Source organism: Malus sylvestris, chromosome 1 (assembly GCF_916048215.2).
Source record: "Malus sylvestris chromosome 1, drMalSylv7.2, whole genome shotgun sequence".
NCBI lineage: Eukaryota > Viridiplantae > Streptophyta > Magnoliopsida > Rosales > Rosaceae > Malus > Malus sylvestris.
In genome coordinates, this window is record NC_062260.1 from 8,169,252 (window position 1) to 8,429,619 (window position 260,368).

The window sequence follows — 260,368 nt, forward strand, 5'->3', positions numbered from 1 at the left end:
CCAACAGTTTTTGCAATTTCGGCGTAAGCTTGGCTGGATAACGACCTGTACGAAACCCTTCATAACATTTTCTAGAAAATTTGAAATCATGATCTGTAAAATTTATCTGAAAGCTAATTTCCATATCTTTTTAATGGTATAAAGCTTAACAGTTGGTTCCTTCGAGGATGTACAATTTATTTCGTGCAAGTTGTCTGATTTGGGCAGTCAGTTTCTACTTCCAAGATGCAAAACTCGTTTCAATCACAAAATCCCTCCTTTTTCTTGTTTCTTTATTTTTACTCTGCAAACCTAAGAAAAACACAAAGCTAAGTAATAGGGAACTAAATTCACTCAAAACAAAACAAGAATCTAAAGAAAATGACATAAAAGTGTACGCAATGTTATATCACATATGCTCATACCTGAACCTATGTAGGTCGGTCCAACACTGACTATAACAAATACATAAAGCTCAATTTGATATTTTGATAACAGTGACTACAACTTCTCAAAGGATTTTGGATTTGTGCATGACCTTTGCATTCAAAAGATGAAGCCTACAACATCAAAATGGTGAGATATAAAACAGAGTCAAATACGATTAGGGTAAACGTTGTGATATTTACTAGGGATAGAGATAGGACAATAAAAATTAGATTTTCAATACATTTAAAGCGCAATTTTAACCACTTTATATTATGGTCTAGTGATATTACTCTCCACTTGTAAGTGAGAGTTTTAGGTTCAACTCTCATGAATAACGACTTCAATACTGTGGAGCCAACATTAATCCAAAAAATAATGGGGGCGACACGTAGACTTTTGGGTAAAAAAATGAAACAACCTTCGAGGCACACCAGGATTCCCACGCGTATATAAAAGACAATAACGGCTCAATCAAAGAAGAGTCAAAGGTGATCAATATGAAATTTATTTCATATTCCTCTCATCAATCCCTTATTGATTTTATTCAAAAGGTAGCTCCTAAAATTTCCAATTTAAACTAGGAATAATTGGCATGTTAATTGCAAGATATTATTTCACATAATATCTTGGAATTATTCACCCATTATCACCAAACACGGCCAACCACTCTCCTATAAATACCCCACCTTATCCCACTAAAATGTCATTCTTCAGCCAAAGCCTTCCATAGATCATGGGCGCGTGAGGCTTTGGCCTTTATCGAATGTGTTATTATTTTGCAGGTGCATTTTCGTCAAGGTAAGAGATGGGCGGAAATTTGCATCCACAAAATGGTGCTTTCATTAGAGGTTGATTCACACGCTCAAAGACGACTCTCGCATCCAAAGTTTCTCATTTCTCGTTCATTTGTAAACTTTTCATACGTTCTTATTCCTAGAATTTTATTAATTCTTTGAATAAACATAAGAGAAAAATACAATGGTAAAAAATTCAGAAACCACGACGAACAGAACTTCCTACGTTCAAAGATCTGGATCAAATGATGGAGATCGTGATGTAGCCGCACCACGATGATTCACGAGACTCGCCACGGCAAGAGGAGTAACCTTGCCACCATGGAGCACCACCACCATGATAGCCACGACAATTTCCGTGGTAGTGGGGAGTGGGACAAATCTATGGCAACTAGGCCACGAAGTAACGACAGTTGCAGCCCACGGATGAGTAACCCAGTGAGCAGCTGGAAAGCAACAAGCCCACGGGGCAACGACCCAACAAGCTATTGCAGTGCAGCCAACTCAAGACCCGCAGGCCCAAGATACCGTGCAAGCCTAAACTGCGTCGAGATGAGGAAATGCCCAGTGCCCATGCTTTCTGGCGACCCAGCTCGCGCCCGCGATCCTACCCGTGCCTGTTATCCGACCTGCACATGCGGTCCAACCCACTTTTATGGCCCACCTAATAGCCCAAACCAGTCCAAGACTGGTTCAACCTTCCCAGCTTCAAATTTCTAGACCAACGATTGAACTAGGGGTATTTTCACCATATTTTTCAACATATTTAATCCATCCTGGTTCTGATCCACACCCAAAGTCCATCACACTTCCACCACTCAAAGAGACACATATTATTCAAGCTCTTCCACCCCAAATGGTGAATAACACTTGTCCCGACAAGTCATATAGTTGACAATCGCCCTCGCGTAGCAGACGACCTTGGTGAATCAGCTTTTGCAACGTACCGAGATACATTATGCCCCAGACGAGGTGTCTTGAAGTTAGATAAGTCTAGACGACGAACCTCTCCAGCAGCATCCTGGCAAGCAGGCCTTCAACCAGCCACGAACCGAGCATTCTGGCAGTGTACACTTTTGTCTGGACCCTCATGATAGCGTATACTCTCATCTTAGCACGCAGAGGAGCGTGCACTCCTGATTAAGCCTACAGACAAGCATACACTCACGGTTAGGGCCACACTCTGATGATCAACATGGACAACCTTCCAGGCGAAGTGTTCATTCATAGCTAGGCCCGTAAAGGGCATCTTTCACCTCATATCGGAGTAGGCAGCACATTAGACGGAGAGAAGCAATCACTCAATCCAGCTCAAGTTCAACCTATAGCTTGCGAGCAGCCTGCTCACTTGCCAGGAACGTACCACATGCACCACAATGGTAGCATAAACGAGTCGAGCATAAGAAATAGCAGCCTAGACTAACAGGTCACGACCGGGGGCAACCTAAAGCTCTACTACCCTAGCAGAAGAGAATTTAGGAATAAGTTGGAAGGCTCTTGACTGAACGATTGCATGATTTCCAGCACGACATAGCTACTAATGAGGTGCTTCGACAATACATGACCAATATAAACAGGTCACCATTCACGGATGAGATTGAGCAGACAAATCCACCTCACAGGTTTACTATGCCTCACTCACTCCTGACAAAGGAAACTAAGATCCAGATCGACATCTCAAACACTACCGCAGTACCATCATCCTCTACAGGCACAACGATGTGCTTATATGCAAGATTTTTGCCACAACTCTACAAGGTGAGGCGCAAGACTGGTTCCACACTCTGCTGCTGCAGTCAATCCGGAGTTTCAACAAACTTTCCTTAGTCTTCACTAAGGAATATTCGTCTAGCTGCTCAATCAAAAGGATGTCCGACCATCTCTTCAGTATCATAAAAGACTCTAGGGAGACAATTTGCAACTATGTCAAGAGGCTTAAAGTGGAAAAGGCCAGGATGTTTATTGCAACGAAGGCATAGCAACGACAACATTCAAAAATGGTCTTCCCATTGAGCACCATTTATTCAAAAAATTAATCATGGGCGAGGAACTGACTCTGACAGCTTCGTATGCTTTGGCAGAGAAGCACACATATGGGACGAGGCTAGTAGAAACGAGTCAGAAAAGAAGTGCATGGATCGTTCCTCGACTAGAGAAGACTCAGCGCCTGAAACATTCACCAAGTTCACAGTTTCAATCAGCCAAATTCTTCGTAAGCTCAAGAACGAACCTTAGTTCGAATTGCCACCACCCATGAAGGGTGATCTTATTAAGCTAGATCAGATGAAGTATTGTGCATTCCATCAAAGAGAAGCTGACGAATGAAGGTCGGTGCAACGAGTATCTTGACAAGTTAGCGACATGACCTACCCAAGCAGCAGAAGACAACACTGAACCTTCATTAAAGATGATGCAGATTAATGGCATGTTTGTTAAGTCTAAGCACTTTTAGGCCACAAGTAAGAAAGAATCATCCCACTTTCATCAAGTAACAACATGATGAAATGCTTGGGAAAATCTCCCATCACCCATGAACCCCATTTAGGCTTATCCAAATAAGTTCGAAGTCTTCAGCAACTCGTTGAACAAGACCTCGTAAGCTGAAGATTATCCAGTTGCTATGCAGTTTCTACCTTTCAGCACAGTTGATACATTTCTTTATTCTCAATGAAGATTTAAGAAGTTATTTATAAGCCTGGCTCTACTGCTGTCTACAAGAACTACCCAAAACCTTATCTAGGTAAGCTCTCTAGTGCGAGGGTAAACTTATTCCCCAACACCCATCTGGGTATGCTCTCCAGTTCGAGAGGGTAGTCTAATTCCCTGACACCCATTTGGGTAAGCTCTCTAGTGCGAAAGGGTAAACTAATTCCTCAGATATTCACAGACACCTATCTAGTTAAGCTTTCCAGTGTGAGAGGATAAACTAATTTTTTGACACCCATCTAGGTGTACTCTTCAATGGAATGGGAGAAACTGCCCATGTATTTCACACTACCACTCATTTTGATGTGATTAGTTAACAATTTTCATATTCCACAAATCTTTATCATGTTGTGATGCAGGCCACACAGCTTAAAGGAACGATACTTAAAGACCAGCTAAGCAGTAAATGGTCAGGGGACAACAGTCGACGATGAACTTAACAGCTCGACGACATGAAGCCAAAACTCACGGCCATAGTGACTTTATAGGATTGTTAGCTTTTTTTAAATCGGCGTGCCCAATCAACAGTTCTATCGCTAAAAGTTTTGCAAGACACTTCAAGCAAGTAAAGTTTCAAGAAAAATGAAGTTGAAGTAAAGTGAAGAAAGTAGTTTATTAAATTTCTACGAAATTGATAAACTTATACGAAGGTCACCAAAATCTAATACAAGCTAAATAGAGTAGACTACTCATTTAGCAACTTGAATGACCTTGGGCTCTCCAGCAACCATCATGCCCTCAGCAACTACTTTGTACTCAGTAGTTTGCTTATCTAACACTTCATCTTTAGCAGCTCCGATCTTGGCAGCTGTTTCCTCGATTGCTCTATCTATGGTAGCTGAGAAATCAAACTTAAACAATTTCTTTCTTCTAGGCAAGTAGTACATACGTGGCAGCAGCAGAAGAAGCGGGATTTGATGCCTCTTTAATTATCGAATCCACTTTTCTAAGTGATGGACAATGGCGAGTCTTTTAGAAGCCAATCTAAACTTAGCCACAACTTGATATTTCACTCTATCTTCGGACCCGGATGCTAGAAACATCTCGATGTCAACCTTTCGGAGGCAGCTAAAGGATTTCTTGTCAACTGAAAGTCCAGTAAGCAAGCTAACATACCAACTTTGCGCCTCAGCGCCTCAAGCCGCGACCTTAACTGCGCAGCTGCCCTTGGCTCCAGCCAAGCCAAGCAGCCGAAGCTGTGGTCCCTGCCGACATGCCGTACTACCCTGACGGCTGCCCCGCGGCAGCACCACCCAAGAAGAAGACAAAGAAAATTAAATTTTCTTACCTTGGTGCGGCGCGGAGGAGACAAAGAAATCAATGAAAAATAGTTCTTTAGACGGGCATGCGAAGAAGAATGCTAGGGGAAGGGGAAGAAATATCCTTAGCTTTCTCTCTTTCTTGTAGGGATGAATAATTGCCTTCCGAAGTTGATTTAATCCCATACTTGGTAAACTTAAATAGGCTTTAGTGGCGATTTATTTCCCTTTACTAGAAGAATCTAATTCCAAGTTGTTGATGCACAAAACCGGAGGGATCTTGGAACAATGTAAATCCGACCATGAATCTGCAAGAAAGTAAAGAACACAAGATGTATCGTGGTTCACCCCAATGTTTGGGCTACGTCCATACTGATATTGTATTTCTCTGTTTGTGAGAGGATGAAAAGATGAGAGCCTCTGAGGGTGAGAGTCAGGCTTGAGGTTTGTGAAGGTGAAGAGGCCCTATTGTTAAAATGTCGAGTCAACCCTAAAATTTATAAAACCTACATGGCGTGTAGGGTAAGTAATTATGAGTTAACTAGGATCTTCTTGTGAATTTGGTTATGCCAATTCGCAACCAAGTTTTATGGGGCGAGTAGAATAGATGTGGTGGTAGTGTCGAGTGCACTGCTGACTTCTACACTTGAGCAACTATGGCCAAGGAAGAAACACGTCTCGACCTTGGGTTGTAGAAAGGTTGCCTAGTTCACTGCAAAGTTTAGGATCTTCTACACCAAGTTCGACTGCCTCGACTATATTCGTGAGAATATAAATGCGTCGAATCAGTATCAGGCTAATAGGTACTCAAAGGAGATGATATTTTTTATGGTGAACATGGTTCGACCATCTGAACGCCAAACTACAAAATACACCTGAGAGTAACCAATCATATAACACTTCATTTTGCTAGGAAGCTAATAAAACGACCTCTTTTGGCGAAAGAATCCAAGATTCTTTGATGGAAAAGACTTGGATATATAACCGACTAAACTAGAAGTAGTGTTGTTTCAACGAACTAAAGGTTCTAGAGCAATTAGTTCTATGACTTCAGTGATATTCTAACAAACTGAATATGTTGCCAGTTGCCAACCCAGTGATGTTCCAACAAACTGAATGTGTTGGCCAGGAGGGGAAGGGTTTAGGATAATTAGTATTTGTTTCTCAGGGTTGTGAGAATGTTTCGCGTAGAAAGTATGAGGTGTTTGTATGTTGAGTTGAAGGGACTTTCAACATTGCAGGGCCTTCTCTATTTATAGGCGAGGCTTCCATAATAAACAGGCATGTCGAGGCAGAGTCAGTATGGGACTGTGTTTACATCAGCATTTACTTGAATATTCCACTTATCTCTTTAATTTCCTTCTTAGCAAAAAATTCATCCAGTCTCGCCCTCTTTGACTCTAACTAGGATTTGCATTTGATCCAATTATGCAACCTATTCATTTTTATCTGATCACGTAGGCACTCTGATAGCTGGGATGGTTCATATTTATCCAAGGTTTATTCTGTTTCTTAGCAATTTTAGTTTGCATAGGACTCGACCGAGCTACACCTGTACTTAATCCTCTCACAATCCTATTTCCATGAGGACTCGGCCGAACTAACCCCATTTTGGGCTAAAAGCCCATTGGCGAAGGATATTTACTGGGGCAAGGATTGTGGCATTTTCAACTCGGGTCAACCCATCTTAGCCCAAACTGTTATTTTAGGCCCAAACAGTAGGTCTGCAAATGAAGGTGCCTATTTATAGGCTAAGGACTTACATAGACTGAGTACTAACAAATTACATATTACACATTGGCTCCATAAATTACATATTACACATTGGCTCCATGTGGACAACCACATAATTAATAGTATTTGCAACACTCCCTCTTGGATGTCCACCAACCAATGATAAATGCCCTAATAAAACCTTGCTTGGCATACCTAAAGAGACAAAACCTAAGTGAAGTAGAAAAATCAGGCGCAATGGTTCACGAGCTTTACTAGCCGAACATAATAAAACTTAAGCTTGGCTAAATTTTCTAACCAGCCTAATACTTTATTCAAGCTCGTCTCTTTTCACTTATGAACTAAGCTTGAACGAGCAAAAGATGATTCGAACTGTTTGAGCCAAGGTACATTCCCACGGACCTTAAAATCCAAAGGTGGATAAGATACTGTTATCTTAAAATCCAAAGGATGAACAACTGGAATCTTCTTTGTGTTAAACCTATTCATTATATAACCAAGTAAAGTGGCGATCCTGGTCAGTCAGTAATTTCAATACTATCTTTAATCAAGCCTTGTGCGTTGTAAAGTTAAATCTTCTTGCATACTCGATTTTGTTCAAGTTTTTATTTGCCCACTCAAGTGGTATGGTGCTTTATTTATCTAGTTGTAGATTTGTATATTGTATATAGATAAATATTTAGCACCATAAGTTTCTAGCTAGTGTCAAACCCAATTTAAGACAATCTAAGGCGATCTTTAAAGTTGTCCATAACCAATGGCAAGAGTCTAGGATCAAACATTGAAAATATGTGAGTTTGAGACCACTTATAGTTTATATATTATCTATCTTTTTGGTGTCGAGAAAATTCACTTATCAAATCAAATCAATGTTGGATATTCTAAGAGATGGGTCAGTCCACTCTTAACCACACCAATGCTTTCTCTCAACTTGCATCTAGCGATTAGAACAAAACGGTAGAAAAAGTGGGGGGTTTATATGAAATGCCTCCTTCACGTGGGACCATCACATAGTGGGTCAAATGTGTATCAATCTCAAATTAGTTGTTAAGCTTGGAAGCATGGTGTTATATTAAACACAGTAACTCGGGCACGACACAAACTCACAATCAAACCCACTCTTATACAAAGAATAAAGTTCAGAAACTCCCTTTAGTTTTTATACTTTTTGTTTTTGTGTTTGAAATATGTGGAAAGTATAAAAGGAGAGAAATGAAGAATGGTAATGGGATGGAGGAAAAGAAATAAAGAAAAATGGATGAAAACTAAAAGTGAAAGCAAACTTGAATTAATTTTAGGTTTCTTGTTTTCTTTTTTTGTACCCTTATACATTTCTTTTACATATCTCCCTCTATATTTCGTCCGCTCTTATTCATCTCTCATTTCAACAATATACTTTTTCAATATCTCAAACAAAAAATCATAACAAACCAAATAATTATCAAACAGGCTTGTAGCTTTCAGACATTTTTTTTTATAACTGCAAGCAGTTACCGAACGCATTTCAACTTTTCAAACAAAAAAAAAATGTTGAACTGAAATTGAAAACAGAAAACAGAATGGTACTCAAACGGTCTCTTTACAAATCATGAGTCTAGAGGTGCAAAAACAAAACATAAGTTGTGGATCAAAGTATTCCCATGTAAAAAGGTAAGTTATGATCAATTTATTAGCAAATCCCAGAAGAACGATGCAGGGTCTGATGAAGAAATCAAAATGATCTTGCAGTGGAAGAACAAACCACATAGCATATAGCACAAGCACATTCCATAATTTATATATTTGCATGTACATGTGGCAGGTCCAAAAGCACTGTAGTGTAAGCCAATCCTAGTGTTGCAAGTAGCAAGTAGTAGCAAGGGTCGTTTATATGAAATCCAGCTCTTCAAGAATCTCAAGGGGCTTAAAATAACTCATCATAATCTTCCACTCAATCTCTCATGATTCCCCAATATGAAGCAGATAACACTAAAATTTATAATACTCCATTTATGATCTTGCACATTGATCTTGCACATTATTAGTATTACTTTAATGAGTAAAAGCAGCTTCCTCAAAAAGCAATTCCACCTTCCCTCCAATATCCCATACACTATATATAACCCACCTTCCCTTCACCAAAGCATCCATCAGCACTCTCTTTATCTATCTACAACTCTCAAACACATACAATGACTCCTTCAAACTTTTCTTCCCTTAGCTGTGAACTGAAGGTTATGCAAGCAAAAAACATCGAATTCAAGACCACAGGAAACCTCTTTGTTCGATACTCTCTTTCAGCAGGAAACAACAGAAGAATTATGCTCAACACTAGAGAAATCTCCGCCAAGTCCAACCACGTTTGGAATGAGTCTGTCTCTTTGGAGTGCTCTGGAACCGAGATGCGCTCCATGGACAACACCCTACAGCAAGAAAGTGTGGTTTTCGAGCTCCGCTGGAGGAGCACTGTGCCGGTTTTTGGCAGGATTGGAGGGTCACAACTCTTGGGCAGGGCAGAGGTTCCGTGGAAGGACATCCTTGAATCACCAAGCATGGAGTTGGACCAGTGGGTCACGGTGCTTCCAACAACTGCGCATGCTCTAGAAGGTGTCAAACCGCCTAAACTGCAAGTAGGAATCAAGATTCAAGTTCAAGCAGATCATGTGGAAATGGAGAAAAAGAGGCAAAGAAACAGGAGGTTGAAAAGATGGGATGAGTGTGGTTGTGAAAGTGGTCATGGTCACGGTTGCATTTGTTCGGATTATGAAATTTTTGCACTAGCAGCTGCGCTAGAGGGTTTTTAGGCACAAAAATAATTGGTGTGTGCGCACTAAGAGGGATTTTGGTTGGTGTAAACATTCTTTGTGGTTTTTTTTTGTTTTCCTACTAGTATCACACTGACCCATTTTATCTAGGACTGAAGTGATTGTCGAAATTTATCTTTGTAACTGTGTATATGAATCAGACGATCCTGAGAAAAAATGAAAGATCCAAAAAGGCATTTGAGAAAATATATAATGTAAGCAAATTGTTCCATCAATTACAAAATATTACTGGAGTCTAGGCAACTGTGGAAATATTGACTCAAACCTAGGTTGTGACCTTGTGCTTCAAAAACTTTGTGCCAAAACACAGAGCTTTTCCTACGGAGTGTTCTCTAAAGAACTTTTTTCCTTAAACGGTTTTAGCTTGGCACAAGTCTTGTTCAACATATCAGTAACAGCAATGACTAAGACCTCAGACCAAGAAAAAAACAACTACTGTAACCAGGTTATGTTATTTGTTGTGCAATATTCTCTATTTATTTGTTTGGCAATCAGAAACAAAAACGGCTGAGCCAATCCCAGTTCATAAGATTCCGATTCTAATTTTCTTTCTAAATTTATTTCTAACGGATAGAAGAAAATGAAAGATATAGAAATATCACTAACCTATAAACAATGTAGCTAGAATTCATCGCTTGAGCTTCGCATGTGCCAAACCAGAAGCGCTGAAGTAGTTTCAGTTTAAAACTGCAGCATGATGGATTCTTAAACTACTTGGTCTTCAGCACTTACATACAAATCATCTGTCACATATGATTTTGAAGACCCCCATTCCACATATTTTTCTGTTCAGCCTACACCTCGACTTGATGCTTTGGAAAATGCAAGTCAATTGTCCCACTCATGGAAGGATGCACATCTCCACAGAACAGCCCAAACAGATGCTTTCCGAGTATAATTTAACCCCCCCCCCCCCCCCCCCAACATGATTAAACCACGAGCAAAATCAGTATATCTGTAAAGTAGATCTAGATGGGAGTATAGAACCATTCCAATAGATAAAAGAGGCATTACGAGACCATTTCCTGATTGAAATCCCACTAAAGCATATGATAAAATGTCACACACTTACTTGGTCATCAATTTTTGAGAGACAATAAAAAGCCTGACTTACAAGAAAAATTACTATGCTACAAGCACTTATCACTGTCTCTTAGCTTCTCCAGGAATCCATATACCTTCCGGTGCCACAAGTCAATAACAGTCTCCAACACCTTTAAGAGAGGCAGAGAGGTTTGTGTTATAGCATGAAAACATTGAGCCTATAATCAAACTCGCAGCAACATCTGCATCGTTCATTTATGTTTGTGGCACTTCCTTAATAATAACATTTTTTGACATTCGGCCTCTCAATCATATGATCCCAAAATAAGCGTATATCATAATCACTGGCATAAGAAGCACTGAAAGATCTATAGATCTTGCGTGTAACCATCAACCTCCACTTGTACATTTCGTCTAACATCGCTGAAACTACACTCGACTTTCCTGCTTTCAAGTAAGCATATGCAAGACTAGTATATATTACACTGTCTCCTGATATACCTTTCTCTTGCATAAGACTGAAAACCTTTTCAGCACTATCAACCCTTTCTTGTTTACATAACCTTCTCATCTGGAACTCTTATAACTGCTTCATTCTCTTGGTTACAGTAACCATCTATAATCCATGTATAGGGGCAATAACTAGCATAAATTCCCACATCAAGCATGGCAAATAAAATATCTTTAGCACTGTCCATCTCCAGAACCTTGCAAAATCCATTAACAAGTGCTTTATATGTAAACTCATCCAGCTGCAGTCCAGCTGCCAACATCCTATCCTTCACATTGACACCAGACCTCATATCTTGTATCTTACAATAAGCATTAATCAATGTGTTACATGTGACATTGTCAGGTTCAACATTCCTTTCACTCATCTCATTCAAAAGTTTATTTGCATCCCTCATCCTGCTTTCTTCGTACAACTTGCGAAGAATTGAATTATAATTAACAACTCCAGGATAGAGTCCCTTGGCCTTCATTACCTCACACAATCTTAAAGATTCTTCCAGGTCATTCAGTCTACAATACCCATCAATTAATGTGAGGTAAGTTATATGGTTCGGAGTAGCACCTTTGATTTCACGGAAAAGTCTTACAGCCTACCTCATCCTACCTTCTCTACAAAACGCATACATAAGTGAATTGTACGTCACCATATCAGGGGTAACTCCTGCTCTTTCCATTCTATCTCTAACAGACAAAGCTTCATAGTGCATACCCCTTTTAGAATACAGTGATATCAACGTATTGTATGTGAAAAGATCAGGAAAGACACACTTGAATTCCATCTCACTCAGCAAACTCTCTGCCTTCTCTACACCCCCCAGACTTGCAACAAGCATGAATCAACACATTGTACAAATGAACATCCCGGCCTTGATCATATTCTGGTAAACTTTCCACACCATGTTCGTCAACCTATCTTTAACCAAAGAACTCAACAAGACAGTACAAGCGTGCAAGGGGGGCTTAAACCCATGAACCCTCATGTGCCCCAAAACCTGAATCGCATCTTGGGTCATCTTAGAATTAGCATAAAAGATCACAAGCCAGCTCAAAACATGTGAATTCACATCAGGGTCGTCATGGGTCTGAACCAAAGCATTCAAAACCGAGGGAGAGGACAAGAAATTCTTAAGGGAAATTTTCTCAAGCAGTTGGTGTGCAGGATTGAAGGGGGTGTGCTTGGTGAGGATGTGAATCATAGTCCAAGAGCAATGCAAGGAGTGGTTGAAAGTGGGAAGTGATTCAACCCATTTGAAGAAAGCCCACGAAGGAGAAAGGCCATATCCATGGAGTGAGAGTTGCAGGAGTACCTGGCGAATGGTTGCGGAGCTGAGAAGAGAGCCATTGTTGGGCTTCAAGAGGTAGCTTCAATGACCCTTTACTACAACTGCACACACACATGAATTGGGTCTCACCGGTCAATGAAACTAAAACAGCCATCAAACTCTGACAGGTTTTAGTCGGGTTTCAATCGCTTCCTCTTTTTTTTATCGAAACCGAAAATCAAATTAAAATTACTATTTACTTTCGTTCGGTTTTTTCTAATTTTTTTATTAGTTTTGGTGTTTTTTTTTTTCTCGGTTCGGGTTTTTTAATTTCTTATATTTGTCATAGATTAGAGGTTAAATTAGTCATTATTTGAATTTAAATTCATACCGTCATGTAATGGTTTAAATTTTTTTTATTACTGTAATAAATGACCATTTGCTTTGAGTTTTTTTTTTTTACCTAAAATCTTTTGAGGTATGAAATTGTAATAAAATAATAATAAATTTATGACATTAAAATGTTTAAAGATGTTAGATGAGATTGCAAGTGAATGAAACTTGAGAGATTAAGACGTAATTTACCTTTTTCTATTTAATGTCAATAACATTTTTTGTTTATTTATTTATTATCTGCTATTTTCTATTCATCCAAAAGCCAAACGGGGAAGAGGGACAGAGGAAGAGAGTGAGGCCGAAAACAATGGAGAGAACAGCACCGAGAAAGCCTCGCAGAGACACTGCCGATATGCTGACGTGGAAAGAGGTCCCACACTCCGACTCTCCGGCCACCGCCTCCTCCGCCCACCGCTCTCATCAGGTTGCTTTACCTTCCACTTTGAACACCTACTTAGTAGTCAAATGTCAATTTCTTCTTGTTTTCTTTCTTGGTGGTGATGTATTGAGAAATAATTAAGCTCAAGCGGTGCATTTCAGCCGTCCGATGGAATCAGCAAGGTGCTCCATGGCGGTCAGATCACTGATGAAGAAGCTCAGAGCCTCAACAAACAGTAAGATCTCTTCTCTCAGCTCAGATCTAGCTACTAATTTAGTAATGCATGCTTCGTTACTGTAATTTTCTGCTAATGGCCCATTAACCTGCTCAAACTGCTGAATCAAGGCTACAAGCATTTCTGTTTTCTGATCAGAAAAATATCAACTTTGATTGTTTTATATGCATGTGATCTTAATTTATCTCTTGTGATAAGACGATATTCTAAATTGCTCTAATCTACGAGACGGTGGCACTGGTTTGGCCGACTAGCCTAACCCACGTATGCTTGATTGATGTGATCTTTATTTAGTGTATGGTCTACAAATGCATGCAATGAAACCCAATAATTTTGTTTCTCTTTTTCAAAATTTACCCATCTTAGATCCCGCAAGAAATCACTGCTTTTGCTTTTGAGTATATGGTTAATCACCAATATTGTAGTGTAAATCTAAAACCCAGACGAAATGCGGTACAGGAAGCCTTGTTCAGGCCATAAATTGAAGGAGATTACTGGAAATGGTATATTTGCAGCTGGGTCAGGCAAGGATGCTGCACCAGAATCTAATGATGCTAGTAACAAAACGGGGCTTCGTATTTATCAGCAAGCACTCAATGGAGTCAGTCAAATCTCATTCAGTGTTGATGAACATGTCACGCCCAAGAAGCCTGTCACTGTTCCTGAGGTTGCCAAGCAGCGTGAATTGAGTGGGACATTGCAGTCCGACTCAGATTCAAAATCCAAGAAGAGCGTATCAAATGCCAAGTCCAAGGAACTCACTGGAAATGACATCTTTGGCCCTCCTCCTGAAGTCTTGCCTCGATCATTGGCTGCTGCTCACACCCTGCAAACTAGAGAAACCAGAGACATGGGGGAACCTGCACCCCGAAATCTGCGCACCTCTGTCAAAGTTTCCAATGTGAGTTCACTGATTCTTTTTCGTTTTTGTGAATGAATGTTTTCATTCATATTTTCATTCCGCAGCTTTAGTTATGATAATTAATTAATTAGGAAATGCAACACTAGATAAATTGGACTTCCGTAATTTTGGTTTTGAGCTGTGCAATTGAGGGTTCTCCTGTTTAGGGTCTTTTGTCAAATAGTCGTCTGGCATGTTAGCGATGAGATTGGACCATACATTCCAAAAAGGATTAATTGGACCGAGGGTTCAAAATTGATAGCCTAGAAACTAGAAAGATAGTCTGCTGGTGAACACTTTCCTGTAATCCAAGTATATATTTATTACTCTGCCGAATAATGCTGGACTATCTTGCGAAGTAACATTTCTTGAATTCTAGTGTTGAAATTTACTTTTTGTGACACAGCCTGCTGGAGGTCAGAGTAATATTATGTTCAGTGAGGAACCTGTTTCTAAGACTCCAAGGAAAATACATAACCAGAAGTTTGCGGAGCTGACGGGGAATGATATATTTAAGGGAGATGTTCCTCCAGGATCTGCTGAAAAGCCCCTGAGCACGGCTAAGCTGAGAGAGATGAATGGCAGCAACATCTTTGCTGATGGAAAGGCATCATCCAGAGACTATCTGGGTGGTGTTCGTAAGCCCCCCGGTGGAGAAAGCAGCATCGCCTTGGTGTAACTCATAATCCCTGACTTGTTACTTTCCTTTATCTTCAAATAAAGTCGGTCCCATAGTATGATTTTCCATAGTGAACTTTGTACTGACATGTTAAACCCTGATGAGATGAGCATCTTTGATCTCTAGGATTTTGGAGCTGTGGATGTGAGACTGAGTTGTAACTATACATTTACATTATGGGTAGGGCGTGAAATGTCGTCGGAAAAATTGCTGGAGGGTTTGGCTAATTGGGTTATTTCAAGCATGTTTATCTCAGTCGTTTCAAGTTTGCGTTTACTTGTTTCAGGACCTATTTCGTTTACAAAATAGATGATAATTTAAGAATTTTCATACTCTTCTTCTATTTGCTTGGTCCAGTCATCGACGTCAAGAAAATCTGGTTGAGACCCTGTTCTTCGGATCGAAAAAGGTGGATAACTCCGTAATTTAAGTTGATTTTAAGGGAAATGATTTTCCTACTTTTTTCTCCCCATGCACTGCTCCTTCCTTTTTTGGTCCTAGTGATTGGATTGAATAAATGAAGAAATCCGTGATAGAAAGTTTAGAGTGCAGAAGGAGAAAATAAGGATGCGGAAAGTAATTTTCCATTTTAATTATTTGAAGAAAGTTTACAATTTAACTCTAGCTTGTTAGACTCTGCTAAAAGAAAATGGACCTCAACCGGCTAGTTTGTGAAAATGGACCTCAACCGGCTTGTCAAGCACAAAAATATCAAGTCAATGAAGCACTCCTCAGTCCTCATTGGCGTGGTGTGTATACACCCGGTGGCGTGGGGACGTGAAATGAAAGTTTCTCTCCTAAAAGGATTTGCCATCGAGTTCTCAAGAGCAATTGTTCAAGGTCTTCATAGATTGGCTGTAAACTACGAAATTTTAGGCCATCACCAGTGGAGATGGCTATTATAGGGTTATAGGCTAAGTTTTAGCCCAAAATGCCACAAAACTCAATTCTAATAAAGGACTGGGCTAAAAAAAGTTGGGACCCACCAGGCCAAATGATAGCCAAAAGGCTATCGGGCTAAGTATGTTGAGCCCGCCTAACAGCCCGATTGTGGAGCCTAGCACCAATGCCTTCTGGGGTTCCTTGGCATCTGATTGGACACATGAACCTCAAAACACATGAGGAAAATCATGGTCTGCTAAGAAGTTTTTCTCTCTAGAGTGAGGGGTTTCCTCCTAAGACTTACTCCAACCCTGGGCTATAACCTATAATTCCCTTCCCCCCACCCCTAAAAACCCAACCCAACCCATGTCCTAAAACTAACCTAAAACCTAAAACTCATCTAGTGGGGGGCCAAGGCCAAATACCGGCCCAAGTTTAGGCCACAAACTGGAGTTAACCCCAGCCGATGAGCCTGAAACCGAGGCTGTGAAGCCCAAACGCCAGCTTGACTCGCTCCACGCGCAGACGCGCTAGAGACTCAGCTGAGGCAGACCCCACCCACGTGGGCGTGTCCCCCGGCTGTCATCAGCTGTCTGTAGCCGTTAGGCTACCTTTTTCAATCCAATAGCTGTGTTAATTAGACCATTGGTTAATCCAACGGTCCACGTTCAGGTGTTTTTTTTTTTAGTTTTATATTTATATATTTATTGAAACCAACGGCTTAAATCGAATGCATTCAAATATAATGGTAAAAAAAAAGAATCCAACGACTAAAATAATTTTAAAAAAAAATTATTTAACTCAAAATTCACCAAAAAAACTCTATAAATACCTATGTATTTGTTCAAACATCCACACAAAACTCACTTTTCTCCTACAATTCTTCCGATTTTTCTTTCTACCATTTCTTCTCATTTCCAAATTTTTCAAGATGGCAAAAGAGCATGTTAGAGGTCGTAATTGGACTTTTGATGAAGATATTGCTTTATGTTTGGCATGGATTTCTATTAGCGAAGATGGTGCCGTCAGCACGAATCAAAATAGAAAGGTTTTGTGGGGTAAAATCTTTGATAAGTTCCATGAAAACTCCAACGCCAGTCGAAGGGAAGCTGATGGTGTTTATGATCAATGGAAGATTATCAACAAAGCATGCACTTTGTAGAAGGAAAGCTTGGAAAGAACCACGGTTGACATGCCTAGTGGAAGGAGGTTCTCAGAAATTGTGAGTTTCTTTGTTGATTTTTATTTGTCATGTACATAATAATATTTTTTCAACTAACAAAGGCAATTTACAAGACAAGAACTACACCAAAAAATCAAGCTTTTAAGTTGCATCATGCTTGGAATGTCCTCAAGGATTGTCTGAGGTGGGGAACCAATGCGAACCAACAATAGGGAAGATTATTTCATAGTGAAGCCTCGCCCCCAAATGATTTCAATGAAGGTGTCGAACAAATGACCCAAACTTCTTCTTTTGCAAGGCCCCCGGGAAGAGATAAGAAAAAGAAAGCGAAGAGAAAAGGGAAGTCCCAATATCCGATGAGTGGACACATTGCTATCGGAATTGTAAAATTGAGCGAAACCATTGCGCTCACCAAGAAGAAGTGGGCCGAATGCGTTTGCAAATGAAGGAAGAAGGGGATAGGGAGCAAGAGAGGTTCAAAATAAATTTGATGATGGAGGACCTCAACAAATACACTCCAGAGAGGAAGTACTTACGTGGTAAGCAAAGGGAAATTTTGCTAAAGGATGCCAGAATGAGTATATTTCAAGATGATAATTCATCTCAAGGCTATATCCCAAGTCCACCATTAAGTCCATCACCAAATCAAGATGGTGGATATCATTATTAAGTTTATGTAGTTTATGAATTTTCGATTATATTAAGTTTATGTGGTTTATTAATTGTCGTTTGTATTGAGTTTATGTACTTTATTAATTGTCGTGCGTATTAATTATTGTTTCTATTAATCTAGATGCCTTCAATAATTATTGTACTCATTATTCCACACTTTAATTATTGTTTCTATTAATTAAAGTTGAAAGTTTGGTAAGTTTTATGTGTCGATTTAGTGATTTTTCAATATTTATCGGAATTTAAATATTTTTATATTAAAATGTTCATAAAATTAAATTACGATAGTATACATATTTTTTTTTTTCAAAAAAAAAAAGTTAATGTAAGAGATAAAAAAAATAGCCTAAATTCATTCCTTAATAATCCAGGGCTAAAATTTTAGGCCCGAAGGGTTAGAGTAAAAAAGCTGTTTTTAGGCTAAAACCTAAATTTCTTGGGCTAAATATGTTTAGGTTTTAGGCCAGGGTTGGAGATGGTCTAAGTGAGCTTGGCTTACTCCTCCATGGATCTCACACTCTGGATTGACTTCCACTAATCAACACCGCAAATGCGAATCTTCGAGATTCCTGTTTAGGAGGAAGATGTGTAGAGCGTCGGATTTTATCGATGCTCAGGTGTTCTCACCACCTTCTTGCCTCTGCTAGGCCTTGTTGCCTTTGTTGCTTGTGGGTTCTTTCGTAGTCCCGACGCACTCACACTTGGGTTCCTAAAGCAATCCACAAATCCACTACACTTAATTGTATATTGTATTATGTGTTCTTGCAGATACCCTTATATATGAACTAGACATTCATAACTAAAATCGAGCCTGTAGTTTTGATTTTAGTGCCATTGAAACCTGAAGTTTTCATTCGAAACATACCACATGAAACCCATAGCTTTCATACTAAAATTAAACCAATAGATATCTATAGAACCCGAATGTTCTACAATGTATGTCTATGGTTTTCCATATGACTAACCACGTTTTTTTTGGTACCCTCTGTTTTAGGAACATGTCGAACTTGAACCCCCCCTATTTTTCTAAGTTTATGGTTTAAATTTTTGGACAATTTTTCTAAGTCCTTGGAATTATTTGTTTGGTTTTTGGTTTGTTTTGAATTATGGATAATTATTTTTATGGATATTATTTCTCGATTGATTAATTGAATGACTGGAATTATATTTATGCATGTGACCGATTCAATTAATTTATTTCTATGTATGACTAGTAGGGAAGTTAGTTGTCTGGCTGGTAGTGCTACCACGCAAATTTGATTATCCGATTAAGTCAATTCGACTGGATAATGCTGGAAAGTTTACGTCATAGACTTTTTACGATTATTGCATGTCTGTTGGGATTGAAGTTGAACATCATGTACCCCATGTTCACACCTAAAATGGCCTGGCAGAAGCTTTCATAAAGCGCCTTCAAACGATAGCTCAAACTTTGATTATATGAACCGAATTCCCGATATCTGCCTGGGGCCATGCAATATTGCACGCAACTATGTTGGTCCACCTAAGGCCCATCGCTACCCAACCTCATTCATCGTTACAGTTGGTTATTGAATATGAGCCTAACATCTCGCATTTACATGTGTTTAGATGCACAGTCTATGTGCCAATAGTGCCGCCACTACGTACCAAAATGGATCCTCAGAGAAGAATGGGAATCAATGTTGGTTATGACTCGTCACCAATTATTTGCTACTTAGAGCCCTTGACAGGAGATATCTTTACCACACGTTTTGCAGATTATCACTTTGATGAGACAGTTTTCCCGTCATTAGGGGGAGATAAGAACATTAACGTTCCTGTAGAACGCTACGAGTTGTCGTGGATTACTCCCACTTTGTCTCTTTTAGATCCCCACACTACCTAGTCTGAAACTGAAGTGCGTCGTATTCTAGATCTTCAGAGCATTGCTCAAAGAATGCCAGCTGCTTTTACTGATCTTGCAAAGGTGACGAGATCACATATACCTCCTACAAACTTAACTACAAGGATGGACGTACTTAACGTACATCGCAACACCGCCTTGGAAGGCCGAATCGTCCCCGAAGGTGGGGCAGGCGCACCTCCCACACAGCTCGGTACACTCGCGGCTTACCAATCATCTGCTCCTACCTTGAAGGGTGGCAGACCCCTTGGTTCAAAGGATTCACAACTCTGGAAGAGGAAAACGGTACAAACTAGTGACCCTAATCTAAATCTGATTACCGCTTACTCATCTGTTCCAACGCATGAGATTATTCTAGATTACGGTGATGTCTTAGATGAGACAAACCGGCCTCCCGAGAATCGCGAGATTTCGGTCCATTACGCATTATTGATGAGGAATGGAATTAGAAGGAGATGATTCTCGATGATGCATTCGCGTATATAATTGCTACCGACATCATGCTTAGCGATGACATTGAACCACATTCCATTGATGAATGTCGACGTAGAACCGATTGGTTAAACTAGAAACAAGCAATCCAGGTCGAACACGATTTGCTTGCGAAACGCAAGGTGTTTAGGCCCGTAGCTCCTACTCCACCACATATGAAGCCCGTGGGCTACAAATGGGTTTTCGTGAGGAAACGTAATGAGAAAAATAAAATAATGAGATATAAATCACGCTTGGTAGTGCAAGGCTTCTCTCAATGCCCTGGGATTGACTATGAGGAGACGTATTCCCCCGTAATGGACATCATAACATTCCACTACCTTAACAGTTTGGTAGTTTCCGAAAAACTAAATATGCAACTTATGGACGTGGTAACAGCGTATTTCTATAGGGATATAGATACGGAAATCTACATTGACTGGTTCAAATAGTTCTAGACCATGGAACACCCTCTTGATTAGATTGAGGAGATCACTCTACCGATTGAAACAATTCGGGCGGATGTGGTATAACCGTCTGAGTGAATATTTGACAAGTCAGGGTTATGTGAACAACAAACTATGCTCATGCGTGTTCATCAAAAAGTCACATTCCGAATTGCAATCGTTGCAGTTTATGTCGACGACATGAACCACATCAGAACTCTTGTAGAGGTTGAAGAAATTGCCGTTCACTTGAAATCAAAATTTGAGATGAAAGATCTTGGAAAATTTGATTTTGTCTCGGCCTGGAGATCGAGAATTGTTCTGATGGAATCCTAGTACATCAATCGAACTACTCCCAAAAGGTGTTGCGACCTTTTAATGAGGATAAAGCGAAGCCTTTGAGTACTCCTATGGTCATTCAAAATCTAGATGCTAAACAAGATCCCTTCTTTCCTGAAGAGGATGAGGAAGAGATTTTGGAGCCTGAAGTTCCATACTTGAGTGCAATTAGTGCTTTATTGTACATGGCTCAATACACTAAACCCAACATCTCCTTTGTTGTTAATCTTTTTGCTAGATATAGCAACGTGCCTACACGTAGACATTGGAATGGTGTTAAAGACATTTTTTGCTACCTCAAAGATACGACGGATTTGGGCTTGTTCTACACCCATTAATCCTCGAGATGAGATGCCGCCCCCTCGGTCCTCAGGTTGATTCCTGCCTCGTTGGTTATACAGATGCTAGTTATCTGTCTGACCCGCATAGGGCACGTTCTCAAATGAGCTATGCCTTGGAAGTCTACCAAGCAAACACTAGTTGCAACTTCTTCGAACCATGTTGACATTCTCACCTTGCATGAAGCCTCACGTGAGTGTTTTTGGTTGAGAGTAGTTATGGAACATATTTGAAGCATAGTGGTCTTACTTTCGTCGTTAACCTTCCTACAACGATCTTTGAAGACAATGCAACATATATCAAGCAATTAAAAAGGGGATACATCAAGGGAGACAACACCAAGCATATAACGCAGAAGTTCTTTTACTTTCACTAGCAACAACAGCATCAAAACATTGAAGTCAAGCAAATCCGTTCTCAGGACAACCTGGCCGATCTCTTCACCAAGTCATTGCCCAAGTCTAATTTTCAGAAGCTCGTCCAAGAAATAGGTATGCTTAAATTATCTAAGTTAAATTGCTTGTAGTTCTCTTATTTGGAAGCTATGTCTAACTCAGAGGGAGTAGCCAGAAGCATACTCATGTGATCTTAATGAACTTTTTTTCCCACGATTAGGAGCATTTTTCCCACTAGGTTTTTGCTACCTAATAAGGTTTTGACGAGGCACCCATTCTGGGATGATCATACTTCGTTGAGTTCACTACTTTCGTCCTGTTTGATGTTTGTTTTAGACATTATGCATATTTCTCACCTTCTCCTTAGTTTATGGGTTTTTACCTACCTTAGGTTCTAGCAAGGTTTTGTGAGTTTTACCATCAATGCATAGTTTCTTTAAATTTGAGACTCATATTCGTCCGTTGTGTCGATGACTTCATCAACCGTTCTACCTCAACTGCTAAAGACATGATGCGAAGTTTTGTTTGAGTATTTACACACTCAAGGAGAAGTGTTGCATTCTTATTAGATTAGGAATGTGATCGTGTAAATCCTAGTGTATTTAGGATATCTTAGAATATTCCCTTTAGTAGATATTATCATATTAGAGTTGTAATCCTATTAGAGTAAGGCTTTAACCTATCCTACTACTATAAATAAAGGCACAATGGAGTGATACAACACACACCTTATAATTACATCTCTCTTTCTTGTCACCGGCCCTCTCCCTCTAGTTCTAAATACATTTAAGTTAATTAGGCCTACAACAGTTTTGGGTTTTTTTTTTTCCGTTTGTTTTTTGGGTCTTTTATGTTGTATGTAATTGGGCCTCATCTTGTGTAATTTTGTTGTGTTGTTACTTGTTAATGAAGCTTCTTTGACCCAAAAAAAAAAGGCCTGATTTGGCCATATTTCACTTAATTAGAAAACATGATTTGGAAAAGTTCAAATACAGACCGCATATTATAGGTATTTTAATTGAAAAACATGATTCTACTTGATCATTATTATCTTGACTCATTTTAATCCATTTTCACATTCTATCCACCTTAAAAAATCATGTCTCAATAACCTTTTTTTCATATGATATAAGAAGTACTTAATAAATGCAAAGAGTAAACTTAAAACTAATAAATTATTAAGGGGCTATATTTAGCCCTTTTGGTTTGAGATGATATATAATATGGCCTAGTATTGTTCATTAAAAAATAATTGTTTACAGGGCTATAATTCTAGACGGAGCTATACATGGCCCTTTCAGTTGGAGATGACAATCATTTACTAAACTAGTGAGGTTATTTTTGTTAAATTAGAGGGAATCGAACCCTAAACTCACACTAATTATAACCCATTGCAGTCATCCCTCCCTATCGATCTAAAGAAAGAAAGAAAGAAAGCTTTACAATGACCACTATTCTAAAAATTCCTGTCTAGGTGTTAGGTGGCTAGCCACTATTCTGATTAGTCCCTAGGCGTTTGAAAATTAAGAAATTAAGTCTAGACCCGCTTAGGCATCTGCCTAGCTCATATAAACCTGCCTAGACATCTGCTTAGGTCGCGATTCTGACTTAGACAGAAGATCTATAACTTTCATTTTGCATTATAATTTCTCAATAAAATGTAAGAGACTTGTTGAATACTTGCAAGAACACTCATTATATGCTTGTTCCCTCTGTTTCAATATATTTTAACACTTTATAATTTATTTCATTTTATTTTGCAATTTATGTATCCCAATTTGATTATGCATGTGTTTTTAAGTATAAACAGACACTTATTTATACAATATATAATAAATGTACTTCTCGTGGATGTTAAATTTAATACCAAATTAGGTTGCCCATTGTGTGGCTTTAGCCGAACTCCCCCCTCCCCTTAGTGTAAAATATATCGTTGTACTAAAAAAATATAAAAAATAAATGTACTTAAATCTGCCTAGGCTCTTGCCTAAGCTCTACCTTGCCGCCTAGGCGCTAGGCCCCAACCTACTGCCCGACTAGCAATTGACGTCTTTTGAAACCTTGACAATGACACGGAAGAAATGGAAAAACAAAAGAGAAAATGAAACATTAAAAATATTGAACAAACAAAAAATTAAATAGGGTAAGTGACAAAAAACTACCTCAACTATTGGTGTCACGACACTTTCATACCTCATCTTTTAAAATTGACAATGTCATACCTCATCTTACGAATTTGTGCCAATGTCAGACCTCCGTTAGTTTTTCTATTAATTTCTCTGTTAAATGCTGATGTGGCCAGAGACGAGACCTACTCACTAATCCAACTGGATTAAAAAATAATAAATATTTTTTAATAATTAAATATTCAAAAATTAAAAAAATTAAAAACTAAACAAATAAAAAATGTCTAGGGATGCGGGCCTTCCTTTCTCCCACCCTCACCAACCTTTCTCTCTCTCTTCTCTTTATCTTCTCCCATCTTCCCCCAACCCAAATCCAGATCTCACCCTGACTGATCCTCATCCCTGTCTTCAACAAGATAGTTGATGTCAAAACCCTCAGCTGCTACTGCGTTGTTTCCCGCCACTTCCTTGTCCTCCTTAAACATAACCAAATTTCCTTCACCTGAACATGAAACAACACCATGTAACCTTCAAGACTTTAAAAATTACAAAATTCATCAAAATTTCATAGCACATTACATGCAAAACCAGATCTGCCCCCCCCCCCCCCAAACCATTAAATTCAATAACAAATCCACATAAAATAAAAATAAAAAATAAAAATTCAATAACAAATCCACACCAAAAACACAACCCAGAAGCAAAAAGTTCTAAAATTTCACAGAAATTCGAAATTCAAAATTTTTTTGGATACCTTGAAGGAGTGGCAGGGCTTGCAGCCCATGAGTTGCAGAGAGGTCATCAACGACAAACCTTCCATGTGCGCCTGGAGGAGGCCGATCTCCCTAATTTTTTCACCTTCCCTCCCTCCAAAACGGCGCGGTGCAGCCTTAGCCATTCCTTGAGGTTCGTCAAATTGCAGACCTCTGGGTCCCCATCGAGAGAGTTTTCGACCGGTAAAACTACTCGATCGGTGATCTAGAGCTTGACGGCCTGGAAGGCGACTTCGAGTTTGTCATGGGGGATGGCCTCGCATCTCGAGATGGCCGGCGACAGCTTCAGATTTGTCAGATGGAGGGGGTGAGATGACAAGGAGATCGATAAATATGGATGGCAATTCTAACCGTTAAACCCGATAACCGTGGATAACCATCCGAATAGATTGGATTTGGGTATCAAAATTCTGGTATATTTTGGGTATGGGGAAAAACCGTAAATATTATTCGGTTATGGTTTTGGATATAGTTATAGGAGTCCCCAATCCATATCCGTACCCGAATCCGAACCGAATAATATATAATATAATTATATGTATATATATGTATTTCATTATTCACCAAATTCATTACCTTGAGAATACAAAAATTACATTGTGTGAGTTTTATTTTGTGGCAAAGTTCAAAAGTTTTGATATAAATCAAAATCTATGAGAATTTAATAGTATTTATGCGAGATATCAAAGATCAACCAACATTATCAATGTTTAGCTTTAATTTTTATGTTCCACAAGATCCATTAATTAAATTATTTTATACATCAAATATTTAATGACGAAATTAATATTTACTAAATTATCATGCGTCAATTGGGCAAATATATATTTTATATTAATGAAGATGGATATAACCGTTAACCGATGGGAAATCCATTATCCGGTGGGTATGGTTATGGATAATACCCGATGGTTAATTTGCAGTTGTGGATATGGTTAATTTTCATGGTTATGGGGATGGATATAGCATTTCCGTCCCCAAACCGATCCGTTGTCATCCCTATCGATATATTGGAAAATGGGATGACGAGGTCTGTATGAGAGATGTTGGGTTTCATTGGAAAAGGGAAGGACATTCGCTGAAGCAGAGAGAGGTTGAGGTGGGGTAGCCGGAGACAAGAAGGATTGGGTTGGTGGATTCATTGGAGAAGAAAGGGATGGAGTTGTGGTCCGCCTTGTCTTAAGCGGCATTGTCAAGCCTCTGCAAGCGCTCGGCCAGTTCCTGGGACCTAACCAGCGATCCTCGAATGGGTCCTACTTCGCTCTCTTCATCGATGACCCAGATTCCTTCGCCGCCAACAACAATAGCCTCAACCAATCCAGCGTCACCCACCACTCCCCGACCCAAGTCTTGAAGAATTTCAACGAGATTCGATTCCTCCGGATCGAGCTTCCCAGCAACGAGCTAGGCATCAAGTGCGGGTGGTGAAGGAAGGTTGAATATGGAGGGACTAGGGGAGGGATGGGTCGGGTTGGGAGGTGGTGGTGAGGGAAGGATGAGTGCGAGTGGGGAGAGGGACAGAGGTGGGAGACCGCATCCTAGAAAGAGAAGAGAGAGAGGGTGGTGGAGGAAGGTTGGGGGGATGAGGAAGGGTTTGGTGGCTGTCGAAGAGAAAAAGAAAAAGGGTTCGTGCGGGTGGAGGAAAGGGAAGGTCGGATCCCTTGGGCCATTTTTTTATTTTTTTTAGTTTTTTAATTTTTAATTTTTTTTTAATTTTTGAATATTTTATTATTAAAAATATATTTAATTATTTTCTAATCCAATTGGATTAGCGAGTGGATCCCTTCTCTGGTCACGTCAGCATTTAACAGAGAAATTAACAGAAAAACTGACGAAGGTCTAACATTAGCACAAATTCGTAAGATGAGGTAAGACATTGTCAATTTTAAAAGATGAGGTAAGAAAGTGTCATGACACCAATAATTGAGGTAGTTTTTTGTAATTTATCCAATTAAATAAATAAAAACTCGTTTAGCCAGAAACAAGAACATACAAAACAAAAATCCATCCACGATCCTTACTTTCAACGTACTAGCAAGATTTATTCAACAAACTCCACACAAAACCAGAGGAAATAAATAAATAAAAACCACACTTAAGCAAAGATAGATAACTCATAGAGAATAACATTCACCGAGTTTGTAACCCTTATGGGATCAGCAGCAGCATTACTCAAGCATCTGCATGTCCAACCAGTTCCACAAGAAACTTCTCATAGTCTCCGGAAGTGTCCTTGACAATTGCGTGGTCCAAATGAACGCTGTTCCTCCGGTAGTATTCTTCTTTGATGCGCTGCAAGTCAACCTCTGCCCGGGTGGTAATAACTCTAGTAAGCGCCCCTTCCTCTGTCCCAAGCTTGTTGATGGCCAGTCGAAGAACCTTCTCAAAGTATTTCTCAGGGAAGGTCAAGCTTTTGATTGTTTGTCTTAGTAGTTTGAGGAACTCATCATCTTTGTCAGCCTTCAAATCCTGCATATCGGACATGTAATGGTCACACAACTGTTTGATAGTAAAGGAAATGCTCAAAACATCAACCTTATGAATTTTTCAACTCGAGTTCCCGGCCCTCGTGACAGTACATGTATTCCATACAGATGTTTATCGTTGTTTACAGTACCTTGTTAATGGCGTTTCCAAACTCGTTGTTGTACTGATTGAGGGTTGCATTCAGCTGTGCTTTGCTCCTGGTAGTGAGGATCCTGATGAGCTCCTCATCATTGTAGGCTTTGTCTGAGATTTTCTCATGAAGTATTTTAGCTTCTTTCTTTGACAAGGGCACGTTAATATCATCTCCCTCGTATCGGAAAGTGCTCAAAAGAGGAACCAAAAGCTGCAACATAGTTAACACTTTTTATTTAAGACATTTTGACACGCATTGCAGAAACTGCAACCGAAGGAAAGTAGAGAAAACAATTCTAGGCAGAAAAAACAGGTCAAGTTCTGAAAACAAACTACAAAAAAGAAATTAAAACAAAAGCTATGTAGTTGACGATGTGTGAAGAAATTAATTCGAATACAAGAATTTGAACAAAATAGAAAGTAAAGAAGATAGAGTTCAACGAACCAACTTGACCTTTTAGGGAACAATCAGGGTACTAATGACCATGGAAGTTTAAGGTTTTACCTTGCGGACATCTCCAGATGTATGATATGCAACATCCTCTTCAAGGGATTTCTTGTAACGGGCATGATACGCCAGCTTTACCTGGTACAGGTCATGTGAAGACCTAGTTGTAGCTATTTCCAAGAGTATCCAATAGTTTTTAGTCAACAACTTCGTAGATTCATTAGCCAAAAATGCATCTCTCTCAGCAGGAGCCAGAGTCCACAGCACCACAGCCCTCTGGTTATGAAACAAAATAGGAAAAACAGCACAATCAGAAGTTTTACTGAACCAAATAACCAAAACAAAAACAAAAACAGAACTAGAAAACAATAGCATTTTAAGTTTTTCTTGACAACTTAATCGACATATTATAACCCTGGATTAGACCAGGGTGGCAAATGACAATTCAGGCACAAATGGCAGGGATCATCAGGTGCATTGCATAATCTATAAATTGAAAAGTACTTGTAACTTTAATTATCTTGAAAGGAGGTGCACCAGAAACTCTGATGGCCTGCTAAATACTTATTTCGGCAAATATTTCACGTATATTAAACTTTGAGAAATAATGCATCAAATTCAGACCTCAAAATCACTTGAGAGTTCTTTGTCCAACGACTTGAGAAGATCTTCCCCATAGGTTTCGGCGTATGTCTGCTGAATCAATTTTCTCTGAGCTGCATTCCTGTGAGTCAGAATGGATATGATCAATCCCTCATTTGTGCCCCATCCTGCACACAAACAACCAAAGCAGGTAAGTAATCTTTCTTTTCTTTCGGCCTGACAAGCAGCTAATTATTCGAGGGACCAAACATTTGGGGATAGTAAGCAATGGTTTTAATATAAATAGAAGCATGCAACTCTCTTTATAGATCACCTCTCCTCTACTGTAATCAGAGAATCACAATCTTTTTGAGACAATTATATGAAAACATGTATTCAATTTCGCAGCAATGAAGATTTAATTTTCAGAATACAACCATGACAATGACTTAAGATGCCAATAAGTATTCAATCTTCTTCATCTATTGCACATGGATATATTTATCAATGATACGATCTCACATTCACATAACCAAAGATATTTCGAATAAGATTGGAGGCAACGAGTGAAAAATGAGCAAAAGTGTAATCCCCATTTTGTGTTTATTAGTAATACAATCCAGAGAGCACAAGTCAGATCAAGATTATGGTGATATTATTTCGATCCAACAAAAACTGAAGCCAAACAAATTGAAAAAATAGAAAAATCAAAGACCAAGCGATCGATCATGATGATTAGCGTAATGAATTGTAGAAAGGTTACAACTTACAACCTCATTGTGCTTAGAATCCAGAAAAACACATACTTAAACAGTAAAGAATATGTAAGAAGCAGATCAAACACTTTAACTTAAATTGAACATCATCATCATCATCATCATCATCATCATCATCAAGTACAAGTTAATCAGTGAATGAATAGTGAAAGATCCAGATCTAAACTTTGACATGCACCAAAAATGATGCCAATTGAGGTGATTGAATTTTAAGATAACCAAACAGAAATAAATTCACCATGATCATATCTCTATCAATCTGTCATATTAGATTACCAACCCAGAAAAGAAAAAGAAGATAATTGCAAAGTTAAACAAAGTAGAATTTGAATCATATGGATGGATGGATGGATCAAAGTGTGGATGATCAGATAGCAAAAGTGATGTTAACTAAGCATCTATTTGCATTTAATTAATTAATGATATGGAATTGGAATGATTGGATTAAAATATGAGTGTGTGATGAGTGTTAGAAGCGACCTGCAAAAGCTTTCCTGAGCTGCTCAGCGTCTTCCACTGGAGAAGGAACCACATCTGGCACCCTGCAACTCGCCATTCTTTCTCTCTGTCTGTTTTTGTATGTAAGAAGAAGAGGAGTGAAGATACAGAGAGTGCGGAGCTTGGTCTTTTATATAGACTTAATGACAGTCCTGCTAATCTGACTACTATATTAGCATATTTAGTAATTACATGCATTTTGAAACTTTTTCTTACCAGTTTCTCTCTCTAGTCAATCAGTCATACTTTTTTTTTTATCGACAAATCACAATTTTATATGTGAGTTATTCGTATTTAGACGAATAATTTTTGTATATGTCTGGATTAATGATGTTGTTTATTTCATTATCGTCAATGTAATATTGAGAATGAATAAGGCAATAAATAATAGACAAAAATTATTGGAATGTTGGTCAATAATTTTATAACTTTTTTAATACAAACAATATTTCTATTCTAAACTAAAATAAGAAAAAATGGAGCTTGACCCAATACGAAGTATATTGAAGAGAAACTTATGACCATCAGGACAAACCACCATTAATAATTTGTGATTTACATGAAATAAAATAATGGTGTTTGGTAGTGCAGGGACTGAAAAAGATAGACAGATAGATAAATGGATAGATAGATAGATAGATAGATATATAATATATACAACGGATGTATGTATATGTACACATTTTGTGTTCAAATGCAACGTGTGGGAGAGGGTAGTACCACAAGAAGTCATGGTTTAAAAGTAATTTTACAAATCCGGGCATTGGTTCGTTGTATCTTTTTTAGGTAGGCACCTTCCTATCCTGGCGCAATGCGATATGGCCAAATGTACGGCGGAGAAAGAAATATGATTCTTTTATCGGAACAAAGAGAGAATTGAGCTGTAATTAAAGTAGGAAAATATGGGACTTAAATGGAATTTAATAAGAGAAAAGGAAATTGTTGCAATTTTTTTTTTTTAAATAAGAGGTCTTCAAATTTTGTAAATGATGAGTTCGATACTAATTTATTTTTTAATATATTGTTACATACAAGAATATTACCTATATTAAAAATATTTATTTAATTAATATAAATTAAATTAATTAATGATTTATCGTAACAATGATTGTTCTTATAACCATTAATTTGTTGGACACCTCTGAAATAACTAAATAATCTTTAGATCTTAAAGAAAAGGTTTTTTTAGCCAAAATATTCTCTGAAATTTGCACAACTCATCACTTTGGTCCCTGAGATTTGAAATCAATAGAAGTGGTTCCTGAATTTGTCCACCATCAATCATTTTGGTCCTTTCATGAAAAATTATATTAAATAAGGACCAAAATGACAAAATTACCCTCAATTTAACAAACAATAGGCCAAATTATTTGACAAAAATTGAGGGTAGTTTTGCCATTTTAATCTTATTTAATAGAGATTTTTTTGCATAGAATGACCAAAATGATTAATGGTGGACAAACTCAGAAACTGTTTCTATTGATTTCAAATCTTAGGAACCAAAATGATGAGTTATACAACTTTTAAAGATTATTTTAGCTAAAAAACCTAAAGAAAATAATCACTTCTTGCTTTTATTGCTTTTATTGCTTTTATTGCTTTCTTCTTTGTTCTTTCTCTAAAGTAGTAGGTGTACATTAAAAATTTTAAAAACAAAATTAAAATGTGCTTTGTAATCATTTGTTTAATGTCACTTATTGACAAATGTTGATCAGAATGATGAGCATTATCTATATTCGGTGTGGATAATATTTATACATATTACTCTCTCTCTTGTCTTTATCCTTTTTCACATTAAAAAAAACACACACACACACACATTTATAAAGTATAAGAAAGTCTAGAAAAAATTATAAAATATTCATCCTTTTAAATATATTTGTAAATAAGATGATGTATCGGTTAATAATTGAAACTTATTTTTAATAATTCAAAAATATATATACATATATAAAAAAGCATAAAATCTGTCTAACATCATATATCTCTCTATCTATCCATCCATCTGATTTTATTGTCTCCGCGTTTTGATTTGGACTTGTTTTTTATTTTCTGTTATTTTGCTTTCTGCCGGCCGAGTAGAAAATTACAAATAGCTGTCTGCCACGTGTGCGGTGTGGCCATAAAATCTGATGACGCTTCAGATCAACGAAACGCCGCGTATGTAAGGAAATCATAAAATATAAAAAATATAATGAGAAGAGATTCGATTTCAATCGGGATCGAACCCAGAATGTCTTCTGATTTTTGTAGAAACTCGCCTTATCCATTGGGTCCCTTGTGTTTTTCGAACTCTTATGTAAATTTATTTGTTTACCTGAGTCGCGCCGGTTAGCAGGCTCCTCCCAGAGGGCCAAAATAGACAAGTGCTAGCTACCCATCTCTAAAAGACCCTTTTCTCTGTTTCAGATAAAGCTCAAAGCTTTCTTCTTTTTTGATCGACACTTTGACCGATTGGCGGCAAAAGGAAATCAATGGAGTCAGTGAGATGATGGTTGATTGGTTGTATAGATTATAGAGGTCAAGGGAAGATATGGGTAGGCCTCAGCCTTCTAGCCTCTCTTATTGTACACCAAATACCTTGTCAGCTATGTTCCACTTTCTAAGTGCAAAATTTTTTAAATGGATCATAGCCATTGAATTTGGATTATTAGATAAAAAGTCAATGACTAATAAGCCAAGAATCTGATTACTATTTCAACGAAAATGGATATCAGGTTCAGATTATGGTTACGATTAATCGTTGTTGGATTCTTCACTAAGAATTCAATAATATTTCGTCAAAAATCCAATGAATATTCTAACGATCATGAATCTGATTCACACTACGGGCCGGTCCATACTAGACAAACTCTCGTATAGAGCGGCTAAGGATGTGTTAACGACCACTTCCATGAAACAAAATGCCACTGCTACGGTACCTTCGTCAACCAAATTTAGACTTTCAATGGATGTTGATTCTTAGTTAGATCCAACTGGATTGACGGCTGATTGCCTATCATGCTTGTATTGCTTTTATACTTGTTTAGAGTGCCCACAAAACTACAAGAGAAATCAACTCAACAAATTTGTTGGAAAAGCGAACTTGCCAACACCTAAGGCAAGACAGATAGAACGAGGGACCAGCAGCCATTGAATTCTTAAAAACTCAACAACAATACAAGTGCGCTGTGAGCAGCAGAGCTATCAAGCGAGTTTTGGGGTGTAAATATCGACCACTAATATGTCTAGTTTTGGGCTCTATATTCTCATCTAACTTGTTACAAGAGTCTACGCCTACATTTGGTATTCTTGGTAATCTTGGTTCTAGTTCCTAAACCCGTTGATAATTACTTGAGGAATTTAAGCAAATCGTGATTAATCACGTTTTCTGTTTCATAATTAAAGATAGTTTGATGCCTACGTTTTCCTTGCAGATACTAGAAATATTATCTCATAATCTTACATGTTATATCATTCCACTATTAACTTGTGTTGTGTATTTATTTTTGTTAAATAAAACTTGGTTGCGTTATGACAAAACGTATTCCGTGTGATATGTTCTGAAAAATATTCCTACAATTCTACAAAAAAAATTGAAGAAGAAAAAACTCATCACCTGTCCTTCAAATTTCCAGTAAAAAAAATGAAGATTTTAGCCTCAAATGATCTACTAGATCCATCAAATCAAACTACTCCACGACTTCACACATAAATCACACTAGAAAGAAAACCAACACACCAAGACGGAAAATTAAGAAGAAAGCAATATAATTAAGTGTTAGCCAAAACAAGAAGAAAGCAACATGACTAATACTTCTATTTATATGGCCAACTTAGGCCTTGTTTGGGACGCCATATAACACACCAGATATGACTAATAATACGAAGTTGGATGTTTGGTGTCCATATGTATTAAATAGTTACCGTTAGGCCTGGCAAACGGGTCGTGTCTGTCTGTCGTGTTCGTGTAACACCTGTTATCATAACGGGTCGGGTCGTGTCACACCCGTTATCTTAACGGGTCCTTAACAGGTCGGGTCACTTTACCCAACGGGTAAAGTGACCCGACCCGTTATGACCCGTTAAGAAAAATATTTTTTTTTCTTAAATTTGCACATACCACACATTGCCACATAAATATTACTTCAAAATATTAAAGCACATTTGTCGTTTAAGTACTACATTTACATTCGAAAATAAGTGTCTAATAAAAAAATAATACATACACTATTAATCTATTACAAATATTAAATGTGCAAGGATATGCAAAATGAAAAAAATTTGTTTTCAAGGTTGTGAAGTCTTTCTCAAAAGTTTAAACCTCAATTTACAAAATCCTCGATTTACATCGATCATCATGAAATTGTATTGGAACTTTTGCTTGATCTCAGCCGATCCAATAGTCATCAATTTTTTAATTTAATTTAATATATATAGAATTATATTATATAATTATTATAGTTTTTAGGGGTATAAAATTGTTAAATTAATATATATATATATATATATATATATAATTATTATAGTCTATTCATACTTTTGTTAAGTATAACATAAGATTTTGTGATATCCACTAGTGTAAATATTTTAAATTGAAGATCAAATGCATTCTTTGTATTCATATAGGGTCAAGGAGTGTAGCTGTAAAAAATCATCAAAATGGGAGTTAAAATAATCGTTAAATCGTGATTTTTCGTTTTATAACCGTCGAAAAGTTTTGTCCCGTTACTTGATCTCTGAATGTTTGTTTTTTGCAATTTTTGGCATATGCGATATCGAAGCATATATAAACATGTTTGACGGTTGGATCATTGAAACTAGTTTCGTAGAATGCGTGTATCTCATCAAAACAATAGATTCACTAACACTTAAAAGTTTATTCATACTTTCATTAAGTATAATATATTATTTTTTTTGCATCTACTAGTGTAAATATTTTAAATTGAAGATCGAATTCATTCATTGTATTCATATAGGGTCAAGGAGTGTGGCTGCAAAAAATCATCAAAATCGGAGTTAAAATGACCGTTAAATCATGATTTTTCTTTTTATAACCGTCGAAAAGTTTTGTCCCGTTCCTTGATCTTTGAATGTTTGTTTTTTTGCAATTTTTGGCGTATGCGATCTCGAAGTATATACAAACATGTTTAACGATTGGATCATTGAAACTAATTTCGTAGAATGAGTATCCCATCAAAACAATAGATTCACTAATACTTAAGAGTTTATTCATACTTTCATTAAGTATAACATAAGATTTTGTGGTATGCACTAGTGTAAATATTTTAAATTGAAGATCGAATTCATTCATTGTATTCATATGGGGTCAAGGAGTGTAGCTGTAAAAATCATCAAAATCGGAGTTAAAATAACCGTTAAGTCGTGATTTTTCGTTTATAACCGTCAAAAAATTTTGTCCTCTTACTTTATCTCTGAATGTTTGTTTTTTTCAGTTTTTGGTGTATGTGATCTCGAAGTATATACAAACATGTTTGACGGTTTTATCATTGAAACTAGTTTCGTAGAATGAGTATCCCATCAAAACAATAGATTCACTAATACTTAAGAGTTTATTCATACTTTCACTAGTGTAAATATTTTAAATTGAAGATCGAATTCATTCATTGTATTCATATGGGGTCAAGGAGTGTAGCTGTAAAAAATCATCAAAATCCGAGTTAAAATAACCGTTAAGTCGTGATTTTTCGTTTATAACCGTCGAAAGATTTTGTCCCGTTACTTTATCTCTGAATGTTTGCTTTTTGCAATTTTTGGCGTATGCGATCTTGAAGTATATATAAACATGTTTGACGGTTCGATCATTGAAACTAGTTTCGTAGAATGAGTATCCCATCAAAACAATAGATTCACTAATACTTAAGAGTTTATTCATACTTTCATTAAGCATAACATAAGATTTTGTGGTATCCACTAGTGTAAATATTTTAAATTGAAGATCGAATTCATTCATTGTATTCATATAGGATCAAGGAGTGTAGTTGTTAAAAATCATCAAAATCGGAGTTAAAATAATCATTAAATCATGATTTTTTGTTTATAACCGTCGAAAAGTTTTGTCCCGTTACTTTATCTCTGAATGTTTGTTTTTTGCAATTTTTGGCGTATGCGATCTCGAAGTATATACAAACATGTTTGACGGTTGGATCATTGAAACTAATTTCGTAGAATGAGTATCCCACTAAAACAATAGATTCACTAATACTTAAGAGTTTATTCATACTTTCATTAAGCATAACATAAGATTTTGTGGTATCCACTAGTGTAAATATTTTAAATTGAAGATCGATTTCATTCATTGTATTAATATAGGATTAAGGAGTGTAGCTATAAAAAATAATCAAAATTGGAGTTAAAATAACCGTTAAATCGTGATTTTTCGTTTTATAACCATCGAAAAGTTTTGTTCGGTTACTTAATCTCTGAATGTTTGTTTTTTGCGATTTTTTGCTGATACGATCTCGAAACATATACAAACAAGTTTGACGGTTGGATCATTGAAATTAGTTTTGTATTATTCGTATCCCATCAAGTTCAATGGTGTGTGTATATATATATTTATTAAGTAGATTTAAATCTATTTATTTGTACGTATAATTGACCGGTACACAGAGTAGTACGTCACGTGTCATTATAAAAATAATGGGATATGTCATATGTGTGATAAAAAGTTAATAACTTAAAAAAAATAAAATTTCTATCCACTTTTATTAATTTTCATTTTTCCCTCTCTTTTTTGTTTCCTTTTTAGCTTTTCTTATAATTTTCATTTTTCCCTCCCTTCTTTTTCTTCAAAGGGCAGCAGCCTACCCATCTTTCCCTCTCTTTTTTTGTTTCATTTTCAACTTTTCTTATAATTTTCATTTTCCCTCCCTTTTTCTTCAAAGGCATGAATGGAATGGAATTATGGAATCAATGGATGCATATTAATTATTAATTATTATAGTTTTTATAAAATTTAATTTAAAATTTAATATATATATATATATATAATTATTATAGTTAATATTTTGGGGGTATAATTATTATAGTATATATAATTATTATAATTATTATAGTTAATTTAATATATATATATATTATAGTTTTTAGGGGTATAAAATTGTTAAATTAATATATATATAATTATTATAGTATTTTTTTAGGGTTATAAAATTATCAAATTAATTTTCTGCTTATCGTGTATCGTGTTACCCACGTGTATACCCGAATCAACCTGTTATCTTAACAGATGCTTATCGGGTTACCCGATAATGACCCGATTCATTATTGTGTTGACCCAAACACCTATTAATTTCGTATCGTGTTAGGAATTGCCAGGCCTAGTTACCGTATTAATAGGCCGGCCCAACCTATTTTATCTGGCTGACACCCGCTTAATTATACAGAACCACGGGATTATTTGGTCAAGTAGAAAACTCGCCCCTCTCGCTATCTCTGTCCCTCTTGCATCGCTTGCTCTTTAATCTGAATCCCAGGTTGTTGTGCCCTCCTCCTCCTCATCCTCCTCTTTGTTCCGCTCTTCTGCTTCTATTTCTCTCTCTCTCCAACCCTCCTTCTATTTTTCTTGCAATTTTCTTTCAATTGATTGAATTTGGTTATTGTTCTCCCTAATTTTGTAATTTATTATAATTTTGCCTTCTAGTTAAAATGTAAGGTTTGTCAGTTTTCATATCTGAAAAAAAAAAAAAAAAATTGATCTTGCTTGTGTGCCATTTCCCCTGCCGGAAGAACACTACCTACCCGGTTTGTTTTTCTGGTATGGGTCGAATCATTTGAAAAAAAAAAATCAATTTGGTTGGGTTTTTTTTGGCAAGAATTGTAAAGATCCTGAGTTAGTTATGTTGAAAATTTGAACCCAGTTGAAGAAATGGGTTGGACGATTTTTCCCGACTTCTTGAGCTTTTTGGTGAATTGGTTATTATCTGTACGTTGCAGGTTATATTCAACAAGGGGAAATTGAAAGTGCATTTAATTTATTTTATAGACTCCTGCCATCTGGAATATCAAGCATGCTGGGTGCAGGTGCTGATTTGGCTGCAACAAGATCTGGAGAACATATCCAAGGATATGCTGTAAAAGCTGGAGTTGGTAAATTCACCATTGTTCCATGTTCATCAATCATCAAATGTTCTCTTTAAATAATAATATTTTTAAGTCTTTCTTATTCGATAGAGTATCAAACTAAATTAAGTATATTACACCGAACGTTCGACTAATTTAGCCAGTAATATCGGATGACTATTTATTCTATCGGACTGAAATAGTAAGTACAATCGAATTGCCAAACAAGACCTTAAGTAACAAAATTAATGATCGGGAAAGAAAAAACTGTACAAGTCAAAAACTTGGGCAAACGTTCCAAAGTGACCAGAAGAACAAGAAAAAGGATGAGGAACTAGTTTTTATGTGTTAGTTACTGACATGTCACATGTGTATTGAAACAATTCAGATTTATGATTGTTCTTGTGCTTATTAACATGGGAGTATTGTACTTATTTCGATTGTCAATTTTTGGCGTCCTATATACAAGGGATAAAAAAGAAGTTTGTGAGACTCACATCGTAACTATTAATTTAATACTTGAAGAATCGGGAAGAAATTCGTAGCTCAAATGATTAAAAGTATTTATCCATGTGTGTTAAGTTTTAAGTTCGAATCCCCAACTAAGATTTACTTTCTAGTTCATTACCCTTCTTATTTTTAACTTCTCTGTTTCATAAATTTCATCCATTTTGAGTCGGTAAAGATGCTATTATCCGGTGCCCTTACAATAAAAGCGCTTTAACAGAGTCTTATTTAGTTAAATTTCAACCCTGTTTATTGTATTTTGATGCTTAAGGAGAGGAAAGCATTTCAAACGGAATCTTATTCATGAATCTAGGGATGGCAATTTAATCTGTCAAATCCGATACCCGCAAGTAACCAGCCCAAATAGTTCGGTTTCGGGGAGCAAATTTCAGGTTTTTTATGGTTATGGGTAACCGTTGGATAAAATTTTCGGTTTCGGGTTCAGTTATGGTAATAGGGGTATCCGCTCCGAACCTATACCCAAACCCGTCCCGTTTTTATTCTTTAATAAAAAATATAAATATTTATTATATTTAAAACCTTTGAGTTCTTTAATACTACATGGGAGATTACAAAAGTCTTGAGCACCACATACACGTACACGCATACCCACACATGCAAAAGTCTTGAGACTACAAAAGTCCCATTTTTGTGCTATGTGCTTCTCCCTTCCCCAAGCACCATTCTCTTCGTGCTATGTCCCTCACCTCACTTCTCTGCAAGTCTCTCTCTCTCTCCTTCTCCTCATTACACACCACACCACCATCTTCTCTCCCTCACCTCAATTCTCTGCAAGTCTCTCTCTCTGTCTTTCTCTCCTTCTCCTCATTACACTCTCCTCACCTCTCTCGAGCTACGCACACACGACACCGCCACCCACACCATCCCACCGTCTCTGGCGAGCCCTTGAACCACATCCTCCAGACCCCCACCATCTCTGCAACCTCTCACTCTCTCTCCTCGTCCCTCTCACACCATCACCTCAAACTCCCCCGAGAACCAACCATCGAAACACCACCGGCCTCCTCGTCCCTCTAACTGTTTAATCACTTAAATTTTACGGTTACGAGAAAACCGTTACCCGATGGGGAATCAGTTACCTGACGGATTCGGTTACGGGGAATACCCGTTTGGGTTTTTTATTGTTTCGGTACAGTAAAAACAAACGGGTCTGGTTATGAGGACGACACATCCGAACCTAATCCGTCCCGTTGCCATCCCTACGTGGATCACACAATTCATCTCATTTTAAGGCCCAAAAAGCTTCCCCAAATTTAATTCTCCAATTTTGATCTGAGGCCAAGGCCCAAATACACGCCAGCCGGAGATTAAAGTTGCATGATCAAATCACGCACCGACCAACTAAATAAGAAAATGGATCCCTCTCTCTCTCTCTCTCTCTCTCTCTCTCTCTCTCTCTCTCTCTCTCGCAGTTTTATTATTTCAAGCCAATTACCCTGTGCCCTAAGCCCAATTTTCTCATGCTGCGAAAGTGGAACCCTAGCACTCGTCTAGAAAAACCCTACCTCATTGTCCTTAGAATCCAAAAAAACACATACTTGAACAGTAAAGAATATGCAAGAAGTAGATCAAACACTTTAACTTAAATTGAACATGTACAAGATCAGTGAATGAATAGTAAAAGATCCAGATCTAAACTTTGACATGCACCAAAAATGATGCCAATTGAGGTGATTGAATTTTAAGATAACCAATCAGAAAGAAATTCACCATGATCATATCTCTATCAATCTGTCATATTAGATTACCAACCCAGAAAAGAAAAAGAAGATAATTGCAAAGTTAAACAAAGTAGAATTTGAATCATATGGATGGATGGATGGATGGATCAAAGTTTGGATGATCAGATAGCAAAAGTGATATTAACTAAACATCTAATTGCATTTAATTAATTAATGATATGGAATTGGAATGATTGGATTAAAATATGAGTGTGTCATGTTAGAAGAGACCTGCAAAAGCTTTCCTGAGCTGCTCAGCGTCTTCCACTGGAGAAGGAACCACATATGGCACTCTGCAACTCGCCACTCTCTCTCCCTCTCTCTGTGTTTTTGTATGCAAGAAGAAGAAGAAGAGAGTGATGATATATACGAGAGTGTGGAGCTTGGCCTTTATATAGACTAAATACAGTCTTGTTAATCTGACTACCATACTTAGTAATTACATGCATTTGGAAACATTTTCTTACCTCTTTCTCTCTCTGTAATCAATCAGTCATGCTTTTTTTATCGACAAATCACAATTTTATATGTGAGTTATTCGTATTTTAAGAATTAAGAATGGATAATATGATAAATAAATAAACAAAAATTACTGAAATGCCGGTCAATAATGTTTTTTTTTTTTAATACAAACGATATTTCTATTCTATAGTAAGAAAAAGTGGAGGGTTTGACCCAAAACGAAGTATATTGAAGAGAAATTCCTGATCATCAGGACAAACCACACTTGTCAATAATTTGTGATTTTCATTGAAATAAATGATGGTGTTTGGTAGTGCACTGTGACAAAAAAAGAGATATGTACATATATATAAAATATACAATGTATGAATATGCACTTTTTGTACTCAAATTGTGACAACCCATCCCTAATTTTCACTGGAATTTCTTTTTCAATGGTGTGTTTTGAAGATTTTTCCCTTTTTGGGGAAAAAGTGGAATCTGACGTGGACGTTGTTTTCGACTGTGGTTTCTTTTCCTAGTTTCGTACGTAATTAGTACTCGTCATCACGAACGCGTGGACGTGAGTTAGACTCGATTCGGAGTCCAAGTAGACATTCCGGGTCGGGGTGTGTCATTTTGGTATTAGAGGCAGACTCACCATCCATTTTAGATGTGCCGACGAGGACGTCGGTCTCCCTAAGGGGGGATTGTAGTATCCCACATTGGCGGGGTAAGGGTTGGTCCCTGACGTACTTGCCCCTCTCTTCCTAGCATGGCGCGTTTTGGGTAGTGAGGTTCTCTTGCCCATAAACAAATTTGTGAAGGCAGGGCCCAAAACGGACAATATTATGCTACGGGGGAGTCGGGATGTGACACAAATGCAGCTTGCGGAGAGGGTAGTATTTACAACGAGTCATGCTTTTATAGTAATTTTACAATTCCAGGGTGACGCACTAGAACTGCCGCATTGGCACGTTGCATGCGATATGGCAAAATGTATGGTAGAGAAAGAAATATGATTCTTTTATATCGGAAGAAAGAGAGAGAATTGAGTTGTAGCTAAAGTAGGAAAATATGGGACTGAAATGGTATTTAATAGGAAAAAAGGAAAAATTTTGCAACTTTTTATTTTTTATTTTTTATTTTTTTTTAAATGAGAGGTCTTCAAATTTTGTAGATGACGCGTTTGATACAAAATGTCAAAATGGTCCAAGTGTTTTACTCTATCGGCCAATTTAGTCCCTATGTTTTTAATTTGATTAAAACTTGTCCCTGTGTTTACATCTATTAGCCACAATCTGTTAAAAGACGGTTAAAATTGAAATGTCCTAAATCGCATAGTACTCAAGTGAATTGACCGAAGCGTAAATTTCTAAAGATAGACATTGTATCTGTTTAGTAGGTGTACATAAAATTACATTTTTGTCCTCTCATGTGCCTGACACATGTCAAATTTACCAGTCTTTTAACGAAATGTCTTGAATTGGCTAACCGATGTAAACACAGGGACCAATTTGGCTAAATTGAAAACACGGGGACTAAATTGGGCGATAGAGTAAAACACAGGGACCATTTTGACAGTTAAGCCTTTGTTTTTATATATATTGTTGTATAAGGAAATATTGTCTTTATAAAAAAATTTAATAATTTTATATAAATTAAATAAATTAACGGTTTTGTAGACATCGAAATTTCGGTGAAATAAATGTTCACCAATGTATTAAAGTTTCGACGTGTCAAGGTATACGTGGCATGCACCATGTGTTGCACAAATTGTACACATGGCGTGTGACTCAACAAAATCGGATGAGTCATCAAGGACACATGTCAACACTTGGCAAAAAGGTATTATTTGATTTTAATTAAATCAAATGCTAATTGATGGAGTTAAATCACGAACTGGCCCAAAAATCAAGTCTTGATTCTTTCGTCAATTAATCAAACCCACAATCAAGGCCAAATTCATCCGTAGTCAAGGCTTGGAAAGTCTGTAAATGGGAGGCTCTAAGACAAAGAAAATGGTCCAAAAATCATTTCACACCCAGACACTGTAGCTTTGAAATTCTGCAGCTCTTAAGCACTCAAACCCCCAAACACTCAAACACTCAAGAAGACTCGGAAAATCATTCATGTTCTTTGTCAAATCCTGTAAAGAACCACCAAGCACCCCTACATGTGCCTATTCCTCCATTGCTAAGAGCCAAAACCTTGCGGCCTTCGTTCATCTAAGATCAGGTCATCGCTACACATCTACACGTTTTGGAGATCGAATCAGAGGATCAAGTTGTAAAGAGATGGTAACCTTACAAATTGATTAATACAAACATTTACTTTGTATACGTGTTCTTATTTCATTTGTTGTAAGATTTTCGTGTTTACAATTTTCGCACGCCTGGTGGGCATTATCTCTATTTCTCATCTCTTTCTCGGTTTGAAAGTCAACACATCTAAGCATACTTAAAATGCAATGGCATCAAAGAAAGGACAAGTCGTTCTCGCAACCAAGGGAAAGAGCTTGAGTACTTCTGCAGCGAGCGGAGAATCCATTGGCATCACAACCTGAAGCAAGGCGAAGGCATTCACCATTCTTCAACATGCCACTTCAAAGTTGGTGCCACTAAGGGAACAAGGTAAGCGTTAGATACATGAGCCCATCATCAGCCTGACATCATTGGGCACATCGAAGCATGCTACTGTGGCACGCACGAGGACACCTTAGAGTTGTAAGCAAGGTTCGCTCACGTCAAAGGGCTCACCAGAACCCTTATTGTCACCAGCTTCAAACGCGGACTCAAGCTCGGGAGCTTACTACAGATCACCAACCAGCAATCGCTGCACGGAGACTTCACCAACATCCTCGATGTCTAGAAGAGAGTCACATCCTTTGGTTGCGCAAGTCATGACCACTTGCGCTACCTCCATTGAAGAACAGCTGGCTCAAATGAATAAGGCAATTGTAAAAATGACCAAAACTTTCAAAGAAAAAGACTTGCAGATTGCTATGCGCATGGACAAGTTGGAGGCGTATCATGATGAAAGATCTGGTCTTGACCCAAGGAAGAATCAGAATGACCAGAAGTCTGGTGAGAAAGAGAAGAGTCAAGCAAACAAGGCCAGAGCCAAGCAGAAACCGGAGACTGAAGCTACATCGATGGGCTCTCTTTCCATCCAGCAACTCAATGACATGATCGCAAATACCATCAGAGCACAGGTGGGAGTCACTTCGCCGGATACACTACTGTATTCGAAGCCATATACCAGGCGGATTGATGGCTTGCGAAAGCCGATGGGGTACCAGCCACATAAGTTTATGCAATTTGATGGAAAGAGAAACCCAAAGCAGCACGTCGCTCATTTTGTCGAGACTTGCAACAATGCGGAGACTGAGGGAGACTACCTCTCGAAGTAGTTTATCCGCTATTTGAATGGGAATGCATTTGATTGGTACACGGACCTAGAGCTTGAGTCCATCAACAGCTAGGAGCAATTGGAGCGGAAGTTTTTGAACCGTTTATATAGTACTCGTCGCACTGTCAGTATGATGGAGCTCACAAGTATAAAACATTAGAAAGATGAGCCAATTGTTGACTACATCAACCAATGGCGCACTCTAGGATGAGCCAGTGGTTGACTACATCAACCAATGACACACTATAAGTCTTGACTACAAAGATAGACTCTTGGAGATCTCTTTGATCAAGATATGTGTACAAGGCATGCATTGGGGATTACATTACATTCTTCAATGTATTAAGCCTTGAACTTTCAAAGAGTTATCTACTTGCACCCACGACATGGAGTTAAGCATCGCCATCCATGGAAAGAAAGGGCTGATCACCGACTACAAGAAGGATAAAGTTTTTCGGCTAAAGGGGGAAAATGCTGCTAGGAAACCCACCAAGGAAGCAATGACGGTCAACGTAGCGCTCATCAAAATTTCTACACGAGACACAACTCACGTCAAGATCTCTTCAAGAGACAAGAAAAAGGAAGTGAAATGGAATGAACCTTTTCGTGACCAGGAGAGGCATAAGCGCAACTTAAAGAAGCTTGAAGAAAAGACCTACCCATTCCCTGACTCCAATTTGGCTGCTATGTTGGAAGATTTGCTCGACAAAGAGGTGATTAAGCTGCCTGAGTGTAAATGACTGGAAGAAATGAACTAGTTGAATGATCCAAAATATTGCAAGTACCATCGCATCATTAGTCATTCAATAGACAAATGCTTTGTGCTAAACGAGTTAATCATAAAACTTGCTCGGGAAGGAAAAATCGAGCTAAATCTTGAGGAGGTCGTAACGGTAAACATGATAAGCATTGTGTTTGGATCATTTGATTCGGTGCCTTTTTGTGTATCACCAGTCAAGCCTCGGCCACAATCATCAAAGAGGAAACATGAAGTGCTTCACGTGAAAAAAGCAAACACCACGAACGAAGCAAGCTGCTTTAGTAACATGGACCTTCCTAATGGCTTGTTAGCTAATGATGATGAAGGATGGACATTGGTGAGACGAAGGAAGGCACGTCAACGACGACCGTAAGTTGCTCACGCGAGGAAGGTAGGGCAAGAAGGAAGTCATCACCATCATGCTGCGAAGACCCAGCCAAGAGCTGCCTCAAGGATGACAAAGCCAACACGTAGAGAATAGCCTAAGGTTTGGAAGCTGCGAGCTCCAGTGGCCCTGCAAGAGTACTTTCTCAAAGGCTTCCTTAAACACAGTCTAATCACAGTCACTTGTTACATAGTTGAGAGGGAAAAACCTTCAAGTGAAAGTGATTCTACCAATAAGCAAGAAAAGATTCCTCCACAAATAGAAGGTGTACCTTTGCGCTTTAGCATGGAAAAAGCATTGCAATTGCCCGAAGAAATATGAAGGGCATTAGCGAAAACATTGATGGATCTTGATAGCTACTCGTCGAAAGCATGCAAAGTTGGAGGTTTAGAACTTTGACCTTATAAGTGCACTATGTGTTGTGCCACATGTGCTGCCATCAACTTCACCGACAAAAGACCTACTGTTGGGGTCGAAGCCACACAATTATCTACATTTTGTCTTAGGCTATGCAAGAGGGTAGAAAGTCTAGCCCATGCACCGGATCGCACATGCCTGCAATGTCCCACATGCTCAAGTGCTATGGTGTCCCACATGTCTGTGATACCCTGGATCCCAACCTACAGTTGGTGCATTGGTGAACCTGCACCGCACCATGCTTAATCAGCACCCCAGTTTGGGCCTAGTCTTCTTGCAGCCCGTTTTGCTGCTATTAGGCTTGCAGCCCAACCATTTTATTTAGGGCCTGATCAACTCATGTCCAACCCAGCCTAATTTTTGGGTCTGGGCCGCATGTTTCAATTTGTTCATCCCACCTGTGGGCTTTGGCCCATGTTTTTGGGCCCCAAGCTTAATTGTTTATTTTTTTAGACAATTTGGATTTTATATTTTTTTCACCCACACTTTAAATTTGGCCCAAAGTCCAAATAATTAATTCAATTATAATTATAGACCTGAAGTTCTATTTGCATATTTTCTTGTTGCGTATTTATGTATATATATTTGTGTTTATCTGTAAGAACATATGAACCTGAAGTTCATAATTATTTTGAAAACATGCCTTTTTAGAAAACCTGAAGTTTTCCTTAAAAACATCACCCATGAAAACCCGAAGTTTTTTCATGTAAATTTAAACCAATACATGTCTATTAGAACCTAAATGTTCTACTCCTATGTGAATGGATTGATTTTTTTCTCCATTACACTATGTTGATGCACAAAATCAGTGAGAACTTTGGTACAACAGAAAATGTTAAGTTTGTGACCTCCGCTAGATTGCTCCGGTCACTAGTGTGGATAAGTATGTAAATAGATAGAGACAAGGAAGCAAACACAAGATGTACGTGGTTCACCCAGATTGGCTACGTCCACGGAGTAGAAAAGTTCTCATTAATTGTGAAGGGTTTAAACAAGTACATAGGTTCATGCTCTCCTTTAGTGAGTACTAGTGAATGATTTAGTACAAATGACATTAGGAAAATATTATGAGAGAATGATCTCTATTTATAGAAGAGAGTTTTTAGTTTCATTCTGACATTGACACGTGTCGTGTTGTGATTGACTTCTGATGTTGACACGTGTCGCGCTATGATTGGCTTCTGATGTTGACACGTGTCGCGCTGTGATTGGCCTCCTGGTTGGAGGGAAACTCTTCTGGGTCCTTGACGGTATAACATTGACCGGTGCTCGGTAGTTTCGGGATTAGTCAAGTATGATACAAACACACTACACATCTTGTCTATCTACTTTGTGATGGGAACATGTCGAATTTGAACAAACTCGACTTCACTGCTTTGGAGGTATTTGGAAGAAACTACCTCAAGTGGGTCTAAGATGTGAAGTTCCATCTCACTGCAAAGAATTTGCGTCCCGCCATTGAAGATGAGACGGACAATCCGGTTGGCAAAGCTAAGAAAGCCACTGCCATGATCTTCATCTGAAGACATATTCATGACGCATTGCGAACCAAGTACCTTGCTGAGGAAGATCCACGATCACTATGGGTCGCTTTAGCTGATCGTTTTGATCACAAAAAGGACATCTTCTTGCTTGAAGCAAGACATAACTAGCAAAATTTGCGCTTCCAAGAATTTAAGTTTGTGAATGAATATAATTATGAAGTTTATTGAATCCGATCACTTCTCAAGTTCTGTAACGAGACCTTGACCGAAGAAGATCTCTTGGAGAAAACCTATTCAACCTTCTCTGCCACTAATATTGTCTACAACAACAATATAAGGCTCAGAAGTTCACTATGTTTTCGGATTTGATCTCTAATTTACTACTCGCTGAAAAGAAGAATAAGTGATTGATGAAAAATCATCAAGCTCAACCTACTGGGGTGACTGTTGTGCCTGAAGCACATTATAGCACGAACCAACGCCCAAAACGCCAAATAGGTGTGGTAGGGGCAGCCAGAAGCCACCCCGACAAGGTCAACAGAACCAAGGCCCAACTAAAGGAGGAAATAAAGCCTAGAAGCGCCCTAACCTCGCTCCCAAGGCCCCAAACTTCAAGAATAAAGGCAAAGCAGCCAAAACTATGGATGCAAATATGTGATATCGTTGTGGTTCAAAGGACCATTGGTCCCGTGTTTTCCGAGCTCCCCAGAAGGTTGTAGCTGGATATCATTCTCGTCGTAAAAAGTTTGAATCAAACTTTATGCAAGTGCATGAACCAGAGAGTACCAAGATGGAGGTTTCTGACTTTCAAGAGGTCGTTACCCTTATGGAAGATTAGAATCTTAGACATAAACTATTTTTCTAGTTGAAATTTCGACATTGGGGCCGAATTCCACCTAGTGGCCGAACCCCTCTTGTGTTTTTGGTTAATTTTGAACAATTTTCCTTTATGTTTGGATTATTTGTTGGTGATTTGTCTTTGGATAATAAGTTTTTTAATTAATTACCATCCTTGAATACTTAAATTATTTTGAATGATATTTGTTTTTTAGAACTTTTATGCAAGTGACCAATTCAAATTAATTTTCATTCTAGGTATGACTAGTGGGAAAGTTAGTTGTCTGGTAGATAGTGCAACCACGCACACCATTTTGCGTGAACGCATCTATTTCATCAACTTCATACCTAAGAATGCACCTCTGACAACCCTCTCAGGTCCATCCAACCTGATTGAAGGATACGGTAAGGCACGTATAATATTGTCCAATGGTACAATTTTGACCATTGATGAAGCACTTTATTCTCCGCATTCCGGAAGAATGTTGTTAAGTTTTAAGGACATTAGAAATAATAATTACCATGCTGAAACCTATGTAGAAAACAAAGTTGAATTTATGTTCATAACTTCCTAGGAATATGGCCAGAAGCGTATTCTAGAGAAGGTGCAACATATCTTGAGTTGTCTGTATACTACGACCATACGCCCCATAGAAAGCCACATGTAGCCAGCCTTACCTCTGGACCGTGCACAAAATTACACTTTAGCATGATCATTTAGGACACCCTGGACGAATAGCGATACGCCGTATCCTCAAATCATCACACAGGCATCCACTAACTTGAAGTTTAGGTTCGATTCAAGGAATCGCATGTCAAACCTGTTATATAGGAAAGCTTATTATTAAGCCTTCTTATGACATGATTTGTTTGAATCCTCCTATTTTTCTACAAAGGATTCAGGGGGGCATTTGTGGACCGATTCACGCTCCCTACAAACCATTTAGATATTTTATGGTTTTGGTTGACGTTTCCACATGTTGGTAACACATGTGCTTGTTGTCCATAAGGAATGCTGCATTTTCCAAACTGTTGGCTTTGGTTATCAAGCTCAGGGCTCACCATCCTGATTATCTGATCAAATATATTCGATTAGATAATGCTGGAAAATTCACTTCTAAAACTTTTGATAACCATTGCATGTCTGTTGGGGTTGAAGTTGAACATCATGTACCCTATGTTCACACCCAGAACGGCTTGGCAGACGCATTCATTAAATGCTTACAAATGATTGCTCGATCGTTGGTCATATATACCAAGCTCTCGATCGCTGCTTGAGGCCATGCAATATTGCACACAGCCATGTTGGTTCGCCTGAGACCTGTCGCAACCTAACCATATAGTGCCATTCAGTTGGTTATCGGATATGAACTTGACATATTGCATCTGAGCGTTTTTTGTTGTGAGGTCTATGTGTCGATTTCACCGCCCTTCAGTACAAAAATGGGGCCTCAGCGAAGGATGGGAATCTATATCGGATATGATTCTCCTTCGATTATTCGTTACTTAAAACCTTTGACAGGTGATCTGTTTACCGCTATTTTCACGGATTGTCACTTCTATGAGATAGTCTTCCTGTCATGAAGGGGAGATAAGAACGTCAACATTCGTGATGAACGACACAAATTATCGTAGATGACTCCTACTTTGTCTTATTTAGATCTTTAAAGCATAGCTCAGAGCATGCCAAATGCTTTCATCGATTTAGTGTAAGTGACAAGATCACATATTACAGCTGCAAATGTACTTGCAAAGATGGATATACCAAATATACGACAAATTTCCCTCATGGAGGCTCGGGACACCACTTTGGCTGATCCATGTACATTAACAGCTATCCAATCATTGGCCTCTATACAAAAGAGTGGTAGACCACTTGGTTCAAAGGATTCACACCCCCGGAAGAGGAAACCCACAATACAGGCACCTGAAGAGCCTACTGTGAATTTGACTGTCGCTTACTTATTCTATCCAACTCATGAGGAAATTCTAGATTACGAAAGCGTCCTTGAAGAGACAAATCCACCTCATGAGAATCGTGAGATTTCGGTCTATTATGCTAGCTTAAATGATGTTTGGTGTAAAAATGAGATAATCATCAATGATGTATTAGCATATGCAATAGCTATTGAGATCATGTCGACGTAGAACCGATTGGTCAAATTGGAAACAAGCAATCCAAGTCAAACTCGAATCACTTGCGAAACGTAAGGTGTTTGGACCTATAGCTTTTACTCCTCCACATGTGAAGTCCGTTGGCTACAAGTGGGTTTTCGTTCGGAAGCGTAATGAGAAGAACGAAAGTGTGCTTTACAAAGCTCGTCTTGTTGCACAAGGCTTCTCATAACACACTATGATTGACTATGACAAAACTTATTCACCCGTTATGGATGTGATTACTTTTCACTACCTTATCAGTTTGGTAGTTTCCGAAAAGCTGAGTATGCTGCTGATGGACGTAGTAACTACGTATCTCTCTGGGGATCTTGATACGAAAATTTATTTAAAAGTTCCCAAATGACTTACATTGACTAGATCAAATATTTCTAAACCCCAAAACACACTATCAATTCAGCTTTGGCATTCACTCTACAGTTTGAAGCAATCAGGAAAAATGTGATATAACCGTCTAAGTAAGTATTTGACTAGTCAGGGATATGTGAACAATGAACTATGCCCGTGTGCATTTATTAATAAGTCACATTCCGGTTTTGCGATAGTTTCAGTATATATCAATGACATGAATCTCATCGGAACTCTTGAAGAGCTTGCGAGAACTGTCACGCACCTGAAGTTGGAATTTGAGATGAAAGATCTAGGAAAGACTCAATACTGTGTTGGTCTCGAGATAGAGCACCGTTCAGATGGAATCTTAGTACATCAAACGAACTACACCCAGAAGGTGTTATGCCGCTTTAACGAGGATAAAGCGAAGCCTTCGAGTATTCATATGGTTATTCGATCGCTTATTGCAAAACAAGATCCCTTTCGTCTGAATGAGGATGATGAAGAGATTTTGGAGCCTGAAGTTCCTTATCTAAGTGCGATAGGCGCTTTATTGTACTTAGCTCAATGCACTAGACTCAACATCTCCTTCACTGTTAATCTTTTGGCAAGATATAGTAATGCACCAACATGTGGACACTGGACTGGCGTTAAAGACATTTTCCGCTACCTTAAGGGCACTGCGGATTTGGGCTTGTTTTATCCATATGGATCCTCGAGTGATGCCACATCATCATTATCTTGAGTTGATTCCCTCCTTGTTGGTTATGCCGACGCAGGATACTTATTTGATCTGCACAAGGTGACCTCTCAAACGAGTTATGGCTTTACCGTTGGAAGCACCGCAATCTCTTAAAGGTCAAATAAACAGACCCTATTTGCCACTTCGTCTAACCATGCTGAAATTCTCACCTTATATGAACCAACTCTAGAATGCTTTTGGTTGAGAGCAGTTGTGGGCCATATTCGATGCTCCTACGATCTTTACCTCGTCGTTGATGTCCCGATAACGATCTATGAGGACAATGCAACATGCATTGAACATCTCAAGAAGGGTTACATCAATGGAGACAACACCAAGCACATTGCACCAAAGTTCTTCTTCTCACATCAACAACAAGAGCATCAGAAGATTAAAGTCACGCAAATCCGTTCACAAGACAATCTGGCCGACCTCTTCACCAAATCACTACCGAAGACGATGTTTCAGAAGCTGAATTTGTATGCGTAAACTTTTTGAGTTGTAACATTGCTAATTCTCTTTGGAATTGTGTCAAACTCAAGGGTAGTATCTTGAAGTATACTCGCTTGATCTTAATGTACTCTAATTCTTAAGATTAAGAGCATTTTTCCCACTGGGTTTTTGCTACCTAACTAGGTTTTAACGAGGCACCCACCTTGGGTTGATCATATCCCTGATGACATCCTGTAGATGTTTCATTTGACTTTGCATTACTCACGCATTTTCCTTAAACTATGGATTTTATCCTTACTTGGGTTTTTACCATAGCCATAGGGTTTTTTTTGAGACTTACTTCCTTATGCAAGTTCCTACCTTGTTGAGAATAGCGTGTTCCCATAATCAGTGCCGACGAGTCGACTTCCTCAAACCTCTACATGATGCCGAATCTTCTTGAGTATTTACACACTCAAGGGAGAGTGTTGTAAACTTCTAGTTTAAGTGTGATTGTGTAAATCCTAGCTTAGAATTGATTCTAGTTATTCTTTCCTATATGGACTTGTATTCCTTGGGGATGAAGGATTTCTTCTCTCCCTTATTACTATAAATAAAGACACTGCGTATGAGGAATAACACATTCCTCTACAACCCTACAAACACATATCTCTCTATATTTTCTCTCTGTGCTGCTGGCCTTCCTTCCCTTGTCAGATAAAAAAGGCCACAACAGTTTACATGTTTTTCTCTCATCTTTTTCTTTTTTCACAATAAAAAACGTACGTTTATAAAGTATAAAAAAGTATAAAAAAAGGGAAGTTTAACGAAAAGCATCTGGTACTATTCACTTTAACGAAAAACCACAATTTTACACTAAAAAGTTAATCCTGGTACTATTCACTTTACCCTTTATTTTGTCCTTATCATTAAAACTCAAAGTTTTCAAGCCATTTTCATTAGTTTTCCTTAAAAAAAAATGCTAGAATATTCATCTTTTTAAATTATATTTGTAAATAACATGATGGATGGGTTAATAATTGAACTTTGTTTTGGATGAGGATCTTCTTAGGATTCTTTAGAGATCCTCACATCTTATTCGCTCATTGTACATCGTGAGGTCAACTTTCGTTAAGTACTATTTATGTTTAATTTTAAATAATAATTTAAAATAATTAATGGTCACATGATATATGATGACCAGATAGAATCCAAATTCCTTCTTTTTAATAATTTAAAAAATAAAAAATATGATCTGTGTAACATCATATATTCGCCTATTTGTTCATCTGACTATATTGTCTGTGCGTTTTGATTTTGACATGTTTTTTTTTTTTTTCTATTCTTTTGCTTTGTGCCGACTTGATGAGTAGAAATTACAAATAGTTGTCTGCCACGTGCGCGGTGTGCCCATAGAATCTGATGATTTTCAGATCAACGAAATGCTGCGTATGTAAGGAAGCATAAAAACATGGGATTTGGATCCCATCCAGATCCAAATTGTGGGGATCATAGGGATCCTCATATCTTAGTCATTCATTGTGCATCGTATGGTAAAAAATCATTTGATTTTTTTTATTATTTAAAGTTAAACATAAATAGTACATGATGAAAACTGACCGTACGATATACGACGAACGGCTAGGATGTGAGGATCCCTAGGATCCCCACAAAGTGAATCCGGAGAGGATCCTCTTCTAAAAACATGAAAATAAAACGAAGAGAATCGACTCCTTCGGGGACCGAACCCAGACGCATGACTTTCATTGAAATTCGCCTTTATCCATTGGGACATGAATTCCTTCTTGTTATTCCAAACTATTATATAAATTTTTTTTAAAAAAAAAAGGAACAATTGATGGAAAGTCAGTGTTGTCTATCTCTTCCATAGCCACAATAGCAACAATCAAACTTATTAGCTCGGAGCATTAAACCCATGACCTTCCACATTTTTTTTATTGCTTGGACGTCGCTCTTTCTTCTTCCCATCTCTAAAAAGTGAGAGGATCCTCGCCGGATCCTCTTTGACCAGTTTTCGTCAGGTATTGTTTATATTAAATTTTAAATAAAAAAATTTATAATGATTTATAACTGCACGATATACAGATGTGATTTGAGAATCTCCGGAATCCTCACAAAAAGGATCCGACGAGGATCCCCACTCCTCTAAAAAAAACCCATTTCTCTGTTTGATAAAGCTCAAAGCTTTCCTTCTTTTTTGATCGACACTTTGACCAACTGGCCGAAAAAGAAAAACAAGAAATTGGGAAAATCAATGGAGTCCGTGGGATGATTGATAGTGACGATGGTTGATTGGTTGTATAGATTATAGAGGTCAAAGGAAGAGATGGGTGTCGTTAAAAAAAACAAAGGAAGAGATGGGTAGGTAGGCCTCAGTCATTTCGGAGCAAGGCTGCCCACTTTGTCTGCCTTCCTCAACCTCATGCCTAATGCAACATCACACAAATGTATTCCTCGGGTCCTGCAGCACATGGCGGCATAGCTTATCACTGACAACTCTATACAGAAGAAGTATGCTTTGGCCTGGCCTGAGTTTGCGCTATATTTGGACAGTGAGCTGTGAGAATTTTGCCTTCGATTCTTCTAATAATATTTTTGTTTACCTTAATAGAACATTGCATTGAGCAAGCCTTCTTCAAAAAGTGAATTATATGCATTTGCAATTTTGTTTAATTGTTGCTTTTTTGGTTTCAGATTGACTGGGTCGAGTTCATGCTCAGAAACCTTGTCTTGCACACTCGGAAGACTTTGAGGTTAAACAAGTTGAGGTGTGTACAAATTTTCACTGAACGATTCAACAGATGAAAATGTTACAAATTCATATGCTTTTGTGTAATGAATGCAGTTATGGGGCTTTGTATATGCTACCAAGTATGAGGAAGTAGTCGCTCTAAGCCGTATGGAGTCACCTGGGATTTGCCGATGGTGAATGCTTAATTTAGTTCGCATTCTTCTCTGATGGTGATGGTGGCTGTATCTTCACCTTAACAAAAGGTTAATTACGGTATCTGGAGCAGCGAGTATATTACGATTCTACATAAAAGTTACTCGATGTACATAAACAACACCTTAGCATTGTACAACGTCATTATATATGGTCCTTGCCAATGATACAACAAATAAGAGTTTACAAGTGCAAAATACCTTGCAATCTAGCCTCTCTTATTGTACACCAAATACTTTGTCAGCTATGTTGCACTGCAAAATTTTATAATGGATCATGACAAGGTTCTAAAAGACGCTAGGTACTAGTCGAAGACCGGATTAAGGTTTAACACCTAGGCACAGGTCTATGTAGATTAAAGTAAATTTATTATATATCTTATAAAAATAATTAAATTTATTATATAATTTGAAAAGAATTGAAAACTTATTATAATTGTGCCAATGTATATTTTCAAGAAACCATACTCAAGTTGCTATCTCAATTGCCCTTGCAAATTATTATCTTTTGTTTCAACTGATTTTATGGTTTTTTTTTTTTTTACTTTTTTGGGTTTGTACTTTGTGCTTGTGAGGCTGCAAGAATTTATTATTTGAAAATTATTTATCGAAAAGGTCTTTTTACGGAGATAGTAGGAATTATTATGAATTTACAGCTGGACCCATGAATTGATGACACATAGCAGCACCTGAGTGGCTAAGTTTTCCACGTGGGATTAGCCAACATGCCAGTCCAAAGACATTCGTCATGTTAGTAGTATACTAGGTGGAAAGTGAGTAGATAAGGTAGCCAAATTGCTAAACAAATATAAGTAGGAGGTGACCTTTGTTTACACGTATACGTACTGAAAGTTTGAATGGCCAATTTGATTTGTGCCTCTTTTTACACGTATGGATATTAACAAGTTTGAATGGCCAATTTGACTTGTGCCTCTTTATATGTCTTTATATAAATTAAACCCTAGTGGTATAGATATCTACAGTTTCATGCATTTGCATTAGGTTAGTACACCTCCTGCAAACATTGTGATAAGCCTCGAGCATTCGTATTATGATGACACATGTATACCAAGTGTCGAATCCTAATACTACATAGCCATGCGTCAATTTCATGAGTGTTCCATCTGTTTTCTTTATCCCATTCTGAATAGTTGTCAAGTTAATCCGGAAAAGGAACTTCGTTGGATTTTTTTATGAGCATCGCGTGATTGTGATTGTTTATCGTATATCGTGTGATCATAAATTATTTTAAAATTTAAAATTTAAAATTTAAAATTTAATATAAATAGCACCTAACGAAAATTGACCGTACGATGTATGATGAACGGTCACGATCACGAGATTTCTAGGATCAATAGGAAAATGATCAGTTGTGCAATTCAGGAAACCATGCAAAAAAATGTGTGTGTGTGTGTGTATATATAAATATTTATGTCTATATTTTTATATATTTATATATAATGAGAGAGATTAGAAAAGATAAGAGTGGAAGAAATACATGGTATTTAGACATGATCAAGAAGCTTATTTAAGTACGTAGAGTTTAGTTATTTCGGTAGTGATGTAGATTTTTAGTTTAGCTTTGGAATTCAAGTAGGGAAAATACGTCAGACCTTTATAGAAATTGATTTTATTAAATTTCGTGAAATGTTATAATATTCTTGATTTTTTTATTGATTAATGTGGTTGGATATTAATTGGCTAATTGCTTCAGTTGAGTGTTCACTTGTTATTGGTTATGGAATTATTGCTGAAATGTTATTCGTTGAGAATATACTGTGATATATGTGAAAGATGGAATGACATTATTTGTGCATCATTCATGTTGACGTGGTTGGAACTTTAGTGTTGAGATTGGTCTGGAAATGAGGGTAATTGGAAAGGATCTTTTGTGTAGTTGAATCTATTCATTGTAAACCAGGTCCTAGGCGAGCCCGGTATGCACATTAGAATAGGATATCGGCGAGATAAATTGTCGATGTGGGCTGGAGATCAATGAATTAGATAAGATGACTAACAAAAGGGGTTTATGAACTCGGGATATCTTATGGGGGTTAATTTGTATAATAGAATATTCGAACCACCACTGTAGTGGTGAAATGCACGGTATGGGACGTGCAGGTCCGCGTGTTTTATTATATTAGTTAATCGGAATAGTTGAAGAGGTTGCATTGCATTGCATTCATGCATTTTTATCAATAATAATTTGATATTTGGCCATATGATTTCATGACACCTAATTTAATATTGTCTATTTACTGTGATAATGTTATGTCTCTACTGAGCTATTAAAGCTCATCCCTCTATTGTTATGCAGGTTTACAAACTAGACATTCAAAAAGGTAGGCAGGATGAGATCGAATTAGTTGTGAGAATAAAATGTTTATTCATCTTTTTACTGTAGAATTTTAAAGAGTTCTTGATTTGTTTAAGAATCATGAGTTATTTTATAAGAAAAAATTTATTTTCCAACCCGTTTTAATTTCCTTTAATTTATTGAGCTTTTAACTCACGTTTCGGATTCAGGTTCGAGTTTTTATTACTGACCCCGGATTCGAGGCGTGACAGTGCTAAGTGGACTTACTATCATTCTGACCTAGTATATATGACTAGAAATCCTAGTGTACTTGTAACTTCCTGAAAGAACAAATGGCAGCAAGAAAGAAAGTATTTTCAACAATCCAATAGATCTTTGAGATGCATGGTGCCACAGCCCTTGAAAGTCCACTTTTGGAATTAAGAGAAACGCTTACGGCAAAATATGGGCAACATTGGGAGTCAATTTACAATCTTCGTGAAGAGATATTTCTCAACTTCAACTGTTGTCAAAGTAAGTGGAGTTTTGTTTTTATTTTTCATAGTTAATTTCAATGTTTTCCTTGTCGTGACTCATACAATGCAATGTGAAGAGGGAGTAAGGATAAAAGCTTAACTTCGTTCGATTCTTAGCACACGCTCTATTTTAGCCAATGATAACAACAATATAATCCTTCTTGATTATCATCTTGAATCATATGTGATCAATTATACTTTACATTAGATAGCATGAGTACTGGAATCGTAACTTTGGAAGTCTTCCACTTTCACTACATTAAATGACAGTTTTGTAGTTTTACTATATCATGCCATTTACCATGTGCCCTAAGCCCAATTTTCTCGACGCTGCGAAAGCGGAACCGAACCTAAGCCCAATTTTCTCAACGCTACAATACCTCACATAGTCTTTCTCCCCCTCTAAGCTCCAACAATGGCAGAGATAAAAGTAGAAAGCAATGAGAGTGGAAGACTTCCAAATATAAGATTCCAGTACTCATGCCATTTAATGTAAAGTATAATTGATCAGATATGATTCAAGATGACAATAAAGAAGGATTATTGTCACAGCCCGTCCTGAAATAAATTATCGATGGCGTGGAAGTTACTAAATTACCTTTGGATATGATTCAAGATGACAATCAAGAAGGATTATTGTCACAGCCCGTCCCGAAATAAATTATCGATGGCGTGGAAGTTACTAAATTACCTTTGGACGTTGAGATGTAATTGAGTTATGTGGTGGTGTGGTTTAAGTTTAAATTTATTTGGACAAATTCTAAATCTTTCCTAAGTTTTGGAACACTTAGGACTCAAAGTGTTTTCTTTAGTTTTGGTTGGTGACCCACGTGGACCCCCCCCCACACACACACAAACTCTCCCTCTCTCCCGTGCCTTCTCTCTCTCCTCCCTTTTGGATTTTTCAAAAAATCTGCACAAAACGTACGGACGAACTTCAAAACCAACCATACACGCACAGATCGAGGGTTCAAAGGGCACAATTGTGTTCCTAAGTTTCATACAAGTTGAATGGTACCATTTTTAGGTAAGAACTTCTTCGAAAACTCATGAAAACCCTAACCCGATTTTTGTCACTATTCATGCAATCGTAAAATCGTGTGTTTTTGAGGATTTCAAGCTCACAGGAAGCTTTAGGAGGTTCTCACGAAGCTCGGAGTGATTCGTTGGAAGAAATTAAACGTCAAATCATCGAGAACGACGGGTTTTAAGATTTGCCGGAATATCAAGGCTTTTTCCGGCGGGTTTCTGGTGATTTCAGGGCTCGACTCAGGTATGATTTTGTTCGTCTTGGTGAGATCTTCAAAATGGTTCAAGTTTCATGAAGTTTGGTGTTAAAATGAGAGAGAAATTAGGGTTAGAAACTTTTCAAAAATCCGGCAAATAGTTGCCGGCATCCGGTGACTCGTTGGGGAAGAAGAAGCATATTCTGTCAGTTTTGACGGAATATGCTAACGGCTAAGGTAACGCTGTTAGTTTTTAGATGGAATATCCTAGATTTTAACGGAATATTCCTGACGGCATTAACTGCCGCCGTCAGTGTGCCAAGCACGTGCCAGCGCGTGGGTGGAGTGTTTGGCCATGCCTTGGCCTGCTTGTGAGGGGTCGGAAATTTTTTCTAAAAATATAAGCATGTACGTGAGGTTGTGTAGAGCACGTTGGTATATTCAAACATCCCATTTGAGCAATGTATGAGAAGTTATTAGCTAGTATTGGTTATGTGCTTTAAATTAACGTTTTTATAGTTGTTTCGCATATAAGGGAGACTTATCCCGAGGATGAGTGCAGTCAAGGGCGACTCGGGGGCTACGAACCTTCGACATACCAGTGAGTGGGCTTTTGGTTTTTAGTATATACTTATATACTTGATATTTTCCCAGAAAATGCGTTTAAATGAAAGTATGCCTTGAAATGCCATGCATATAAATCTATGTTTAGTATATGAATTAGTATATGATGCATATATATAATTGTGGTGCTGTGGACGCTCAGGTAAGCCTAGGTGAGTTTATGAATTGTGAATGTGAATAACGGTTGTGATTAATTGAGAAACATTGAGCTCATAAACCTACACCCCCGGTTGATTAATTGAGAAACATTGAGCTCATAAACCTGCACCCCCGTTGTTAGTGATTTAGACAGAGATATGGCCCATGCCTGTTTATAATGTCACCTCCCGCACCCTATGCTCACATTGAATCCAATCTAGGTGCACAATCTTGTCATATAGACCATCATAGGTGGTTCCGACTCGTAGGTGACTAGCGATTTATCGCATAGCTATCATGAGAGAGTAGCACTGAGCATAACTATATTACACCCAGTCCTGTCATACAGACCATTACAGTGGTTCCAACTTGTGTGTAGTGTAGTGCCGTATAGGTCATTTGCAGCGACTCTGGCTAGTTTGACTAATGAGTTATGAATTCAGCCGTACAGACTTCTATAGGGGTTCTGGCTAATGTGTTATTTTCCATGAATTTATTTTCACCTGAGTTACTTATTTTGTTATTATCTTGGCATGACATACTCATGATTATGAATATGTGAAGCATGATTTGAATTGATATATATATGTATATATTTATATTTTATTTATGGGAAAAATTATACATGTTTTACGGCGAAGGGTTAAAGCACTTGATAAATGAAATGATTTTGAAAAGCTTTGTTTTTGCTCACTCACGTTTTCTGTTTTGCGCCCCTCCAGGTTTTAAGTTGACTTCTGTTTGTGGCTTTGAGGATCTCGGCGGTTCTGACCGAATAAAATATTCGTAGGATATCTTCTGGTACTGTATAACTAGTACTTGTCCTACTGGACTGCACCTAGACTTTCTATGCTCTGATTAGGAGTATTTACTCTTGTATCTCACTCCTAGCACTTTCTACTTATTATTGTACATTAGTAGCTTTCGGTTTTTATTTGTTCGCATATTTATTATCCTTATCGTTTCCACACTATGCACATGGGTACGTCACCCTCACGTGACCGCCAGCACGCCTCGATCTAGGTTTAACGGTCCTGTATATCTTGTGAGTGATCTAATCATTGTGGTGTCTTTTGTCAGAACTATGGTGCCACGTAGAGAGCTACGCCACTTTGCTGAGCCTAGTTTCCCTGATATTGCTCAGTTAGGGGAAGCTATAGCTAATGCCATTCAGTCTTCACTTTGTCCTCCTCAAAAGACACATCTTGAGACTGTATAATCTGAAGCTTAATCATTTCATGGGAAACGAAAGACATGAAGGAGTCGAGAAATGGCTTAATCATGTCGAGAAGACTTTCCTTGTGATGCAGAGTCAGGGGAATCTTCCTCATGATAGGTGGGTCGAGACGACTACCTGGTTTTTGGGTCCGGAGCCTGCATCTTGGTGGAGACAGGAGTCACATCAGATGCCACTAGAGGTTGTAGCAGATTGGGAAGTGTTTAAACAGTTGTTTCGTAAAAGGTTTATTCCCCCTGAGTATATTGATCGCAAAAAACAAGAGTTTACGCATTTGAAACAAGGAAAGATGTCATCGAATGAGTATTACAGGAGGTTCACTGATTTGTCTCGATATGATCCGGAGGTTGCTGCTAATCTGGTCGAGATGCTCCGTCGCTTCAGGTTAGGTACTAAGAAGAAATGGCATCGACTCCCTATGCCACTTACCAGGAGTTTTATGAGGTTTTACTGCGGATTGAGGACTCAGAGAACATGCCCAGTGAAAGTGAAGATGAAGAAGAAAAGAATATGAACCAGAGGCGAGATGATAAAGGTAAAGGTCAATCATCTCAGGGACCTCGTAAGACCCAGAATTTTAAGAGAAGTGGTGTTAGTTCCAGCTCTTCTAATGGAGGTTTGAGCTTTAATGTGCAGAGGAGAGGTGGTGTTAGTTCCAGCTCTTCTAATTTTAAGAGAATTGGTGTTAGTTCCAGCAGGTAAAGATTGCTGCTAGCAGTGTAGGATCTTCGAGGCAGCCTGGTTAGCCAAGACAAGGGCGAGATATTCATGCTAGCAAAGGTCGTGGTGGACGACAGCAGAATCAGGGACGTATCCACAACATGACACTGCAAGATGCTCAGAACAATCCTAATTTAATCATGGGTACATTAAATATTCTTGGTCATTTTGCTAGAGTATTGATTGATTGTGGTGTTACGCATTCTGTTGTTTCTCATGCATTTGCTCAAATGACGCAACCTCATCCTACACCTCTAGGATATGATTTAGAGTTTTCTATGCCTAGAGGGGAGAAATGTTATGTGGATCGGGTATATCTAGGATGTCCAGTGATGGTGGAGGATGTTGTTATGCCAGCTAATCTTATTCCGTTAGACATTGTTGATTTTGATGTGATTTTGAGCACTGATTGGTTACATTATAATCGTGCCAAAATAGATTGTTATGGAAAGGCAGTCACCTTTCATTGTCCTGGATTACCTGAAGTTACATTTGTAGGAGAGCCTAGCGGGGTGAGGCATGGTGTTATTTCTACCATGAAGGGCAAAAGATTGTTGTCGAAAGGTTGTCAGGGATATTTGGCTCATGTGGTGTTGAATGATAATGCTCCTAGTAGTATGGAGGATGTGCATGTGGTCATGCATTTTTCTGGATGTGTTCCCTGACGATTTACCTGGATTGCCGCCAGACAGAGATATGGAGTTTGTTATTGATTTGCTTCCAGGAACGGATCCTTATAGAATGGCTCCTACTGAGTTGAGGGAATTAAAAGTTCAGTTGCAGGAATTGGTGGATAAAGGATTTATTCAACCTAGTACTTCACCTTGGGGAGCTCCAGTTTTATTTGTGAGGAAGAAAGACGGAACCTTGAGGCTATGCATTGATTACAGGCAATTGAATCAGGTAACAATTAAGAACCGTTATCCATTGCCTCGTATAGATGATTTGTTTGATCAACTCCGAGGTGCCTGTGTGTTCTCTAAGATTGACATAAGGTCTGGTTACTACCAGTTAAAGATTAGAAATGAAGATGTCCCTAAAACAGCTTTTAGGACTCGATATGGTCATTATGAGTTTCTTGTGATGCCATTTGGGTTAACTAATGCACCAGCAGCTTTCATGTATTGAATGAATCGAGTATTCCAGCCATATTTAGACAGGTTTGTTATTGTCTTCATTGACGATATTCTGGTATACTCTAAGACTAGAGCAGAGCATGCTAGACATCTTAAATTGGTGTTGAAAAGTTTGAGGGAACACCAGTTATATGCTAAGTTTAGCAAATGCCAATTTTGATAGATCAAGTGGCATTTTTGGGACATATTATATCAGCTCAAGGTATCCGAGTGGATTTTCAAAAAGTGGCAGCTGTGGAGAATTTGGAACAACCTCGAACCGTCATTGAGGTACAGAGTTTTCTTGGCCTTGCAGGCTATTATAGATGATTTGTTAAGAATTTTTCAGTGATTGCTTTACCATTGACGAGGTTGACCAGGAAGGATGTTAAGTTTAAGTGGGATTATAATTATGAGCAAAGTTTTCAGCAGTTGAAGTATTATCTCACTCATGCACCTGTTTTAGCACTCCCAAATGATAATGGTAATTTCAAGGTCTACAGTGATGCTTCTTTGAATGGTCTGGGTTGTGTATTGATGTAACATGGTAGGGTGATTGCTTATGCTTCGAGACAATTGAAACCTCATGAGAAGAATTACCCTACTCATGATCTAGAGTTAGCGGCTATCATTTTTGCTTTGAAGATTTGGAGACATTATCTTTATGGTGAGAAATGTAAGATCTTCACAGATCATAAGAGCCTTCAGTATCTTTTCACTAAAAAAGATTTCAATCTTTAACAGCGGAGGTGGATTGAGTTGCTTAGTGATTATGATTGCACAATCGAGTATCACCCTGGTCGTGCAAATGCAGTGGCGGATGCACTTAGTAGGAAGACTCCAGCTAGACTTAATGCCATCTATGATTGTCATGTTCCTTTTCTTGCGGATTTGAGGTCCACTGGAGTGGAGTTAGGAGTGGAAGATAGAGAAGAAGCCTTACTTGCTAATTTTCAAGTCAGGCCAATCTTAATTGATTGTGTGCTCGAGGCCCAGATGAATAATGAAGAGACCCAGGAAATAATTCAAGCAAGGAATCAGGGGAAAAAGAAAGATTTCAGAGATCGAGAAACTGATGGCATGCTTATGCAAGAGAGCAGAATGTATGTGCCGAATAATGCAGAGTTAAAGAAATAAATCCTTGATGAAGCGCATATTTCGGCATATGCAATGCATCTAGGAGGTACCAAGATGTATCATACCATTCGCCCATTTTATTATTGGCCAGGTATGAAAAGGGAAATTGCTGAATATGTGAATAGGTGTGCCATTTGCCAACAGGTTAAAGCTGAAAGGAAGAAGCCGTTTGGGTTGATGCAGTCACTTCTTATTCCATAGTGGAAATAGGAAAATATTACAATGGATTTTGTGTACAAGCTTCCTCGTACACAGAATGGTTATGACGGCATTTGGGTGATAGTTGATCGGCTTACTAAGTCAGCACACTTTATTGCAGTGAGGGAAAAATATCCATTAAGCCGATTAGCTAAGTTATTCATATCGAAGATTGTGAAGTACCATGGTGTTCTAGTTGATATTATCTCAGACCGGGACCCTAGATTTACTTCTAAGTTCTGGATAACATTCCAGGAAGCTCTTGGTACGAGATTACTTTATAGTACAGCATATCACCCTTAGACAGACGGACAATCTGAGAGGACTATTCAGACATTAGAGGATATGTTGAGATCTTCAGTGCTGCAGTTTGGCGATGGTTGGCATGATTGTTTGGATTTGATGGAGTTCATCTACAACAACAGTTACCATTCGAGTATTGGTATGGCACCATTTGAAGCACTCTATGGCAAGTCTTGTCGAACTCCATTATGCTGGTCAGAGGTTGGTGAAAGAGTTTTAATGGGTCATGAGATAGTGGAGGAGACTACTCATAATATTCAGGTAATTAAGTCTAACTTGAAAGCGGCCCAGGATTGACAAAAGAGCTTAGCAGATAAGCATGCCACTGACCGGAGGTATAAAGTAGGTGATTGGGTGTTTTTGAAGTTATCACCATGGAGAGGTGTTGTGCGGTTTGGAAAGAAAGGCAAGTTAAGTCCTAGATACATCGAGCTGTATTTGATCACTGAAAGAGTTGGTCAAGTTGCTTATAGGCTTGAGTTTTCTTCAAAATTGTCTAAAGTGCATAATGTATTCCATGTTTTAATGCTTCGACATTATATCTCAGATCCTTCACATGTGATTCCCCCTCAGCCTTTGGAAATTAATTCGGATTTGACTTATGATGAGGAACTAGTGACTATTTTGGATTGGAAAGATAAGGTTATGAGGAATAAGACAGTGCATTTGGTGAAAGTCTTATGGAGAAATCATTCAATGGAAGAAGCTACTTGGGAGACAGATGACTAGATGAGAGAGATGTATCCACGCCTATTTTATGATTATTAATGGATTGTAAAGATGGTATAAATTTCGAGGACAAATTTTTTATAAGGAAGGTAGATTGTCACAGCCATTCCCAAAATAAATTATCGATGGCGTGGAAGTTACTAAATTACCTTTGGACGTTGAGATATAATTGAGTTATGTGATGGTGTGGTTTAAGTTTAAATTCATTTGGACAAATTCTAAATTTTTCCTAAGTTTTGGGAACATTTAGGACTCAAAGTGTTTTCTTTAGTTTTGGTTGGTGACCCATGTGGACCACACACACACAGACAAACTCTCTCTCTCTTCCGTGCCTTCTCTCTCTCCTCCCTCTTGGATTTTTCAAAATATCCGCACAAAACGTACGGACGAACTTCAAAACTAACCATACACGCACAGATTGAGGGTTCAAAGGGCACCATTGTGTTCCTGAGGTTTATACGAGTTGAATGGTACCATTTTTAGGTAAGAACTTCTTCGAAAACTCATGAAAACCCTAACTCGATTTTTGTCACTATTCATGCAATCGTAAAATCGTGTGTTTTTAGGAGGTTCTCACGAAGCTCGGAGTGGTTTGTTGGAAGAAATTGGATGTCAAATCATCGAGAACGGCGGGTTTTAAGATTTGCCAGAATATTGAGGCTTTTTTCGGCGGGTTTCTAGTGGTTTCAGGGCTCGACTCAATTATGATTTTGTTCATCTTGGTGAGACATTCAAAATGGTTCAAGTTTCATGAAGTTTGGTGTTAAAATGAGAGAGAAATTAGGGTTAGAAACTTTTCCAGAAACCAGTGAACAGTCGCCGACGTCTGGTGACTCGTTGGGGAAGAAAAAGCATATACCGTCAGTTTTGACGGAATATGCTAACGGCGTAAGGTAACGCTGTTAGTTTTTAGACAGAATATCCTATATTTTAACGGAATATTCCTGACGGCATTAACTGTCGCCTTCAGTGTGCAAGGCACGTGCCTGCACGTGGGCGGCGCGTGAGGGGTCGGAAATTTTTTCTAAAAATATGGGGATGTTCATGAGGTTGTGTAGATCACGTTGGTATATTCAAACATCCCATTTGAGCAATGTATGAGAAGTTATTAACTAGTATTGGTTATGTACTTTAAATTAACTTTTTTATAGTTGTTTCGCATATGGGGAAGACTTATCCCAAGGACGAGCACAGTTAAGGGTGACTCGGGAGCTAGACCCTTCGACATACCAGTGAGTGGGCTTTTGGTTTTTAGTATATACTTATATAATTAATATTTTCCCAAAAAATGCGTTTAAATGAAAGTATGCCTTGAAATGCCATGCATATAAATTTATGTTCAGTATATGAATTAGTATATGATGCAATATATACAATTGTGGTGCTGTGGACGCTCAGGTAAGCCCAGGTGAGTTTATGAATTGTGAATGTGAATAACGGTTGTGATTAATTGAGAAACATTGAGCTCATAAACTTGCACCCCGGTGTTAGTGATTTAGCCAGAGATATGGCCCATGCCTGTTTATAATGTCACATCCTGCACCCTATGCTCACATTGGATCCAATTTAGGTGCACAGTCTTGTCGTACAGACCATTATAGGTGGTTCCGACTCGTAGGTGACTAGCAATTTATCGCACAGCTATCATGAGAGAGTAACACTGAGCAGAACTATATTACACCCAGTCATGTCGTACAGACCATTACAGTGGTTCCGACTCGTGTGCAGTGTAGTGCTGTATAGGTCATTTGCAATGACTTCGGCTAGTTTGACTAATGAGTTATGAATTCAGCTATACAAACTTCTACAGGAGTTCCGGCTAATGTGTTATTTTCCATGAATTTATTCTACTTATTCTGTTATTATCTTGGCATGGCATACTCATGATTATGAATATGTGAAGCATGATTTGAATTGATATATATATATATATATATATATATATATGTATGTATGTATGTATGTATATATTTATATTCTATTTCTAAGAAAAATTATACATGTTTTATGGTGAGGGGTTAGAGCACTTGATAAATGAAATGATTTTGAAAAGCTTTGTTTTTTGCCCACTCACGTTTTCTATTTTGCGCCCCTTTAGGTTTTAAGTTGACTTGCTGTTGGTGACTTTGAGGATCTCGGCGGTTCTGATAGAATAAAATATTCGTAGGATATCTTCTGGTACTGTATAACCAGTACTTGTCCTACTGGACTGCACCTACACTTTCTATGCTCTGATTAGGAGTATTTACTCTTGTATCTCACTCCTAGCACTTTCTGCTTATTAGTGCACATTAGTAGTTTTAGGTTTTTATTTGTTCGCATATTTATTATCCTTATCGTTTCCGCACTGTGCACATGGTTATGTCACCCTCACGTGACGGCTAGCACTCCTCGATCTCGGTCGGGGTGTGTCAATTATACTGCTGTTAACTAATTGAATTTTGTTTGTTACTTGATTTTGTGGCTTTGTATTACCATTTATTCGATATGTAAGAGAAGAAAATTAATATCATTATTTTCTTATCTTCTTTTTTTTACCTTTTTATATGGGAAACTGTGTTTTTGTTACTTTTTTATTATCTTTGAGAGGAAGGGAGTTTTTTTTAAGATAATTTAACTTTCTTCTTTGTAGTTCGATATAGATAAATGTTTAAATCTCTAATAATGATCATTCGGAAAGAATTGAAAACTCATTATAATTATGTCAATTTATATTTCAAGAAATCATACCCAGTTTGCTATCTTAGTTACCTTTGCAGACTATGGTCTTTTGTTTCAACTGATTTTATGATTTTTTTTTATTTTTGATTTTTTTGGTTTTGTGCTAAGTGGACTTACTAGCATTCTAACCTTATATATATTATTGGAAATCCTAGGGTACTTGTGACCTCCCGAAGGAACAAATGGCAGCAAGGAAGAAAGCATTTTCAATAGTCAAAGAGGTATTTAACATCTATGGTGCCACAACCCTTGAAATTCCACTTTTGGAATTGAGAGAAACCCTTGCAAAAAATATGGGGAAGAGTGGAAATCGATTTATGATCTTCTTGAAGAGGTATTTCTCAATTTCAATTGTTTTCAACTTTAAATTAAGTTTTGTTTTTATTTTTCGTAGCTAATTTCAATGTTTTTCTTGTCATGACTCATACAATTGCAGTGTGAAGAAAGCGTGGGGATAAAACTTAACTCAGTTTGATTCTTAGCACATGCTCTATTTTAGCCAAAGATCGCTCGTTTTTTACTTAGATGTCTTTGGTGATCTTTTAGTATGTCCAATGATGATAGATTATCCTAACCAAGAATAGCATTCTTGAGAATAATAAATTTCAAGTAACAAATGAAATTGAATCGGTTAACAACATTATAATCTTTCTTGGTTATCATCTTAAATCATATGTGATCGTTTATAGTTTACATTCAATGGCATGAGTAATGGAATCTTACCTTTGGAAGTCTTCCACTCTCATTATATTAAATGGCAATCGTAGTTTTATGATACCACTCCAATTACCTTGTGCCCTAAGCAATTTTCTTGACACTGCGAAACCCTAGCGCTCATATAGAAAAAACCCTACCTCAGAACCCGACTACAGCCCTTCATACAATGTTTCTTTCCCTCTCAACTCTGACAATGGCGTAGATAATAATAGAAAGTAATGAGAGTGGAAGACTTCCAAATGTAAGATTCCAGTACTCATGCCATTTACTGTAAAGTATAATTGATCAAATATGATTCAAGATGATAATCAAGAAGGATTATACTGTTGTTAACTGATTGAATTTCGTTTGTTACTTGTTTTTGTGGCTATATGTAACCATTTATTCAACATGTAGGAGAAGAAAAGTAATATGATTATTTTCTTATCTTTTTTCTTACCTTTTTATTTAAGAAACTGTGTTTGTATTACTTTGTTATTGTCTTTGAGAGGAAAGGAGATTTTTTTTTCTTCAAATAATTTAACTTTGTACTTTGTTGTTCGATACGGATAGATGTTTGAATATGTAATAGTGATCATTTGAAAAGAATTGGAAACTTATTGTAATTGTGTCAACGTATATTTTCAAAAAACCATATTCATGTTGTTATCTCATCTGCCTTTGCAGATTATGGTCTTTTGTTTCAACTGATTTTATGATTTTTTTTTCTTTTTGGGTTTGTGTTGCGTGGACTTGTTTTCTGACCTTGTATATATTATTGGAAATCCTAGGGTACTTGTGACATTCCGAAAGAACAAATGGTAGGAAGAAAGAAAGCATTTTCCACAGTCCAAGAGGTCTTCGAGATGGATGGTGCCACAACCCTTGAAACTCCACCTCTGGAATTGAGAGAAACACTTATCGCAAAATATGGGGAACACTGGGAATCGATTTATGATCTTCCTGAAGAGGTATTTCTCAATTTCAACTATTGTCAGCTTTAGTGGAGTTTTGTATTTATTTTTTGTAGTTAATTTTAATGTTTTTATTGTCACAGCCCGTCTCGAATTATTTTATCGTCAGTGTGAAATGTCTATTTTGCTCTTGGACGTTGAGATGTGTTGTGTGTGACATGCTTTTAGAGGTGGACCAATATGTTAAGTTCCTAAGTTTTTGGACCCAATTAGAACTTAAACTTTTGTTTGTTTTGGTTGGTAGCCCAAACTAGGACCATACACTCACAACCAATCAACCTGTTGACTCTCTCTCTCTTCCCTCTCTCAGACTTCTTTCCATTTCCGTACAATTGTACAGACAAACTTCAAACCTTCACTTCCAGTCACGGATCAAGGCTATGAAGGTGGTCTTCGTGTTCTTTGTGAGCTCAGGAGCTCATCCATACCCTTAGTTGGACGTGAAACCTTCGAAAACCTGAAAACCAGAGAACCCCGATCGTGAGCATTGTTCATGCAGTCGTAAATGTGGACCTTTCAGCAAGTTTTAAGGTCATAGGAAGCCTTAAAACATCTTCACGAAGCTCGAGGAGTAACTTTGGATGTCGGGAGGCTTGGGTTCAAAGAGTTGCAGAGGTGGCCATATTATCGTGCCTTTTTTCGGCAAGATCCTGTGGATTTTAGGGATTAAAATTGGTAAGGTTTTGTTCTACTCGTTGTAAGCTTCATTTTGGTTTAAGTTTCATGAATTTTGGTTCAGAAATGACGAAGATATGAAGTTTAGAATTTTTTCCCAGTTTCCGGTGACGGTGATGGAATCTGGTGACTCGCCAGAGAAGAAGACGAATATTCCGTCAACTTTGACGGAATATTCCGTCAACTTTGACAGAATATTCCTAACGGTGATTAACGGCGTCAGGTATAATTAACGGTATATGCTTATATTTAACAAAATATTCCCTAACGCCGTTAGGGAATCCGTTTGGTGTGCCAGGCAAGTGTATGCACATCTGATTGTGCCTTGACCGGCGCGTGAAAGCGCATGGGTGCTGAGAAAATTTTTCTAAAAATATGGGGATGTTCGTAGTGTTGAGTAGATCACGTTGTTATATTCAAACACCATTTGAGCATTGTATGAGAAGTTATTTTTTAGTTTTGTATATGTGCTTTAAATAACGTTTATTCAGTTATTTCGCATATAGGTGAGACCTATCATGAGGACGAGCGCCATCAATCGAGGCTCGGGGGATACGACCCTTTGACATATCAATGAGTGGGTTTTTGGTTTTCTGTATATACCTATATACTTGAGATTTTTTCCAGAAAATGAATTTGAATGATTATACGTTTTGAAATGCCATTCAAAGTATCTGCCTATTTTATTTATGCATTAGTAGTTGCATATAATTATGATTAGTGTTGGGGACGCACAGGTAAGTGCCAGGTAAGTTCATAAATTAAAGAAATGAGATTATGTCAGTTATGCGAGATATGATGTGATGTATTGAGAGCTCATAAACCTGCACCTCGATGTTAGTGCTCCCGCCCAAAGTCAGGGCACAGTCCTTCACGTGATGTTCACCTCCCGCACCATATGCTCACCTTGGATCCAAGTTAGGTGCACAGGCTTGTCGTACAGACCACCTTACGTGGTTCCGACTCGTAGGTGACCCGCAATCATTTGCACAGCCTTCACATGATCGTAGCACTGGAGCATATTTATTTTATACCTAGTCTTGTCGTACAGACCACTTTAGGTGGTTCTAACTCGTGTGCAGGATTTGATATGATTGAGATTGGTTATGAGCTATATACTAAGCCACGCAGGTGACGTTAGGTGGATTCGGCTGATATGATGTCTGGAATTGATATATTTTAAATGGATTAATTATGACATTTCATTGAGATACTTTGGCATGGTATATTTCTATGGGTTTTCATCCTGAGCATGATTTCTATTATTATATATATATATATATATTTTTTTTTTTTCTGGGAAATTATACAGGTTTTATGGCGAGGGGTTAGAACTTTTGAGAAATCAAATGATTTTGGAAAAGCTTTGTTTTTGCCTACTCACACTTTCTGTTTTGCGTCCCTCCAGGTTTTAGGTAGAAGTGCTTTGATGGCTCACACGGATTTCGACGGTGGTTCTGACAGAAGTGCTTTGGATGTTGTATAATTATTACTTGTCCTGCTTGACTGCACTTAGGCTATTTATGCTCTGATTGTGTATTTCACACTTAATCTCGCACTTGCACCTTATCTTATCTAGTACTCTAGTTGATTTGGTTTTTGTTTATTCGTAATTCTTTATATCTCTATTGCTTCCGCACTGTGCACATGGCTACGTCACCCTCACGTGATGGCCAGCATGCCCTGATATAGGTCGGGGTGTGTCATTTATTATTGTCACTCTCACAAATGCAGTGTGAAGAGTGGGTGTGGATAAAAGCTTAACTCAGTTTGATTCTTAGCACACACTCTATTTTAGCTCACTCTTTTCATACTTGGATGTCTTTGGTGATTTTTAGTATTTCCAAAGATGATAGATTATACTAACCAAGAACAACATTCCTTAGAATAATAGATTTCAAGTAACAAACGAAATTTATAACAATATAATAATTCTTCATTATCATCTTGAAACATATTTGATCAATTATACTTTACATTAAATGGCATGAGTACTGGAATCTTACCTTTGGAAGTCTTCCACACTCATTACATTAAATGGCTCTCTTGCAGTTTTATTGTATCAAGCCAATTACTCTATGCCCTAAGCCCAATTTTCTCGACTCAGCAAAAACGGAACCCTAGCGCTTATATAGAAAAACCATACCTCAGAGCCTGACTACAACCCGTCACGTAGTCTCTCTCTCTGATTGTGCTCCGACAATGGTAGAGATAACAGTAGAAAGAGTGCACTAAACATTAGAGAGTCTCATTGAGTCTATATGAGAGAGTTTTGAACAAAATTGTGATTCATTGGAGTCTTGCGATTTGGAGTGCTACTATTACAAGGATGTTGTTGTTGTATTCTGAGAGACAACTGCCGATCAACCATGAGCACTATAGTGGACGTAAACTTTTCTCAAGAATAGAATGCCTAACATTGGCCTAGATCATATTTTTAGGTTTTTTCTAATCCATTATGTCATTTTCATTTAACAATGGTTACTTATGTGTATGCATTACTTTGATATATAATTGCATGAATTATTTTTTGATTTTTTATGTGGTTCAATATAGCAATTACACCCTTTTTTCCAATACTAAAAGACAAGGCCCAATTACCCCTAAGCCTAATATGGTGGATGAGAGCAGAAAGTGAAGGAGAAGCCGATGAACTCAATAGAAAACCTAGATGAGTTGTATCATGTAGAATTATGACTTCTTGTATTGACGTGTATAAAATATTACAATATATATGAAGTAATATCAATCCCTCTTAAAATAGAAAATCTTACCCTAATTATAATTGAAAATTACAATTCTATACCAAGATGATTCTGGATCAATTAAGGATAATCTAACAACCCTTCATTCTTTTCGTAGTTTGGTACGCAAGCCTTGGTAGGAATACATACCCTTCAATGAGGACCACGTAAATCAATAGAATTTTTCATTGACTGTATTCAATAATTTGTTGGATATATAAAAAATAAAAATAAAAAAAAAACAAAAAGGAAAGGGACACACCAATCGATTAGATTTTTTCATTGGCTGTATTCAATGATATGTTGGATATAAAAAAAAAACAAAAGAGGAAAGGACCACACCAATAACGTAATACATCTTAGAGAGTAGTGGTATTAATATTGATGAGCTGATCCAGATCCTAGCTTCCGCGAAAGGGAAGAAAAGAAGTTGAGATGAATACATTAAAATTCAATGTATTTGGAACACAGGATGATATATCACGTGTCTCTACATAAATGGTGAGATTCTTATGTTAAAAAAAATTAATAACATAAAAAATAAAATTTTCCACCACTTACATAATAACACATGATGTACCATTTGTATTACGGGCACAAAGAAAAATTTCTCCATCTATATAACTGACTTTGACTTTCTAGTCCAATTGGTCCGTAAATACACGTGTAAATACTCATTATGAAAATGCCACCTGGACAAGTTGTAAACCTGATGATGAGACCCGAATCCCACTTAAATGTGAAGTATGTTCTATAAAGTCTGCTAAGATAAAAAAAATTGATAATAGACTAGTAGGCTCTTTTTAGGATAATTAGTAGATGTGACAAAAATAATTTTCAACAAAAATTAGAAGTTTGGCAAAAATTTCTTTCTATAAACTTGAAAAGGGAGTTATTTTTACACATTTTTATTTATTTATGACCAATGGTGTGTAAGCGGAGAAAAATGTATTATTTATTATTTTTCATCTCAAAACTACATTAAATAAAAAAAAAAAAAAAAACTAAACTGATTATCAGACCATCTCTAAAGTGAAAAAAGCATTATACAAAATAGTTCCAGAGTCAGTTTCACGTGCCAAAGAAAAGGTTGACACACATTTTCTATAAATAGCACAGGATTAAGGCTAGCTTTCACTACACAAGAGTAAGACCTCGAAGCTGAGCACTTTCCGAGTTTTCGGTAAAGACGAAAGAGAGATGATGAGTCCATTAGAACAAGCAACCGAAAAACGGCATGCAGTTTTTGTCCCATACCCAGCACAAGGCCATGTTAACCCCATGATGCAATTGGCCAAGCTTATTCACTCAAGGGACTTCCACATAACCTTTGTCAACACCGAGTTCAACCACAACCGTTTAATCCGGTCAAAAGGTCCCGACTCCGTTAAGGGTCTATCGGACTTTGTGTTCGAGACCATACCGGACGGGTTGCCTCCTTCGGATAAGGATGGAACCCAAGATGTTCCAGCTTTATGTGACTCCATTAAGAAAACTTGTCTTGGTCCGTTTAAAGAGCTGGTGACTAAGATCAATTCCTCATCTCAAGTGCCACAAGTTACTTGCATAGTTGCAGATGGTATCATGACCTTTGGGAGCAAAGCTGCTAGAGAATTAGGCATTCCGGAGGTCACGTTATGGACGGCCTCTGCTTGTGGCTTCATGGGGTACTTGCAATACGGCGAACTTGTCAAACGTGGAATTATTCCGTTCAAAGGTACTTCTTTAATTTCCATTTGTTTTTTTCATGCTTTCGTCGTTAGTCAGTTTATTTATGTATATGAACAATTTTGTATACATAAATTATCATGACACACTTGAGTTAAATCATCCACATCCTTCCTCTCCAAGTGCATATTCCTTTGTTTACCAAGATGATGCTTTAGTCTTTCCAGTGTTCCCTCTTATCTTCTCTGCAATCCAGCATGTCCAAAGGATAAGATAATTTGTGACACTTTGGTCTTTCCTGTGTTACCTTTTATAGTCTTGTGTTCATTTTGATGTATTATTAATTTATGGGGCTTATAGATTCTGGTCCTGTTTTCTAGTGTGTGATTGGGTCGAGTCCAGCATCACATCACACTACTAATAAAAGCGGACCAGTCTAATAAACATGTTGCCAAATATAGTACATCAATGCGTTAATTTTGTTCAGAAATCTTTTCTGCTATGTTATTGGGGAAGATTAATCAATTTGTAGTGATCACTTGGTTTAATAAAATCAATCTTAATTTTGTAAGAGTCAGTCCTGCCCGAGTTGAAATAATTGTTGGATTAAATTATGGGATTTTGCACCAATCACCTATAAACCTATGAGATGTCATTTTATTTTATTTTATTTTATTTTATCAACTAACCGTCAACATAATTATCTATCATCACCCATGCTTCACCTTCCATGCATTTCAGATGAGAATTTCATGCATGATTGACACACCCCGTCCCGAAGGAGGGCATGCTGGCCGTCACGTGAGAGTGACGTAACCATTTGCACAGTACGGAAGCTTTAATTATACAATTTATAAGTTAATACACTCGAAGGTGAGTCCTAATTTTGTCCAATCTGTCAGAACACCGTCGAATTCCTCGTAGTCGCCACACCTTTGTGATTCCTGAACCTGGAGGGGCGCAAAACCAAAATTGAGTGGGTCAGTAAAACAATTCTTTTCCAAATCCAAACATTTCTCAAAACGTTGTAACCCCTCTCCGTAAAACCTGTATACTTTCCCAGAAATGTAAAATATAAATATACATATATATTCTCAAAACTTCATTTTTTACTATCTCAACATTTTTCTTTATCAATCAAGCCATGCCATGTCTAATTCAACAGTTAAGTATGGATGCATCAACAATAATCATATCAGGTGCAAGAAAGTAATCAACCGGAGGCCCTCTAATAGCCTGTACGGTTGAACCTAGAGCTCAAAATCTATCACTCTCACACTCTGCCGGAGTCACTCCGCGTGACCTGTACGGCCTTCTGCACACAAGTTACGCTCTAGTGCTTCTCATAAATCATCTGTGCACATAATCTAAGGTCACCCACCAGTCGGAATCTCACTAACACTCTCGCGACTGGCCTGTCGTACCCACTCCGCGTGGACTGTACGACTAGCATCTACTTGGATCCAAGACGAGCGTGCGATGCGGTGAATACTATAAGCACTAAACTATGGTGCAGGATTTGAGCTCAATATACATCAACATCATCATAACAGAAATAAATACTCACATGTGCGTCCACCGCACCAATTCATACATATGCATCATATATTAATTCATGCATGGCATTTCAACTCACATTTCTATATACTTTTCATATCAATTCTATGCATGGTATTTCACTTCCCGTTTTTCCACATAACTCATATGCATTTCATTTTAAACTTATTTTCATTTCAATTCAATTTCTGGGAAACGTCAAGTATATATATATACGGAAAACAAAACTGCCCACTCACCTGGAGTTCGCCCTACAACTCCCTAGCACCACACATCAAGGCGTCATGACGATCGGCGCCTAAAACAATAATTAATTCCAACCTCAGAATTCATATCGATAGAATATATAACTTATATAAAATACGTCACTACGTAGTTCGATCCGGAAAATCCACCACTCAGATTTTAAATCCATAACTTCCAGAGGTCCACAATATACCTCTAGGACAACTTCCTAAAATTTCATTACCATCCAACGGTCGGATCTCCGTCAATTTCCAAAACTAAGTGACGGTTAACATTTTATATTATGGACTTACAATTCCAATTCCGGAAGATCCGTAACTCGGATTCCCAATCCGTAAGTTCCAATAATCCTCAAATATTACGTATTACAACGTATCAAAGTTTGGTGATGATCCAACGGTCGGATCATCAATTCACATTTTCACCTAATGTGAAAACTATAAAACGTTATTCGAACACCTAACCAACAATCCTTAATAACTTTCTCATACGGTGCTCAATTTGGGTATATGAATATACCACGGTGATCTACTCGACGTCACGGACGTCGACATATTTTTAAAATAATTTTATTTTTTTTTATTTTTTTTAATTGTAGCACCTTCTTCTTCCTTGGGTCGCCGGACTGGTTTTTCCGGCGGCCGTTTTCTGGGCAGTTTTTCAAATTGCCATAACTTTGTCATTTCTCAACGAAATCAAGTGATTCAAAAACGAAAGTTGTAGCCCTTGAAGAGACAAAGAGAATGGTACCTTGCACAACACCTAGTTCGCCGTGGTTTTGCCGGAAACTGCCTCGAAAGCCTCGGAGGTCGCCGGAAACTGGGTATTTTTCAAATGAGTATAACTTCTTCAATACTCAACGAAATTGAGTGAAACAAAAAGGAAAGTTGTAGTACTTGACGAGACGAAGAGATTGATACCTACTTCGACTCCTAACTCGCCGGGGATTCGCCGGAAAATGCCTCGAAAGCTCCGGCCAAACTTTGAACTTGTCGATCTCCGTGTTCTTACGTCCAAAAACTTCCAACGAAGCACTCCGAGCTTCCTTGGGACCTCACTAAGCTCGCTGTGATCTTGTTTTAGCCTAAAACGTAGTCATTTAGAAGATCATGAACAGTACCATTTCACGGGAACTTTGAAACTAGGATTTTCCGAAGCAAAACTTACCTGAAATGGATACCATCGTGATCGTGGAGGTTCCAGGAGTTTGATGGTGGTCTTAACTCCGTCGTTGGTAGAAGTTTAGGGTGGTTTTGGAGTTTGTCCGTGCACTTGAGAGGGAGAGAACAGAGAGTGAGAGTTCGTGAGGGAGGAGAGAGAGAGACAGGGTACGGGAAAGAGGGAAGGATTTGAGGTGTGTGGGATCCTACCCAATCCCCAACTACAAAATTCTATCATAAAATTTAAGTCTAAATCTCCACTCTAATTACCAAAGTTTAGGAGCTTAGATATAACGAACGTGAAAATTATACCTTAGTCACGTACTAGGGACATTTCCGTTAATTCACCATCACGAGTGTAAAACTTTGGGACGGGCTGTGACAATGATGGCACACTCGATACACCAACTGATTGGATCCCAGGTATGAAAAATGTTCGGCTCAAGGACATCCCGAGTTTCATTAGAGTTACTGATCTCAACGACATAATGTTTAATTACTTGGGATCCGAAGCACTTAACTGTTTGAACTCTTCTGCAATCATCTTCAACACATTTGACGAATTTGAACACGAAGTATTAGAGGTAATATTGACAATGTTCCCCAACATATACACCATCGGCCCCCTTAATTTGCTTGGCAGGCATTTCCCTGAAAGCAAGTCACTTAACTCAAGCTTATGGAAAGAAGACACAAAATGTTTGGAATGGCTTGATAAAAAGAAACCCAATTCAGTTGTGTACGTCAATTATGGCAGCGTAACAATGATGACAGACCAGCATTTGATTGAGTTTGCATGGGGGCTGGCAAATAGCAAGCACCCATTTTTATGGATAGTTAGGGCTGACGTGGTAAAGGGCGACTTACCAATTTTGCCCGAGGAATTTTTGGAGGAGATTAAGGATAGGGGTTATATTACAGGTTGGTGTGCACAGGACCAAGTGTTGGCTCATCCATCTGTTGGGGTTTTCCTAACATATAGTGGTTGGAATTCTACCATTGAAACTATATCTCATGGTGTGCCTGTAATTTGCTGGCCTTTCTTTGCGGAGCAACAAACGAATTGTCGGTACTCATGCACAACGTGGGAGATTGGAATGGAGGTGAGCCCTGATGTGAAGCGCCACGAAATTGAAGCACTGGTTAAGGAAATGCTGGAAGGAGAAGAAGGGATAAAGATGAGGGAAAAGGCAAAGGAATGGAAGAAAAAAGCTGATGAAGCTACTGATGTTGGAGGATCATCGTACAATAATTTTGAGAGATTGCTTAAGGAGGCACTCCAACTTGGTGAATGACTTGCTACGGATCAGGAACACGTTTGGTCCCTTTTCATGAACTATCATATATGCTTTTATTTACCAGGGATTTATCTTATTTTCATTTGGTGTTGCCTTTTAATGTTTATGTTTGGTAATTTGGATTGGATCTCAGTTTCTCTAGTTTTTATAGCACTTCACTATAAATAAACAACTTCACGTGTCGAAGTTCATCCTTGTCTTCTGTTATGTCTCTAATTTTCTATCTTCTTGCTTCCCTCTATTTCTCTTTTCTATCACTATGTGATGCACTCAGAAACCTCAAATACATTGGCTTGGTTCCATTCATATTTATTCATTTTCTTGGACAATTTTGTCCTTTGCGTGTGTGTCGACACCGGAATTTCATAAGCATGAATTGCAAGTTCAAGCATGCAACCAAAAAGTTTGTACTTGGATGTCTTTGGTGATCTTTAAGTATTTCCAAAGATGATAGATTATTCTAACCAAGAACACCACTCCTAAGAATAATAAATTTAAAGTAACAAACGAAATTCAATCACTTAACAATAGTATAATCCTTCTTGATTATCATCTTGAATCACATATGATTAATTATACTTTACTTTAAATGGCATAAGTACTGGAATGTTACCTTTGGAAGTCTTCCACTCTCATTACATTAAATGGCTCTTTTGCAGTTTTATTATATCAAGCCAATTACCTTATGCCCGAAGCCCAATTTTCTCAACGCTGTGAAAGCGGAACCCTAGCGCTCGTATAGAAAATCCTACCTTATAATCTGGCTACAACTCCTCACACAGTCTCTCTCCCTCCCTCTAAGCTATGACAGTGGTGGGGATAATAGTAGAAACAATGGGAGTGGAAGACTTCCAAAGGTAAGATTCCGGTACTCATGCCATTTCATGTAATTATAATTGATCAGATATGATTCATGATGATAATCAAGAAGGATCATACTGTCATTAATTGATTGAATTTCATTTGTTACTTGATTTTGTTGCTTTAGGTAACCGTTTATTCGACATGTAAGAGAAGAAAATTAAAGTCATTCCTTTTTTTTTTTTGGTTACCTTTTTATTTGGGAAACTGTGGTATTTTTTTTCAACTGATTTTATGATTTTATTATTATTATTATTATTTTGGCTTTTGTTTTGAGTGGACTTACTAGCATCCTGACCTGGTATATATTATTGGACATCCTAGGGTAGTTGTGACTTCCTAAAAGAACAAATGGCAGCAAGAAAGAAAGCATTGTCAACAGTTCAAGAGTTCTTTTAGATGCATGGTGCCACATCCCTTGAAACTCCACCCTTGGAACTGAGAGAAACCCTCACGGCAACGGAAAAGATTGGGAATAGATTTATGATCTTCTTGAAGAGGTATTTCTCTGCTTCAACTGTTGTAAACTCAAGTGGAGTTTTGTTCTTATTTTTTTGTAGTTAATTTCAATGTTTTTCAGGTCATGTCTCATACAAATGCAGTGTGAAAATGTGGTGGGGATAAAAGCTTAACTCAGTTTGATTATTAGCACAAGCTTTATTTTAGCCAAAGATCACTCTTTTTGTACTTAAATGTCTTTGATAATCTTTTAGTATTTCCAAAGATCATAGATTATTGTAACCAAGAACAACATTAATTAGAATAATAAATTTCAAGTAACAAATGAAATTCAACTAGCTAACAACAATATAATCCTCCTCGATTATGATCTTGAATCACATCCGATCAATTAGACTTTACATTAAATAACATGAATACTGAAATCTTAGCTTTGGAAGTCTTCCACTCTCATTACATTAAATGGCTCTCTTGCAGTTTCATTATATCAGGCCAATTACCATGTGCCCTAAGCCCAATTTTCTCGACGTTTGTGGAACCATTACGCTCATATAGAAAAACCTTACCACAAAACCCAGCTACAACCCTTCACACAGTCTCTCTCTAAGCTCCGACAATGGCGGAGATAGCAATAGAAGCAATGAGGGTAGAAGACTTCTAAAGGTAAGATTCTAGTAATCATACTTTAATGCATAATTGATCAGATATGATTCAAGATGATAATCAAGAAGGATTATGCTGTTGTTAATTGATTGAATTTCGTTGTTACTTGATTTTGTGGCTTTAGGTAACCATTTATTCGACATGTAGAAGAAAATGAATATCATTTTTTTAACCTTTTTATTTGGGAAACTGTGTTTGTGTTACTTTGTTATTGTCTTTGAGAGGAAGAGAGTTTTTTTTTTTAAAGATAATTTAACTTTGTCGTTTGTAGTTCAATACAGATAGATGTTTGAATCTGTAAAAGTAATCATTTGGAAAGAATTGAAAACTTATTATAATTGTTAATGTATATTTCCAAGAAACCATATTATGGTTGTTGTCTCTGTTGCCTTTGCAGAATATGATCTTTTGTTTCAACCGATTTTATGATTTGTTTTTTCTTTCTGGGTTTGTGATGAGTAGACTTACTAGCATTCTAACCTTGTTTATATTATTAGAAATCCTAGGGTACTTGTGACTTCCCGAAAACAAATGGCAGTAAGAATGAAAACATTTTCAACACTCCAAGAGGTCTTTGAGATGCATGGTGCCACAACCCTTGAAACTCCACTATTGGAATTGAGAGAAACCCTCATGGAAAAATATGTGGAAGATTGGGAATCGATTTAGGATCTTCCTAAAGAGGTATTTCTCAATTTCAACTGTTGTCAACTTAAGTGGATTTTTGTTTTTATAATTTCAATGTTTTTCTTGTCGTGACTCATACAAATGCAGTGTGAAAAGGGGGTGGGGATAAAAGCCTAACTCGGTTTGATTTTTAGCACACACTCTATTTTAGCCAAAGATCACTCTTTTTGTACTTGGTTGTCTTCAATTATCTTTTAGTATTTCGAAAGATGATAGATTATTTAAACCAATGACAACATTTCTAAGAATAATAAATAAATTTCAAGTAACAGACAAAATCCAATCAATTATAAGTTACATAAATGGCATGAGCACTACAATCTTACCTTTGGAAGTCTTCCATTCTCATTACCAACTCTCTTGCAGTTTTATTATATCAGGCCAATTACCTTGTGCCCTAAGCCCTATTTTCTCAACGATGTGAAAGCGGAACCCTAGCGCACATAAAGAAAATCCCTAACTCAGAACCCGGCTATGACCCCTCACATAGTCTCTCTCTCTCTCTCCCCCTCTGAGCTTCGACAATGGCGGAGATAACAGTAGAAAGCAATGAGAGTGGAAGACTTCCAATGGTAAGATCCGATGCTCATGCCATATAATGTAAAGTATAATGATCACGTATGATTCAAGATGATATTCAAGAAGAATTATAATGTTGTTAATTGATTGAATTTCGTTTGTTACTTGATTTTGTGGCTTTAGGTAACCATTTATTCAACATGTAGGAGAAAGTTTCTAGCGTTTTTTTTTACCTCTTTATTTGGGGAACTATGTTTGTGTTATTTAATGTAAAGTATAATTTATTAGATGTGATTCAAGATGATAATAAAGAAAGATTATATTGTTGTTAACTAATTGAATTTCGTTTGTTACTTGAAATTTATTATTCTCAGGAATGCTGTTCTTGGTTGGAATAATGTACCATATTTGGAAATACTAAAGATCATCAAAGACCTCCAAGTACAAAAAAGAGTGATCTTTGGCTAAAATAGAGCGTGTGCTAAGAATCAAACTAAGTTAAGCCTTTAACCCATGCCTCTCTTCACACTACATTTGTATGAGTCACGACAAGAAAAACATTGAAATTAACTACAGGAAATAAAAACAAAACTTCCCTCAAGTTGACAACAGTTGAAACTGAGAAATACCTCTTCGGGAAGATCATCAATCGATTCCCAATCTTTCCCATATTTTGCCGTAAAGGTTTCTCTCAATTCCAAAAGTGGAGTTTCAAGGGTTATTGTGACAGCTCGTCCCTGATTTTAAGAGTTTTTAAAGTTTTAATAAAGGATTTTACAAAAATGCCCTTTGAGGCACGCACATTATTCGAGGTTAATCGTCATGTCGTGCCATCTAAGATTTGTTTTCTTGACATATCCTCGTAGTACTCGTCGCTATGGAAGTGCGGGTGCAGACGGTTTGTGATTTGGAGTTATAACGAAAAAGTTATTAACGTTTGAAATTTGGGCATTTTAGGAATTATAATTTTAGTAAAATTTGGAATTTCTTTTATGAAAGTGGACGGCCCAGATTTAATGAAGAAATAAATGGATGGTTGGGATGAGAAGAAAGGAGGTTACGTGTGTGTGTGCGTGGCTAGTGGAAGAAAGAAAGGAAGAAGAAGAGATTAGGCAGAACTGCCTAACCAGAGGAAGAGAGCCGGAGCTCCGGGAGAGAAAGCAGAGAGAGCTGGCGAATCAGGAGAAGGGAGTAGGAGAGGATGGCCAACCAGAAAAGAGGAAAGGAGGAAAGGAGGGAGAGAGTGGCGCGGGGGATTGGCCGGATCCCCTTGGCCCGTTCTTGACCCGGTCGGCACTCATGCCGATTTTCGATGATTTTCACCTGTTTTTCCGGCGAATTGCTTCAAGAAACGTCATGGGAAACACTCTAGGGGCCTTCCTCTATCCATTCCATCTCAAAATTGGAGAGATTTGGCTTTGAAAATGGAGAAAACCGCAAGAAAGGGGTGCGGCGGCTTTGTCTTCGAATCACCCAATCCCGAAGCAATTTCTTCCAATTGCCACCACCCATAGCTTCCTCTTGAGGCCTAGAACAAATCCCAAGCATTGGTTGGGACGGCGGAGTTGATTTGAGGACGAATTGGAACTCACCCATTTCTAGGGTCCGCACGGATTTTGGTGAAATTGAAGTGTTTCCAAGCCAAATTGGCCTTGGCCTTGGCCTCAGGTATAAAGTTTACTCTATTCATTGAGATCTTCATTTCTGTAAATTTTGGTAATTTTTGGAGATAGTTGGATTTTCCGACGAGCCGGGGCGGCCAACCGCCATCCGCGGCGGCCCGTGCGGCGGCGCATGGCTAGTGACCCGCCAATGTCATTCTTAGCATGTGTTTAATGTTTTAGGTTCAGTTTGATAATTGATTGACGTAAATTGAGTAATTGAACCTAAGTTCGTTACGATTCGTGGTTAGGTGAAAATGTAAATTGACGATCTGACCGTTGGATCGTCACCAAACTTTGATACGTTGTAATACGTAATATTTGAGGATTATAGGAACTTATAGATTGGGAATCCGATTTACGGATCTTCAGGAATTGGAGTTGTAAGTTCATAAAATAGAATGTTAACCGTCACTTGGTTTTGACAATTGACAGAGATCCGACCGTTGGATGGTAAGGAAATTTTAGGATCCTGTTCTAGAGATATATTGTGGACCTCTGGAAGTTATAGATTGGAAATCTGAGTTGCAGATCTTCTGGATCGAACTGCGTAGTGACTTGTTTTATATAAGTTATGTATTCTATCGATATTATTTCTGAGGTTTGATTTGATGATTGTTCTAGGCGCTGATCATCATGACACCTTGATGTGTTGTGCTAGGGAGTTGTAGGGCGAACGCCAGGTGAGTGGGCAGTATTTTCTGTATTTACCTTTATAATATTGATTTTCCCAGAAATTAAATTTAAATGAAAGTATGTTTTAAAATGCCATGCATACATATATATGAAATATATGAATAAGTAATTGACCCATATATATGTTAATGGTGCTGTGGACGCACATGTGAGTATCATGTAAGTTTATATTGTTCATATGATTTATTGATGGTGTGAATTATGTTGAGAGCTCATAACCTGCACCCCCGGTGTTAGTGCTTATATTATTCACCCCGCACCACACGCTCACCTTGGATCCAAGTAGGTGCATGTCGTACAGATCATGAGAGGTGGTTCCGACTTGTAGGTGAACTTAGATTATTATACAGATGTTGATGAGAGAATCACTAGAGCGTATTATTACACCATTCTTATCGTACAGACTACTTCAGGTAGTTCCAATTTATGTGCAGAGTAGTGCCGTACAGGTCACAGTTGGTGACTCCGGTTGGATTGGATATTGAGCTATAGAATTAACCGTACAAGACCAACTGCAAAGTCTCCAGTTGATTCCTTATTTCACCTGTTATAATATTGCATCCTTATTATGTTTTGATGCATAGCATGGCATGTTTTCTTGAAAAGTATTAAGGACTTGTGATTTGAATTTTGAGATTATATATGGTTATATATATACTATTTTCTGGGAAAGTATACAGGTTTTACAGCGAGGGGTTAGAAATGTTGTTCAATGAAATGTTTTCGAAAAACTTTGTTTTATTGACTCACTCAACTTTGTTTTGCGCCTCTCCAAGTTCAAAATAGCAAAGCTTTGGTGGCCACGAGGAATCCAACGGTGTTCTGACAGAATTCACAAAAGTAGGACTTACCCCCTGGTGTTACATCTTAATAATTGTATCTTTAAAGCTTCCGAATTGTGTAAATGGTTACGTCACTCTCACGTGACGGCCAGCATGCCCTCCTTCGGGACAGGGTGTGTCAGTTATGGCACCATGCGTCTCAAAAACCTCTTAGACTGTTGAAAATGCTTTCTTTCTTGCTGCCATTTGTTCTTTCGGAAGTCACAAGTACCCTAGGATTTCCAATAATATATACAAGGTCAAAATGCTAGTAAGTCCACTCAATACAAACCCAAAAAGAAAAAAAAACATAAAATCAATTGAAACAAAAGACCATAATCTGCAAAGTCAACTAAGACAACAACCTGAGTATGGTTTCTTGAAAATATACATTGATACAATTATAATAAGTTTTCAATTCTGTCCAAATGGTTGCTAGTTCAGATTCAAACATCTATCTATATCGAACTACAAAGTACAAAGTTAAATTATCTTTAAAAAAACAAAACTCTCTTCCTCTCAAAGACAATAACAAAGCAACACAAACACAGTTTCCTAAATAAAAGGCAAAAAAAAAAAGAAGAAAAAAATGATATTAATTTTCTTCTCCTACATAAATGGTTACCTAAAGCCATAAAATCAAGTAACAAAAGAAATAACAGTATAATCCTTCTAGATTATCTGATCAATTATACTTTACATTAAATGGCATGCTTACTAAATTGTTACCTTTGGGGATTCAAGAGCCAATCCCCTAGGGGATTAACCCACGGTGAACTGCTCTAGTGGAATGCCTTCTCAAGCTATAGAAAATAAAAAAAAAAAATTAAAAAAAAAAAACCTTTAATACATTTTCCTTACCTATGCTTGCAATAAATATTAACTCCGCCTGTGTAAGTTTATCTTACATTGCCGGTCCCAAGCCCGGATAAATGAGGAGGGGGAGGGCGTCAGGTAGTCGACAGCCGGCACTCCATGATTACGTCGAATCCTTATGAAAATGAATCCAGAACGAAATCACGCTAAAGCTAGGGCGTCAACCGTAAGTGGCGCGCTGTGTGGCCCGAGCACAGTGATAAGTGAGCAAGGGTCGCTGTATCTCCATCGGCACCCGGATGCAGTGTTAAATGAGCAAGGGGGCTATAGAAACTTCTTTTCGAACGACTCCACTCAAAGTTGTTTGGGAGCATATGCTCCTATCAACTTTACACGGGACACACAAAAGAAGTACTTTGATCCTATTAGACGGGGGAGGGTGAAGAAGCTAGGACAAAAGGGTAGAGTTCAAGAGAGCAAAATGCGTTTAGGAACGTGGAATATAGGAACCTTGACGGGAAAATCTATGGAAGTAGTGGAAGTTATGGTGAGGAGAAGGATAAATATTATGTGCCTACAAGAAATTAAGTGGGTTGGTCGTAAGGCAAAGGATCTAGAAAACTCAGGGTTTAAATTATGGTATTTGGGCACAAATAGAACGAGAAACGGTGTTGGCATCATTGTGGACAAGACCTTGACACAAGATGTTGTAGATGTCAAGAGGGTAGGAGATAGAATCATGGCAATCAAGATTGTAATATGACAAGAACTTATTAATGTGATTAGTGCGTACGCACCTCAAGTAGGGTTGGATACGAGTTCGAAGGAGAAATTTTGGGAAGACCTTGGAGACTTGGTGCAAGGAATTGCTCAGACGGAGACGTTATTTATAGGAGGAGATTTAAATGGACACGTGGGCAGGGAGACAGGCAACTATGGAGGTTTTCATGGTGGCCATGGTTTTGGGGAGAGAAACGAGGATGGGGAAGCTATCTTGGATTTTGCAATGGCATATGATCTCTTCTTAGCCAACACCTTCTTTAAAAAGAGATAAGAACATGTGATCACCTACAAGAGTGGGTCGTCAAAAACACAAATAGATTTTCTTCTAATGAGGAAAGGGGATCGTATAACTTGTAAGGATTGCAAAGTTATACTAGGAGAGAGCGTGGCTAATCAACATCGCTTGTTGGTGATGGATGTACATATCAAAAAAGTGAGAAAAAAGAACAAGACTTGGAAATGCCCAAGGACTAGATGGTGGAATCTAAAAGAAGAAAAACAAGCCATTTTCAAAGAGAAAGTAATCACCCAGTGTGTGTGGGATAGAGAGGGGGAAGCTAACCAAATGTGGGATTCCACGGCAGTTGTATCCGAAAAGTAGCAAAAGAGGTATTAGGAGAGTCCAAGGGCTTTGCCCCACACCAAAAGGAATCTTGGTGGTGGAATGAGGAGGTACAAACAAAGGTGAAGGCTAAGAAGGAATGTTGTAAAGCCTTATACAAAGATAGGACCGATGAAAATGGTGAAAGGTATAGAAAAGCGAAGCAAGAGGCGAAGAAAGCTGTGAGAGAAGCTAAGTTAGCGGCTTATGACGATATGTATAAGCGACTAGATACCAAAGAAGGAGAGTTTGATATCTATAAACTAGCTAGAGCAAGGGAAAAGAAGACAAGGGACCTAAACCAAGTGAAGTGAATCAAGGATGAGGATGGAAAGGTTCTTGCTACAGAGAACGCGGTTAAAGACAGATGGAAAGGTTATTTTCATAATCTTTTCAATGAAGGACATGAAAGGAGTTCTTCTTTAGGGGAGTTGAGTAACTCAGAAGAGTGTAGAAACTACTCTTTTTATCGTAGAATCCGGAAGGAAGAAGTGGTTGTAGCTTTGAAGAAGATGAAGCATAGAAAAGCAGTAGGCCCAGACAATATACCAATCGAAGTGTGGAAAGTTTTGGGAGAGACAAGTATAACATGGCTCACTGACCTTTTCAATAGGATTTTGAAAACGAAGAAGATGCCAAATGAGTGGCGAACGAGCACTTTGGTGCCTATCTACAAGAATAAGGGCGATGTACAAAATTGCATGAACTATAGGGGTATTAAGCTAATGAGTCATACAATGAAGCTCTGGGAGAGAGTCATTGAGCATAGATTGAGGCAAGACACACGGGTTTCAGACAACCAATTCGGGTTCATGCCAGGACGCTCAACCATTGAGGCAATCTATCTCTTACGAAGATTGATGGAAAGATATAGAGATGGGAAAAAGGATTTACACATGGTCTTTATAGATTTGGAAAAAGCGTATGATAGGGTCCCAAGAGACATTCTTTGGAGGATTTTAGAGAAGAAATGAGGACGAGTAGCATATATCCAAGCTATACAGGATATGTATGAAGGAGCAAAGACTGCCGTAAGAACTCATGAAGGACAAACCGAAAGCTTTCCCATAACTGTAGGATTACATCAAGGCTCATCCTTAAGTCCTTACCTTTTTGCGTTGGTAATAGATGAGTTAACATGACATATTCAAGATGATATTCCTTGGTGTATGCTTTTCGCAGACGATATAGTGTTGATAGATGAAACTCAGGAAGGGGTAAATGCAAAGCTTAACCTTTGGAGAGAAGTGTTGGAATCTAAAGGTCTTCGCCTAAGCCGATCAAAGACAGAATATATGGAGTGCAAGTTCAGTGCAAATAGAGGCCAAAACGAGTTAGGGGTGAGGATCGGAGATCAAGAAATACCAAAGAGCGACCGTTTTCGTTACCTAGGATCTATCTTGCAAAAGAACGGAGGATTAGATGGAGATCTCAACCATAGAATACAAGCTGGATGGATGAAGTGGAAGAGTGCATCCGGCGTGTTGTGTGACCGCCGTATGCCACTGAAGCTCAAGGGAAAATTTTATAGGACGGCAATAAGGCCGGCGATGCTGTATGGCACAGAATGTTGGACGGTGAAGCATCAACACGTACACAAAATGGGTGTAGCGGAGATGAGGATGCTTCGTTGGATGTGTGGGCACACGAGAAAGGATAAGATTAGGAATGAGGATATCCGGGGTAAAGTAGGAGTAGCCAAAATTGAAGGAAAGATGAGAGAAAATCGGTTACGGTGGTTTGGACATGTGTAAAGAAGGCCTACTGACGCTCCAATTAGAAGATGCGACTATGGGACAGAGGTTCAGGGCCGAATGGGTAGAGGAAGACCTAGGAAAACTTTGGAAGAGACCTTAAGAAAAGACTTAGAGTACTTGGATCTAACGGAGGACATGACACAGGACAGAACACAATGGCGTTCTAAGATTCATATAGCCGATCCCACTCAGTGACTTGGATTTTCCAAGTCTCCAACCGAGAAGTTTTCCTCACTCGGGAAATTAAGGGAACACTACCTCAACCTACATGCTCCACTCACAAAGCTTCAACATACAAGCTTCAACAAAAGAAAATTCAAAGAACTTAGCGAAGAAGGCTTTGGTGTATTTAACACAATACGTTGAAATGAAGGAAATCTTATTTATTGATATCCCCGATAAGTTACAAATATGTACATATACATGAGTCAAAATAAACAAACAAGAGGGAGCCTTCACAAATTTTGCTTAGGAGAAATCTCAGCAGTCGGTAGAGCCCTAGAAAGAGAAGGCACCGGAGGGGGATTATTCGGAGCCTCAGTACTGGACAGAACCATAGAAGGAGGAGGCATCAGAGGTTGATCATTTGGAGCTTCATTACGCGGTACAGCCCCAGAAGACGAAGGCAATAAATGCCTTTGGAACAAACCCACAAATCTTTGATGATCAAGTAAAACCTGACCATCAGATTCCTTCATCTGGTCAAGCTTCCTCTTCATGTTTGTAGCATAGTCATGTGCGAGCCGGTGCAACTGTTTATTCTCATGCTTGAGCCCTCTAATCTCCTGTTTGAGACTCATCACTTCAGCCGCCAATGATTCAACTTGGCGGGTTCGAGCAAATAGGCGTTGGGCCATATTAGACACAGAACCTGCACACTGAACACTGAGAGCCAGAGTATCCTTAACAGCCAACTCATCAGACCGTTTGGAAAGTAGTCTGTTATCTTTGGGAGTGAGAAGGTTCCTGGCCACAACCGCAGCGGTCATATCATTCTTCATCACGGAATCCCCAACAGTAAGAGGACCAGTAGGGGAGACGAAGGATGGGCGCCATATGTTGTCTGGAGAAGGCGGGGCTACCTCTTCAACAAGGTTGAAGTCAAAACGACGGTCAGAGGGGCCAGACATTTTCAAAGGCGTTGAAGAGAGAAGAGGTCAGACAAATCAAGATCTTAGAAGTGCAAGAATGGAGCTTCTACTGGTGGAGATTCAAGTGTGCTTTGGAACTTAATGTCAGCCCCTATAAAAATCTGCACTCGACGAAGCTTTAGAAATCGAAGAGGCGCCTGCTCAGAAATCGAAGAGGAGGCTGCTCAGAAATCGAAGAGGCGTTTGCTTTCTCAAAAGTTGGGCTGCTCAGAGACCACGAGGGTCGATCTCAGAAATCGAAGAGGCGTTTGCTTTCTCAAAAGCTGGGCTGCTCAAAGACCACGAAGGCCGATCTCAGAAATCGAAGAGGCTTGCGTTCTAAAAAGCTGGGCTGCTCAGAGACCACGAGAGCTGATCTCAGAAATCGAAGAGGCACCTACTTTTCCAGCCTTGTCAGCACCTGTCACACGCACACTCAGCTTTGCGGAAATTATGGGCATTCTGTCGAAAATTTCTGGTGAAGTAGAAAGCACATGAATCGTACTGTTCAATCACCCACTTCCCACACGCAACAGTAGCTTATGGGTAACACAGATAACTTTGCCAAAGTTCTCTGACAAAGTTGCGACACGTGAAGCTTGCAGCTCCCACTACATCGCTCTGACCAAGAAGGGTAAAAGAATAGCAAAGAAACAACACTAACAAAGTTTAGACACATAAATTTTGAAGGTCAAGCTACCATATTATTACCCACAAGGGTAAAGGAACAGTACCACTGCTGGATAATTGGAAAGTCCCGGTGTGTCAACCTCTGTGCTTCGTGGCAAGGTAGACTAGCAAACATGCCCAACCTTTACTCACATTCGAGAAAACACTCCCAACAAGATTGCTTGCTCCAAAATCGAAGAGGCACTGCCCTCCGAATCTCGAGAGCCAGACTCCCAACATGATTACTTTCTCAAAAATCGAAGAGAGGGTAAAGGAACAGTACCACTGCTGGATAATTGGAAAGTCCCTGTGTGTCAACCTCTGTGCTTCGTGGCAAGGTAGACTAGCAAACATGTCCAACTTTTACTCACATTCGAGAAAACACTCCCAACAAGATTGCTTGCTCCAAAATCGAAGAGGCACCGCCCTCCGAATCTCGAGAGCCAGACTCCCAACATGATTACTTTCTCAAAAATCGAAGAGAGGGTAAAGGAACAGTACCACTACTGGATAATTGGAAAGTCCCTGTGTGTCAACCTCTGTGCTTCGTGGCAAGGTAGACTAGCAAACATGCCCAACCTTTACTCACATTCGAGAAAACACTCCCAACAAGATTGCTTGCTCCAAAATCGAAGAGGCACCGCCCTCCGAATCTCGAAAGCCAGACTCCCAACATGATTACTTTCTCAAAAATCGAAGAGAGGGTAAAGGAACAGTACCACTGCTGGATAATTGGAAAGTCCATGTGTGTCAACCTCTGTGCTTCGTGGCAAGGTAGACTAGCAAACATACCCAACCTTTACTCATATTCGAGAAAACACTCCCAACAAGATTGCTTGCTCCAAAATCGAAGAGGCACCGCCCTCCGAATCTCGAGAGCCAGACTCCCAACATGATTACTTTCTAAAAAATCGAAAAAGACACCGCTCTCCGAATCTCGAGAGCCAGACCCCCAGCAGGATTGCTTTCTCAAAAATCGAAGAGGCATCGTTCTCCGAATCTCGAGAGCCAGATCCCCGACAGGATTGCTTGTTCGAAAACCGAAAAGGCACCACTTTCCCAACTTCAAGAGCTGGATCTCCTTCGATAAAGCTTGTCTGTAATCTTCACACGCAACATCAGCTTTCCAGATACCACAGACCACTTTTTCAAAGTGCTCTGACAGAGTTAAAACATGTGAAGCTGGCAGCTCCTACTACCGTGTTATGACCAAGCAGGGTAAAGGAATAACATTATTACTTGATGTTAGGGAGACTCCTATATATGTCGACCTCCATCCCCAACGGATAGGCAGACATGCAAAAATACTCAACCCTTCCTCTTATCTGAGAGGGCACTCCCAACAAAGCCTTTCGAAATATTCAGCTTTCTTTCCCCCCGATAGTACCTTTGTAAACAAGCTATACTAGAGCAAGAATATCTCATATCATCAGGGTTAAAAGCAAGAGTATCTCATATCATGCTTTTTCCCTGTCTTTTTATTTGGCCTTGTTCTTACCTGCAAGACAAGGAGAAAGAGAGCACTGCCTGGAACCCCTTACCTGATTACTTACCTGGCATTGCTCTTGAGTACTCATCTTCAACATCTTATGCTTCCAGGGAAGATACCGCATCTGCCTGAGGAACAGATAGGGCAAGTGAGAAGGATACAAGGAAGCATGTGGAGACAAGCGTAACAGCACACGTACCGATACATCCACTACTCTGTCAAAAGCAAAAGTATCTCATATCAGCAGGTTCGAACGTACTATAGATTTGATGGACTTGTTTTGACCCTCAAATTCTTCAGTCGGCCTTATACTCTGGAGGAAACCAGAAAACCCTCCAGCCCAGTTCAAGAATAAGCCTGTGGAAAGTTACTTCTTCAAAAGCAAAAGTATCCCATATCATCTCTTCTCATTTTTCTTCTCTTTATCCTTCATGCTGCCTGCAAGATAGGGAGAATGTGAACAATCAGCCGGAGCTCTGATTGCTTACCTTGTCTGTCACCTCTTTCAACAGATCCCCTAGCTCGGCGACTTGGATGACTCCTACTACATGGTTTGTATCGCGCTTGACCAAGCCTGAAACTACAAGTAAGCTTCAAGTGAAATTGATACATTACCTTGTGCATCTCCACCAGTTAAAGATACCACCCCTGGATAGAGGAAGAGTACTTCCAGAGAAGATGTCACATCTACCTATGAGACAGATAAGGCAAGTCAAGACGATACCACACTCCGGTACTTAGAAGTTTCGTGGTTACGAGATCATTCTCCCACAATATTTCCTAATGTCATTTGTACTAAATCATTCACTTGTACTCACTAAAGGAGAGCTTGAACCTATGTACTTGTGTAAACCCTTCACAATTAATGAGAACTCCTCTATTCCGTGGACGTAGCCAATCTGGGTGAACCACGTACATCTTGTGTTTACTTTCCTATCTCTATCCATTTATATACTTATCCACACTAATGACCAGAGCAATCTAGCGAAAATCACAAAAAGTGACCGTTTTCGCTACCTATGATCTATCTTGCAAGAGAACGGAGAATTAGATGGAGATCTCAACCATAGAATACAAGCTAGATGGATGAAGTGTAAGAGTGCATCCGGCGTGTTGTGTGACTGTCGTAGGCCACTGAAGCTCAAGGGAAAATTTTATAGGACGGCAATAAGGCCAGCGATGTTGTATGGTATAGAATGTTGGGCGGTGAAGCATCAACACGTACACAAAATGGGTGTAGCGGAGATGAGGATGCTTCGTGGGATGTGTGGGCACACGAGAAATGATAAGATTGAGAATGAGGATATCCGAGGTAAAGTAGGAGTAGCCAAAATTGAAGGAAATATGAGAGAAAATCGGTTCCGGTGGTTTGGACATGTGCAAAGAAGGCCTTCTGACGCTCCGGTTCGAAAAATGTGACTACGGGACAGAGGTTCAGGGCCGAAGGGGTAGAAGAAGACCTAGGAAAACTTTGGAAGAGACCCTAAGAAAAGACTTGAGTACTTGGATCTAACGGAGGACATGACACAAAACCGAGCGCAATGGCGTTCTAGGATTCATATAGCCGACCCCACTTAGTGGGAAAAGGCTTTGTTGTTGTTGTTGTTGTTGTTGTTGTATGCTTGCAATAAATATTCAATGAGTGTATAGGGTGTTCCCACAAATCCCTTGTCAGCTATGTTCCACTTTCTTAGTGCAAAGTTTTATAAATGAATCATGGCTGTCAGATTATTAGCAAAAAAGTCAATGACTAATAAGCCAAGAATCCAATAACAATTTCAACGATAATGGATCTTAGGTTCAAACTACGACTAAGATTCATTGTTGTTGGACTGATCTCAGGTTCAAACTACGACTAAGATTCATTGTCGTTGGATTCTTCGCTAACAATTCAATGACTAATACGCCAAGAATTCAACGACTAATACGCCAAGAATCCAATGAATATTCCAACTATCATGTTCATGGTATGAGCGGGTCCGTACTAGACAAACTCTCAAATAGAGCGAGTGGCTAAGGAAAGATGTGTCAATGACGACTTCTGTAAACAAAATGCCACTGCTACGGTATACTACGTCAACCAAATTTAGACTTTCAACAGATGTTGATTCATAGTTAGATCCATCTGGATTGACGGCTAATAACCTATCACGTTTGTATTGCGTTATACTAGAGTGCCCACAAAACTACGAGAAATCAACTCAACAACAATACAAGTGTAGGAAAAAAAAACCCACCATTTCTTGTGCCCCTCTGCCTGCAAAGTGATCCACGGTTCAGTTCCTCTCCTTCCCAAGACAAGCACGCTTGTCCTCCGCCGCAGCGAGAGAAACACAGTTTGCTTACACCACACATCATATCACAACTTTTTATAACACAAGTAAGAGGGAGGTGAAATCTAAATAAGATACATCACACTTTTCCCATTCCGCAAGTAGTGACAATTGCTAGCTTTTCCATTCCAATCAATCCCTGTTTCGAAGAAAATTCTGATGTTAACAGAGTTGATTAACGTTTATTCCTTTTCTCCTTACTTGGGGGTGGATGTGAGGTTATAACAGAATTGACTATTAATACATCAAGCACAACTCACTTTGGTTTGTCTGTCAGGGTTACCAAGGACTTCAGCACACCCGGACAGATCTTGTCAGCAAGGGCACCTTTGTCCGAAATCACAAGGGATTTCTCCTTCACAATGCCTTGCAACCTTCTAGAGTCTAAATCAAGTTGCTCTTGTTCTGCATCCCAAAGGCAATAGCAAAAAGTTCTCTTTTTTTTTTTTCTTCTGAAAAGTAAATAATGAAGCTACAAAGCATTCGACTTATAAAATTATTTAAATCTATAAAAACATATATTTTTTATGAGAAAGCACAGATGACAACTCTTGAATTCTGAGAGTTCATGAGCCATACTTCCCAACTTTGGCAGTAATAAGTGACAGGACAGCAACGCAGCAAAACACAGACATCTAAGAAGCATCTAGAAACTTGAATGAATTCCTCTAAGAAGTGTCAATGGTTAAGTTTGAGAAATTATGATTGACAAGCAAGAACACTATAAAGTCTGACACATTAAAAATTTGAAACTTTTCAGTAGGAGAAACTGAGTTAATAACAAAAACTTAATGCTGAACAAATCCCTCTGATCTTATTTCAAATTTTCCAATGTAATCTGAAGCATAGCTTCCTTTTGTAAGATAAATAGAAGTTGCATCAGGGAAGATGGCATCTTCACGAACATCTATAGGCCTTTTAAACAAAACACTAGAGCTTCAAAGGTTTAAGAATTCATAAATAGCTCAACCAATATGTTTAAAGATCCTAAAAAGTTTATTTAACCCATTTTGCTCACAAGGGCTACTACAGTGAACACTCGAGATTATTCATTAATCCTTCGTGATCCATGGTTATATGAATATATTGATATGTGAAAGAGCTGCACTTCTTAATAATACAGTTGGTATATGTCCCAATTAGTTGCATAAAAAGAAAAATAAAAAGCGGCCTGAGAGAAAACCTGTCTCCAAGATGGTATGGGCAGCATGAAATGGAAACCTTGCAAAGACATCAGTTCCCGGGAACATCATCCAAGTGCGCTCATTTGAATCATGGTTGCCACAGGTAGGGCATACCTCCTTCACCAGAGGCCTTGATTGAGGCCCCCCAATCTCCTTCATTATTGATTCAAAAGGAGATGGAACACTAGTTTTGGTTGTCTGAGCTATCTTCCTCAGAGATGTAAGTGCTTCTCTGTTCCCATTCCTCACCCTGTCATTTTCAACCATCTGCGTTTCCATCATAAAAAAACACCAAATCTCCATTGTATTACTAACAAGACACAATAGAATACTAACTTTAATAAAACTGAATTAGTTCACATAATAAAGCCACTCAACTGCACTGGGATTGTTGACCTAAAAAAAAAAACACTACTGGGAATGACGGTTTAACAAAACCCAACATAAATATATCAGTTAGAAAGGGACCAACCGACCAAGGGAATTTTGAAAAATTAAGCCAGGTAACAAGGTTTTTTTTAATGTCGACAAGTAACTAAATTGTAATAGATTAATTTTTCCAAACAGTTTCATACGGGCTGCAATATCTAAAATAATCTTATGGTTCCAATCATTTAATCAAACCATTTGTTATTGAAACTTTCCAATCCTTTAATCTAATCATTCATTATTGAAACTTATGAAATGTACCGTTGACGTCGTGCTTGAATTCAAACTTTCCAACTTCACAGCTACTTGTCAAAATTTATCTTTGTTAATGGTAAAACATACAAGTCTATAAAGGAGAAGCTAGAGGTATAAATTACCTGGTTCCGAGCTAGGAGGAGATGCTCAGCTTCAGTCTCGAGTTCAATTAAGCTTTTTTGGAATTGCTTCATGGTCTCATCCATTCTTTACTTCTCAATAAGTATCCACCTAATTGTGTTCTGAAACATAAGCAATTATATGGCTATTCTTAGTCTCTAAATGAAAACTTTGTCAGGGAATAGAAACCAGAACAGTAGTCTAAAAAGAATTATGCCTCCGCTTTAAAGCCCGGTCATGCCAAGAACAAACATAGAAGAGCAAATGTGATAATACACAAAGAAAATAATAAATAAATAAAACAACGAGCGAAGGAGAAAGAAATATAAGAATCTCATCAACTTCCCAAGTAATTTAGAGATCGTCCATCAAGATTTTCTTGCTTAGACAGAACCATTGTTCTAAAAGCATAAAAGTTGTAGGAAAAGAACAAGAAATAAATAATAGGGAGGGGCAACACAGAGAAAATGAAAGGAGGGAGGATCAAGCTTTGTTTTCTACTCTAATTGCCAGGCATTAAATAATCATCTTACCTATAAGCATCAAACAATAATCTATATTAGCTTAACTAGTCCAACATTTCCACTCAATTTTTAGCAGTTCCGATTGTGAACAATATTAGAAAGGATCACAGAAACCACATAAATCACAATCTCTATCAAACACATAAATCACAACCACATAAACACATAAATCAGGAAGTGAACAATATTAGAAAGGATCACAGAATATTGCAAGGTAAGGATCAAAGCTTACCTTTATATAAACTCTTGGGTAATGTGGACTCTGACCAAATCACATAAATTTGATACGAAAAATGTATGTGCTTATAATCGTCTTTGAGACCAAAGTAGCAGTTCCCGAGAGAATGTGTCCAATTAAACCTGACTACTTATTAGTAGGAGATAGTAATCCAAATCCCACTTTACCCCAATGCCCCATTGCCTACTACTACTTAACCCTCCCAAAACTCATCACTCACGTCCACCCATCCATAGTTCCATACCCCTCGTGCAAAACCTATACTGTTATCACAAGAAAGAGAAATATCCCTAACATACACCCATCCATCACTCACATCCCATTGCCTATCTAACATATCCATATATAAATTAAACTGAATACCTTACTCGGTAGTGGAGGGTTCCAGCTATCGACTTCAGTTGAGAGGTGATGATGGTTAGTGGTGGTCGGAATCGGGACAGAGAAGAGATGATGGTGGTGGTCGGAGTCCGGAGTTGAAACTTGAGAGGAGATGATGGTTGTGCCTGGTGGTCGGAGAAGCGGAGTTCAGGGAGTCTGAGAGATGGACGAGAGGCGTCAGCCAGTCAGGACGACGAAGGATGAACGGTGGACGGAGCTGGGTCTGAGAGAGGAGAGGACGAGTCAGGCAGAGGGAGAGTCGAGTGTGCACGAGAAGCCTCTGAACTGGGGAGTTGAAATATCATGATCTCCCCTAAGCCCCCTGCCTTATTCAATCCAATCCATTCATAGGGACCAACGAAGAAAATATCGGTAATATCGGAAATATCGGTAGTCCGAAAATACGGAAATATCGATGGAAATATCGGGATAATATTGATATCGATAAAAATTACATGGAAACCACGGAAATTGTAAGAAAAACTTGGAAATTTTTATTGAAACTTTGCAGGATGTTTATTTAGTCAATTATCTATTAGTTTATCACAAAAAATTGGAAGGAAATGCATTGCATGATGGATTTAACTGATTTAAGTTGATTATATAGCGAGCTGGCAAACATTGTGAGTGTAGAAAATATGTAGTAATTAATGAAAGAAGTTTAAACACATCAATTGGGGCTTATTGCGACAAGTTTTTTAGATATGACATCGCATCAAGTCGTCTTTTGTGTTAATTTGTAATCTTAACTGGTTAAATTAAGCGGTACATCCAATTGGGGCTTATAAACATTTTAATTCTCTTTAAAAATCTAAGGGCATTTTGATAAGGATTTTAAGTGATTCTTTATAGTTTAAGGGGTATTCGATCATGATTTTTAAGAAATTCATACATTCCAAATGTATTCATTTAGAAATTGATTCGAAGAGATTTTTAAAAAGTTGGGAAACTCGAAAAAATTAGAAATATTTCACATAATATTTTAAACATTCTCAAATCGCTTCCTGAAATTTTGAGGGAATTCACTTAAAATTTTACATAAAAGTTTTAAAAATTATTAAACTTCATCAAAATTCATAAATTTTTAAATCTATTATAATCCTTTAAAATCTGAATGGAGTAAAAAATTCAAATCTAAACCTAGTATGAAACAATCACTAAATTACATAAAATTTCTAAACCAAATATAATAATGATCAATTACAATTCTAATATTGTAATTACTTGGAGTTTTTTAGGGCAATTTAAGTAGATGATTTGGGGGCCGAAACTTGGTTAAATCCCTAAATTGCTAATTGAAACGAGAAAGAAGAGAAGACAGAGAGAACGAGAGGCTCCCCGTCTTCCTTTGTGCTAGTAATCCATGGCGTCAACGAGTCAACATCCCTCATCCTCATCGCCCTCCTCTCCCTCTTCACAATCTCCACCACCGCATCAAGGCCCTGCAAAACCCTCTTCGTTTCCTCATACTCATTCTCCCTCCGCCGCCTCCCCTCATCCTCTTCCTCCTTCGGCTTCGTCACCATCGTCACCGAGATCAGCCAGATCCGCCCCGTCCACCTCCACCCCACCCGCTTCGACGACGGCTTCGTCCCACACCCTCACCACCACGACGCCAGCGAGAAGCGAACATCGGCACCCATTCTCCTCCTCCCCCCAGAGCCTGCCCCGTCGGCGCCGCGCTCGCCTCCGTCTCTGTTCCGCGTCTGCTTCAACCCAAGATCAGCCAGATCCCTCTTCGTTTCCTCCTACTCATTCTCCCTCCGCCGCCTCCCCTCCTCCTCTTCCTCCTTCGGCTTCGTCACCATCGTCACCGAGATCAGCCAGATCGGCGTCGTTGAGGCGCAGATCTTGGGTTTGAGCATGGATTGCAGAGAGATCTGGGCAGCTGGGGGGACGACGCAGCCTCGGCTGCCTTTCCGACGACGGATCAACGACGATTTTTTCGATAATATCGAAAATATCGCGATATTTTGACGATAATGAGACGGATACCTCAGAAAATATCGGAACCTCAGAAAAACGATAATATCAGCGAAATATCGCCGATATTATCGATATTTAATTCCATGATAGGGACAAACCAACAATGGTGAAACATTCATAATTTTGTTGTAAATAATGGGTATGTTTGCCCACATGTGTGTACTATATACTCACAAGTTAAATAGTAATGTTTTGTAATTTTCTATTGAAGTGGCTCTATAAATAGAGCACTTCATTTGTGCAAAAGAGTGAATAAGAAGAAGAAAGAAAAGAGAAATATATCTAATAGCCATAATATACATTACTTCCTCTGCAACAGCTTGTGTTGGTATAATACTCTGCAACTGCTTCGTTCCTGTCCCGAGTAAAGGTTATCTCTCTATAAATTTTGCCTATTTATAACACGTTATCAGTACGACTCTCTAATCATTTCTCATTTCCTTTCACCGAAAGAAAAAAAAAATGTTTCCTCTAAGGTTTTTACTGTTCTTCTTCTTCCTCTCCCTCAATTGCTGGGTATACCCTCGCGAAGAATTATTTGCACCATGTTTACTTCTAGTTCTCCAACTAACATTCACTTATATTCTTGATTTCTTGTTTGGTGTAGATATTGACTACTAACCCACTAATTATTTATGCAATCCAAGATTGTGCGGTTCTATCGCCTATCTTGGATTGCAGATCTAATTTTACTGCAAATTTTAAGTGGAGCGGTATAATCGCCCGCTCTATCCTGCATATTTAAATTTGCCCGTTATTTAATTTTATCGCAATTTTAGGTAGTGTGAGATAATCACCCACCCTGCTTTGCATATTTAATTTTATCGCAATTTTAGGTGGTGCGGTATAATCGTCCACCCTGCTTTGCATATTTAATTTTATCGCAATTTTAGGTGGTGCGGTATAATCGTCCACCCTGCTTTGCATATTTAAATTTTATCGCAATTTTAGGTGGTGCGGTATAATCGCCCAGGTGGTGCGGTATAATCGCCCAGGTGGTGCGGTATAATCGTCCACCCTGCTTTGCATATTTAAATTTTATCGCAATTTTAGGTGGTGTGGTATAATCGTCCACCTTGCTCTACATATTTAAATTTTCCTGCTGTTTAAAGTAGTGCGGAATAATCACCCATCCTATACTTATTTCGATGAGAATGGTGCGGTACAATTGCCCTTCTCATTAATTGTGTAAATCTCGAGCCTGAAGTTTCGAGTACTTATCATTTTGGCCTGAAGATCAAAAATTTGTAAGAACCAAAAGTTCTAACAATATATTTCTCCAGTACACATATTACTGCAAGTTCTTACACACCTCATTTTTCTTTCAGAAAAGAAAATGGCAAACTTGGCAAAACTTGATTTTGCTGCCCTGGACATTACTGGAAAGAATTACCTTACATGGGTACTGGATACCAAGATCCATCTGGAAGCAGCAAATCTTGGAGATACCATCAAGGAAGAGAGCAGCTCATCCTCTCAAGATCGGGCAAAGGCCATGATTTTTATTCGTCGCCATCTTGATGAGGCACTAAAGAGCAAGTACTTAACGGTTGAAGATCCGTTAGCCCTTTGGAATGCCTTGAAAAACAGATACAATCACCAGACAACGGTGATTCTTCCAAAAGCTCGCTATGACTGGACTCACCTAACGATCCAGGATTTCAAATCAGTGGCTGAGTACAATTCGGCGTTGTTCAGAATTACCTCTCAGATGAAACTCTGTGGGGATACTATCATTGAGGAGATGTTATTGGAAAAGAATTTCAGCGCATTCCACGCCTCTAACATGGTACTGCAACAGCAGTATAGAGCGCGAGGCTTCACTGAATACGACCAGCTGATATCTGTGCTCCTGGTAGCTGAACAGAACAATGAGCTTCTCATGAAAAACCATAATTCCCGACCTACTGGATCAGCACCGTTCCCAGAAGTGAATGTTGCTTCCCTTGAAAGGAATACCATATCCTCCCGTGGCAATAATTACAAACGAGGACGTGGCCACAAGCAAGGTCGGTGGAAAGGGAAAAGCAAGAACCATGGTGTCCAATTTCACAACCAGGTTCCAAGGTATAATCGAGGCCCGAGCTTTAAAAATACCAATCGCCAGAAAGGAAAAGCTCATGTGAACACTCCTAGAAATCATGAAGGAGGTTGCCATAGGTGTGGTGGCAACGGACATTGGGCGCGTACTTGTCGCACCCCAAAGCATCTGGTGGAACTATATCAAGCCTCCTTCAAGAAGAAGGGTGTCGAGATCAATTTCCTTGACCAGGCTAAACCAATGGAAACCCCTGATCCAGTGACCAATTTATCAGGACAGTTAAAGACAACCCACCTGAATGCTACAGACTTTATTAATGAAAGAGGGAATGAAGTTTATGGGTCCGATTGAATTATTTATGTTTAATGTACTCATGTTATTTGTACCTGTGGTTTAATGCTCGCATTTTCAATTCAATAAAAGTAGTATTCCAGTATGAATAAACTGCTTTTTCTTTACTCAGAGATCATGGATAAAAATTATGGTTATTCTCAAAACAAGATCAATGGCGGAGACTTTTATCTTGCAGATAGCGCAACCACGCATTCAATACTTCGAGATCGAAAGTATTTCTCGAATTTGGTACTTGCAAAAGTAAAGGTAACAACAATATCAGGACCATCAGATGTAATTGAAGGCTCAGGAAAAGCCCAGATTATGTTACCAAATGGAACAATATTGTCTATAAAGAATGCATTATATGCTACTCGGTCCATTCGAAATTTGTTGAGTTTTAAAGACATACGTCTAAATGGATACCACCTTGAAACGAAAAGTGTAGAAAATATGGAATATTTATGCATTACCTCCAATGATACCCAGAAGCGTATATTGGAGAAGTTGCATGGTTTATCGAGTGGATTGTATTGTACATACATAAAGACAGTTGAGGCATATACTGCCATGAACCAGAAGTTCATTGATTCAAAGGTTTACATGCTTTGGCATGACCGTCTAGGTCATCCAGGATCTACCATGATGCGTAGAATCATTACCAACTCTAATGGACATCCATTACTGAGCAGACACATTAATGTCTCGAATGATAAACCTTGCAAGGCTTGTTCCCAAGGGAAGTTGGTAATTAGACCATCACAACTAAAGGTTGATGATGAATCCCCATCATTTTTGCAAAGAATTCAAGGGGATATTTGTGGACCTATTCAACCACCTTGTGGACCATTTCGATATTTTATGGTTTTGGTTGATGCATCTACCCGATGGTCACATGTTTGCCTATTGTCTACTTGAAATGTAGCTTTTGCAAGACTTCTTGCTCAGATAATTAAGTTGCGAGCACAGTTCCCAGATCATCCCATTAAGTCCATTCGACTTGATAACGCTGGTGAATTTACGTCTCAAACCTTTGATGATTACTGTATGGCACTGGGCATTAATGTTGAACACCCTGTTCCTCATGTCCATACTCAAAATGGTTTAGCAGAGGCATTTATCAAGCGGCTTCAATTAATAACCCGCACTCTTCTCATGAAAACAAAATTGCCAGTTTCTACATGGGGACATGCCATATTACATGCTGCATCATTGGTTAGATTGAGACCTATAGCCAACCACCAATACTCATCAATACAACTCGTGTTTGGACATCAGCCAAATATTTCACATTTACGAGTTTTTGGTTGTGCTGTTTATGTGCCTATTGCACCACCACAACGAACTAAAATGGGACCTCAGCGCAGATTGGGAATTTATGTGGGTTTTGATTCACCATCTATCATTAGATATTTGGAACCTTTGACTGGTGATGTGTTTACAGCTCGTTTTGCTGATTGTCATTTTGATGAGACAGTTTTCCCATCGTTAGGGGGAGAAAAGACCGTTCCAGAAGAACGACAAGAGCTAACATGGGTTGTTCCCACCTTATCTCATTTTGATCCAAGAAGCACTCAATGTGAAAACGAAGTGAAAAGGATCGTTCATCTTCAAGGTATTGCTAATCAAATGCCAGATGCATTTAATGATGCTTCGAAAGTGACACAGTCATATATACCGGCTGCAAACGCACCTGCAAGAATTGATGTCCCTGTTGGACAAAATAAAGTGGCAGCGAATGATTCATCCAGTGCACGCCTGAAGCGTGGTAGACCCCCAGGTTCAAAAGATTCAGCCCCTCGAAAGAGAAAGATGAGGGCCCAATTGAACCCAAATGATATCATTCAAGAAAAGGAATTGAATGATAAATCCACAATTCGTGACTCTGTACTTCCAGAAAAAGAAAATGTCTTTGATAAGACACATGTCCCTGAAGAGACAGAAGTACATGAAAGCAAAGAAATATCCATAAATTATGCATGTACTAATGAATTGTGGGATCGAAATGAAATAATCATCGATGACATGTTTGCATTTGCAATAGCCACTGAAATTATATTAAGTGATGATATTGAGCCCCGCTCTGTTGATGAATGCAAACAGAGACAAGATTGGCCTAAGTGGAAAGATGCAATCCAGGCAGAATTAAAATCCTTGGAAAGACGAAGTGTTTTTGGACCAGTAGTCCAAACCCCGCCTGGTGTGAACCCCGTAGGTTATAAATGGGTATTCACAAGGAAACGCAACGAGAAAAACGAGATTGCAAGATATAAAGCACGACTCGTTGCACAAGGTTTTTCATAAAGACCTGGAGTTGATTATGAAGAGACATACTCTCCTGTAATGGACACAATTACGTTCCGTTACTTAATAAGTTTGGTGATTTCAGAAAAACTTGACATGCGACTTATGGATGTCATCACCGCGTATCTATATGGAGAATTAGATACTGACATATATATGAAAGTCCCAGAAGGACTTAAGTTGCCTGAAGCAACTAACAAACCACGGGGTATGTTCTCAATCAAATTAAGGCGATCACTATATGGGCTGAAATAATCTGGGCGAATGTGGTATAATCATCTCAGTGAGTATTTGATTAAAGAAGGATATGCCAACAATGTCATCTGCCCTTGTGTGTTCATTAAGAAATCAAATACTGGATTTGCTATAGTGGCAGTATATGTCGATGATATGAACCTAGTTGGAACCCTTGAAGAGCTCAACAAAACTGCTGAATATCTGAAAAGCGAATTTGAAATGAAAGACCTTGGGAAAACCAAATATTGTCTAGGCCTGCAGATCGAGCATTGTGTTAGTGGAATTTTGGTCCATCAATCAGCTTACATTGAAAAACTACTGAAGCGATTTGGCATGGACAAGGCTTATCCACTTAGCACCCCAATGGTCGTTCGTTCTTTAAACATTAAGAAAGATCCATTCCGTCCAAAGGAAGATGATGAACTGGTCCTTGGTCCAGAAGTACCATATTTGAGCGTAATAGGTGCTTTATTGTATTTAACATAATGTACTAGACCAGATATAGCTTTTTCAGTTAACTTGTTAGCCAGGTACAGCTCTGCTCCAACAATTCGTCATTGGAAGGGAGTCAAAGATGTTCTACGATACCTTCGTGGGACAACAGATATGGGTCTCTTCTACTCAGACAAGCCCACAAATGAACAAATCCTTGTTGGATACGCAGATGCTGGTTTTCTCTCCGATCCGCATAAAGCCCGCTCACAAAATGGATATGTGTTCACTAATAGAGATACTGCAATTTCATGGCGATCAACAAAGCAAACGCTAGTTGCAACATCTTCCAATCATTCGGAAATAATTGCTTTACATGAAGCAAGTCGTGAATGTTCTTGGTTAAGATCAATGATCCATCACATCCGGAATTCATGTGGTCTACCTTCAAAGACAGACACTCCAACTGTCATCCATGAAGATAATGCAGCCTGTGTCGCCCAGATGAAGGAAGGATTTATCAAAGGTGATTAGACTAAACACATATCTCCAAGATTTTTCAGCGCACATGAGCTTCAGAAGGCTAAAGTTATTGAAGTCAGACAAATCCGTTCCAATGAAAATTTAGCAGACTTGGTCACCAAATCTTTACCAAAGTGCACATTTCAGAAGTTGGTACAGGGAATCGGATTACGTCGGCTTACAGATTTGAAGAATGCGGAATCAGGGGGAGATACAATTTAGGGGGAGCATCCATGATACATGCATGTTGTACTCTTTTTCCTTCGCTTAGGACTTTTCCCACTGGGTTTTTCCTATCAAGGTTTTAACGAGGCAACCTAAGCATGCTCAACACCATCCAGGTAAAGTTGTACTCTTTTTCCTTCGCTATGGTTTTTTCCCACAGGGTTTTTCCAAGCAAGGTTTTAATGAGGCAACTGATGTTGATATGTGGGCATCCAAGGGGGAGTGTTGTAAATAATGGGTATGTTTGCCCACATGTGTGTACTATATACTCACAAGCTAAATAGTAATGTTTTGTAATTTTCCATTGAAGTGGCTTTATAAATAGAGCACTTCATTTGTGCAAAAGAGTGAATAAGAAGAAGAAAGAAAAGAGAAATATATCTAATAGCCATAATATACATTACTTCATCTGCAACAGCTTGTGTTGGTATAATACTCTGCAACTGCTTCGTTCCTGTCCCGAGTAAAGGTTATCTCTCTATAAATTTTGCCTATTTATAACAAATTTTAAAATTTGCCTTCTCCAAATTTTCAGATAAATATAAATAAATAAAAAAAATAATGAAACCCCACTGAGTGGTTAGTAATTAAGTTTATTGTTATAAATAGGTAAAAGTTTATTGATATCTTGCTTAATGAAGAAGCTATTACAAGAGAGAGTATTTATAGTCCTAGTTAACTGACTCTTCTAACAGATATAATAAACAAGCTAATTTGTTTACATGTGGCATCATCTCAGCCTTACAATCTTATACTTCTAACATTCTCCCCCCTCAAACTCAAGATTGGGGCACCCAATCATGAGGTTGAAATAGTCAGATTGTCAAAGAAAATTAGTGTAGTATTACCTTTGTGATCAACATCTCTAGACTTAGTGCAATTCATGAAGAACATATTTTGATACGTCATGAAAGATCGATTGAATTCTTCCAACCATTTGCACAAGTAATCTAATTATAGCAATAAGAAATTCAAACTTAAAAAGCTAACTCAGCAACCCAGCAATTAAGAAATAAGAAATCATTCTCAAAGTACATCCAAGATAAATGCTTCTGAGCAAAAACTTGGGGCCTCCACCTTTGTCAGTAATTAGCATATGATATGCTAGCTTAAGATCAACAATACTTGCACCATCACATAACCTACTCAAGGTATGCATTTCACCAAGTTTTCCAATGTTGTCATAGTCTTCTTGCCAGTGATAAGAGCATATATCTAATAAGGCATTACTTGTCTCCAGAAGAATGCCACCAGTCTCTAAATTTCCCAAAGGTAAACGTGTTAATTTTTCATCAGATGATTTGATGGTAAGATTAGATTCGAGTGATGGAAGGTAACTTGTAGAATGGCACAAAGAAGTTGATACATTGATTTCATGATCTGAGCACTGAAATGATGGTATTAATGGAGTATGGTGAATGTGGTTTTGTAAATCATACAACTCAATAGACAAAATAGCTTTCTTTGTTACCACCATTTCTAGCTTCTCACCAAACATGCTTTCTATTCTTTCCTTATCAGCTCCTTCACTAGTCATGTCATTAGTCACATCATATTCTATTGGAATATAATCTCTCTTCCTGCCATAAACATGATTACATCCACTGAAACATCCATCATTGGGCCAACAATATTCATAATATTATGTCGGTGAAGGATGAGAGCCAAGAATTCCTTGAGATATTTTCAATGTACTTTGACATGATTCAGGGGCTGAAACTGAAGAGTGAGTATTAAGTATGTGACTACAATGAGTAGCAAAATGACCCTTCTGTGAATTAGGATATGAAGATGGAGGTAAGCCAAGAGCTCCTGGTGAAAATTGAGGAAAAGACTTGTATGTATTAAACCTTGGACCATTATTGTAATGGAATTGACCTTTACCACATCGCAACACATTAGACAAGTGAGATGGCATAGAAGATGGTGTTACATACAATTGGTTTTGTCCAGTGAAACTGGTAAGCATAGCAGTTGTTAGAGGTGCAGATGAATAGGTCATATTTCTGTACAAGTAAGTGACAGCATTATTGTTCCTTCTATTACAAATTTGAGATGGCTCAGGTGAATCAGTGATTCTGTAAATATAATTAGATGCACTATGACCTTGTTAAGCACACAATTGGCAAGTGATTGTAGAATAAGAAGCTCCATTACTAAACTGTGAAGTGAAATCATGTACAACACGTTTAGTATTAGAATACATTTGGCCTTGATTATACTGAAACTTGTATGTGCCCTTTTGATTTTGAGTAAAAGGATTGATTGTGTTCATCTGCAAGTAATTGGGATCGAAAATCTTTGAGAGAAATAACATTTTCTCTGCCACGGATCACACATCTAAAGGTGGCAAGCCATTAAGAGCAAGAATAACAATGTCCTCATCTGCAAATGTGACTCCAGCAGCAGCAAGAAATTCTCTTGCTTCCTTGATTCTTTGCAAGTACCGAGTCACAGAATCAGTGACCTTCTTGATGGTATAAAGATTTGATTTCATTTTAAAGATTGCAGTCCTACTCACGATAAAGAATTGTTCTTGAAGCCTAACCCATAAATCCCTTGCACTTGTGCTACCAATAGCATAAGAAATTGCAGAAAAGGATAGGGTTGCAGTAATGAGATGCATAAGTGTCCTATCATGCATTTTCCAGACCTTGTATTCATCTGTCTCGGTTCTTGAAGATGAGACATTAGTCGTCACCTCAGAATCTCCAGAATAGGTAGAAGGAAATTGGAAAGGACACATATTTGTGCCATCAACAAACCACATAATCCCATGACCTTCAAGCATCAATTGCATCTGAAAGTGCCATTAAAGGTAGTTGGTCTCATCCAACTTAAGTGAAATCAATGTTGAAATGGATGAAATTAACCCCGTAATCAGTGATTGCAAGATCTGCAATTGACTCGCAGTAACCATGTTGATCAGTTTTCTCAGTGAACTTAAAATAAACACTTGGTGTGTAAGAACTTGCAGAAAACAAATGGCAGAAATGGGTAAGAATCACAACCCAAAAATTCAGAAAAGAAATCACAGAAAGATCGTAGAAGAAAAAAATAGGTAGTGGAAGCAAAGAACTAGGGATCAAAAAAGCTTGCAACGAAGCTTATCAAATAACTAGTGATCGGTGATTGCAAGATTTGAAGTTGATTCGCCATTACCATTTCGAAAAATTGTAGAGAAATCTACTTGAAGAAAAGACTCAAACACCTTGTGTGCACAAAATTTCAAAGCGAAGAATGAAGAATTGGGTAATCTTGATACACCCACAAGATAAAAGAAGAAAGAATTTCGTGTAACGGAAGCAAAAGAAAGGATCAAAGAAGCTGATCAAGCTTTAATGGTGATTGATGCCATTATGTCACATCCCAATCTCTACTCCGCCGTAGCATAATATTATCCATTTTAGGCCTCGGCCACGCCTTCACGGTTTTGTTTCTGGGAACTCAGACGAAAACTTCCCAATGTGTCACCCATCCTAGGATTGCTCTCGCCCAAACTCGCTTAACTTCGGAGTTCTGATGGAACCTGAAGCCAGTGAGTTCCCAAAAGGCCTTGTGCTATATGGAGGTAGGCATGTACATATAAGGCACATCACCCCCTCTCCTTTGGTCAATGTGGGATGTTACAATCCACCCCCTATAAGGGCCCGACGTCCTCGTCTACACACTCACACCACACATCAGAATGGTTCTGATACCATTTTAACCAAGTATCTCAATTTATATGAATGTAGAGAGAGAGATGGAGATAGAGAAATATGATTGAATTGATATCTTACTTAATGAAGAAGCTATTATAGAGAGTGTATTTATAGTCCTAGTTAACCGACTATTCTAACAGATATAACAAACAAGCTAATCTGTTTACATGTGGCATCATCTCAGCCTTACAATCTTATACTTCTAACAACTATATAATAAAAGGATTGCAAGTAAAATGAGGAAGAGAGGAATACTGATATTATTGTTTTCAGTTCTTTCAATTGTTGTCTTGATCACCCGTGAAGTGCTTTATTTATAGAGCCACATCCATAGGTTTATAAAGAATGAAAATCACCCTTGATAAATCAAACAATCATCCGTGATAAACCACTTTTGAAAAAACATAAAACAACAAACTATTCCCTACTATTCACTACTATTCCCATGTGGGCATTCAATCGTTCTCATAATTTTTACAATACTACCCATTGGATGCCCACATATCAACATCAGTTGCCTCATTAAAACCTTGGTTGGAAAAACCCAGTGGGAAAAAACCATAGCGAAGGAAAAAGAGTACAACTTTACCTGGATTGTTGATATAGTGTTAAGCATGCTTATGTTACCTCGTTAAAACCTTGATAGGAAAAAACTAGTGGGAAAAATCCTAGTTGAAGGAAAAAGAATACAGCAAGCATGTATCATGGATGCTCCCCCTAACATGTATCTCCCCTTGATTCCACATTCTTCAAAGTTAACTGATTGGTAAGCCGATGTAATCCGATACCCTGCATTAGCTTCTGAAACGTGCATTTTGGTAGAGATTTGGTGAACAAGTCTGCCAGATTTTCATTAAACCGATTTGTCTGACTTCAATAACTTTAACCTTCTGAAGCTTATGTGCACTGAAAAACTTTGGAGATATATGTTTAGTCTTATCACCCTTGATGAATCCTTCATTCATTTGGGCAACACAACCTGCATTATCTTCATGAATAACAGTTACAGTGTTTGTTTTTGAAGGTAGACCACATGAATTCCGGATATGATGGATCATTGATCTTAACCAAGAACATTCACGACTTGCTTCATGTACAATAAGTATTTTCGAGCTATTGAAAGATGTAGCAACTAATGTTTGCTTTGTTGAGCACCATGAAATTGATGTATCTCTATTAGTGAACACATATCCAGTTTGTGAACGGGTTTTGTGCGGATCATTTGTATATCCAACAAGAATCTGGTCATTTGTGGATTTATTTGAGTAGAAGAGGCCCATGTTTGTTGTCCCATAAAGGTATCGTAATACATCTTTGACTTCCTTCCAATGACGAATTGTTAGAGCAGAGCTATACCTTGTTAACAAGTTGACTGAAAAAGCTATATTTGGTCAAGTACATTGTGCTAAATACAATATAGCACCTATTGCACTCAAATATGGTACTTCTGGACCAAGGACCATTTCATCATCTTCTTTTGGATGGAATGGAACTTTCTTAGTGTTTGAAGAACGAACGACCATTGGTGTGCTAAGTGGATAAGCCTTGTCCATGCCAAATCGCTTCTGGATTTTTTCATTGTAAGATGTTTGATGGACCAAAATTCTATTAGCACAATGCTCAATCTGTAGGCCAAGACAATATTTTGTTTTTCCACTTAGGCCAATCTTGTCTCCATTTGCATTCATCAACAGAGTAGGGCTCAATATCATCGTTTAATATGATTTCACTGGTTACTGTGAATGTTAACATGTCATCGATGATTATTTCATTTCGATCCCACAATTCGTTAGTACATGTATAATTTATGGAGATTTCTTTGCTTTCATGTACTTCTGTCTCTTCAGAGACATATGTCTCATCAATGACATTTTCTTTTTCTAAAAGTTCAGAATCATGAATTGTGGATTGGTCATTCATTTTCTTTTCCTGAATGATTTCATTTAGATTCAACTGTGCCCTCATCTTTCTCTTTCGAAGGGCTAAATCTTTTGAACCCAGGGGTCTACCATGTTTCAGGCGTGCACTGGATGAATCATTTGCTGCCACTTTATTTTGTCCAACAGGGACATCAATTCTTGCAGGCACATTAGCAATATTTTGAAGGTGAACGATCTTTTTCACTTCATTTTCACATTGAGTGCTTCGTGGATCAAAATGAGGTAAGGTAGGTACAACCCATGTCAGCTCTTGTTGTTCTTTTAGAACAATCTTTTCTCCCCTTAATGATGGGAAAACTATCTCATCAAAGTGACAACCAGTAAAACGAGCTGTAAACATATCACCTGTCAAGGGTTCCAAATATATAATGATAGATGGTGAATCAAAACCCACATAAATTCTCAGTCTGCGCTAAGGTCCCATTTTAGTGCGTTGTGGCGGTGCAATAGGCACATAAACAGCACAGCCAAAAACTCGTAAATGTGAAATGTTTGGTTGATGCCCAAACATGAGTGGTACTGAGAAGTATTGGTGGTTGGCTATAAGTCTCAATCGAACCAATGATGCAGCATGTAAGATGACATGTCCCCATGCAGAGACTGGCAATTTTGTTTTCATAAGTAAAGTACGAGCTATTAATTGAAGCCGCTTGATAAATGCTTTTGCTAAACCATTTTGAGTATGGACATAAGGAACAAGGTGTTCAACATTAAAGGTTTCAGACGTAAATTCACCAGCATTATCAAGTCGGATTGACTTAATGGGGGTAATCTGGGAACTATGCTCGCAACTTAATTATCTGAGCAAGAAGTCTCGCAAAAGCTACATTTCAAGTAGACAAGAGGCAAACATGTGACCATTGCGTAAATGCATCAACCAAAACCATAAAATATCAAAATGGTCCACGAGGTGGTTGAATAGACCCACAAATATCCCCTTGAATTCTTTGCAAAAATGATGGGGATTCAACATTAATCTTTAGTTGTGATGATCTAATTACCAACTTCCCTTGAGAACAAGCCTTGCAAGGGTTATCATTTGAGATAGCTATGTGTTTGCTCAATCATGGATGTCTATTAGAGTTGGTAATGATTCTACGCATCACAGTGGATCCTGGATGACCCAGACGGTCATGCTAAAGCATATAAATTTTTGAATCAATGAACTTCTGGTTCATGACAGTATGTGCTTCAATTGTCTTTATGTATGTATAATACAATCCACTCGATAAACCACGCAACTTTTCCAATATACGCTTCTGGGTATCATTGGAGGTAATGCATAGGTATTCTATATTTTATGCACTTCTCATTTCAACGTGGTATCCATTTAAATGTATGCCTTTAAAACTCAACAAATTTCGAGTATATCGAGTAGCGTACAATGTATTTTGTATGGACAATATCGTTCCATTTGGTAACATGATCTAGGCTTTTCGTGAGCCTTCAATTACATCTGAATAGCCTGAAATTGTTGTTACCTTTACATTTGTAAGCATCAAGCTTGAGAAATATTTTCGATCTTGAAGTATTGTATGCGTGGTTGCACTGTCTGCAAGACAAATATCTTCGTCATTGCTCTTGTTTTGAGAATAACCATAATTTTTATCCATGCTCTCTGAGTAAGGGAATCACAATTAAAAACAGTTTATTCATAATAAAAGGAAATTGAAATGTCACTTTTATTGAATTGAAATGCGAGCATTAGACTACAATTTCAGAATAATGAGAGTACATCAAACAGAAATGATTCAATTAGACCGATACACTTCATTCCCTCTTACCACAATGAAGTCTGAGACATCCAGGTGGGTTGTATTCAACTGCTCTGATAAATTGAACACTGGATCAGGTATATCCATCGGTTTAACCTGGTTGAGGAAATTGGTTTCGACACCCTTCTTCTTGAGGGAAGCTTGCTATAGGTTCACTAGATGCTTTAGGGTATGATAGGTACATGCCCAGTGCCCATTGCCACCACACCTATGGCAAACTCGTTCAGGATTTCTAGGAGTGTTCATATGAGCTTTGCCTTTGTGGCGATTTGCATTCTTGAAGGTCGGGCCTGAATTATGCCTTGAAACCTGGTTATAAAACTAGACACCATGATTCTTGCTTTTCTAGTGAAGGGAAAATAATGAGATTCATGTGGGATTTCTAGTGACTAGCATGCATATACAATTCAAAATTCATATACATACGCAACGGAAGCATGTAATCACATAATATCAAAGCTATAGTCATGCAAATCCCCTTTAAAAAGCATAGGTTTATATAAGATGCATCAAGACATGTTATTGAAGAACAAAGTGTAGAAGTAGATTTATACCTCTTGATCTAGACTTGAGACCAAGGATAGACCACCTCCAAGCCCTTTGTTGTTGGAACTCCTTGAGCCTAGCCTCCCTCCTTGCTTCCTCCACCTTGCTAGAATGAGTGCTCCTTGGTTCTCCTTTAGTCTCCAAGGTTGAAGACCTCTAAAGATCCACACCAACTAGTGTAGTGAGATGGATGGAGGAATAACCAAAGGGAGAGAAGATGATTAGCTACTCTACCCTTTTGGTGGCCGGCCTTGTGTGTCTATTTTAGAGAGAAAGATATTTTCTTCTTTTGTTGAAAGAACACACAAAACCCTAATGAAACTTTTGCTATAAAGTTCCTTTTATAACACAAAGAAACAAGTCAACAACTTGACTCACTCTCTCTCTCTCCTTTGGCCGGCCCCCTTTAGTGTTGTTTGGGCTTTGGGCTTTTATTATTTCAAGTCATCCTATGCTTAAATAAAAGCCCAATGGGTTTGGGCTTAATGGGCCCATATTAACCCGAACTTTTCTTTAAGCCTAAAACGATCTTTTATCGCTTTTATGATTTCTTTAGACTTTCTAATTAATCACAACACTTAATTAATCCAATTAATTATTTCCTTCATTCATTAGTTGTCTCACTACAAGAGTGTATCGGTGTACAATCATTTTAGGTTCTAATTAGCAAGGCAGTGAGGTGATTGGCACCGATCCAATTGATTATATTTAATCCAATCACTTAGTGAATTAAAACTTACTTTTAATTCTCCTTCTTCTTTGACAACTACTTATTTAATCATCTAGAAGAACTCACAAGCCATGAGTGACATCTAACCATATATCATGGCTACCCAAGCTAATGTAGAATTTGTTTGGAGAACCTATTCAGTTGGAATTACAATGTAATTCGATCCTTCTCTAAAACAATACTCTCAATCACACTATTAGGGTATGGATATATATTATGTCAAACCCCTAATGTGATTATTCCAAGTTATATGATTCAATTGAGTTGTATAGGAACGCTTTCCTTTATTACGCTCGATACTTCGGCCAAAGATTCTCGAATCATATTTTAGAGTATTCATCCTCTCATAACGAGGATTAGAGATCTCTTGTTGCGCATTTACTTACCTCCATGGCTAAGTGGCTTAACCCCAACTATGTCGTGGACACCCGCGGATGGAGTGACTTTGACATAATCAAAGATCAAGGACCTAACCACAAGACAACCATGATGCCTCAGGTCAAATGACTACTTACATTATTCCAACCATTAGAGTTACTTGCTTGACATGTGAGTGGACCTCCATGTAAGTACTCTCGTTCGATTGTGTTCAGTGAACTCATTCCCTTAATGAGCACCTACATACTTGTCTTAGTGTCACTACACGAATGGGATGAGACTTTCCATCCTCCCAATTGAAGGGGACATAGTATGTACTGGTCTTTGTATTGTCAATATCCCTCTGACAATCATATGACCAGGAACCTTTTTGGACATGATGGTTATGTGAAGAAGGTCTCTATAGTCTAACATCATTAGATTACTTCTTCCATCGATCCATTGTCCATATTCACTATTTAAGACGTATATCGTTTATTGAGATAGTCCTAATTAGTATCTTTGCCTTTTGATGTATAAGAGTCATCTATACACACATTCATTGTCCTGAAAGGTTTCTTCCAAATATTGACTTTCAGGGCATATTTCCAACAATCTCCCACTTGCGCTAAAGTCAATCACTAGTGTATCTCATAGATGCTAGTTGAGTGAACTTATGCTCGTAGGTTAACTTGGTTATGTATTAATCCTTTTTATTTAAAAGGGATTTACTTATCAAATGTTTCTAAAACATTTGATGATGTCTCTTTCTTGTGTTCAAATACTTTGATGAGACCTTGATTCCATGGCTTGAGCTATCGCCCCATTACGTCGTAGTGTCCAACTAACGACCTTATGGTTTGGATTCAATCATTGGTTCTATAAGAACCCATTCTATTCAAAACACCTTTTGAAGCAGTTTCTAAAAACAATATATCGCCATATATTTCGTTTGTATACTTTATACATACTTTGCTCCAACCTTGAGACCATTGTAGTACAATACTAACAATACATTCATATGATTAGTACTTCATCCATTATGAAGTTCAATTTGTTAAAATGGGTTATTTTCACTTTGGTTAATAACCTAAGTGAATGCACGCTTCCAGAGTCCTACTCTGATGTTCCTTTCTTAAAGGCAATAATACTCTATCAGTTGCTATGGTTCTGATCCTGGGCTATAGTAATATCTTAAAGTGACAACCCCTGTGGTTTTTCACCTTTGGATATCATCTCACAAGTCCATACTTGTGTCCCTTTTATGATTTTATGACACATTCATTATAAGGGTTATGAAAGTGATTTTCTGTCATATAGGAAAACACCTTCTCAAATCTTCAACATTTGAGATTTAATTTCCCCATTAAACATTCTTGAGATAGCCTTGCTATATCATTAAGTCCAATTTCAAGTCTGTACTTCAAAATTGACCGTGTCACAATTTTGTCATTTTGAGTAACATCTATGTTTTATGAAGTCTATCAAATAGACTTCATTCATATCTTGTTGCTCAAAATATGACTTCACTCCCACTGGCCTTGTTGTAACTTAGCATTCATTCAAAAATTAACACTTACATCTTCTTGATTTGAATACATGTTGCTCCCACTAACTTGTCTTGGATCTATTGACAATCATTGAGATCCATTAGCTTGTTTGATGATGTCTCAACAATTTTGGGACTATCAACAACTCTAGCTAACACAAGTAATTTAAACGAACGTACACAAAAGAATTTCTTCTCAAGTAATTCCATTTGAAATGTGTGACTTGCTTTATCAAGTCCATTCATTTAAATTATATGGTGTCAAACACCATACTTCAAGTTTTAGTCATACTAAGACCTTTAATGTAGTCATATAAGAATTATCCAAGTCTTTAGTGGAAGCATGGTTCCTACTAAGGATATAGAAACTCAACCATTCCTTCTAGTTGGTTGATATAATTCTTTATCAAAACTACATAGAGCGTTATAGTTACATTAGGTGCCGAATTTGGATTGTCTTGTTGTTAAACCATATGTTGTGACTCATTTTGAAACTATTCCCTTTCGTTTCATCAATTTGTCCATATGCTTTGTTATTAGCTTGTTCTCATAAAAGAGTGATGGACAACTCCCAACATATAACCATTTTATGCTAGGTTGACGAAACCAACATTCATAGACTATTCTTTAGAATGTTACACAACATAGAATTTTAACGTTTTGAAGAGCTTGAGTCTTTTAACAATTAAAATTACAAACTCTTAATAATAGTGAAGTACTATTATTCTTTAGATAACTATAAACCAATCATATTCAAGTTTATATCCTTTTTCTCACCTCCCACTATTTCTCATGACTTTAATGAGAAATCACTTCATACATTCAAAATGTATAAACGTGGAGTATACGGGTAGAGGACATTTGTGGAGTAGCTTTAAAACCTTTCAAGCTCATTTGTTTCAATCTCCACTAAGTCGATGTCTTGCTATTAAGTAACTAAAGTCTTTAAACATTTCATAGATTTAGACACATCATTCTTGGTTTAATCACTAACACACTTGACATTTTAAAATGATTTTAAGAATGCCCAATTAGTTGTTCAAAACTACTAATTGAATCAAGAGTGATCTTGATTATTGTGGTTAAATGATAACCATATAAGAAACGTTTTTCTTTATTATTTATATCATTATAATGTGATCTTCCTTTTCTTCAAGAAAGGAATCTCTAGACCCTTTTCAATTCATATAGAACTCATATGTTGACAATTGGAACCAAATCTAAAGATTCATTGTATCCTTCTATGTCTTACACGTGAGATCTATCCATAATTGATAAGTCTAAAGTTTGGATATCGCATTACATAAGTGATATAAATCTTGTATCTCAACTAGGATACAACAAGACAATATTCAATTCATAACACTACTTTAAGGAAATAATATATTAGAAGGCATTCATCACATTACATTGATATGATAATTCAAACATTCATAATGTTTAATACAAAAAGAATTAGCTCTATACATTTAGAGACTAATTATATACCTTCATTTAGGCACCAATAGTGGTCTTCCATCATATGAAGCCACATTATAAGTTCTTAACAAAATAAGAAAGTTTAAAGACTATCTTTAAGTGCCTAACAAACTTCCTAAGTAGTTAGCAAAAATATGGTGGCCGAACCCTTCTCCAACCTTTTCCTTGCTTGTTCATCTTCTACTTGGCTCCTCCACCTATATACAATTATATAAGTGATTAGCTCTTTATATCAAATATAAATATTTAGAAGATCTAACAATTAGAATTGAAGATAAGAACATAAACCATACCTTGTGGCTTGTCCTTTAGAGTTGTAAGGTATAACCTGCAATTCCTCTTCCAATGCCCCTCCTTTCCACAATGGTGGCAAGTCCCCATGGGCTCCTTTGCCTTCTTTTTCCTCACGCCTCCTTGCGGCTTAGGAGTGGGTGACTTCTTCTCCTTCCCTTTGCCTTTGCCTTGCGGCTTGGCCTTGGAAGAAGATGGCTTGTTGTAGGCTACTGCATCAGTCCCTACAACGTTCTCTTTCTTCATAGTCTTCTCAGCGGTTACTAACATGTTTAGTAACTCAGAGAGAGTGTTATCCATCTTGTTCATATTGTAGTTCATAACGAACTACGAGAACGAGTCAGAAAGAGAAGCCAAGATGAAGTCCTGGGCCAATTCCCCGTCAAGTGGAGTACCTAGGTTCTCCAATTGTTCAATGAGTCCAATCATCTTCAGTACATGTTGATGCACTAGAGCTCCCTTGACCATCTTGGTCTTCACAAGTTCACTGACAGTGCTAAAGCGACGGTTGCGCGTCCCTTCACCATATAACTCCGTAAGATGGAGTATTATGGAAGATGCACTGTCCATGCCCTCGTGCTGTCTCTGTAGCTCCTCATTCATGGAAGCCAATAGATAGCACTTGGCTTGTGTATCATCCTCAACGTGCTTTTCATACTTAGCACGTTCATCCTCAGTGGCCTCAGGGCCAAGGGGTATGTGAGGTGGAGCCTTGTCTAGTACGTAAACAATCTTCTCCAAGGTTAGGAGAATCTTGACATTACGAAACCATGATGGGAAATTGTGCCCCTCTAGGCAATGTTTGTCGAGTATTTTCGCGAGTGTGCTTCCAACTATATCTAAATACATAAACAATAAAATAATTAGTTTGATTGTTGATTAAGTCAAACGATTTGGGTCTTTAAACTGAATGACACCACCTACCATTTTTGGCAAATTTCATATCCCTCAAGATGGAATCCGGGAGATTTCAATGAAAGCTCCTAGCGGGTTATGGGAGGCTCACTATTACCAAGCCCACCTCACGATGATACGATGTTGGCTAGCAAAAATAATAATGAGAGGGTATGTCTACCCATTCACAACAACCTCTTGTGATTACCCATCTATTTGGCCTTTAGAGAACAATGCCTCACAATGATATGATGTTGGCACCATTTCTTTTAGTTAAGTTTTGTCCCACCATGCCGGTTTAGATAGGGGTCCAAGTATGACCTCACGATGATACAATGTTGGCCACCCTCGTTGCCTACCTTAACCACATCAAATGTTGAAATAGACTCCTCCTGAGTATAAGCACACACTTTGCACTCCCCCATGATAGGGTGAAGGCGGTGTACGAGTCATAAACGATTGGAACCTACCATGGTGGAAGGCCACGAAGAAGTGTTCAAAGCACCTCTCCGCTTTCAACTTAAAATTGGATGTTGGTTGAGGGGTTTTAAGGTCTCATCATTTTATTTATTTAATCATATTAAAATAAATTATGTCCTATTACAACTACTAGTCCAAAGTTAATGAATTTAGTAGCATATGATATCTCCACTATTCGTTTTCATAAAACAAATCAATATCAAAACATTTTTCAAAATATTGGAGATACATATAACTACTAATTATGTTCATTATAGTTTAGTAGCGTATGATACTCCCACTATTTGTTTTGAGAAAAACAAATCAATATCAAAAACGAATTTTTCAAATATTGGAAGTAACTACTACTACTATGGTTTTTGCATTCCTTTGAAATTGGACTTTATAGTTATCTTAGGCTCTTTGGATGACCATGGACTTATTGGGTTAATTCAACAACGAGCCAACATTGTTGAATAAGATCTAAGGAAGGTTGTGTCGTTTTAATTACGTGCTTTCAATCCAATTAAAACATTTTTCATTGAGCCATTAGAAATGAAAGACAATCATTCATTGCTAATTAGGGCGTTGGACCCAATTAATCTTTAATCTCATGTCAAAACCCTCTTTTAATTATTTCTCCTTACCAATAGTTAAAGAAACTCTAGTCTAGTACTAGAGGGAATCAACTAATTGAAAGAGATTAAGAAGCAATAAGAATTACAAACCGATTTGTACAAATTCCTACAAATTACATATACTAAGAGAGAGAGAAAGATTAATGTCTATCATGATAAGGTTCAATTGAAATAGTAATTAAAACACATTCCCAAGGTTCAAACAATTTGAGTTTAGCGTCCTTTCTTATAGCTCAATTATCGTTTAAGGCATAAGTCCATAGTCAACCATTTTCTAACTACTTAATCACATTAAATAATTAATTGGAATGCAACATGAACATTTAGATTTAGTGCATATGGGCATAATAGTATTATGAGTTTAAACGACTAACAAAATTAAAATCAAAAAATTTTAACTTGTTAGTTAGATGGGGCCTAATATGCAAATATGAAAAGTTAAGGGTCAAACCGTAAATACTTGAAAGTAATTATCAACTTTTCAAAAATTACAAAATAGCCCCACAAGTGGCTAATCCACTAGGGGTGGCCAGCCATGTTAATGGGGATGGGAGGTTTCTTACACATGCATCAAGTGAAATTAAAGTAGTAGAAACCCATGTTATTTCTTGCCACTTGATAAGCTTTAAGGACTTTAGAGTAATGGTGATGGAAATTCACCTAGTCAAGTCTAGGATTTAATAAATTTTTGGGAAGGCTATGGATGGTAAGTATATCATCCAAAACCATAAAACAATTTATGAATACAAAACAAAACCATTTTCACCAAAAACAAAACCATGAACACAATTTCAAGATTTGTACATTCTTGGTTTTTTTTCAAACCCAAAACAAAAAAAGACAAGGTTTAGATTTTCTAGCTTTAAAAGGATGTCTGAGTGTCTTACAATAAAACACAAACACAAGCCAAAACCTCCCCCAAAACCGTGCCTACCCTATGGAACAAAACCCCAAATTTTGTTCAAAACTCAATCTTCATTCATGCATCCAAAACACTTTTTGCATGCATATCTTTTCAACTCTTGATTCACATTTTTCAACATTTGAAAAACAAAAGATAAACATACTTTGAATGAAGAAATAATATGTCAAACATAAAATTAAAACCCATATGCATAAAATCCAAAAGGACACATCAAATATAAACCTTTGGCTCTGATACCACTTGAAGGGAAAATAATGAGATTCATGTGGGATTTCTAGTGACTAGCATGCATATACAATTCAAAATTCATATACATACGCAACGGAAGCATGTAATCACATAATATCAAAGCTATAGTCATGCAAATCCCCTTCAAGAAGCATAGGTTTATATAAGATGCATCAAGACATTTTATTGAAGAACAAAGTGTAGGAGTAGATTTATACCTCTTGATCTAGACTTGAGACCAAGGATAGACCACCTCCAAGCCCTTTGTTGTTGGAACTCCTTGAGCCTAGCCTCCCTCCTTGCTTCCTCCACCTTGCTAGAATGAGTGCTCCTTGGTTCTCCTTTAGTCTCCAAGGTTGAAAACCTCTAAAGATCCACACCCACTAGTGTAGTGAGATGGATGGAGGAATAACCAAAGGGAGAGAAGATGATTAGCTACTCGACCCCTTTGGTGGCCGGCCTTCTATGTCTATTTTAGAGAGAAAGATATTTTCTTCTTTTGTTGAAAGAACACACAAAACCCTAATGAAACTTTTGCTATAAAGTTCCTTTTATAACACAAAGAAACAAGTCAACAACTTGACTCACTCTCTCTCTCTCCTTTGGCCGGCTCCCTTTAGTGTTGTTTGGGCTTTGGGCTTTTATTATTTCAAGTCATCCTATGCTTAAATAAAAGCCCACTGGGTTTGGGCTTAATGGGCCCATATTAACCCAAACATTTCTTTAAGCCCAAAACGATCTTTTATCACTTTTATGATTTCTTTAGACTTTCTAATTAATCACAACACTTAATTAATCCAATTAATTATTTCCTTCATTCATTAGTTGTCTCACTACAAGAGTGTATCGGTGTACAATCATTTTAGGTTCTAATTAGTAAGGCAGTGAGGTGATTGGCACCAATCCAATTGATTATATTTAATCCAATCACTTAGTGAATTAAAACTTACTTTTAATTCTCCTTCTTCTTTGACAACTACTTATTTAATCATCTAGAAGAACTCACAAGCCATGAGTGACATCTAACCATATATCATGGCTACCCAAGCTAATGTAGAATTTGTTTGGAGAACCTATTCAGTTGGAATTACATTGTAATTCAATCCTTCTCTAAAACAATACTCTCAATCACACTATTAGGGTATGGATATATATTATGTCAAACCCCTAATGTGATTATTCCAAGTTATATGATTCAATTGAGTTGTATAGGAACGCTTTCCTTTATTACGCTCGATACTTCGGCCGAAGATTCTCGAATCATATCTTAGAGTATTCATCTTCTCATAACGAGGATTAGAGATCCCTTGTTGTGCATTTACTTGCCTCCATGGCTAAGTGGCTTAACCCCAACTATGCCGTGGACACCTGCGGATGGAGTGACTTTGACATAATCAAAGATCAAGGACCTAACCACAAGACAACCATGATGCCTCAGGTCAAAGGACTACTTACATTATTCCAACCATTAGAGTTACTTGCTTGACATGTGAGTAGACCTCCATGCAAGTACTCTCGTTCGATTGTGTTCAGTGAACTCATTCCCTTAATGAGCATCTACATACTTGTCTTAGTGTCACTACACGAATGGGATGAGACTTTCCATCCTTCCAATTGAAGGGGACATAGTATGTACTGGTCTTTGTATTGTCAGTATCCCTCTGACAATCATATGACTAGGAACCTTTTTGGACATGATGGTTATGTGAAGAAGGTCTTTGTAGTCTAACATCATTAGATTACTTCTTCCATCGATCCATTGTCCATGGATTCACTATTTAAGACGTATATCGTTGATTGAGATAGTCCTAATTAGTATCTTTGCCTTTTGATGTATAAGAGTCATCTATACACACATTCATTGTCCTGAAAGGTTTTTTCCAAAGATTGACTTTCAGGGCATATTTCCAACATCCAGTTCCACTGACCTTGCTTGTGGCCACGTCCTCGTTTATAATTATTGCCACAAGAGGATGTAGTATTCACTTCAAGGGAAGCAACATTCACTTCTCGGAATGGTGTCGATTCAATAGGTCGAGACTGATGGTTCTTCATCAGAAGCTCATTGTTTTGCTCAGCCACAAGGAGTACAGATATCAGCTGGTTGTACTCAGTAAAGTCTAACTCTCTATATTGCTGCTGCATGAGCACGTTGGAGGCATGAAAGGTGCTGAAAGTCTTTTCCAGCATATCTTCCTCAGTGATGGTTTCCTCACGGAGATTTATCTAGGAGCTAATTTTGAACATTGTAGAATTGTACTCAGCCACCGACTTGAAATCTTGGATCCTTGGGTGAGTCCACTCATAACGAGCCCTTGGAAGAATCATCGTTTTCTGGTGATTGTATCTATTTCTCAGAGCCTTCTAGAGGACTAATGGATTTTTAATCGTTAAGTATTTGCTCTTCAATCCTTCATCAAGGTGGTGATGGATAAATATCATGGCCTTTGCTCGATCTTGAGAGAATGCACTGTTTTCCTCCTTGATGGTTTCTCCAAGATTCCCTACCTCCAAATGGATCTTGTTATCCACTACCCAAGTAGGGTAGTTCTTCCCAGTAATGTCCAGGGCAACAAAATCAAGCTTTGCCAAGTTCATCATTTTCTTTTCTGAAAGAAAAATGAGATGCGTAAGAACTTGCAATAATATGTATTTTGGAGGAATATAGTGTTAGAACTTTTGGTTCTTACTAATTTTTTGTTTTGATCTTCAGGCCAAAATGATAAACACTCGAAACTTCAAGCTCAAGCTTTACATGATTAATAAGAAAGGTGATTGTACCGCACCACTCTCATTGAAACAATATAGTATAAAATGGGCAATTCCGCACCACTCAAGTAGCAGAAAAATTTAAATATGCATAGCAGTGTAGATGATTAAACTACACCACCTAAAATTGCAGTAAAATTAAATATGTAGTTCAAGATGGGCGATGATACCGCACCATCTTCAATCACAGTAAAATTAACATAAATGAACACTGAGTTAGTAATCAAAAGCTACACCAAACAAGAAATCAAAGATATAAGTAATTGTTATATTGAAACTAGAAGCAGGCATGGTGCTAGCAGTTCTTCGCGAGGGTACATCTAGCAGGTGAGGCAGAGGAGAAAGAATAATAGTAAAATCCTTGGAGGAAGCATTTTTCAGCAAATGGAGATGAGAACTATTTAGGGTTAGAGAGTCGTGCTGATAACGTGTTATAAATAGGTAAAAGTTAGAGAGATATCTTTGCTAAGGACAAGGACAAAGCAGGTGCAAAATATACAACTATAACACAAAAGGATTGCAAGTAAAAAGAGGAAGGGAGGGATATTGATATTATTGCTTTCAGTTCTTTTCTCTTTCAGTTGCTGTCTTGATCACCCGCATAGTTGCTATCTTGATCACCCGCAGAGTGATCTATTTATAGAGCAACATCCGTAGGTTTATAGAGAATGAAAATCACCCGTGATAAATCAAATAATCATCCGTGATAAACCACTTTTGAAAAAGCATAACACAACAAACTATTCCCTACTATTCACTACTATTCCCATGTGGGCATTCAATCATTCTCATAATTTTTACAACATTTATTATTTTTTAAGATATATTATTATTTTTGTTTTTTGTTTTTTCAAATAAAAAGTCAAAAAAATGAATTGCCACACTCGTACACGTATAACAAGAGACTAGTTATAACTTATATTATAAACGGGCGGGGTTCGGGAGGCCATGCTTTCTAACTTTTAAACCTGCCCCGCCCCATAATTACATCTGGCCCTACCCCGCCCCATTTCTTCTCTAGTAATTTTCTTATCTAATCTAAACCATGGAGTGAGTAGAGTGCCTGAGCCGTGTGGTGGCTGGAATCAGTGGAATCGATGGATGGGTTAGAGAATAGAGATGGGGTGGTTGGAATCGGTGGAAGTGGATTCATCTTGAATCTCTATTGGTATTGGGTGAACATGTATGCATTTTAGGTTCTTAATATTGTGAGATTCATCCTGCCTCAGTAATTATTCCTTGAGATATGGAATTTTGGAGGTTAATTTCTTTTTAATTTATTACTTCATTATTAATGACGTCCATGCAGTTGGCTATCTTGAATGGCATTACCGTGGGTTCAATGGCATTCCTCTCTGGTGGTGAGGGACCAAAAGGTTAATTACGCTATCTGGAGCAGCGAGTATATTACGATTCTACATAAAAGTCACTCGATGTACATAAACACGACCTTAGCATCGTACGACGATTTGATTAGGTAGTAATCATTGTAAATACTATACTGGTTCACAATGTGTTTCTTATACGCAAAACAAATACCAACTAAGACGGTCTTTTAGACGTGTAAGAATAGAAACCAATACCAACCAAGACCTGGACAAATTAACTACAGCTAAGACCTGAACCCGTAAGTTTTGAAATTGAGTTGAATTCAAACAACCGCGGCAGTTTTCTCCACAATCCCTTCTCGTACTTTTTTAGAGCCACTAAGAACATTTCCATTTTCTGCATCCCCTGCTTCCTCGTATGCAGCTGTATGAATACCAAGTGCAGCACGGCCAGATGGATCAGGATTTTTTGACCATTCTGCATCCCATTCCACAGCTTTTGCTGTACTGCACGCCACACTTGGACCACCCGGAACTGTCGATCTGGCAGCATTCTGTTCAGAAATGGCAAATAGTCAATTCCATCAACCATTATCCATTTTTCATCAAGGTGCACGATTAAAGATGAGAGCAAAGAAATGGCATGCCCGTCGTACTCTCATTAGATACTATTGGCATGTTTAGTTCTAGAATAAGCGTGCAGAGAAATCTTTCACCAACTCCATCATGATACAACAACAAAGCCTTTTCACCAACTAAATCATGATAAACAAAAAAACAAAAAAAAAAAAAATGAAGCAAGATATAATGATAAAGCAAGTGAATAAATCTATTTCATGTAGCCAAGCCTACTTGGCTATTCTTAGAATTTGTATCTCACCTTTGGAAAGAATTTCTCAAATATTGTCCGGTAATAGTATGCTTCTTTTGTCGTAGGAGTGTTTTCAGGGTAAACGAAGCTAGCATTGCTCAGCATTGAATCTGTTACCTGTCCAGTTACAAGAAACAAAAGACGATTAATTAATTATATGCAGATAAAGAAGCATCTCTAATGTTTTCTGACTCTGGTTTGGAACAAAGTACAGACAGAACTCTAAATTGAACTGCAATGACATGTTCTGTCGTTAAACTCTCGATTTGGAGCACAAATTCAGAAAGGACATGCCTAATCAACAGTCCAAATTAATAACCTGGCAAGTGGCAGAAAACACAGACGACAACGGATTTCCGTTCAAAAAGATAACTCTAACTTAAGGTGATGCTTACTTGACTGTTTGCATGATCTTTCAAGCCGTCAATCCAACTGTAGCCAACACCATCACTGAACTGTTCCTTCTGCCGGTACAATATGTGCTATAACAAAAAACACAAGGTACAAACAAGTTAGCTATATATTGCATAAATAGGGCACCACCACACTGCGGAGTGTGAGTGGCTGGTCAACCAACCATGCATTGCTGAGAGGCCGCCTCTCACCATCCATACTTGAAAATTTTGTGTATATATATTGCATATTGAACATTTTGTATCATGCAGAACACGATTACTGACACAAACGCCAAAAGTTACAGACCTTTGGCAAATATGGCTTCTGATCATCGTCAAATGCATTGCGTAAGAGCCACTTCTCAATTCTCCCAGGCCTGATCTGCAATTAAATGTGCAAATATTTAGCTGTAGGAAGCCAATGATAACTTTTAGTTTGATTTTGTAAGGGGAAAGAAAAAATAATAATCAATATAATCCCAAAAATTTCGAAAGTGCAACTATAGGAACATAAATCTAAAAGAGTGACCAGAGACCACCAAAACTCTCTGTTACATACAATGAAACAAACCAATATGACAGGTTTTGCGCCTAGGAATGAATAAAATGGGTGTAAAATTAAAGAATACAATGAGACTGAGGCAATCTGTAACTTTGTTTTATGGATGGAAGCCGCTATGCCAAATAATAGTAGTTGACTTGGTATATGATACACGAGCTGCTACATAAAAACTTGGAAAATACAGGGAAACACCAGCGATATATGTGCTATACCATTTTCCATTCTGGATCAATGTTCATGGCAATATTGATGAACTCTTTATCTAAAAAGGGCACACGGGCCTCAACACCCCAAGCTGAAGTTGATTTATTGGCCCTCAGACAGTCATACAGATGAAGAGCTTTAATCTGTCCATTAGTTACAACAGTTCAAGAAGGGGAAAAAACATGTCAAAATGGCCATTAAATAAGTAGGAAATTTTTTTTCACAAATGTTGAAAGTACATAACCATTTGCGACAAATGAAACAGAAAAGAAACAACTAGGGGTAGAGATGGTTTCATGGGGTACCTTCTGACATGTTTCTTGGTGAAACTCCTCCTTGTTTGGTGCCTTATGGAAATACAAGTAACCTCCAAAAATTTCATCTGAACCTTCCCCAGAAAGAACCATCTTTACTCCCAAAGATTTAATTTTTCGAGACATAAGAAACATGGGAGTGCTAGCTCTGATAGTTGTTACATCAAATGTTTCAGTATGGTAAATAACTTCCTCAAGTGCATCTATGCCTTCCTGAAACATCAAAGTAAAAAGATGAATTATTTGTTTGGATCTTAGGAATGTAGATCCGTATTTTTGTCCTCAGATTACGGATGCAGGACAAAGTTAATGTAGAAAATAGAAAAAAGTATAGAAATGAATACAAGAAGAGAAAGACAAAGACAGAAAATTTTATGGAGAAACAAATCGGTATAAACACAATATTGTAATTTTAATCAATATACCAATAATGTGAAGGCTATTATAAGCAATTCAAAATCATTAAATACAAAGGATAACAAATTTTTGGAATCGCAAATTAACCTTAAAATTCAATCCCTAAACAGATAAACTCATTCCAAAATTTCAGACATAAACTTAAGCCTGAGTAGAAATGTTCATCTTGCATCCTTCATCAATTACCTGGACAGTAAAGTGAAACTCATGATGACGAGTCCCAAGATACTCTGCAACTTCTCTCGCTGCCTTCAAATCTGGTGATTTCTGAAGATTGAAAATGTAGCATTTAAATGTAGAGAAAAATCATCACTAGATAAAGCCTCGTAAAAGATTGATTGCACTAAAGTGTCTAAATCTCTCAGGTGCCAGAATTTACATGGGAAAGACGATTGAGCATCTACCACAAGGACCTTTTATTTCTTTGAACTTGCCACTTTAATGAACCATACAAGCATAAAGATATCATAAACGTCTTAACGGCTCAACTGCTCATTATAGACATAAATGTGTACAACTTTTTATCAGTGAGATTTTATGTCATTAGGCATAAGAAACGGACTAAGCCCACCCTTTTCTGATTTTTTTTACTACAAAGTGTAATACATACTTATTTCAAACTGGAAATCAGGTTCTGTACAAGTTTTTAAAAGGATAAAAAAACAGATCGGCAGCATGAAGATATAACATTATCTAAATGGACATCTTTTGTACGCAAAGTGAACAGATGTGGTACTCCAATTGACCAAGCCACGCTGTCAAGGGAACTGGGAAAAAAGGGGAAGGGGTGGGGACCTTTAGAGGGCATCACATTTAGCTATCTAAACAAGATAGCACTACACTGAGTAAGCACCAATTTTGACAATCTAAAAAGATTACCTCCAAGCCAATGCAAAAAGTGTGTAACTGTGATCCCCACTGACATGCAGCTTCTGAATCAGCCAAATAGCGACAAGCCACAGCAGCAACAAGTGATGAGTCCAGTCCTCCAGACAAAAGAACACCGAATGGTACGTCTGTCATAAGTCTCTTCACCACAGCCTACAAGATTTCAGTACCGAAGTAGAAGATAAATGAGAAATTATATACAATAAACATGGTATAAGAGTGAGATGCGCAGGACAATTTGACCTACTACCTGGTTTTAAATAGATTTAAATTCATCTGTACAAACCACTTATCTGAAGACCATTCCTAGCCTTGAGTTAAAATGAACTAATACACTCATATTATGACATGAGGCCCCACTAGGGAGAAGGGATAACACAAAAATGATACACTTTTTTTTTTTCGATCCATCTTAACACACCCAGCATAGCATAACCAAATGCACGAACAAGGTTATGAGTAAATGAAAGAAATAATTTATATGATAGGTATATTTGTTCAAGTAACATGCTTCTCAAAACAAAACAAAAACAAAAAAGGCAAAAATGGACTTTGATTCTTTACAAATATTGCCACTAACTCATAAACCATAATGAAGAAAACAGAAATGTAAAGTTCTTCATTGCATACCTTCTCAAAAGCCTTACGTAAAACTATGGGATCATAAGAAGCCGATGGTGTCTGTTCCAAAAACCAGGGTGGATTGTACCACCTTCTAAGTTCTCCTGCAAACATAAAATGGATTAATAAAATTAGTAGTGCATACAAAATCTAAAAGGCCCACAACTTGAGAATTATACATGCATATTTTGTTTTGGTCAACATTTTGCATGCATGTTATACAAATCTAAAAAGACAACACTCGGTACACAAGTACTTAACCTTTTTAAGGTAATAAGATAAAAAAACATGTCCTACCCCTCCAAGTATGTGCAAAATGTCTTAGTTTCCTTAAGTAAATAGAATCATTTCTTCTACCTTTTTCTTAAATAGAACAAGGACATTATAAAAGGGCTGTATGCAGATCTCATATGATTCACCAATAAAAGTCATTGCTACTAACAAGAGCTCGGCATATACATACCTTGCTTGCTAGAGTAAATATGCCCAGGAGGAAAAGATATGAATCTTTCGCAATCATCACTTAAAGCTTTCATTTCTGAAGCAAACCAAATTGATCCTGCGAAAAGATATATACTCCTTAAATGTGCGTCTGAGAGGTAATCAAAGCTTAAAAATGATAATGATAATCAAGCAACAGTCTAGGAAATAATATGTAATTTTCTGTTTTGGTCAGAAGAGTTTAAGAAAGGCTTATTTTTAGTTACACCCCCTGAACCTCGATTTTAAACTCACTTTGCTCCATGTAACTCAAAAGTGTCCACTTTACTCCCTGAAACTCAAAGTTCGCTCCGCTTTGCCCCTCAGAACTCAATTTTATTATCTTAGGGTTGATTTGGGTGCGCTAGGCTAATGATTTTATTTTTTATTTTTTTCATCTGTTCAATTTCTTCTAAACTTATATTCTCTGATTGTTGAATGTTAACGCATAATGAGATTTATAATAAAATTTATTGAACATGTGGCATAGTCTTATTGGGCGTTGGGTCCCACATATGTTTAGGAGGCGACCTATGAGTTTCAGGGAGAAGAGAGAGTCCACAAGTCAAAGTGGAGTGAATTTCGAGTTTCAAGGAGTAAAGTGGTGACTTTTGAGTTACATGGGGCAAAGTGAGATCAAAATGGAGTTACAGGAGAGTGAATAATAAGCCTTAGAAACTGACACAGTACATACCATCAAGACCCCAGCCCATGTAAAGTGGGGTGATACCAATTGCATCTCGAGCTGCGATAAAACTTTGGTCTCTCGTGTCAAGGAGGACAAAGGAAAACATGCCGTCCAACATGTCTACAAACTCTTCTCCGTGTTCTTCATACTGCCAAAGATAAACGTTAGTAGTTAAATATGAAAACAATTTACATAAATTAATGCAAGAGGGAACCATTTTTGCTATTCCAATTTAAATAAAGTAATTTAATTACCAGATTCATAGCAATGCTCATTTACTTACAAGATGTGCAATCACTTCACAGTCACTGCCGGTTCGGAACTGATGCGACTTCAGATTTTCTCTCAATTGCTTATGGTTATATATCTCACCATTAACCTAAACGCACAGCTCCAACAATCAATCCAACATAAAAAATCAAAATAAAAACTACAAAAAATCTGAGATGGATAATGTTGCAGCCACTTCAAGATCAATCGAAGTTCGAAATCACAGGGTTGTGACTAGAACATGCAATGCTTACAAATTACCAACAACACAACGCTAGAGAGAGAGAAAGAGTACAGTGACAACAACGGTCTTGTCTTCGTTGTAAAGAGGCTGATCTCCAGAAGCAGGGTCGACAATCGCCAACCGTTGATGAGCAAGATAACAATTTCCATGGCAGTGCAATCCACTCCAATCAGGACCTCGATGCTTCAACCTACAATACATTCATCCGCACCCAAACATTTCTCCATCTCTCATCCATCCAGGCGAAATCAAACAAAATTCAGGGGAAAAAAAAGAAGAAACAAGAAATGGAAATGCGTACCTGCGCGAGAGTTCGATGATGCGGGAGCGCTTGGCCTGGGAGTTGTCGATGCAGCCGAACACTGCCAGAATCCCACACATGGTGGCGGCGGCGAGGCGAAGCGCAGCGGAGGGAGCGGAACGGTGAAGGAAAATGGCAGAGTGTGAAAGTTGTGGCTGCGGAATCAGAGGAATCGGGTGCTTTTATAATCTGTTGGCGCTTTGATCGCGGCCGTAGATTTTGACGAGCTGACTACTGTGTGATGAGATTCCACATTTAAATTTAGGGTTTTAATTGACACTTCATACTACTGTGCTGTCTGAGATTCTAGATTCTGGTTTGGGCTAGGCGAATCTATTTTCGTTTAAACACGTCGTTACTAGTGTTTTGACGGCCGCCTTCCAATTTTGTTTTCATTTGAGAGAGATATTAAAGTAGACTTTAGCAGGATGTATTCAATTAGGATTTTAAAAGATTTTAATTCTTTTAATGAATCTAAGCGTATTCAATCGGAATTTTAAGTGATTCTCTAAAATCTAATATGTATTCAATCAAGATTTTAAGATAATTTATTAAAATCTTTAGAAATATAGATGTGTTCAATTAGAATTTTAAATAAGTTTATAACATTCCAGGTGTATTTAATTAGAATTTGATTTTAAAGAATTTAAAAAAGTTGAGGAATTAGAGGGTATTGAAGAGATTTTGTAGTGTATTTTAAGCATCCACAAATCTCACCTCTCCCTATGAATTAAAATTTTACATGGAATTTCTACAAATAAATTAGACTCCATAAAAATCCATGGATTTATAAATCCATTGAAATCTCTCACATTCTCAATTGAATACACCCTCCTAAATCATTTGATAGCTTGGAAAGGCATTCTGAGTGCCACAGATGTGTTAAAGAGTAATTTGAGATGGTACGTGGGTGATTATGTAAAAGCTTCATAATACTAGGGTTTTCAGCCCAGTTGCATACCCATATAATGATGGGTTGCTATATATTTATGCACATCAATTTCAGATTACAAATAGGGTTTTGAATACCCTATTTACACGGAGATCTTTGAATTCAAAATACAAAATCACAACAAACTTATCTTTGAACTATTCAAACTAAAACCTGACCTAGCAATCTTATCCTATAAAGATTTTGTTTCGGAGCTGAGTTTCTGATAAGATTGACTTAGTCTAACATCCCCCCGCAAGCTGACAGGTCGAGCAACCACTGGAAGCTTGGAAACTAACCATTTGAACCGCAAAGAAGATAGACCCTTTGTGAACAAATCAGCAATCTGGTCTTGGGAACAAATAAAATGAACCAAAAGATGTTCGTGTACCACCTTTTCTCATACATAATGGGAGTCCACTTCCCGTGCGTGGAACATAGGATTGGAAGTCAAAGCAATCGATGAAACATTATCACACCATATCTGCGGCCGAAGAAGATAAATATGAAGATCTCAAAACAAGCTGCCTAACCATGATAATTCAGCTGCAGTATAAGCAAGTTGCCTATACTCGGCCTCTGTACTTGATCTTGAAACAGTCTTTTGTTTATTTGAACTCCACGAAATTAAATTTGTTCCCAAATAGATACAAAAACCACCAGTTGAATGACGAGTATCCTGATTTCCTACATAATCAGCATCAGAGAAAGCATTTAATCAAACATCTCCAGGTTTATAGACAAAACCATGATCATACGTGGCCTTTAAATAACGCAAGATCCTCTTAACCGCCATCCAATGTGTAGTCCGAGGTATATGCATAAACTGGCAAACCTGGTTCACAACATAAGAAAGGTCGGGCCTGGTGATGGTCAAGTATTGCAACGCTCCAACAACCGTTCAATATTGTTCTGGATTTGAATAAAGTTCACCATCATACTGAGTTAGCTTATGTCCCGTAGGCACAAGAGTGGAAATAGGTTTTACATCAGTAAACTTTGTGCATTCCAGCAGATCCAACGCATACTTGGACTGTGTAAGATGCATATTCTACCTAGAATAAGTGACCTCGACACCCAAGAAATAACTTAAAGGTCCTAAGTCCTTCATAGAAAACAAAGTGTCGAGCTTCGTGATCAACCATTGCATTTGTTTATCATTATTACCGGTAAGAAGAATATCATCCACATAGATAAGTAAGATCAAGTAAACTCCTCGTTGATTAAACACGAACAATGAATAATCACATAACGATTCTTCAAACCTAAGTTGAAGGAGAAAATCCAAGAATCTTCGAAACCAGGCTCTGGGAGCCTGTTTTAAACCATACAAACTTCGTTGCAATTTACACACATAATTGGGATACTGTTGATCAAGAAATCCTGGCAGCTGTTTCATGTACATATGCTCATCCAAATAGCCATGCAAGAACACATTCTGTACATCTAACTGTCGCACACTCTACTTCTTGGATACGGCAAAACTCAAAACAAGTCAAATAGTGCTATGTTTCACAACTAGACTAAACGTTTCATTATAATCCACTCTGGATTGCTGATGATAACCATTAGCCACAAGTCGAGCCTTGTGACATTCGAGAGAACCATCTACATGTCTCTTGATTTTAAACACCCATTTGTTTGGCAACAGGTTCATTCTAGGATGATAAAGGATAAGAGTCCACGTTCCACACCTTTGTAAAGCACTGAACGCTTGTGCCATTGCTGCCCTCCATTCAGGATATTTAATAGCCTAACTAAAATAAGAAGGCTTAACAAATTTAGAGTCAGTTATTACATGCAAAACATACTTTGATTTGATTTTTGAATCCCAGATTTTGACCTAGTTGTCATTGAGTGTGGGAGAGTAGTCTCTCGTGTGGAAGATGACATGGTAGATAATGTTGATGGATTAGAAAGACTTTGAGAACGTTGCACGGATGGAATGTGAACCAAGTCTTGCTCATTGGTGGGACCTAATGTGGAACTAGGTTGAGGAGTCATGTTTAAACTAAGGTTAAAAGTTGTACGTGAATAAGGATTAAGTTCTAAATTCAAAACAGTTTCTAGATGAGCAAAAATTGGCATGATATGCGGCTGGACATTAGAAACCAAGGTTGACTCAGGCTGTTGGTTTACGCTAAGGTGAGACACGACAACATTTGGTGAAGATATGATAGGTTCCAAGGTTGGTGAGGATGTTGTGCTTTAAATCAAGTTAGGGGTTAAGAGAGTACCTGTGGTAGTGACGTTTTCCTTGGGAGATGCAAGTTCCTTGAAAGGAAAGGAATCCTCATCGAATAAGACATGGCGAGACAAATAAATTCGTCTCATGGGTAAGTCCAAGCACTTGTATCCTTCATGATTCAGCGAGTATCCTAAGAAAACACATGGTTTGGACTTGGGTTGGAGTTTATGCCGTGTATAAGGTGTCAACAATGGAAAACATTTTGAACCAAACACTTTAAGTACCTCATATTTTGGATTTTTCTAAAACATTTTTTCATATGGAGACACATTAGATAAAACCTTTGTTGGAAGCCGATTTATAATATAAATGCCTATTGAACATGCATCGAACCAAAATTTTTTAGGCATACGAGCATGAGAAAGCATTATAACACTTGTTTCAACTATATGATGATGCTTTCGTTTGGCAATTCCATTTTGTTCAAGATGTTTTGGGCACGAAAAACGTTGAGAAATCCCATGTTTAGCAAGAAAAGTTTTGAAATCTCGACTCATGTATTCACCACCTTCATCACGTTGAAGAGCTTTAATAGGTTTGTTAAACATTTTTTCAACATGTGTTTTAAACGTTACAAAAATGCCAAACACTTCAAATTTATTTTTCATGGGAAAGATCCAGGAATATCGTGAGTAGTCATCCACAAACAACACATAATAACGAAAACCTTCATTAGAAAAAATAGGTGAACTCCAAACATCAGAGTGCAAAAGTTCCAATGGACAATGAGACACGGACACTGACTTGCTAAACGGTAGTTTAGTGCTTTTGCCCAATGGACAAGAATCACAAAACGTTACATTACTAGTACCAAGTGATGGTACTTTGTTATTTGCAATAAAAAAATGAATAATTGACGAAGCAGGATGACCAAGACGTAAATGCCACTTTTGAGGCGAGACTCTAACACCAACACACACTGAAATAGGATAGTTGGACAATCCACCGCCACCAGGAAACGGGTACAATCCGTTCTCACATCTCCCTCGGAAAAGCGTCTTCCGGATTTTGAGGTCCTTAACAAGAAAAAAATGAGGAAAAATTAGTATGTAGCAATGGTTGTCTAGGGTGAATTTATGTGCTGATATGATATTTGTGGATGCGGATGGACAATGTAAAATGTCATGGAGGTTAAATGAGCAAGACTTAGTTGAAATTTGATTTGAACCAGAATGTGCGATGGAAAGTCCAAAGTCATTACCTACTCCACCAATATTTTCATTACCATCGTACTCTTTTGGATTGACAAGATTCTGGAGATCGGGGGTGACATGAGCATTGGCACCCGTGTCAAGAAGCCAATTTCCATTATTGGATGTCATTTGAGAAAATGCCATGGTAGCAAGATTGGTTAGGATGCATCCTTCATAAGCTGTATTTATCCGCTTGTAACAATCAACAGTAGGATGGCCAGGTTTGCCACAAATTTGGCATTTGATTCGTTCTCCAGTGGGATTGCACTAGTCACCACTACCGGCAGACGCACCACCACGTTGATTGTTGTTGTTGCGAGGGATAAAACCTCATTGATTGCCATTGTTGATGGCACCACCACGATTGAACGGAGAGCCTCCACATCCATTTCCACGAGAGCGACCACCATGGCCTCGTGAAGCTACAAAAGCATTAATCGGAGCAGATTTAACAAGCACAGCTTACTCCATCATCATTCTCTCCGTTGTCAACAGAATAGCTTCAAGTGTGGGATAAGTGATTGGAGTATCACGTGCGTGCTGCATTCACAGTCATCTCGAACGTATGACCAAGATTATTCAAAATAATTTGAACCAGTTCATCATCACTTACTGGTTGTCCAGCCAGAACAAGGTTGTCGGCGATCGCATTCATACGATCTAAGTAGTTAGCTATAGAGAGATCACCCTTCTTCGTCTACAGCAGTTCAGTACGCAGAAACAATATACGATTCTGGGAAGTTGACGCATACCTCTACTCAAGTGCTTCCCAGGTTGCACGACAGCTGCGTTTGCTTGCTACTGTTGACAAAACAGAAGCAGTGAAGGAGCCGTTGATCCAATTGAGGATCATCTGATCATGTTGAATCTAAGTTGTGTATGCTGGGTTAAGTGCAGTGCTACTAGCCAAGTACTTAGGAGGACAAACAATGGAGCCATCAACGTAACCCATCAGGTCACGTATCATGCCCCGATCCCGACATACATCGAAAATTGACACGTGGCAAAGGAAAAAAAATAACGTTCGTTGAATATGACATACCATACGGAAAGAAATACTTTAACTACAACCCAAAATAAAAGAAGGTGGCTAGTTCTTCACAAGATATTTACAAATATATGCATCCTAAAAGAAGCATAATCTTTGCTTTACTAAGAACAAGCTTAAGGTGCTCAAAAGAAAGTCCCAAAAGATAAAATACAAGATAGGAAGTAGGGGTAACCTAACACTCCAAATCTCTGATAATTGAACTGCTACCCCACCTACGAACCCTTCCAAAGCTACTCAAACTTGTTACCTGAAAGATCAATGCCTACACCATCGGAATGGTGCACCAGGCAAACAACAACCCGGATAAGTTATGAAACTTATGTGAGCGACAATAATACAAAGTATATGATACTAATAATAAAACCAGCCATCAATCATAATTTATAAACCTTGAACATAAATCATGCATAAGAAATTAATACCAAACCTTGCAAACTCCGAAGGAGTCACATAGACATCTAACGGTTTTTCTAAATCAAAACTAAAAGTTCTCGAAGCCAAAATTCACGGATACACTCAAAACTAGAGATAGAGAGATGTCGTTCGGCCGAAGCCTACGCAAGTAATCAAATAGGAAGTGGCCCTCCAAAGTGGATCAACCAAGTAGAGCCACCCTTGAGAAAGTAAACAAGTAGGTAGTGACCCCCCAACGCGGATTAACCAAGCAGAGTCACTCCTACAACTATTGGGAAGTGATCACCCAATGCGGATTAACCAAGCATGATCACCCCTAAATGTGTATGGCCATACCTAGGATATAAGGATCACCTAACGCGGATTAACTAAGTGCGATCCACAATTAGTATGGTCCCCTAACGTGGATTAACCAAGCAGGACCATCCATGTACCATTGCTACGTGGTGTAGACTTAGTGTCACCTAAACCCAATGACACTAGGGTAACGGTCCTTTACAATCCCTCATGTTTATCAAACCATCAAATGTATATTTCAAAACACAATCCATCAACAATTCAAATATCTAAGTCACATAATGTTTCATAAGTAGATCGATGACAACTTTATAACAACAATTATTTAGCATAAGACCTATTTTAAGAATTCATGGTGTAACCACAAAGTATATTAGTATGGAAGATTTCAAAGTAATAACCATATCACATAAATTAAAATCATTCAAATGAGGTCCACACTAACGCACTCTAGCATGGAATTCAAGGCATCAAGCTTTATCACCGCCTAAAACAAAGCACAATTCCACATTTAGGTTTCTCTCGATAAATTCACATACCCAAAACTCTCATAAGTCTCCCACAACGACATTTAATGAGAATCAAACCGTCGATCAAAGATATGGTCCATGATCTTACATCACTTGCTCCGTAAGATCCAACCACTAGATTTTCACTAGTAAGCAAGGTATTAAATATCGATAATATCGGAAATATCGGTAGTCTGAAAACGCGGAAATATCGATGGAAATATCGGGATAATATCGATATCGATAAAAATTACATGGAAACCACGGAAATTGTAAGAAAAACTTGGAAATTTTTATTGAAACTTTGCAGGATGTTTATTTAGTCAATTATCTATTAGTTTATCATAAAAAATTGGAAGGAAATGCATTGCATGATGGATTTAACATTATCAAGTTGATTATATAGCGAGCTGGCAAACATTGTGAGTGTAGAAAATATGTAGTAATTAATGAAAGAAGTTTAAACACACCATAATCATTTATATATAATGAATTAGTACAATATTTTACACTTTATACATTGCATGATATTAACAATTTAATGCTCATTTGTACAACTAAATATATGCAACTCGACAAGATTTAGACATGAGTGAGTGAGAAACAAAAAAAATGAATCACATTGAACGCTCTAAAACAAAAAGATAGATATGCGAATTATTGGAGAGCATGGTTACCCCCCTCATTTTGTTCAATGTGATTCATTTCTTTATTAATTTAGACATGAGTGAGGGATGTAACCACGTCTCAATGTAAAATTCCCCTCAATGTGATTCATTTCTTTATTAATTTAGAAATGGTTACCCCCCGTTCAATGTGTTCAATTTAGACATGGTTACCCCCCTCATTTTAATCATATTGGAGAGCATGATTTAGATATAGTCATGAAGAAATGACTATGCATTTTAGGAGAATTTAGACATAGTCATGAAGAAATGAATCACAAAAAGATAGATATGTGAGATTAGAAATGCAACACGTGAGGGATTTGCAAATGACTGCTTAAAATGAGTCATTAACAAATTTCTTTTACATATCTTTGTAATGTTCATGTGATACATTTCTAATTCCTCCTATTTAACTTTGTGCGACAGGTTTCTTCTTCATTTGCCTAAAATGCATGCCTTGTAGTTTGGGAGTCTCTCACCCAAACATGCATGTAGTATTGGGTGTGGTAACTATTTGTAATAACTTTTTATAGTGGAAACTCAACTTCCTTTAATATGCAAGCATATATGCTCCAGATCCATGAAGAAAACTAAGGTTTCAACCCCAAAATTAATTGGCAATAAGAGTTATGACACAACTCCTAATAAACTTTGTGAGGAATTTCTTAATTAACTCTCCGATTTGGAACTTTTCTTACATCCATGCAGTAAGATGAGGAAAAAAGAACTTTGCTTCTAGTAGTTATCCCACATTGGCTGTGCAATAGAACTGAGCAAGCAAACAAGCCTATAAAAGCTAGTTTGCATACCACATCGGCTGTGCAATAGAAGTGAGCAAGCAAACAGGTCTATAAAAGCCACATTCCAAAGCTGACGAAGGCATTCTTTTCTCAATCTTTTGGCTAAGATCGGATGTGGTATCTGTTATTGTTAGTTTAATATTTTCAGTATTTTAATTATTTTTGAAGTATTTCGTGATATTATTGGTAATATCGCGATATTATCGATATTATCGATAATATCGCGATATTTTGACGAAAACTTCTTGGATACCTATTAAAATATCGGTAAAGCAAAAAATCGATAATATCGGCGAAATATCGTCGATATTATCGATATTTAAAACCTTGCTAGTAAGTCCCTATGGTCCTTAACAATATCTACAATAGCATACTAAAATTTAGTGTCAATTCAATGGTAAGATCGTCAATTGTTAAAATATTCAAGTGGCGGACCTTATCGAAAATATACTCAACCAACAACATTTCATAAATTGAATGTCACACATCTAAAATTCGACTTTTTCCAAAAATTCTCAAATTTTACAAGAATGAAGATCTCAACAAGTAGAGTAAACTTTATACCTAAGGCTGAGTCCAATTTGGCCAGGAAGGCCCTCAAATTGGCTCGCACCCGTCGAAACCTTAAGGTGAGTGTTCTTCAATTTGGCTTCCTTGGTGTTCCTACGCTCCAACCACCATTTGGGTCTTGTTCCTAGGTCCAAGGGAAGTTGATTAAGGGTGATGATGAATGGTGATACTCACTGGAATGACGAATTGTTGTCGAAAACCCCTGGGTTCTCTGGTGGAGTTCTACCCGAATTAGACCTTAAAAATCATTGATTTTTGGTGGAGATGGAAGGAAGAAGATAGTTGAGCAAGTCACATGTGAAGGAGATAGAAAAATTAGTTGAGAAATGGAGGAATTGGCCAGAAATTGGCCGGTTTGAAAATGGGTTGGTGGAGCCGCATGGTTCACGAAATAAGGGGGGGAAGTGTCACTTCCCTCCTCCCTAATAGATCCTTTCTAACCCTCTAAAATCTGATTGGTTTTTCTTTTTCTTTTTTTTTATTTATTTTTTAAAACTAACTTAACCTTTAACCCACAATCTATAGTTCACAACTTCAAACGTCCGTAACTATACCGTTATAATTCGGACTCACAAACGGCTTTCGCCTATGCATTCGTGGGTACGAGATCTATTTAAAAACACTAGTTGTAACTTTGAAATGTCAACAAAAGATAAAGATTGATTATGAAACTTCCAACTCGATAACTAATCAATTACTAAACTTAAAATTAACAGAATTAAAATTAACTAATAAAGATAACGTAATCGCGAAATACGAATTTAAAATACGAGATACGTAATAAATGGTGAAATTCCGGGGATGGGATTTCACATCACGGCTCTTGAGGATAGGCAAAATCTGGGCCAGCCACATGGGATAATTCGAACGGTCAAGCTTGATATTGACGACACTGGTCATGGCAAAAGAGAAAGAGGTGATGGAAGTATTAGCAACGGGGAAGGGGAATGATTGGTTTGAGTGGTGAAGTTGGTGTTGTTGTTTTCAGCCATGGAAGTGACGATGGGTTGGAAAAAAATATTGGATCGTTTTTCGTTAGATTGTAGGGCTCAATACCATGTAAAAGCTTTAGAATACTAGGGTTTTCAACTCAGTTGCATACCCATATAATGATGGGTTGCAGTATATTTATACACATCAATTTCAGATTACAAGTAGGGTTTTGGATACCTTATTTACATGGAGATCTTTGAATTCAAAATACAAAATCACAACAGACTTATCTTTGAACTATTCAAACTAAAACCTGACCTAGCAATTTTATCCTATGAAGAGTTTGTTTCGAAGTTGAGTTTCTGATAAGATTGACTCGGTCTAATAGATTATTTTGGACCCATAATTAGGTTTTTCTTACCCTTTACCATCTCATTTTAGAAAACGATCGTAATCAAATCCAATGGGATCATAAAGTGGACAAGGTTATTGATAACCGTAGGTGGGATAAAGAGAAATTAGCGCAACTTGTCGATAACTATATTTTTATTAAGATTTGTAGTATCCCTATTCCTTTGCAACAAACTGAAAACAAGTTGATTTGGGGCCCTTAGCAAATGGCAAGCTTTCAGTTAAGACTGCAACTTGGTTGCAAATGGATAACCATGCCTTGTCTACTGTGCAGAATCTTCTCAATATTCTCTGGAAGCAAACCCTCTCCCCTAAGTTAAAATCTTCGGTTGGTTTCTTATTAAAGGTAAGCTTCGAACTAAAGCTAGATTGAGTAGATTTATTAATAACATTGATATGAGTTGTCCATTCTGTAAAATTAATGGGGAGGATAAGGATCATATCTTTTTACATTGCAATTTTGTTGGGTAAGTGTGGAACTTGCTAATGTTGACTCACTTAGATATACTCCAGCAAGTAACAGTGTGGTGGATTGGTTGAACAATCTTCCTCATAAGGATGAAAAGGACTTTAAGTATTTTTAGCAAAGCTTTTAATGGTTTTCCTACAAATCTGCAACGACAGGTGTGGAGCCTAAAGTAATTCCAAAAATTCTAGAGGTTATGCGTGGATTTTTGCTCAAGAAAGACATGATTGCCCTCATTAAATGGGCAGGCTTCTCAGATCGAGCAGCTCAACACCCATGAAGGTCCATGCAGCTGAATACGATTGCCCACAACTCACCTGCCTATGATAAGGAAAAGTCAAAGCATTAAAGAGGATTAATTATCCGAATCCTATCTTTAATACATTCTCAATTGAATATTAACTCAATTCAAGTAAGTAATATCTATTTAAATCAATTAAGGATATTTATACCATTATCTCAATATATTATTTCCTATTTAATATCTTGAGAATATTCTCTCCAAAAATCTTGGCCAATAGGATGCTGCCATGTGTAGGGTAAAACCCTAACACCATGGTCGGCCACTCCTTTATAAATATCTTCATCTTTATCAAATTCTGGTAAGCTTTTGCTACCCTAAAAAACCCTAAACACTTACTATTTTTAGAGAAACTAATTTAGGTATCGGAGATCCATTGGCCTAACCCCCTTCCCCCACACCTTGCGGGAGTGTGAGGTTTAGGTCTTTGATCAAAGATGTTGATTATTTTACAGATGCATTTTTATCAATGCAAGAGATGGCAAAAATTTGCATTGACAACATAAATGGTATCATTTTTAGAAGTGAAAATCCTATTTGTAACCGAACTTACTTTAGGACAATTTCGGTTGCTAATGAGTTCTTTAAGGAAAATGTGCTGTGTAGTGATCGAGCTAGAACCTTGAGCTCAATTGATATCATTAAATGTTGTAAGCTGACCCTTCTTTTTGTTAAAATCAATTTTGAGGGTCTGTCATTAACTCAGCTGCAGCTAGAGGATTTGTTATTAGGAATGAGATGGGGAATCCTTTGATTGCAGGAGCTTTAAACTTGGGGTCTAATTCCATTAATGTGGCATATGCCTTAGCACTCTGAGAAGCTATCTATTGGACGAAAAGGAAGAATTTTTCCCAAAGTATCGTTCAGGGCGACTCCAAGCTTATCATCAATGCTATTCAAGGGAAGTGCGAACTTGAGGTCCATCCTTGAAGATGTCAAGTGGTGCGCCACTGTGTTTCAGAAAGTTAGGTGGTGTCATATCTTTAGGGAAGCTAACTTTGTGGCTGGCTTTAACTTCTATTGGTATCAAGTATGTACATCTTCATATTTGGGATGCATGTATCCTGGTTGACGGTTCGAATGCTCTGTTGTTTGATGCTTCTGGAATTGGTTGTACTAGACGTTCCTCTATTTAATGAATTCCTTTCCTAAAAAAAGAAAATTAAAGGAGACTTTCTTAAAATTGAGACTTTTTATGATTTCTCCATCACCTCATATTTTTGCACAATAACATGAGGTATAAAGAGTCATACTTTTGAGTGAGTCTCATTAGCATTTCTTTTCTTTTGAGTAATACAACTTAGCTTCGCCTTCTTATAAACAATTTGCACAAATTTAAGTACGGTGCAAGTAGCGTATTGTCTTTGAAGGTTAGACTCTTTTTTGTCCACTCTCTCTTTTTATTGTAAATTACGGTAGAATATCGGTTTAATAAAAATAAATGATTATATTATTGGGCACTCCATATATTGTTTCACTCTAATTAATGACTAAAACTAATATTAAAACGCATGTGTCACTTAATATTCTTGTTTATTGATATTCTTGTTCTAATCTTGTAAATAAAGGGTCTTAGGTTCTAATCTTGTGTAAATAAAAGGTCTTAGGTTCTAAAAAAGAAATTTTGTTGGCAGATAAATGTTTGCTCGCAACATAAGCCACCTTAGGCCTAGCAGGGGTGGATGACCCCACACAGTTTTTTGGTAGAAAAAAATCTTGTAATATTAGCATTAACGCTGATAGGGATTTTACCACCTGCAAAGTAGGGATAAAAACACTTTAAAATACTTGCAAGAGGACAAGGTTATCGTAGTATAGCAGCTCAAGCAAGGTCGATCTCCACAGGGATTGAATGAATAATTTATGTTAAAACCAATCTTAATTAATTATTTGAAAACAAAGTTTGGAAGAGGGTGGTTTTATGACCTAAATTAAGAAAAACGAATTTAATTAAAAACAATTAAATAAATTGGGAAAATAAATAAAACAAAAGACAATAGTTTTTTATTTTTTTTTATTTTTTTTAACAACCCAAGGCTAAGAAGCCAAACAGAAACAAGAAAGCCTACTCCGAGGCAAACACAACGAAACTAAACACAAAGCAAAGCAGTGAGCGGGGATACAAACCACAGATACTTGCACACAGTAAAAGTGTCACCCCAACCCACCACAAACGGCTAATGAGGACAAGGAAGACCATCACTACATAAAACATGAACTAACGAAGATGGGGGTCTATCAACCCACACAATATCACGCATCTCTGTAAGACCAGCTGACGCAAGAACATTTGCTGCCATATTGGCTGATCTTGGCACCCAAGACCAGCGACAGTTCTGGAAAGCCGTACCCAACCTTTGAGCCCTAGCCAAAATGGGGAAAGCCTTCCAACTGCCATTTTCAAGAGAACCATTTAAACAAGAAATAGCCTGAAGAGAGTCAGATTCAATGATAACAGAGCTGAACCCCAATGAGGTACCCAATTCACAGCCGCGAAGAATCGCAATAGACTCAGCCACTAAAGAAGAAGGAGCTAAAAGAGAGGACCTTACCGCAGCCTGAAAAAAGCCCGCCTTCCTGTCTAGCCACCACCCCCACAAAACCCATCCGCAAACATTTAGACCAGCTAGCGTCCACATTGATCTTAACAAAAGGAGAAGAAAAAGGACACCACCTGACACTATCAGCCTCCCGAGGACCCAACACTGGCCGATTAACACCCAAATTCGACGCAACATGCAAGAAATTCTCGAAAGCAGTCGACAAAGCAAAGATAACCTTAGAGGGGTTGATAGAAACCTGATTAAACAAAAAATCACATCGAGCTTTCCAAATGAACCAGCAAGTAAAAGCTACGTAAGCCTGGAACCACTTCCTATCAGCCGAAGATCCCAGATTAGAAGACAACACAGCCTACAACCACAGAGCCCACGAATCGATACTGGCTGTGTCCACTTTATAATTCAGAGCACCACCAAACCAAATAGCCGCCACCCAAGGACAGCGAAGAAAGACATGCTCCACAGATTCATCAGCACACCGACATAGAGGACATGAGGGTGAGGAGGATAATCTCCTTTTAAAAAGAGCCACACAAGTAGGCAGGCCAAGATGCAACGATACCCATAAGAAGTGCCGAATTTTGGGAGGCACTTCCAGCTTCCAAATGCTAGTCCACAAATTTTTTGGAATCGAACGAACTACAGGCAGGCAATGATCCCTGACATCTAAAGCTCGAGTTTGAAGCCACATGTACCCCGATTTCACAGAATATTTACCATTCCGGTTTGTAGCCCAAACAAGTCGATCCTTCCTCATCGAGTCTCCAATAAGCGTTTCCTGAATAGCCCTTTGATCCTCCATAGAGAGAAATGGTCTTAGGAATTCAAAATCCCATTGCCGAGAAGAAGAGTCAATGAGGGAGCTAACCCGTAAATTTTTCGTAACTTCAACCTCACCAAGCGGCATAGGGTCCCCCGAAGGTAATAAGGGCAGCCACCTGTCCACCCAAACCCTCACATCTTCCCCACCCATGATTTGCCAATGAGATCCGATGGCAATAAGCTCCCTGCCCGAGAGAAGACTGGACCAAGCCCACGACGCCTTTGCCCCATTTTTAGCCTCCCAAAATGAGCAATGCGGGAAGTACTGGGCCTTAATAACCTGAGCCCATAATGAATTCGACTCAGTAATTAACCTCCAGCACTGCTTAGCTAGTAAAACATCATTAAATTCTTGAAAATTCCTGAAACCCATGCCACCCCGATCCTTAGAAAGGCCTAAGACCTCCTTAGACACCCAGTGAATCTTACGGTCTTCCCTGTGGCTTCCCCACCAAAACTTCGCAACCATGGCATCCAATTCAAGGCAAACAACAACAGGAAATTTAAAGATGCTCATAGGATAAGCAGGAATAGCATGGACCACAGCCTTAAGCAAGACTTCTCTTCCCGCCCGCGACAAAGTGCTTTGCTTCCACCCTTGGAGCTTCCCCAAAATTCTCCCCTTCACATAAGCAAGGCCACGCTTTTTCGAACGACCCCAAATAGCAGGGACACCAGCTGCCAATTTGGGTGGCATACTTGGTATGTCAGTGGTGGATCATCCAGGCACAAAAGACAATAGTTTTGAAAATAAATTTGAACACTAGGGTTCCGCCGTCACTTTAACAATCCTACGTAGTTCTTCCAATTACTTATGACTTACACATGCATATTTAAAGATTAGGTTTTCCTAATGTATGCCCTACTTGGAACCTCCAACATAGAACGTATATCTAACATGCAACCCGTCCGTGGCGTCCAGATCGAATGTGAACGTGCAAGACTCATTAAGTTTTGTGAAATCCTTTTGAAAAACCATACAACCCTTAAGACGTGTCGTCCATCCTAAGAAGTTACACATATTAATCACAAGAAGCCAGCGCCAATTTCAGGGACAGCCCTCCGCCAAAATTGCATCAAATTACTTTTTTAAATATCGTAATGGTGGCCAATCATCAAGACAATTAGACAGTTTAAAGTATAGTGATTAATAATTCAAAACTTGCATGCATAATATCATAAGTAAATTGAAAAGAAACTACATATTCTTGCTAAGGCTTGTGGCCTCGCCCTAGCAAACGAAACTAGTTATGAATAATCATAAAACAAAACATTATTAAAGACATGGATAGAAAACATCTTGAAAATAAACTTGAATTGTCAAAAGCCCTCTAAAGCCAAAGTATTGCTTTCTCCCCTCTCTTTAACCCAATGGCTAAATATCTTATTTATACTAATACAAAATAAAACCCTAAAAGGTCTTAGAATAAAACTAGGAAACATAATAAAATAATAAAACAGAAAATAAAAGGTTTCTTATTTAAACTAAAATTCAGACTTCTCAGAAAATTCATCTTTTGACTGACCAAATCAACTCCGATTTTGTCCCAAAATGTCTCTTTCTAAAGATGAAGACGTCCCCTACAAATCCTCAGAATGAATCTTTCTCAAAATATGCCATATTGACCTTCAAAATACCCAATCGTCCAAAAAAGTCAATCTGGGAAAGCTGCGCGCTGGACCTTAATTTCATCGCCACAGTCAAACGGCTTGGTAGAAAAATCTGGAATTTTGATACAATCATCTTGAAAGGTACATGAACATCCTCCAATTAGAATCACTCCAAAATTCATCCGTTTGATCACTTTCTGCTCCAGAGGAAGTCGAATATCCTACATTGAGAATACATAACAAAGTATCAAAATTCTACCAAAATAACTAATAAATTAATACTAAGATTAGGGTAAAATATATAGTATAATATCGCCTCATCAAACGCTTTCATTTGCTACTATCAAAGTTGAAAGAGCATTTTAGGCCATGAAATTTTGAACAATCGGTTGGGAGATTTTATTTTTATAGAGAGAGATATTTGATTGTATTGGTAATGAAATTGTCATGCAATGCTTTTAAAACATGAAAAAGAATGGAGAAATATTGTAATATGTTGTATGAAATATGGATTAATATATTAGTATTGTTTTAGTAAAGTATTTAGAAATGGTCTCTGAGATTGTCCATCATCCATTATTTTGATCATTCCATTAAAAACTCCATTAAGTGGTCCAGGAGCTCATGCCGGAACCTGAGATTTTTGGTTGGAAGTTTGAGCAATTTTCAAAGCTTCGTAACTCAATCGTTTCTTAACCAAATTCGACCCATAATATATCAAAATGAAGATAGGAAAGTGTTGAACAAGAGTTATACTTATTTGGAAGCCTAATAGTTGCCAGAGATGGCCGAAAATAGCCTAAAAGGTGACTAGTTCGTAGGAAAACTGGAAAACTCGCCGAAAATTGGGTAAACTTAACGTTCATAACTTCTTCAATACTCAACGAAATCGAGTGACTCAAAACGAAAATCATACTTCTCGACTAGACAAAGAGAATGATACATTTATTAATGGCTAACTCATGGTTTGGCCAAAAAAGGGCTCGAAATGTGACTAGTCTGTGGGAAAATTGGAAAACTCGCTAAAAACTGGATAAACTTTAAACGTTCATAACTTCTTCAATACTTAACGAAATCGAGTGATTCAAAAACAAAAATCATACCTCTCGGCAAGACAAAGAGAATGGTACATTTCTCGATGGTTAACACGCTGTGGTTTGGTAACAAAATATCCTGAAAGGTGACTGGTTCGTGGGAAACTGAAAAACTCGCCGGAAACTAGGTAACCTTTAAACGTTCATAACTTTTTCAATACTCATCGAAATTGAGTGATTCAAAACTAAAAATCATACTTCTTGACGAGAAGAAGAGAATACTGCCTTTCTTGACAGCTAACTCAACGTGGTTTGGCCGGAAAATGGTTCGACAGTGGCTATCTTGGTCTCATCAAGTTAGCCACTTTCGAGCGGTTTTTCGACCAAACCATGGCGAGTTAGAGAAATGTACCATTCTCTTCATCTCGTCGAGAAGTATGATTTTTGGTTTTGGATTACTCAATTACGTTGAGTATTGAAGAAGTTATGAAAGTTTAAAGTTCACCCAGTTTCCGGCGAGTTTTACAATTTTCCCACGAACCAGTCATCCTTCAGGCTATTTTTCGGCCATCTCGGAAGTCATTGGGCTTCTAAATATGTATAATCTTGTTCAACACTTTCTTATTTTCATTTTGATATATTATGGGTCGAATTTGGTTAAGAAACGATTGAGTTACGAAGTTTTATAAATTGTCCAAACTTCTGGCCAAAAATCTCAGTTTCTGGTATAAGCTCCGAGACCACTTAACGGAGTTTTTAACATGATGATCAAAATAATGGGTGGTGGACAATCTCAGGGACCATTTCTATTGATTTTTAATCCTAGGGACCAAAATGATGTGTTATACAAATTTTAGGACCATATTGGCTACAAACCAAAAAAGAAAGTAGAAAAGCATAATTAGGATTCATATTTCAAAATAACCTGTACTCAAAACGACGTCATTTGACTGTGAGTCGGGACTGCCCGGCCCCCCGTGTCTTCCCCAAAGTAGAAGCAAAAGACGATTCCAAATCACTGGAAAAATCTCCTACGGTCTCTCTCTCAGCCTCCCAAGGTCGCCGCCAAAAATGGCGGCCGGAAAGCAAAAAGCTCCGGCGCCGCCGAGCGCAGAGAAAATAAACTCAAGGGTCTGGTTCTACTCCCTTCTACTCACACTCCAGTACGGAGCTCAACCCCTCATCTCCAAACGCTTCACCAGGTACTCCCACCCCTTCCTCGATCTCTAAGATCCCCCAATCACCGATTGATTCTCTAAAACTTGTACATGTTGTCTGTAATTTCTTCTCGCAGTAGAGAAGTGATCGTGACGTCATCGGTCCTGACGTGCGAGATAGCCAAGATTATCTGTGCCCTAATTTTCATGGCTAGAGACGGCAGCTTGAAGAAGGTGTACAGAGAGTGGACGTTGGTTGGTGCACTGACCGCCTCGGGGCTTCCCGCCGCCATTTACGCATTGCAGAATAGTTTGCTGCAGATTTCTTACAAGAACCTTGATTCGCTCACCTTTTCAATGCTCAACCAGACTAAAATCATTTTCACTGCTCTCTTTACGTATTTGATTTTGAGGTATGTGGAATGGATACATTGTAAGGTCCAAATATTCGTGCCGGGTTAAGTAGCTATGGTAGTTTTTAAAGAGCTCTAAGGCATTTGAATATTGATGATATAGTACTCATTAGACTGAATTTGTCGTGGTTTGAGCCTAAGATATGTCGCTATTCAGTTTCTAGTTTATGAATTAGCTGAATGTGAGTTGATTCAGAGAGTTCCGAGCGTATGAGATCACCCATTAGATTTATATTTGAGTGCAATCTGTCATGTGTAGGCAGAAGCAATCGATTCAACAAATTGGTGCGCTCGTTTTATTGATTATGGCTGCTGTTCTTTTAAGTTTTGGGGAAGGCTCCAAAAAAGGGACTAGTAGTGGCAGTTCTGACCAAATATTGTTTAGAGGGATAATTCCTGTCCTGGTGGCCTCTGTACTCTCAGGTTTGGCATCCTCTTTGTGTCAATGGGCTTCCCAGGTGAGCAAAAAGTTTCGGATCCTGTAGTTTGAAGGCGCTGTTTCCCAGTCTCGTCAATTTAACTTTGTTGCTCTTATATTCCAGGTTAAGAAACACTCATCGTATTTGATGACTGTAGAGATGTCTGTTGTGGGAAGTTTATGCCTGTTGGCCAGTACCTCTAAATCTCCAGATGGAGAAGCCATCAGAATACATGGATTTTTTTATGGATGGACTATGATGACTTGGGTAATGATCATCACTGTATTTTTTGGATCTTTGTTTGACTCCTTTGGGGCTATATTCGGATGAGGGATTTGAAAGTACCAAAGAAAATTGGGATAAGTTAGTTACAAATGAACCAAAAAACAATAGATTGAGGGATTTTACTTGAACTGTAATCATTACAAATACCATAGAAAGGATTCACACGTGACTGCTTTCAAGTAGTCATTTAGAGTGCCCCTTTAAAGTCGTTGTATCTAAGTCATTTCAAACCCTCCACGAAATCTTTTGTACTGTGTCTCTAATTAATTTAGCCTAAATCCCTTGGTACCTGCAATTCCCTTGTCGAATCATAATTGGAGTTTCTTTAATTGCTTAGTAACACCCATGCAATAATCAAAACCACCAGAGACCATTGGTTTTGTTTGGAAGGCAGACTGAAAAGATATCGTCATATGAAAGAAATTATTGTTTGTCGTCAGCTCATGGATTCAATTAAAAGGGAAACATTTTGGATGGTCATGCTGCTTCTCTATGGTTTGCTGTTCCTGTAGATATCCATCCGCATGTTGTCTGTTTTCCTCTTTTTTTCTTTTTTTCTTTCCTGGTGTTCTTGAGACTGATTTGTAACCATAGAAACCATATAGTCCCTTTTGTAAACACAATTATACAGTCGGTCTATTTTTTTACAATTTGTTTCCAAGTTTAAGTTGCTCTCTTAAGAGGTCGCACTTGGTGTGATGGCAAGTGCCTTCGCCCATGAGCGGTAGGTCTCGGGTTCGAGACTTGAGAGCAGCCTCTCCATAAATGGGGGTAAGGCTAGCCGACATTCACCTCTCCCAGACCCTGCGTAAAGCGGGAGCCTTGTGCACTGGGTACGACCTACGACCTTTTAAGTTGCTCTCTTAGTGGGCTCTAATTCTATTTCTGTGCAAAACTGTCTTATTTTAATTATTGGACTATATCTGTGGGAAGTAATTATCTTACGTTAAGCAAAACGGTGCATAGTGGGTTCTTCTTTTTTTTTGTATTTGAAACATCTTGCATCACCAAGGAAAATAAATAAATAAAGGAAGTACCGCCCATCCCAAATATTATTGAGAAGATATACTTTTTTAATAAATAGTACTTAGCAAAGAAAACAAATGTAATGTTTTCTCTGTTAAATATGATTTGCATACCTTTCCAAATAATATTTTTGTTCTGTTTTTTTTTTCTTTCCAGATCCCAGTCATGTCCAATGCCCTTGGTGGAATTCTTGTTGGCCTAGTCACAAGTTATGCTGGTGGCGTGAAAAAGGCAAGTTTAACAAAACAAGGATAACAATAGCAGTTATTCGATGCTCTCAACCTCACTCACTATTAGCTTTATTTGAAATTTCGTTGCAAACTTAGGCTGAACGCGAAGAGAAATAAAACCCTGACATTGTTTATGAATTCACTGTTATGCTTGATCACTAGAATCAACATGCTGCTTACTTTAAGAAAATAATAGCTAGGTTACCTTGATCTGCTTTATTCGCGGAACATCTCAATCATATCTCTCTAGTTCTTAAGTTTCATACTGATCTTCATTCACATATCTTTGAAAATCTGACAAAATATACAGAATTGTTTGGTAAGTTAATCTAATCCTTTGGGATACACTTATAGTTTCTGAGTGATCATTTTGGTGAGAACGGCTGGGAAGATAACTCCCTCTAGATTTACACAAACTTCTTATACAGTTATATTCTTGCAAGGCCTATTAAGTTTTAAAAGTACTTACCGCGGAAGCTCTAACATGATTGCAGGGGTTTGTTATTGTTTCTGCTCTTCTTGTTACTGCTATGCTGCAGTTCATTTTTGAAGGGAAACCACCTTCACTATATTGTCTCCTGGCTCTTCCTCTCGTGGCCAGCAGCATTTCAATATACCAGAAGTATCCATACCGTGTTAAAAAGAAAGAAGCTTAAATCGTATTGCAACATCGGGGGAGTTGTTTTAACCCTGATCACAAACGGCTTTAAATGGTTGGACATATTGTAATTTATAGATGCCAGAACGGTAGAGAGCTATTGGAATTTATTCGATTTTACCTTCTAGTTAAGGGAATTCAATCACGCATTGTATTTGGCTTAAGCATGACCTCTTTGGCCCGTGTCGGAACCGATACGAAGGTAATTGTAATATTTTCTTGTTGTAATAGTGCAACAGATCAATGAAGATCTTTTAGATGATAAAATTTCTGCTACTGTGGAGTATAGAAGATTGCTGGTTACAGACAAGGAAATGCTCAGAATTTGGCTAGACACCAATTTGAGCGTATGGCCTTGAATCCTAGTGCAACGGAGGAAAACTCGAGGTCATCTGGTTCCATCTCTGGTTTGCTAAATTACATTTAGCTTTGCCTAAATCTCTTACCCAAGTTTACAATTGGCCACGTGCTCTAATCTTCTTAGTTACGGGCCCCACCCCGTCTCCTCTAGATATGTCTCCGCGCGTACCCTGACAACCAAGGAACGTTTCCTCTCCCCTCCCCAGCCGTGTTCAGTTAAGATGTGAAATTATCTCTGTATGAATATAAGAACGGCAACAGTTATTGCAGCCGAGTAACCGTGATTATTTACCCATAACTGTTTATGCTTATACTAAAATAATCGTTTACCCGTTGGGTAATTGCCTAAACGGTTATACTCATGCCCATAACCGTTTATAAACGGTTAGCCATATCCATTTAACTATAACCGTTTATAAATGGTTACCTGGTTATAGCTACGGTTAATACCCATAACCACCTATTTAAATTTCACGAGTAAACAGTTATATCCATAACCATTTATTTATCTAAACGGTTACCCATAACCGCAACCGTAAAGTTTAAATGGGCAGGTAACCACAATATTTTGCCCATCCCCAAGTGGGAGAGCGCGTCACCAAAATCATTTACTTGTCAAGAGAAACGCATTGTCGATACGCGATCAATGATGCATGGATATCATAGTTGTCAACAAAAAGTAGGGATACATTACTCTCTTCTAAAACCCGGTGGAAAACTACGGTTCATTAACAGTGCTGTTTCGGTTTCATCCCTCATTTTCTTCATGATTTTTCAGCTTTAGCGAGATTGTGCGGTAAATTGACCATTTTGCCCTTCATCATATGTGTTGCCCGTGCCTGCTGCTCGTGTGGCTTTCGCGTTTTGTGGGAAAAATGCTGGAAGCATCTTTCATTTTCCCTTTCCTCTTCTTTTCTCCTCTCTCTCTCTGTCTGTGTTTGCCCTTGTTTCTATCGCTGTACCTCTTTTGTTTCCATTCCAATCTGATCATTTGTGAATGTGGTTTAAGTGTGCTTCCCGTTGTTTTCCAGAAACGAATCGCACTGTTTTAGGTACGTTGGTTCATTTGTTTCTCTATTTTCTATTTGGTTAGGAAGAAAAAAAAACTTCAATTAATTGTTGTAAGATTCTGGTCTTTGCGTTTTTTCTCCACGTTTTCTTTATTTTTGTGTGTTTCGTCTGATTTCGTTATTTTGTTGCATGAAATATTCATCTTCCAATTTTAGGGTATATTTGCGTGATCTTGCAAGCCTTTTCTGGGTGAAGTATATAATTTATGTTTTTGCTGTTAGATTTCTTCTTCTTCTTCTTTTTTTTTTTTTTTTTTTTTTGGGGCAAATTTTTAGATTTGGCTAGTCTTTTGTTTGTAGTTCAGTTTTTTGCGTGAAAATTCAAAAAAGAAGAAATGCTTTTGGTTAATTTTTGGAGTTTCCTTTGGCTATTTGGTGGATTTTTAGATTTAGGTCTTCTTTTGTGTGCTGTTCAATTTCTATGTTAAAATTGGAAGAAAAAAAAATAAAAAAGAGAAATGGCGATAGGTTAATTTTTGGGGTTTCCTTTCTTTGTTTGGCTTTTTAGCATGTGAGTGATTTCGTTGTTTTGCTGAGGAATGGATATGGTTAGAGCAACTCCATCCTTGGAACCCTCCTCAGGCAATTCACTATTTAATCCACCATGTGAACAGTAACTGCCTTTTACATATCCACCTTGCACTTGAATAGCCTTGTCAATAGGAAATCAAATATTTATTAATTTTCTTTTACAAAATAATACTAAATAATTTTTTTTGTAATTTCGGATAAGATGTTTTAAATCGTTCTCGTTGCGTCACATGTTATTTACCCAAAACGACTATATTGGTTGTAGGTTTCGATAAGATTTTTATCCAATGTCATCGTGCCACGTGTCGTTATCTTTTTAGAATATTTGAAGATAGATTTCGATCAGATTTTAAATCGTTCTCGTTGCGCCACGTGTCATTATCTAAAAAGATAATTATTGGTGATGGATTTCGATAAGATTTTTATCCAATGCCGTCGTGCCACTTGTTGTTATCTTTTCAGAATCTTTTAAAATAGATTTCGATCAGATTTTTAACGAATGACAGCATGTGACGTGGCACTATCTACAACCTAATCATTTCAGAATCCTCCATATAATCCATCATCAATCCTTTTAAATCTTACACCAATTTTCTCAATATCTCTATCATTATTCATAGTTTCTGCTTCATTCTTCACTAAATCAAAATCTGTATCATTATTCATAGTTTCTACTTACAATGTCTTCTTCTTCTTCAAGCATGATGTGGGAAATCGATCAAGAAGATAAAGAATTGTTTAACTAATCTGAAGGAATATTCAATCTCCATATAGCCCAAAATGAGAAGGAAAAGGATGATGAGAGGAGAATGAGAGATGACGAAGCAAGAATGGCCAGAGACTCACATTCTCGTCGAGTCATCCAAGCTGTGGCTCATATATGCAGGCCCACCCGTTCCAAAAACCTTAATAGAAGCAGGCAACAACGAGGTGATGAGCTGTTGGATGATTATTTTGTTCATAATAATGCATTTCCTGATATGTACTTCAGACGTCGTTTTAGAATGGAACGACATTTGTTTAACAAAATCATGATTGCTGTTTGCAACCATGATTCTTACTTTGTGCAAAAGAAGGATGTTTGTGGTGCTATGGGTCTCATTTCCAAGCAAAAAATTACTGCTGCGCTACGGATGCTTGCTTATGGAGCAGCTGCAGACCAAGTGGATGAGATAGCGAGGATGGGGAAATCAACCATTCTTGAGTCCCTGATGAGGTTTTGCGGAGCAATCGAATCTATCTACATCGCAGAGTACCTCCGGAAACCTACTCACATGAACTTGGAAAGGTTTCTGAAGAAGGTCGAGATGTGAGGTTTTCTTGGGATGATTGGGAGCATTGATTGTATGCATTGGACGTGGAAAAACTGTCTAAGTGCATGACAAGACTCTTATGGAGACAGAAAATGAGCAAAAAGTATCATTTTGAAGGCAGTGGCATTTTTTGATACATGGATTTGACACGCCTTTTTCGGGGTTCCGGGAGTTCAAAATGACCTCAATGTCCTTGCCCAATACCCATTGTTCAACGATGTCCTGCAAGGAAAGGCACCAAAAGTCACGTATGAGGTCAACAGACGTATGTAGGATGGGCCATACTACCTAGCTGACAACATTTACCCAAGGTGGTCAACATTTGTCAAAACAGTGCCACGTCCGCGAAGTGCAAAGGAAAAACACTTTGCAAGATGTCAAGAGGGGTGCAGGAAGGATGTGGAGTGTTGTTTCGGTATCCTCCAAGCTCGCTGGGTGATCGTTAGGGGTGCTGCCAGATTGTTTGATGTAGAGTCGCTTCAATCCATCATGATGACGTGCATCATTCTTCACAACATGATTATGGAAGATAAGTACGATTATGAAGCCGTTGATGAATATGAGGCAGACACGATGAACAATTCAAGAACACGTATATATTGTACTCATGACGCCACCAATGAGCCCGTGCAACATGAGCCATTAGAAAGGGATGGACGTTATAATGAAAGAGTCATTCAACGATATACTGCATTTCAAAGGCTAGACATGCACAATGCTCGGTAAAATGACTTGATAGTGTAAAGCCTTATACAAGGATATGACCGATGAAAATGGTGAAAGGTATAGAAAAGCGAAGCAAGAGGCGAAGAAAGCTGTGAGAGAAGCTAAGTTAGCGGCTTATGACGATATGTATAAGCGACTAGATACCAAAGAAGGAGAGTTGGTTATCTATAAACTAGCTAGAGCAAGGGAAAAGAAGACAAGAGACCTAAACCAAGTGAGGTGCATCAAGGATGAGGATGGAAAGGTTCTTGCTACAGAGAACGCGGTTAAAGATAGATGGAGAGGTTATTTTCATAATCTTTTCAATGAAGGACATGAAATGAGTGCTTCTTTAGGGGAGTTGAGTAACTCAGAAGAGTGTAGAAACTACTCTTTTTATCGTCGAATCCGGAAGGAAGAAGTGGTTGTAGCTTTGAAGAAGATGAAGCATAGAAAAGCAGTAGGCCCAGATGATATACCAATCGAAGTGTGGAAAGTTTTGGGAGAGACAGGTATAACATGGCTCACTGACCTTTTCAATAGGATTTTGAAAACGAAGAAGATGCCAAATGAGTGGCGAACGAGCACTTTGGTGCCTATCTACAAGAATAAGGGCGACGTACAAAATTGCATGAACTATAGGGGTATTAAGCTAATGAGTCATACAATGAAGCTCTGGGAGAGAGTCATTGAGCATAGATTGAGGCAAGAGACACGGGTTTCGGACAACCAATTCGGGTTCATGCCAGGGCGCTCAACCATGGAGGCAATCTATCTCTTACGAAGATTGATGGAAAGATATAGAGATGGGAAAAAGGATTTACACATGGTCTTTATAGATTTGGAAAAAGCGTATGATAGGGTCCCAAGAGACATTCTTTGGAGGATTTTAGAGAAGAAAGGAGTACGAGTAGCATATATCCAAGCTATAAAGGATATGTATGAAGGAGCAAAGACTGCCGTAAGAACTCATGAAGGACAAACCGAAAGCTTTCCCATAACTGTAGGATTACATCAAGGCTCATCCTTAAGTCCTTACCTTTTTGCGTTGGTAATGGATGAGTTAACAGGACATATTCAAGATGATATTCCTTGGTGTATGCTTTTCGCAGACGATATAGTGTTGATAGATGAAACTCAGGAAGGGGTAAATGCAAAGCTTAACCTTTGGAGAGAAGTGTTGGAATCTAAAGGTCTTCGCCTAAGCCGATCAAAGACAGAATATATGGAGTGCAAGTTCAGTGCAAATGGAGGCCAAAACGAGTTAGGGGTGAGGATCGGAGATCAAGAAATACCAAAGAGCGATCGTTTTCGTTACCTAGGATCTATCTTGCAAAAGAACGGAGAATTAGATGGAGATCTCAACCATAGAATACAAGCTGGATGGATGAAGTGGAATAGTGCATCCGGCGTGTTGTGTGACCGCCGTATGCCACTGAAGCTCAAGGGAAAATTTTATAGGACGGCAATAAGGCCGGCGATGCTGTATGGCACAGAATGTTGGGCGGTGAAGCATCAACACGTACACAAAATGGGTGTAGCGGAGATGAGGATGCTTCGTTGGATGTGTGGGCACACAAGAAAGGATAAGATTAGGAATGAGGATATCCGGAGTAAAGTAGGAGTAGCCGAAATTGAAGGAAAGATGAGAGAAAATCGGTTACGGTGGTTTGGACATGTGCAAAGAAGGCCTACTGACGCTCCGATTAGAAGATGCGACTATGGGATAGAGGTTCAGGGCCGAAGGGGTAGAGGAAGACCTAGGAAAACTTTGGAAGAGAATCTAAGAAAAGACTTAGAGTACTTGGATCTAACGGAGGACATGACACAGGACCGAGCACAATGATCGGATCATATTTATATATATTTTTACTTCGAATTCACTCGTCTTTTCTTAGTTAGTTCCTTATATTTTTGAGCTATTTATGTTATTTTTGTGTTTATAGGATTTGTTATGCAAAGAAAATAAAAATAGAATAAGTGAAATTTTATTCGTGAAAAGCAAATTTAAATTACAATATTGCTAAACCATTGTGACGCTAAATGATAAACCAATATTTAAACTTTATATTTCATCATTTTATATTTCTTTTCTTGTCTAATTTATTTGAAAGCTTTAAGTATTTATGATACTTTTGATATATTGTGTTTGTAGGAGTAACATGATCCAAAGAACTTATTTTTCTGCTATGTGGGGCTGCTAGAAACTAAATGAAAATAAAAGGAGAGCATCGGGAGGAGAATATAGAGGAAAGCAAGCTGCCTTTGCAGCTGGAGGAAAGCAGGTCAGCGACAAAGGGATCCAAGGAAGTCAGAAGAATTAGGGGACAGCAACTGGCAAAGCAGAGAAAATGGAGGAGTCCACACGGGGGACGGAAAAAGAATCCAAAGAAGGGGAAAAAGACTGACAGCTCGCAGAAGAAGGGGGGCCTCGGTGAGAAAGGATAAGAAGACGCAGGAGAAGAGAGAAAAACGGGGGCGGTCTTGGGGGGGAATTAAGGAAAAGGGGGAGCTGCCCTTTGGGCAGCTCGAGAAGGGAGTCAGCGTGAGGGCAGAAGAACAGAGGCAGGGGAGAGACTGACGCGAGAGGACAGGGAAGACTAAGTGTGCGAAAAAAAAAAAATAAGAAATAAGAAGATAGAAGCAGAGAGACTGACGAGAGAGGCAGTGTGCAGAAAACAGGGAGGACAGACCGAGGGCAGAAGCAGCAAGCACTCTCCTCTCTCTCGGTTAAATCTTTCTAAATCTATATTTTATTTCTGTTTTAATAATGTGTAATTAAATTTTATTTTGGCTAGAGGTTAATTCAAAACCATGAATATATTTGTAATATGAATTGATTACCTTCGGTTGTGATTTCATAAGTTGTGATTTCAATTTACTTATCCGTTCGTATAAAAACTGATTTGTGTATGTTGGTTGAGAGTGCACGCTTAATTTACATGCATGAATTTGATGCTAGAATATAAGTGAATTTCACCTAATCGTTATGAACTTATTTTCACAAGTAGTAAAGGTTGCTAGTCACAATCACGTTAAGTAAATTCTTGGCAAGAGTATCATGCTTTTCATAGTTACGAATGCCTCGTCAATGCTTATAGTTTTCACAAAGTTTAATGATCTTTGATTTTATCTCTATTGTGCTTTTCACGTAGGGGACTTTTGAAGAATGTTTGAATTGTTGTATGCGTTTTCCCGTCCAATTCAATAACTTAAGGAAAACTTGAAGATTAAAAAAGTGCTATTCACGGTTAATTTGGAGTATTGAGATTCACAATTTATTAAATGAACAACTGGAAATCATTTTGTATGCAAGTATAACATGTGTGGAGAAGAACCCTCTAGCTAGTCTGTCATTTATCATTTTACCTTAATGTTATGTTTTTGTCAATTCTGTAATTTAATTAAGTTTAATTTACTTTTCATCAAAACCAAACACCCATCCATTATTAAATTATATTATTTAGTTAGTTTTCTTTATTGTTAGTCTTTTAATTCAATTTCCGTCCATTGCAGTTCCTAGTGTCTAATTTGATTGTTTTCATTATTTTGAGTTATCCTAAGTGTGTTTCGAGTTATTAGAGTTTTTAGCCTAGTTTTGTGTCCTTGAGTCTTGTTTAATATTTTTAAATTAATTTAGAATAGATTAGCAATCCCTCCTAATCCCCGGCCTAGAACGATACCCTACTTACATCTATACTACAATTGTCAAAAAGAGGGTTTAATTTGTGTGTCAAGTAATTTTCACATCACACAATGGCGTTCAAAGATTCATATAGCCGATCCCACTCAGTGACTTGGATTTTCCAAGTCTCAAACCGAGAAGTTTTCCTCACTCGGGAAATTAAAGGAATACTACCTCAACCTACATGCTCCACTCACAAAGCTTCAACATACAAGCTTCAACAAAAGAAAATTCAGAGAACTTAGCGAAGAAGGTTTTGGTGTATTCAACACAATACGTTGAAATGAAGGAAAGCTATTTATTGATATCCCCGATAAGTCACAAATATGTACATATACATGAGTCAAAATAAACAAACAAGAGGGAGCCTTCACAAAGGTTGCTTAGGAGAAGTCTCAGCAGTCGGTAGAGCCCCAGAAAGAGCAGGCACTGGAGGGGGATCATTTGGAGCCTCAGTACTGGACAGAACCCTAGAAGGAGGAGGCAGCAGAGGTTGATCATTTGGAGCTTCATTACGCGGTACAGCCCCAGAAGACGAAGGCAATAAATGCCTTTGGAACAAACCCACAAATCTCTGATGATCAAGTAAAACCTGACCATCAGATTTCTTCATCTGGTCAAGCTTCCTCTTCATGTTTGTAGCATAGTCATGTGTGAGCCGGTGCAACTGTTTATTCTCATGCTTGAGCCCTTTAATCTCCTGTTTGAGACTCATCACTTCAGCCGCCAATGATTCAACTTGGCGGGTTCGAGCAAATAGGCGTTGGGCCATGTTAGACACAGAACCTGCACACTGAACACTGAGAGCCAGAGAATCCTTAACAGCCAACTCATCAGACCGTTTGGAAAGTAGTCTGTTATCTTTGGGAGTGAGAAGGTTCCTGGCCACTACCGCAGCGGTCATATCATTCTTCATCACGGAATCCCCAACAGTAAGAGGACCAGTAGGGGAGACGAAGGATGGGCGCCATATGTTGTCTGGATAAGGCGTGGCTGCCTTTTCAACAAGGTTCAAGTCAAAACGACGGTCGGAGGGGTCAGACATTTTCAAAGGTGTTGAAGAGAGAAGAGGTCGGACAAATCAAGATCTTAGAAGTGCAAGAATGGAGCTTCTACTGGTGGAGATTCAAGTGTGCTTTGGAACTTAATGCCAGCCTCTATAAAAATCTGCACTCGACGAAGCTTCAGAAATCGAAGAGGCGTTTGCTTTCTCAAAAGCTGGGCTGCTCAGAGACCACGAGACGTTTGCTTTCTCAAAAGTTGGGCTGCTCAAAGACCACGAAGGCCGATCTCAGAAATCGAAGAGGCTTGCTTTCTCAAAAGCTAGGCTGCTCAGAGACCACGAGGGCCGATCTCAGAAATCGAAGAGGCACCTACTTTTCCAGCCTTGTCAGCACCTGTCAGCTTTGCGGAAATTATGGGCATTATGTCGAAGATTTCTGGTGAAGTAGAAAGCACATGAATCTTACTGTTCAATCACCTACTTCCCACACGCAACATTAGCTCATGGGTACCACATATAACTTTGCCAAAGTTCTCTGACAAAGTTGAGACACGTGAAGCTTGCAGCTCCCACTACACCGCTCTGACCAAGAAGGGTAAAAGAATAGCAAAGAAACAGCACTAACAAAGTTTAGACACATAAATTTTGAAGGTCTAGCTACCATATTATTACCCACAAGGGTAAAGGAACAGTACCACTGCTGGATAATTGGAAAGTCCCTGTGTGTCAACCTCTGTGCTTCGTGGCAAGATAGACTAGCAAACATGCCCAACCTTTTCTCACATTCGAGAAAACACTCCCAACAAGATTGCGTGCTCCAAAATCGAAGAGGCACCGCCCTCCGAATCTCGAGAGCCAGACTCCCAACATGATTACTTTCTCAAATATCGAAGAGACACCGCTCTCCGAATCTCGAGAGCCAGACCCCTAGCAGGATGGCTTTCTCAAAAATTGAAAAGGCATCGTTCTCCGAATCTCGAGAGCCAGATCTCCGACTGGATTGCTTGTTCGAAAACCGAAGAGGCACCATTTTCCCAACTTCAAGAGCCGGATCTTCTTGGATAAAGCTTGTCTGTAATCTTTACACGCAACATCAGCTTTCCAGATACCATAGACCACTTTTTCAAAGTGCTCTGACAAAGTTAAAACATGTGAAGCTGACAGCTCCCACTATCGTGTTATGACCAAGCAGGGTAAAGGAATAACATTACTACTTGTTATTAGGGAGACTCCTATATATGTTGACCTCCATCCCCAACAGACAGGCAGACCTGCAAAAATGCTCAACCCTTCCTCATATCTGAGAGGGCACTCCCAAAGAAGCCTTTCGAAATATTCAGCTTTCTTTCCCCCCGATAATACCTCTGCAAACAAGCTATACTAGAGCAAGAATATCTTATATCATCAGGGTTAAAAGCAAGAGTATCCCATATCATGTTTTTTCCCTGTCTTTTCCTTTGGCCTTGTTCTTACCTACAAGACAAGGAGAAAGAGAGCAATCAGTCAGCACTTGGAATCAAGCTTCCAGTCAGGAACTGACTGCTTGGAACCCCTTACTTGATTACTTACCTGGCATTGCTGTCGAGTACTTATCTTCAACATCTTATGCTTCCAGGGAAGATACCGCATCTGCCTGAGGAACATATAGGGCAAGTGAGAAGGATACAAGGAAGCATGTGGAGACAAGCGTAACAGCACACGTGCCGATACATCCACTACTCTGTCAAAAGCAAAAGTATCCCATATCAGCAGGGTCGAACGTACTATAGATTTGATGGACTTGTTTTGACCCTCAAATTCTTCAGTCGGCCTTATACTCTGGAGGAAACCAGAAAACCCTCCAGCCCAGTTCAAGAATAAGCCTGTGGAAAGTTACTTCTTCAAAAGCAAAAGTATCCCATATCATCTCTTCTCATTTTTCTTCTCTTTATCCTTCATGCTGCCTGCAAGATAGGGTGAATGTGAACAATCAGCCGGAACTCGAAATCAAAGTTCTGATCTGGGACTGATTGCTTGGAGCTCTGATTGCTTACTTTGTCTGTCACCTCTTTCAGCAGATCCCCTAGCTCGGCGACTTGGAGGACTCCTACTACATGGTTTGTATCGCGTTTGACCAAGCCCGAAACTACAAGTAAGCTTCAAGTGAAATTGATACATTACCTTGTGCATCTCCACCAGTTAAAGATACCACCCCTGGATGGAGGAAGAGTACTTCCAGAGAAGATGCCACATCTACCTACGAGACAGATAAGGCAAGTCAAGACGATACCACACTCCGGAACTTAGAAGTTTCGTGATTACGAGATCATTCTCCCACAATATTTCCTAATGTCATTTGTACTAAATCATTCACTTGTACTCACTAAAAGAGAGCTTGAACCTATGTACTTGTGTAAACCCTTCACAATTAATGAGAACTCCTCTATTTCGTGGACGTAGCCAATATGGGTGAACCACGTACATCTGGTGTTTGCTTTCCTATCTCTATCCATTTATATACTTACCCACACTAATGACCGGAGCAATCTAGCGACGATCACAAAAAGCGACCGTTTTCGCTACATAAGATCTATCTTGCAAGAGAACGGAGAATTAGATAGAGATCTCAACCATAGAATACAAGCTGGATGGATGAAGTGTAAGAGTGCATCCGGCGTGTTGTGTGATCGTCGTAGGTCACTGAAGCTCAAGGGAAAATTTTATAGGACGGCAATAAGGCCAGCGATGTTGTATGACACAGAATGTTGGGCGGTGAAGCATCAACACGTACACAAAATGGGTGTAGCGGAGATAAGGATGCTTCGTGGGATGTGTGGGCACACGAGAAAGGAGAAGATTGTGAATGAGGATATCCGAGGTAAAGTAGGAGTAGCCGAAGTTGAAGGAAAGATGAGAGAAAATCGGTTACGGTGGTTTGGACATGTGCAAAGAAGGCCTACTGACGCTCCGGTTCGAAGATGTGACTACGAAACAGAGGTTCGGGGCCGAAGGGGTAGAGGAAGACCTAGGAAAACTTTGGAAGAGACCCTAAGAAAAGACTTAGAGTACTTGGATCTAACGGAAGACATGACACAAAATCGAGCGCAATGGCGTTCTAGGATTCATATAGCCGACCCCACTTAGTGGGAAAAGGCTTTGTTGTTGTTGTTGTTGTTGTGGTATGTTTATGTAATTTTATTTGGTGTGTTTTATTTTAGTTCATTTAGTGAGGTTTTTATTATTTGGTGTGTTTATGTAATTTTATTTGGTGTGTTTATGTCATTTGAATAAAGATTCTCTTATAGTATAAATATATTACCATATTAAATAAATTTATTCTCACTTTAAATAAAGTACTAAATTCAATAAATTCAAAACAACATAAAATACTCAATTCAATAAATAATAAATTACAACCTAAGGTGATTGGAAAACTATGGGCTCCGATTACAAAAAGTACTCTAATCATCATCACTTAACCAATTTGTGGTGCTAGGATGATCTTCTCTTGTCATGCTAGGACCATCTCCTATTGCTCTCGCTTCTCTTGCACGCCTCCTACGCATCACATCCTCTTTCTCCGACTTCCCTTCTAAAGGCGTGTTCATAATCTCACGATCTCGTTGAGCCATTCTTTCTTCTCTAACCAGTTCCCTTTCTTGCCTAAGTAGCTCTCTTTCTCTCTGATTAGCTTGAAATTCTCTCTCAACAGCTGCATCTTTTGCCTCCTCTCTAGCCTTATCAGCCTCAAATTTCGCCATTTCCAGCGCTAAAGTTAATTCACTATGGCGAGTAAGTTCTTCCATGTACTTTGCATAATCATGTTTGGAAGCACTTCTTTTTCTTTTTGAAGCCTTCTTACCTTGAGGCCTAATTGGATAACGGGTCGAACCCGACACTTGTTCAAGGATGGGCGTTTCGGGCACTTCTTCTGCATCATCTTCATGCGAGCCATTATCAGGTGTAAAGTATAGCGGGGTGCTGTTCATGATAACTTCTGGACCGACAGGCATAACTCTGAATTTAGGACAATCTTTGACAATATTCTAACATTCCCACCGGTTGAATGATTTATTTTTTGTTTTGGTTTTGGCACCATACCAAGCTTGTGCTTGAATTAGCTACATAATGGGGGAGAAGAAATAATTATAATCAAAGTAGGTAACAAATAAATAATACAAACAAATAATTATAATTAAAGTAGGTAACAAATAAATAATACAAACAAATAATTACAATATAAATTTGGGTATAGTACAAACAAATAATAATATATTGTTACCTGATCCGTGTAATTTTCCCCACTTCGAAGATTACTACTAGCTTGTGCCAAGGCGTCTCTCCAAATAGTAAACGATTGGCTAATTAATTTCCAACGACTAGACATCGATTCTTTGGTTCTACTCCCACCCATTTTCTCAAGATAATAGGTATAAATAAGACTCCACATTTCTCGCAACTACATCTCATTACCCGTACCCGAACTATGAGTAACTTCAACCCAGCTAGTACACAATGCAACATCTCCAAGAGACGTCCAATTCGTACCTGCATCAGTAGTCATTTTGTTGAAAAAATTGGATTGAAACTTTGAGAGAAAGATAGGAATGTGATTGAAAGTAGTTGAGAACATATGAAATTGTGGTGTAAGGTAGATGATAATGAGAAAGTATTTATAGAAAAGTAGAAGCATTTTTTAAAAAAAAAATTCAGATATTTTTACAATTTTTTAATTTTTTTATTCAAATAATTAATCTCTGCCGTTGGATTTAAAAAAAATTGAATTCCAACACTCCAAATTGTACCACGTGTCACAACGGTAACTTTTCTTCATTTTAAAACTATTTTTTTGTTTTATTTATTTATTTATAAAGCATATTAATATCGACCGTTGATCTCAGATCGAACGGTTGATATTAAATAAGATTTTTTTTTATTTTTTTTACCGTTGAGATCAAACGGTCCAAGTTAAATAGCCGTTGAGATTGAACGGACCGTGGAAAGCCATGTGGCTTCCCAACGGTAACTTTTAAGTCTGAAAAGGCTTCTGTTTTTTCTAAAAAGTTGTCAAGCGACGCACCCCCACACTCGAGTGGGGTGCACGCGCCTAACAAAAAACAAATTAAAAAAAGGCCCGGAGCTCGGGCTGTCAACTCTTCACAGGCCCTCCGCTCGGGCTTCCACCTCCGCTCAGGCTCCTTCATGTTGGAGCAAATCCACAGGGCCTCGTGCCCTTCTTCTCTCGCCTGTCCCCCGAGCAATCCACAAGGGTGGAGTTGCTCTTATGGTTTAGGGTTTAGGGTTTAGGCTAACTTATCCTTGTGAAATCTGTGTTTTTTGAATTTGCCTTTTACAATTGAAGTCCAATTGACTTTGCCTTGAACTACATTTGTAAATCCTGGGTTTTTCAAATTACTTTACATACCGTGACCTGCATTTCTAACTGTTTACTGGTCTATACTTTTTTTTTTTTTAAAGGATTGAGTTTAAACCAGAAACCCAAGGCTAAGAAGCCAAACAGAAGCAAGAGAGCCTACGACGAGGCAAACACAGCGAGGCAAAACACCAAGCAAAGCAGTGAGCAGGGATACAGCAAACGACACAATCACTAAGAGAAAGTGTCACCCCAAACCCACCCCAACCCGCTAATGAGGACATGGAAGACCATCGTTACATAAAACATGAACTAACGAAGATGGGGGTCTGTCAACCCAAACAAAATCACACATCTCCGTAATACCAGCTGACGCGAGAGCATCCGCTGCCATATTGGCTGATCTTGGAACCCAAGACCAGCGACAGTTCTGGAAAGCCGAACCCACCCTTGCAGCTCTAGCCAAAATGGGGAAGGCCTCCCAACTGCCATTTTCAAGAGAACCATTGAGACAGGAAATAGCCTGAAGAGAGTCAGATTCAATAATAACAGAGCTGAATCCCATCGAGGCACCCAATTCACAACCACGCAGAATCGCAAAAGATTCAGCCACAAAAAAAGAAGGGGCCGAAATAGAAGACCGAACCGCAGCCAGAAAACCCCCATCGTCCTGCCTAGCAATCACCCCCGCAAAACCCATCCGAGAAGATTTAGACCAACTAGCATCCACATTGATCTTAACAAATGGAGAAGAAGGAGGACACCACCTGACAGCACCATCCTCCCGAGAGACCGAGCCAGGCCGAGCAGAACCCACAGAAGACATAGCAAGCAAAAAATTCCCGAAAGCAGTCGACAGTGAAAAAATAACTTTAGCCGGGTTGATAGAAACCTGATTAAACACTTAATCACAACGAGCTTTCCAAATGAACCAGCAAGTAAACGCAACATAAGCCTGGAACCACTGCCTGTCAACCGAGGAGCCCCAGTTAGACGAGAACACAGATTGCAGCCACAGAGCCCACGAATCAATACCGGCAACGTCAACTTTATAATTCAAAGCTCCACCATACCAAACAGCCGCCACCCAAGGACAGCGAAGGAAAACATGCTCCACAGATTCATCAGCACTCCGACAAAGAGGACAAGAGGGAGAGGGGGATAATCTCCTGGTATAAAGAGCCTTACCAGTAGGCAGGCCAAGATGCAACGAAACCCATAAGAAATGCCGAATTTTGGGAGGCACATCCAGCTGCCAAATGCAAGTCCAAAGAGATTTAGGAATCGATCGAACAGCCGGCAGCCGATGCTCCCTCACGTCCATAGGGCGAACTTGAAGCCACCTGTACCCCGAATTCACAGAGTATTTGCCATTCCGGTTAGCAGCCCAAATAAGCCGGTCATTCCATCTCGAGTCACCAATAATCGTTTCCTGAATAGCCCGTTGATCTGCCATAGATAGAAATGGTCTTAGGAAATCAATATCCCATTGACAGGAAGAGGCGTCAATGAGGGAGCTAACCCGTAAGTTCGACGAAACAGAAACTTCACCAAGCGGCAAGGGGTGCCCCGAAGGGAGAGAGGGCAGCCACCTATCCACCCAAACCCTCACATCATCCCCACCCATAATTTGCCAATGAGATCCGCTCGCAAGAAGCTCCCTGCCCGAAAGAAGACTGGACCAAGCCCACGACGCCCGAGCCCCTTTTTTAGCCTCCCAAAAAGAGCAATGCGGGAAGTACCGGGCCTTAATAACCCGAGCCCACAATGAATTCGGCTCCGTAAGTAACCGCCAGCACTGCTTAGCAAGGAACGCATCATTAAACTCCTGAAAATTTCTGAAACCCAATCCACCCATATCCTTAGGCAGGCCAAGCACCTCCTTCGACACCCAGTGAATCTTTCGGTTCTCCCCATGGCTTCCCCACCAAAATTTCGCAACCAAGGCATCCAACTCCTGACAAACCACAACAGGAAATTTCAAAATGCACATAGGATAAGCAGGAATGGCCTGGACCACAGCCTTAATCAAAACTTCTCTTCCCCGCCCTCGACAACGCATTCTGCTTCCACCCTTGGAGCTTTCCCAAAATTCTGCCCTTAACATAAGCTAGGCCACGCTTCTTGGAACGACCCCAGATGGCAGGGACCCCTAAATAAGTGCCCGGATTATCAACCACAGACACACCAATAATGCCACCCAAATTGGCAGCCACCCCTTTAGGAACATTCGCACCAAAATAAATACTAGACTTCAGGAGATTCACTTTCTGCCCCGAAGCCTCACAATACCTGTCAAGAATAGAGAGTAAGTTCCTACAATATTTATCCTCCATTCTCAAGAACAGCAGGGTATCGTCCGCGAAGAATAAGTGAGATATAACGGGCCTTGAGCCACCAATCCTAACTCCCTCCAGCCTTTTATCGTCAACCGCAGCTTGAATCATGCACGAGAGAACCTCCCCCAGAATGATAAACAGATAAGGAGATAAGGGATCACCCTGCCTGAGACCCCTGGATGGAGCAAACTTTTTACCTGGCTGTCCATTAAGAAGGACAACAAAATTTACCGAAGAAACACATCCCATAACAAGCCTTTTCCACATACAACAAAATCCCATTCTCTCCATAACCGCGTCAAGGAAATCCCATTCTACCCTATCATAGGCTTTCTGCATATCCAATTTGAGTCCCATTTCAAACTTCCGTTTCGCAGTTCTTCCTTTAAAAAAATGGAACATCTCGTGAGTAATCCCGATGTTATCTTGGATTTGACGACCCGCCACAAAAGCATTTTGGGAGGGAGAAATAAGCTTAGGAAGAATCACCTTTAACCAGTTCGCCAAAACCTTGGACAACACCTTGTAAGAATAGTTACACAGGCTAATAGGCCGAAACTGTGAAACCGACTCAGGGTGCGGAACCTTTGGGATCAGAACAATATACGTCGCATTGAGAGTAGCTGGACTCCTCGACCCCTGCATCAACTCCCTCACCAAAGCACATACATCCGCAAAGACATGCTCCCAAAAGGATTGATAAAAGATACCTTGAAAACCATCCGGTCCCGGAGCTTTAAGACCACCCATTTTAAATATCGCTGACTTGATTTCATCCTTGCAAACCATTCATATCCTCCGTCACTCGCGGGCTAATACAGTCCAACAAAGAGCCCCAAATCCGGGCTCCTCCAGAAGTAAACGTTTACATAAAATGATCCTCCACCAACTTTCGAACACGACCCGGTTGCTCCACCCAATGCCCAAACTAATCCTTAATTTTTATAATTTGATTGCGTCGTCTTCGATGCAAAGTAGAAGTATGAAAGAAACTAGTATTTGCATCCCCCTCACGAAGCCATCTTACTCGAAAGCGCTGCATCCAGTAACTTTCCTCCTGAGCCCTCAAATCATCAACTAGCTGCATTTTCTGCTTAATGACGTCACAATTAGAGCGCCAATCCCTCTGAAGCTCCTGCAACTGAAGAAGGAGTTCCTGAATCATTTGACTTCTCTTCTTGAATTTATTTTGGCTCCACCTAATGAGACTGGATTTGCAATCGTTAATTTTCTTCGTCCACCTCACCAGCACCTCACCCGGCTCCTGTCTATTCCAGCAAGAGCGCACCACCTGATCACATTCATTCTCCTTAGCCCAGAATGCCTCAAACTTAAACACCCTACGCCCCCGCATACTCTCCGAATTAGTTTTAAGAATGAGAGGACAATGATCAGACCCCATAACCGTCCCATGCGTAACCAGAGACTCTGGCCACAAGTCCTGCCATAGCCCGTTGATCAAAGCCCGATCAATCCGCTCCTCCACCCAATGACCATGTCGCATACCATGCCAAGTGAAAGCAGGACCATTAAAATCCAGATCCCACAAATTAGTAGCCTGCATGAAGTTCTCCAGATACCTAGGCCGGTTATAAAGGACCTCCACACCCCCGGACTTCTCATGATCCCAAAGAAATTCATTAAAGTCCCCGGCGCATAGCCACGGAATATCAGAAAGAGAAAAATAACTCGACATCCAATCCCAAAATTCAGCTTTATCCTCCCTGTAAGGAGTTCCATAAACTCCAGTAACCCGGAACCACTTTCCATCGCCATCATTTCGCATTATAACATCAATAATATTCTTAGAAGAAAACAGAGTTTGCACTTCTACGGAGTCATCCCACCATAAACTAAGCCCACCTGCCCTGCCAACAGGAGAAACATTGACACCATAATGAAAACCCAAACGTCTCCTAACACCATCTAATCTATGATCTTTCATTTTAGTTTCAGATAAAAAGATCATAGAGGGTCGTTGGTTTCTAATAAGACCATGGAGGGCCCTAATTGCCGTGTTCGACCCTAGACCACGGCAGTTCCAAAACACCAGAATCATGGTGATCGTGCGGCTGTTGAAGGCCAGCCGCCACCACCCCGAGCCAGGTTGCCCGCACAAACAGCCAAGACACTGCCCTTCGTCTCACCCGAGACAGCTTCCACATGATCCCACAGACCACGAACATCCATGGTTCCATCATAAAGCACTTGTCTACCAGCTTCCGGGATGGGCCCTCGAGTTTTCTTTTGCGGGGATGGAACTAATTCCATACCCGGAGGCTCCACTCCTCTCTTAACTCCACCAACCTCATGTCGCACCAGGCCTGAACACTGTTGAGAAATACTAACCTTTGTTCCCAAGGACTCCCCACCAGCACCATCTGGTATAGTCTCAGCATAAGCCTCACTGACATCCCGAATCCGAATTGAAGGCCCTTCTTCTCCCCCCTGGAAAACCACATGGTTAAGAACTGACGGGAAGCTCCCGTCACCACACTCCCATCTGAGTTGACGGCGAAGCTGAGGCACCACCACCTGAATCTGACTAGCAGGACAAGTTTGTCGTTGCACTCTACGCCATTTCTTCTTGTCACGGGTGTGAGAACCATGCTCCCCAGCTGTATCCCCAGTTGTGTCCTGCCTACTCGGAGTCACCCTTTGGATCGGACTCTGCAACCTCAACTCAGGACGATCACGGCCCCTTACCATTCCAGCCGTCCTCCTTTCTCCTACTCCCAAACGCGACGGGCGCACGGGCGCCACAACATCACGCACCGGGGGAGCTTTAATCCAATCTCCATAGCCCTCCGGCCCACCCATGTTCGCCGCGTAGGAGCACTCCGTGTTAATATGATCAATCCGCCCACAATGATAGCAAAAATCTTGGAGCCTCTCGTACCGAAACTCAACCCAAGTCTCACGGTTTTCCTCCCTTTTCAACCAACATCCAAGGACAAGCGGGTTCGCCGAATGAACTAACACTCTAGCTCTTAAGAAGCCTCGAGCCTTTACTGGGTCCTCCAGCTCCAGAAAAGCACCAACCGGCCTAATGAGCCGAGTAACATTCTCTTTGGACACCATACTTAAAGGGACACCTCTGATTTGAACCCAGAAAGGCACAGTCTTCATGTCTACTTCCTCTAAAGCAAGGTCCGGAGGCCAAGCTTTCACTACAAAATTTTTCTTCATGACAGCCCACGGCACCTGCGCCAGGATCATCTGAGCCATACTCTGATCCGGAACAGAGATAATGAACAAATTCTCTCGGACCCATTTAATTCCCACTTCACCTAGGTCCTTCCACGCCGAGTTAAGAATATTTCTAATACCCCACCTATTCAATGATTTCTGCGTCAAAGCCTTACCAACCAATTTAACACCAATCTCCATCGTAGACAGATCCAGCGAACGATCCAGATGCACAACAAGCTCTTCCACACCAGGATTTTCCATAAGAAGCAGGCTCCACACCTTCGACAGCCTCTGAGGTGCCGCAGAGTACTTGGATTTCGCAGAAAAAACCCTAGAAGCACCCGCCAGTACCAGTCGTGAATCTTGAATCTGCCTCGAATCTTCGAGCAGAACCAAAGGAAAAGCAATACCATAGGCATTAAAGGCATAAGCCTGCAAATACCTACCGGTATGGGAGAAAAGAGGATGAGCTCCTTTAATTCTGCCAACCACCATCTCAAAAGACCCATAAATACTACTCCAGCATTTAAAGTTATGAGATTGGTTGGTACCCATCTTCACGCCAACCTCACAGAGACCACATTTTTGCCAGCCGATCAATCCCACATCTATACCAGCCGTACAGAGAAATAACTTCCCAACCCCCAAACTGACCAAACAGTGTAACCCTAACCCCCACATCAGAGAATGAAGGGGATAATAGCCCTGTCCACTCTCACCCATCCTGACCCCACCCCAACCAGACGAAACGCTAACCCCAATCGTAGCGCACAGAGACGGAAATAAAACCCCAATCGCAGAGCACAAGACGGAATTAAAGTTCCACCAACCCCAATCTTACAAACCCCCAACAGAAGAGCCGGACCACAGCAGGCAAATTAGATACTGATAGAAAGCCCCACCACCAACAGAAGACCCACACACCCCAAACGAAGACTATCAAGAAAGAATAACTAGCTCCACCTACCCCTCGCAAGAATCGCCCCAGAGGAGAACCACCTACCCCTTTCAGAAAAACGCCCAAAAGGAAAACCACCAACACCGGAAGCTAACCCAGAAACAGCAAGGCGAACGACCCACACCCACAGTATGACACGCACAACGACGGAAGCTCACGACGGAGAAAAAGCTCTCACGAAGGAGAGAAAAAATTGCCTCCAAAAGTGCTTTTACTGGTCTATACTTTAGAGATAATGTACATCTACTTTTGTGGTGCATGTGACTGTGATGTTGAATATTTGATATTCTTTGAGATTTTCAGCATTTAGACTTGACAAGTAATTCATTTAAAGCATCTAATTGTACTTGCGTCTGTATTAATTTTATTTCTTGGCTGTTTGAGGATCTCACATAGGAAACATTAAGTCATCCAATACTACAACGTACATACAATATAGAAAGAAGCTATTTTAGTATTGGATGACTTAACATTTTCTGTTGTTTATTTTTTTGTTTTCATTAATCCTGTATCTTAAAAAATAGTTATTTTTGAGTTTTGTAGGCTATCAATTTTATTAATTGTCAACAACCTTCTGGAGGGAGAATATAAAGGAATGGGCGTAGTCTGCCTGCTCTTTCATAACAAAAAATTTATTCGTGGCTTCCTCTCTCTATTACTCTGACTATCACTCTCACTAACAATGTGACAATATAATTTTTCTCTCACTCTTACCCTCACTCTCACACTCCCAATCTCACAATATAATTTTTTTTCTCACTTAGTGTGTGTGTGATTTCGTTGTTTTTTGTTTTCGTTGTAGAATTTCTGTGTGTTTCTCTCACTCTTATTTTCACTCTTTCTCACAATCTCACAATATAATATTTCTTTTGGTCTTACTCTTACTCTGACTCTCACTCACAATTGCATAATATAATGTTTTGAATGGCTATCTTTGGTTAATGGCTGGGACAGTTGCTGCTCAGTCCGCTGGTCTTTGTTTGGTACACATTTTAAATAAAGATGGGTGTCTTCGTTTGTCTCTGTTGTTTTTTGTTGGTTTTATGTTCTGAGTTCATTTGATTAATACGATTTCTTTTCATTTCAAACTAATTTCGTTATTACGGATCAATCAGAGGTTAGAAGGGTGTGACTGCTGTTTTTTGAAAAAGGTTTGTTGTTCAGTTTTGCTTTCTTTCTTTGTGGTTTTTTAAGTTGACTTTTGTGTAATCTAAATACAGCTCTGAATTCAATGTTATATTTCTGCGTTGTTTTTAAAAACAGTGTTTTTTCTTTTGTTCGTGAATTGCTTATCAGTTATGACTACAGTTTTTTCCCACTTGGTGTTCAGTATTCGTTCATTTCTAGATAATATTTGCTTCTTTTGCTATTGTCCTAATAATCTTCGGTTTTTTATTCTATTTGTTCAAATAAAAAAATTGTGTCCATGATCTACTTTTGTTTAAATTTAGGGTAAATTACATTTTACCCTTTCAGGTTTAGGGTCAATTTCAATTCCTTACAATATCTTTAAAACATTTCAATTTCATATATTTACTTATCATTTTATTTCAATTTCATACAACCATTAAAAAATCTGTTAAATTAACTGTTAAGTGATGACGTGGCAAATATGGGGTCCCCATTTGTGATGACATGGCTGCCATGTCACAACCCGTCCCGAAATACTATATTTTTAGGCGTGAAATGTCAAATATGCCCTTAGACGCTTGTGTTGTTGTGTGGTTTAAGTTATGTTGTGGACCAAATTATTTTCTTCCTAACCTTTTCGACCCAATTAGAACTAAAGGTTCTAATTGTTTTGGTTGGTTGTAAGAGGATTAGGACCACACACACTCACACACACACTCTCTCTCCCGTTGACCCTCTCTTTCTCTCTCTTCCCTCTCGGTTTTTCTCCATTTTTGTACCATACGTACGGACGAACCTCAACCAAACCATTTCTTCATGGATCGAGGTTATGGAGACCATTTTCAAGTTCCTTGCGAGCCCAGGAACCCATTGATACTATTATTTGGACGTGAAACCTTTGAAAACCAGAGAACCAAGAACCTTCGATTTGTGCACTGTTCATGCACACGTAAATGTGGAGTTTTTGGAAGATTCTAAGGTTATAGGAAGCTTTAGATCATCTTCACGAAGCTCGGAAAAGGAAAATGAAGTGATTTGGACATGGGAAGTTGAATTTCGACGAGTTGCAGGTTTAGCCGGATTATTGAGGGATTTCCCGACGAGTTCCATCGGTTTTTTATCACTTTTGAAAGGTAAGGTTTTGTTCTACTCGTTGTAAGCTTCATTTTGGTACAAATTTCATGGATTTTGGTTGTGTATGGACTGAGATATTAAGGTTTGAAAATTCCCCAGTTTTTCGACGACAGCGACGGTCACCGAAGTTCGAAGGAAGAAGACAGAGAATATTTCGTCAAACTTGACGGAATATTCTAACTGTGTCAGGTTAGTTTTAACGGAATATGCTACTTTTAATGGAATATTCCCTAACGACATTAAGTGTTCCGTCAGTGTGCCTAGCACATGCCCGCGAGTGGGCGGCCTGTCTGGCCGTGCCTTGGCTGGCGTTTCGTGGCGTGTGGGTGGTTGGAATTTTTTTCTAAAAGTATGGGGATGTTCCTGAGGTTGAGTAGATCATGGTGATATATTCAAATACCCCATTTGAGCATTGTATGATAAATTATTACCTAGTTTTGGTTATGTGCTTTAAATAACGTTTATTCAGTTATTTCGCATATAGGTGAGACCTATCCTGAGCATGAGCGCCATCAATCGAGGCTTAGGGGCTACGACCCTTCGACATACCAGTGGGTTGGCTTTTGGTTTTCCGTATATACCTATATACTTGAGATTTTTCCCAGAATATGAATTTAAATGAATATATGTTTTGGAAATGCCATGCAAGTATCTATCTATTTTAATTATGCATTAGTAGTTGCATACATTCATGATTGGTGTTGCGGATGCATAGGTAAGTGCTAGGTAAGTTCATAAATCAAAGGAAAGGTATGAGATTGTTTCGGTTATGTGAGATATGTTGTGATGTATTGAGAGCTCATAAACCTGCACCCGGTGTTAGTGCTCCTGTCCAGAGTTAGGGCACAGTCCTTTACGTTATGTTCACCTCCTACATCGTATGCTCACCTTGGATCCAAGTTAGGTGCACAGGCTTGTCATACATACCACTTTAGGTGGTTTCGACTCGTAGGTGACCCGCGATTATTCGCATAGCCTTCACGTGATCGTAGCACTAGAGCATATTTATTTTACACCTAGTCTTGTCATACAGACCACTGTAGGTGGTTCCGACTCATGTGCAGGATTTGATTTGATATGATTGAGATTGGTTATGAGTTGTATACTTAGCAGTGCAGTTTGAGTTAGAGAGATTTGGCTGATGCGATATTTGATATTTATATATTTTGCCTGGTTTACCTATAGCATTGCATTGAGATACCTTGGCATGGCATACTTATGAATATCGTTTTCTGAGCATGGTTTTGAGATATGTATATATATATTCTATGTTTTTGGGAAAATTATACAGGTTTTACGACGAGAGGTTAGAACTTTTGAGAAATGAAATGATTTTGAAAAGCTTTGTTTTTGCCCACTCACACTTTCTGTTTTGCGCCCCTCCAGGTTTTAGGTAGAAGTGCTTTGGTGGATCACAAGGACTTCGACGGTGGTTCTGACAGAACATCATAAATGTAGGATCACCCTTTGGTGTCGTATAATTAGTACTTGTCCTGCTTGACTGCACTTAGGATATTTATGCTCTGGTTGTATATTTCGCACTTAATCTCTCACTAGCACTCTATCTTAACTAGTTCTGCTAGTAGTTTGGTTTTTATTCCTTCGCAATTCCCTTATATCTTTATTGCTTCAGCGTTGTACACATGGTTACGTCACTTCCACGTGACGGGCAGCATGCCCTGATTTAGGTCGGGGTGTGTCATGCCACATGTGTGCCACGTGGCTAAAAAATTAATAAAAAAAGTTATATATATAAATACAAATAAAAAAAATAAAAAAAACAGAAGTCATCTTCCCCACGCATCACCCCCTCTCTCCCATCCATCATCACCCACCCCCAAAAAATCCAACCCGAGCCCACGCCCTTCTCCCATCCCCCATCACCCCTTCTAAAAATCCCTTTCTCAGTCTTCTCCTCATCACAACTTCTGATAGCTTCTTCCTTCGCTCTTCTTCTTCTCTCTTTCTAGGAGATGAGCTTCTCCGTAAAGCCTCAAACCTTTACCCTAATCTCATGCACTCCTCTTTTTTCTTCTTCCTCTTCCTATCGCCGATCGATTTGTAGAGATGCTCACCAGCGGTCTCCACTCCCACAGAAAATGCAAGAGCTTGGACGGAAGGGGTGGGCTCAGGTGGGATTTTTGAAGTGGGTGATGGGGGATTTTTGGGAGGGGTGATGGGGATGGGAGAAATGGGTGTGCTCAGGTGGGACTTTTGGGGGTGTGTGATGATGGATGGGAGAAGGGTGATGGGTGGGGAAGAGGAAGAAGAAAATTGGATTTCTGGTTTTTTATTTTTATTTTTTAAGAACAAATATGGGTATCTAGGTGGGGTGGGGTGGGGTGGGGAGGTTCCGTGTCACAGCCTATCCCGAATATTTAATTTTCGATGATGTAAATTGACGGTTTTATCCTTGGACGGGGAAATTGTAGTGTGTATGTGTGACATAGTGAGACTTAGAGGTTATTGTGTGGTTTTGGATTGGTGACCACGTGGATCACACACACACCATAGTCACTCCTTCTCTCTTCCTTCCCGTGCTCTCTTCTCTCTCCTTATCTCTCGGACTATCTCACTATCTCTCTCTCTTCAAACTCGTACGGACACACACAAACAAACCCAAAACAACACGGATCGAAGATTATGAGGTCTCCAGTGTGTTCCTAGGATCCTTATGAGTCGAGTGGTACCCATTTTCAGCAAGGAAACCTTCGAGAAACCCTAGTTTGAAAGGAAACCGTGGGTGTACAGTACACCAAACTAGTTCGTGGAGGTTTCAAGCTGTTCTAAGGCTTAAAAGGTAATCTCATAGTCCTCTTGTTTGTTTTGGCATAAATTGGAATGATTTTGGACATCAGAAAACCCAAAAAAATGGACCTTCGACTTGGGTACTATTCATCAACTTTTAAACCCTTGAGTTTTTGTGAATTTTAGGACCACAGTGAGCTTAAGAAGGTCCTCACGATGCTCGGAGTGCATTGTTGGTAGGATTTGGGTCACGGGAAGCTCGAAAACGGAGTTTTGTAGAGGTCGCCGGAGTTCGAGGACTTCTCCGACGTGATTTACGTGATTCGAGGCATGAAAGAGGTATAACGCAATTCTTTACCTCCTAAACTTCATTTTGGTGGAAATTGCATGAAAAATGGTGAAGAAATGAGCGAGATTAAAGAGTTTGAAAAATTGCCCAATTTTCGGCCCCTGCAACGGTTGCCGGAGTTGGAGGTAGGAGATGAAGGAATATTCCGTCGAGTCTGACGAAATATTCTCATGTCGTCAGTTAGTTTGGACGGTTACTGTTGGGTTTAACGAAATATTCCGGGGAATATTCCTAACGGCAGTTAGGGCATCCGTCAGGATTCCCTGCGCACGGAGGCGCATCTTGCCGTGCACTCGTCGGCGTGTGGCGGTGTGTGAGGCCTCGAAAAATTAATCTGAAAATTTGGGGATGATCCTGAGGTTGTGTAGATCACTGTGGTATATTCATATACCCATTTTGAGCTATGTATGAGAAGTTATTAGCTAGTTTTGCCTATGTGCTTTAAAATAACGTTTTTACAGTTAATTCGCATATATGTGAGACTTACCCTGAGGACGAGCGTATCCAAGGCCGACTCGGGGGTTACGACCCTTCGACTTATCAGTGAGTGCGCTTTTGGTTTTTAGTATATATTATATACTTGATATTTTCCTAGAAATATGTGTTTAAATGATAGTATGCCATAAATGCCATGCATATGAGTTTATAATTCATACATGAATTGGTATGTGATGCTTTATATATATAAATGTGGTGTTGTGGACGTTCAGGTAAGCTCAGGTAAGTTGTGTTGGTATGTGAATCAACGATGATGTGATATGTGATTGAATAATGTTGAGCTCATAAAACTGCGCTTAGGGTGATTGTGATTTAGCCATAGATATGACACAGGCCTGTTTATTATGTCACATCCCGACCATATGCTTATATTGGATCCAATTTAGGTGCACAATCTTGTCATACAGACCTTATTTATGGTTCCGACTCGTAGGTGACTAGCGATTTATCGCCCAGCTATTATATGAGAGTAGTATTGAGCATGATTATATTACACTCATTATTGTCGTATAGACCTTTTTGTTTGGTTTTGACTCTTGTGCAGCATATTGCCGTATAGGTCATAGTAGTGACTCCGGCTAGAGTGACTTTTGAGCTATGAATTCAGTCGTACAGACTACCACAGGGGTTCCGGCTAATATGTTATATTTTTATGAAATTATTCTTACCTGAATTGCTTACTCTATTATATCTTGGCATGGCATACATATGAAAATGATTATGTGAAGTATGAATTGAATTGTTATGATTTCATATATATTTATGTATATGCTTATATCTTGATTCTGGGAAAAATTATACATGTTTTACAGCGAGGGGTTAGATATGTTGTTAAATGAAATGGTTTTGTAAAACATTTGTTTTTGCCCACTCACGTTTTCTATTTTGCGTCCCTCCAGGTTTTAAGTAAGCTTGCTGTTGGTGGCTTGAGGACGTCAGCAGTTCTGACCTATCTAAATAATAGTAGGACATTCCTGGTACTGTATAACTAGTACTTGTCTTATTGGATTGCACCTATACTTCTTATGCTCTGATTAGGAGTGTTTATTTTTGTAACTAACTCCTATCACTTCCTATTTAGTAGTGCACTCTAGTAATTCGGTTTTTAATTATTCGTATATTTCTTATCTCTATTGCTTCCGCACTGTGCACATGGCTACGTCACTCTCACGTGACGGCCAACATGCCTTGATCTCGGTCGGGGTGTGTCATTCCGAGAAAGGGGAAGGGATCGGCTGGGGGAGTTGAAGAGAATGAAGGAGAGAGGTGGGGTGGGGTGGGGTGGGGGTGGGGGTGGGGGGATTGCGAGGAAGGGGAAAGGGAAAGGGAGGGGATGGGTGGGGAAGACTTCTAGTTTTTTTTTTTAATTTTTTAATTTTATTATTATTATATATATATATATATATAACTTTTCTTTAGTTAATTATTTTATTAATTGTTTAGCCACGTGGCACACATGTAGTAGCCACATCATCACAAATGGGGACTCCATATTTGCCACGTCATCACTTAACAGTAAATTTAACATATTTTTTAACGGTTGTCTGAAATTGAAATAAAATGATAAGTAAATGTATAAAATTGAAATATTTTAAAGATGTTGTAAGGAAGAAATTAACCCCAAATCTGAGGGGGTAAAATGTAATTTACCCTTAAATTTATGATATATGGTTTTCAATTCAAATTAGTTATATAAAAAATTTGTGTCCATGATCTACTTTTGTTCATATTGTACTTAATAAATTGAGTCGGATTTTCCAATGTAATAATCAGTGATTATTTGCCTTTTTGCGCATATTGACAATCTTGTTTTTCAAAGTTCCAGCTGCTTAGGCCATCTCTAACCGAGGGCTGGCCAGAGGGCTCGTTTTAGCCCTCTGGCCCTCCAAGATTCCCCAAGATATTAATATTTTAATGAACAGTACAGGGCCATATTTGCCTCCGTCTCCAACCAAGGGCCAGAGGGCACGTTTTAGCCCTGTCACAAAAAACCGTCTCCAACCGAGGGCCAAAGGGCCATAGGGCCAAACATAATTTATTATTTAAAAACTACAATTTCAATTCAAATCCAATGGCTAAGTGACGTCAACATGATGTCAACATGATGTCAGCTAACGGTTAAGTTTCATGTTGTTAAATGTTTTTTTATGTTGTATAATTTGTATGTTGGTTAATGTTATTTAATGTTGTTTCATATTGTTTAATGTTATTTCATGTTACTTAATTTAATTTAATGTTGTATAAATGGCCTAGGAAGTTATAGGAAAAAAAATAGAATTGAAAAAAAATATGAAACAAATTTTGTGAAATAGAAGTTATAGGAAAAAAAATGGAATTTAAAAAAATATGACAAATTTTGTAAAATAGAAGTTATATGAAAAAAAATATGAATCAAATTTTGTAAAATAGAAGTTATAGGAAAAAAATAGAATTTAAAAAAAATTGAAACAAATTTTGTGAAATAGAAGTTATAGGAAAAAAATGGAATTTAAAAAAATATGAAACAAATTTTGTAAAATAGAATTAAAAAAAAATATGAAACAAAATTTGATTGATATGAAAAGGAAAAAAAAGGGAAAAAAACAAGTTTAAATTCATATAAAAAAAATAAAAAACTTAATACAACGGCTACTAGCCATTATATTCAAAAAATTTCAAACTATTAGTGTCGGTTATAACCGACACTAATAGTATTAAAGAATCCTTCTTTAATTCTGTTGGTTAAAACCGACAGTAATAGAAAAACTATAAAATAAAAAATAGCCAGCTCGGGGCTGGCTGGCTGGCCGAAAGCAGCCAGCCCTTTGGCCCTTTGGCCCTTTGAAATTCCGTGGGGCCCTCCCAGATTCCAGAGCACTCTGGCCTAGCCCTCGGTTGGAGACGGTTTTAGGGCTATTTTCGGCCCTCTGGACCCTTCGGTTGGAGATGGCCTTAAGGTAAGCGATTTAAACTTTTGAATTCTTTGGTTTTAAGTTTTTGGCTATTTTTTGTTTTCTTTTGTTTTTTTTCCCTTTTTTTTGGTCATATCTTAAGAATATATGTGATTCATTGCCTTTAATCATTAAGTGTGATGTATATTTGTTTTTGCATTTGTATTCTATGTTTGTTGACACTTTTTTTCTCATTCTTCGGTTTTTGTCCAACGTAGTTTCCACTGATTTCTTTTAGAATTGGTATTTCACTTTGTTTTCATTATGTCAAGAAAGTCTGCAAATGCTTTGACAAGCGATGGTATGGATGTAAGATCCCACATAGTTTAGGGGTGTGGATCCTTTATGCTTTATATGTATATTTTCATCTCTCCCTAGCACGAGGCATTTTGGGAGCTCATTGGCTTTGGGTTCCATTGGAACTCCAAAGTTAAACGAGTTTGCGCGAGAGCAATCCCATGATGGGTGACCCACTGGGAAGTTCTCGTGTGAGTTTCCAGAAACAAAATTGTGAGGGCGTGGTTGGGGCCCAAAGCAAACAATATCGTGCTACGGTGGAGTCGAGCCCGTGATGTGGTGGAGTCAATCCAATCTTTTATCTAAATATGGAGACGACACGTGGACTTTTGGGTAAAAAGACAAAATTACCCTTGAAGCATATCGGGACTTCCACGCGTATGCAACGAACAATAACGGCTCAATCGAGGTCAAGGGTGATCAAAATGGTATTCTTTTAAACCCTCTCATCACTCCTCATCAAATCTTCACCCACAAGGTAACTCCTAATTATTCTTTTCAAATTTGGATTAATTACCTAAATTAATTAGTTAATTATCTACTTAATTGATTAATTGCCTAAAGTAATTGCAAGATATTATTTCCATAATATCTTGCAATAAATCCCACAAATAAACCAAATGTGGCTGGTCCCAATTGTCCTAATAAGGTCGGCCACACCCCTATATATAGCCCCTCATTTTCTCCAAAATCGAAGTCTAATTCTCTTCTAAAATTCTCCAAATTTCTCTAAATACTTTCTCCCTCAAATTTTAACTTTGATATCGGAGGTTCTTCGGCCAAAGCCCCCATTCATTGTGAGTGTGTGAGGCTTTTGGCCTTAACCTAAGGTGATTATTGTTTTGCAGGTGCATTTTCGTACAAGAAGAAGAAGGTGGAAATTTGCATCCATAAATTGGTGCTTTCAATGAGAGTCTTGATTCAAACGCTCGTAAAAGACTCTCGCATTCAAGGTTTTAGTTTTCTTGTTCATTTGTAGATTTTTTGTACATTCTTATTCTTTGAATTTTTATTTATAAAAATTCTTGGATAAAATGTAAAAGAAAAGTACAATGACTAGAAACTCAGAAACAACGACGAACGAAAATTCCAACGTTCAAGAATTGGGACCATGACGATCCATAAGGCTCAACGCAACGACAAGTGGAGCGGCACCACCATCACACGGCCTCTCTGTAGTAGCCACCACGGAAACAACCGCCATGGCCACCCTCGGTAAAGCCTAAACCCATGGTGCCATGACAACGACCTAAGGCTTGCAAGCCCAAGCCGTGCCATTCCAACCTACACGGGCCCAAGCTTAAGGAGAGCCAGCCCGAGCCGTGACCTAGCGTGAGCCTAGCGCGCTCCCGAGTGGAGCCCAGGCCCAGCACCCACGTGTGTCGCAGACCACTCCTGTGGTGTCCCAACTAGCCCAAATCGGTCCAAGACAGGTTCAACCATCCTAGCTTCAAATTTCTAGGTCGATGATTGAATCGAGGACATTTTCACCATATTTCTCTGCAGATTTGACATTTTCCAACTTAAATCTCACGACGGACGGAGAGAAGCAGTCACTCAATCCGACTCAAGTTCAACCGGTAGCTTGCGAAGAACTTACTCGCCTACTAGGAACGTACCACATACACTGTAGCCGTGGAATAGACAAGCCGAACACATGGAAGAACAGCCTAGACCAGTAGGTCACGACTAGGGACAGCCGAGAGATCGGCTACCCCAACAAAGGAAAATTCAAGAACAAGTAGAGAGACTCCTAACTGAGCGATTGTGCAATTTCCAACGCAACAAGGTCACTAACGAGGCATTACAACGGGACATGACCAACATAAGCATGTCATCTTTCATGGACGAGATCGAGCAGGCAAAGCCTCTACGTAAGTTTAGTATGCCACATTTCACATCCTTCAAATGGGATAAAGACCCGGAGAGACACCTAAAGCCTTATTGAAGCGTAATGATCCTTTATCGAAATAACGATGATCTCATGTGTAAGATATTCACCACCACTTTACAAAGCGAAGCGCAAGATTGGTTTTACACCCTACCGCCACAATCCATCTGGAGTTTTGACGAACTTTCTTTTGTTTTCACCAAAGAATATTCATCCTATCACTCGATTAAGAAGAAGTCTGATCACTTGTTCAACGTCAAGAAGAACCAAAAGGAATCACTTCCCGACTATGTGAAGATGTTCAAAGCAAAAAAGGCAAAGATAGTCGGATGCAATGACTTGATAGCTAATACAGCTTTCCAAAAAAGACTCTCAGTAGACCACCCGATGTTTGGAGAATTGATCATGAAAGAAGATCTAACTCTGGCAGACTTATTTCGCTCTGGTAGAAAAACATGCACTTTGGGACGAGGTTCGCTGATGTACATTCAAGGCAAATATGAGCAATCTTGAATATGAAGTCCTCCGCTACTCTGAAGGAGATCCAAGGTCTGACCAGACGAGCAGCCGCATTTAATTGTTTACCCTTACTATCCACTAATCAACATGAGCCCTTTTTTTGGCTCAATCGAAAAAAAGCAACAAGACAAATAGAATGATGAATGCGAGAAAGCATTTAAAGACTTGAAGAAGTACCTGACATCACCTCTTTACTATTCAAACCGGAAGCAGAGGAAGACGTATTTACATGCTTGACAGTATCTGAAGTAGCAATAAGCTCTACCCTCATACGAGAAGAGCTGGGGGCTCGATTACTTGTATTCCATAGTTCAAAAGCTTACCTCGAATCGGAAACCAGCTACTAGAAATTCAAAAGCTAACTTTGGCGACAGTTGCTACAACCCAGAAGCTTAAATTATACCTTCAGATGCACACAGTCATCCTTATGATGCATAATTCAGCCCAATCTAGACACGAGATGATAAAGGTGCAAGCATTGGTAGATGCAAAGTTTTCAGACGAACACTAGAAGGATACACTTGGAATCAAGTTTTGTTCTCTTCGCCCTAAAATATTCTACATAGGAGCAACATGTACCGGCAGTTGAGCACCACCTTCTGCTACGCATCACACGGCCCCAGCCAACTTTTGCTCCATAATTCAGCTTAGAGTGGCCCAATACTGGTAGTTGAGCATCTATTGCTATGCGTAACATGGCCCCAGCTCCATGGCTCCCTACCGTGCTTTCATGCCTAGCCTAGGCGACGCAACAGAGTGACCCAACAATGCCTTGGAGGCAGCTGAGCATGCCTTAGCTGTGCCTGCTGCACCCGATGGAGACTTCTGGCATTTGCATGTCGACGACGCATCTAACTACAAAGGCTTGGGAGCAAGCGTGGTCCTTGTCATGCCAGACGGTTCAATGCTCAAGCATGCGATCATTCTAGGCTTCAACACATCCAATAACGAACCAGAGTACGAGGCTATACTTGCAGGCCTCCGAATGGCAAAAGACTTGGTGGTGAAAAAGTTTGCAATTCATTATGATTCCTAGAATCACCAGCCAGACTACTGAGGAGTACATGGCAAAACATCTGAAGATGGTGCAATACCTAAAGAAGGTACAAAAACAACTTGAGGCATTTCAGACTTACACCCTCACTCAAGTTCCGCTGGTAGACAACGGCCACGCGGACGCGCTAGCTTGCCTAGGCTCCACCTTTAACCACTAACTCAAACGCTCTATTCCAGTAGAGTATCTAGACAAGCTAAGCATAGAGGCGGAGCCAGCAGCTGAGGTGTCACAGGTTAGTACAAATCCAAACTGGAAAAATTCCATTATAGACTACCTGGTTAATGGCACACTCCCCACTGAAAGGTTGGAGTCTAGAAAGCTCACGCTACTACATGTGGAACGACATTCACATCCGAAGATCCTACACTGGACCACATCTCCGTTGCTAGCGCCTCTCAATAACCTAAAGGTTCTAAGCTCAATCCATGAAGGAGTTTGTGGAAATCACTCCAGAGGCCAATCTTTAGTACAAAAAGTCTCTAAACGTAGAGTACTACTGACCCACTATGCATCAAGACGCTAAGAAGTTAGTACAAAAGTACTACCGCTGCCAACACTACAAGCTGGTACCAGCACTGCCTGCCAGCGAACTACACCCGCAGACGAGTCATTGGTTATTCATATAGTGAGCAATCAACTTGGTAGGGCCAATGCCGCTAGCTAATAAGGGCAGATGCATGATGATTGTGGCAACTGACTACTTTACCAAATCGGTAGAAGCAGAACCCAGGACAACCACAACTCAGACGGACATAAAGCACTTCATATGGAGGAACTTCATTTGCCGATTTGGCATCCCTCAATCCATCGTCACATACAACGGCCCGCAATTCGTAGGCAAAGATTTGGCGAAGTTATTCCAGAAATATGGCATCAGGTAATGCATGTCCACGCCGAGGTATCCCCAAGGCAATGGGCAGGCCGAAGCATCCAACAAGACAATTCTTAACTGCCTCAAAAAATCCCTCTCCAACAAGAAGGGTAAGTGGCCAGATGAACTTCCCGGATGTCTATGAAAGTATTGCATAACTAAACGATGAGCAACCGGTGAAACTCCTTGCTTCTTGGCATTTGGTGCAAAAGCAATTATTCCCCTCAATGTCATCATGCCAAGTATTAGCATTCTACTACCAAGCATCGAGCATAACAGAAATGAGATGGCCAAAACTTAGATCTGGCAGAGGAGAAACGCGAGAAGGTCATCACCGCATCGCAGCGTACTAGCAGCAACTCCTCTCCAGCTACAACAAAAGGGCTAAGATTCAACAGTTCCAGCTTAGAGATTTAGTCTTAAGAAAAACCTTTATCACTGCTCGTGGAGAAAGCTCCAAAAAATGGAACGCTTACAATCTGAAGAAGTACGATGTATGACCTCCCGCTACATTAAAGCCCGAAAACTCAAGCAGCTCGATGGGCACCACCTTGCAAGCCGAGAACTATCCAGTTATTATACAGTTTCTACCTTACAACTAAGTTTTCATTCATTTCACTCATTTTTCAATAAGGAATTTAGAAGTAATCTACAACTTGGCTCGGCTGCATGCTTACAGCAACTGATCACTTTTGCATTTCAAAAGAAGACTGTGCCATTTTTAGGGACTTATCGCATGAATTGCACCCCTTGGGGACTAACCATGCTCTTCAGTACAAGAGGGTAAACCAATTCCCCAACACCCATATGGGTTTGCTATCCAATGCAGAAGGATAAACTTTACACTCCGAATATCTAGACGTGGATGAGTCGAGCTGTCCTGATGTAACTAGGTACACGATGGCTTGCGCTGGGATTCCTAGAAGTACCCATAATGGTCTTTTTTTAAGGCTTAGCTAACTGAATGATTTTGGATATTTTGGCCTAATCTGTGGGGAACCGGGCCTCAGAGACGGATGAGGCACGTTACGCAGTACGCCCTATGGATGGCTATCCTGGAGCCTTAAAGCGGCTACCGAGTGCACTAAGGTAGCTTACGGTTTCCAGAAGACTGCCTACGGTTTGCCCTTCGAGCAGTAAGCCGCATTAAACTTATACAACTGCACATTTTTGTGAAAGGTTAAACAAGTTAGCGTGTATATACGAAGCTTTATCCACCGTCGACATACTACACAGTCGATAAGCTTCACCTCTGCCAAGTGCAAAAGGATCATTTAGATCTACACCAATTCCTAAAGTGTTGTGATACTTGCTATGCAACCCACGAAATTGGTTACATAAAAAGCAAGGAGTTATCTCCAACCTTTGCTTACGAAATTCCATACAACCACGTACTTTTGATACGAAAGGTTAGCGGATTTCATAACCTAAAAATCTTTAGTATGTTGTGATGCAGGCCACACAACTCAAAGGATTGAAGAAATCCATGGTTAATAGCCAAGTGGTCACGTGGACTCGTTTGCTTTTGTAAGTAAGGCGTCTGGCTGCCAACCATATGGCTAACAACTTTGCAAAAGTTCTACACCAACGCCTACGGTTGCATAGGCTACACGGGCATGTCTGCTTATAGAAAAGTAGCACGCCTACCGCTGGCCTAAGAGTCAAAGGTTGGGCGTAAACAAAAAAGGTCAAAGGAGTTCAAGCAAAACAAAAAACAACAAGGAAAACAAAGAAAATCATAAAGGCTACCTAGAAGACTATTCTTCAGCAACTTGGTTATCCCACGACTATTCGGTTGCCACACTTTCAGCAGCCCCAACGCTCTCAGCAGTGGCATCATCCAGAGCTTCATCCTCGGCTGTCCTAATATGGGCACCAACTTCTCTGACTAACCAAAAACCCAAAGACATCTAATCCATTTGTTATCCTATATTTCTTACAGTCTCCCGATTCCCAATCAGTGCATTCACCGACTCACATTTTTCACAATAAAACCCTAAGCTGCTCACTGGAAAAACCATTGTTGCCGTCAGCCATATCCCTACATCTGCAATTGTAGATCTATACTTTCTCTCTTGTCTTGTAAACCATCATCACACTGAGAGAGAAAAGGCGAGACTCGGGGAGAGAAGACGGCGAATCGTAGAGTACCCAGATTGGCCAACGTTCGCCTGCTTCTTGCTAGACTAGTCGTATTTTCCTAGGCCGCCCAGACCGTCCAGCTTCCTTCTAGCCCACCCAACATTTGTTTAGGCCGCCCAAGCGTCCGCCTTATGCCGCCTAATAACTTTCCCAATTTAGTAAACGATTTTGGATTAATTGGGGTGGAGCATCACTGTCTAGCGCCTAGAGCACTTTTTAGAACAATGTATTCAGTATACCTTGGAGTTCCAGCACTTGGGGTTCAAGTATATCGATGATCTTCTTGAAGTGGATCGGTTGATCATAAGCAGCAATCAACTCTTCATCCTTTGCATAAGCAGTGGAACGAAGCTTAGAAACAGCACACTCAAAATCTTGAATATGAGGTATGTAATAGATAATCTCTTTCTCTTTACTTTCATACTTAACTTGGATCACACCAAACCTAGTCTTCAAGTCAACGATCTCTTAGAAAGCAGTCTCAAGCTGTAGAGAAGTGGGGGCAGAGATATTAGATCCCTTCAAAGCGACGAGCTTAGGCTCCAACTTTCTGATCTTCTCAACAAAATAATAAGCTTCAGCTGCCGTAGTTTTTGCAATCTCCTTAGTAGCCTTGGTATTCTCTTGGTCAAGGAGCATAAACTCGGCTGCAAGAATCACCATTTTCTACATCATAACAAGTAAAGTAGTCATTATATATTGGGTTGTATGCTTCACAAATGAACTTGGGTAAACAACCCATTTGATGCCATTAACAAGTTTGGCACATGCGTCCATATCTTTAAGCAGATCAAGCTTAAAAAACGCATAAATCTCAGTTGCCTCCCTAGAAACAAGCTTAGTAGATTTCTCATAACTGCCCACATAAACAATCTTTTCTTTCTCAGCAGGCGAATTAGTCATAGTAGCAAGGGAAGTGGGCCTTGGCGACACTTTAGCAGCAAAGTCCACCTCATCTCTCTTCATAGTAGTAAGCCTCTCCAAAGGTGAACCAAACTTAGCTCCCAATGGACGTCTTCGTACAGAATTCGGCACTAGGGGCATGGCAGAGCCTCTACGCTAAGCATCCTATCAGCAATTGTACTAGCCATTTTCGGCATGGCAGGCATCACAGGCTCAGATCTAGCAGCCTCATTTTTCTTCCCATTGGAAGAGGTCAAATCAATCACAAGCCTCTCAGCAGCAGGCGGACCCTCACGAACAGCGGAGAAAGTCTTCAGTTTTTTCTCAACCATCATCTCTTGAGAAAGTGGGGAAGATCTCTTATTTCCATCTTCATTCATAATAGGCTCCACGACAACGATCAGATGAGACAATGCATCTGCCTTGGTTCTCTTTATCTCCTCTGTTGGGAACAGCCCACATTTCTCATGACTAAGAGGACTAAACAGCCAACGCCATTCACAGTACTCATCAGGGAAGCTCAACCCATGATGGTTTTTCCCTCAATTGTGCACAATAAGTTGTATACAAAACTGTGTGGGTGTTGTTTCATCTAAAAGTAGTGCATATATTCATGAAAACTCACACATTCAACACCAGGGTAGTACTAGCATATCTTCTAGTCAGCAAGATGTTTAAAATATCAATTCACAAATTACAATGAATTACACTACATGACTTTTGCGGAAAAAAATACTTGCTCAAGTGATAAAAAAGAAAAAAAAATATTAATGCATTCGATCATTGTATAAATAGAACTGAAAAAACCTTTGATGATCAGAATAACAATCTTATGAATAAGGGTCAAGCATTTTTTCAGAGAAATAGAAAAGGTCAATTTTTTATTTATGTATTTGTTAGTTTAATTTATCATGAATTTCAGCTCTGTGATTACCCAAATAATATTATCCTCATATTTTTTTTTCCTGTTTTCTTTTTGTGTGTATCCTTTTATGTTGAAGTTGTTAAAGAATATGTGGATTTAGGAGATAAAAGTTACAAGTGCATTTATTGCAGTGCTTATTTTTATTAAAAGAGTCTCTCAAACAAAAGTGTAAAAAATATCTACCTATTTTTACTCTTTACTGCAAACAAGGAAAAATTCACTTTCCAAATCCAAAACCAGTGCCACCATTTTTAGATTACTTGCTTGATCCAACTAAAGATCATAAAAGTTTATCGTTTCAAGAAAATATTAGAGCTTACAACTCCATGTTTTCATTTACTTCAATGGGAGCCAAACTTGATCACTCAATTAAAAATGGATCAAGCCCTTATATTTTAAAAAATAGTGGTCAAGTTTGTCATTTAATGGGATCTCTTTTACCTGTTGATAATGAGTCTCCAAAATTTGCTCAATTGTATGTGTATGATACGTATAATGAGGTAGAAAATCGTCTTAAACTTTTTAGTTCTGATGGAAATAATCAAGGACTTGATCCAACTATTGTAGAAAGTTAAATTAAAATGTTTGATACATCAAATGAATTAGTTAAATTTTTTCAAACAGCAATAGATAAATTTGAAAATGATGGTCTTTCTTCTTTAAAGATGACTTTGTTAGGAAGGCAAGTAAATGATGGCAAACAATATGAACAACCAACAAGCGATGAAATAGGTGGTTTGGTAGTTGAAGATATATGACTCTTTGATTCTAGCAGAGATATTATTATTGAGTCTAAAAGTCGAGAATTAAAACGTGTCACAAAGTTGAATCCTAAATTTATGTCACTACAATATCCTATTCTTTTTCCATATGGTGAAGATGGGTATAGACCAGATTTAAAATGGAATGAAAATTGTAGAAGTTAAAAAAAGTAAGAGATAAAGAGTGCCAATGAGAGTTTTTATTGTTTATCAAATTCAAGAACAAGAACCGCCATTGACTGCATTGTTAAGAGGAGGAAGACTTTTCCAACAATATTTGGTGGATTCTTTTGCAACACTTGAGGAAGATAGATTAGATTATATCAGGCAAAATTAAAAAAAAATTGAGAAGTGAAGTTTATAAAGGAATATATGATGCATTCTCAAAAGGTGATAATGATACAAATAATTTAGGACAAAAAATTGTGTTGCTCGCTTCATATACTAGAAATCCTAGATATATGATCAATAATTATCAAGATACTTTGACTATTTGTAGAGAATATGGACATCCTGATTTGTTTATAACATTCACGTGTAATTTCAAATGGCCAGAATTTGAGAACAAACCAGGATTCAAACCTGAAGATAGACCTGATATAATTTCTAGAATCTTCAAAATGAAACTTGATCACATGATCGATTTCATCAAATCTGGAAAGCCTTTTGGAGAAGTTGAAGCAAGTAAGTTCCTGAACTTATTGTTCCACTTATTTCAAGTTTTTTTGCTTTGAATTGCTGTAAAATTTACTCTCTTCTTTTTGTTTGTTTTCATTTTTTGTCACATACAGATGTTTGTACAATTGAATTTCAAAAAACAGAGGTTTACCTCATTCTCACATGTTAATATGGCTGAAATCAAACATGAAATGTTGTTCTCCATTAGATATAGGTTCAATTATTTCAGCTGAATTACTTGACAAAATTCTTCATGCACAGCTTTATGAAATTGTTAATCAGTTTATGATTCATAGTGCATGTGGTTGCATTAACCCAAAATCACCTTGCGTGTGGGAAAATAAATGTTCTAAAAATTTTCCTAAGCCATACAAGAGCGAAACAATTTTTTACCCAAATGGTTTTCCCGTCCATAGATGTCGTGAAAATGAAAAATTTGTGATTAAAAATGGAGTAAAAGGTGTTGTTAGTTTTGATGATATAAAAACTGTTAACGGTGTTGTGCATCCTTCATACCATTCGACATATAAATCATTAGGATTACTAGGCGATGATAAAGAATGGATTGAAGCTTTATCGAGTGTTGTAAATATTGCATCATCTGCTCAATTAAGACAATTGTTTGTCACAATAATTTTATTCTGTGATGTAGCGAATCCCTAAAATCTTTTTGATACTCATTGACAAAACATGTATGATGACATTTTATACAAATTATGGAATTTTTTTGCAATTCCTAAAACGGTTGTGCCACAAGATGAATTAAAAAAAATGTATTGTTTGAATTAGAGTACTTTTTAACAATGCATCCACGTCTTTGAAAAAATATGATCTATCCATGCGTGATGCAAAAAAAATGTTGGAAATTCAAAATAGGCTTTTGAGAGAAAAATTAAATTATGATTGTGAAGAAATTTAAAAAACATATATGCACTTTTGAAATCACAACTTAATCAGGGTCAACAACATGTTTACGATTATGTTATAAGTGCTATAAATGCAGAAAAAAAAGGAGGTCCACTTTTTATTTATTGTCATGGAGGTACTGGAAAAACTTTTTTTATGGGATACTATCACAAGTAAGCTTAGATCTGAAGGTAAAATTGTTTTAAATGTGGCATCATCAGGAATAGTATCATTATTATTACGAAGTGGTAAACAACTCATTCTAGGTTTAAAATTCCTTTGGTCATTATTGACTCTTCAATTTGTCCAATAAAGAAAAAAACCCATCTTGCTGGATTAATCGAAAAAACAGATTTGATTATATGAGATGAAGCACCTATGAATCATAAATATTGTTTTGAAGCATTGGATAAATCACTTTCAGATGTTTTTTCAAATTCACATACTTTAGATAAAAATGTTCCATTTGGTAGAAAAACTAAATCGTTGCCTAGAAACTTATTTGAGATGTTTCTATAGTCTCCAACCTAAAAAATAGGTCCATTGGCTGTCTTAGGTTGAATGGAGGTTCAACACTAGCTACCACACTGCTTCTAAACTCACTCCCTTTGAGATAGTTTATGGTTAACCACCTCCAGTCATTTCTGCCTATGACAGTGGTTCTACTAATGTGGATTCTGTGGATCACAGTTTGAAAGTAAGAGACAAAGTATTATCATTGCTTAGGAATAACTTAGCAGTTGCTCATGTAAGGATGAAAGCTCAAGCAGATAAGCATAGAACAGAAAGATCATTTGAGATTGGTGATTGGGTTTACTTGAGGTTGGTACCATATCAATACATGTCCCTTGCGTTACATCATTTCCATAAGCTCCAACCTAGATTTTATAGACCTTTCCAAGTGATAGCTAAGGTCAATTATATGGCATATAAATTGCAATTGCCGGAGCATTCCAAATTGCATCCAGTGTTCCATGTGTCATGTTTGAAGAAACACTTGGGAGTAAATGTACAACTTACTGTGCCAATACCTGTTATTACAGATTCAGGAGTTTTGCAGGATGTTCGAGTAGCCATTTTAGCCAGAAGAATCATCAAGAAAAGCAATACTGCAACAATTGAAGTTCTAGTTCAATGGCAGAATCACTCTAAGGAGGATGCTACCTGGGAATTGTATCAGGAATTGAAGCTTAAGTTCCCTGAAGTGGAGTATCTGTGAACGAATTGTGTAGCTCGTTCCATGACTTTTCTGTTTTCAAGCATTGTTTCAAGAGGGAGATGAGTGAAATGTTGGAGAGAGAAAGGGAGAGATAGAGAACCGGTCCAAAATGGGATAAATGATGGTGATGTCATGTGTGTGTGTGTGTGTGTGTAAGAGAGAGAGAAAGTGAAAGTGTGCTAACCGGCTAAAAAGGAGAAAAGAAAGTGAAAGTGAGAGTGATGATGAGCATTGATGTGTGATGGATTGAAAGAGTAAATTGTAGCAATGGTCCCTCAATTTTAATCAAATTGGAGCAATGATCCCTCAACTAAAAATTCATTACTTTTGGTCCCCTCAACTTATTGAATGTGTAGCTATAGTCCTTTTCAACTATTTCGTCAAAATTTTGTCAAAATAAGTTATGTTGGAATAACCATTTATATAATTAGGGTCCCTCAACTCATCAAAGTATGTAATTATAATCCTTTTTACCAACTACATCAAAATTTTTGTCAAAACTAGTTATATTGGAAGGACATTTGCTACAATTGGGTTAAAGTTAAAGACCATATCTCTAGTTGAATTAAAGTTCAGAGACCAATGGTAATGGATTTTTAGTTGAGGGATCATAACTGCACATTTTGATGAGTTGAGGGACCAATGGTAATGAATTTTTAGTTGAAGGACCATTGCTCCAATTGAGTTAAAGTTAAAGGAATATAGCTACAATTTACTCGGATTGAAAAGAGTGGGTTTTCTAAAAACTAAAATAATATTTGTTTAAAGAAATTTGCACACCATCCCTCATCATTAAGCCTCCCCGGCATATGATGAGTTTTAGTAACTGTAATACACATTGTCTTATGTGTTTGTCAGAATCAAGGTATGAAATGCCGATATTATCGGCGATATTTCGCTGATAATATCGGTTTTTTGAGTTACCGATATTTTAATACTTATCCACTGAGTTTTCGTCAAAATATCGTGATATTATCGATAATATCGACAATATCGCGATATTACCGATAATATCGCGATATTTTGGAGATGTGCGAATCAGAGAAGAATGCCGGAGCTTCTACAGCTCCGGGCGACTGTAAAAGAGCACCCTAGACTCCGATCTAGGTATCAAAATGAAATACAAGACGAGAGGAATGTTTTTATAACTTCCGTTTTCCGTGAAACGGTTGGAGGTGTTCGGAAAGTTCGTCGACACCCACGGCCTCGCCGGAGATGGGTATGCCTATTCCCGAGCCGATTTCGTCCCAAAAACCTTGCAAAAACACGAGATAGAACTTAAATTTCACATCTAAACTTCAATCTAGAACAGAATGAGGTAAACCCGAAGCTTACCTAACCAGAGAAATTCAAGAAACTCGCCAGAGGGTTCCTGTGTCACCGAGTTGCAGAGACGAGAAGGAGAAGGAGAAAGACGAGGTTGCTGATGACGATGGGTGTCTTCCTCAAGCAAGTGCGATGGTGTGCATGTGTGTATGTGGGTCTCGGTGCAGAGAGAAAGGAGAGAGGTGAGAGTTTCGAAAGAGAGATGGCGCTGACGAGGGCTATTTGTTTTTTTTTTTTTTTATCTTAAAGAGAGAGAGGTCTAAGAGAAATGGGAAGAGAGGGGCGAGTGAAATGAAAGGAGGTCCTTGAATTATTGAGAGATATCTCTGAGAGAGGCCTAGGATTTCTAAAAGGTAATCAGAAATGGGAAAAATGGGGCACATCTTAGCCTTTATTTTGGAATCCTAAGAAGTTCACCACATGGATGCATGACATGTGTGCATGTCATGTCTGTTGAATGGGAAAAGTTTGACACGGAAAGACAAAGCTGTTTGGGGCTCTGGGCTCGAGGCAAGACAGAAAGTGCTAGGGTTTTTTTTTGAAATGAACATAAGCTGCTAAATTCGCATATATTATAGTTGTTGCTAAAGATTGATACCAGTGTGGACTTGGACGTGTTGGTCAACATGTCCTCACAATCCCCAAGTTCTCCAGTTCAAACCCTTGCGCCCATCAAAATTTTCTTTCTTTTTGATGCACTTTTCCCATGGCTCTAGGTCTTGATTTCGAATCTAGGTGAGCCATTTCCTTTTTCTTTTTGTTTTCTTTTTGGTTTATTTTAATTTATTTGTTTCTTTTATGTTTTTCCTTTCTTTTAGTTTCTTTGTCTTAGGTGTTCGTTTTTATTAAAGTAGGATGTAAAATCAATTATCTCAAAATTATGTGTTTTTAAAATTTTGGACTTGTTTGTTGGATACTTTTTTTGCATTTTATCATTCTTTTATTATGAAAATAGGCTAAAATATCACTTATGTTTTTGTGAAAATATGCTAAAATATTTATATATATGGTTTTGTTTTGAATTTTTTTATACTAATTCATTATATATAAATGATTATGGTGTGTTTAAACTTCTTTCATTAATTACTACATTTTTCTATACTCACAATGTTTGCCAGCTCGCTATATAATCAACTTAAATCAGTTAAATCCATCATGCAATGCATTTCCTTCCAATTTTTTGTGATAAACTAATAGATAATTGACTAAATAAACATCCTGCAAAGTTTCAATAAAAATTTCCAAGTTTTTCTTACAATTTCCGTGGTTTCCATATTATTTTTTTTGATATCGATAATATCCCGATATTTCCATCGATATTTCCGTGTTTTTGGATTACCGATATTTCCGATATCATCGATATTTTATACCGTGATCAGAATAGATGATAGATGGATAGTGGTGGATATGTTTACGAAACACGAGAACATAGATTAGTCAAAATATACTGCCTTGCTTATCAATCAACACATGGTGTGTCAAAAACCAATTTGAATAATTTCCTCAATTTTCTATGTAATCCCAATTAATCCATCTTGTGTTTATATTTTTTATCCAATTTTACAGTTAATTTCTTTGAAATATGGTTTTGCTGAAGATTATCTTGGAATGCTCTCATAATATGAAAACATAAATATTGACAGTGATTGCACATCTATTACATGAAAATTAGTTTCAAACCATTTAATATCGTCCCATTTTCTGTGTTTACAAACTTGAATAGTCAGAATATACCATTCTATACATTAGCTTTAAACCTGTGCATACATCTCTAAATTAATGCCAGTCAACATTGGTCTTTTCCCTTCCCTCCTTTAAATATTCATGTCACTTCCTATTCCCTAATAACGAACAAACAATTAGTGTTTGTACAAGGCATGTCATTTGGTCGTGAAACAACATTACACATCCTTTTATATTTGTTGTGTCGAAATCTGCTTTTCACTCTTTCTCTCTAACTTTCACTCTTTTTTATCATCCGTATGAATTCTTTGTTAAATATTTTTTTATTAATGCCTTTAAAGCTCTTCTCTAACACTTTGTTTTCCAATTTTAGGAAAAAAATATGCCCGAGTAACCAACCAAATTACAATTTCAACAAATAGGTCCTTTCTTCAAATATTATATTTAATTACAATTTTTAATAGTCTATTATGGAACAGTTATTGGGCCGTTTCTTAAATTACCCATTAAGATAATAAGTCTGGGATATAACACAAACACGACAAACACGATTTGTTTGCTAGGCTATTATAGAACAGTTATTGGGCCGTTTCAACCTTAGTTTTTGGGTCCATCACCAACATAGGCCCACTCCCACTGAGAAATGAGAAGTGGAGGAGTCTCTCTCCCGCACCCAAAGCTGCACGCAGAGCTGCTCCAGTACCAGTCGTACCAAATTCACAGAGAAGCCGAGAAAATCATTCACCATGGGAAGCAGATTGGGAAGGAGGGTAGTCCACTTCGCAAACCTACCCATCAAGCTTCTGATGCCCAACAACTTCACCAACATCACAGAAATCGCTCTCAAAACCATCCCATCGGCCTCCAAGATCGAAATCAAGCGCGTCATGGAGTCCCTCTACGGATTCCAGGTCGACAAGGTCCGCACCCTCAACATGGAGGGCAAGAAGAAGAAGCGTGGCGGTCTTCTCATCGCAAAACCCGACTACAAGAAGGCCTACGTCACCCTCAAGGCTCCCCTCTCTCTCTCCCAGGACCTCTACCCCATCGGAATCGTCCAGCAGGACCGCAAGCAGCAGACAGCCAACCAGACCAAGTCCGCTGTTGTCGAAGAGGGCGAGACGGAGAAGCATTGGCTTTACGGGAACAAGGAGCGGCAGCAGCAGCCGGCAAGCACTCGCAGGGGTAAGAACACCGGTAAGGGTTCGGCTGTTTTCGGCGACGGCTCCGCCAAGTTCCCCTGGAGCAACATGAGGTTCCGCTAGGCAGGTTTGACGAGATTTTAAGGTTTTTATTCGGAGACTTTGAATTTTATGGTGTTTGAGGGTTTGATAAATGATATGGCCGTGTGTGGTGGCTGTTTTGCGCGGTTATGTGCTTTACTGGACCCAGTAGTTGCCTATAAAGTTTGAAATTGTCGAGGACGGAACTTTAATAGGCTTATTATGACATATGATATGAAAGAAATGTCTTTTGTTTCGTTGATAATCGGTGTCAAAACATGACGACTGCCCCCTCCGCAAGGTTATTTATATTCGTCCATAAATGTGTTTCATCTTCTCATGCGTTCCAATTCTGAAAATTTGCAGGCTTCTAGTGGTAGCAAGGGAATACTAGCAAAACTTCAAACACAGTTTTCTCTTTATTTCTTTTAATGTATAATTGATACATTACGTATAGATGTGCAATTACAAACCATCAACTATTCCAAGAGTTTGTGAACAAACCAGTTGATATGGATGAACTCTCATATATTGTGGGATGCCTCTGCCTCATGGGCTGATGCAATTTAGGATATTGACGACCTTCGTATGAAGGTGGTTCTGCGCCTAGCTGCGTTGGTTCTTTGTTGGTTGTCTCCAGTTTCATTTTCCTCAACTTTTGTATGGAAAGAGTTCTTGATTTTTCTCCATCCCAAACTCCAACCCGATACATTCTTTTGCTTGTTGCTTATTATCCTTTCATACTTGTGTTGCAGTTCAGAGTAGTCACTCTGCAGCTCTGCCATCTTCATCTTTACATTCTCAAGTTCTGCTTTAAGATTTTTAGTCTCTGCATCTGTTGATGAGTGGTTCCCGTGCTGTTCAGAGTTTTCGCCGCTTGGTGATTCCTTCTCTTGCATCACAGTCCTCATCTTTACTTGCTCTGAGAACAGCACCTGCACGTGTTTCATAATTGCTTTCTACAGTTAGAGGTGTCAATTTTGATGCACCACATTCTAGTTGGCTATGAGATTATGGGCTCCATGTGTCATAAATTCAATGGTCATCGAATTCTCAGATAGTTGTCTACGCCTTTGAGAGGATTTTACACCTAGATTATATAAGGGTATTATATTCTAATCTTTCCTTTTTTATAGGATTGCCTTTGTAAAACCCATTTTTTAGAATTATGGTTTCTGAAAACTTTCTGTTTATTTGAGGGTTTTAGGATTTCTATTCAGTTAAAGTAATTTTTTCGTACATTTCAATTGCGTGATTTTAATTTGACATACATCAGTCAATTTAGTCCATACAAGATATAAGTGTCCGTTTAGGGTTCTTATTTTGATATTCAGATTGGTTTTATATTTGGATCATTTTTGTTGCAATATTTTTCTTTTATCATGCTATTGGGTTGCATTTTGTTTCCTGTTATTACATGATAAAATTATATAGATATATATATATATATATGTATATATATTGGATTTAATTGGAATGCAAGTATGTAAATCTGTCATGGTAAAAGGTCTAGATTCCTTAAGGATATAAGTGGTATCTTAACATTTTAAAACTAAGTTTCAGCATGGGCCAATTCAGTATTCTCATAACTCGAAGTTGAAAAATGGTACCTGGACAATGGTTCTCATAGGCAGTCGATCATTTAGTGCAACGTGCGTGCATGCATCAAGCGATAGTTTATCACAGTTCATTATTCTGCATAGCCTTCTCCGGTCATGCTCAGGCAGCGTAGGATGAGTCTGAAAGAAAAAGGGTTAGGTTTTAGGTTATGAAAAGGGAAAAACTAGAGAAACAGGTGAGAAGGCAACCTTTAGATAGGTATCAGTGGCTCTGTAAAGACCATCATCACATGTTCGAGCATTTTCTGGCAGTAATTCTGCCAATACATGAAACTTTGTTATGGAGAGGTTCGGGTCTCCTGCAATCTCTGCTAGGTAGTTGTCTAACAGCTTACTAACAGCGATTTTACCAGTCTTCTGTTGCTGTTCTTGCTGCTCATGCATCAAGAAATATTCCACAATCCGTTGCACAACTTCAATGTCATGCATCATGCATTCTTCAGGTGAACTGTACTATAATTAACAAGAACATGAAGGTTGGTTACGCCGGAAAGATTGTTCTGTAAGTATCTCTCCAATTCGTAATAAATAAAGAATGTAGAATACTCACTTAGCCAGTTTCCCTTGATCTGCATTATAGTAACTAGGAATCAGCAGATCGTTCACATTGGCATCTTTCAACATCATCCCTGCTCTTTTTTCAAGCTCTGAAATCAACGCTGGCGATGCAGAGTACAGCATGGCCAACTTTAACATCTGCAATAAGAACTTACATGGAAGAGCCTCGTTTTGAGGAGGTAGGATGCTTACTAGGCTTTCAATAATTGCTTTTTGCTCCTTGATATATTCGTAACCCCCGTCTTCCTTCCTCCTACTCAATATACTGAACCGCAGGTCATTCTTTCCAAGTTCATATGCTCTTAGTCCTTCAAACTCCACATCCATGCCTGTCAACCATCTTTCTGCATAGCGCATAATACATTTACCTACAAACGCTGGTCTGGTACTCTTTGCCTTTATTGCTGTTATAGTCCTCATGAAATGATCTATTCGAAAGGTAGCCACTTCGTTAAACCACCAGCCTTCTTGACCATCTGCATCCCCAATTACGTTCTCTCTGGAAGCCTTCCAAGCAATTGTGTCGCAGCAGCGTCTGACAATTTGAAGATTTTCAGCCCATGGAGATAGAGTTTCACAAGATTTGAGCACAGAAACGGTGTCTTTCCATGAAGAAAGGACTACAAGTGTGAGGAAAGATTCAGTCTTAGAAATGAGATTTCCATCTTGAATTTCTTCAGTCATTTCAAGAAATTCCGAGGCGCATCTTAGCGGAGCTATATTGTTAGGGTTTAAGCCCACTGGAAGACCGTAACAGAATTTTAAAATGAGTTCAAAGGTTTCTGATCCACCGGGGAAGTTTTGAAGCTCGAGCTCATAACCGAAGTTTGAATGTGAAGGATGAAATTCCAGTCGACCTATGTAGCCACATTTTGATAGCAAGGGATACTGCAAAAACAAAGAGCATGGACCATGAAATTATTGACTACTCTGTAGATGTGTGTTAGGTATCAAAGTTATATCTTGAGCCATGCATGTTTGTATTGCTCTGTAGTTACCTTGTGAACGTTAAAGGCGACGCCTTCAACTTGAATGGTTAGGTCGGTTGGTACATGAGAATCGATAAACCTGCATGAAGCCACCAAAGGAAAGGAAAGAGTGAGAGGGAAGATAAACAGTCGAAGAGGGAATGGAGGCGAACTAATTGAGTAGTTTCGCCAGACTTTATCTGTTTATACCAGGAGTGTTGTTTCTGTTCGAAGGTGGCGGCTAAGGTGATGTGTTTTGAAGGAACTAGGACGCGCTTAGTGCCCTCGTGGTCGACCTCTGGAATTTGCGGTGGATTCAGGGACTTGTTCATCTTTTGGCCGGATGTGTAGGGAGTGGCAGATGAGAGATTTGGATGGAATAACATGATATAAGAGAGTGGGGATGTGATCTAAAAGAAGGAATGAATGAATGAGAAGTGAGTCTGTGGTTGTGAACAATGTAGCCCTTAAGGGGGTTGGTGGAGTGATGCTCTCTAATAAATTTCTGAATGTTATGTTGTTGAAAGAGATGGAGGGAGAATGTGAGTTCACCAGCTCTGACTGATGGGTGCCATGTAAACATGGAAGCAACCAACAGATGGTTCGGTGAATCGACAGATCTACTAAGTTACTTGTGCGTGCGAGTTCTATTTTGTGGATTATATTTAACCTATGTCTAGATCAATGCCAACAACTTGTACTGACTTCTTTTTTGTATTGGTTTCTACAACTATCATCATTGTAGATGGTATTGTGACGGATTTAGCCGAGTGTTGACCATGTTGTATGGGTTATGGGGACGAGTTTGTTTTTTGTTTTTTCGTTATTAGGTGATCACTTTCTTGGGTAGAGAAATGATCTTCGCTCTTATTTTGTCCCTCTTCAATGTACTCCTGTTTTATTATGTTACTGTTGACCCTAAAACTTCTAAGCCTACGTAAAGGAGAATCAAGAGATAAATCATGGAATGAATGGAGGAGAAAACGTGGAAATCATTTTCTACTAATGAAGAAACACTAGCAGTTCATTTATGTCTCAACGGTGTTTTACTCTTAAACTCTAACCTCTACGTTAGTATTACTATTGATCCTAAAATTACTAAGCCTAGTAACACCTTAACTCGTCAAGAGGCTAATGAGATAACCTGAAGGTGCTCCTCGATTGCCTGACTTTGTGGTTCTAGTGTTGTTAATCCAAACTGAAGATGTCGCTAGTTGCCAACATAGTGCTGTTACTCCAAACTAAAAGCGTGTTGATGAAGTTAGTATTTTCTCAAAGGTTTTAGAGGGTTTTGCGTAGAGCGAGGATTTGAGCAGAGCAGTTTTGTGTATTGAGTTAAAGGTCCCTTGGATGTTGCAGAGCCACTTCTATTTATAAGGGTGATTTTTGTGCTGATCGCCTTATGCCGAAGTAAAGTCCTACCTAGACTATACCTCCTTGACATTCCTAGACCCAAACTCTTATCAAATGAACTTGATCTCCGTGTAGAGCTCGGCCACTCCTATTGTAACTAGGACTTTGAATCTAGTCCCTTTTCCGTATTCAATTCACTCCTAAACTTGATCAGCCATGAACCTTGATTCTTGGAATATTACGAATCATATCAACATTCATCCTGATCCTTAAACAATTTCACTCATACTCGTTCTCAACTGAATCATTTCAACATGACTCCCCCAGAGTCTTTCACCTATTAGGATTCGGCCATCCTACCTTGGGTTGGACTTATTCCAAGTTTAGAAACATGGGTCGAAGATCTCTACTCTAAGTTGAGCCTATAACCATCTTTGGCCCAAACCCAATATTTTAGGTCCATACATTGCCCCTTGTTTCTGAAACCTTCTGCCAAAAACACCTGACTAGAAGGTCGTGAAAACTACTCAACCACCAACTGCACCAATATTTAATGCACTTGATTCTTGTATCCATGTCACTACCCTCGATGCCACAAAACAGCCACGCGTCGAATTCTTGTGGCATGTATCTGTCTTCTGTTGTTCCACGCGCCATAGGCTTCAAGCACGTAAACCGTCAAGACGTCCATCATTGATGGGCGTGCCTTGGAAATCGGGGCACATCATCATCATGCGAACTAGGGTGAAGTAATCGCCAAGAAATCTAAAATCATGATGAATGGGGCTAGGTTTTCCCCCTTTTTGTCTATAAAAAGCCCAAAGCTTTCTCATTCCTCCCTTGCATTCTTAAAACTCCCAGAATCTCTGCTATTTTGAATTCAAGCTTTAAGTTTCTAGAGAAACCAGAAACCTTTCTTCTTTTCTCCAAACTCTCTGAAAGCTTTCTCCTCGTCGCCGCTGTACTCGCCCCCGCGGTTCGGTTAGTAAGCGTTACACTCGCCATTGCCGGTGCCACATGCTAGTCGACGATGAATATATAAAGGGAGACACGAAACCATCGTCTTTGATGTCAAACCTGACGGTGATCGTCGCAGACCACATTGACCGTTGCCGGACTCACTAGGATCTACAAAAAAATCCCTAGAGTTGCAGAGCTCAATTTCACTCTCAAATTTAAGGAAAACAACTCCCAAATTCGTTGTAAAACACCCCCAATAAGTTTAGGGACTTACCTAAAACAAATTTGGGTGGAATGGGGGTCGAATCCCTCTTGGATTCACCGGATTTCCCCTGAAGAGGCTCGCCAGATTCTAGAAAAGTAAACACGGTGCAAGCATGGTAAAAACATGAGACCTTAAGGTCAAAACTTCACCATTTCCTCCTTAAACCACAACGAAAACAAACCCAGAAGAAGAACAACCTCGATGGCTTCAAACTCGACGGTTTTCACTGGAGTTCGTCGCTAGAGTTGAGAATGCATGCACATATATTTACAGGGTTAAAACCCCTCGGATTTGAGCTTAAAACCAACCATAATCTCACACTGAACCAGCACAAGATCAATAAACACAAAGATTGAACCATGAACTGTAAGTTAATTGTGCAACATAAAACTTATTCACAGTTATCAACTTAACCACTTTCCTGTGGAAGACATAGTCTCAGAGAACTAGGATTAAAAATTGAAGTTCTTCTGCGACTCTACACAACTGAAAGCAAGGCTCGCTCAATGGGACTTGAGTTTACTGTAAACTTGCGGGTTTCGTGAGAGAGCAAGGACCTCAATTTTATACTTTTTACCATGGAATTCATTAAGGATCCCTCCCATTAAGTGATCCTTATCAACGAGTAGCCTTATCAACATGAAACACTTATGTATTATATCAGTTAGAAGAGTTCTAGTTTTATCGAGAATGTATCTTGAAACTTTAAGTAATACAACTTCTGATAAGTCTAGCACAAGCGTCAATCCTAATCTCCTTATCATTCCAAATGTCTTTAATCAAATCACCAAGTGTTTGCTATCATATAAAACTTACATCTACCACTAGAGCAAATACTTTGTCAACTTGTATAGTTTATACTTAATATGGAATGAATCTGAATTGGCCATGAGATTAGTATTTGACATTTCCTCGATTTACCAGTCTCTGTCATTAACAAGTATTCGTGAGAATTATCGGGCAACACACTCAACCTTTCAAAGAGTACTGTTCCCATAATTACTTACAATGAAACTAACCGACACATAAGACTCCAACAAGATATAAAAACAATGTAGGACATGACTAGATATGTATTTGTAATATGTCAAACATCTGGTCCCCTTAAGGATTGAAAACAATCCCAATGCTTCTGAACGAAGCCCTTAGGTTGTTTTTCCTTCATAATATTTCAAGATCATTAATCATCATGCATAATCATAACTATATGTTGTATACTTTTTGGGAACTTTAACAACCTTACAACATTTTCTTTATTAGCTAAGAAGCCTTTATTACTAATACTTAAATACAACTTCCAAAACATGAACTGCAACTGAAGAAAACTAACATTTAAAATAAACTTGATATGCAGCTCCCTCTAATTTCCTACATCAGTTTGCTCCCACTGGTTTCTTGCATGAGTTTGCTGCATCTAAATCACCCAATATACCCCCATGCTCGTGACATGCTTCTTGAAAACTGCGATGGGAACAACCTTATTCAATGGATCAGCAATCATTGAATTAGTCTCCAAGTAATCAATCTTGACCAAACTAGCTACCACTTTTTCTCGAGTAATGAGATACTTGATATCTAAGTTCCTTGTTGCATTTGACCTTTTATCATTCTAAGTGAAAAATATAGCGGCGTTGTTATCACAATAAATCTATATAGGTTTCGAGATTAAGCCCACCACTTGTAGTAGTGTTATGAAATTCTTCAACCAAATGGCTAGATTCAATGTTTCACAATAAGACAAGTATTCGACAACCATTGTTGAAGCAGTCACAGTCTGTTGTTTTACACTCTTCCAAGAGACTGCTCCATATGACTTTAAGAAAACATAGCCCCATGTTTATTTCATATCATTTGGACAACCCGCGAAATCTTGGTCACTGTAACCTTCTAAAACTAATTTTTATGTCCTTCTGTAGACTAATATATGATCTTTGGTCCTATGTCCTTCTGTACACTAATGTACGATCTTTAGTTCTCTGAAGATATCTCAGCACTCTTTGTGCTATGTTCTAGTAAGCCTCTCCAGCATTGGATTGGAACCTACTAAACACTGAAATGGTGAAGGCTAAGTCAGGCTTTGTGTACACTTGTGCATACATCAAACTCCTAACCAAAAATGCATATGGCTTGTTTTCCATAATCTCTCTCCAAGTCAGTATTTGGGCATTGCAGTTTACTCATTTTATCTCCCTTTGATATAGGCATTTTGTATTTCCACATGAAGATATTAAATATTTCCAATACCTTTTCAATGCACGCCCTCTGTGACAATCCCAGCAAGCCTCTTCTTCTCTCTCTTTTGATCTCAATCCCTAGGACATAAGTGGTCTCTTCCAGGTCTTTCATCTCGAAATGTCTTTGCAACAAAACTTTGGTTTCATCCAACAAGCTATGACTATTTGTGGCAAGCAAATATTTCATCCATATAAAAACTAGAATGATAAAATTGCTTCCACTGACTCTCAAATAAACACAATTGTCTGAGGGGTTCTCTGTGAAAACATTCCTTTTTACAACTCGATGAAATTTTAGGTACCATTGTCTTGATGGCTGTTTTAATCATTTGTCTGCTTTTGGACTCAAGATGGCTTGTTTGAAAGTCCCAAGATCACCGAACTTTGATAAATTGAAATCAGACTCTGCCAAATGAGAATGTTGACTTTCTCACCCTATTTGATTTCCTCAAAATGGTGGAACATCACCAACTGCCAAAACTGGTGAATCTAGTCGGTGGTTGCTACCTTTTGCAGCTACTTCCTCCACGTGACCTTTCTGATTTCTTGCATGTTGTTCACCATTTAATAATACCCCAATTTCAGTGCCATGCTCTAGTCAATGGTCATTGCTACTTGGAGTTCTCACCTCCATGTACCCTGCATTATCATCACTTTGCTGCTTACCATGCAACAACACATCAATATTACAATTGCCATGTTGAACGACAAAATCATCATTATAATTACCCTCACTTTCTTCCACTTGGTTTGGAAATTCAATTATTGATGCTGCATTCTATCAAATTATTATATGAATGTATTTTGTATTGCATAATTGAAGCTGTACAGGGGTATGAATTTATACAAGAATTGTGATGCTATTCTAGGTAAAACTGGAACTAATTCTATGCTATTACAATCCTCTCCTACAATCACTCCAAGATGGATTAATGTTTCCTACAAACACTCCAAATCATATTAGATAGTTGACTATTTTATTTCTTTTAACATTCCCCCATCAAGTTGGAGTGTGGATGTCAATGACATCTAACTTGCTAAGATGCAAGTGGAAGGCAGGTGCTCTTAGCGGCTTCGTAAATATGTCAGCTATCTGATTCCCTGTTTGCACATGAGTGGTCTTGACTTCTCCTCTTTGAATCCTTTCATGGACCATGTGACAATCCAATTCTATGTGTTTGGTCCACTCATAATACATGGGATTTGCTGCAATATGTAAGGCATCTTGATTGTCACAAAATAATATCGATGGCTCAAGGTGATGTACATGCAAATCTTTCAATAAGTACCTTAGCCAAGTAAGCTCACAAGTGGTTGCAGCCATGGAGCGATATTCAGCTTCTACTGAAGATTTTGCGGCCGTGACTTGCTTTTTACTTTTCCATGATACAAGTGACTTACAAAGAAAAATGCAAAAGCCTGTCACTGAACAGCGTATGATCAAACATCTAGCCCAATTCGCATCATAATAGCCAATCAAATTGAGTTGGTTTCCTAAAGAAAACAATAGACCTTGTCCTGGTGCTTCCTTTAGGTATTGGAGAAGACGGTGTGCTTCCTTAAGATGATGAAGCTTGGGTTCTTGCATGAACTAGCTGAGAGTGTTCACTGCATACGTAATCTCTAGGCTTGTGATTGTAAGATAGATCAATTTCCCAATCAAACATCAATATCGAGTTAGGTCCTTGAGAGCATCACTTTCTGTTGTTGTCAATACCAAATTAGGTTCCATAGGTACTTTAACAGGGTTTACTCCAAGTAAATTGGCTTCCTCCAATATATCCAGGGTATATTTACATTGACAAATGGAAATCCCAGCTTTGGAACGTGCAACTTCTACACCAAAGAAGTATTTTAATGGTCCGAGATCTTTACTTTGGAAACAACCACTGAGAAACTTCTTGAGGTTACTAATTGCTTCCTTATCATTCCCTGGAATGATCATGTTATCAACGTAAAGCAACACCACAGTAATAGAATTTTTACGAACCTGAGTAAACAATAAGTAATCAACACGTGACTGTTGGAAACCAATTTCTTGAATAGCAGATGAGAATGGTTGAAACTAGCTGTGAGAAGCCTATTTGAGTTCGTATAAAGACTTGTGGAGTCGACAAACCATGGTCTCCCCCTGTCGACGATAACCAGAAGTCAGTAACATATATACTTCCTCATATAGTGCACCATGAAGAAATGCATTTTGCACATCCATCTGGTGCAAAGGCCAATTCCGAACAGCGGCAACAATCAAGAGACAACAGACAGTAATTAGTTTAGCAACCGGAGTGAATGTTTCTTTGTAATCGATGCCCTCACGTTGAGTAAACCCCTTTACGACAAGGTGGGCTTTGTACCGTCGGAATGGTACTTGATCTTGAAAACCCATTTGCATCCAATGGGTCATTGGCTAGGAGGCAAAGGAACCATAGTTTGGTGTGGTTGTCTTCAAGAGCTTGAATCTCAGAATTCATGGATGTAATCCATTTGGGGTCATGATGGGCCTGCTCATAAAAAGCTGGTTCGACCAGGTGAGATATGTTCTGTACAAATGATTGGTGAGCATGAGATAAATGAGAGTATGAGATGTATTGTTGAAGCGGATATCGCGTACCAGACATGGAGGAAAGGACGGTGCTAGGCATAAGCAAAGCAATGTGATGAGTCCGATAGTCACTTAAACGAGTAGGTGGATTTGTAATTCAGTCAGATCGAAGAAGTAGAGGAAGAGCGGGCTAGGGTGGAGGAGCGGGTTCTGGTGGTGGCAACGAGGTGTCTGGTGTGGGTGGTGAGAGGTTCTCTGTGTTGTGTGTGTGAGAGTTTGAACTTGTAAGGTTTGTAGATGGGGAATGGGAATATGATAATGATGAGGTGTCAGTGTTAGAGTTTGAATTTATGGGTTTGTAGGGGGCTTAGATTTGATGGTGGAGGTGTTTAGGCTGAGACTAAAGGAGAATTTGTGTCATCATGATGAATAGGTAATACGGGGGAATTTAGTTGATTTTCTGGTGGCGAGGTAGCAAGAGGAAAAATGTGCTCATGAAAAATGACGTCACAAGATGTGAAGATTTTATTACTATCAAGGTCATAGACTCGATAGCCCTTTTGGCCAAAGGGATATCCCAAAAAAAAAAAAACAGCGACGTGCACGTGTGTTAAACTTGTGCGAGGGAGTAAGATTGGTGGCATAACATAGACACCCAAAAACCCGGAGATGAGAATATTTAGGTGATGTGCCGTGCAAGAGTTCATAGGGAAATTTATGTGAAAGTAAGGGTGTAGGAAGCTGATTTATTAAATAACTAGTGGTTTGGATGCTTTCCCCCCTAAACTTTAAAGGTAAATTGGCTTGAAAACGTAATGCACGACTAACATTCAAAAGATGCTGATGTTTACACTCAACCACCCTGTTTTGTTGAGGAGTGTAAGCACAAGTATGTTGGAAAATGGTGCCATAAGTGTCTAAAAATGTACGCATCGATACAAATTCACCCCCATTGTTGGCACATAGAGCTTTAATTTCACGATTAAATTGTGTTTTGACCCAAGAAAAAAATGATTTCAACAAGGCTTGTCTATCGGATTTAAAATGCATGAGATGAACCCATGTGAAGCGAGTAAAATCATATACAATAGTTAGGAAATAACGTGCTCCGGAGTGTGTATGAATTTTGTGTGGTCCCCAAATATTACAATGAGTCAAATCAAAAGGTGCAGTCGATTTTATTGAACTTGAAACAAAACATAAGCGAGTTTGCTTTGCTAAAAGACAAACATCACAAACATGCTTAGAATCAAATATGATTTCTGGGATGGCCTAGGATAAAGAGTGAAGAGGGGCTGATGATGGGTGTCCAAGAAGTTGATGCCAAAGTCCCGAGGTGCGGTTAACATGATTAGCTAGGTGAGGGTTTTGGTTTAGTGTGAGGTAGAAGAGCCCATTAAAATGCTTGCTTAGGCCAATCGTCTTCTTTGTATCCATGTCATGCACAACACAAAAATTCAGATAAAATATCACGATACATCTTAACGCTCGAGTTAATTTACTCACAGACAACAAGTTCACATAAAATTTTGGCACATGTAAAACTCTATCAAAAGATATCTCTAGTGACAATTGAATAGACCCAATGCTTTCAATTGCAGCTTGTCCTCCATTTGGTAAACCAACAAAATCATGGTGTGTTTTAGTTTTATTATGACTGGGTGATAGATGAGAAATGTGATCCATTGCCCCGCTATCCACAATCCAATATAATGTTGAATGCAAATCATGTTGAGCAATATTGTAGGTGGGTGAGTATATACATGTTGCATGTGCGAATGGCTAATCTTTACTGTTCTTATTGAGAAGTAAAGCCATGAGTTGATTGTACTCCTCGATTGTGAACGTTGGGTTGTTGGAATGCCTTGGTTGTGTCAATGTTGGTGGCTTGTGACTGAGGCACTTTAACATTGTGGGATGTTGGATTTGTATGTTTATTCTTGGGCTGCACATTTTTCCCATGCCATTTGTGACTTTCGGGAAATCCAATAAGGAAAAAGCAACATTCTACTAGATATCCTCCTTCACAGTAGCTGCATTTGAATGTCTTGCTTGAATTTGAGCTGCTAGCACCAGAGCCTCATTTTGGCATTGTTGAACGACTTGGTTGCATTGTGTAGGCAGCAGGTTCACGGTAATTTGCCACATCTATTTAGTGTTCGCGTTGTAGAACCAACTCATAAACTCGTCATGTATCTGGGAGTAGACTCATTGTCAAGATGGAGCCTCGTATGGTTGAGTAACTCTTGTTCAAACCCATTAAAAACTGGATGACCTTCTCTTTTTCCTCCCTTTCTGCACGTATCTTAGATCCCTCGCATTCACAAGCAATTGGCTCATGGTATGATGCCAATTCATCCCAAAGAGCCTTCAACTTTGTGTAATAATCTGAAACGAATAGTTGTCCTTGTCGGTGTTCGACAATTTCTTGTCAAATTTGATAGATCCTTGAATTGTTCCCTTGCGAGAATCAATCCTCAAAATCCTTCCATGATGCTAATGTGGATTTGTAGTAGAGTATACTGCGAACGCTTTTGCCTTGCACAGATTGCTAAATCCATAACAATACCATGTCGTTGCATCTCTACCAAATTGAATACTTGGCATTAGAGATTGCAGGGCTCTTGATTGATCCATCAATAAACCCAAGTTCGTTCTTGGCGCTGAGAATGATGCGCATAGAGTGGCTCCGCTATCCATAGTTGTGTCCATCAAGAAGTTGTGAGACTAAAACAAGACTTGGTGAATCTGAGTGGTGTAAGATGATTGGATCAAATGTGTGTGGCATCGCCTCTATTGATTTTCGTCGCTCATGTTAGTGTGTTTAATGGAAAGAATTTGGGTTGCGTTTGTAGCGGAAGTGGAATGGGCTTTTAGAGTCACCAAGATCAGTGCTCTGATGCCATATCAAATTGTTATGTGAAGTATTTTGTATTGCATAACTAAAGCTATATAGAGGTATGAATTTATACAAGAATTGTGATGCTATTCTAGGTAAATTGGAACTAATTCTATGCTATTACAATCCTCTCCTACAATCACTCCAAGATGGATTAATGTATCCTACAATCACTCCAAATTATATCAGATAATTGACTATTTTATTTCCTTTAACACATTCTGATTGTTTTCTACATTACCCCATTTCACTATCTTTCTCAAATATAAAATTGTCAGTTCTTGTGCTTGCATAATTGTCCATCTCTAACTCCATCAACAACTTGGTAGATTAGTCCTACAAATCACACTCCTTACCATGTTCCTAAGACGTCTATTTCTTCTCTCAGCCACTTTGTTTGGCCTGGGGTTTCGAAGTGTAGGGTATTGAGCTACCATTCCATTTTCTTGTAGAAAAAAGGGCAAAGGTACTAAGGTGTTTGCCAATTTGTGTGTATCTACAATGGTATTCACCTCCCTAATCAAACCTAACCACTTTAATTTTCTTTTCCGATTGTTTTTCAACCTCACTTTTGTAAATCTTAAAAGTTTCAAGTGCATTTGATTTTTCTGAAATTAGGTTACGAAATATTTATGTTCCTCTATAGTTTGCATGGGAAAAAGACCACAGAAGTCTGTGTGGATGATTTATGAAGTTTCTTTGCTTCTTGTTGAGACTTTCTTTCTACTACTTGTCATTTTTCCTTTAGCATAATCCACACAGAACTCAAAACCATTAAAAATTTAATGGAGGCAAAATATTATTTTTGACAAGTAACTGTATCCTTTGTTTTGAAATATGACAGCCTATTTTGCTTTAAGTTTGATGATTGTTGAGTCTTAGTTTGTTCATTTTGAATGTTCAATATAAATTTGACTTTGTTGAGTTTTTATTTGAAACATGCCATCATAAAAATAAAATAAAAAATAGTACCAACTTGGGAGGATTTGTAAAATATGTTGAAGCCAATATTATTTATAGTAAAATAAAAACTCAACAAAACTAACTTTGAAACGGAATCAGCTTTCTTCTCATGGAAGGCATATAGACAATGTTTTCTAATTCTGTTGATGCACAAAACTGGAGGTCTTGGAACAATGTAAATCCGACCGTGAATCAGCAAGAAAGTAAATAACACAAGATGTATCGTGGTTCACCCCAATGTTTGGGCTACGTCCACACTGATATTGTATTTCTCTGTTTGTGAGAGGATTGTGAGGAAGAGAGAGCTTCTTTGTGAGGATGAGAGCTTTGAATATGAGAGTGAGCCCTCCCTATTGTAAGGGTGAGGAGGCCCTTTTATAGAATAAGGGCTCCTCACTTATTACATATTTGCCCCTCCATTTATTACATAATTACATTTGAGTCCCTCAAATATTTATATGAGGTCTCAATACGGAGGCCCTAAATATGGTACAAACAGTAGTCCCCCAAGTCTTCAGTTAAGAGAGTCTTTTGGCTGGACACTTGAAATTCAGTCTATGTGTGGGCCGAAGTAACTAGATGTCGTCTAAAACTGATACTCGATATGAGGCGGTGCCCAATCTGAAATGATGCTTAACCAAAAGTAGCACATGTTGTGAGGCTGCTCGGTTTGTGGCTTATGTTGCCTTGGTTGGCTCGGCTTGTGGCGTTGAAGGTGAGGGAGTCCCTTTTATAGAATAAGGGCTCGCCCCTCAATACATAAGTGATGGGCTAGAGTCGATGCTCGCAGTGAGGCGGTTGCTCAGCAGGCGGTGATGCTCTCTAATGATGGTGAGGGAGTCCCTTTTATAGAATAAGGGTTCGCTCCTTAATACATAAGTGATGGGTTAGAGTTGATGCTTGCGGCAACGCGGTTGCTCAGCTGGTGATGATGCTCTATTGAAGGTGAAGGAGTCCCTTTTATAGAATAAGGGCTCACTCCTCAGTACATGAATAATGGGCGCTCTCTAATCAAAGTGAGGGAGTCCCTTTTATAGAATAAGGGCTCACTCCTCAATACATAAGTGATGGGCTAAGTCCCCCAAGTATTTTTTATGAGGCCCAGTTGAGGCCTAATATATGGTACATAATGTAGTCCCCCAAGTCTTCAGTCCATAGAGCCTGTTGGCTGGAGACTTCAAATTTAATCCATGTATGGGCCAAAGTGACGGTTGTTCGGAGGCGGTATTTGTATACCCTGCACTGAAGCTTTGTAGGTGAAGCTTTGCAAGTGAAGCTTTGAAGCTGAAGCTCTCGAAGCTGGAGCTCTGTAAATGAAGCTTTCAAAGCTGATTGACATGAGTGATGCTCATGAATGTTTATATGAATGATGCTCATGAATGTTGACATGAGTGATGCTCATGAATGTTTATGTATGATTGACATGAGTGATGCTCACGAATGTTTATGTTTGATTGACATGAGTGATGCTCATGTATAATTTTTGGAGTACTGGGCGTACTTTTGATCACCTAGTTGGTGATAATAGCGGCAGGGTGCCGAATAAATTTTGTGGTGTACTGGGCGTACTTTTGATCACCTGGTTGGTGATAATAGCGGCAGGGTGCCGAATAATTTTGGAGTACTGGGCGTACTTTTGATCACCTGGTTTGTGATAATAGCGGCAGGGTGCCGAATAATTTTGGAGTACTGGTGTACTTTTGATCATCTAGTTGGTGATAATAGCGGCAGGGTGCCGAATAAATTTGAAGTACTGAGCGTATTTTTAATCACCTGGTTGGTGATAATAGCGGCAGGGTGCCGAATAAATTTGGAGTACTGGACGTACTTTTGATCACCTGGTTGGTGATAATAGAGGGCCTGGCTCTTTTGGGCATATGGACCTTCGCCCTCCACAAAACATTCCAGCCCCTTATTTTGGGCTTGCCATTTTTTTTTGTGATTACCCTCTGATGAGGTTTATACAGATGTTTCCGAAAGATAAGAAAAATAAATTACATCATTCAAAAATAAATCTGACCCTCTGCTCAATGGGTCACGACCATAATTCTTTTTTCTGCATGCCATCACCACCGCAATTTCTTTAGAGAGCATCATTGCGAGCTGAGCAACCGTCTCGCCGTGAGCATCACTCCTAACCCATCATTCATGTATTGAGGAGCGAGCCCTTATTCTATAAAAGGGACTCCCTCACCATCATTAAAGAGCATCAACTCTAGCCCATCACTTATGTGTGGACTTAGCCCTTCACTTATGTATCGAGGAGCGAACCCTTATTTTATAAAAGGGGCTCCCTCACTTTTATTAAGAGAGCGCACATTATTCATGTATTGAAAAGCGAACCCTTATTTTATAAAAGGGACTCCCTCATCTTCATTAGAGAGATGCTTAGCCCATCATTTATGTATTGAGGAGCAAGCCCTTATTCTATAAAAGGAACTTCCTCACCTTCAACATCACAAGCCGAGCCAACCAAGGTAACACAAGCCGAGCAGCCTCGCAACATGTGCTACTTCTAGTTAAGCATCATTTCACATTGAGCATCACCTCATATCGAGTATCAGTTCTAGATGACATATAGTTACTTTGGCCCACGCATGGACTAAATTTCAAGTCTCCAGCTAAAAGACTCTCTTGACTGAAGACTTAGGAGACTACTGTTTGTACCATACTTAGGGCCTTTGTATTAGATCTCTTATAAATACTCAGGGGACTCAAATGTAATTATGTAATAAATGAAGGGCCAAATATGTAATAAGTGAGGAGCCTTTATTCTATAAAAGGACTCCTCACTCTCCTCATTAAAGGAGGCCAATTCTTAAGCCTGAGATCCCCAAAGCCTCACTCTCACATTATAGAGGCTCTCTCCCTCACAATTCTCTCAGAGAAATACAATATCAGTGTGGACGTAGCCCAAACATTGGGGTGAATCACGATACATCTTGTGTTCTTTACTTTCTTGCAGATTCACGGTCGAATTTACGTTGTTCCAAGACCCCTCCGGTTTTGTGCATCAACATTTGGCGCCGTCTGTAGGAATCGACACAAAAAACCATGTCAGTTCTCTTTCATTTTTTCACCTCCACCGTGAATCTGCAAAATCACAAAAACCCAAGAAACCAGTCTCATCTCTCTCATCTCTCAGTCAGTCGCACACAGAAACCAATTTGCAAACCTAAAGAAAACGTTTCCTCTATTTCCTCTGCTTTCTCTTGCTTCCTTTTTCACCATTAAAATCATGGCTGTTGAAGCCCGGCATCTCAATCTCTTCCCTTATATTTGTTGGAAACCACCATTTATGCTGACCTTGAATTCGAGGCATTCTCTTCTGCCATCGAATTCCTTCCAGAATGTCCCTCGTGAGGAAAACTCTATCCCTTTCTTCTTCATACCCGACTCTGCCGTTAACCAACTACAAAAACTGCGGCCCTTTCTCTTTTCTCGACGAGGACATCTCTCTGCACGTGCAACAGCAGCAGTTCAACGTCGACCATCTCATTTCCCAACACATGGAGAATGTGAGATTGGAAGTCGAGGAGAAGAGGAAGCGGTAGGCGCGGTGGATAATGGAGGCGATTGAGGTCGGGATGGCGAAGCGGCTGAGGGCTAAAAAGGAAGAGATTGAAAAAATGAGGAAGCTGAATTGGGCGCTGGTCAAGTCGTTGTACGTAGAGAACCAAGTATGGCGCGACCTGGCTCAGACTAACGAAGCCATCGCCAATGCCCTATGCATCAACCTCGAGCAGGTCCTGGCTCACCAGGCCAATGACGACGACAACCGGCAGAGCGACGCTAATGCCGTCGTACTAATGGACGACGCCCAGTCATGCTACGGAAGCAGCGGCAGGGACGAGGGTCGAAACGACGGAGTTGGGGAGTTAGACAGGTGGCGCACTGTCTACTAGTCTTAACATTGCATAGGGGCATGGCGGGGATGGGTTAAGACCTTCTCGAAATGGTGTTGTCGAGACTACCAATATCTGTCTTCTTCCGCCTTACTTCGGTGTGCAAAAGATGGAAATCAGGTGCATCTTCTCCCAGTTTTAAGCTTGCCTCTATCATCACCGATGAAGATCTCGACAACATGGTCGAAGAATACGACCGCACTGCCTCCACCTTCCCCTACAAACCCTTCTGCCTCTGACTATTCCTCTTCTTCGTGAAACCTAAAACTACCGCGTCGATGGGTGTTCTGCTCGACGATGCAAAGTTATCCGAAGTCTTGGTTCGTCAACACACTGAACGGGTCGGGTCTTCCAAAGAACTTGTCGGATTTTGCCACCATGGATTGCTTACTGACGAGGAGTGAGAATTTTTGCAATGATTTGGAGGCACAAGGCGACTTCTTCGGAGACAACAACAAACAGGGCAACAACGTTGTGATGAAAAATGTTGATAATATGGTTGTCCATGATGTTCATTTGATCAATCAAGACTTCCTATTTCTTGAGAACAGTACTTCGTCGTATGGATCGTCTACTTCGTCGCCTTGCTTGTCGAATTTGCCTCCGATTCAGGTTCGAATGGGCGAAAATGGGGCAAGATTGATGCAGGGTGGTAACAGGGGTGTTGGGATTGAGGAGCAGTTTGCTCAGATAAGTGCTAGTTATCCTATTGCTGTTGCTGCTCTGCCACCAATGGTGGCGAATTTGAGTGATTTGCCACCATCTGGAGGTAAGATGATGAATGCTTCTGGTGTTTCTGGAGGAAATGTGAATAGGGTAGATGATGAAAGATCATCAGATCAGAGTATGTCGGTTGGATTTCGTAAGCCTCCCCTGCCATTGCCATTGCAGCCTTTGCAAGTTAATAAGGCTGTATTCTACATCCTCAGTGCCGTCATCATCTCCGACAACAATCCATCGGAAAAGAATTGAAAGGTTGGAATCAATCATGATGTTAGAAAAAGAAAAAGGAGGATGAGCTAAACGCGGGCAATACTAGTTGTTGAGAGAATATTTCAGAAAAAGAAAAGGGGAAGAAATGCTTAGAAAGGATTAGTGACAGGAATAAAAGAAGAAAGTAAAAGTAATGTTTGATGGTGGGGCAAACACATAAATGTGTTCTGGATCTCATAGAAGAGGGCGTGCCATCGACCACCCACATGCAAAAGCAAATAATAAACACCCATACTGCCAAAGCAAGGAATAAACACCCCACCAGAATGATGTGATTTACTTTTCTTATTTTTGAATGATGTAATTTATTTTTCTTACCTTTCGGAAACATATGTATAAACCCCATCAGAGGGTAATCACAAAAAAAAAAAGAAAAAGAAACGGCAAGCCTAAAATAATGGGCTGGAATGTTATGTAGAAGGCGAAGGCCCATATGCCCAAAAGAGCCAGGCCCTCTATTATCACCAACCAGGTGATCAAAAGTACGTCCAGTACTTCAAATTTATTTGGCACCCTGCTGCTATTATCACCAACCAGGTGATCAAAAGTACGCCCAGTACTCCAAATTTATTCGGCACCCTGCTGCTATTATCACCAACCAGGTGATCAAAAGTACGGCCAGTACTCCACAAAATTTATTCGGCACCTTGCCGCTATTATCACCAACCAGGTGATCAAAAGTATGCGCAGTACTCAAAAAATTATACATGAGCATCACTCATGTCAATCATACATAAACATTCATGAGCATCACTCATGTCAATCATACATAAACATTCATGAACATCATTCATGTCAACATTCATGAGCATCACTCGTGTCAACATTCACGAGCATCACTCATGTCAACATTCATGCGCATCACTCATATAAACATTCATGAGCATCACTCATATAAACATTCATGAACATCACTCATGTCAATCAGCTTCAAAAGCTTCATTTACAGAGCTCCAGTTTCAAAAGCTTCATTTACAAAAGCTCCAGCTTCAAAGCTTCACTTGTAAAGCTTCACCTACAAAGCTTCAGTGCAAGGTATACAAATACCGCATCCGAGCAACCGCCATTTCAGCCCATACATGGATTAAATTTGAAGTCTCCAGCCAATAGCCTTTATTGACTGAAGACTTGGGGGACTACATTATGTACCATATATTGGGCCTCAACTGGGCCTCATAAAAAATACTTAGGGGACTTAGCCCATCACTTATGTATTGAGGAGCGACCCCTTATTCTATAAAAGGGACTCCATCACTTTCATTAAGAGAGCGCACATTATTCACGTATTGAGAAGCGAACCCTTATTTTATAAAATGGACTCCCTCATCTTTATTAGAGAGAGACGCTTAGCCCATCACTTATGTATTGAGGAGCGAGCCCTTATTATATAAAAGGGACTCTCTCACCATCATTAGAGAGCATCGCCACCTGCTGAGCAACCGCCTCGCCGCGAGCATTTACTCTAGCCCATCATTCATGTATTAAGGAGCGAGCCCTTATTCTATAAAAGGGACTCCTTCACCTTCAATGCCACAAGCCAAGCCAACCAAGGCAACATAAGCCATAAACTGGGCAGCCTCGCAACATATGTTACTTCTGGTTTAGCATTGTTTCAGATTGGGCACCGCCTCATATCGAGTATCAATTTTAGACAACATTTAGTTACTTCGGCCCACACATGGACTGAATTTCAAGTCTCCAGCCTAAAGATTCTCTTGACTGAAGACTTGGGGGACTACTGTTTGTACCATATTTAGGGCCTCCGTATTTAGACCTCGTATAAATACTCGAGGGACTCAAATGTAATTATGTAATAAGTGGATGGGCAAATATGTAATAAGTGAGGAGCCCTTATTCTATAAAAAGGCCTCCTCACCTTCACAAACCTCAAGTGAGTCTTTTGGCTAGATACTTGAAATTCAGTCCATGTGTCGGCCGAAGTAACTAGATGTCGTCTAGAACTGATACTCGATATGAGGCGGTGCCCAATCTGAAATGATGCTCAACCAGAAGTAGCACATGTTGCGAGGCTGCTCGGTTTGTGGCTTATGTTGCCTTGGTTGGCTCGGTTTGTGGCGTTGAAGGTGAGGGAGTCCCTTTTATAGAATAAGGGCTCGCTCTTCAATACATAACTGATGGGCTAGAGTCGATACTCACGACGAGGCAGTTTCTCAGCAGGCAGCGATGCTCTCTAATGATGGTGGGGGAGTCCCTTTTATAGAAGAAGGGTTCGCTCCTTAATACATAAGTGATGGGATAGAGTTGATGCTCGCGGCGAGGCGGTTACTCAGCTGGCGGCGATGCTCTCTAATGAAGGTGAGGGAGTCCCTTTTATAGAATATGGGGTTGCTCCTCAGTACATGAATAATGGGTGCTCTCTAATCAAAGTAAGGGAGTCCATTTTATAGAATAAGGGCTCACTCTTCAATACATAAGGGATGGGCTAAGTCCCCCAAGTATTTTTTATGAGGCTCAGTTGAGGCCCAATATATGGTACATAATGTAGTCCCCCAAGTCTTCAATCAATAGAGGCTGTTGGCTGGAGACTTCAACTTTAATCCATGTATGGGCTGAAGTGGCTGTTGTTCGGATGCAGTATTTGTATACCTTGCACTGAAGCTTTATGGGTGAAGCTTTGCAAGTGAAGCTTTGAAGCTGGAGCTTTTGTAAATGAAGCTTTTGAAACTGGAGCTCTGTAAATGAAGCTTTCGAAGTTGATTGACATGAGTGATGCTCATAAATGTTTATATGAGTGATGCTTATGAATGTTGACATGAGTGATGCTCATGAATGTTGACATGAATGATGTTCATGAATGTTTATGTATGATTGACATGAGTGATGCTCATGTATAATTTTTGGAGTACTGGGCGTACTTTTGATCACCTAGTAGGTGATAATAACAGCAGGGTGCCGAATAAATTTTGTGGAGTACTGGCCGTACTTTTGATCACCTGGTTGGTGATAATAGTGGCAGGGTGCCGAATAATTTTGGAGTACTAGGCGTACTTTTGATCACCTGGTTGGTGATAATAGTGGTAGGGTGCTGAATAAATTTGGAGTACTGGGCGTACGTTTGATCACCTGGTTGGTGATAATAGCGGTAGGGTGCCGAATAAATTTGGAGTACTGGACATACTTTTGATCACCTGATTGGTGATAATAAAGGGCCTGGCTCTTTTGGGCATATGGGCATTCGCCCTCCACATAACATTCCAGCCCATTATTTTGGGCTTGCCGGTTTCTTTTTTTTTTTTTTTTTTTTTTGTGATTACCCTTTGATGGGGTTTTTACAGATGTTTCCGAAAGATAAGAAAAATAAATTACATCATTCAAAAATAAATCCGACCCTCTGCTCAATGGGTCACGCCCATAATTCTCTTTTCTGCATGCCATCACCACCGCAAATATGTCTGCTTCTTTTTATTTTCTTTTGCTTTCTACTTTTCTTTATCTCCCTGCTCATTCTCTATCCACCCATGTTGCTTTGTAAGGTATCTTTTTCTTGCAAACCACTTGCTTTTCTTGGACAGCCTAGTCGTGCCCATCCATTCTCACTCCTCCTTTTTCTTTTTCTTTTTCTCTTTTCCTTTTTCTTTCCATTGCGTCTCTCTCTCTGTCTCTGCACTTTGTCACATTGGCCAAAGAAAAGTCCACAGCTCTTAGATCTCAATATCGATGTTTTGAAGTCTTGCTTGATCAAAGTCTTGCCGCTAATGTCCTTGTCGGTGAGCAACTTTAATCAGGATTTGATCCAGGGAAACTTCTTGATCTGTAGCTACTTAATTCGATTTGTGCCAGGAAACTCCACCATCAATAAATCCTTAGAAACAGCCAAAAACCTAAGTGCAGTTGGTGTTGTGTTCACCACAGATGCTTTTGTAATCGGTTTTCAGCTTAAATTTTTTACCACCATGATTCCACGTCTTTAAGCGGGCACTGAAGGTACCAACCGGCAAGAAATTAGAATCTCCAAAGGCGTGATGGAGCTGAAACTGGATCTTTGAGTCCAAACCCGGATTCGAAAACCTCTTCCGGGTCGTCGACACAGTTGTTGATGGTGGCGGAGGAGTGGATCGCGTGAATGTGAGATCGGGAAACTTGGTGTGCAGCCCTCCTTCTAAAAGAAACTCCTCGTCGACCACCAGGAGTTCATCGAATTGGGAAGCTGCTGCTACCCAAAACAAGCTTTATCGTGTCTTGCAGAAGGAGCATTCGTAAGGGTTAAAAGTCTGGCAAGCATTTTTTGTTCAGTGACGATTTTTCCTTGAGAGCTAAGGAACACCGTACGCCGGACCGGAGGATACCACAATTTGCTCTGCTCATAATCAAAGTAAAAAATTGTGGCATCGAAAAACATCTGCAGAAGTCGATCGGAGGTAGATTTTGGGACCAACTGGATAGTTGGACAAGTGGAAGGAAGACATGTGTCAGGCAACCTAGGTGATGATGAAAAAGAAGGATAAGAGAGCTCAGACTCAGTACCATAAGACATTTGTACAAATTGGAACCCAGTGTCACGGAACAGGAAAGATGAGGAACTTATAACTTGACAAAAATAATGTGTGTCGGGTTGTTTGGTTCTTGGGTTTCTGCAAATTCATGGTGGCTGTTCTAGTGAGGTTGTGAAGGTTTCACGGTGGTGAGATGAAAAAATGAAAGAGAACCAACATAGCTTTTCGTGTTATTTCCCATAGACGGCGCCAAATGTTGATGCATAAAACCGGAGGTCTTGGAACAACGTAAATCCTACCGTGAATCTGCATGAAAGTAAATAACACAAGATGTATTGTGGTTCACCCCAATGTTTGGGTTGCGTCCACACTGATATTGTGTTTCTCTGTTTGTGAGAGGATTGTGAGGGAGAGAGAGCTTCTCTGTGAGGATGAGAGCTCTAAATATGAGAGTGAGCCATCCCTATTGTGAGGGTGACGAGGCCCTTTTATAAAATAAGGGCTCCTTACTTATTACATATTTGCCCCTCCATTTATTACATAATTACATTTGAGTCCCTCGAATATTTATACGAGGTCTAAATACGGAGGCCTTAAATATGGTACAAACAAATTCTAAACAAAAATCCAAAACCTAACTTTAGCCTAACACTTCCTAAAGCTTTGACTTCAACTCTTCTTCCATTGCCAACTAAAACTTTGACTTCATCCTTATTTGGTGTTCTCTTTATTATGAAGTTGTGCAATGAATTCGTAACATGAATAGAAAAGCTACAGTCAAGCCACCATTCAATGCTAGGTATATCAATTAACTTAGACTCAAAACAAGCAAAAAAGTTTTTACCTTTCTTCATGTGGCAAGCCAAGCCTTATACAAAAATAATGTTTGAGAATCGACGGCTTGTTAGGTTTGGTGTTTCTTTTAGGAGAGGGAACCCTTTTGGTAGAATTCTTTCTAGTAGCATCGGTGGTTAAGGGTATACGTGCCTTGGTGGTACTTTGTCTCCTTTTCAGATTTTTTTCATCCTTTCCTTTTCACTCACACATATTGAAATTAACCCATTCACATCCCACTTTTCACACAATAGATTGTAGGACAATTTGAGATGTGTATAACTATCAAGCAGAGAATTCAATATCACATGTACCAAGAAAGTTTCAGAGATTAGTACCTCGAGAGAATAGAGTTTTCCAATGAGGTCCACCATTTTTAAAATGTACTCACTCACACTCTCTATGCCATCATGTCTCATGGTTGTCAATGAATTCATGAGAATACCTGTTTCAATTTTTGGTGACTCCTGGTACGTTTCTTCAATGGACTTAAGGAAATTGGTTGCATTGGTAGCATATGTCTCAGTTTTTAATGACTCTTGGTACTTCTACTCAATGGACTTGAGAAAATCCTTTGCATTGGTAGCATCTGTGAAGGCTCCTTGAACCACATCAGTCATGTTTCTTTTGATAATCAATCAGGAAGTTTTGTTTGATTTGTGCCACTTTTTCATACTTAGACTTTTGACTTAAGGTGCTTCCATCTGTTGGCGTAGGGGGCTTTTCAGTTCTAAGTGCTAAGTCCCATTCCATGACACCTAGCACGTTCTCAAGATCTTGCTTCCATTTCTTATAGTTGACACCAGTGAGTAGTTCAACTGTATTAAGGTGCATGGAGCTAGGATTCATAACTGTCAAAGCACATACTTCAAGTATTAATCTTTAAATCCCCAGACTATAAATCACCTTTTCAACATCTTTGGATTGATGAACATGTGAAGACTTTCTTTAATTATATCACCTTTATAACCCACATACGAATTTCTGTAATCAAAATTATAAACCTTTGTAGTTTGACAATAGTAATTCGATTCAAACATTTCTATATAAAGTGATATACTACTTAAATTCTAAGCATAAAAGAGTGATCTTCTTTAGATGGCCAGTGATCATGACTTGAAATTAAGCACCATCACTGATATGTATATCTGAATGAAAATATATGTCTTTATGGTCAAGGATAGCTTTAGCTATCACTTGATCGTGTTCATATATATTTCCTTAATGATACACTACCAGTTCTGTAACCTGTGAGACAAGGAAAATTTTCTTGATGCCTTCAACATAAGGTTAATATGTGAAGGGCTCTGATACCAAATGTAAGTTAATTGTGCAACGGAAAAACTTATTCATAGTTATCAACTTAACCACTTACCTGTGGAAGATATCATCTCAAAGAACTAGGATTAAAAACTGCAGTTCTTCTGCTACTCTACACAACTGAAATCAAGGCTTGCTTAATGGGGCTTGAGTTTACTGTAAACTTCCGTGTTTAGTGAGAGAGCAGGGACCTTAGTTTTATACTTCATACGATGGAATTCAATAAGGATCCCTCCCATTAAGTGATCCTTATTAAAAAGTAGCCTTATCACCATGAAACAATTATGCATTATATCAGCTAGAATAGTTCTAGTTTTCTCGAGAATGTATCTGACGTGAAACTTTAAGTAATACAACTCCTGATAAGTCTACTACAAGTGTCAATCCTAATCTCCTTATCATTCCAAATGTCTTTAATCAAATCACCAAGTGTTTGCTCTCATATAGAACTTACATGAATCTCACCTGAGTTCGAGAATGAAGCTTAAGGCTCACGGCTTCAATGGAGCTGCACCTCACGGTGTTCCGATGATGCATGCAAGAACATAACTAGTTTCCCCAAGTCCCATAGGTTTTGAATATCAAGATTTGGGGTTAAATTTATGAAAGAACAAGTGGTGGTGGCTGGTTTTCATGGTGCTAGAGAGAGAGCTTCGAGAGTTAGAAAGAAAGAGAGTGAAGGTGCAGGAATGAAGAAGAAGGAATCGGAGTGGGGCATAAGCTCACTTAAATTTTTTTTAAGTGAAATTACAATTTTGTGCTCTCACATACTTCGGAACGTAACTTTGAAATTGATTTCGTTATTGTCCATACATTCGTGAGTCCATAAACAATTTAAGGAGACTAAGAAAGCACAAGAAATTAAAATTGGAGTAGAGGCTTGATAATTACTCCAGACACCCAATTAAGGGTGTTTTGGTCATTTCATGTGATCTGAGAATAAAATACACTATTTTAAAGTATAGGTTGTAATAGATGTGGATACAAATTTCTTCCTCCTTATTCTTGGATAAAATCGCACCTACAAAACAAATAACACCTTAGGTCAAGCCTAAGAGCCTCACACATCCATGATGAATGGGGGGGCCTTTGGCCGAAGAACCTCTGATGCTAAAGTTAGAATTTTGAGGGAAAAGTGTTTGGAGAATTTAGATAATTTAGTAAGAGAATTGGAATCGTGTTTTGGAGAGAATGAGATGCCTTTTATAGGGGTGTGGCCAGACTCCTTGGGTGAGAGAGGATCGGCCACTTGGCTCTCTTTGTGGGCTAAGTTCTTGATTTGTGTTTAATTGGGTATAATTGAATAATTAACTAATTAATTAGTCAATTAATAGAATAATTGCCTAATTGAGTAGCTAATTAATATAATAAAAAGGGAAGGATTTGGGAGTTACCTTGTGGAGAGGATTTGATGAGGATGGATGAAATATGTTTTGAATTGTTACCTATTTTGGGCACTTTTGACTTGGTTGAGGGATGATTGCCCGCTACTTGCGCGTAGGAATCCCGATATGCTTCAAGGGTATTTTTGTCCTTTTTTATCCAAAAATCCACTTGTCATTTTGTGATTATTGTAAACACGAATATTCCTACGATGAATGAGACAAGAACACGTGTACAAAATAATATTTTGTATTAATGATTTTGGGGTTACAATCTCTTCTACAAATTTAGCCTCTGATTTGATATTCGTAATGTGTAGATTTGTGGATTGTGATGTTGATCCTAGGGTCTTCGAGGCTTGATCTTAGGATGAACAGGTGATGAACGATGAACACTTTCTTCAAGGGGTCATTGGGGCTTGATCTTGAATTGGTGGAAGTTCTTCAAGGGTCGTTGGGGCTTGATCTTGAAGGAGGATTTGGTGGAAGTTCCTCAAGGGCCGTTGGGGCTTGATCTTGAAGGAGGATTTGACAAAGAACGAAGAGAGCCTTCTTAATCCTCTGGGATTTGCTTGGGAGCTTTAGAGTTTCAAAGCTTCAAGGTTTTGGTGTGATGTGAATTCGTGAATGAAATGAATACTTTGGCTTCCTATTTATATAATTCCAAAACTTGATTTTTGGATTTAAATAATCAGATGAAATCAATCATTTATGCCAGGTGTTAACACGTGTCCTATTTGATGACTTTTCCGATGATTTTCGATTTTTTGTTGAGTCACATGCTACGTGTAAAATTTATGTGACAGATGAACGTTGGAATTTTAATTATTGATCAACATTTATTTCACCAAAATTTCGATGTCTACAATTATTTTTGGCTCCACAAATGCCCCCACACCTATTGGGCTGCTCGCAGGAAAGGGCAACAAGTGTACAGATTTTCTTGCTTTAGGAAACTTTGGACTGCTTCCTATTTTGATGTAGATTCCCTCTTTAATAGGAAATTAGATCTTTCTAGAAAAGGGAAATAAATTTGTCTCAAAGCCTATTTAAGTCCACCTTAAGTGGGTTATTAAATCAACTTTGGAGAGCGATTTATTCTACCCTACAAGAGAGAGAAAGGGCTTAGAGGATATTTGTTCCCCATATTCTATCAATCTTCTACATCTTGCTCGTGCAAAGGACCGTCTTTCATTGCTTTCTTCGTCTTCTCCGTGCCGTACCGATGTAAGAAAAATTTAATTTTTCTTGCCTTCTTCTTGGATAGTGCTGTTGCAGGGCAGCCGTCGGGGTGGTGCAGCACGTCGGTTGGTAGAGGCCAGGAGTTGGCTCAGCATGGACCGATAAGGTGTTGTAGCAGGGACCAGGGCCGCGGATTGTGGCTTTGGGGTGCAGTGCTAAGCAAACCGCATAGCTCATGTTCTTTGGGCTCTTGGATCTGACCAGGCCGGTAATTGGGAGAAATGAAGAGATCACGGGCCTCATGGGCTGCTGGAATGTTGGGCATACAGGCCTCCTGCCTGCTAGTTCGAGAGAATAAATAAAGGAAAAGCTAGTATGGGTTGAGCTCCCTTGTTGAGTACCGTAAATGGCATTGGTTGCCTGGTTCTCTTCGCAGGGAAAAAGGTGGGCTACTCCCAAAAGAAGAGGTAAAGAGGAATAAGGCGGATGCATTGGCTCGTCTGATCGCTATCATGGAGCTTACTATATATGAAGGTGGAAAGAAAAGATCTTCCCCACTTGCTCAAGAGATGCCAGTTGAGAAAAAACTGAAGACTTCCTCCACTGCTTGTGAAGATCCACCTGCTGCCGAGAAGCCTATGATTGGCATGACTTCTTCCAATGGGAAGAAAATGAGGCTATTAGATCTGAGCCTGTGGCGCCTGCCATGTCAAGAATGGCTAATACGATTGATGATAAGATTGCTCAGTGTAAAGGTCCTGTCATACCCCTAATGTCAAAGTTTGTACCAAGACATCCGTTGGGAGCTAAGTCTGGTTCACCTTTGGAGAGGCTTGCTATTATGAAGAGTGATAAGGTGGACTCTGCTACCAAAGTGATTCTAAGGCCCACTCTCCCTGCTGCAGAGACTGATTCGCCTGCTGGGAAGGAGGAGACTGCTCGCATGGGCAGCTATGAGAAATCCACTAAGCCTACTTCCGGGAAGGCTGCTGAGATTTGTGCATTTTTTAAACTAGTTCTGCTTGAAGACATGGACGCTTGTGCCAAGTTTGTCAATGGCGTTATAGGGGTTGTTTGCCCAAGTTCCTTTGCGAAGCATACGACCGAGTATAGGAAGACTACTCTACTTGTAATGATGCAGAAGACAGTTATTCTGGCGGCCGAGTATATGCTTCTTGATCAAGAGGATACCAAGACTGCCAAGGAGGTGGTAAGAACTGTGGCAGCTGAAGCTTACTCATCAGCCGAAAATGTCAAAAAATTGGAATATGAGCTTGCTACTTTGAAAGGGTTTAATATCTCTACCCCACTTCTCTGCAGCTTGAGACCGCTTGCCAAGAGATCATGGATTTGAAGACTAGGCTTGACGCGATCCAAGTAAAGTATGAAAGTGCATAGAAGGAGATCGAGTGTTACATACCTCAGATTCAAGATCTTAAGCGTGCTATCTCTGAATTCCTCTCTATTGCTTATGCTAAGGATGAAAAACTGATCGCTGCTTACAACCAAGTGATCCACTTCAAGAAGGTTGTTGATAGGCTTGAGCCTCAAGTGTTGAAACTCCAAGGTGCCTTGAAGATCAACGACAATTTGAAGAAAGAAGTGGAGGAGCTACAACAGGTTTGTGCATGTCTGATCGAGGAAAATGAACAGTTGAAGGGTGAGAAGGTTGGGTTCGAGGCTTCGCTTACTCAAAATGAAGTCGACTTCTACAAGTTGGGTCATGTAGATCATCTCTTCGAGCGGCCGTTCGACTTTGAGTTTTCTGGTGAAGACTTTGAGACCTTCTTTATTTCTCCAGAAGACTTGCTCGCATTTACTTTTGAGTTTTCTATTAGTGAAGTAGTCGGAGAGGTTGGTGCCCAGGTTGGGGCAGCTAGGAATGAAGCGTCAGATGTTGTCGGGGCTGTTAAAGGTATAGCGACCAAGTAGTTGTGGGATATCCAAGCTGCTGAAGAGTAGTCTTCTAGGTAGCCTTTAGGATTTTCTTTGTTTTCCTTGTTGCTTTTGCTTGAACTCATTCGGTCTTTGCTAATTGTTTATCAATTTTGCTAGAAAATTTAATAAACTTGCTTCCTTCGCTTTTCTCCATCTTCGCTTCTTTTGTTCATGCTGATGCGCAGAATTACTTGACACACAAATTAAACCCTCTTTTTGACAATTGTAGTATAGATGTAAGTAGGGTATCGTTCTAGACTGGGGATTAGGAGGGATTGCTAATCTATTCTAAATTAATTTAAAAATATTAAACAAGACTCAAGGACACAAAACTAGGCTAAAAACTCTAATAACTCGAAACACACTTAGAATGACTCAAAATAATGAAAACAATCAAATTAGACACTAGGAACTGAAATGGACGGAAATTGAATTAAAAGACTAACAACAATGAAAACTAACTAAATAATATAATTTAATAATGGGGGGTGTTTGGTTTTGACGAGAAGTAAATTAAACTTAAATAAATTACAGAATTGACAAAAGCATGAAATTAAGGTGAAAGGATAGGTGACAGACTAGCTAGAGGGTTCTTCTCCACACATGACACATATGCAACCTAAATTGATTTTCAGTTGTTCTTTCAATAAATTGTAAATCTCAACGCCCCAAATTAACCGTGAATTGCACTAATTAACCCTCAGTTTTTCCACAAGTTATTGGGTTGGATGATTGCATACGACAACCCAAAACATTCCCTACAAGTTCCCTACATGAATTGCATAATAGAGATACAAGCAAGAATCATTAAGTTCTATGAAAAACATAAGCATTGACGAGGCACTCGTTACTATGATTTGCATGAAACTTATGCCAAGAATTTACTTAACGTGATTGTGACTAGCAACCTTCACTACTTGTGAATATAAGTTCATAACGATTAGGTGAAATTCACTTATATTCTAGCATCAAATTCATGCATGTAAATTAAGTATGCATCCTTAATCGACATACAAAAATAAGTTATCAATGAAGCAGTTAAGCAAATTAAATCACAACTCAGAAATCACAACTGAAGGTAATCAATTCATATTACAAATATATTCATGGCTTTGAATTAACCTCTAACCAAAATAAAATTAGTTACACATTATTAAAACAAAATCAACAGTAAAATATAAATATGGAGAGGATTAACCGAGAGCGAGAGTGTTTCTGCTTCCTGTGCACTGGCGTCCTCTCCCGCCTGTTTTCACGTCAGTCCACGCTGCACAGCAGCTCTTTGCTGCCAAATGGACTCCTGTCTGACCCCCGTGCGCCAGCTGCCAGATGGAAGCTTCCCGTGCTCACCTTTCGGTGCAAACCTCTCTCCCCGCTGCTTCTTTCACGCTGCCAAAGGCAGCATCTCATTCGGTTTCTTCTGTTCTCTGCGCCCTCTCCTCACTGCCAAAGGGCAGTGTTCCACAATCCTATTCTTTCCCGAGGCTCACCTACTCACCGTCTCTCTCTCTCTTACATTTCTGCTTCTATGCTGCAAAGGCAGCTTATTCCCCCATTATTATCTTGCTCCCCAATGGCAGCATCTCTCTTCTTCCTTTTATTATTCTTTCTGGCAGTCACGCCAATCTCCTCACTTCTATTATTTTATTTCCCACTCCTCTACGTCTGCCATGTGCTCTCTGCCTTCAGCTCCCCACTTTCCTTCTTTTCTTCTTCCCGCAAGTGGCTTCCAGGTGCTGCTTCTTATTTCTTTTTCTTTTTCCGCTGTAAGGTGCTCCTCCCACCTGCCACATTGGGTGGAGTCCACATGTCTGCAAGTTCTTTGTGCAAATAGAAACTGGAAACTGTGGATAAGAGTGCTAGCACGTATCAAATATAGAGTCTTGAAATATTAATTTCGTTAGATTACTACTTCACGATTGACTGACGAAAAGGATTGATTTTTATTTTCCATATTCAACACCAGAATTTGATAACTTTTTCTCCAAAGGCTGCCCACTAATTAAAGTTTTCAAGTAAACAATTGGTGATAAAATCAAACTCCACATACTAAAATTATAAGCATGAATAAGCATTGAGTTTGGCATGATTAAATATCAAGAATAACAAATCCTATAAACACAAAAATAACGTAAATAGCTCAAAAATATAAGGAACTAACTAAGAAAAGACGAGTGAATTTGAAGTAAAAATATATATAAATATGATCCGATCAAATACCCCCATACTTAGCTTTTGCTAGTCCTCGAGCAAAACAAAGAAAACATGAAAAAGTACTAACATGAAAAACATTAGTTTCCCCCTATGTGACCCTCATAGAAATTCATTTGAGAACACAAATCATCAAGAACCATAGCTAGCACCAAACAAGTTAATTCAAGTTCATCTTCCTTATTCAAATATTAGCTGTAATCTTTAAATCATCCTTGAAGTGTAGTGTGTGAGATAGCCATGCTAATGCACTTTCAAGTTTTTATTTTTAAAATCATCATATGCAAACTAGCGACCTTCTCACTGGATATGCACTCAATCACACATGTGTTTAGTAAATGTGTTTCGCTCAAAGAAATCAAATGTGAAATTTCTACCATAAGCTTGCATAAAGATCACTTCTCTACAGTCATAATTGCAAAACTTAAATCAAGAGGACTTTTATTGGATGTAATGAGGCTTAGGGATAGGGTTATTGAAACGAAAGAATAGGAAAACACAAGTTCCAAGCTACATTGCAAGCAATTCTTTTATTTAGATTTATAAGAACTCAAGCTCTCCAACAATTCTTCTAACACCTCCAACCACACCCTTAAACTGAAACTTTAAAAACTTTTTATTTTCTTTGTATACAATCTTTCTTTTTCTTTTCTTTTTTTTTTTTTTTTTTTTTTTTTTTTTTTTTTTTAAATAAAAAAATGAAATACCCCCACACTTATTCTTTTGCCAAACACCTTCAAAGTACTTCACAAACATTTCTCATAAGACAATCTCGCATTGCTCGCTTGGAAAGGGTAATGAAAAATGTTTCAGGTATAAGGGTAGACATATCTGGTGATAAGAAATAAAAGGTTCAACATACACGGCTCAAATTGGCAAACTAATGATATCATTTTTCTTTGGGAAACATGGTTATTTGGGCCATAGTGGTAAACCTAATGCCTCTATCATTTCCAAGTTCATGCAATCAATGACAAACATTTCGAAAGATCGTTACGCAAGTTCTAGAGATGTATCTCACATAAGTTCATCACACATGAAAGAATAGGAGTGTATGAAAAATGCACACACTTTCAATCGGCTCAAAAACTCACATAGGATGTATATGGTCACTAAATTCACATATGAAGCTTTAAGTCATACTTTAGTTTCACATTAACAAGGCTATGTGCATTTGGTTTTTCAAAGATGGTCAAATATGTACAAAACTAACAAGAGAATTAGGAATTTCATAAAACACATGTTAACTAAGTTCTTGATAATCGTGATTCAAATTTGATCTAATTATATCATTGGGTCGGGAAACTAACAAAAATCTAATTCAAAACAATAAGGGAAACAAGACAATATTTTTGGATTTTTAAATTTTCCGAAATTTTTTTAAATTTAAATTTTATTTTTTTTTTTAAAAGAAAACAAAACTAATTAAGAACACAAAAAAAAAAAAAAAAACAACAACACAGAAACAAATGAAATTCTGGAGATTTCTACCCCCACACTTAAACTTGACATTGTCCCCAATGTCAGAAAACACTATAATGCAAATAAAAAAATAAAATAAAATAAATAAATAATAAGAAACAAAATAACGCAATTGGACTGAAAACTTCCCTAATTTGCAGTAAAATCAAGCGATGACCCCCAAGATAAAATTCTGCAATCAACTTCAAGGGTGGAAATAACCAAAAGTTCCTGCAAAGAAAAGGAAAAATTCAGTTAAGTACGCAAGAAAATTAATTAAAAAAAATTGCAAACGAAAAATTGAAAATTACGATAAAAGATAATGAATAAAACTAATAAGTAATCATTGGTCGTGCTTGTTGACTTTCCACAGCTTTCCTCTTGAACAGGGTGACACTTAGCTTTTCACTTGCAAGTGATGATTTTATGATATTGTACGGCGAAGCTTTGCTCTTTGGTTATGTTGCAGTTCCTTATTTGTTCTCCAAGCAGATGTGGCAGCTTCTCTAGTTCCTCAGTTCGGACTCCTTCCGCTGGGATGATTGTGCAAGCTGCATTCTTCTCTGCTTGTTTCTTCTGCACAACGGGCAGGCACGAGGGAAAGGTGTTGGTCCTTATTTCTTTCTTCAATCTTTCCAAGTGCCCACCTCTTGCTTTCTTTCTCCTTGTCCCTAGCTGAATTGTCTCCACATGCTTCGAGGTATCATTTTCACTTCCCTTACTGTCCCCCAGGCAGATGTGGTAGACGAAGAGAAAGCATAAAATGATGAAGATGAGTACTCGAGAGCAAGGCTAGGTAAGCAATCAGGAAGGGGTTCCAGGCAGTTGACTCCAGATCGGAAGATTGATACCAAATGCTGGCTGATTGCTCTCTTTCTCCTTGTCGGAAAACAAAGACAAGGAGAAGGACATGGAGAAAGCATGATATGAGATACTCTTGCTTTCAACCTTTATGATATGAAATACTTTTGCTTTGAATGGGTTGTTCGCAGGAGTATCCCAAGGAATGAGGAACACAGAGTGACTCGAGAGGATTCTTTGGGAATGCATTTTCGGAGATGAAGAGGTGTTGAGAGGGTGTGCTGAGAGAGTGTGCTTTTGCTGTGGAAGGCGAAGGTAGAAACTTATAGGACTTGTCTTCACAACCGGAACTGTTCTCTCACTTAGTGTCGGCAGCCGGTGGATGGGTGAAGAATACAAATTACGCGCTTTCTGACAAAGCTGCCCGTAATTTCCGCAAAGCTGCCAGTTGCATGTGACAAATGCTGACTAGGCTGAGAGAGACAGATGGTTGGAATCGGCACTTCGACAGACTGCCCGTATTTTCGCAGAGCTGAGTTTGCGTGTGACGGGTGACAACACGTCTGGACGAATTGATCTTGCGAAATCCGGGGTTCGGCTCGTGGTTTCTGAGCAAGCCCAACTTTTAAGAAATGAACGCCTCTTTTGAGAAAAGAATCCGGCTTTTGAGAAAGGTGCCCGACTCTTCGATTTGCGAGAGGACGCCTCTTCAATTTCTGAGGAGCGCCTCTTTGAATTATTCTTTTTATAGAGGCGTTAATTTTGTTCCACAACACACTTGAGCTCCCTCTTGTAAACACTCCCTTCTTGCACTTCCGAAATCTTAATCTGTCTGATCTCTTCTTTCTCAACACTTTCAGAAAATGTCTGGCCCTTCCGATCGCCGTTTTGACTTGAACCGTGGTGAAGAGGCAGCTCCGCCTTCACCAGACAACATATGGCGGCCAACCTTCATATCCCCTACCGGTCCTCTTACCGTGGGGGATTCGGTGATAAAAAATGACATGACCGCTGCGGTGGTGGCCCGAAACCTTGTGACTCCCAGAGATAACAGACTGCTCGCTAGACGGTCCGATGAATTGGCGGTTAAGGAGTCTCTGGCTCTCAGTGTGCAGTGTGCGGGTTCCGTATCCAACATGGCCCAACGCCTATATGCCCGAACCCGTCACGTTGAATCCTTGGTGGCTGAAATACAGAGTCTCAAGCAAGAGATTAAAGGGCTCAAGCATGAGAATAAGGAATTGCACAAGCTCGCACACAGCTATGCCACCAGCATGAAGAGGAAGATTGACCAGATGCAGGACACCGATGGTCAAATTTTACTTGATCATCGGAGGTTTGTGGGTTTGTTCCAACCGCATCTGCCTTCGTCTTCAGGAGCGGCACCGCGTAGTGAAGCTCCAACTGATCAACCTCTGCTGCCTCCTCCTTCTGTGGCCCCGCCGACTACTGAAGCCCTGCCGACTACTGAAGCACCACCTGACCAATGAATGCTATTAGTTTACATCATTGTAAAATATTTGTACTTTTATGTTTTTTTTTTTTTTTTTTTTTTTTTTTTTTTTATTTTTTATTTTTGTATATTTTTTTTTATATATGTAAATTAATGTAAAGAGACTTTATCTACCCTAAACAAGATTCACACGCAAGTAAACTAATAGTTAATGAACTTAAACAAGGTAAAATAAATGCAGTAAAGAGAAGGGCTTAGGAATGCAAATCTGATCGGAAAAAGATTTGTTGAGCAATTTCAAAGTCTCCCTTCGTTGAATGTTTGGGTTGCCTCCCAAGAAGCGCTTGATTTAACGTCTTTAGCCGGACGAATCTTTCCTTTAAACCCCCCTCGGCTCCAAAGCATGGAATTTATCTTTTAATGGGAGGTGATACTTGAAATGATTCGGCAATGGTCTGAATTCACGAGTGGGTGCCTGAATCATCAAAATTAGAAACATGTTAGTAAAAATTAAAATTAAAATTGGAGAATATGGCTTACTTGCTTTGTTCGACACAAACTCAATGATAAACACCACATTTTTGAACATTTCCGGGACTTTGAACTTGGCCAGATTTACTATGATGGTTGTGGCTTGTCCCGGGTCATCAAACTCAACGGCTTTGGGCTTGATTGTCTCATGCACAGCCCCTTGGATGTATTCTTGACATGCTTCCACCACTTCATTCTCTTGAATCATATTTCTTGGGAAACAAAGGCCTTTGAAATATTCAACACGATCTAGGACCTGCTTTGTTGCACCAAGAATAGGAATATCATTAGAATGAAATGAAATGGGAACTTCCTCACCTGAGTTGGATGACAGAGGGATTTGAGGAGCTTGCAGCAAGAATTCTTCTAAACTGCCCAGGTCGTCCTCCTCCCCTTCTGCTTGCAGCAGCAATTCATCCAAGTTCGGGCTGTGTGTGGATGGTTCTGGGACAGCTTCATCCTCCCTGTCACCTTCCAAGGTGATGGCTTCATCGATTTCAACTTCTGCCTTTGAATTTTCAAGAGTTGAGTTGGAGACTTCACTTTGCTCTTGAATCTGTGCCATGAATTCCATAATTTGCCCAACATGCATATCCAATTCGTCTACTCTTTTGACTCGGTCTTGCATCTCCTGGTTTTGATTTTCTACTCCCTGATTCAAAGAGGCGAGTAAATTATTCAGTGTATCATTATCCAAGGATGTACCTGAATTGAATTGGGTTGATTGTTGTGGTGGCTATGATGGTTCATATGGCCACTGATAGAACTCTTCCGATGGCGGCAATTGTTCTTCTTTTCGTAAACCCTGCGCCACAGAAATTAGTCCTTTCAGAATTTCATTATAATTCATGGGCATATTTTGATTTGATTGGAATTGTTGTGGGGGATGCTGTGGTGGCTGCATAGGTCTTGAATAGAACTCGTCTTGCTGCCAATATCCACCTTGTTGAAATTGTTGAGGTTCATCCCACATATAATCTGAATTACCTCTCCAATCTGAATTGCAAGCGTTGGAAAACATGTTGCCCCTTGATTGGTTATAGCCTTGATATCCCCAAACATCTTCATTTGCAGAAAATTGAGGACTTTGATATCCTTGCCCATAGGGCACATCAAGTGTAGGGACACTTGACATTGTGGTTCGTTCGGCATTATGAGTCAATTGAGCAGTGAGTTGTGCCAATTGAGCTTGAATGGTCGCAAGTGCCATGTCTCGCTCCATTTGTACCTAAAATCAAAGAAAGAAAAATAAATCAAATATCAAAAGTAAAATACACAAACACCAATATAAACATAAACAAAAAAAACAAAAATAAAGGGATTAGCAAAGTTGCTAATCCCCGGCAACGGCGCCAAAATTTGATGCGCAGAATTACTTGACACACAAATTAAACCCTCTTTTTGACAATTGTAGTATAGATGTAAGTAGGGTATCGTTCTAGACCGGGGATTAGGAGGGATTGCTAATCTATTCTAAATTAATTTAAAAATATTAAACAAGACTCAAGGACACAAAACTAGGCTAAAAACTCTAATAACTCGAAACACACTTAGAATGACTCAAAATAATGAAAACAATCAAATTAGACACTAGGAACTGAAATGGACGGAAATTGAATTAAAAGACTAACAACAATGAAAACTAACTAAATAATATAATTTAATAATGGGGGGTGTTTGGTTTTGACGAGAAGTAAATTAAACTTAAATAAATTACAGAATTGACAAAAGCATGAAATTAAGGTGAAAGGATAGGTGACAGACTAGCTAGAGGGTTCTTCTCCACACATGACACATATGCAACCTAAATTGATTTTCAGTTGTTCTTTCAATAAATTGTAAATCTCAACGCCCCAAATTAACCGTGAATTGCACTAATTAACCCTCAGTTTTTCCACAAGTTATTGGGTTGGATGATTGCATACGACAACCCAAAACATTCCCTACAAGTTCCCTACATGAATTGCATAATAGAGATACAAGCAAGAATCATTAAGTTCTATGAAAAACATAAGCATTGACGAGGCACTCGTTACTATGATTTGCATGAAACTTATGCCAAGAATTTACTTAACGTGATTGTGACTAGCAACCTTCACTACTTGTGAATATAAGTTCATAACGATTAGGTGAAATTCACTTATATTCTAGCATCAAATTCATGCATGTAAATTAAGTATGCATCCTTAATCGACATACAAAAATAAGTTATCAATGAAGCAGTTAAGCAAATTAAATCACAACTCAGAAATCACAACTGAAGGTAATCAATTCATATTACAAATATATTCATGGCTTTGAATTAACCTCTAACCAAAATAAAATTAGTTACACATTATTAAAACAAAATCAACAGTAAAATATAAATATGGAGAGGATTAACCGAGAGCGAGAGTGTTTCTGCTTCCTGTGCACTGGCGTCCTCTCCCGCCTGTTTTCACGTCAGTCCACGCTGCACAGCAGCTCTTTGCTGCCAAATGGACTCCTGTCTGACCCCCGTGCGCCAGCTGCCAGATGGAAGCTTCCCGTGCTCACCTTTCGGTGCAAACCTCTCTCCCCGCTGCTTCTTTCACGCTGCCAAAGGCAGCATCTCATTCGGTTTCTTCTGTTCTCTGCGCCCTCTCCTCACTGCCAAAGGGCAGTGTTCCACAATCCTATTCTTTCCCGAGGCTCACCTACTCACCGTCTCTCTCTCTCTTACATTTCTGCTTCTATGCTGCAAAGGCAGCTTATTCCCCCATTATTATCTTGCTCCCCAATGGCAGCATCTCTCTTCTTCCTTTTATTATTCTTTCTGGCAGTCACGCCAATCTCCTCACTTCTATTATTTTATTTCCCACTCCTCTACGTCTGCCATGTGCTCTCTGCCTTCAGCTCCCCACTTTCCTTCTTTTCTTCTTCCCGCAAGTGGCTTCCAGGTGCTGCTTCTTATTTCTTTTTCTTTTTCCGCTGTAAGGTGCTCCTCCCACCTGCCACATTGGGTGGAGTCCACATGTCTGCAAGTTCTTTGTGCAAATAGAAACTGGAAACTGTGGATAAGAGTGCTAGCACGTATCAAATATAGAGTCTTGAAATATTAATTTCGTTAGATTACTACTTCACGATTGACTGACGAAAAGGATTGATTTTTATTTTCCATATTCAACACCAGAATTTGATAACTTTTTCTCCAAAGGCTGCCCACTAATTAAAGTTTTCAAGTAAACAATTGGTGATAAAATCAAACTCCACATACTAAAATTATAAGCATGAATAAGCATTGAGTTTGGCATGATTAAATATCAAGAATAACAAATCCTATAAACACAAAAATAACGTAAATAGCTCAAAAATATAAGGAACTAACTAAGAAAAGACGAGTGAATTTGAAGTAAAAATATATATAAATATGATCCGATCACATGCCCTAACCTTTAGACTTTATAGGCCAGTGGCGGCCGCACTATTTTTCTGTAAGCAGACAGGCATGCATAGCCTACAAAGCCGTAGGTGTTGGTGTAGAACTTTGCAAAGTTGTTAGCCATAGGGTTGGCAGCCGAATGCCTTACTTACAGAAGCAGACAAGTCCGCATAACCACTAGGCTGTTAACCTTGGCTTTCTCCAATTCTGTAGGTTGCGTAGCAAGCACCACAACACTTTAGGACTTGGTGTAGGTTGTTCCGCGCTTGGCAGTGGTGAAGCTTATCGACTACGTAACATGTTGGCAGTGGATAAGGCTTCGTATATGAGTGAAACGAATAAGAACTTAGCTGTAAAGTAGGAACTGCATAACAACTAGATAGCCATCAGCTTGTGAGGTGGTGCCCGTCGAGCTGCTTGAGTCTTCGGGCTTTGATGTAGCGAGAGGTCACACATGGTAGTTCCTCAGATTGTAGGCATTCCACTGCTTTTCGATCTTTTTGTCGTTTCATGATGGCGAGGGTGTAATTACTCTTGCTGCCTACTCTGCTGATCTTGTATGAACCTTCCCAGATAGAATCCATCTTTTTGGAGCATTCTTTGCGGGCAGTGATGAAGGCTTTTCTTAGGACTAGATCTCCAGGCTGAAGCTGCCGAATCTTGGCCATTTTGTTATAGCTGGAGATGAGCTGCTGCTGGTAGGTTGCGATACAGGTGATGGTCTACTCGCGCTTCTCCTCTGCCAGATCTGAGCTTGTGGTCATCTCCGTATTGTTCTGCTTAATGCTTGGTAGTAGAGCAGTGACACTTGGTTTGACGACATTGGGATGAATGATTGCTTTTAAGCTAAATGCCAAAGAGAAAAGAGCCTCACTGGTTGCTCGTCTTTTGGTGGTGCGATATGCCCATAGATATCCGGGGAGTTCGTCTGGTCATTTTTCTTTCTTGCTGGTGAGGGATTTCTTGAGGCAGTCGAGGATCATCTTGTTAGATGTTTTATCCTTCTTATTGCCTTAAGGATATCTTGGCGTGGACATATGCTGCTTGATGCCATATTTTTGGAAGAACTTCACCAAATCTTTGCCCACGAATTGTAGGCCGTTGTCAGTGACAATGGATTGAGGGATACCGAATCAGCAAATGGTGTTCCTCCATATAAAGCGTTCTATGTCCATCTGAGTCGTGTTCGTCATGGGCTCTACTTCTACCCATTTTGTGAAGTAGTCGGTTGTCACGATCATCATGCCTCTGCCTCCAGTAGCAGGCAACATAGGTCTTACCAGGTTGATTACCCATTGCATGAACGGCCAAGGACTCGTTTGCGGGTGTAGCTCGTTGGTAGGTAGTGCTGGTGTCGGTCGTACTTTTGTACTAACTCGTTAGCATCTTGGTGCATGGTAGGCCAGTAGTAGCTTACATTAAGAGTCTTATGTGCTAAGGATCGGCCTCCGGAGTGGTTTCCACAAACACCTTCGTGGATTGAGCTTAGAACCATTAGGTCATAAGAAGGCGCTAGGCATCGGAGATGTGGTCCAGTGTAGGATCTTTGGACGAAAATGCCATGTACTATACTAGTAGGGCCTCGTACTCTACTTCGTTGTTTGATGCTTTGAAGCTTAGAGTGATCGCTTGCTTGGGCATCGAATAGGCCAGGCAATTCCTGACACGACCCGATAACCCGACACGACACGACACCAAATTAACGGGTGTTCGGGTCGACACGATAATGAATCGGGTGTTATCGGGTAACCCGATAAGCACCTGTTAAGATAGCGGGTTGGTTCGGGTATACACGTGGGTAACACGATACACGATAAGCAGAATATTAATTTAATAATTTTATAACCCTAAAAAATACTATAATAATTATATATATTAATTTAACAATTTTATACCCCTAAAAAGTTTAAAACTATAATAATTATATATATATATATATTAAATTAACTATAATAATTAAATGTATACATATATATTAAGTTTTAAATTAAATTTTATACCCCTAAAAACTATAATAATTATACGTACAAAATAAATACATTTAAATCTACATAATATATATATATACACACCATTGAACTTGATGGGATACACGAAACTAATTTCAACGATCCAACCCTTAAACTTGTTTGTATATGCTTCGAGATCGCATCAGCAAAAAATCGCAAAAAGCAAACATTCAGAGATCAAGTAACGAGACAAAACTTTTCAACTGTTATAAAACAAAAAATCACGATTTAACAGTTATTTTAACTCCAATTATGATGATTTTTTACAGCTACACCCGTTGACCCTATATGAATACAATGAACGAATTCGATTTTCAATTTAAAATATTTACACTAGTGGATACTACAAAATCTTATGTTATACTAAATGAAAGTATAAATAAACTCTAGGTGTTAGTGAATCTATCGTTTTGATGAGATACGAATTCTATGAAACTAATTTCAACGATCCAACCGTCAAACTTGTTTGTATATGCTTCGAGATCGCATACGCCAAAAATCACAAAAAAAAATATTCAGGGATGAAGTAATAAGACAAAACTTTTCAACGGTTATAAAACAAAATATCACGATTTAATGGTTATTTTAACTCCGATTTTGATGATTTTTTACAACGACACTCCTTGACCCTATACGAATACAATCAATGAATTTGATCGTCAATTTAAAATATTTACACAAGTGGATACCACAAAATCTTATCTTATACTTAATGAAAATATAAATAAACTCTAAGTGTTAGTAAATCTATAGTTTTAATGGGATACGAATTCTATGAAACTAATTTTAACGATCCAACCGTGAAACTTGTTTGTATATGCTTTGAGATAGCATACGCCAAAAATCACAAAAAACAAACATTCAGAGATCAAGTAATGAGACAAAACTTTTCAACGGTTATAAAACAAAAAATCACGATTTAACGGTTATTTTAACTCTGATTTTGATGATTTTTTACAACTACACTCCTTGACCCTATACGAATACAATGAATGAATTTTACCGTCAATTTAAAATATTTACACAACTGGATACCACAAAATCTTATGTTATACATAATGAAAGTATAAATAAACTCTCAGTGTTAGTGAATCTATAGTTTTGATGGGATACAAATTCTAAGAAACCAATTTTAACGATCCAACCGTCAAACTTGTTTGTATATGCTTCGAGATCGCATACGCCAAAAATCACAAAAAAAAAAACATTCAGAGATCAAGTAATAAGATAAAACTTTTCAACGGTTATAAAACAAAAAATCACGATTTAACGGTTATTTTAACTCCGATTTTGATGATTTTTTACAACTACACTCCTTGACCCTATACGAATACAATGAAAGAATTTGATCGTCAATTTAAAATATTTATACCAGTGGATACCACAAAATCTTATGTTATACTTAATGAAAGTATAGATAAACTCTATTAGTGTTAATCAATCTATAGTTTTGATGGGATACGAATTCTAAGAAACTAATTTTAACGATCCAACCGTCAAACTTGTTTGTATATGCTTCGAGATCACATACGCCAAAAATCACAAAAAACAAATATTCAGAGATCAAGTAATGAGACAAAACTTTTCGACCGTTATAAAACAAAAAATCACGATTTAACGGTTATTTTAACTCCGATTTGATGATTTTTCACAACTACACTCCTTGACCCCATAGGAATACAATGAATGAATTTGATCGTTAATTTAAAATATTTACACAAGTGGATACCACAAAATTTTATGTTATACTTAATGAAAGTATAGATAAACTCTAAGTGTTAGTGAATCTATAGTTTTGATGGGATACAAATTCTAAGAAACTAATTTTAATGATCCAACCGTCAAACTTGTTTGTATATGCTTCGAGATCGCATAAGCCAAAATTCACAAAAAACAAACATTCAGAGATCAAGTAATGAGACAAAACTTTTCGACGGTTATAAAACAAAAAATCACGATTTAACGGTTATGTTAATTCCGATTTTGATGACTTTTTACAACTACACTACTTGACCCTATACGATTACAATGAATAAATTTGTTCGTCAATTAAAATACTTACACAAGTGGATACCACAAATCTTATGTTATACTTAATGAAAGTATAGATAAACTCTAAGTGTTAGTGAATCTATAGTTTTGATGGGATACGAGTTCTATGAAACTAATTTTAACAATCCAACCGTCAACATTGTTTGTATATGCTTCGAGATCGCATACGCCAAAAATCACAAAAAACAAACATTCAGAGAACAAGTAATGAGACAAAACTTTTCCACAGTTATAAAACAAAAAATTACGATTTAACGGTTATTTTAACTCCGATTTTGATGCTTTTTTACAACTACACTCCTAGACCCTATACGAATACAATGAATGAATTTGACCGTCAATTTACAATATTTAAACAAGTGGATACCACAAAATCTTATGTTATACATAATGAAAGTATAAATAAACTCTAAGTGTTAGTGAATCTATAGTTTTGATGCGATACGAATTCTATGAAACCAATTTTAACGATCCAACCGGCAAACTTGCTTGTATATGCTTCGAAATCGCATAAGCCAAAAATCACAAAAAACAAACATTCAGAGATCAAGTAATGAGACAAAACTTTTCAACGGTTATAAAACAAAAAATCACGATTTAACGGCTATTTTAACTCTGATTTGATGATTTTTTACAACTACACTACTTGACCCTATACGATTACAATGAAAGAATTTGATCGTCAATTTAAAATATTTACACAAGTGGATACCACAAATCTTATGTTATACTTAATGAAAGTATAAATAAACTCTAAGTGTTAGTGAATCTATAGTTTTGATGGGATACGAGTTCTATGAAACTAATTTTAACCATTCTATCGTCAAACCTGTTCGTATATGCTTCGAGATCGCATACGCCAAAAATCACAAAAGACAAACATTCAGTGAACAAGTAATGAGACAAAACTTTTCGACGGTTATAAAACAAAAAAACACGATTTAACGGTTATTTTAACTCCGATTTTGATGTTTTTTTACAACTACACTCCTTAACCCTATACGAATACAATGAATGAATTTGATTGTCAATTTAAAATATTTACACAAGTGAATACCACAAAAATCTTATGCTATACTTAATGAAAATATAAATAAACTCTAAGTGTTAGTGAATCTATTGTTTTGATGGGATACGAATTCTATGAAACTAATTTTAACGATCCAACCGTCAGACTTGTTTGTATATGCTTCAAGATCGCATACGCCAAAAATCACAAAAAAAAAAACATTCAGAGAACAAGTAATGAGACAAAACGTTTCGACAGTTATAAAACAAAAAATTACAATTTAACGGTTATTTTAACTCCGATTTTGATGCTTTTTTACTACTACACTCCTTGACCCTATACGAATAGAATAAATGAATTTGATCGTCAATTTAAAATATTTACACAAGTGGATACCACAAAAATCTTATGTTATACTTAATGAAAGTATAAATAAACTCTAAGTGTTAGTGAATCTATAGTTTTCATGGGATATGAATTCTATAAAACTAATTTTAACGATCCAACCGTCAAACTTATTTGTATATGCTTCAAGATCGCATACGCCAAAAATCACAAAAAACAAACATTCAGAGATAAAGTAATGAGACGAAACTTTTCGACGGTTATAAAACAAAAAATCACGATTTAACGGTTATTTTAACTCCGATTTTGATGATTTTTTACAACTACACTCCTTGACACTATACGAATACAATGAAAGAATTTGATCGTCAATTTAAAATATTTGCACAAGTGGATACCACAAAATCTTATGTTATACTTAATGAAAGTATAGATAAACTCTAAGTGTTAGTGAATCTATAGTTTTGATGGGATACAAATTCTATGAAACTAATTGTAATGATCCAACCGTCAAACTTGTTTGTATATGCTTCGAGATCGCATAAGCCAAAATTCACAAAATACAAACGTTCAGAGATCAAGTAATGAGACAAAACTTTTCGACGGTTATAAAACAAAAAATCACGATTTAACGGTTATGTTAATTCCTATTTTGTTGAGTTTTTACAACTACACTACTTGACCCTATACGATTACAATGAATGAATTTGATCATCAATTTAAAATATCTACACAAGTGGATACCATAAATCTTATGTTATACTTAATGAAAGTAAAAATAAACTCTAAGTGTTTCTGAATCTATAGTTTTGATGGGATACGAGTTCTATGAAACTAATTTTAACGATCCAACCGTCAAAATTGTTTGTATATGCTTCGAGATCGCATACGCCAAAAATTACAAAAAACAAATATTCAGAGAACAAGTAATGAGACAAAACTTTTCCACAGTTATAAAACAAAAAATCACAATTTAACGGTTATTTTAACTTCGATTTTGATGTTTTTTTACAACTACACTGCTTGACCCTATACGAATAGAATGAATGAATTTGATCGTCAATTTAAAATATTTACACAAGTGGATACCACAAAAATCTTATGTTATACTTAATGAAAGTATAAATAAACTCTAGGTGTTAGTGAATCTATAGTTTTCATGGGATACAAATTCTATAAAACGAATTTTAACGATCCAACCATCAAACGTGTTTGTATATGCTTCAAGATCGCATACGCCAAAAATTACAAAAAAAAAACATTCAGAGATAAAGTAATGAGACAAAACTTTTCGACGGTTATAAAACAAAAAATCACGATGTAATGGTTATTTTAACTCTGATTTTGATGATTTTTTACAACTACACTCCTTGACCCTATAGGAATACAATGAAAGAATTTGATCGTCAATTTAAAATATTTACACAAGTGGATACCACAAAATCTTATGTTATACTTAATGAAAGTATAGATAAATTCCAAGTGTTAATGAATCTATAGTTTTGATGGGATACGAATTCTATGAAACTAATTTTAATGATCCAACCGTCAAACTAATTTGTATATGCTTCGAGATCTCATACGCCAAAAATCACAAAAAACAAACATTCAGAGATCAAGTAATGAAACAAAATTTTTCGACGGTTATAAAACAAAAAATCACGATTTAACGGTTATTTTAACTCCGATTTTGGTGATTTTTTACAACTACACTCCTTGACCCTATACAAATACAATGAACGAATTTGATCGTCAATTTAAAATATTTACACCAGTGGATACCACAAAATCTTATGGTATACTTAATGAAAGTATAAATAAACTCTAAGTGTTAGTGAATCTATAGTTTTGATGGGATACGAATTCTATGAAACTAATTTTAACAATCCAACCGTCAAACTTGTTTGTATATGCTTCAAGATCGCATACACCAAAAATCACAAAAAACAAATATTCAGAGATCAAGTAATGAGACAAAACTTTTCGACGGTTATAAAACAAAAAATCACGATTTAACGGTTATTTTAACTCAGATTTTTGATGAATTTTTACAACTACACTCCTTGACCCAATATGAATACAATGAATGAATTTGATCATTAATTTAAAATATTTACACAAGTGGATACCACAAAATCTTATGGTATACTTAATGGAAGTATAGATAAACTCTAAGTGTTAGTGAATCTATCGTTTTGATGGGATACGAATTCTATGAATCTAATTTTAATGATCCAACCGTCAAACTTGTTTGTATATGCTTCGAAATCGCATAAGCCAAAAATCACAAAAAACAAACATTAAGAGATCAAGTAATGAGACAAAACTTTTCAACGGTTATAAAACAAAAAATAACGATTTGACGGCTATGTTAATTTCGATTTTGATGATTTTTTACAACTACACTACTTGACCCTATACGATTACAATGAATGAATTTGATCGTCAATTTAAAATATTTACACAAGTGGATACCACAAATCTTATGTTATACTTAATGAAAGTATAAATAAACTCTAAGTGTTAGTGAATCTATAGTTTTGATGGGATACGAGTTCTATGAAACTAATTTTAACAATTCTACCGTCAAACTTGTTCGTATATGCTTCGAGATCGCATACGCCAAAAATCACAAAAAACAAACATTCAGTGAACAAGTAATGAGACAAAACTTTTCGACGGTTATAAAACAAAAAATCACGATTTAACGGTTATTTTAACTTCGATTTTGATGTTTTTTTTACAACTACACTCCTTAACCCTATACGAATACAATGAATGAATTTGATTGTCAATTTAAATTATTTACACAAGTGGATACCACAAAATCTTATGTTATACTTAATGAAAGTATAAATAAACTCTAAATGTTAGTGAATCTATAGTTTTGATGGGATACGAATTCTATGAAATAATTTTAACGATCCAACCGTCAAACTTATTTGTATATGCTTCTAGATCGTATATGCCAAAAATCACAAAAAACATTCAGAGATCAAGAAATAAGACAACTTTTCAACGGTTATAGAACAAAAAAGCACGATTTAACGGTTATTTTAACTCCGATTTTGATGATTTTTTACAATTACACTCCTTGACCCTATATGAATACAATGAATGAATTTAATCGTCAATTTAAAATATTTGCACAAGTGGATACCACAAAATCTTATGTTTACTTAATGAAAGTATAAATAAACTCTAAGTGTTAGTGAATCTATCGTTTTGATGGGATACGAATTCGATGAAACTAATTTTAACGATCCAACCGTCAAACTTGTTTGTATATGCTTCGAGATTGCATACACCAAAAATCACAAAAAAGAAACATTCAGAGATCAAGTAATGAGACAAAGCTGTTCGACGGTTATAAAACAAAAAATCACGATTTAATGGTTATTTTAACTCCGATTTTGATGATTTTTTACAATTACACTCCTTGACCCTATACAAATACAATGAATGAATTTGATCGTCAATTTAAAATATTTACACAAATGGATGCCACAAAATCTTATGTTATACTTAATGAAAGTATAAATAAAGTGTTTGTGAATCTATCGTTTTGATGGGATACGAATTCTATGAAACTAATTTTAACAATCCAACCATCAAACTTGTTTTTTATTAGGCTCTTATTTTCGAGTGTAGATGTAGTACTTAAATGACAAATCTGTTTTAATATTTTGAAGTAATATTTATGTGGTAATGTGTGGTATGTGCAAATTTAAGAAAAAAATACATTTTTCTTAACGGGTCATAACGGGTCGGGTCACTTTACCTATTGGGTAAAGTGACCCGACCTGTTAAGGACCCGTTAAGATAACAGGTGTGACACGACACGACCCGTTAAGATAACAGGTGTTACACGAAAACGACACGAACACGACAGACACGACCCGTTTGCCAGGCCTAGCATCGAATCGTCTGGGGTGACAAGGACTACGCCTGCTCTCGAGCCTTTCTAGTTGGATGCGTTGTCGACATGCAAATTTCAGAAGTCTCTATTGGGTGGAGCAGGCGTGGCTAGGGCGTGCTTGGCTACCTCTGGGGCATCGTTGGGCCGCTCTGTTACGTTGCTTAGGCAAGGCGTGAAGGCATGGTAAGGAGCCGTGGAGCTGGGGCCATGCTACATGCGGCATGAGATGCTCAACTGCTGGTTTTAGGCCACTCTAGAGTTGAATTATGGAGCAAGGGTCGGCTGGGGTAGTGTGACACGTAGTAGGAGGTGGTGTTTGATCGTCGGTACATGTTGCTCTAATCTAGAATCTTTTAGGGCGACGAGGACAAAACTTGCTTCCAAGTGTGTCCTTCTAGTGTTCGTCTGCCTTTGGCGCACCTTTGGGCCGAGTTGTTGCGTTCGTCAAAAAATTTTCATCCTCTAGTGTCTACGCCTTTATCGTCGCGAGTCAGGATTGGAAGGAATAGTACGTCATGAGGATGACTACGTGCGTCTGAAGGTAAAACTTGAGCTTCCGGGTTGCAACAACTATCACCAAAGTTAGCTTTTGAATTTCTGGTAGCATCGATGAGAGCTTTTGAACTGTGGAATATAGGTAGTTGGGCCCCTAGCTCTTATTGTATGATGGTAGGACTTATTGCTGCTTTAGATACCGTTAAACATGCGAATAGGTCATCCACTGCTTTCGGTTTGGATAGTAGAGAGGTGATGTCAGTTTCTTTTTCAAGTCCTTACATCTTGATTGGCGAGCCTTGTCCCAAAATGCATGTTTGTCTGTAAGAGCGAAAGAGTATGCCAGAGTTAGATCTTTTTTCATGATCAATTTTCCAAACAGTGGGTGGTATGCTGGAAATCCTTTTTGGAAGGGTGCTCTACCTGTTCAATCTCGTCCGTGAAGGGTGACCTGCTTATGTTGGTTATGTCCCGTCGTAATGCCTCGTCGATAACCTCGTTGTGTTGGAAATCACTCAATCGCTTGGTCAAAAATCTCTCTACTGCTTCCTGAATTTACCTTTGTTGGGGTAGCGGAGCTCTCGGATGCCCCCAGTCGTGACATGCTGGTCTAGGCTGTTCTTCCATGTATTCAGCTCGTCTATGTCGCGGTTGCAGTGCATGTGGTACGTTCCTAATAGACGAGTGAATTTGTCGTAGGCTACCAATTGAACTTGAGCCATATTAAGTGATTGTTTCTCTCTGTCCGTTGTGCTGCCTACTTCAATGTGAGGTGAATGATGCTCATTGTGGGCTTAGCCGCGAATGAACACTTCGTCTGGAAGGTTGCTTATGTTGATTATTGAAATGTGACCCCAACTGTGAATGTATGCTCGTCCGTGGGCCTAGTCGAGAGTGCACGCTCCTCTGCGCGCTAAAACAGAAGTATACACTACCTGAACACTCTGTTCGTGGCTGGTTGAGTGGCTGCTTGCCGGGACGTTGCTGGAAAGGTTCTTTGTTTGCCCTTGTCCTACTCTGGGACACCTCATCTGGGGCACATTACATCTCGATGCGTTGCAAGAGCTGGTTCACCAAGGTTGTCTGCTGTGCAAGGGTGCTCGTCAAATCTATGACTTGTTGAGACAAGTGTTGCTCTCCATTTGGGTTGGAAGAGCTTGGAAGGAATGCATCTCCTTGAGTAGTGGAAGTGTGGTAGACTCCGGGCGCAAGATTTGAGTTGGGAAATGTCAAATCTGCGTAGAAATGTGGTGAAAAAGCCCCCGGTTCGATCGTAGGCCCATAAATTTAAAGTAGGGACGGTTGAACTAATCTTGGACTGATTTAGGCTACTTGGAAGGCCAGAGGAGCAGGCTGGCCCGCGAGAGCAGGTTGGGACACGGAAGCAGGCTGGGCCACGGGAGTGGGCTACTTGGCGTGTGAAGCACGCGGGTGCAAGGCTTGGGCTTTGCTTGGCAACTCGTTGGGCTCGCATTGGGCTTGGAATGACATGACTTGGGTCATGGCCTTGGAATCGTGGGCCTTGGATGGCATGGCTTGGGCTTGCTTAGATGGCATGGCTCGGGCCGTGGTGGTGGCACCATGAACCTCGCCGCAGATGGCTACCGTGGTAGCCACCGTGGTGGTTACCATGGTGGAACCTCGTGGTGGTGGTGCCGCTCCACTTATTGTCACATTTAGTCTTGTGGATCGTCGCGGTCCCATCTCTTGAATATTGAAATTTTCACTTGTTGAATTTTCTAAATTTCTAGCCATTGTACTTCTCTTTTACGTTTTATCAAAGAATTTTTGCAAATAAAAAATTCTAATAACAAAAACGTACGAAAAATCTACAAATGGACAGATGTGAGAGTCTTCTACAAGTATGTGACTCTTCTCTCAATGAAAGCACCAATTTGTGGATGCAAATTTCTTCCTCCTTGTTCTTGGACAAAATTGCACCTGCAAAACAAATAACACCTTAGGTCAAGGCCAAGAGCCTCATGTGCCCATGATGAATTTTTTTTTGGGGGGGGGGGGGGGAGGGGGGTTGGCCGAAGAACCTCCGATGCCAAAGTTAGAATTTTGAGGGAAAAGTGTTTGGAGAATTTAGAGAATTTAGCAAGAGAATTGGAATTGCGTTTTGGAGAGAATAAGAGACCTTTTATAAAGGTGTGGCCGGCCTCCTTAGGTGAGAGAGGACCGGCCACTTGGCTCTCTTTGTGGGCTAGGTTCTTGATTTGTGTTTAATTGGGTATAATTGAATAATTAACTAATTAATTATTCAATTAATAGAATAATTGCCTAATTGATTAGCTAATTAATATAATAAAAAGGGAAAGATTTGGTACTTACCTTGTGGAGAGGATTTGATGAGGATGGATGAAATAGGTTTTGAATTGTTACCTATTTTGAGCACTTTTGACTTGATTAAGGGATGATTGCCCGCTGCTCGCGTGTAGGAATCCCAATATGCTTCAAGGGTATTTTTGTCTTTTATATCAAAAAATCCACGTGTCATCTTGTGATTTTTTTGGTCCACAATAGCTGGGATGGAAAAAACTTTCTGTATTAAAGTTTGATAATCACAATACTTGAGGGCAATATAGTGAGAATTACCCTTTAAAGAATGTAAGTTTTGGCACGTATATATTGTTAGATGGTGTTGGGTCTCATAGGTTTTCAAAAGCTTTGCTTAATTTATAAAGCACCATCCAAGCTTCTTATAGCTCCTTTTTTCGATGTTGGACCCTAATTTAGGATCCTACTTTCATGGACGACGTCGTGCTTGCATGTTGTGAGTCTTTGCGACTAGTTCGTGCACATGCACACATGCACTTTTGTGTAAATACACATCACCTTTTTCTCTTTTAGCTAAACAAATTGAAGGTATATGCACGAAAAGGGCACCTTTTTGTTGGCATTTCTTTACACTTTAGTGCCGATTTGTGAAAAGTCCGGCGCCACCCCATTTGACTTGGTGAATCCATTTTTTTAATGGCTTAATTAAATTAATAGTCCTGTTATAATAGGGTAGTTGGAAAATAGCCCTTGTAGTAAAAAAAAAAAAAAAGATTTAAACCTTTTGCTGAAGTCTGTTAGGATTTGGGCCAAAATTAAAAATTTCGTCAACTTTCTGTTAATTGTTAGCACATGAGGTTCACATGTGAGACTAGAAAGATAAAGTTAGCCTCACAATTAAGCCGCACATGCTAACAATTAACGGAAAGATCCGTTTTAGCCTAATATATGTGATTCACATGCTAATAATTAATTGAGAGTTGACGAAATTTTTAATTTTGGGTATAAATCCTAACAGACTTCACCACAGGGGCTTAAAACCTAGTTTTTTTTTCTTTTTTTTATCATATGAGCTATCTTCCAACTACCCTATCACCACAAGAACTAATAATCCAATTAGGCCTTTTTTATAAATTAAAAAAAAATACAAGTGGAGGGGGGAAGTGGGACGTGATCATGAGATCTCACGTGGGAAGAAATTTTAGGTTCGAATCTGGAACCACTTCAACAATACGATAACAGATATAAAAACTCACACTCTCCATGCTTGGCCGTAGTTTGACCGTCACAGAAGTCTTACGTAACAAAAACAAGAGGCATGGCGGCTAGTGGCTAATTATTAGTCGCATGTTCGCTAGGTGATGTGGAGTAGTTAAGAACGTTTATCTTGTAGTAAATATTATGTCGCGTGCGTGTTTACAAGAGTACTAAGAACATCTAGTCACTATGGGTAGGAACGTAATTTTCAAAAAAAGAGGGGCAAATTCGGGCACTAAACCAAATATCAAAGATTTCTGACTTTTGCCGGCTTCGTCGTGGTTGGCGGTTTCTCCTCGCCTCGCTATATATAAACACGTTCAACTCAAAAAATGGAAACCAGAAATATAAAAAAAAAATTGGAAAAAAGAAAGAAAGAAAGAAGTCATTTATTTCGATTCAGATCCAAAATAGCAGTCGGTAGAAAACGAAACGAAAACGAATCGAGGGAGCTGAAACAGAACCAATCAAATCAATTTTGAAAATGGCGACGGTGTCCCCTCTGGCCAAATACAAGCTCGTCTTCCTCGGCGATCAGTCCGTCGGCAAAACCAGCATCATCACCCGCTTCATGTACGACAAATTCGACACCACTTATCAGGTAAATTCCCAATTTCCCAATTTGTTCGTCTTCGTCTCCTTGGATCAATCAATCAAATAGTCGATCCATTTTTTTTAATTCTATTTTGGTGTAATGTTTTTTTTTTTTTTTTTTTTTTTAATTTGCTTGCAGGCTACGATTGGAATCGATTTTCTGTCAAAAACGATGTACCTTGAAGATCGGACAGTTCGTTTGCAGCTCTGGTACAGATTCCTTTGTGATTTTGGGTTGATTTTGTGATTAAGATTGTGATTTATGGGTTTGATAAAATGAATGTTGATTGTAAGCTTCAAAATAATATACATTTGTTTGAGGCAATGAGGCTGGTGCGATTGTCTGTGGATTGCAATGTGATTGCGTGCCATCCATACGTACACATACGATACCGAATAATTGTCTCTTTGTAGTGTTTTAATTTGTTTGTAAGGATACATGCCACATCCACCCCGAATGATGTGGCATGTATCCTAAAATACATACAAGAAGCATGTGTGCGTCTTATGGGGGATGAAATCTCGATTATGACCATGGTTAACAGCTTAATTATGCTACATCATTTGGAGCCCAAAATGTCAATTGAAACCGTGTTGAGAATGACACAAGTCCCCACTTGCATATGTATTGTCCTCTTTCATGTTTGTTTCTATGAGTATTTGGTGAAGCAAATGTTGGGGCTTGTTACTGTAACACAGTTGTTGCTTCGTGAGTTGGTGTTTGTTTATATGACGTACATAATATCTTTATGTACGTCATATAAAGGAGGAGGGGGAGGGCGTCAGGTAGTCGACAGCCGGCACTCCATGATCACGTCGAATCCTTATGAAAATGGTATTGTAACTTTACAGGGATACTGCAGGGCAAGAAAGATTCAGGAGTCTGATTCCAAGCTACATCAGGGATTCTTCTGTTGCAGTAATCGTCTATGATGTAGCCAGTGAGTACTGATCAAGACAAGTTGGGTTTTTTAGAATCATATTGTAAATTCATAGGTTTCCTCTTTCAGTCTGAATTTAATTTCACCCGGAAAACTAGACAATTTTGTTCGGATGGTTGGACATCCATGTACGTGGGCACTCTCGCCTCATTGCACAGCCCTTACCACATGGAACATTAAACTTGTTGATTATTGCATCATCTACCCTTACTTTCTGCTCCTCATACAGACATTTTGTTTTCTAAATTCCTGGCTGAACCGTCACATGCAGATAGACAGTCATTTCTTAACACTAATAAGTGGGTTGAGGAAGTACGGACAGAACGGGGAACTGATGTCATCATCGTGCTTGTGGGGAACAAGACTGATCTCGTCGATAAAAGGTGAGGGCTAAAAGTATTCCTTCTCCTTGATTTTGCAAACAGTAATGTTGTACTTTTTCTGGTTAATTATTCTAGTTCCAGTCCATCTTAAGAACCCGGACATATGCATATAACCAAAACCTACATGGTCAAGATAGGTTTTTCTTCTGCAAGTGAACCATCAGCGTTCAAGCTTTTAAGACGATAATAAATCCCGGCCACCATTTGTTGTGTTTATCCAGTCACTTAAACAGTACTTAAGTAGTTAATTTATTTTAATAAATTTTCAAAATTGTTCTGACTATATGGTTTTGTTGATCAAACAGGCAAGTCTCGATAGAGGAAGGAGATTCAAAATCTCGCGAGTTTGGAGTCATGTTCATTGAAACTAGTGCAAAAGCAGGATTTAACATCAAGGTAAAGATAAACAAATAAATTTACTGACCATATTTATTTGAGGTATATTTCCCAGTAGGATTTTTCTACTACCTTATTTAGCATGATATCTTCTGATACAAGTATTCACGGTTTCCATCATTTTTGTTTGACTACTATGATTGCAAAATTGCAGCCTCTGTTCCGTAAAATTGCTGCTGCTTTGCCAGGGATGGAAACCCTTTCTTCCACAAAACAGGAAGACATGGTCGATGTAAACCTGAAACCGACTGTTAACTCGTCCCATACAGAGCAGCAAGGAGGAGGTTGCGCATGCTAGGCGGCAGCTATTCACTTATTCGAAGGAAAAAAGAGAAAGCAATTAGCATAATCAAAATCCAGCAAACATAGTGATTTACAGCAGTGTGAAGTGGCCTAGGTCTTAATGCTTTCTGTTCCATCATGTATCAGGCGGTTTTCTAAGTGTTCATAGGAAACTAATGGTAGCATTTCTTGTATTCAATATATAAACGCTCGTAATGACAAGTTTTACAACTTTCGTGAAAAGCTTAACTTTGAAACTCGTCATTATAATCATATAAATCATAGATTAAAATTTAACCATTGATTGTTGTTTACATTTACGCTTCATTTTTCTCATCAAATTTTGTTTTTTTTTTTTTTCGGATTTTCTTTTTTGAAATCATGATCTATTAGAGGATGCAGGAAGATGAACGGTTTAAATCGTTGATATTATGTTCAAAGTTTTACGGTTAGTGAAAATATTACTTGATGTTTATAAGATTTCTACAAACTATATGATATCGACTCATATTTCAGTTAACCATAAATATCGAAACGTGATATCAAAGATCTGAACTGTTCATCTTCTTGCATCCGTCAGATTATCATGTTTTCAAAAAATAAAATTTAAAAAATAAAATTCAGTAAGAAGAATATAGCGTAAATGACAATCGACAATTCAATATAAATTTAAGGTTTATGGATTATAGTTTTGGATTTTGAAACTGACCCCTTCATGAAAGTTGTAAAGCTTGTCACTATGAGTGATTGTATATTTTTTTTTTTTTACATTTTATACACTTCTACAATAATTATTATTAATTTTATTAATTTTGCCCTCAAATAATTATATGAATAAATACATAATATAATATTAATAATATTGGTAGGTACGGTATACCACCGGTATTGGTTTTGGATACTAGTACTGTACCGAAACAGTATGGTACAGTACAAATACCGTACCATTACTAGTTGGTACAAATTTTTGGTAATAATTTGGTATGGTATGGTTGGTAGGACGGTTGGTACGTACGGTAATTTGATAAAAATTTCCACCCCTATGCACAAGTAAAATACTAATGTTAAAATTTATATGATTTCGCCTAAACTAACTAAAATGATTTGTTTATTTTGATAGGGCATTCAAAAATTAGACATAATTTAGTAGAGTAATTGCTAGAACGGATCAAACACTTTCAGCAACTAAAAGTTTTATACAAAAGCTTTACAACAGCTTAGTTGGAGAATGCAGTATCTCAAACATATAACTAAAAAGAAAAACATGATTCGAACTTACAAATTCTACATAGGAAGAAACTGTATAACAAAATGTCAAAAAGCTGACCACATTGTCTAACAACTTTTTACCAAGAAATGTAAAATCATTTGCAACATAGCAGGGAAAATGTTAACTCATACCATATGATACAAAATCGTAAAAAAAGCAAGAAAGGGTTGTTCTTCAAATACCTAAAAAATATAAGAGTAGATGGATGTTTATGTATTTGGCCTTAAGAGCACACAAAAAATTTAAGATCCGGAACATCAGAACAATAGTTTGAACAATTTAGATACAAATTTCAACTCTTAGCAGGAGTTTGAGGTTTAGCTAATAGAAAAATGTGGTCCAAAGAAACTAAAACTGGATCATGGCGGTGTTAATGAGATATCATGTATAGAACAATTTTGTGGGTGTAGAAAGCCCAGCAGATTGAATTCTCATTAATAATTCAGTGTGAAATATGGAGAAAGACCGAGACATTACTTACAGAAAGTGAATTGAAATGTGTATCAGTTGTGGCGGCAACAAAGGCTAGGGTCAATCAGATAATGAACAACTTCTTCACACTGTAAGCAACAATGGTTTGGAAATCATTTTTTATTAAGTTGCCAAAGAAAGAGAAGATTACTACATTTACTGGATTTCATAGTTGGGAGTTCCTTTTTTTTCTTCCATAAACATGGCTTTAGAATAAACTAAAGCTCCAATGAACAAAAATTGAAAAGAATTAGAGATTTGTGGTTCTTACCCAAATTTGAGCCTACCCTCAACAAATTTAGTTTGTGCAGCCTTAAATCAGGATCACCAACTTTTATCAATTAATTAATTAAATATTAATAACCATACTTTATTTCCAAGGTGTCTTGTACCTATGTGTCTACTATATACTTTGATTGTGTGGCAATAATTTTATGCCATAGAAACAATATGGCTGGGAAGGAATGGTTTTATGTGATAGAAACAATACATGCAGGGGTTCTTCCCAGTTTACAAAACCCTATTTTTAATCATTGGAGTGAAAATTTCAGAAACACGACAATTCAATACCTGCAACTGAAAGAATCGAAGCGTTACAAACTGAAATTCGTTAATTAAAAATGCAAATAAACTCCGCTGCAAAGCAACAATATTAATTTAACAATCTTATTAATAGAAAACTTGTACCAAACAAATAAATAAAGGCCTAATTTTCCAACAACATAAAACAAATTGATAAAAAGAAGCTAAATAAAATAATAATAATAAACTGAAAATTTTCAACCGGGTTTTATCAAAATGTAACTATATAATCACAGGTTAACCTGATCCACAAAAATGATTGAATTCCCTTGTTTCAAATTGTAAATGTGCTGGTAAATAAAATCTTTAGAAAAGTTGTAGTAGGATGAAAATGTTTAGCAACCAATTTTCTCAATATTGGTGTCTAATTGTGTCACCTCATTATACTTCACATAAACCAACATTGAGAGTAAATACTGTGATGTAGCTAGTTGACTAATCACCTAGAACACCTAAATTTTTTTCCACTGAGAACCAAATAAAGAGTAGCCATTTCCCAATTGGGAAACACTTCAAAAACCAAAGGTAACAATGAATTCGAACCTCAGTCAGAAGAAAACCACAATTCATTTAAAACTTCTAATAAATTTAATAAGTGTACAGATTTCTTCCAAGACAGTAAAACGTATAAGTAAAACTGTAAACACTCAATCACTATTTACAAACAGATAATTGTTTAAAAAATATAAATAACCAGTAAGGAATGACAAATAATGTATAGATATATGGGAGCTATTTTGTAAACATATATTCTAAATATATATTAAACTTTTCTAATTATGTATAGTGTTATCAGGATATGTTTAAGAATATTGAAGAAGTTTTTATAATTAACTACACCTTTACCTGTTGGCATTGGCTTTGATCAGTGGGTGAAACAGAAAATTTCCAAGTTAACTAAAGGTTTCTGCATAAAAAAGAAAGCTTGTGTCATTTCACTAAATGATAAAAATTTGCGAGGTTGAGGTAAAATTAAATACTAATGAAATGAAGTAACCTGTAACTATTTCTTGCAGACAACACTCAACGAAGTCAATGCATAAGCTCTTCTCTCTAGGACAAAAAGTTGGGTCATGTGTTTTAAGAAAATAAGTCTAAACAAAAAAAAAAACATACAAAATCAGTAAATTGTTGGATAAATTTGGAATCTGAGCTGTTTTGTTGAAGGGAAAAAAGTGTGAACTTTTTCTGAGAAGCTAGAAGCCAAGTTGTGATCAGAGAGGGAAACAATCATGTTATAACAAAATTCTTAACCACCATTAAAGATGCTTACATCTCTCTTTGTGATCTCTAATTATCATTTAATTCCAAAATTGATACAATAAGACATAGCAGTTTTAGTTAAGCATTGCTTAAAATGATAATTCCCTACACTGACAACCACTATTATCATAATAAATTACAGATGAATTAAATCAACCTATTCAGAAAAAGTCACAAAGTTCTATACCACAGCTTTATAACAATGAAAAAGAAAGCTCCGCTATAACAAAAAGTGAAAACATTATCTAGTCCTTCTCAACAACACAACAATTATTATCTTGGACATGGGCAGATGCCTTATGTTCAATATTAAGTTGCATGTTAAAGAACTTCGGGGAGGATGAGACAGTTCACTATCATAAAAACCTAATGAAAACACCAACCAACCAATAACAAAATCATAAAGATAAAATGGTTAACAACATTCGATAAAGAATCAAGAACATTGGGTTAAACCAGAATCACAGAGATAGCAAGGGACCTTCAACCTTAACAGAATCGCACAGAGAAAATTAAAACCAAAAAAAAAAAAAGACAAACCATCCAACCTCTGGACAATCAGAGGATCACAGAGACAACAAAAAATGAGAAACAAAGCAGAAACCAAACAAATAATATAAGGTGATCAACCAAACAATCAATAAAAAAGTCATAAAGTCGCATTGTCTCAAACAAAAAGCACGGGAAAAGAACGCATTGAAGTTCAGGTGACATACCAAAGCCTTGATTCAAATGCAATGCCTCAAAACCCCTAGATTAATGGCAGTAGCAAGAGTTGATCACTATGTTGCGATGATAATCCGATCTAAACTGCAAAAAAGCAGTGAGATTCAAAGTAAGAATTCGAAGCGCAAACAAACAAACGTAGGAAAAGTAACTCGATCTGTAACAGTGCAATGGACTTACTCTATGACAGTGCATTGACTTAATCTACAACATAACTACATTTCACAATAGAAAAGTAGCTAATGACGGGAAGGTATCATTTGTCATCATGACCTTTTTAGCATTCAACTCTTCCATCTGAGATGATAGATTATCTTAAAAAAAAGTTATTGAAACCTTCCAACAAACACAAAAACGTGCTAAAACCAAACATTTTTACCACTCACCCCCACCCATGTCCCGAGATTACTATATTCAAATATTTTACGGATGAAAGGGCGGGGGAAGGCAAGTTATAGCACCGCAAACAAAGAGATAAAGCGAGAGGCAACAAAGGTAAACATCACATGTCAAATGTCAAATGCCAGATACACTTTAGGCACAATACTACATCAATAGACACTTTAGGCACATCACGTAAAATGCTAAATCCCATTTAAAAAAAAAATTATAAACAATCCTAAATGCCTTATTTCAATCAAAATCTACACAGAGTAAGGAGGTTAAAGAGATTTGATAAGCTAATTAAACCTCAGGCAGAGCGTCACTCACATAGGCCAAACGTATACCATATCCCAAATCTCACTTAAAATACACCCAAAAATTGGAATGATTTCATTCTAATCTCAAAACAAAAGGCCAAATGTTAAGCATTAACTAATGAGAATTAAAATATAAACTCAAGAATTCAAAGTTTCAAATGTGCCATGTCTTGGGAAAAAGTACAACCAAGATTTGGCACCTTGACCTATCAGATACCCCCATAAACAAAAATAACAAAGATCAATCCAAAAAGGAGTTCAACAGTTTAGAACAACAAACAGCATAAAAAATTAGTGAACACAACATTCATTCATATTTTCCAATCAATTCGAAAACCCAGAAATCATTACGCCTAGACCTTTTATTTTCACCACGGCCGTTGCTCGTACCCTACATCTACCAATCCAAATTTATTCAAGAAACAATGCTGAGGAGAAAATTCAGAAGTAAGAATGTCCCATGATTAGTCTTCTCGTTTATTTTTCACAAACATTTAAAATCCAAGTACGAAAGGTTTGCAAAAGATAAATAAAAAATTTATATAACTAATTAGACTTTGAACATCAAATCAGGGCGCATAATCTTATACCTAAAAATAGCAAGGAACTGGCTTCTTCCTCCCACAACCAGAGTTCCTGAAATTTCCAAAGAAAGTAAATCCGTTAGCAATTCAGAGAAATTGGAGGACCAAATTGTATTAAATTTGAGTTAAATGAGCAAAGGTACACCAATTAAATGAGATATTAAACACATTTTGAATCTATGAAATAGAAGAACAATCATGTTAAGACCCCCAAGATGGTGTCATGAGCACAAAATTATAGGTTAATAAGGGTAAATCCCAATCCAAAGCTCCAACCTTTTAAATTAAAATGAAAACAAAAAGCATGGAACATATATTTCAGTTTTATTATTAGATTTTCTAAATCCTCAATTTGAATGTGTTGTAAAGATAATACCACCAACTAAGGGTGGCAATCTGACCATTGTTGTGCATGTCATGTCCACTCTATGTAACTGAATATATAAAATTTAAGCAGCCCTAGACAATCTCCTAAGCATCTACAAACCATTAACATTATTTCCCCAATTTTATTTCCCAATTTTATCAAATGCTGCATAAACGATCACAATTTACTCCCTTCCAATTTCCACCTAATGTTGAACAAACAATATTGATAAATCTTTATCATCACCT

The 260,368-nt window shown here is 38.5% G+C and overlaps 15 protein-coding genes, 3 long non-coding RNA genes and 1 pseudogene across 42 annotated transcripts; 10 read left to right on the forward strand and 9 right to left on the reverse strand.

Annotated features, from left to right (window-relative positions):
- Positions 1–9,039: 9,039 nt before the first annotated feature.
- LOC126584889 (uncharacterized) lies at positions 9,040–9,948 on the forward strand. The gene has a single exon (XM_050249288.1). It carries the CDS (start codon positions 9,073–9,075, stop codon positions 9,682–9,684), a length of 612 nt encoding a protein of 203 aa, XP_050105245.1. The 5' UTR covers positions 9,040–9,072; the 3' UTR covers positions 9,685–9,948.
- A 754-nt stretch (positions 9,949–10,702) lies between these two features.
- On the reverse strand, positions 10,703–12,888 carry LOC126583538 (pentatricopeptide repeat-containing protein At5g38730-like; annotated as a pseudogene).
- Positions 12,889–13,160: 272 nt separating this feature from the next.
- Positions 13,161–15,438, forward strand: LOC126584063 (uncharacterized). Its single transcript, XM_050248579.1, has 4 exons — positions 13,161–13,344; positions 13,461–13,534; positions 13,994–14,435; positions 14,842–15,438. Exons 1-4 carry the CDS (start codon positions 13,228–13,230, stop codon positions 15,112–15,114), a joined length of 906 nt encoding a protein of 301 aa, XP_050104536.1. The 5' UTR covers positions 13,161–13,227; the 3' UTR covers positions 15,115–15,438.
- Positions 15,439–26,548: 11,110 nt separating this feature from the next.
- On the reverse strand, positions 26,549–40,318 carry LOC126583902 (annexin D2-like). 2 transcript variants are annotated; one of them, XM_050248479.1, is made up of 5 exons: positions 40,093–40,318; positions 28,317–28,462; positions 27,750–27,968; positions 27,243–27,455; positions 26,549–27,094 (listed from the first exon to the last, which is right to left on the reverse strand). In XM_050248479.1, the coding sequence occupies exons 1-5, from the start codon at positions 40,289–40,291 to the stop codon at positions 26,798–26,800; spliced, it is 1,074 nt and encodes a 357-aa protein (XP_050104436.1). In that variant the 5' UTR covers positions 40,292–40,318; the 3' UTR covers positions 26,549–26,797. The 2 variants fall into 2 exon arrangements, with proteins under 2 accessions (XP_050104436.1, XP_050104506.1); XM_050248549.1 differs by lacking the exon at positions 40,093–40,318 and adding an exon at positions 29,531–29,698.
- Positions 36,616–37,715, forward strand: LOC126585676 (uncharacterized). Its single transcript, XR_007610624.1, has 2 exons — positions 36,616–37,026; positions 37,487–37,715. It is a non-coding gene; the product is annotated as an uncharacterized LOC126585676 (long non-coding RNA).
- Positions 40,319–53,509: 13,191 nt separating the features above from the next.
- On the forward strand, positions 53,510–54,437 carry LOC126585621 (uncharacterized). Its single transcript, XR_007610608.1, has 3 exons — positions 53,510–53,855; positions 53,991–54,064; positions 54,142–54,437. It is a non-coding gene; the product is annotated as an uncharacterized LOC126585621 (long non-coding RNA).
- A 19,023-nt stretch (positions 54,438–73,460) lies between these two features.
- Positions 73,461–81,627, forward strand: LOC126583676 (linamarin synthase 2-like). Of its 6 annotated transcripts, none has more exons than XR_007609827.1 (7): positions 73,461–74,025; positions 74,718–74,732; positions 77,324–78,255; positions 79,423–79,598; positions 80,035–80,220; positions 80,718–80,904; positions 81,274–81,627. XR_007609827.1 is itself a non-coding variant. In XM_050248207.1 (3 exons), exons 1-3 carry the CDS (start codon positions 73,509–73,511, stop codon positions 78,232–78,234), a joined length of 1,443 nt encoding a protein of 480 aa, XP_050104164.1. In that variant the 5' UTR covers positions 73,461–73,508; the 3' UTR covers positions 78,235–78,428. The 6 variants fall into 6 exon arrangements, 1 of the variants encoding a protein (XP_050104164.1); XR_007609822.1 differs by lacking the exon at positions 81,274–81,627 and adding an exon at positions 78,897–79,094 and having other exon boundaries at positions 80,718–80,939; XR_007609836.1 differs by lacking the exon at positions 81,274–81,627 and having other exon boundaries at positions 79,428–79,598; positions 80,718–80,935.
- Positions 75,870–77,321, reverse strand: LOC126585540 (uncharacterized). Of its 2 annotated transcripts, none has more exons than XR_007610596.1 (3): positions 76,947–77,321; positions 76,700–76,863; positions 75,870–76,598 (listed from the first exon to the last, which is right to left on the reverse strand). It is a non-coding gene; the product is annotated as an uncharacterized LOC126585540 (long non-coding RNA). The 2 variants fall into 2 exon arrangements; XR_007610586.1 differs by having other exon boundaries at positions 75,871–76,598; positions 76,704–76,863; positions 76,947–77,320.
- A 2,948-nt stretch (positions 81,628–84,575) lies between the features above and the next one.
- LOC126585048 (uncharacterized) lies at positions 84,576–97,677 on the reverse strand. Of its 8 annotated transcripts, none has more exons than XR_007610350.1 (7): positions 97,296–97,676; positions 96,173–96,292; positions 95,366–95,633; positions 94,443–94,587; positions 94,087–94,321; positions 85,334–85,407; positions 84,576–84,837 (listed from the first exon to the last, which is right to left on the reverse strand). XR_007610350.1 is itself a non-coding variant. In XM_050249741.1 (5 exons), the coding sequence occupies exons 2-5, from the start codon at positions 96,254–96,256 to the stop codon at positions 94,315–94,317; spliced, it is 504 nt and encodes a 167-aa protein (XP_050105698.1). In that variant the 5' UTR covers positions 96,257–96,281; positions 97,301–97,677; the 3' UTR covers positions 93,919–94,314. The 8 variants fall into 8 exon arrangements, 4 of the variants coding, with proteins under 4 accessions (XP_050105698.1, XP_050105590.1, XP_050105642.1 ...); XR_007610351.1 differs by lacking the exon at positions 84,576–84,837 and adding an exon at positions 84,980–85,159; XR_007610325.1 differs by lacking the exon at positions 85,334–85,407.
- LOC126584252 (uncharacterized) lies at positions 88,613–163,023 on the reverse strand. Of its 10 annotated transcripts, none has more exons than XM_050248740.1 (3): positions 162,981–163,023; positions 91,158–92,349; positions 88,613–90,939 (listed from the first exon to the last, which is right to left on the reverse strand). In XM_050248740.1, exon 3 carries the CDS (start codon positions 89,689–89,691, stop codon positions 89,017–89,019), a length of 675 nt encoding a protein of 224 aa, XP_050104697.1. In that variant the 5' UTR covers positions 89,692–90,939; positions 91,158–92,349; positions 162,981–163,023; the 3' UTR covers positions 88,613–89,016. The 10 variants fall into 10 exon arrangements, with proteins under 10 accessions (XP_050104697.1, XP_050104734.1, XP_050104802.1 ...); XM_050248777.1 differs by having other exon boundaries at positions 91,158–92,337; positions 162,969–163,013; XM_050248845.1 differs by lacking the exon at positions 162,981–163,023 and having other exon boundaries at positions 91,158–92,287; positions 92,338–93,270.
- On the forward strand, positions 89,876–164,098 carry LOC126585385 (uncharacterized). Its single transcript, XM_050249837.1, has 2 exons — positions 89,876–89,893; positions 161,239–164,098. The coding sequence occupies exon 2, from the start codon at positions 163,567–163,569 to the stop codon at positions 164,056–164,058; it is 492 nt and encodes a 163-aa protein (XP_050105794.1). The 5' UTR covers positions 89,876–89,893; positions 161,239–163,566; the 3' UTR covers positions 164,059–164,098.
- On the reverse strand, positions 125,114–131,464 carry LOC126583466 (asparagine synthetase [glutamine-hydrolyzing] 2). The gene is made up of 14 exons (XM_050247859.1): positions 131,261–131,464; positions 131,011–131,149; positions 130,729–130,824; positions 130,452–130,593; positions 129,741–129,836; positions 129,287–129,381; positions 128,648–128,809; positions 127,955–128,035; positions 127,343–127,564; positions 127,046–127,180; positions 126,579–126,653; positions 126,272–126,358; positions 125,886–125,993; positions 125,114–125,559 (listed from the first exon to the last, which is right to left on the reverse strand). The coding sequence occupies exons 1-14, from the start codon at positions 131,338–131,340 to the stop codon at positions 125,329–125,331; spliced, it is 1,749 nt and encodes a 582-aa protein (XP_050103816.1). The 5' UTR covers positions 131,341–131,464; the 3' UTR covers positions 125,114–125,328.
- LOC126607280 (uncharacterized) lies at positions 135,818–168,425 on the reverse strand. The gene is made up of 6 exons (XM_050274855.1): positions 168,168–168,425; positions 145,176–145,838; positions 144,600–144,851; positions 144,266–144,481; positions 136,246–136,329; positions 135,818–136,054 (listed from the first exon to the last, which is right to left on the reverse strand). The coding sequence occupies exons 1-6, from the start codon at positions 168,393–168,395 to the stop codon at positions 135,818–135,820; spliced, it is 1,680 nt and encodes a 559-aa protein (XP_050130812.1). The 5' UTR covers positions 168,396–168,425.
- LOC126584173 (UDP-N-acetylglucosamine transporter ROCK1-like) lies at positions 149,021–152,535 on the forward strand. The gene is made up of 6 exons (XM_050248658.1): positions 149,021–149,282; positions 149,375–149,650; positions 149,910–150,108; positions 150,193–150,336; positions 151,537–151,611; positions 152,105–152,535. Exons 1-6 carry the CDS (start codon positions 149,152–149,154, stop codon positions 152,264–152,266), a joined length of 987 nt encoding a protein of 328 aa, XP_050104615.1. The 5' UTR covers positions 149,021–149,151; the 3' UTR covers positions 152,267–152,535.
- LOC126607369 (uncharacterized) lies at positions 168,399–170,572 on the reverse strand. Its single transcript, XM_050274959.1, has 3 exons — positions 169,655–170,572; positions 168,556–169,266; positions 168,399–168,440 (listed from the first exon to the last, which is right to left on the reverse strand). Exons 1-3 carry the CDS (start codon positions 170,570–170,572, stop codon positions 168,399–168,401), a joined length of 1,671 nt encoding a protein of 556 aa, XP_050130916.1.
- A 19,753-nt stretch (positions 170,573–190,325) lies between these two features.
- LOC126585454 (uncharacterized) lies at positions 190,326–193,789 on the forward strand. The gene is made up of 2 exons (XM_050249931.1): positions 190,326–191,617; positions 193,561–193,789. The coding sequence occupies exons 1-2, from the start codon at positions 191,395–191,397 to the stop codon at positions 193,734–193,736; spliced, it is 399 nt and encodes a 132-aa protein (XP_050105888.1). The 5' UTR covers positions 190,326–191,394; the 3' UTR covers positions 193,737–193,789.
- A 3,603-nt stretch (positions 193,790–197,392) lies between these two features.
- Positions 197,393–198,300, forward strand: LOC126584971 (uncharacterized). The gene has a single exon (XM_050249386.1). The coding sequence runs from the start codon at positions 197,492–197,494 to the stop codon at positions 198,008–198,010; it is 519 nt and encodes a 172-aa protein (XP_050105343.1). The 5' UTR covers positions 197,393–197,491; the 3' UTR covers positions 198,011–198,300.
- A 68-nt stretch (positions 198,301–198,368) lies between these two features.
- On the reverse strand, positions 198,369–201,501 carry LOC126583321 (BTB/POZ domain-containing protein DOT3-like). 2 transcript variants are annotated; one of them, XM_050247759.1, is made up of 7 exons: positions 201,324–201,501; positions 201,144–201,213; positions 200,138–201,033; positions 199,938–200,035; positions 199,777–199,844; positions 199,579–199,707; positions 198,369–198,903 (listed from the first exon to the last, which is right to left on the reverse strand). In XM_050247759.1, the coding sequence occupies exons 1-7, from the start codon at positions 201,497–201,499 to the stop codon at positions 198,535–198,537; spliced, it is 1,806 nt and encodes a 601-aa protein (XP_050103716.1). In that variant the 5' UTR covers positions 201,500–201,501; the 3' UTR covers positions 198,369–198,534. The 2 variants fall into 2 exon arrangements, with proteins under 2 accessions (XP_050103716.1, XP_050103656.1); XM_050247699.1 differs by having other exon boundaries at positions 199,777–200,035.
- Positions 201,502–251,886: 50,385 nt separating this feature from the next.
- On the forward strand, positions 251,887–254,456 carry LOC126584811 (ras-related protein RABH1e-like). The gene is made up of 6 exons (XM_050249201.1): positions 251,887–252,161; positions 252,294–252,364; positions 253,007–253,095; positions 253,367–253,478; positions 253,784–253,874; positions 254,029–254,456. Exons 1-6 carry the CDS (start codon positions 252,045–252,047, stop codon positions 254,170–254,172), a joined length of 624 nt encoding a protein of 207 aa, XP_050105158.1. The 5' UTR covers positions 251,887–252,044; the 3' UTR covers positions 254,173–254,456.
- The last annotated feature ends 5,912 nt before the right edge of the window (positions 254,457–260,368 follow it).

What these genes read in the sequence shown, in the direction of transcription:
- LOC126583321 (XM_050247699.1), bottom strand. Translation starts at nt 201,499, where the DNA reads ATGTTATTCCATCCAAATCTCTCATCTGCCACTCCCTACACATCCGGC. An exon ending in GAACAGAAACAACACTCCTG is followed by an intron (nt 201,214 to 201,323) that starts GTATAAACAGAT and finishes GGCTTCATGCAG; the next exon opens with GTTTATCGATTCTCATGTAC. An exon ending in TCGCCTTTAACGTTCACAAG is followed by an intron (nt 201,034 to 201,143) that starts GTAACTACAGAG and finishes TTGTTTTTGCAG; the next exon opens with TATCCCTTGCTATCAAAATG.
- LOC126585048 (XM_050249741.1), bottom strand. Translation starts at nt 96,256, where the DNA reads ATGGATGAGACCATGAAGCAATTCCAAAAAAGCTTAATTGAACTCGAG. An exon ending in TCCTCCTAGCTCGGAACCAG is followed by an intron (nt 95,634 to 96,172) that starts GTAATTTATACC and finishes ATGGAAACGCAG; the next exon opens with ATGGTTGAAAATGACAGGGT. An exon ending in CCATACCATCTTGGAGACAG is followed by an intron (nt 94,588 to 95,365) that starts GTTTTCTCTCAG and finishes TTTGGGATGCAG; the next exon opens with AACAAGAGCAACTTGATTTA.
- LOC126584811 (XM_050249201.1), top strand. Translation starts at nt 252,045, where the DNA reads ATGGCGACGGTGTCCCCTCTGGCCAAATACAAGCTCGTCTTCCTCGGC. An exon ending in AATCGTCTATGATGTAGCCA is followed by an intron (nt 253,096 to 253,366) that starts GTGAGTACTGAT and finishes CGTCACATGCAG; the next exon opens with ATAGACAGTCATTTCTTAAC. An exon ending in ACTGATCTCGTCGATAAAAG is followed by an intron (nt 253,479 to 253,783) that starts GTGAGGGCTAAA and finishes TTGATCAAACAG; the next exon opens with GCAAGTCTCGATAGAGGAAG.
- LOC126607369 (XM_050274959.1), bottom strand. Translation starts at nt 170,572, where the DNA reads ATGAAAGATCATAGATTAGATGGTGTTAGGAGACGTTTGGGTTTTCAT. An exon ending in ACTGGATGCAGCGCTTTCGA is followed by an intron (nt 169,267 to 169,654) that starts GTAAGATGGCTT and finishes GAGTTGATGCAG; the next exon opens with GGGTCGAGGAGTCCAGCTAC. An exon ending in GTGAGGCTTCGGGGCAGAAA is followed by an intron (nt 168,441 to 168,555) that starts GTGAATCTCCTG and finishes GCACTTATTTAG; the next exon opens with GGGTCCCTGCCATCTGGGGT.
- LOC126584889 (XM_050249288.1), top strand. Translation starts at nt 9,073, where the DNA reads ATGACTCCTTCAAACTTTTCTTCCCTTAGCTGTGAACTGAAGGTTATG.
- LOC126607280 (XM_050274855.1), bottom strand. Translation starts at nt 168,395, where the DNA reads ATGTTAAGGGCAGAATTTTGGGAAAGCTCCAAGGGTGGAAGCAGAATG. An exon ending in TTTTTTCAGGCTGCGGTAAG is followed by an intron (nt 144,482 to 144,599) that starts GTCCTCTCTTTT and finishes GACTCTCTTCAG; the next exon opens with GCTATTTCTTGTTTAAATGG. An exon ending in CCCCATCTTCGTTAGTTCAT is followed by an intron (nt 136,330 to 144,265) that starts GTTTTATGTAGT and finishes GAACTGCTGTAG; the next exon opens with ACGAAGAAGGGTGATCTCTC.
- LOC126583902 (XM_050248479.1), bottom strand. Translation starts at nt 40,291, where the DNA reads ATGGTAGTCAGATTAACAAGACTGTATTTAGTCTATATAAAGGCCAAG. An exon ending in AACTCTCAAGTGATTTTGAG is followed by an intron (nt 27,969 to 28,316) that starts GTCTGAATTTGA and finishes TTTCATAACCAG; the next exon opens with AGGGCTGTGGTGCTGTGGAC. An exon ending in CATCTGGAGATGTCCGCAAG is followed by an intron (nt 27,456 to 27,749) that starts GTAAAACCTTAA and finishes ACTATGTTGCAG; the next exon opens with CTTTTGGTTCCTCTTTTGAG.
- LOC126584252 (XM_050248740.1), bottom strand. Translation starts at nt 89,691, where the DNA reads ATGTCTGGCCCCTCTGACCGTCGTTTTGACTTCAACCTTGTTGAAGAG.
- LOC126584063 (XM_050248579.1), top strand. Translation starts at nt 13,228, where the DNA reads ATGGAGAGAACAGCACCGAGAAAGCCTCGCAGAGACACTGCCGATATG. An exon ending in CCGCCCACCGCTCTCATCAG is followed by an intron (nt 13,345 to 13,460) that starts GTTGCTTTACCT and finishes GGTGCATTTCAG; the next exon opens with CCGTCCGATGGAATCAGCAA. An exon ending in GCTCAGAGCCTCAACAAACA is followed by an intron (nt 13,535 to 13,993) that starts GTAAGATCTCTT and finishes AATGCGGTACAG; the next exon opens with GAAGCCTTGTTCAGGCCATA.
- LOC126583466 (XM_050247859.1), bottom strand. Translation starts at nt 131,340, where the DNA reads ATGTGTGGGATTCTGGCAGTGTTCGGCTGCATCGACAACTCCCAGGCC. An exon ending in CTTTTTGCATTGGCTTGGAG is followed by an intron (nt 128,036 to 128,647) that starts GTAATCTTTTTA and finishes TTCAATCTTCAG; the next exon opens with AAATCACCAGATTTGAAGGC. An exon ending in TTGATCCAGAATGGAAAATG is followed by an intron (nt 126,654 to 127,045) that starts GTATAGCACATA and finishes ATTTAATTGCAG; the next exon opens with ATCAGGCCTGGGAGAATTGA.
- LOC126584971 (XM_050249386.1), top strand. Translation starts at nt 197,492, where the DNA reads ATGGGAAGCAGATTGGGAAGGAGGGTAGTCCACTTCGCAAACCTACCC.
- LOC126585454 (XM_050249931.1), top strand. Translation starts at nt 191,395, where the DNA reads ATGATCAATAATTATCAAGATACTTTGACTATTTGTAGAGAATATGGA. An exon ending in TTTTGGAGAAGTTGAAGCAA is followed by an intron (nt 191,618 to 193,560) that starts GTAAGTTCCTGA and finishes CTGTTATTACAG; the next exon opens with ATTCAGGAGTTTTGCAGGAT.
- LOC126583676 (XM_050248207.1), top strand. Translation starts at nt 73,509, where the DNA reads ATGATGAGTCCATTAGAACAAGCAACCGAAAAACGGCATGCAGTTTTT.
- LOC126584173 (XM_050248658.1), top strand. Translation starts at nt 149,152, where the DNA reads ATGGCGGCCGGAAAGCAAAAAGCTCCGGCGCCGCCGAGCGCAGAGAAA. An exon ending in ATCTCCAAACGCTTCACCAG is followed by an intron (nt 149,283 to 149,374) that starts GTACTCCCACCC and finishes TTCTTCTCGCAG; the next exon opens with TAGAGAAGTGATCGTGACGT. An exon ending in GATGGACTATGATGACTTGG is followed by an intron (nt 150,337 to 151,536) that starts GTAATGATCATC and finishes TTTTCTTTCCAG; the next exon opens with ATCCCAGTCATGTCCAATGC.
- LOC126585385 (XM_050249837.1), top strand. Translation starts at nt 163,567, where the DNA reads ATGAAGTGTAAGAGTGCATCCGGCGTGTTGTGTGATCGTCGTAGGTCA.